Source organism: Falco peregrinus, chromosome 2 (genome assembly GCF_023634155.1).
Source record: "Falco peregrinus isolate bFalPer1 chromosome 2, bFalPer1.pri, whole genome shotgun sequence".
Lineage (NCBI taxonomy): Eukaryota > Metazoa > Chordata > Aves > Falconiformes > Falconidae > Falco > Falco peregrinus.
In genome coordinates, this window is record NC_073722.1 from 7,541,494 (window position 1) to 7,829,851 (window position 288,358).

Genomic DNA, 288,358 nt, shown 5'->3' on the forward strand with positions numbered 1-288,358 from the left:
TACTAATGTCAAGGGAATGCAAGAAACAAAAGTTAGCATTTAAAAACATCATCAATTAAAATGTTTTGAACGAACAAATACGGTGTTTCATGCCCTCATTAGTCATGAAGTCAAGAGATGTAGGGGAGGTAAAGCAATTAAAAAAAACCCACACCAAACATGTTATCAGTAGTCTAGGAAGAGCTGGTACTTCTGACCTGCAACAGAATGGGTATAAATAACATGAGTAAGTATCATTTACTTCTCATGTATAATGTTTATTAACTCATAATTCAATATGATCAACATCTACCCTTTTTTACCTGCTTTTCTATTATCTAGTTCCTGGTCAGGGGCGAGGGGCCAGTTCCCACAGCTGACAGAAGCTTCTGGAAGGTTCCCGAGGCCTCTGCAGAGCTTGCTGCCGCAGCTCAGGCAGGACAGCCCTCCCTGGACAGGATCCATGGTGCAGAAGCAAATGGTGCGGCTTCTGAGCCCAGCAGCCCCTCGCGGACGGTAATGGTGGGGGACGCAGGCGGCTCAGCTCCTGGGTACCCTGAGACCGTCGACTTTAACTTTGGAGGAAAAAGAAGCCAGTGAGGTGCCCGCTGGCCGCGTGCTTTTCGGGCAGGAGAGGCAACGGCAGTGTGGGGCGGGGGGCAGCCAGCGCAGTGCTGTGTGCCATGGTGGCCCTGCAGGGCAAGGACCCCTATGGTGCCATCTCCACCGGGAAGGACCTGCTTTCAGGACACTGGAACGCGTTGCTGCAGGGGAACGGGGAATGCTTCGTCTGGGCAGACCAGCAGTACAAGGGCATGGGACGCTGCTGCTTCGTGTGTGTCCCCAGGGAGCAAGGTTGAGGGCCCTGGGGTGCTCCCCCATCCCCATGCCTTGCCCTGTCTCTCCCAAACCTTGGAAAAACAAAAGCTTTTAGAAATGCCTTTGATGTCTTGGGCCATTGTGGGTCTTGGGCATTCAAAGGAGTATGGATACTGGCGGAGGAGGTGGTGCGGAGTGGGTTACTGCTGGGAACATCCTCACAGAAGTTTTTGGTTTATTTGGTAGTAGCAAAGGCATGTTCATTGGTATGGGTGGACAGAATAAAATACTTGTTTTCCTTGTGATAGTTTTACAAAAGCAGAGTGGATTTGGCGTTCTCATGTTAATGTATAGGAAAGCATGATCAAAACAAGAAATGAAAACCCAGTTTTGAGTTCTCTTGAAGGAGTCTTTGCCTTCATCCGTGGTAACACAAGAAAATTCAGAGGTTTGAATGAAGAGCGTGGCTGTGCGTCACAGAGATCACTTCATTGTCACTGCTTAGCAAACAAAATGTAACATCTGCAAAAATCTTCAGATATGTTATTTTTTTCTTATCATCTGCACCTGCGCTACCTCCTCAACTCCATTTAGCTGCTTATGCATTTATCTTAGTGTGCAAAGGGATCCGTTCTTTAATTTAGAACAGGATAAAAAAACACTGCCGTGTTCCCAATACCTGTATAAACCGCTTGTCATCGCGTTAATACGTAGTGTGAGCACCCCCTATGGAAGCAAAAATGCATAGGCAGGCTACTTCAGGAAAACTGTTCACATGCAGTTCTGTGAAATATTCTTCTATTCTGCGGTTTACAGGCTGCATTTTATGTAGGTATCCCTAGTCTTAGAAATGTATCAAGTAAGAAAGTTGAAAAATCTTACCTATTTCTCAGCATTATTCACATTTCACTTGTAGTTTTAGATTCTCTGGTGCTAACGCTGAATGTATACATCTGTTGGTAAGTGTCAGAATAAATCCCAATTTCCAGTACCATATGCCTGAAAAATAAATGGCCTTGAAAAGCACATTTTTGGCCTTTGTTCCAGCTCATACCAAAGCAGCAACAATGGAAGGAATATTGTATAATATACTTGGTGTAGTATAAACTTTGGAAATGTTATTTTAAAGATTCATTTCTTTTTCTGCAAAATTTTTTAGCTTTTGGTGTGTCAGTTTGGCAAATGTTATAGGGTATTACCCAACACAGGCTCTATACTTTGCTTTTAAGGACAAACAGAAACAGATTTTCATGTCCAAGGTGAATAAAGAAAAACAGGTAAATATTGCATATGACTTCTGTTTAATAAACAAACTAGATCTCGTAGTTGAGTCACCATCCCTGGAGGTATTTAAAAGACATGTAGATGTGGCACTTGGGGACAGGGTTTAATGTTGGACTTGGCAGTGTTGGCTTTACGGTTGGACTGTATCTTAAAGGTCTTTTCCAATGTAAATGATTGCATGATTCTATGGTCAAGAGCTGTGCAATTCTTTCTTTCAGCATGGTTGGTAACTAGTAGCGGTATATTGCTAAGATTTTGTAATGAGCTTATTTTATAACAAGAGGAAGAGTGAGCATGGCTTCCTGTGTAGCTTATTGCTGAAGGTAATGAAATCTGCTTTTTGATCTTTAAAGATTAATGACTTTGCGGTGCATGTAAGTAACTGCTTATAACTGCAGTCAGAATTTTCAGAGTTTTGTTCAGGACATGTAATTATTTTGGAGTTAATTGATGCGCGAGTATTAAGATGGATATTAAAAATCTTGGATGCAGACACCTATGTTTCTGGGCTTTGTCAAACCCCCCAATTACATTCTTACAGTTAAGATTGCATTAATGTGCTCCCTAGTCTCAAAAAACTTTATGTTCGTAATTTCACTCACATGAAATTACAGCTGCTTGAATAATGTGTGAAGTTATTGGGTTGTGTCCCTCAAGCAGGAATCTCTTTAAATTTTTTTTCGTATTATTTTCTTGATAATCATTAGTATCTGTGTCAGAAAACACTTAAGTGCCTATTACTGCTGTAGATAAGTAAGGATTCACACTGAAAACTGGTTTCTTGCACATGTAAAGCTAGAAATGTACTTACCAATAGTTAAATAGTTAATCTTAAGAACTTAGTTCTGTACAATGCTCCAGTAAAAGACCAGGTTTAGGTTATAGCTCAAAAAGGCAATTAAACTTTTGGGCTATACCATCTTACGTTGCAATTCTGTGTACTTGGGAAAAGTCCCTTAACGTGGATGGATTCTTGAAAGACACAGCCATGGAATTAATTACGAGAAATCTTGGTCTTGGAAGTGAAATGTTGATACTGGCGTTTAACAAATTACATAAAATTCATTCATATGAGCAGAATGGAAAATAAGTTATTCATATCTAATTTGTGCAATGTGAAAATAGCTGGAAAATCTGCTTTATTTGTGTCTGTCTTAGGTTATCTGTTTTAGGATTTCTTTGGTTAGGTTTTGATAATGTAAACAAAACTCCAATGTTATGTGATTTCTCGTGTCGACAGTTTTCTACTGCAGTGCCAGAAACTTTTCTTGCCACAGGCTTTTCTGGTGGTGCTGACCAGGAGGAATGCTGGCAGTTATTAAGGTTTGATTAATCTCCTTGTATTGCATGCAAATTCTTAAGCAGTCCTTTTTCAATTACAGTAATTTTGTATGTAAAGAGTTCAAGGTTTCTATTTTCTTTCTTTTCTTACAGTGGAAAAAGTAATACGTGCATGATGTAAATAACACAGTGTTTATAGTTCTTCAAATCTCCTTTATGTCTCCTAGAAGTGTTTCCAGATGACTTACATGTGTATGAGCTTGTGACTCAAATTTTAGAAACATTCCATGAATAGCAGTCAAGATTAATTTCTTTAGAGGTACAGTATTTAGCAAAGTAGCATATGCACTGTTGAAGCTCAGTGGGTTTGGATGCTTTCTTAACGTGTTTTGTGCAGGATAGGAAATGGTTACATGCATTAGTTGTTGCTTAGCTGGATTATCTTTAAAAAAATAATAAATAAATTGCTAAAACCATTAGATTGTAAAGTGCAAAGGAATTTCTGTTAAAGAAGACAGGCTATATCTACATGTCAGACACTTGGTACTGGTACAGTCAAGGACCTTCATATTGCAGCTGCCCCCCCCCCGCTTGCTACTAGAACCAGCAACAGGTTATGCAGCAACATGAGCTAGGGCAGGTTGTATAGAAGTACAACTAATAAAGTATTAGGGCAGTTAAACTATGCACCAGCAACTAAAAAGTGATTTTGAGTACATCTGCATGGCCTGCGTTTACTACACAAGACGTACCTGTGATGCCATTTTAAGTCAACAGAGTCATGTCAGATATCACCACCTAAAATGGTACGCAAAATGTTTCTTCTACTGTGATTAGCTTTTTCTTATTTGGTAAATAAGTATGGGCGACGCTGAAAGTAAATGCAGTGATTTTTATGTTTCCCCATTCCCCCTTCATGGAGAGTTGATGCACAGTTGTTGTATCAGTTAGATCCACAGGCCGATTGTTATGGAGGAGTGGATAATTATAGATAAGAAACATATTAACTGCTGTCGGGGTCACAAGCGCACCATGTAATTCAGAAGTTGAAAAAGAAAATAGCTTATAAACATTTTTTAATAAACGTAAAAATAGCCAGGAAACCTTACAAGTGGATATTCTGAAAAAAACCCCCAGTATAGGTCTTACTCTAAGACTGCTATGTTTCTTGAATGTTTTGTAAATACTACAATATTTTAGATAGTTCTTACTCTTCATGCTTTGAAATTTCATGTAGTATTTACAACAAAGGTCAGTATTATGGTATTGTAATACTGTATTTTTATAACTGTATACAGCAATTTTTGCGTTTCAGTTCTGGAAATGCTTTTTGAAAAACCTGGCTCCTGGCAGAGCAGCAGGAACAACCTCCATGTGCATATGGTACCTGTTAGACTTTGCTGTTGATGCTGGGAAAGGTAGTGAAATCTCTTCAATGGCAGTTCCAGTTTTAACTGATGTGCCTCAGGTTGTTTATATTTACTTCATTTTAGAGGCAGACCAATTTTCAACAGTATCAGAATTCTATTACTTAAAAATTTACCATTGCACAATTACAAATGTAAAAGTATTAAGAAATGTACAATCTTTATTGAAGAGGATGAAGGTGAGTGAAAGAGGATTCTTTGGAAACAGTGCTATAGCACAGCTGTCAAAGTTTTGCGCTATTTTTAGATTCTGTATGGAAGAGTCTAACTGAATTTTGCCAATTTTGGATGCCGGAAACCAAAGGAGTTTATTTTTCCCTAACCTGTGGTTTATTGGGTATCGTTTAAAGTTAACGACCATCCTTATTCTATACCAAGAATGTCAACTGAAGATTTTCAACAAAGATTTTGGGTAGTACATGTCTCTAGATACGTGTTTCATTCACTCAAATAGATAAAATTAATTTCCCAAAGACAGTGTCTGGAAGGCTTTGCAGCAGGGAGAAAGAAATCTCTGCTTTCTGTATCATTGTTGGCTTTCCTGATTTGCCTGCAATGGGCCAAGTTAACTCTAGTTGCTGTCTGTGCTGTGCAAGGTTGTCCCAGGAGTTGGCTGCTTGACTTGACTTACTACTTTCCGTGCCCGTACTTGGGCTGAATTAGTGGGTTTTTTGTGATACCTTCAGTATAAGAAGGTGCATAGTGTGTAGTTCTTCCTTCAAAGACTAGTTTATTGCTCTTCAAAGACTAGTTTATTGCTTGCTGTCTTTTCACCTGTGGAAAATCCCAAGAGCTTGGGTGTAATTACCCGTGGAATGTGGAAACAGATTAAAAAAATCTACAGATATAAAAGCAGATTTTTTAACTTTGTCACAGCTTGTGGCTAGTGTTCCACTATAGGAAAAAGGTGAAACAAATAACACTTCTAATAAATTTGAGTAAGAACATGTGGGGAGGAAGTGAAAGCATGGTATTACGTAGAAAAAATTCTTTCCAGAGAGAGGGTAAGAGAATTTGTATCTAAGCATTCTGCTGAATGAGGACAAAACTGGAACGGTAGTTATCTGACCAGAAAGTGTTTCAACAGCGGGATACCACTATCTGTTTTCTGTCTTCAGAAACTCTCTTCATCCATCCATGCATCTCAATTTCTTCTTTATGCTTTGTTCTTAAGTGGACAAAATAACGATCTACTATGTTTATGTGTCTCAGTCATGCAAATTAGTTTGTATGAAAAAGAAGGGCTTCTGTAATGCATAACAATGTGCATAAATATATTTTATATTAGGTGCTGCTGAGCAACCATTCCAGGGACTTGGTGACTATTATTAAAATTGCAGACAGATAAGTTCGTGGCCTGCACCAGGGTTTTGGTGTTTCACTACAGAGACTCATTGTATACCAAGCCTTCTATTTTGGATGTTATGATACCATTAAGGTAGCTCTTACAAACAAAAATGCACACATTTTGAATCTTCATGGTATTTTAAAAATTTATTATGAACTAATGAGGGTGTTTGTTGCAGCTTTTGTCTTTACACTTATTTGTGCTGAAAGAGTGTATTACTGAAGAGCCAAGTCATTTTACAGTAGGATTAACAGCAGAGATTATCAAAATTATATTTCATATCTGCTGGATTTGACATACATTTTATAGAATTTGTACAGGCTTCCATTTTTTATTATTATTTTGCAGGGATTATTGTCAAACTCGATAAATTCCTTCCTTTTTCGTTGCTCAGATTGTGACTACGTACTCAGAAATGATTGTCTTATCCTTTACACACTGTCAGGAGACACATGATGATGCAGCTGCAGTGTAGCTTGCAATCCTTTTCTGAAAATTACTTGCAAGATTTTTGAAGTTTGGTGTTCTAATTGAAGCACTGTATAGCCTTATAGCAGGTTAGAGACTATTCAGAAAAGTGGAAACGTCTCCAGAAAGAAAAGAAATAAAATGAAACAAAAGTATTGTGGGAGCCTGGTAAAAGTATAATCAGTTCATGGCTTGGTGAGAGCTTTTAGTAGAAAAACAGAATCTGTTTTCTTCTTCCTACTCAGAAGCCAGGTATTTCGACTAAGACAGGTTTGTGGGTAGAATAATATCCTTTATTAGCTCAGCTAATGCAGTTAGAAAAACAGTCTTTGTGGCACACAGCTGTTCTTCAGGTATGAGGTAGAATCGGTGATCTTCAAAGCTCCGTACAAGCTGAGAATTGCTTCTCAGCATGTGATGGATATGATAGTGTATTATTAGCAATTAATGTTGGATCTTGTTGCTAGATATTAGGTAATTTTACTAGGTAGTTCAATAGCATTTGAAGCACACTTAGTAATATAAATTCTTGTTATGAAGATCATCCTCAAACACAAAATAAATAAAAAGAAAACCACAAAAACTCTGAAATCCTGAAGATCCCGAAAAATCAGGACCTTGTTCTCTGCATCCCTGAGGAAGTTTTGCCATCTGATAATAGAAAGGAGTTCTTAGTTCCAAAGAAGCGTCTCTACATTTTGTTTCAGGAGTATCTTCTTTTCTCTCAGTATTCCAGAAAGTCGAAAGCAAATCGGAATAAATTTTGGCATAGAACTTGCTTAGGTGCTTTCAAGAAATGCCAGGGGATACGTAGGTTCTGACATAATGCATGCACACCTCTGGTAATCTGTCCTAAATAACAGAAACCTTGAAGCTTACAGTGGGAAAACACCATTAGCACTGCTGACTTCTCTTCCTTTCAGACTATGTATCATTTCACTGTCTTCAGATTCTGTTTTATCTGCTTAGTCAGCAGTAGGCCTACAGGTAATGCTGTCTTTATTCCTAAGTACTGTGCCTCATGAGGCCTTACCAAAGAATTGCCTGTATTTCTGGTAATTAACTTACCACTAGGATAGAGAATAGTATCAAGATTATTAAAAACATAAATTTATAATTATATGAAATAAGATAACGAGTTTACTAGCACAAAAGATGAGAATGGGAGGTCGTATATATGTTGTGGATGTATTAATGCATTTCATCTGGTGTCCTTGTTTCATTCATGTAGTTCTGAAGCTTCAGGTACAAATAAAGCTGATAAGAAACTGGTGAAAATCATACTAATGATGTGTATTCTGATCCAAGAGGAAGCCCTGAATTAAATACAGCACCATTTATTTCTTCAGTGAAAAGTATATTTGCCAGATGAGATAACTTTCTGAAATAATGAGCACAGTACTGTTACTGCTTTCAGCAAAGTTGACTTTCGTCAGCTAAGCAGTAGCAATCGTTACCAAATATCCTTTCATTTGCAATCATGTCAATTCAAGAAAAAATATTTTAAATGCTTTTTAGCTACGTTACAATGTTTATTTATATTGATTTATGTGACTGTTTATCACAGATGTATGTCCTGCATTTATTATGTTCAGGATATCTATAGTGATCTCATATCTTGATTCCTAACAGAAGATGTAATAAAACGTAACCCTGTCTCCATCAGAAAATTCAAGCATCGCTTTATTAGTACCAGAGTATATCACAAAGGCCTAAAGTGGGCAAGAATATCCTTCTGCCGTTGTAGAGTCTAGAACCTCATCTTGATACTGCAAGTGGATTTGACTTAAGATTTAGCTAATTTAAGTGAGATCTTCAACAGGAAGTAAAAAACCCCCACCTACTGTCTTCTTTCCAGTTGAATGTCACATAAAGACAGAGATTTGGATTAATCTCTCAAAAAAAAATTGTCAATGTTTTTTGCCAGTGAAGACAAAACCCAGTGTCCGTTCCTACTACAGTCTTCAAATCCTGAAGAGACTGCGGTTCCAAAACAGGAATGGTTTGACAGTTCACCAAGCAAAAAACGCTTTGTCAGAGCTGTGGTGTTACGCAGAGTATCTGAGAGATCTGCTGTCATCATTATGCTGAGTTCCACAGCGGGCAAGAGTGTATCCCACGTGCTGTGCCGAGAACAGCTACACAATGTTTCTCTGGGCTGTCTCTACTGTTGGGGTTTTCAAAACTTAAAGGAGCTGGCATGATACTGCACTTGGAAAAAACTGTAAAGGGGGAGTAGGGGGTGTCAGCGCTTCAGCTCTGACTTGCACAGAAACAGTCACGTGCATGCATGTGCACGCTCACTGATTGTCATCCTTTACTTCCTTCACCTATAAGCGCTTGAAGTGAGTTTTAGTGAAAATGGTGCTGAGGTCTCCAACTAACAAATGCTCCTTTTTGCTTTGTTTTCATCAAGCAAATTAATGCTCAGAAATCTGGTGGGCTAGATGGAAACTGGACTGAGCTCCTTCTCAGCCTTCCTATGTTTTTAAATAGTTGTGCTAGTCAAGACCTGAACAATTTTTAGAGGTCTCTATTGCTTACTAATGAACTGAAATCTACTTGGTATAAAAATATTTCGATGGTACTAAGGAAAAAAAAAAAAAAAAAAAGAGCTGTGGAAGTTTTAATAGCACTGAAACAATTCAGAGCACTCTTAGGACTGGAGTGACCTCATTTAATTCCTAAGCCTTCTACTTGCCCAGTAAAGCTTAAAAGAAGCATCAGAAGAAGGATCACAACCTTTCTAAATTTAGGTGTTAGAACCAGCTAACAGAGTATTACATCAGATAAATATTTATTAGTTAACAGATAACTCCTTTGCAGTAAGTGAAACATTAGGAAAAAGCTCCTTAGTGTTCTTTCCTAAAGCAAGACAAATTTGCTAGGCATCTCCGCTTCTTTCTTAGTGCAGTGCAGTAATGATTTGTCCTTATTATTTGTGTGCAGAGCAGGGAGACTGAATGCCAATATAAAGGAAACGCTGACTGCTTTATGAAAATATATGAGCGAGAGGGGCTGAGTGCTTTCTTCCGTGGAGCATTCTCCAACACCCTTCATGGAACAAGAGGAGCCGTAGTGCTAGTTCTTTATGACAAAATTAAGGGCATTTTTAATCTTGGTTGTTTCGGAGAGCTCAGGATCAGATTAAAATAGCGAGGGGACTTCTATTTTGTTTGTACGGCATACATGATAGAATTCTCATTGTTTGCATAGCATATTTTTAGTTTAAATGTCACATAAGCAATAATTCTAAGAAATTATTTGGTTTTGTTTGTGTGGTTTTACGATAAGCATGTACTAAATCAAATAATTTGTTTTCAGGGAACTTAAGAACACTGTTTGCATTTCATTCAAGAAATGGATCCAGGAAAATACTTGCCTCTTGTTTAAAATTCTCAGTGTTTCCATTTTATTCATACTAAATGTTGCACATCTTGAATTTTAAATTGCAGCTTGTAGCTGAATGTATTTTGATAACAGCAGTTTCCCTGGCCTGTTAGCAGAGTCCATTGTAAGTACGCGTACATATCAGCCCGCTACAGCTTCTACATGAACCACAGTAAAAAGAAATGCAGTTTCTAGCCCATTGATGTGTTTTCATGATATTTTAAAGCACAAGTCAGGACAGCAAAGGAGTTTAAATTTGTTGTTTTTTTTTTTTTTTTTAAAAATTGGCATTAAGAAATACAGCAACCCTTTTTTCTCTCTGTCCCATTGCTCAAACAACATTGAGAGGACTGTAGTCTGTCTGGCAGCGTTTTAAGCTAAAACATAGCCCAAAAGTGTAGAGACCCAAGTACCTAGAGACATAGAACACTTGATACATTATTTCTTGAGGAAATTTAAAGTGGTTGAGGATTGTTCTCATTATTGAAGATAAATCTTACAGTGTACATAGATGAAACTTAATTTTTATTTCCGAGTTAATAATTTTCAATAGGGAAAGGAAAAAGAAACCAAACCTTGTGGAATATTGATAATTTGGGGACCAAAGAAAGCACTTAGGAGACCTTTATTTAAATGTTTGGTTTCAAAGAAATTAATGCTAGCAGCATTCCTGAGATGTCTCCACAACCATTAAATTTCACACAAAACTCTTAACTCCTTGAGTTAGTACAAATATTTTTTTAGCTGCTAAAAAAACAGATGTGATCCACAGGCCCAGAACTGCAAAGACTCGAATAACGCCAATTCCAAGACAGCTATAGTGGCAGTAGATGATTGTGGAAGGATATGCTTAGGCAACTTTGTGGCTAATCTGACTTTACTGAATTCTGTTCATACTTGCAGACTGGGCAATCAGTGTGACACCAAAGCACACAAACAAGACTTTTATGAAATACTTTGAGTTTGGCTTACTCTGCTTACAATCTTATCTCCAACTCCTAACAGTCTTACTCTTGACAAAGCAAGTAAGAAGTCCATTGGCACTTCCTTGTCGCTATCATGAATGTCTGCACACATTTACGTTCCTGACTGCAGCTTGGTATCGGCTGGCCAGGTTGCCAGAAACAATGCTGCAGTGGCAGCATGAAGCTGCGTACAGGCTGCTTTATCCTGCTGAGATGCGAGATATGCCAGTGCTTCTGCAGCGATGGCTTGTCCCCCTGCTGCAAGGTTGCACAATTTCTTCTGGGCCTGGTTTAGTAATGTGGCATAGCCACACAGGAGTATTTGCATATAATCTCTTGGCCCAAGGTTTCTTTTCAGTCAGGAGTTAGCCTCGGGTGGTGCTGCAGAAGCTGGATGCTGCAATACCTTGAATCACCGAGAACTGGTTTTGTAACAGAGATTGAAACAGCAAAGCAGAAACCCAAGCTGGGATTTGTCTCCCTAGCTCCTGCAGATGGGACTGGACCTGGTTTGCCTTTCTGATCCTAACACTAGCAAGGAAAACAAGGTGGTTAATTGGTTGTGCTAATAAATAATAGTTGTGTTACAAATACCTCTATTTAACCGTGGCTTCTCTTGCTTCTGGAGGTTTTAGAGGGAAACAGCCTCTGTCGTCTTCACCAGGAAAACTCTGGCTGTACACCATTGAAAACAGTAACAAAGGGAGAGAGAATCGAAACTCTTGACGGGATGCAAATCTAGTTCAGTGGCTTAACACTTACTTTTTGTCTCTCCAGCGCAACAAAACTGTGCAGCACAGTGTCACATGCTGCATCAGAAAGATGTCATATTGCTGTGTGAAATGGTGACATCATTTTTAGAAGTAAAAAAAAGAAAAAATACAGAGCTTTTCAAGCCTATAGGTATGTTTTGTAGCATTGCAGCCCCCCATACTTAAAAAAGACACCCATAAAAAATGGGATAACTGCAGAGGGATACTCAGGTTTCAAGACCTCTTTTCTCTGGGGAGGAAAATGACAAATAGGAGGGTGCTTCTGGCAGTACGCAGGCACAAACTGGCAACAGCTCTTCTGCATGTGTTGGCAGCGAGAGGGGGATAGATGGGGCTTCAAGGTCTTAAGCCTCTGCCGGTCCCTGGCACCAGAAGCAATCCCCAGCTCCGTTTCAGACACCAATGCCTGGGTTTCATTTCTGATGGCCGACCTGGCTTTCCCACACAGGGCTAACCCTGCACCGTGGGGCACCGGGGGGTGCCCAAGGTGCCCCGGCCATCCATCGCTCCCAGGAGCTGGGGGTGTTTGCCCCGCTCCGCACCTCTGTGGCGAGCAGGCAGGGCCCTGGGCCCGCAGGCCTGGGCTCCTCAGGTGGCAGGGGGCCCGCTGCCCGCACCTGACTCACCACGGTATACCACTCGGCCTCATCTCTGCCCATCAGTAATTGCACTGGGTTGTTATAATCGCATTCAATTACGTTGTGTTGCAACCAACTCGTGTGTTAAAATGGTGGGCGAGGGCAGGCAGCAGCGCTCGGCGCTGGGGATCGGCTGGGCTGGGCTGGGCAGGGCAGGCCGGGCCGCGCCGCCCGCCCCGCCGCCGCCAGGTGAGGGAGGGCCGCTGCCGCCCGCCGGCTCCTTTAAGGGGGGGGCGTGGGCGTGGCCCGCCGCAGTCGTGACGTCTGGGCGCGGGGTGTCGCTCTAGATAACGCCCGCTCCCTCCCTTTCCAGATCTTTCTCGAACGCGCGTCGGCCGCAGCCAGCGCAGCCCGAGCCCTTCCGGAAAGTGCCGAAGCCGTAGCCGGCGCCTGGCGGATTCCCCGCCGGCCGGCACAGCGCGCCTGCGCAGAGGGGAGCAACTGCCGGTTGGTGGCCGGTGCTCCGCAGTGGGGGAGAGCCGGGTGAGGAGCCGGGTCCCAGCAGCCCAGACGGTCGCCGCTGCCGCTGATAGTCACAGGCCGGCGGGGAGCGGGAAGCACCAGGCGCAGCCATGTCGGTGGTTGGCATTGACCTCGGCTTCCTCAACTGCTACATCGGCGTCGCGCGGAGCGGCGGTATCGAGACTATCGCCAACGAGTACAGCGACCGCTGCACCCCGTGAGTACCGGCGCTGCCGGGCCGCCCGCCGCCGGGCCGCTCAGCCCCCCTCCCCCGGTGCTTTTCCCCCTCGCCGCCGCCCCGAGCCCCGCCGCCCTCAGCCCGCCGCGCCCGGCGCTGGGCTCCCCGGGGCGGCGGGGCGGGTGGAGTCGCGCGTGTCCCCGTAGGGCCTGGTCCCCTCCGCGGCCCGTGGCGCGGCGCTCACGGCCCGGCCCGGCGCCGGCCGCTTCCCCTCAGCGGGAGAGGAGCCGGGCTGTGCCGCCCAGCGCCCGGCCGCGGCCTCGCCGCCCGTCAGGAGCCGCCGCTGACGGGCGAGCGCCCCTTTCTCGGAACACGGGCGGCGTGTGGAGCTGGTGCGGGACCCGTGTGTCGGGGCGGGGGGACCCGTGTGTCGGGGCGGGAGGCCCCGCCGAACACCTGCCCCCCGCCCCGGGCTGTGACTCCTCCGTGCCCTTGAGATCCCGCGCCGGGCTGGAGGTGCCGGGCGGCCCCTCGGGCACAATGGGCATTCCCCTCCCCCCCGCCCGTAATACTTTCGTTTCGTGTAGCAAAGATCTCGGTGAGGGAAGTGCATGTGTTTCCCCAACTCTAGAGCGGTTGCCAGGGCTTGGAGCGTTTTCATTAACAATTTTATGATGGAGGGGTGGTGAGACGGGTGAGGAGGAGGACGTTGATTCACCAGGGAGACGGGGAAGTGGCGCGATGAGTTCCCTTTCCTTAAACCTGTTCTTGGCACCGCGCTGCATCTGCTGGCCGTGGAATACCGAGGTCTTGCAAGAAGGGGGGCGGGGGGGGGGGGGGGGGGGGGGGGGGGAGCAGCGGGCAGCGGCCGTGATGATGGGATACGCAAGAGTAGGTGGAGATACTTCCCTTCTGTTTCTATGGGATCCGTCTAGGATTTTTAGAGCTCCATCTGTGCGTAATTTTCAAGGAGGATTCAGGAATTCATATAATACTCGTAAAAAACGGGGTTTGGATGGTGCTTCCTTTCATAAAAAGGAATTTGCAGCCAACAGCAAAAAAACTTCTTCTGTTACGTGAGGCTATAGTAACTTTAGCATTGCTGTCTTTCTGATCTGAGAAATGGAGGTTTTGTTTTGCTTTCTAAAAAAGGTTTTTAAAAGTACAAAGAAACTGAGTGCTAAAACGCATATTATCTGTATTAATAGGAATACTTTAAAATTCTTTGTAATACTTCGAAAAATACACTTCTCGTGTGAACTCTCAGGAAGTTGTTATCCTTGTACACGTTTTCACGAGGACTGAAATTCCAGGACCTTCCAAATTTTGTGCAAGGAAACCCCTGAAATTGTTGCCCAAAGAAGCCTCAGGCACCTGCAGTTTCCTTCCCCCTTATGCTGAAGAGCACTTCCAATTCTTAGCTGTTCTTGGAGTGCATTCTTTGCAGGTAGGCTTCACGTAGGTTTCCTTGCATTTAATATTTTTCTCTGTGGTGTCTGAGAAACTGTACTTTCGAGATGCCTGCTGAGTGATCAAAGGGGTTTAAAGCACAGTTAGTAAGGTAGCATCTGGAGTGCACAGATACTTAAAGACAGTGGTTATCTCCCTTAATGACATTTTTCCTGGTTTTTTCCTTTTCTTTCTCCAAAATTTAATACAGGAGAACATGAGGAACTTCCTTTTTAATGCTGTTGTCTTAAGGAAAACCAGCATAGTAAATGGAAATATAACAGGTTTATAACTTAGGGAAGTTTATCAAAGTAACTAAACCTTGCTTCAGACAGGATTTGGGTGATGTAGGCAGATCTAACTCTTAAATCATCAAAAGTTTTCTGCTTATTATGCATAGCAACACAGTAAATGAGCTCTTTATTTATATGTTCCTATAGAGGCGCTTATGTCACTTAAATACTTGAAGTTGCTAATGGTTAACATTGATTGGATATGTCCCAAATACTTGGGACTTACTCCCAGAAATACAGAGCGATAATGTTTGTGTCTGTGTAGTGTGGTATTAAAATACTTGAACTAGCTCGGGACAAGCTAGTGCACTTCCATGCGCAGTGTGGTGGTGGTAAGCCATGTAAAGATACTGGGTTAGGTCCTAAAGATAGGACAGGGCTGGCTGTGCTCTACAGGGCTGATTGTTCTTTCTGGGCAAGGCTAATTAATGCAGCCAGCTTCCAGTTTTGGAGCCGGTTCGGGTATCTCTGCGATACTGCTGTGAACAGTTCAGTGTTGGTGTAAGCATACTTCAGTGCTACAAAGAAAAGCAGTGTAGATTACGGAAGATGCGTATTAACGCAATTTAATGCAGCACTGTTAGGCATAAATCCAGTGTCCTGGTGGTTTAAAACATTCAGATGATCCTTTGTTTGCCTAAAACCTACCTCCTGTAATCTAAGGCGTGGGATTGTTAGCGTTTGTAAAGCGTGTGTCATCTTTGAAACTTTAGCACAAGAATTCTAGGAGGGAAAAAGGTTCGGCCATGGAGTCATCTGTAAACTTTCTAAGGCTTTTGGCCTTAGCATCTCTTTGGATGTTAACTGGCAACTGGCTTTTTCTGAACTGGGAACTCCAGTAAGCCTGCTGTACGCATTGCTGGTGTGCCTGGCGTGTTGAACTCTCATGGCAGATGGCTTTCAGGTGCTCTGTCTCACCACTGTGGTGTTGTGGGAAAATGGTTGATTGTTGATAGCTTGTAATTTTTTGGTAACTTTTTTCAGACCATGTGTAATTAAGGTAATCACAAATTATAATTAAAATGGTGAGATAGTATCTTCTTCAAAACAATGCATGGAGGTTTGGAATGTCCTTCTGGTGAAGAGAGTTGCGACCTTCAGAAAAGTCTGTGTACTGCTCAGAAGCTGGCTTCAAAGCAGGCCAAGGGTAGTGGGCGGGGAGACAGCTCAGTTGTCCCACTTGCATCTTTATGGTGGATGTGCTTCCTAAAGGACTGTCTCGGATACAACTGAAGTGTTTGGAGCCGAAGGGCACATTTTATTTCTTGACACTTCTGCTTCCCAGCCAAGGGAGGAAGAAACCATTCATCCCCTGGTGCTGGAACTGCATAATTGAAGTAAACCGTGGCAGGAACTGTGGTGGGCTGAGGAGCTTTTTGACTTGATGCTTTGTGCTCCGTGCAGGAGTATTAGCAAGTAATGCTGTCAACAGAGCCAAATTCCTGAACTAAAAAGTTGTGATATTTATAGCATTAGTATGTTCCTATCCATAAAATGTCTTGTAAACTGTTTGCACCCTTTCTAAATTGCTCTCTTACCTGACTTAATTATTACAAAGTATAATTGGGAGCTATTCTGCAAAGTGACGTGAAAAATTCTAAAAGCAGTTTGTGAAAGCTGAAGTACGTATTTGAAGATGTAGGGTAATGCATTGTCTGTTTGCAGCAGGTACCTGTGGAGAAGGTTTTGCGTGTTTGGTGTGGTGTTACAGCAGAAGAGGTTGCTAGATAACACTATCGAGTTACACACAGTGCCCTCATTGTTGTGGTGATGGCGAAGAGGCAGGAAGCAATCTACTGTAGTGACCTTTACGCATTCATTAAACAATTTGAACCATATGAAATCAGAGTTGTATTTGTTACTTCCTACTGAATGGGTTTAGCCTGATCTGTTCTGCTTTGGGGAAGGAGTTCCATTTCAGATCTGTAAAACAAAGATGTGGTGAACAGTAACTGACAAAAAAAAAGGTTTCTAAAGGCAGTTGAGGTGGCCAGATGGTACCTGGGGACCTGGGACAACCTTTGCTAGAGCCAGAGGCCAGGCTGAGAGGAATGCTCAGTGGTGACCTGAGAAGAAGCAAGCTGCAAGGAAGTCTGGAGCTTCCGAAGCGCTTGGTGGGTGGGAGCCGTTGCCAGCCATCTCCCCTTTTGCCTGTTTGCCAGTAGTCCTCAGGCACAGGAAGCGCTCAACAGTTTGTAGAACTAGGCTGTTTAGCTACCTTGGGTGTGTATTTTTTTAAAAAAACTTTTTTGTCTTACGATTATTGTTGCTGATGTCTCTTGCAGTGGTACTGTCAGACTTTCAGGGTTGTTGAGTCAAGAAGACCTGATTGGTGAAGTTCAGGTTTTAAAATCAAATGTCACAGGCGTCTTAGGTTATAACCTGTGACCCAAAAGTAACTATTAATTCCTTACCTTCATGATAAGATCTCTAGAACATGTAAGCTTTTAAAGAATTCCGTAAATGCAGTTATAATGAAAACAATTGCAGTTGCTTGTAGTTTCTGAATTAATTCGCAAAGAAAAAAGTAACTGGAATTCCGCTCCAAGTTCTGATGCTTCATGCAGTAATGCTGTTAAATGCCATATCAGTATTTTGTGACTTTAATTTTTGTGGGTGTTTTAAAGTATCATGGAATTATCTTGTGATGTTTTCTTTTAAACCTGAGTTTCTGTTTTATTGTTTTTTATTTAGAGCATGTATATCTTTAGGATCAAAGACCCGGGCCATTGGGAACGCAGCAAAGAGCCAGGTAAATGGATCAGTAACTCTCATGTTACTTATCTTGTCTCCTGTTGAACTGTGGGAAGAAAAGTAATGAATAAAGTTGATATATTTATTTCTGCTTTCAAGTAAATTTTCGGCAATAAGTGTATGTTTCACAGTAATAGTTACTGCTTCAACACTATTTTCCTGTATTGAAATTGAAACGCTATTTCTGTGTTGTTTTGTCATTTGGAGTAAAAAATGGGAAGAAACAGAAAACCATGTTTCTTCCCCAGTAAAAGATGTTTCTTTTTGCTTACGCATGACAGCAAGAATGGAGTTCAGAATTAAATCTCCATTGGGGGTAGGGAAGAATACTGCACTGTCTCAATTTGGAATTTAGAACAAAAGTAAAATTTCTCTTCATCCTCTGTAAAATCACTTGCAACCTAGGAAAGCCTTCCTTTTGGAAAGAAAATATGTAAAATTTCAGAATAGCCAGTGTGAATCTACAAATTCAAAACAGATGGGGTCTTATCCTTTTTCTTTGCGTTCATGCTGTGCTGAGGACTTCCTTCCCCTTAGGGTAGAGTTAGGTAACTGGACATTTGCCTGGCAGATATGAAGGTGATGGAGCCCACTGGTGGTGCCATGGGCAGGCAGTATATGCAGCGGCTGTATCGCTTTCATTTGGAGAAACTTTATGCTTCTTGTCTGAGCTCAACCCCTGTGCTTTGCTGGTGAGAAGGTATCCTGTCAGTACTCTCCCAGCTATGAAGTTTGCTGTTTAAACTAGTTTATCTTGGAGAAGATTACCCTGGAGTAATTTCTTTCGATAGCTTAAACATTGTGTTAGGATGTGTTTGCTCTGGTCCTTTTTTTACTTTAAAAGTCTGTCCCTAAAGTAATTAGGTTGAAACACCAATGAGAAAACAGGTGTGGGAAGGCTTTATGTCCAGATGGGATCTGAATTAGAGGAGAACTTTAAAGGAAGTGAAATGCCTTAATTTCTCAAAGGTTCATTTAAGGTTAGTGTAGGTGGTAACTTCATTTGTTCCTGCAGACAGCCATTGCAACAATATGTAATATGGTTTTAAACGTTGCATGCTGTGTCAGAAAGCTCTAAAAATAAAAAGTACAGTGAAAATTGATGGCAGCAAGCTGATGGGTATTAACGAGTGAAGGAAATTTGAGGTTTTTTAATGGAGACCATAGATTAAAAATAGATGTTACTTCTCTCCCCACACCCTTTGCTTTCCAGTAAATGTGTGGAGCTTGGCAGGGGTCTTCAGGATGGGCATTAAGGCCAAGATATCAAGAGTTCCTTTCTAAACGGTCTTCTAAAGTCTACATGTCATGGGTAATTAAAAACAAAATACCTTTTCCCACAGATTGTCACAAATGTAAAAAACACATTACATGGTTTCAAAAAACTGCATGGAAGAGCATTTGAGGATCCTTACATACAAGTTGAAAGGGCCAAGCTTCCCTATGAACTTCAGAAGATGCCGAATGGCTCTGTAGGAGTAAAGGTGAGTTAGAGCTTTGTGCGGAATATCTTTAATGGTAGAGATGAGCACTTTGGACCTCTGTCACTTAACTTCCTACTTGAGCTGATTTACATTTTGCTTAACACAACTCTAAATGTATTCTTAATCATTTTGAGAAGAAAAGTCAGCTGATAACCAGTACAATAAAAGCTTTATTTTTCAGAGTCTGCCTTGGCATAGTTTTTCTGTGTTTCTCGCTTCTCTTTGTAATTCATTCACTTATTTAAATGTTCAGGAAGATCTAGAGCACTTGCTCTGTATTACACGCTCATGTCTTCTAGTAATAAAGTAGTGTAAAAAAAGTGTTGTCATCTGCCGTACAGGTATGCTATAAAATCTTAACAGCACTCCCCCCAAAAAAGGTTAAGTTGGTCTCATTCCCCTTCATTAAAATGGACTGTGTAATAAATCAGCTGTTACCAAGAGATGAGGACACTTAATTCCCTGCAGTGACATCTGCTCAAGTCCTGTACTTTGTCAGATACCTGCTGAGGTTTCTCATCAATTGTATTGGCTTTCTATAGTCACATTAGTAGCTTTTCACCTTACCTTACTAGATTTACCTTCAAATACGTCTAATTACAGTGTTTGATTATTAGTCTTATCTGAGTTTAGGTCTTAGACATGCACAGACCAATTCTGAGGAAAACAAGGTAGCGCTGTGAAGACATAATCTGAACAAGTTAGTTTTAATTGCTTTCAAACTAAGTGGCTGGAAACTGTTCTTCCCAAAGTCACATTAATTGCTGGTATAAACAGCTGCTGCTCATCTTTCTAGGTTTCCCTGCACAGGAGTGTTTGGGATTGCTAGAGATACAGCAGCCTGTCAGGAATTCAGGAGAAGGAAGCTCACACGAAGGCTGAAGATCCAGATGTGTTGCTGGAACAGGGCAGGACTGTTAGAATTGCCTTGTTTGCCTCTTCCCTGCCTCATGTGCCTGAGTGATCCTTGCAGGAAGCAAATGTTCCTTGGGTTCATTCCAAAACTTATTTTTAGCTTGTGTCAGGACAAATGTGGTTCTATATGTATTAGGGATTTTGTTTGGTTGTGGTTTTTTTTAATTAAAAAAAAATACTGAAGCATTGTGAATAGCCCCTTGAACTCAGGTGTTACATTTCACACAACAATTTTCAGCTAAACTGTACTGTTACGCTTTTTTGTAGGTAGCACAAATCCATAGCATTAGTTGATATGGAGAGTTACTCGTGTCCAGAATCTGGTGTTAAACTTGGTCTCAATGCGCAAAACTGCAAAAAATGTTCAGGTTGCACACCTCGGAGAGAAGTTGAGATGGTTTATTACAGAATTGCAATTCTGTCTTTCAGGTGAGATACCTAGATGAAGAGAGACTGTTTGCAATTGAACAGATTACAGGAATGTTACTGGCCAAACTTAAAGAGACTTCAGAAAGTGCTTTGAAGAAACCAGTGGCAGACTGTGTGATTTCAGTAAGTTTGTAATATATTTATTGCAATTCTTTCTACAGATAACTTTATGTAAGCTAGCACCATTCATGCCATGGTGCAGTGGTAAGAGTTAAAAGTAGTGGATAGAAATTGCATCCCCCAAAAAAGGGATTTTATTATGGGTTTTACCAACGTAGAATACTTATGTAACCATGTGTGAGAAGATGGAAAACTTGTGAAATCAAGGGTGTGTTTTCAGGAGGAATTTACTACTTAAGGTGATCGAGACTGGCTAACTCCAAGTGCCACATACAGTAATCTTGGCTACTGTAGTCCCTGTGATAAATGCGAACTGTCCTACGTGTAAGCTTAGCTTCCTCCATTCCAAAGAACCTTCCCTTATTCACGTTGAATTTCTTTGTTGTTGTGTAGTTGAATACTGTTGGGTTGTAGTGTGGTTGAGAGTAGCCTGAATTCTGTGGCTCTGAGGGTCATACTGGCAATTTGAGAAGCCCAAGCTACCTACATTTGTTTGAAAAGGTTGCTTTTATTTGACTGGTTTACTTGTGTTGAGGTTTTTTTAGCTAGTGCCATCCCCCATGGTAGGGGGGTGAGCTTGAAGATGAGGTTTTGTTCCTGATATGAAGTTCTAAATGTTTGCTTTTCACGTTGTCTTTGTTTATTGCTTCACTTCTGCTCTTGTTCTGGTGAGAAGTCTGGGCATGCAGTGTTGTGGTTATCCTCTCTCTGTCAAAGAGAGACGTGGAAACTGGCAAGCTGTATACTTCAGCTGTTAGAAATCCGCTTTGATCTCTGTCTGTGCTTCTTTATGGCATACGAAGACACTTGCAGAGAATACCTCCCACACAAATAAGGATCCTTGGTAATACCCCACAATGGTAGCTCGTGAAATAAACTAAGAATGTAGTTCTGTGTCTCAAGCTTGACTGAAGTTGGAAATACATGCGGGCTGATGCAGCCAGTTTCTAAATGGGCTCCGGCTGCGCTTTGGCTGTTCTCGGTGGAACTGAATATTGTAGCGCACTGTGGTAGAGGTGATAACTGAAAAATGGATACAGGTTTGGTCGTAACACAAAGCGTAGCTCAGCTCTGAGTTTGGTTCCAGCACTGCTGTAGTGCTTATGCAGCAACTTATTTTGGGGCTATGTACGAATATTTATTGTGTTGACTTTGTTGTGCACAAATGTTTTTAGGAACTGGTAATGATTTTAAGATCAAAGACTCAACAGAAAAATCTGAAGAAACTTTTTTGGTTGTAGTGCTTAAATCTACTTTTGTTTAAAACAACCCTGGATGTCACTCCACTTTCGTCATGTTTTGACATTTTAATTAAAATAGACACTAAAATGAATTACATAGCCGTTTATTAGACTGCCTTATTAATCTGAGGTTACCTTAAAACAGTTTCTTGTGGTACTGACATTTATTGGGTTGCTTAATGGGTAAGTCTGACTTCTTTAAATTAAAAAGGCCGTATTTCTTAATATCCTACGTAATTACTTTTGGAAACAGGTACCCAGTTTCTTCACTGATGCTGAGAGAAGGTCTGTAATGGCAGCTGCACAGATTGCAGGATTAAATTGTCTGAAGCTGATGAATGAAACTACAGCAGGTAAAGGGCAACAAATTTTGCTTTTTGCCTTTTTTTTTTTTTTTTTTAACCTATTCAGACTACTGAATTTGTGAGGGTGATGACGTACTCCTGTTACACAATTAGAAGCTTGGGGAAAAAGCTATCCAGGTTAGTACTGCCCAATCCAGCTTGGGAACTGGATACACAGCAACCGTTTTGGTGGGGTGGTGTTCAGCACTTATGAGACGCGGTGAGAGTTCAGGTTTGCTAACCTGAATACAGGGCCACCTGAAAATAGCTGCTCTGCTTCTGAAATAAAGCTGGTATCTGTCCTTACCTCTCAGCTGTACCATCGAGCTACAGCAGCTGTATCAGGAAGGCCTGAGCCTGCTTCACAGTCTCCTGCTGGTCCAGCTGGGGTGCGGACCTGACCTAAATTCTCAGTTGTTGTATTAAATAACAGTATAGTACAGCATTATCAGATGTAATTTGCATCTGTCTGAAAGATTACAGTAAATACATTGTTTAACATAGGTGTGTAGCGGGGTCTTCTAATTTTCTTTGTAGCTTACTGGAAGATGGGTGTGCTGGTGTTAAATATCTGGAAGTATGAGAAGTACTTTTTTATCACAAGCTAATACTTACTTGAAGTGAAGTACATTGAAGAGGAAATTTTAAGTGTGTAATCCAAAGATTTTTTCATTTGTAATATATACATACGCTTTGAAAGCCTCCCCTACACAAAGAGCATTTTTATGGAGCTTTTTCTGAAAGCAGACTTGCTGATCATATTTAGAAACAACTTGAACTGTATGACTTCACAAAATACCCCCATCGTCAAGCATGTGTCCGTGGCACTATGAGAGTTGAACATTGTGGCAATCCTGTCGGTGCTGGTGTAGCTGTTGTTTCTGTAAAGTAATTTACTCCCCTCTTACGGTTTTGGTGAATTCCAGGGTAGAGTATAGAAACACTTCATGGGAACTAAAGTTGGAGCTGTTGAAACCAGTTAACTTTTTTTTTTTCTCTTGATTTAAATTCTGTTTGCTTTTAGAAAGTCTCAACAAACTTTCAAAGTGAGTGCTGGTATTGAAATCTTAGATTCATGTAAACTAGTCGTCTAAACCATTTTTTTCTCTTGAGCATGCTTGAATTTTGCAAAGCTGAGCTAAAAAATACTGAAAATAAGGCATTTCAAAGGAGAGGTGTAGGCATGAGGCTTAACCTGTGCAGTTTCACATGTTACAATGGTAATTTCGCTACAAGCAGAACTGAAATAAAAGGTGATGCTTTGGTAGTGTAAAACCTTCACTCGACATGTTTTTTCCCTTGTTAGTGAAAGAAGTGTTTTCAAAATGCTAACTTGCTTTGTGATGAGCTGCTTTATATATCGACAGTGATTCTTAAGCAAAAGGAAAAATAGCCAGTCTGATAAATCCTGGGTCTAAAAACTTTAATTTATGAAGGCATATGTGCTGCTGACTTTTAAGTTAGTGCTTTGAAGGTACACAGCATCCAGTTCTTGTTGGAAAGAGATGTTAGGTAGTACAGAATACTTAAATGTCAATTACATGAATGAACATGAGGTAATTTACTATAAATCAAACAGAAATGAAAATAACACTTGTGATCCATTTGACCCTTATGTTCTATTTGAGCAAAGTAATGGAGGTGTTTAGAAAGAGTAAACATAAGTAGTGTCTATCTATTGGTAGAGCTTTTAATGTGTGCCTGACAGCTGTATACAGCTTTCTCTTACCTTCTGTTGGTTGGTGTTTTTCAGTTGCACTAGCCTATGGAATATACAAGCAAGATCTGCCAGCCTTGGAAGAGAAGCCAAGAAATGTTGTCTTTGTAGATATGGGGCATTCTGCGTATCAGGTTTCAATCTGTGCTTTTAACAAGGGAAAACTGAAGGTAAGGTTTAAAGTCATACAGTAAAATTCCATGTTCTTGAGGTATTTAATTGAACAATACTCAAAATACTATTTATTCTGTTGAAAGATTTTTTTTAACTAAATAAATGCCTATAGCAAATATATTCAAAATGTTGAATACAAAAGTTTCATTATTTTTGGCCATTTTAGCAAATCGGTTTTTATAAAATGCAGAAATGAAGTATCCCAAAGTCTGTTTTGAAAATGCTTGACTGTTAAGTATACTGCACAGTTTTTGTGCCATGTTATATCACTGAAATATTTGCATATTCTGGTAGTCTCAGAAATGTTGCAGTTGTGCAGCTGAATGACTTAAGGGAAATTGTTGAACTCCCCGAATTGTTCTGTGACTTTTTTTTTTTATTTATTGCCACCCAGGACTGTTCAAAATCTAAATTCAGTAAGATGTGAAGTAAAAGTGAACAGTCTTCACTTCCTGGTTTGGAGACTTTGTGAGCTGCTGATGTTGCTCACTGGCTGTGAGCTGAATTTTTTGTAAACTTTGGTAGCAAAATGTAGTCATCTGAAGTCACGTGGGAGACGATAGAGAGTTTTTCTGTTTCAAGTAATGACACACAACTAGTAATAGCATGACCAAATAGCTATCCTCACCTGCCTTTTCTTTAGTGAGCTAGTAAACAGAGTAGAGGCTTTCAGCATGGTAGAAAATAGCATGGTAGATGTGATCGTTTCTTCCCTCCACAAATAAAATACTAAATAATTGAGTGACCTTTGAAGTTGTTCTGTCTGGCAATTGCATAGAAGGCGGTGAGAAAACCACAAAAAATTTTCCCATCCCAAACCTCTGTTTTTACAGGTGTTAACTTACGAAACTAGTGTCTGTAGGAAAGCTGTCCCTATACCTGAGCTAACATTGTCTAATAACTTTCAATCTTTGTTCTTTCACTTCTGTGCAGGTCTTGGCTACTACCTTTGACCCTTTTGTAGGTGGTAGGAATTTTGATGAGGCTTTGGTAGACTACTTCTCTGAAGAATTTAGGACAAAATACAAATTGAATGTAAAAGAGAATCCCCGAGCACTGCTGCGATTGTATCAGGAATGTGAAAAATTGAAGAAGCTTATGAGTGCAAATGCATCTGACCTTCCACTCAACATTGAGTGCTTCATGAATGACCTTGACGTCTCCAGTAAGATGAACAGGTACTGACCGTTATTTTCACTGAAGTGCAGCGAAGTGCGGTCTCTAAGCTGTCCTGTAATGTGAACCGCTTTCCCTGTTCCTGCAGAGCTCAGTTTGAGCAGTTGTGTGCTGCCCTTCTGTCCAGAGTGGAACCTCCCCTAAGAGCAGCCATGGATCAAGCTAGTAAGTAGGAGTTAATTTAGGTGCCACTTTTGGTTCAAGAAAGTAACTAGTAATCCAGTTATCCTAGATCTCTTTAATGATTATCTTTTTAATATATTTTTGTATTTATTAGAATTGCAAAGCTAAGTACTGAAAAGTTAAATGTAAGTTCCATTCATGTGCTTGTCATGTATGCATGATCCCATTCCTGCCTCATTTAGCACACGTATCACTCTGCAACCTTGGTTTATTGACCCTCATTCACCCTGTGTAATGGAAAAGGTTGGTGCCCTGAAAGATTATTTTATTTCAAAACACAAAGCAACCAAACTGAAACTATGACGGGAAAAACTATTTCTCCTTACTGCAACTGTCTGGCCAGCCTGTTCCATGTGTGATACATACATGTCCTCACTGACCTGAGAATTTGGCAGTATATTCTTGAAATAAATTTTCTGAAGCATGTGCAAATAACAATTTTTTTGTTTTGTTTTTCTTTTGCATAATGTAGTGTAGAGCAGAGAGTTAGACTTTCACAGGAAAAGGTTTTACTCTCCAATTCTAGCATCTTCAAGTAAAAGGGAAGAAATCTGCATATCTTGTGACTTGGCTAGATAGCTGATACAGGAAGTAAGAACCTGAATAACTGCTGAGTAGAGCTGTTCAAGGACTCTCAGTTGTTTGAGATCACTTCTTGAGTTCAGAATTAAAAAGCTAGCCTGCAAGCACAGTCCAATATTGTATATTTTTAGTTAAGGGTTTTGCTTTTCTGTATTGGCAACCAAATTAAAGTAGGCATAAAATGAGGTGTATTTAGGTTTCATTTTTTTCTTGTTTGGGAGGGGTGAGGTACTGTCCGGTAGTGCAGGGCTGCCAAAGAAAACCTCATTTCACACTCTGGAGTTACTGCACACCAGAAGGAGGATGCACATGGACAATGCATTTTAAAGAACAGTTGTCCTCATTGGTGCTTGGCTTCTGCATTTTCCAGGTTAGTGCAACCAGAAAACTGTAGCCTGCAGGAGAGGCAAAGAGTTTGAGTAGCACACGTGATGACAAATCTGATTTTAAAGACCTTGTCAGCTGTTGAATATATTCAGCGCTTGTCACAGTGTCTAGATAATAAGAGAACTCCTAATTTTTTGATTGTCCAAAGTCAGCTTTTTGGTGTCTTGATGATAACTTAAGGCCATGCGCTCTCTTTTCTAGAACTTCAGCGTGAAGATATCTACAGTATAGAAATAGTAGGTGGGGCTACTAGAATTCCAGCAGTGAAGGAACAGATCTCTAGCTTTTTCTGTAAAGAGATAAGCACCACGCTAAATGCTGATGAAGCTGTTGCAAGAGGCTGTGCCTTGCAGGTATAGTTATTAAAACTAAACTTAAAGTATTGCTTCTTTAACATCATGTACTAATGAAATGCAACTAACCAAAAGCAAAAGGTACTATAGCTGAAATAAGATGTAGAGTCTTACTTTTCTTTCAACAGTTGGTGGCAATAACTATGTCAGAAATTACTGTATTACATGTACTAATTTTTTGTGGCTGTGTCATGAGAAGGATGGTCGTCTTAGAGACCTGTTAAATTTGATGACCCACATTGCACTGTTCCACTTCCATGTAGTCATTTGGAGGATTTGCTGCGTATCTTTACTGACAATCACTGGGGAAGTAGCATCTGTTGCTATTACTTAAGTCTTTCAGTTCAGTTAATTTCGTACTAAGCATAGGAAGTTTCTGTTAAGAATTCCGTGATAAGCAGGACCTCTATGTGACTTGTAGCCTTTCTGCACTTAGGTATTAATTATTGTACTTGCTATTTATTTGACTGCCTGGATATAATAAAACTTTGGTCTTTGTTTTCTAGTGTGCAATTCTTTCCCCAGCTTTTAAAGTGCGTGAATTTTCCATCACAGATGTTGTTCCTTATTCTGTAACGTTGAGATGGAAATCGTCTTACGAAGAAGGAACAGGGTAAGTTCTGTGGTGCCTACTAAAAAGTGTGTGTTTGTGTACATAAAGGAAAGTGTTGAGCTATGGGAAAGATCAGGCCTCAGACCTTGAAGCTGTCATCTACTCGAACAGTTTTAATTTTCTTCTTTTGATTACTGCTTAATAATTGAAGATACATGTAACTAAAAAACGTTGGTAGAAGTTGCTTAATTTTGAAGTGTGACATAGAATACATAGTCCAGCTTTGAGACCCACAGGTCTCCAACCTGCAACTCTTGTCATAAACTGGCTTAAACGAAGTTACTTAGCTGCTTGGCTAGCATGGCTGCTGATGATTAACATACCTTGACTGTGGTTGTCCATTATGTTACGCTCAGTGGTTTAACCTTACTTAATATTTTACTGGTTTAGGGAGTGTGAAGTCTTCAGTAAGAACCATGCTGCTCCATTCTCAAAAGTAATTACTTTCCACAAGAAGGAGCCTTTTGACCTGGAAGCGTACTATACCCATCCGCATGAAGTGCCTTATCCTGATTCCAGAATAGGTAAGGACAAGTGAAGAAAAAACCCACACCCAGCTCCTGTTGTTAATGATGAGAAAAGTGGTTCTCCTGGGGTTTTTTGAGATGTTAACTTCCATATTTTCTAGGTTCTTTAGAAAAGCTCTGTACATTCTTCTTGGTGTAGATGCAGTGATCAGGCAGTATCAACATCTTTTGGCAGTTCCTTAAAAAAATAAAATAAATCTGCTTTCTTTAGTATCTGTCTGTCTTCACTGCTTCTGAATGATTTTAAAAAAAAAAAAAAGTACAATAAGTGCAATGCTCTACTGTCTGGTTCTTTCAACCTCTATAAAATGGATAAGGATCTTACATGCTCGCCAGCCTGGATTTTTCAAAGAAATCGGATCAAAGAAGCAGTTAGCAGTAGACAGTTCTGTCGAGACAGGTATCTGTCATGTCTCTTTTCTGTTAATCTGAGAACACACAAGATAGGCATTTCCTAAACTTTGGCATCTGTAGTAGAGCCTAAAATATTAGATGGTATGAAGAAGTTTCCTGATAGTTAATACTACCTTACTTGCACTTATTAGTAGACTCCTCTGGGTCTTTAGGCTAATTCACAATTTTATTTACTGATTTATGAATCAGATAGAAACTTGGTACTGCCTGTTTAGCTGTCTGTTCAAGGAGTCTATTGTCTTTAGGAAAGAGGATTCTCCTTTAGGTGTGCACAGTCTGCATTGCTTACACTCATATTTCCAGCAAGTTGCAAACAAGGTGTCAGTCTGTTTCCAGAAGCTTTGATAAGCACTGTTTGTTCCCCAAAATGTGTAGTACAACCACATTACCAAATTCAAACAGAATGGTTTATCTTTGTTAACATCTTATTTTTCAATGCAAAGTTTTGAGTTATGTGGATGAAAGAAACCGTTCAAGATGAATCAGAGTAGTTTCTCTAGGAGGATGGTTAGAGAAGTCAACAGGGAAGTAAAATGCCTAATAAAGTGTGATGTTGACATTTTTCATGAAACACAGATAAAGCTAAACAATCTTACTAGTTATCAGTTAACTGATAATTGGGGAATCGGGTTTTAATTCCTTTAGCTGTGGCTTACATTGTAGAATTGACAACTAAGAAGGAGGTTTCCAATTAGTTTATGTTAAGATGCTATTAATATTAACACCCTTCCAACAACATATTTTATTTCTTTTATTCCTCTTTCACTATTTTTTGAACAATTAAAACCATCTTTGTGTTCTCAAGGGCGCTTCACTATTCAGAATGTTGGTCCCCAACATGATGGTGAAAATTCCAAAGTGAAGGTTAAAGTGCGTGTCAATATTCATGGCCTTTTCAGCGTGGCTAACGCTTCTATAATAGAGAAGCAGAACGTAGAGGGAGATCACAATGACACACCTATGGACACTGAATCATCAAGTAAGAACCAAGGCAGAGATGATGAGCTGGTATGTAAACTTGTAAATATCTACACTCCTTGTAATTCTGACGAAAGCCAATAATTAGAGATTAAAACATAGTGTGTAGCTTTTGACAGTTTTTGTTTCTCCACCCTTAAATTATTTCTTCAGTTATGTAACACATTTCTTCATGGTTTTTATTAAAGTACCGGTGATGTGGTGCTAAGAAAGCAAAAATGAATGTAAACCCAGATTCTAAAAATTTTTTTCATTGTTCTTTACCATCTCTCTACTAGTCTTAGCATTATCTAGTGTTGCTACCAAATGGCAACATACTCGGTGAGATAGATTGACAAATTAATGCTAAAAGTTGGGTTTTCCTCAAGTACTATGGAATGAAAAATAGATGGTATTTCTTTATATATGGAAGACTTGTTCTTCAGAAACATTCTTTCACTAACGGCACTTCTATGTAAGAACTGTACTGAAGTATCAATGGCGTGTAAGCCTATAGGGGAAAATTACTGGAAATTAATGTCATTAATACTGAGGAATTAACGAAACTATGTTGTCCTATGCTAGTGCAAGGAGGATCAGCTTCCCTGATCGTGCACTGCATGCTGGAAGTAGATCACTGAGTAGTGAGGTGCAGCTGTTACACTTGACTTTCTGGAGCTGAGGGCTGGTGCTAGGGAGCACTTTGCAGCAGGGAACGGCACACCAGCCTCGCCAGGCCTCGGCAGCCTTTCCTTTTGCTTGTGCCCTTCTGTTGCCTGGGATTTTGGTTATGTCACAGCTCACGGGGAGGGGGCGAGAGGGACGATACTGTAGGGGAAAAAGAGGGTAAAGCAGTAAGCAAGTTGCTGCTGCCCACTGCTGCTGCCTTCTGCAGATGGCAGAGTGCTCGGCAGAGTGACCAGTCTTGCAGGCTGTCGGGCACACTGAGGGAAGGTTTTCTTGCCGAGTAAGGTTGGACAGAAAGCAAACACTTGGCAACTTTATTAGGAGGAAGGGACGAATGAGTTTCCTGTCATTATCTTTTAAAATGTGTAGCTTTTTAAAAGTAGCAGCTTTTTCTACTTCAGTTGGATATACTACAGGAATTGCAGCAAGTGGTTACACAGTTAGCACTTCGCAATTGATACAAGCAACTCCTTCAATATTACACTGCTTTTCAGGAATTTGCGCGTATTTGAAATGCCAAACGTGATGCAGGGTCCCTGTGGATGAGTGCTCTGCATCTGGTGTTTGTATGCAAGTGAAAAATGGTTGAAAGTACCGTCGCTGGCATGTAGTGTTCCAGGCCTGCTGCCTGTGGAGGTACTAAGAGGAGTACCCTCTGTTCAGTGCAAGAGTAACCGCTTCCATCCTCAGGCTTTCAATTTGCAGTACTTCCGTTCATCTAACACATCTTTTGTTTTACAATGGTGCTTGTCAGCAATTACCTTTCACTATTGAGGACGATGCCCTCGACACTGAGGAGGAGGTTTGTGGTGTATATGTATTTTCCCCCTCTAGCTGTTCTGCGTAGGCAAAACAGCTCCTTCCAGTTGTTGCCTTTTCTGTGTGAACAGTAAGAACAGCAAACGATACTATTTTTTTTCTACTCCGAAGTGACAAAACTTAAAATTTGGTAAAAGTAGCCTTCTTGTTTTCAGCTTCTGTCATTAAAAAACCTGCTGAATCAATTAACATAGCTAAACTGCAACCCACACACTGGTGCTAGAGTTTGAATTCCTTAAACAACTTTTCCCTGTATTTTGCAGAACTAACAGTAAATTGTTTTACATGCATATGTAGTTTGTGAATCCAGGAATCTTAATTCCTTGTAATCTCAGAACTTTCAGACTTTGGTTACAGCTCATTAGCTGTTGATGCTCTGGATGTCCAAGTATGGGAGTCATCCTAAAAACATCAGACTTACCCATTGCTATGTTATTGTTTGTGATCGGCACTAGTGATAAGTGATGTCTTTAAGATCCTTAAATTTAGAATAGGGCATCGGTGAACTACAGACAAATTTTAAGTGAAACTTCCTTAATTGTGCGTGTCAGGGAGGGGAGATAATTGGTCATGTGCTCCAAGAGGCTACTACAGAAACTAATTTTTATGGTCCTGTGAGACAGATGCCATTAACAATTACAATGGCTAAGTTACTTCTGCTTTGGATTAAAAACTTTATAAAGTTCAGGTGAAAAATGATAGGAGGTTGAAGTTCTGGCTGTTCCATAGAGAACCTGTTGTTATTGCCGATGTTGGTGGTGTGTTTCTAGAATGTTCTTTGCATATGTTCTATATGTATTTATTTCTAATTTAAAATGGAGCATTCACAAGACTTAGTGTAATTCTATAATGGGGACAGATGGCAACATCATAATTATTTCAAGTGGGACAGGCAGAATAGGATTTTCGTTTAATTTGAGAAAGAAATGAATACAAGTACTACATCAAAATGCCTGTTTAAACATGGTGAATCAAAAATCCTTCAGATTGATTCTGAAGTCCATATATTGTCTGCCATCTACTGTAATTGACATCAGTCTTAAATTGTACAGCAATTCTTTACATTCAGTTATGTAACTCTTTTTCTAGGATAAAATGCAGGTTGATCAAGATGAAGGTATTCAGAAAAATCAAGCTGAACCACAGAACCAAGCAGATGAGGAAGCTGAAAATGCAGGAACTGAAACAAAAGTTTGTATTCAGTATTGATAAGGAAATGTAATGTTGCTTCCTTTAGACTTTTCTTTTTTTTTTTACCCAGTATTCTCAGTCATTGATCTTACTAGTTGCAAAACACAGGACTGTATTTGGAGGAGCACAGCTAGACTGAAATGGTTAAGTTAGCAATGCTACCTTAGCACTTTCATTTTCAACATGGTATATGATTAAGACTTCGAAGTAAGTTTCTGTTGTTTAACATAGGTTTATAGTGAAGGCGGAATCTAGGAAAACTTAGGAAACATGCAGAAGACTGTGTTGCGCCTTTAGCTTTTGAACAAGTTTTCTCAACAGCTCTTTCTGTAAAGAAATTCCACCAGTTTGGTTCAGAACTAAGGTAGTGGTGATTCTGAATAGCAGGAGGACAATTAGGTACTTCATTTACGTATGATTAATTGTAGCTGTCAGATTAGTTTCATCTGTCTCTTGTCAAGCATAAATGCAGTAATATTTCTATTTTGGAAAGTTTCTTAAGAGTGTAAATCTTTTTATAGACCGCTTCTGGAGACAAGCAAGATCATCCAGCCCAGCCGAAGGCTAAAGCAAAAGTTAAGAGTATTGACCTACCTATACAGGCAAGCCTCTACAGACAACTGGAACAAGATCTTATCAATTGCTATATAGAAAATGAGGTAAGCAGCCTGAACAGATGACCACTCAAATTAATGTCACTGTGAATAATTATCCAGAAAGTATTTGCAACGGTTAATGTAGAATTTTCTGGGGGTTTGTCTTTAAGGGGTTTTGATTTGGTTGGGCTATTTGGTAAACCTAATCAGTTTCATTGGATTTAAGTACCCAGATGTCTGAGTTTGACCTATTAGCCTGTTGTTACCTGGTGTCAATTCTCTCCTTAGGCAGAAGATGCCTAAGGCTTGCCAGTACAGGCTGCGCAGTGTGCTGACTGACCTAATACTGGTCGGGAGTAGCATTTGCACATGTTTTGATGCCTTACAGAAGCTGTGTCCTTAGTTCTGGCGTGCTTTTGCCCTTCAAGTCCTATGTCAGCAGGAAAGTATTACTACATGTAGGAAACTTCCCTTTCAGAGGATCCTTTCTGAACTTTCTAGGTGTTATATCTACGAAGATCTCACCAGCATAAGCTCCTATCTGAAGGATGGTCAGTCTGCAGAATCAAATACAAAATAACTTTTGTAGAGCAGGATGATTTCTAGTGACTTACAAACCAGAGTCGAGACTTGTCTTCTAGTCCTGGCTGTGCTGGTCGGTTGATAATTGATAATCTGATCCACTTAGGTTGAAGCACTTGCCAAACAGCTTCCAAATCTGAACTATTTTTTCCTCTGTTGCCGTTCTGCCTGCAGTGAAGGTGACTTAGACAAAGGTGAAAATTCTAATCTGTAACTGCAAATTAGCAGGCTCCTGCAAAGTTCTGTGGTACAGTTTCAAGAGTGTAATCATTAAGCTTGACACTTGCAAGTGCTTTTAGTTTTAAATAAGCTTTTCTCCACCCTAGGGGAAAATGATGATGCAAGACAAACTTGAGAAAGAAAGGAATGATGCAAAGAATGCTGTTGAAGAGTATGTGTATGACTTCAGAGACAAGCTGTGTGGAGTCTATGAGAAATTCATCACAGAAGAAGTAAGACCTTGCCTATGTGTTTCAGCTGTTGGAAAAAATTCCTTTGTGTTTAGAAGGTCTGAGTGTGGCTGCGTGGAGGCTGCAGGGGTCTCTTGGACTTACTAATGCGTTTCGTAGTCTAAAAATCACAGAAGTGAAGTTCAAACTACACTTACATCTGACATTTGACATGCAATGATGCAGAGCTTTTATTGTCTGAGAAGTTTCTCAGTGGTGAGAAAGGTTTTGCGATGCAGGCAGAAGATAAAAAACCCCGTGGTGGGGGTAGGAAAGCAGGACAGATCACCATGAGCTTCTAAATGGCATGAGCGGGCACAAATAAAATGAAAATGAGCAGAGTTAGTGTGTCTGTAGCTCTGGGGTTTATTGTCTAATTTCACTAACTTAGAAACGTGATTCTTTCCCCACTTGAAAGTCCAAGAAAAAGATGAAGAAGAAAGCTGTACACTGGGCTTCTGCAAAAGCAGTATTGAAAGAACACTTGTCCAATAATCATTTTTCCTTAACAGCCATCTAAATTGACTGGTATGCAAGCAACCAGTTGGTGAAACAAAGGCCCAGCAGCAGTTCTAAGGTCTGCTCTCTGGATTACATGGTTTGCAACCCAGCAGTGCAGCACAGACTCCCTTCCAGTGTAAATCAGGGGTTTATTTAAAATCTAAAAGCAATCTTTTACCTAAGTTATGGGGATAGATATTTTATTTCTAAAAAAGTTAAGATAAAATCTTTGGTTATAGCCAGCAGAGTCGAGTTACCGCAATTGCAACATCAGCTATCTGTATACTTGTCCGTATTTGTCTGTTCTGTCCTGCTGCCAGAGAACCTGAGAAGCAGAACTTCCCATGTCAAGATAAAAGGCGGGAATTTTGGGATGCGCATGCTTTCTTAGAAAATCAATCCTGACGCTACGCAATTCCCATAAACTTTACTTGCAAATTAGATTAGTAGGGCTGTCCTGCCTCTCTCGCCGTTCTGTAAGATGGTGGCTTTGAAGTCTATTAATTAGTTTTCCTTCTCTATCACTGTGAATGTTTTAAACTGATGAAATGGTCTTTTCTGAGCAGGGGAGTTTCTTTGCATGCTGGGGGGAGAAGTCTCATTTGTTGCGTTCTCTTCTGAACTGGTGTGTCCCTACCTTGCCTCACAGGATTCAAACAAGCTCACCTTGATGTTGGAGGACACAGAAAACTGGCTTTATGAAGACGGAGAGGACCAGCCAAAACAAGTATACATGGATAAGCTTCAGGAACTAAGAGTAAGGTTTTTAAGATACTTTCCAGAAAAATTGTGTGTGTGTTTTGGGGCTGGGAGCATTTACATAAATATGGCTAAGTATGCAGAGCTCTTTTAATGAGGGGTATGTGTGTGCACATCCGTATGTGAGTTATGTAAATCCATTAACTTTTGAGTGTGGACATTCAGGTTGCATCTGGATGTAGCGGAGTTAGGAAATGAACATAATATTTAGAACGAGAAATACAGTTTGTTTTAATGTCAGTTGTGCTCTTAATTTGAATACAGTCAAAATGAAGCAGACATTTAGTGTCTAGAACTAGTGACAATACAATTAATTGCTACGGGAATTTTCTGTCAGTCTTGTTACAATCTGAGAGGCTTTTGAGACTGCTCTCCCAGGTGTTCAGAATTACACTCCAGTGTATATATGCTCTGGTTTTCATGATTTCAGCAGTCTTCTATAGCTATATTGTAAAATTTTTGGTCTAATATCTAATGACAAATGGTGAAAAGTGCTTTAACAGTAGCTTCCACTATATCATTGGATTAGTAATGACAAAAAAAACTTGAATACTTGAGATTTTTCTCTTGCGGGAAAATGAATTCTCATGAGTGACTCGCTACCCTATAATAAGTTTGTCTCTAGCTCTTGGGCCTCAGCTGTTTTCTCTCGAGTCTGGTTTCGTTTGGGGGAGGGATAACTGACGGAAGCAGCAGTGCAGATCCTGGCAACTGCCTGCTTGCCTGGATACCAGTATTCAAGAGAAGTTAAAAACAAACAATAAAACAGAGAAGTTTCCAGATGAGCTACTTCGACATTAAACCATCCATGTAAATCCTGTCTTGTTTTTTCTTCCAAATGCATTGTATCAAATGCTGCTCTTGCTGAAAATAACCACAAAATACTAAGCGCACTAAGGACAGGCACTACTCCCGTGTTTAAGCTTCTGGGCTGCTTTTTGTTGTACTCTAAAGCAAAATGCAAAGTTTAACCTCTTGGATGGGTGAGAAAAGGTGTTAAGGCAGCCTTCCTAATGATGCCGTGTTTTATTCTTGGACCAGACTAAAGTAAAACTGTATTTTTCAAGACCTTTGTGTTTGTTTCCAGAAATTTGGACAGCCTATTCAGGAAAGATACATGGAACATGAAGAGAGACCAAAAGTTTTAAATGAACTGGGAAAGAAGATTCAGCTCCTTATGAAAGCAGTAGAAGCATACAAAAATAAGGTAAAGCTAATTACTTAGGGAATGAACTATTATGGGTGTTTTGAGCTTGGCTGTAGAGTTTTTTGCGTTTAAAAAGAAATCCTGTAAGATTACCTGTTCAGCTGCTTTAAAATGGCTGTTGACTTCTCCTCCAGGAACTTCTAAAACGGTTCTGGATTGCTAGCAAAAATGGTTTCTTGATAAGAACTTTTTTTTATGGCTTGTACCACTTGAAATGGATATCTCGAGTTACGGCTATTAGCATAGTTTCTATAACTCAGAAGTCTTGTTGGGGTTAGTTACACAAACTACACTGAATGTTAGGTGCTTTTCTTTTCCTTGCAGCTTCATTACTAACCTGTGCTTCAGCAGCATGCACTGAAGATCAAAATTTCAAATTACTAAAAAAAAAAAAAAAGTCCTGTCTGTCTTGTTCTTCATACTAAATGCTTGTTAAAACTACTTGTTGTGTCAGGTTGTAGCAATGTTTCCCTACTTCATTATGTGTCGATGGAATTCTTACTTGAGTGAGAAGCACAAATTAATCGGTGGTATAAATATCTCCCCTTAGGATGAAAAATATGATCACCTAGATCCTGCTGACATGGAAAAAGTTGAGAAATACATCAGCGAGGCTATGAATTGGTTGAACAGCAAAATGAATGCCCAGAACAAACTAAGTCTAACTCAGGATCCAGTTGTTAAGGTGGCAGAAATACTGACAAAATCTAAGGTAAAAAAAAAAAAATAATACAGTTATACTTGTTGCATTCTGATTAAGTTTTTCCTTAACAGGATTTTGGCCTTTGTGTTGAGCTAGAATGTTAATTCTTCAGAGATTTTAAAGCTATTAAAAGATCCATGCAGAGGGAGCAGCAGTTCTATCGATTTTTAGTTCTGGCTCTTCATGATTTACAGCCATACCTCTGCATAAGCCTTCTGAGAATGTCCTGAGTTACAGCACCAGGCTGGCTAGGGAGTGGGTTGCCGTATCGGCCTTTTACAGACTGGGAGGTTTCAGCTAGTGAGAGATCTTATTTTAAGTTTCTAGATTTGATAGAACTGAAGAGCCTAGTCCTTAAAAATTAAACTGCGGGTCATTATGAACCAGGAATATATTCGAGACATAGTTTTGTGCAGTTACTGTGCCATGAAATGAACTTGCTGTCTCACTTCTGTCACAACTAGGAATTGGATAGCTTCTGTAATCCCATTGTATACAAACCCAAGCCGAAGATAGAACCTCCCAATGATGGGCAGTCAAAAGCTAACGGTGAACACAATGGACCAGTGAATGGACAGAGCGGTACTGAAACAAAACCTGAACCAGCGAAGGAGAACTCTCAGCAGACCAAACCACCTGGAGAAATGGAAGTGGACTAACTCTTGCATTTCTTTTACTTTAAATAGTGCAAGTAACCACAGGGTCCATTCTTTCTGTCTGGTACACGCCTCAGATGTTCAGTTATTCTTAGCCAACCTTCTGTCATTTGTTGCTGAGTAGTTTTGAAAGTGTTTTATATTATGTACACCTCTGATGTTCACTTCCACTGATGCTGCTTACGTGGAGCTTTAGCCAAATGTAGATTGTATAAGTCAGTTTAAGCTTTCCCAATATATTTTATATCAAACATACAGAATTGATATATAAATGGCAACAATCTACCTTATTTAAAGCTTTTATTGTGGATAAACCTCAGCTCCTTTATTCAGGAAAGGATACTGTATTGCACTACTGATGCTCAAGTGTAGATCTAATTGCATCTTTATTTTGGAAAAATATTGGAATTGAAGTGGCAAAACTTGTCACTTGAAGCACTGACCTTTTCTAGTTATTGTATTGTTATAATTTAAATATTAAAATAGAGGTTAGTTGGCATACTAGTCCATCTTGTTGATGTACCATGAGAATTGTACCGTCTTTTTCATAAACAGAATAATACAAGCTTAAAACGTTTTTTTAGATTCCCATACTACTAACAATCTTAGTTACAAAATGCTAGCGTGATGGCTCTGCCGCGTGCTGCAGTTAAGTGAATGGTCTCAGTGCCCATCGCTGTACATAACGTACTGTGCTTACGATAGGATGATGCTAATGATAATAGTTTGAAGGGATAGGATATACAGGAATTGTTGCATAGTTTTCCCTTGGAAGTGTCTTACTGCACATGTTACTATTTCCATTTCTTTTGTTTTGAACGAAATCTCTTTGTCTTGATCACATCTTGTGCTGGGGAGAAGAAACAATAGGAATTGTGCTGCGCGAGCTGGGTGTTAGCACCCTAATTTTGAGGTTACTTTAAATGCTGTTTGTTGCAAAGTTGAAATAAATACTGCAGGCTTATTTAAGCCTCAGTACTCGGCATGTAAATCGTAAATCTTTTGGGTTGAGGATCTAAACAAAAGAGCTTTCAAACTGGATATTCTTACCCCAAAGATGGAATCTACTTGACGAGCTTGCATAGCTTACAAGTTATCTCTGGTCATTTAGCAGAGCTAATGAAAGTGTCGATAACGTATTACACAGTTGAGTCACTGTTTTCTTTGATACATCTTAGACATTGTCAGGGTCTAATATGTGTTTGTATATTCTGAACACTTCAGTCGCTGTCAGTCACTGAGGTACTGTAGCACTTGCTAAAGCAAGTCACTTTTTTTTTTTTTTTTTTGACTTGGAACAACTCCTCTGACCGGAACAGGAATGGGCTCCTCCATGGGAGGTAGTTCCTTAGTCCAGTCAGCAGAAGGGGCTGGGGTTAGCTCCAGTGTAACACTTCAGTGACTTGGAGCTCCATCACAGAAACGCATTGTAGGTGTTGCGGTGTTGAGGCACTCCCGCAGCAGTTCTCCTTGCAAGCGAGGGAAGGGTCGTGCTCCTGTTCCTGCCTTTGGCAGCCATTTCAGCTGCAGCTGTGCCCTTCACGCTCCAGCATTGTTGATGCTACGGGAGCAGGCCCTGACCCACGCTGGAGGTGGCAGAGGTGAACTACCCTCTGACGTACCTTCACAGAGACAGCAGGTGTCACTTACAGCTGCGTGTAAACCTGCTACTACCTCGAGTGCTGGAATTGTATCTTCATAAGTGACTGAGATGTGTGGTGTACTTTGCTCTGCTGTCAGTTGGGGATGGTGTCTGGCACCCTGAGTTGACACATTTAAAGCCCTTGAACAAAACCTGAGTGACCTTGAAGGGAGCTGCAGCTGCTCTGCAACCTCAGTCTTGAATTCTGCCACTGTAGTCGCACACCTTTGGCACCGAGGGGGTGATTGTACTTTAGTGTCAATTGTCCCGATAAGTTTGAGCCTGTACGCAACTGAGCTAGCTTTGGTCCTGTGGGCTTTAACGTCCTGACTATCTTAGTGGCTTTACCACAGCAGTGGAGTGAGTTGTGTGCTTGAGTGTTGACTTGCTAAAACCCATCTACGCAGCAGTTTGTCTAGTAGACTTCCTGATACCTGGCTGAAGAGCTTGAACAGTGGGAATCTGCTGTGTAAGCTCCCCAACAGCTGGGTCATGTGTAAGAACATAAAAGTCTTCTGCTTGTGGTCAGCAGATGCTTGATACTACATTTCAAATGTTCAAGGCACTTCTTATGCGCAAAGCCTGGTATAATTTTAGAGTAAGCTTAAAAGCAGGTATGGTTATGGCAAGCAATTGTAGTAAAGTTGTCTTCGTTGCACAGGTGCTGTGCATCTGTCTGCTCTGTCTCTGGATGGGTGGTGGAGGGGAGCGCTGCCCACAGACTGCCGAGAGCACCTGGTTGTGGGTATACAGGTTAGGAATTTCATTTGGAAGGGCAAAACTGTTCCTTCCACAGCGAACTTCATACTGACACATAGACGTAGGCCTTACTGCAATAAGTTATCTGTCTTCTGTTACAAACAGGAAATTTTCCCAGGATGCAGATGGTAAGGTTCTCAAGTATTAATACAAGCTATGCACAACTTGATGATGAGGTTTTGTGCGTTGGACTCAAGAAGCAGGTCACCCTGTGGTTACCCCAGCAGCACCGGAATAAGTATCCTGCACCATAAAATAAAATAATCTGTTAGGGAACCAACAGTAATATGCTACTCTCCTTGTATATTTTCAAAGCAGGTATTTTTTGCTGGTACTTAGTTCGATATGCTAGTATCTAGTTTGCTAGACTTTCTGTTGAAGGGCAAAGATACATTTCTGGTGTTTGAGAATGTCCCCTCCACCCCCCAAAAAGAAGTAACAGGACGTGACGCCATCCTTGTAAAGGCAGTACAGTTTTGTGTTGAATAAAAAAATGTTTTGTTAATCGTGGTCTTAGAACTTCATGTATAAGTTCAGTTACAAACCAGCATAAATACTTTGTTCTACCAGCACCATCTGTCTTTCTTTCCTTTAAAGAAAGGAAATGCCGCTGTCTCGAGCGTTGGTGGACTTGCTCGAGAAATGGCTTTCCAGTGAATTTTCGAAGTTGTTACTAGCCCTTTTACAACTGATTCATGGCTTGCTTTCCATGTCTTTCATTGCAGTGGTTTAAACTTCAGGATTTTCTTTGAGCTTCATTCGGATGTAATATAAGCAGATTTTTTTTCTTAAGAGTATAAAAGTTTACTTTTCTTTGAACGGGCAAGTGTTCTACACGGTAAAACAACCTGGCACAGCTGCCTGCCTTGTTTGCTCTGAATTGAAGACCCCTCTCCCGTGTTTGCTTGTGGCAGTCAGTGCCCTTCTTTCGCTGTTGAAACGCTGCCTTCGGGGTGAGAGCAGGCGCTTGGGTCCCAGATCCTGCGGAACCGCAGGGGCCGTGGTGCTGCTTCTGAAACGTCTGGGGCTGCAGCATTGTGCATGGCTGGGGGGGCTGCTGCCGGGGGTGCAGTATGAGGGGGTTGGGTTTTCCACTTCCAAGGGAAAGCCGTTGCTCCAGCGTGTCCCGTCTAGCTGTTGGTTAGGCTCCTTCGCATCTTGGGCATTCGAAACCGCTCTCTGTGCCCTGAACTCCAGCCTCTACTGTAGATTTCTCCTGTTACTGGCCTGCTCTCGAATACCCCCTACTTCAGTGGGGTTTTTCCCTGTAAGGATTATGTTTTAAGTGTAATTCCAGGAACCGGGCAAGGAGCTGGCAGGAGACTTTGCTTCCTAGGTATTCTTGGACAGTATATGAGAACTTCACAGCCTTAACAACCCTTGGAATCTACGCCGCTCGGTGCTCTGGTTATCCCTGCCTTTCAAAAAACGTGAAACCATTCTCCAACCATGCTGCATTTCCTGGCTGAAAGCATGTGCCAGCCCCTGTAAGAGGAAAAAAAAAGGTAAATTCCCACAGATAGCGTCACCGTGAACCTCGCTACCGGGCAGCAGGGCTTTCATTTCAGTGTTAGCACAGTGTAATACGCTAATGTGCTCGTTTGTGTGAGCCCTTCTAAGCTGAAGCCTAGGTGTCCAGACTTCAGCAGGGGGTCAGTGTAGTGTCCACGTGCTCAAAGGATGCTTCTGTTAGCTACCGCTAGCTGTTGAGTTTTCTTCAAGTGGATAGAAGAATATTACGTTGCCTCTTAACGCCTCATTGATTCTCATTTCAGCTCCCAAGATAATGTCTGGAGTATAAATAAATGCAAACTCCTAGTAGTTAAAAAGCACGTGTGTTGTGGCTGACTCTTAGCTGAATTCATAATTCTCCAGTTGAAAGTTTAAGACTCCAACCACTGATTACACATGAAAACAGTGAAAACAACTACATGTGACTGTTAGCACTGCAGAATAGCTCCTATTAGCACACCAGGAATGCACTTGTGTGACTGACTTCACTCACCTGATACAGATACTAAACCCTGTGTTCCATCCTTCCTGGTCACAAGGAAATAGAGCAAGCGGTAAAAAGTAGGAATCGCTGCCACGTGATCTGTTGATGAATCATTTCAAACAAAAAAGCAATTTTAATCAAAAAAAGTTTTAAGAGCTGTACCCACCGGCCACCTCTACAAAGCACTGAAATGGTTTAATTAAATTAATAAAAAAAGGTGGTAGTCCCTGAATGTTGCGTAGTGGGAGAAGTTTGTTTACACAGCCTGAACATAACTCCATAGGATGGGAGGGGAGGCGGGGGTGAGATGGGAGTGTCGGAATTTAAAGCAGTGTTCTAAGTATGCAAAATGTTTACTATGTATGTAAATGGGATTCTTATTAGTGACAGATCATGTGCAGATTGACAATATTTCAATTTATTTTTGAATGGCAATATAGATTGTCAAGGTTGTGTATAATTATAATAAATATATAAACTGCTACTTGAACCATAAATGACCACCCAAGACCTCATTTTTACACCGGTGCTCTTAAAAGATGCTCTGAAGCCACGGATCGATTCGACGTGTGTTTGTCCAAAAGACCCCTGGTAAGGAATAAGTGGGTTTGGTGGCTCACCCTGTCCTGCTGGCGGTGGCAGGGCTGGCTTCTCGTGCTTCTCCAGCCCAGGCATCTGCAGTCTCTCTCCTGCTGACACATGGCACCGGGTGAATTACCTGTGACGGCTCCACCTGCCGCAGCCCAAACACGGTACGGGTTTGCCTCGGGGGAACTCCACTTGTTTTCACACCTGCAGTCACATTTGTCCATCTGGATAAGCACACATTGCCAAATTTAAAGTAATTCCTCTCACAAATTATTTATTGCAACATACAAACGCATTCAAAGTAGATTTCCTGGCATCTTGAACTGCTTGGGGAAGCTGCTGGCTTTGGGCATTGCTGGTGCTTGGAGAAGATAGCGAAGCGCAGCAGTAAAGCAGCTGTCCATGGACTTGCTCCAGGAGTTCCTTCATGTCTCAGCAGCGCAATGGGATTCCCTCCAGCCTCCACCGGTACGCGAGGGCCGTAGACCATCTGCATAACCATATCAAACTGCAACATGGCTCAGCATGTCCATATCCGTCTTCCTCAATGCGCTTTAAAAAGCTTCACAAAGTCTGCATTTCTTCCAGCCTTTGCACACCTGGATCTCAATCAAGTCTAATGAAGTATTTAAACTATACCATTAATTTCACAGGCAAGGTTTGGGATTTAGGGGTGGGGAAAGGTCCTGCCAATAAAAAAAATACATACACGCCTATATGCACGTATATACATCTATATGTGCACATGTAAAGCTGTACAATCTGAAAATGAACTCCATGTGTCAGTATAGGGGAAAATACTGCCCCTGACCTACGTTGCCATCTGAGCATCTCTGATTGCTACATCAGCCGGTTCACGCTCCAGTATTTACCAGCTGTGCAAGGACACTCACCCTCAAGAAACTTACTGCACTGTTCCGCTGCAAATGAGGAAAACCAATTATTCCAGCAAAATTAAGTGAACCTGAAAAGTTTAAGGTAGCCAGCTGAAACTCTTAAAAGAATTAAAGACATAGCCATGATGTCATACTAACGGTATTTGCATCAAAACACTGAAACACATTTGGTAGATTTCACATTTTGTCTCAAATCTGGCATTGTGACGTCCTCACGCTATCCCAACAGGCAGGTGCAGTGCAGTTTCAGGCAGAAAAGAGCTGCTTGCGGAATAAAAACAATCTACTCCCAGGGACCGTGTTTGTCACTGAGCTGAAACAAGAGTGTCCCAGTGATGGTTACCATGACTGCAAGTAAATAATATCCTTTACTTTCTCAGATTAACCCTGTCTTACCTTCTTTATTCTCCCTACAAATATGTGTGCTCTTCCTTTTGTAAGAAGTTACTTGGATTTGTCAATATTGCTGAAGCACTTTCAATCACAAAGGGCACTTTCTATAGCAAATACAGCATTTAAAAACTACAAGTCAAGAATATTTTACTTGCAAATTTCTCCAGAATATACTTGAACATATACATATATTCAAGGAGACGTACCTGGTGGGAGAAGATTCAGCAGAGAAAGAAAATACTCCACTACCCGTTGGACACAACTAACAGCTCCCCAAAACACAGCAAATCAGATGTGAGAGCTCTGGAGATCCCGGTTTCTCTCTCGTATGTCTTTTCTCTGAGCACTGAACTTGGATAATTCTTCAGTAGAAATGTATTCTCAGCCAAGACAGCAGAAAAAGAAAAGGTAAGAAACCCTGCCTGCCCTACCGCGCATCCCCGACGCTGCCGCCTTCACGTGCCTGCCTCCGTGGCTCCTGTTGGCACTAGCGGGCAATAGAAGCACCCGGAATTGTGTCACCAGTGGTTCTGTCTCCTAAGGCTACATTTTATACAAGCATATTTTGAATCCAGCTGGGAAATAAAGAAAAACACACCATCTGACCAAAAGGATTTTTAGAAGTACTAGATTATGGACGTGGGTTCCTAAATAACTTCACAACCGTACGTCCTTTCTGTTGCCACCTCTTGCCTGAGCACTCACCAAACAGCAGTTTCTTTGCCCTAATTTATGTGCTACAGTAATAATATTAAACCCAGAAGTTTAAAGAAGAGGAATTAAAGCAATAGACCACACCAGCCTGGCAATTTTCAAGGACAATAGTCTAACTCCACAGCAGTTCCATGTCTCCCTTCAGAGGAAGGCATTACGAGCAATTAACCAGCCACAGAAAAGACAAAATCCCCCAGCTATCAGAAGACTCAGATTTTACAAGATCAGGCCTGTAAATATGCTGGGGCTTCCCACAGCAGGGGTAGCAGTAGCAGGACCCCCAGGAACAAACACTGCAGTGGAATTTGCTCCACAAGGGCCAGCAGTTCCCGAAGTTTGGCCTGTGCAAACATTTCCCCCGACGCCCCAGACCCTCATGTGCTGAGGAGGATAAAGTAAGGCCATGAGCTTTCTCCAAGAAGCACCCACAAAAACAAGAAAGACAGGGGCACTGGGCTCAGTTTAACACAAGTATTTTATGCTTTTGGGTCAGCAGCTATTCTGTCTGTAACGTGAACACCAGTTTCTAAGGAAGGTGGTGGCAGGGACATTTGTTTGCCTGTTTTAAGGTGCCTTGAAGACTTTCACCTTGAATTTAACCTTGAACTTGAGACAATTTAGTCTTGAATTTCAGACTGTAGCCATCCTCAACACCAGGAAGGCAAGGCACCTGCATAAAAATCCTAGGCCAGAGCTTCTGAGTTCCTTCTGTAGAGCACGGCAGCAGCCAGCACAAGAGCTACTCTTGGAAACTAAAATGATAAGGCAAGTTCACAAACACCTGATAAAACTGAACAGGCTGGCATCTCTGGGCTTCGATTTACAGTAAATTTAAATTTACAGTGGAGGAAGTATTCCGTGTCAAACAGAAAAAGGCAGAGAGCCCGTAAGAAATACACCTGCTCCCTTCCCCACAAAGAGCTGCAGCTCCTGTCCAGGCAACCCACCACATCCAGGCACATGTGTAGTTACTCCTTTGCTTGCTGTAATGAAAAAAACAAAAAAACCCAAACCCAAACCAACAACGTTTTCCTCTAGAGAACTGCTTCCATAAAGAAACACAGGACTTTCTCGCAGGTAACGAGTGATAGGACAAGAGGAAACTGCCTCAAAGTTGTGCCAGGGGAGGTTTAGCTCAGGAAAAAATTCTTCACCGGGAAGGTTGTGAAGCACTGGAATGGGCTGCCCAAGGAAGCTTTATTTCCTCAGTGACAGCAGGAGCTTGAATTCAAGTAAAATCCAAGCTCCCTCCTCTTATGAAAGCGCTATTCCTAAACAATCTCTCATTTACAAAAGACCTTCAGTGACTTCTCTCTCCAGCATTTTCATAATTCTACTTTTGACCAGCACTGTTGACCCAAACAACCTTCAATTCCCCAGAAAAGAGCCAGAGGCAAGAGGATATTCTACTTATTTGACAAACACGTTTGGAGAAAGAAACAAAAATAAAAATGCCAAACAAAACCCCAAACCTCAAAGACAATTACTTAAAGAAGCAAAGGGTGGAGCAGGAAAATACAAAGTCCCAGCATTTACAAGCAGAGAAATAAATACCTAGAAACAAAAGTACAGTGCATTTTCCTCTCTTTTGAGTATAAAACCAAAAAGGAGAGTAAATGCAAATTTCTATTTGTCTCAAACACTTTCAGTAAGTCAACAGATAAAATGTAATAAACCAACCCCATTTCTACTTACACTTTCCGGAACAGGACCACACATTAAAATCAAGTAGAAGATATGACCGAAGAGAGTCTAAGACCTCTGAACACGCTCCATATAGGCAGCCAAAACTACTGCAATTACCAGAGAAAAGGCTTTCAGAAAAAGTTTGCAGACACTGCAGATAACTCCACACATGCAGAATTAGGTAGGAGCAAAGAGGACTTTTCATAGCTCAGTATGTTTTCCAAACAACTTTTTTAATACACTGATTTAAATAAGGAAACACAGAAACACATTTTTCCTAACTTTCCTTACCTAAACCTTGTAGAACTACCTCAGAGGGAGCTAACATCTGCTGCTTCTTGTGACTTCCTAAATTCTTCTCAGGTTTTTCCCAGTAGGTAATGGCTTTACAGATGTGTAAATAAATGCGTAAATATCCTTACGAATGAAAAAGAACCCAAACATGCAGTTTGACTTCCAGATCAACGAGGCTGTTACGTAGCCAACAATTGCCAAAGAGGAGCTTTGTAGTTACAAGGCACATAAATCTGACATGGAGGTCACTGACCAGTTCTGCAAAGATTTACCATGATCCTCACCTGAACACAGTGCGATTAATCCTACCAATGTAAGAAGCGCTGCTTGCGACAAACGGAGCGGAGCACAGGTATGACTCTCCACCAGATCTGAGCCTAGGACTCCGATGAAGAGGTGTCATGCAGCTTGCTGCCCTGGCTTTCCAGAGCAGAACTGGATTTTAGGGCTTTGTATGCCAACGTCCCTCACTTCAGTCCCAACACAGCTTTTGGCCTTCAGTTCTGAGCCCCTTCTTAGGCACCTGCGCTCTGAGCTCTCTTTTCAGGCGTTAGGAACAAATGGGTATACGTGAAAATATGGATTCTGTCTTTTCTTACGTCTCGCGCAGGTAACAGTTGGTCAAGTCCCAGCAGACGCTTCAGAAAGAGGCAGATGTTAGTCACTCATCAGTTTAGGCACAGGCACGAGAACTGCAGCCATTAATATTTCTGTTCTTCAGACAGTCAGAGAAATACCATTCGCTCCATGAATAAGGCAGTCTTTGAACTCAGTGGAGTCATCTCAAATAAAACACATCAGAAGCAAAACACAAAACGTTTGACTTGGGAAGCTTCGTCCCTCAAAAACCTTCAAGTGACGCTGCACAGGAGATACAAGCCCAACCCTGCAATTTTTTCTCTTCCACACAGACCTTTCTGTCTATACAGGTGTTTTTAAAGGACAGAGAATGTTATTGGACTGGTTTTGCCACCAAAAAGGCAAGCTGAAGTTGGCTATAAGATTAAAAAAAAAAAGAAAAACAACAAACAAAAACCAAACAAAAAACCAAACCCCAAACAATAAAAAAATTGTTTTCAGCTAAGATCTCCAAACTTGTCTACCGGAGCTTGTTTTCCATTCGTGCAATGGAAGCACAGATTTCCTACCCTGCAGTTCCAGCTGCCAGGACGCTCCCCATCGCAGTTTCCAGGGGAAGGCACCGCTCCAGGACGGAGGCACAGGCACGCTGCGTCTTCTCCACCCGCTCTGACTTCAGCCCTGAGCTAGCGATGGGGCTGCTCCAGCTCCGCCGGCCCCAGACAGTGCTGCGTCCGCACAGCCGAGGCTGGGGATCTGCCAACCAAACGGCACTGTGTCGGGAGATTTAGTTCCTTTCTAAATTAGGCAGAATCGGTGGGTTTAGAAATCACAGCTTTCCATTTCGAAACCCAAAAGTCCACATTAAGACTTCAGATATTCAACAGGGATTTTATTTGACCTGGTCTATCACGGGAAAGTTCCATTTTCTTCCATATTACAGGAAGTACGGAATACATATTTATAAATATAATTTGACAGGTAGAAGTAGAAAATGTATCTAAATTCACTGACTTGCCATGACTATGGAAATTTTTAAAATAATTTTCCTACAACTTTAAATGTCAGAAATACAGTATTTGCATTCGCCTTTGCTCACAAGGAAATAAACAACCACAGTCCAATTTGCTAAATTACCATGACAGTGCTTTTTCAAGACAAATTAACCAAACTCAGACAACAGAAACTGATTTTTCAATTAACTTCTTGCTACACCATCTTGGTGATATAACAAGCCATTAGAGAAGTATTTTGTCTTGCTTTCCTTTAGTATCATGTCAGGAAAAACACCACAACCACCCGTTTGCCACAAAAAGGGCACTGAGAAATGTCATTTGTCTTAATTTGCTAAACTGCTGATATAAATCCTTTGTAAACAACTGGACAAATGCATAAATTACATTTACTATGCTCGGGTGACATTTTGTTTTTATGGATAATATCAATAAACTGATTTTCAAAGCCAAAGGGGCAGACATGTGCCCTGATGGTGACATATGAGCTGAAAAAAAGGAAAAAGATATATTAGTATTTCAGTCAGGCATACTACAATGTAATTGACATTTTGTTAAGGAAGCTTTTAGATCTTATACTACATCCTTAATTATGCTCTTCTAATCTACCTGAATGACCTTAGCAGATAGCACTACCCAAGGGATTCAGCTTCTTTGCAAATCCAGCTGCTCGCTTGGTAACTAAGTGCTAGTTACAACCAGAAATTTATAAAAATAGTTTCAAAGGCAGTCAATCAGAATTTCTGACATAACAGCCTAGGGAAATACCAAATAGATTTTTATTTAAATTGGGTTTTAGCTGTAGGTATCCAAATAGGAGTGTTGCTGCACAGAAAAATCTGTTTTCTAATTTTAAATTTGTATCGCTTTACAAGGCAGAACACCACTCGTAAAGGGACACAATGCAAGCGCTAACCCAGTATCTGCACTGATTTGAAACTCCTTCATCTGTGTTGTGATAATATTATTTTCACTTTGGTGTGAGGAATTCTTTTCATTGATAAAAGCAAGGTTTGTGAAGACTTTAATTAAATTGTGATGAATTTAATGATAATTCTAGACAAAGCTAGGTCTTAAGAAACAGTTCAAATACTGAGACCACCCTTTCTCACAAAATTTATTTTGACTTTCAAAAGTTTGCTCTATTAGGAACTATCATTTAGGGGTCACAAGTGCTGTACAATCAAAAGAATCACAGAAAATTTAGAGGTTATCAAGTCAACTTAAGGGCATCAAGACAAAAATAAAAAAGGTATACTTGTCCTAGCAAGTGTGTGTTTTGCTTCTCTTGAAAATGACAGACTTCATAATCTCAGGAGATATACTGAGGATGTATTTGCAGGTTCACAGAGAACACAGACAAAAAACAACCAACCAACCAACCAACGAAAGGCTTTTAATGATGTTTTCTTGTTAAATGGATTTTATAGCTGCGACAAATTTTCAATCTGGCTGTGAACAAGTCTCCTTTTTGGCAAGAACTATGTAGACCAAATTCTGCAGGGAAAATATCAATATGCACATGCAAAACACCGAGCACTGTTGAACCTAGAACCCATCTAGTATCTGTTCTTTACTGTTGTACAGTTAAAGACTAGAAATGTCGTCTCATTTTCAAAAGATATGCAGATATACACGTAAGGCATTTGATTGCCATTGAGAAGTTTGATGAACAAGGAAGAAAGGGGAAACACTACCACACTGTAAATCACAACTAACAATAATTGCTTTTGCAATTGTGTTTGCTCTACAGTGATGACACCAAGATCATTCCATAGTCGATGTATCTATCACATACTGATATCCACTGATGTACGGAGTTATAAAGAAGGCTGCAAACCGGTAAGTTTAGTCAAGAGCAGGGAAGTCAAATCAGGAATAGATGACTTCCAAATACAGAAGACTAACATACTGAAAGGCTGATGAAGAACATACAGCGAACTTCCAGAGAAGACAATATAAAAGCTGCTTTCACGCTGATTCATGTCCCGCTTAAGAACACGGCGCTATCTGGTATGATGTTCCATACAGCAACAAATATGGCAGACTCTTACAACCAAGGCATCAGCTAAATCATCAAAACATTATCAACGACCTCATTGTTTCCGTAACAATATAGGCATGATGTCAGCCTGGCTCTAGCGGTACATCAGTGAGTAACCTCACACTTGGTATCTACAGAGAACAGGACTCAAATATACCATATGAAGTTACAAATACCGTAACGTCACTAAGACGTACAAAAGATACAAGGTGAAAAAAGCTCATGCTGGCATAAATGGTGAAATTCCATTGAGTTAATCTCACCGGACTACCAAATGCTGGCACTGGAGTCCAACACAATTAGCAAAAACAGAATAGCCACCTGGCTGTGACAGCATTTATATAAGCAACATCATATTCCTGTAACATAGACTGCGGGACATTGCTGCCGGGCCAGTAACTTGATAGGAGAGTTCAAAGTTGGAATGCCCATAAAAATGTATTCGACATTGAAACAAAGCCTCATGACATACCAAGGATTTTACTCAAACCAGAATATATTTAATAACTAGTATTTTAGAAAGAATCATTCTTAGCACAAACTATTTTTCTTCCACTTACATTAGAAATAACGCCACCCACACTCCTCGGCTAAGGAGGAAACACATCAATTTTACAGATGAGTAAACTAAATCACATGGCTGACAAGTTTGACTTGCTTCTTAAAGATACGGATTTAAATAAAAAAATACCCTTCTCTGAAATAGGTGGATTTTTCACTAGCATAAGAATATTTCTCATAGATGAGAAAATAATTTTTTTCTAGATTGGCATGACAGTGGCAGGGTCAGTTACAGGATGAAGAAGTTTTCAGTTTATTTTTCTGTCTGAAACAGACGTTCCCTCTGAAGAACTCACCATCAGACAGAGGAATGAGAATCGCAGCCCTTTCCTGTGTGAGGTAAAGCATCAAAAATTACACAGGTCTTAAGATACTTGTTCAACTCCCAGTCTCTCACAACTCAAACATTCTGACATTTAAATTCATGTATTTACTCTGAGCATGTTTCAGAGAGAAATGTCATTCTCCTGAGCAGCCACGTGCGACATCTGAAGCGGGGAAAGGTTTTTTTGAAAAAAATAAGCTTAGGCTGCTGAAAGGAAAAACAGAGGGTGTAACGCACTGTAGCAACACCATTGTTTGTCAGCCTTGAGCAATAAAGTATCATGGGCATAAACAGGCCATGGAAAGTTCTCAAGGAAAACCAGTCTGGTCTCTTAATGGTAGGGCAGAGTATCAGGGAGGAGAACCAAGAGCTCAATAATTAAAGCTGGGCATAGGATTTTCTTTAAGAAAGCTAAGCCTACATACTGCGTTGTGTACCTCCAAAACTCAACCACACTGTAAAGAGACCCCTTCCAACTTTAAACTGCCTTCTTCAAGTACCACTGCAGCCACAGCAGCACAGTGCTCAACACAGGCTTAGTAATCCCCAAACACAGGCCCAAGCTCAGGCTTAAGTAAAAAGTGGGCACACGGTGTAAAAGAAGTGGTGCATATGTGAAGCCAAAGTATTCCTGAGACTGGAACATGCAGGGAAAAAAAAAACTATCGGACAGTATGTGAATTTTACTGGTGAAAGAAGTCCGTTATTCTGTTTTTCCTCCTATTTGCTATGAGTAAGGCTATTTATTATTGAGCTGGAAACCTCACAGAAGCAACGCAGCTTCACAGGTTTTGAAAATTTTAACCCCCAACCTGGGAATCAACTTGAACCTTTGTACAAAGCAATACAATTTACCTAATTTCAGGGGAACTTCAGCTGCTTATGTTTAGAGATGAAAATAGTCTATTACAGTTTCTGCCCTTGGAAAGCGCTGCCCCGATTGCTTCAGAGGAGTTGCAGGGTTTAAGCAGGCACTTCAAATTTATTTTCAGTCAAGACAGTGGAAAAAAACCACATTCATTTAGTTGGTGATCAGTTCTATTGCTAAAACCGAGAGAAATCTTACTCTTTTTTTTTGCTAAGCCCCTCTTATCTTAGAGGAAGCTGAGGATGAAGCTGAGACCCTGCTTTAGCGGTGGGTTGGACTAGATGATCTCCAGAGGTCCCTTCCAACCCTGGCCATTCTGTGATACTGTGACGTTATAGCTGGGCAAGCCTCTGCAGTTGCATGAATGTCACCGGTAGTTTTGGATCCCAGGAATACAGCGATGGTCACTTAGATCATTTACTCACTCAGAGAACTTCTGCACTTCATATGACAAAAGGTAATACCTGATGGCTCACTGGATGATCATCAATATTCACAATATAAATAAATATACCTAATTACACTATGCTGCATAGGGCAGGCACATATGTTTCCTCCTACAATTTGGTTAGCTTTACTGCTAGGATGAAGCATAAAGACAGGGGTAAATCCATTAATTCTCTTTTGATAGAAGAGCATAATAAACACTACATTTTATAAAGGCAGGTTAACTCTTTGTTACCCGTGACATCTTAAAAGTATCTATACTTAATAAGCTGTATTTGTTTTTAACTTTTAAAGACTGCTCAGATACGAATGCTCCATTTATTATCAAAAGCATTGCTTACTATGATCCTGTCTTCCTGCATGGAGGCATTAAAGTGCAGTTCAAAATCCAGTTGTTTCCTGTTCGGTGGTCTTTTTTGGATTTTATGAAACAGATGCAAACTTCATCTGCTCACAGTAAGCTCAGCATACAGGTAAGCGCAAAGATCCGAGTTCTGAAAACAGATATAAGGACAAATGCTAATTAGAAAAAGGAATAAAATATGACATAAGACAGTAGTTAATGTCATGACTCTTGCATAATTCTGTACGGCTTGGAAACATCATTAACAAAGGAATTGTGCCTAAGGGAGCAGTCTATGTTTGCAAATAAAACTAGCTGTCAACACTGGCAGTTACACCCACTGCTGGCAACTGAATATTCAGTACGGAAGACCAAAGAAATCTCTAGCAAACATCTAAATAAACTAATATGTTAGGCAGTGTATCTGGAGGGAGGGGGGAGAAATGATGCTGGCATTGGGCAAGGATAAAAACAGCCTAGTGAATCCTCAGATACAAAACCACACTGAGCACGTTTCAGCCAACATGTTTATCTGTGGAGTTGCATCTCCAGTGTACCAGGTTACTCGGCAGTCAAGAGAAAAGGTTAAGAAACACGAGATGAAAAGGTTTACAGAGCTGAAGACAAGCAGCTAAAATTCACCTGCTACAAACTGAAGGCCAGCGTCACCTTTGAATATTGGGATGCTCAAAACAGAATTTGTAAACTAAAGACTTTACATGAATAAAATGCATTTGCAATAACTTGATGTTGCAGTATTCCTCTGAGGGCATTTTGGCAGGCTGAATTAAGCATAGAGAAAGTCTGAGGTGGAATATCCCTTGCATAAGCCAAAAATGCAGAGGTGTTTTGTTTTGTTTTTCCCAGATTATCTTCTGAGTCATAGGAGAACACTAAATTTTTTGGACAGTTTGTAACTTAGGAAAAAAAATAAATTTACAGACACTGAAGGTGTGGATAATAACCATCAGGAATATGTCATATGCTCCCAAAGGAGCACAGTCAAGAGTAAAAACTTTTAGTGAATTTGCTCCAAACTTCAGTATAATCAAGATACAGAGGTTTTGTTCTCATGAATTTTGGCATGGTGCCTTTTAAGATAAAGCACGAAAGTGGCAAGACCTTTTTATGCTCCTCTGTAAGACGTACTTATTGCAATTATTACATTACTACGTTTAACATAAAAAGCACTATGTGAAGACTGCAGACCACTGTAAACAGCAAACATCCAGTAAGTATGTTCCAAAATTCACAAACCAACCGCTGAAATGCCAGACTGAAACAAGCATCCAGTAATGAATTGTTACTGACAGAAACTTTGCTTTTCGCCACTCAAGTTTTCATCAGACAGATAATTCTAAATAACAAGAGCAAGGTTTCTCATCTCTGAAAGCAAAGCTCAGTTCTCTTACTGAAAGGTTAACGCAGAAAGCATTTGTGTGGGTGGGCAGCAAAACAAATTTTTAATTTGATAAAATTTTATATTCTTTGTAGAAACACAGTTCAGTGAAAGAGAGGCATCCAAGCTTCATGATCATGTACTTGAATAAAATAAATGAATAAAAAATACACAATAAAAAGCATTGCAAACATAAACTGGATTGGACTCAATTTTATGTTTTGAGTAAATCAGTCCTTCCCTGCCCAATTTTTCTAGTGTTACCATCCAGAATGAAGAATATTGGAGAAAACTGCTTGTGTGGTGTCACTGAGACAGTAACTGGAAGGGGTTCTTCCTTCACAGGGGAGTCATAAACAGAAAAACAAAATATGCATTTCAATGGTATCAGGCCAGGAAACACCCCACTAAGGTTTTGTGGCTGCATAATTACAAACTTCGGTTTTTAAGTAAGTTTTCTTCTTGTCGTTGTTAGACTTGGTTTCCAATGACAACGTCTCACAGAATTGCATTTACTTTAACAGGTTGCTAAGGCACATGGGCAGACTGGCAGGACAAGCCCTGGTGCTTGGATTGCTTTGCTACCCTTCTTTGCTCCAACAGCTTGCAGCGCTGCAGAAATACACTCCCTGCACAAGCACGCTGCAATGAGCTCACTCCCTAGCCAGTCACAGCAATCTCCTGTGCATATGCCTGTGAAACTAAGGCATGATTTATTCTAATATTTAGGATATAAAGTTAACACATCAAAGCAGAACCAGACAGAGATCCTTTCAACACCTTCCTGTGCCACACCTTAATTGTCTTAAGAGAATGAACGATCCATTATGTGGTTCATTTCCTTTCCTTCTTCCCTTCACCAGTGCCAAACATGTTATTTCTAGCATTCTTGCATATTAAAGCAGTCACAAGTGAGAGAAGTTATGCAAACTTAAAATATTTAAATCTGAAATAACGAAGATCTCATCAAACTTTGCCATGTCGTCTAAATGAGCTTTCTTCAAAAGCACAGCCACCTTTCCCAGCTCTTCAGGGGATGAGGGAAGATACGATTGAGTCATTCTCCAAACCACTCCCGCCTTCTCATGTTAGAGAATAACACTTAGCAGAATACTGTTAATAACAGCCCGCAAATCACCACTCACCAAATGCAAGGTGTCAGCTTGACCATGTCTGTATTGCACCAGAAAAACTACAGACTTTCAAACTAATCTTTTTCTATAACACTTGGCACTATATAAGTAAACACAGTGAAGGGAACAGCTTCAACAGAGTATCACTATTGTAGAGCGTAATGTTTCTATGACAAAAGAGATCGCCTACGGTTTCCAATTGTTGCGCTGATAAGCTGTTCTTGGACTGGGAAGTAGAACACTGTGAAACAAAATTGACCTGTATATATTCATGCAAAACTGGACAGTTTTTAGGTTAACTCAAATCACAATTCAGATTTTTAAAAGTGCTTATTACACATTGCAAGCAGTGGATTTGTCTCAATGGGAAATATCTGTCCAGAGGACTCAATGGCCTTCATTTATTATTAAAATGAAACTGAGCATTTGGCCCTAGACTTAAAGTGGAACAAAATACAGAACAAAGACTGGCACATATCTGAAGCAATAAAATTTAGGGGGGAAAATAATCTGAGGTTATTTATGTAAATGACTCCACCTCTCCATTCTTCCAAATACAGAGATTATTGAATGTTGACGCAGAAGGTTCGAACACAACTTATACGACCAATGTGATCAAGTTAGTGCCGCTTTATTAAAAGACTTACAGCAATTTATACTCTCAGCAAGATACACACGCTACGCAGGCTTTGTTATGCAGAAGGTGACAGGCTAAAACTACTCGTTCACACGCTCCCACCTCCCCTGTGACTGGTCCCGGTGTGGTGCCCACACGCTGCTCCCCCCTTATGCAGGCATCCTGCTTGTTCTCATCTTTCAGTCCAACTCTCTTATCTCTCTGCGATTACACAGTTTCTTTGCCTCTCTTGGCCTTGCAGATGCCCTTCACAGCAGCTGCAGCTTGTTACAGCCCCGGCCCGTTATTACAACCAAGTTGTTCGGTCTGGATTGCTCATAACATGCTCATTTTCTTCCAGCCACTCCACAAATCCCCCTTTTTGTTTTGAGCAATCCAGACCCCATTCTCAAACATCCGTTTAATTAACCCATTCATCATGCGTTGCAAACATTGAAGCAAACAGGGATGAAACAATATCAAAATCAAAACCACTATCAACACTACCAATGCTCCTTTAACTGCAGCCTGCAACCATCCCCTTAGTCCAAGACCGCTGAGCCAACCAGAAAAAGGATCACGTCCTTCAGTAACATGCTTCATATTCTCGTGCAGTGCTGCCAATTGCTGAGTTATGCTTCTTGAGTGATCAGACAAATTGAAGCAACACATCCCTTCAAAGTCTTCACAACCATGTCTGTCTGCTAACAATAAAAAAAATCTATGGCAGCTCTATTCTGCAAAGTATCATGTCTAACACTAACTACATCAGTAAGTAGCTCACTTATCATTTGTGAAATCAAATTAAATGGTTTCTGGCCCCAACATGCTAATCTACGTTTGTTTGTTGGTTTTGGTTTTTTTTTTGGCATTTATGTCTGACATTCCTTCTGGGAGGAAAAAGGATGTGGCTATAACAGTGGCTAATGATGGCAGCTGTATGTTGTCGTTACATGTATCATCAAAGGTTCGAATAGATTTGCGCGATCTTTCATGGTTCCTACTGATATTAATGGAATACTAATCAAACAGGTTTGAAAAGGGTTATCCGCTTGTTGCAAACTCAGACAAAAATCTGTTACCCCAGTTGTTACCCAAATATGCGTTCTGGGTAAAATGTCAAAAATCCCCTCACTACTTGGTAGAAAAAAAATTAACATAACTGTGATCCACTTTTAAGGTGTTGCCATCGTTTCACCTCCTTTTTCCAATTGCTCTGATGCACCTGCCAGCTTTGAGGAATGTTTATTCCGAGTCCACAAACCTTATCAACTATCTTGTTGTTCTATTAATACACTGCAAAGCTAAGCATTTCAAAAGCCTGAAACTAATTTCTGCTAAAACCCTCTGCCCAAGGTCCTCAATTAAGCTTAAAGCCTCAAAAAACTACTGTTATCCTCTAAGTATTTGTGCTTGCCTTTCTATATTAATAGCAGATTACTGATATGCTGACACACCTACAAAGTCAGACAACCCGCTCGCTTCAGAATAAAACACAACCCGATCACTACACGAGTGACATTTAAACGCACTATCCCAATCACATGCACGTGTGACTCTCCCAATCTTCTTGTCACACCACGCGCAATGTATTAAAACCCGAGGTCAACAGTTCAGACACGCTCTCGACAAGCTGTGCCGTTTTCTTTGGTCTGCTCTGTGCTGAGCGGCTGCGTTCGCACAGCTGCATGACACAACGGCAAATTTGGCAAAAGACCAAAAGCTTCACTGTTTGCCGGCTGTCATGCTGCCAGCAACGGGGTCAAGATGCCAAGTTCAGTTGATGTTAATGTCGTTGAAGTGCCTCAGAACGTAAGGCTACTGTTGACATCGACTCATGTCCTGTAAAACATACAAAACTAAACCTGATCCTCTACTTCATTATTCTTAAGATCTCTCCAGGGCCGCACCCAGCGACCCGGAATCCATCTAACACGGGTATCTGTAACAATACAAGCATATCCTCGCCACATCATTTTTAGTTCCGGAGGTCCCTTCCATTCTCCTGTAGCGGCATCTCCATGTTGAACAAAACCACTATTTCCACACTGGTTTACCCCAGATCTCAAACCCAAACTATGTATTATTACTGGCGGTTCATTTCTATCACCTGTAAACCGCAAATACTTCAATACGTATATCGCTTTTGCAAGGCGCTCTGCTGGGCCCAATACCTCTCCCCCTTTTTGTTTTTGCAAAAGCGCTTTCAGTGTTTGATGCGCTCGTTCCACAATGGCCTGTCCCATGGGGGAGCACGTTATGCCTGTGATATGATGTATACCCCAAAGCTGACAAAAATGAGTAAAGTTCCGAGAAATATAGGCCAGGCCATTACCAGATTTGATTTGTGCAGGCATATGTTTAATTACATGCCGTGCTGTTTCACCAGCTTGCGCCATTGCCCAGAGCGCTGGGGAAAAGGTATCAATTGAAACAGGCACATATTTAAGCCTGACAAATTCTGGGATATGAGTTACATCCATCTGCCAAAGTTGTAGGGGTTGGAGTCCTCGAAGGTTCACCCCCAAACCAAGGCCAAGTCCTGCCTTCTGGCAATCAGGACAGGACTGTACAATTTCTCTAGCATCAGCCACAGGAATGTGAAATTGCCTGGCCAAAACTTTCGCCAACTGGTGAAAAAACTCATGTGATAACCTGGCTTGTTCAAAGGTTTTAACAACAGGACCTGTCCAGGCTGGAGCGACAAGCTGATCAGCCTGACCGTTACCTAAAGCTATACTCCCACATTTCTGATGACTGCAAATATGCACAATAAAATATTCGTCCCAATGTTGGTTCAAAAGCGTTAGCAACTGTAACAACAGAGTACACAATACAGGATGTCACACAGGTTTCACCATACTATGTTCTAAACGCTGTACCGTACCCACAACATATAATGAGTCTGATACCACATTGACAGGTTCTGGAATTCAGTGCCGAAATGCCCAAAAACCAGCTTGGAGTTCTAAAGTCTGTAAAGAGTCTCCAGTCACCCCAGAGAGTAGTTTATGTTCCCAAGTTTCTCCTACTTTCCAGGTGACTGCAGCTCTCCGAGATTTTGGTCCAGCATCAGTAAAAACAGTTATCCCTTTTACAGGAACCTCCGATTGCAAAGGCAAATGTTCAGTCGCTGATGAGATAAGAACGGCAAAAGTTTGTCCAAAGGGTAACTGTCAGTAAGAGTTCACAAAAAATCAGCAGCTGCTATTTGAAATTCTGTTGAAGCAGACAACAACCAGTCCAAATACAGTTAGGCCTGAGACATCTACAATTCAGTGCCTGCCTTTAATAAGAAGCTGTGAAAACAATTCAGGGCGCGTAACAACTGTTTTTCTGGGCTGGAGGGGGAGAAAAACCCATTCCAAAATTCATAAACACGGTCTCCCTTCTCCCAGCTGGATAATAATCCCTAATGGGTGTTCTCACTCACCTCCTGAGTTAATTATCATAAAAGAAAGAGCTTGGTCATCTAATCGTCTGCGAGCATCAGTTGTCACTATCTTATTAGTGATCACTTGCTACGCCTGTTGCTGATCCTCATTCAATTGATGGCGTTCCTGAGCCTGCGCAGCTGTTCCCAGGAGCGGCATCAATGGTTTCAGATCATCGTTCATAATCCCACAGATATTACAATCCCACAGGATATCTCCCATTAGGTTTTGCACATCAGACAGTGTTTCTGTTGCTGCGTTAATTTTCACTTTCTGGGGTCGAATAATTCCATTTGTAACGATCCAGCCCAGGTACAACCATGGCCCTTTCTTTTGAATTTTCTCTGGAGCTATCTTCAGCCCCCTTTTTCCAAGACTACGTGTGAGCTGTCGTAAAATCGTCTCAGAATCCAGCTGTTTTCCGGCTACCAAAATATCATCCATATAATGATAAATAAGTAAATGATGATACTGCCTATGAATGGGTTCTAAAGCCCATGCAACAAACAATTGACACATCGTAGGCGAGTTTTTCATTCCCTGCGGTAGCACCACCCAGCGATATCTTTTCACTGGCTCTGCTTTATTTATCAGTGGCACTGTAAAAGCAAACCTTTCAGCATCCTCCAGATGTAAAGGAATTGTAAAGAAACAGTCTTTCAAATCGATAATCACCAAATCCCAATCCTCTGGTAACATAACCGGGGAGGGTAGCCTGGGTTGTAAGGCGCCCGTATCACACATAACAGCATTGATTGCTCATAAGTCATGTAACAGACACCATTTCCCAGATTTCTTTGGGACTGTAAAAATCGAGGTGTTCCATAGACTAGTTGAAGGCACGATGTGTCCAGCATCTAATTGTTCCTGCACCAAATTATTAACAATCTGCAGCCGGTCTTGCTTTAGTGGCCACTGGTCAATCCAAATTGGATCATCAGTTTTCCAGCTGAGTTTTAGAATTGGCTGCTCAACAGTGGCCGCTCCTAAAAAGGCAAAGCAGATCTCTTCCGATGAGTGCCACAGGTAAGTGCGTTACATAGGGGCGTGTAGTTACTACCTTACCATCGGAGAACATAAATGCAATTAGATCTCTACTGATAAAGGTAGCTTGAGTCCCACCAACCCCCACAATGCCGGTACCCGCTGGCATTAGAGGCCACTGCCTAGGCCACTTAAAAAAATGTAAAATCGTTGCATCAGCTCCAGTGTCTATAATCATCTGCAATTTACACACTTGCCCATTAGGGTGCCTCATTTCCATTCGCTCCTCCAGCTTTCCCCGACTGATGTCCATGGCTAGCAAAACATCGGGTTGACCGGTAGACCCAAAACCTTCTATCCCCCTTTTCTGTTGTTCTGCGTTAGGCACTTTTGCTTCAAAAGGAATTAATTGAGCAATTTTTGATCCCTCCTTAATAGTTATAGGGGGAGTTAGTGTGTAAACCATTATTTTAATCCGTCCCTCAAAATCAGCATCAATAAGCCCTGGGACCACAAAACCACCTTTCCTAGATAGTGAAGAACACCCAATTAATAAGGCACTTAATCCATGTCCCAAAAATCCCACAAGATTTGAATCAACAAATTGAACTGTGGTGTTGGTAAGTAATAGCTACTGCTGTTGCCAGGTCCACTCCGGTGCTTCCAGAGGCGGTGGCAGAGCAGCGGTCCAAGCACCCTGGACTTGTGTCATAGCACGAGGGCGAGGCACGCTCCACGTCTCATTTCCCTTTTTCCGACAATCGCTAGTGTTATGATTGTCTTTCCGACACCACACACACCATTTCTTTTGCTGTGCGCCTGGAACACGACATTGTGATCTGATATGCCCCATCCTGCCACAATTAAAACATTGTCTGTCTTGCTTCCCGTTATTATTTTTTCCTTGCACAAGCGGCTTCACTGCAGCTCCTACCGTGGCAGCTATAAAGGCAGCTTTTTCTTGATCAATCATTCTTTCTGCCGCCTCCCACAGCTGAGCAGCTGACAACCCCCGTAGTAGGAGGCTTAAAGCTTTCTTAGTTTTTTCATTAGCATTATCATAAGCAAGCCTATCAAGACATTTTGCTTTCATATCCTCGCTCAAATCAGGGTTACTCATGAGAGCAGCACACAGTCTAAAAATTAAGATTCTGTAGGTCCCTGTTTTATCCCCATAAATCTTGGCGCTATTTTGTCATTATGGAGGATAAAAAATGTTTTCAGAGCCAGTTCCTGTGTTAATCGTAACACCTCAGGTTGGAATCCCAATTGCCACTCCGGGTTAGCAAAGGGGCTGGCGCCTGTCAGCATTTGGGCACTGACTCCAAACAGCGGATCCCCTTGCTGACGAGGCATGGCCGCAGCAGCATCACACGCTGCCTGCCAGCGTTGAAAAAATTGGACCTGCTGAGAAGCCGTTAACAAAGTTTGTGCAACCGTACGCACATCATACGGAGTTAATAAATTTGCTGTAAAAATACGCTGAATTACTGAGTTAGTATATGGAGATTTCAACCCAAATTGTGTTACTGCTAATTTCGCTTTTTAAATTACCTTCCAGTCTAAGGGTTCCCACTCGTCACCCTGTGACGTTACTATCACAGGAAATGCCATTGGCCCAAGCTGCCCAAATTGCCCCTCTATAATTGCATCCCAAATAACCACCCGCCATCGACGTGCTGGATTACTATTACCCCCCACGCTTCCCATTGGAACCGGCAGTGGTAGCGGTCCCGCTGCTAATGTCTTCCCAGAACCGCCCACCCCCACTCCACCCCATAAAAAAGGATTAGTAGAGAAGGGAGATAGTGGCGGTGCTGTAGGAACAGGCTGAGCCGCATCTCAAGTTGCTCCAATTTTTTCATGAGATCTTGCAGCTGCACATTCTCCAAACCACAGCGACGTTCTGCAGACGCCGATCGGGGTGACGGAAGCAAAGGTGGATAGAAGCCATCTTCTGTCGAGACGTTGCACGCGCGTTCCGGGGACTGTTCTCTCGAACTTGGACCAGGAGATACAAGTGGTGGCAGATTCATCTCCTTTGGCTCTCGGCCCTTTAGCCGCGCTACTGCTACACACGACATATCCCTGTCCTGGCTTTTGGGAATAAGGATCCTGAGAATGTCATAGCAGTAGCAGAGTCTTTTGCACTAGCGCCTTCAGCTTCTGCCGACAGGGCAGCGAAAGCAGATGTGGTAGACTGTCGTTCTGCTTTCATCTCTTTCAGAGTCTCTAGGATCAATCTCCACATTGTGGAGAATTTCCCACTGTCTTTAGAGCCTGAACTAATGTCCTCCTGCAGTGCTGCGCCAATCTTTTCCCGAGTATCTAGTTCAAAGGCTGCACTCACTGAGGGGATTAATCCACGCTGCCAAGCCCATGACAGCAACCTCTTCAGGCTTCCCTCATCATAAGATAAGCCTCTCTTGGACAGGATATGTCAGAGGAGCTTAACTACTGCTACTTCTTCTTTGCTTAGCGTGGACCCCATCTCCTCCATGACCGCTCACCTGATCAGGGCAAGATTCCAACAGTTGTGCTCAAGCGTCTTCCAGGCACCGGGGCAGCACCTGCTACGGCCGGCTGCTTCTGCCCCCTCTGAGCCGCCTCTTCGCTCCTGGAAGCACGGACAAGAGGGTCCCCGTTCGGGTGCCACTTGTTGACGCAGAAGGTTCGAACACAACTTATACGACCAATGTGATCAAGTTAGTGCCGCTTTATTAAAAGACTTACAGCAATTTATACTCTCAGCAAGATACACACGCTACGCAGGCTTTGTTATGCAGAAGGTGACAGGCTAAAACTACTCGTTCACACGCTCCCACCTCCCCTGTGACTGGTCCCGGTGTGGTGCCCACACGCTGCTCCCCCCTTATGCAGGCATCCTGCTTGTTCTCATCTTTCAGTCCAACTCTCTTATCTCTCTGCGATTACACAGTTTCTTTGCCTCTCTTGGCCTTGCAGATGCCCTTCACAGCAGCTGCAGCTTGTTACAGCCCCGGCCCGTTATTACAACCAAGTTGTTCGGTCTGGATTGCTCATAACATGCTCATTTTCTTCCAGCCACTCCACAACTAAAGAGCTTATTCAAGCTGCTGAAACTTGGGGAATCCTCAGAAAACTACTAAAAAATTAATATAACAATAATATTTTTAAAAGGCTAATGGAATGACCCGAGATATGGATGGCTTAATCAGACATCAGTGCGGACCAAAGTAAAAGACTTGAAAGAGTTAAAGGGTATTAGCACCGCAAACACCAGTCACACAATGTCACAGAAGTGGCACGAAACACCGCAGGTGTGCTCCTTGGTTCAGTCAGAAGGCCTATGACAATCCAAATATAACACCACAACCTTAAGACTTTAGAAAAGCATTTGACTTAGTACCACCTGGCATTTTTGTTCAAACAGGATGATGGTAGCGATTTGTATTTTAGCAGAAAAGAAACAAAAAGCTAAATAGCTTGAAGCTAAGGTTAGGTAAAGTCACTCTAGAATAAATGCATACATTTAAAGTGGAGGCAATTAACCACTGAGACAACCTAGCTAAAGGCAAGACAGAGTCATTGTCATTTGACATGTTTAGTATGGAAATGAGATCCCTGGAGATGGAATTGCAGAGCTGTGGGTCCCTCAGGCAAACACACTGCCCACACTCTTCCTTCTCTTCTGTGTAGAAAACAGCACAGTTTGAGTATGTCTGGTCATGGCAGCTGCAGCAGAGTAACATGGAGAGATTTCTTTATTTCTGTCTTGGTTTGAGCATGTTTTAGTAACATATGTCTGGCAAAAGGCTGGTATAAACTTTGGATCCCAAAAGACAAATATCATTTAATAATTAATGCTGAAATTCTAACCCAATTAGTTTTGTTGTTGAGTCTGTACAACGTGTTGATGATATAAGAGACCAAATAATTAAGAACTACTGTAGATTAAACAGGGTCAAATCAATTAGGGGATTCCAAACTGGGTTCAGATACTTCACTGAGGTAGCGTAAAAAGTCCAGAAGAGGGAGAATCAGATTTAAATAAGGCTAAAGTGTCTTGTAGGATTAGAAGGAGAAATATTACAGAATGTAGTGTCAGCATGAGAAAACAATTCAGCAGATCAAAGGAAACTGAAGTTCAAGCAAAGTACTTGCCGTAAGTACAGTGAGCCAGAGAGGGGTGACACTACTTGAAATTTGGACTGACAACTCGCAAACCACCATAAAAAACCTGTTCATAGAAAATAATCATGGAGCTATTGCCGATATCTCAGTTCATCAAAGATACAATTCTTTGCTAGGAAGATTTTGGAACCTAAGTACAGAGAAGGCTTAAACTTGCTTTTCATCAAAATTTGAAATTGAAAAGATTATCAATGGCCCTCTTATAAAAACATGCGGGAAGGAAGAATACACTTTAATGATAACATAGAATTAGAAGCCATCATAAAAACAGAGGGCTGGGTATCATAGATGATGTATCTGATGACCCTCAGAATTTCAATAACAGAAATGAAATCAAATCCAGTAATACACAGTGAAGGATCATGCATTTGTGGATGAATCAAAAATAATTATGCTATTTGAAGATGTTTCTAAATTTGAAGAATGGCAATGAAGGAAGGATTTGAATGTAATAGCTGATCTCATGAAGACTATAAACTGCTAGTATAACAGGACTGAAAAAGCAAAGTGAGATCTTCTGAAGAATCAGAAGTATTTCTAGTAAAAGAAAAGGAATAGTAGCACTAAGTGTTAATTTAATACCAGCAACAGCCCTAACAACTCATGATAAGAAAAAGATAAATTCACTACATAGGAAGTGCAGAGAAAAGCTACAGATTGACCTGGGGAACAAAGAACATACCCGCCATATGAGAATAGAAAAGCTTGGCTTGTTTGTACTGATAAAATAAACACTTGAGGTCATAAATGTTGTTTGTCAGTATGCTATTAGAGGAATAGACATCAGCACCATGCAGACTAGTAAATTAAGGTTCCAAAGCATTAGCTTGACCATTGCCCTACTGCTTGACTATCTGAGCAGCGTGAATACAAATCAGTGAATAGGAAGCATTGTTCTCATTTAACAACATCCATGATGGTCAGATTACAAAGGCAGGTGTGAAGCAGCCTTAATAGTAGTTTGCTTAGCTATAGAAATCAAGTATTGCAAAAGTATTGCAAGGGTGGTGACAGGAAGGGGCAGAGGGGAGGAATCTATCTACAAAGCCCTTGGCTGCCTTATTCAATCTTTCCCTTCTCCTCCTCAAACAAGAAAGAAACCTTTGAAGTATCACAACTTCATTTTTTAGAATCTCTCCAACTGCCCCTTGCATTTGACAAAAAGGACCCATTGTGATTAAAGTTTAGTGGGATATGATTTGCTGAAGTCATGTGCTGTACAAAACAGTAAGCCAAATTCCACTTGGCAATAGCACCAGGAACCAACATTCATCACAACAAAAAAAAAAATATGCCAGTAAAAATTAATGTTTCATGACACTTGAGTGTCATTGAAGGAGAAAAACAAAACCAAGTGGATTTTTTTATTTAGTCCTAACTGTCAAATAAAAGCCACAGCTGATGGATCATTACATGCTCACAACTCATCATTTACCCAGGATACGCCAACAACGGTTTTGAAAAGACTCAACTTTTGTTGTCTAGACTGGCACTATGCTACCAGATAAATCTGAGAAAGCTTCCTTGCATCTGTCAAAAGCAGCAATAAGAGATAAATATGTACCTGCACTAAATATGTGGAACTACTAGTGTCATGAGCATTTGTGACAAGATGCAAGCAAAGCTGCAGAACAATCAATAATGACAGATTACAATTTGTAAACTGTAACTTTATGCCCTGTGGTTGAGCACCCTCTGAGTTTTCCTAGTGTCAGTGTGCAAACATGTTTATCCATCATATTCTTTAATACAGCTTTACAAATGCACTGGCTGCTTTCAGGTTTTACAAGTAAGTCTTTCTTATTTAAATGGGGCTTGTTAAAATTAAGAGCTACAACCAGAAATCCAAGGTCTGTTGTTTGGGTTTGTTTTTTTTTTTTAATTGAGAAAATCACAATGAAGAAGGCCTGCTAAAATAAAAAGTGTGTTCTTGGTCTGACCCAGCAAAACCTTTTATATTTGTAATGTCAAAGGTAAAAATAAAAACAGGGTCAATTTGATCTTCTTCACATGTTGACTATGAAATACTTCACCAGAAATTGTTTAATTACTGGCTGCTTACAATCACAACACACAGAAAAACAGCTGTATCGCATACATACTATTAGTTATGCCTGAGTACTGGAACCAGTGGTCAGACCAATGTAATTAGCCCAGACCAAAACAACCTCAGATCATACTGTCTGCATGACATAAGATGTTTTTTGCATATACCTGATCCATGTACAACAGATCAGGAAAAGCCACAGGACACCTTATTTTTATTTTTTTTTTCTTTTCATGACAATGAGCTAGCGCAAAATAACCCATCCAGAGACTGCATGTTCAAAAGAACTTGTATCTTCAAGTTACAAGATCGTACTAAGAATAATACTCTGCTTATCAGCCTACCGAACTGGTACCAACCATACACAGTCCAAATGCATTGCAGCCTCACCTAATGCTATACCCATGAAATAACTATTAAACAAGGCGTGCCAAGCAGCCTCTACCACTCAAACTTTCTGCTCGCTTTTCTGACTCAGTGAGAATGTAAATGGAAGTAAATTCTGCCCTTTTTAATGAGAACAAATTAGATATCAGGAGATATTCTGAACAAGTAGGCTAATTAAAGACCTGAGCTCTACCTGCATGGACATTTCTGCAACCCACTGACACTGCACCTCTGCCACACTGTTCAAGGACGAAGTTGATTTGCATCAGTTGTGACACACAGAGATGGATTTCAATAGCAAAGACAATTATCCATGCTCATAAAGTTCGTCAGTGCAGCCAAGAGACATCAGATCTAAAATAACCATTTTCACTGCTTAATGCTGTGTCTAAGGCGTAACGCACCAACACATACACAGTGCTCTGAACCATCACCTCCGCTGCAAGTTAAAACACTCTTGACAATTCTTGTTCACCTTCTGCTCAAAAACCTGTCGTCACTCCCTTACTCCCCAGGCTGGGCTGGAAGAGGTCCATCAGCTTTAGAAGGTTACGGTGTCACCTGAATGAAGCGGAATGGCATGAAGGGATGATGACTTCTCTTTCTCCCAATTTCTGTGTTCCGTATATTCTAGTTTTGCTTTTCATCATCCTTCCTCCTCAGCTCCTTTTTATTCTTGTTGCTAATCTGAGCTCTCCACTGATGAAGGACCCTCTAAATCTTCACTTTTTTTTGTGCAATGAAGTTGAAAGAAGGCCTGCATGCCCTGTTTTAAGGAAGTCCTATTACTATCTTAAAACTATTTTTAAAAGACTTTAAGCTAGCATTTCCTTCAACACCGAGGCATGGAGAACAGGATTAGATATATATTCGCTTTCTGACAGAAAGAGTTAGCAAGGGATTTATTACATCGCTAGTTCATCTTGCAAGCTCTGCTTACAGCAGATGCTGACCTCTGTAGTCATAAATTCAACCCAACAAGAGAATATTGATTCAATTTTCTTTTTAATCAGAGGAAAGTATCATATCACTGGCATGTTGCTGGCTTGACAATTATAGAAGGAGCAGTTACCCAGCCGATGAAAGTCCAAAGACTCTCTGGCTCCCATTTTAACGGGGACTATGTGACATGAAAGAAAAATAAGCCAAACTAAACAATGACACCTACCTCCCAATCTTATGCAAGAAACACGATCTTCTTCAGAAGACTTCCTATTTATAACCTCCTAACTACTATGCAACCCCAAATATGCTACGCACTATGCAACAGCACTTCAGGGAAACCAGTCCCTGTGCCCTAAAGCACACACACTTTTCCAGCAGTGGCTAATATAAAAAGGTATTACCTCTACCTACAAATTTTGTCTTCTGTATAGTTATGCGGCACATTTTTTATGCTATTAGCTATTTAGTTTGCTCCAACATCAATATATATCAGTCATACTTTTGGCACATGAATCTACTCACACAACTTTTCTCATCGCTGTTCAGGTTAAAAATCCAGCCTTGAAATTAAACTTAAAGTCTTATTTTTCCTAATTTTCCACCCTAATTACTCAAACCAGTGATGACTGTTGATGTGGCACAGCTCCACAAACCAGATTATTTAGTCACACAGCTTCCATTTTACACTTAAGGATTCTCAACAATTGACACACACACTTATCCACAATCCATTTTACGCGCATGAAGGACTGGATGACTGCATGCGACGTCCTGAGACCCTCCTCTGAAGGAGAAAGTGCAGCTTGATTACAAGCCACTTCCATATTTTATTCCAACAATGAAAGCTGGCAGGCAGTGAGGGAACTGTTTAAGATCATAGTCACAAGATGGCAAACACTGGAGAAGGTGAAGTGCTAAGTCAATGCACTTCCTTGCATCCTGGATGCTAGCCTGCCCTAGCCAGAGTAACTCTTTGGGAGCGCTTCCCTGGCACAGAAGTAGCCAGCAAGCTGTTTATCAGGCAGTGTGATTCACAGGGCCGTCTAACCAAAAAAAACCCCAAACAACCCCCAAACAAACAAAAATTGTTTTCCCCAGCCAAAAGCAACTCCTTGATCTGGTTCACTGTGTAGCCACATGAACAGTCCTGTCACAGAGCAGAGGAAGAAACAGAGGATGGAAACAATCATGTCTGCATCAGCCAGCTTCAACAGCTTTGCATCTGAATGTCAAGAAAGAAAGAAATAAACAACTGAATTACCAGTTGAAAAGAAATGGAAAAGCCAATTATCTTCTCCAAAACTGAAGACAATTTATTCTGTGCGAAGGACCCGGTGCGCACCAGTTCACTATAGTGGTTGAGTCTGAATGCTGCTTGAGAGCATACTTGCCCAAGGATGAATTCAATTTTTAATAGAGTAGCTAGGAATAGAAAAGCACACAAGAATGTAAACAATCTGGTCAGGTAATGGAGCTTGAAGAGGTTCCCTCACATTTTAAATTCACCTTAACTACAGAAGGAAAATTCATCACTGATGCCTGGCACCAGGTGTAGTCAGCTAGCCCACAAAAACAAATTTGTTAAAACAATGTTACTTTGTTTCACCTTAGACACCAAGTGCTGTTGACCAGCTCTAATTGCTACTTTGACATCATAAACAAAATCGAAATGAAAGAGCCAAAAGGACACAGACAATGTGAGAATAGCACTCTCTACTCAACACAGCTGAAGGATTTTATTTTATCATAAATTCTCCATAAAACACAACACAAAAAGGTCACTCAACATTTTTAAAGTCCTATATGGAAACAGCAGACTTAACTGCCTAATGTAATGATGCATCTGTAATAATGTACATGTAATGTGTATGTAATAATGTCATGGAATGGAATGGAAAAGAATGTAGGGTGCTCTTCCCCCTGCTCGGCTTCATCTCACTGCCTTCTGCCTTCGGGTGGAATTCCACAGCAACATCAGCCCATCCAAGAGAGAGCTGCTACTGTCCCACCTTCCCTCTTGCTCCCATTTTGCAGTCCTGCCCCGTCCATTGCACCAGCACTACTGCTGGCACAGTCACACGCTGACCTAATTCAGATTCAGGGCACGGAACAAAACCTAATCCTGCTGAAAAAACCCACATTTTGAGCTGTTTCAGCTTCTTAAAAAGGCTTCCCACTCAGCTGAAAAAGCATCACAGCCAGCACATTAAAGAACATAGATGAGACAATGGCAGTCCTGAGTAACCTCACCCAAGCTAACGGTGACCAAGAGCCTTAGAAAGGATGAGTTTGCTGTTAAGAAGTAGGTTTGCAGGTCTGCCAAGAGGCCTACCAATCAGGGCTCTGCCCAATAATGCATTAGTGACTCAGGTTAAAGAAAGATTTATGTTAAGAAGAGTATGCTAAGGACAGGTGATGGAATGAGGTTGACTCCTGATTTTCTTCACTTGTGTTTTTTTAAAACTCCAATCCGACTCACAGTTCAGAAGTTATTTCAGCAGAAAAAATAGTTGGAAAGAACATTTTTGCAAAAAACCCAATGTAGCTAAGAATTAAATTTACAAATGGATTAAACCAGCTGCTCTGCCTTTACCTCTCAGTTCTGCCTGTACTTAACACTCATTATACCTTCTTGTGGTAGAAGGCAATTCAAAGAAAGGCTGCGCTATATTCTAGCAATAATTACAATAACCATTACTGTAAAACCGGCATAATTTCTATCAGTGGAACAGGCTAACAGAAGTGGGAATTGCAGTACCTTTGAAAAAGGTTAAAGACTCAAGAGGAATTTGGTTGCAAAAGCATGGCTTGCAGCTGAAAGAAGCACTGAGAGATCAGAAACACAGCTGAGAACAAGGGTGCTGATAGAATAGTTGTGGAATGACTGAACCATCCCAGATCCACTAAAGCATTTTACTCCAAGTAAAATAAACCAACACACAAGCAGAATCTCACAGCAAGAAAAACAACCAAATGTAAATAATGGAATTATATATGACAGGTCTGCTTTCCCTTTTGTGCCTTTCCCTTTCCAAATAAATGGTTCCAAAAAGTTTGTCTACTCCTCTATAGCTTAGATTCTACTCCATTAAACATAAAATCTTCCTGGCTCTACTTTCAAAACCACTCAACTTTGATAATTTTCTAACTAAACAGTAACTCAGCAAGAATGTTAACTTCATCTATGCAAACGAAGGCGTGTAATGAGCAGAGCACAACATGTTAGCACACTTACAAGAAACAAACATGTTATCCAGTTATATACATTTCATAAAAGTGAAGGCCAGAAAAACAGCGAGGTCTTTGGAGTGATGATGCTACAGACAATTAAAGGAAAAGGATATACCTCTTAAAGGACATCATAAAAAGCTGACAAAAAGACAAAACCCGATGCTTTAAGGGAGGCAGCCACTTACTAACGACAAAGAATTAAGATCAAGTCAAGTAGGAGAATGCTGACCTGGTCGCTTAATAGAAAGGATTGTCTCAGAAAGAGTTCTTACTGCTAAATGTTTCATCGTGCAAGATCATTACAGGACCAAGTACCCTTTTTCCACTCCCAGATCATCAGAAAAGAACACTAACTCCTGTTAAGAGCAGAAGAGGAATTCTAGAGGCAATCTCTTCTGGCTGGAAAATCTCTTAAGAGTCCGTACAGCGCCCTTTCTTCTTTGCCAGGTGTACTGACAGCTCCCCCTTCTGTTCCAATCGACTTCGACCATCTTTCGGAGCATACACATACATAGTACATAGATCTATATAGATAGCTGGGGTATCTGCTAAGGGAGGACTATCTATATTAAGCCCCATGCCCCTTAATATAAGCAGGCCAAAATACCATGCCCACATTTTATAAGAGAAATACAACCTGATCACAAATGACAATCTGTTCCCAGAAGCACTACTTCTATTAAAAGCCCTTTTGATTACAGTACTTTAGTAAAGTTTCAATAAAAACAAATACTTTTGTCCTAAGCAACTTTCGTATTTAAGTCTGCGTTCAAAAAAGCTTCTATATTTCATATGAAACAGAATAGAAAGAACCCAAGAAGTAGGTATCAGACACAAAGAATCACCACTTGCAGCTCACTGCTCCATAGTGCACTCTGTGATAAACCTACTTACGGTCGTGCACTGTGTGTTGAAGCTATGCCACTATCACAGCACATTACTTAATTTAGCACTACAGCCCCAAAAACGTACCTTCAAGAAGACTGGGAACTGAGGGTTTAAAGCTTCGACTTGCACCTCTTCCTTCAGTGAACTGAACACCTGAGAGGGCAATACACGACAAAACCCAGTCGACAGCTCTTTGAGCCAGCTCTGGGCACGTTCCCCCATGGGGACCCTACAGGAGAAAGCTGGGCACCCAGACCCTCGCACCTGCACCCGTTGCTGTTTCTAGCCTGTGCATCCCAGACAACCACCCGGCAACTTCATTACTAGACACTGTATTAGAGGAAGCAAGACGGAAAAAACTGCACTTCGTGCTCGGTGTGGAAGGCAGTAAGCCAAAGGGAGGCCCTCAAACTTTGTGCGAGCTCACCCCAGAACTTAGTTCAGCTAGTAATATAATAACCAAGAAACAGCTAAACCTTTCTATTGAGTGCGAGGGAGAAACCCACGTGAGGGAAGAACAGTTCCTTTGACTAAAAAAGCTCACACCGCCCCCAGGAGCTAACCCTGCCAGCTCGGCTCGGCCGGCCTTCCAAGCCTGAGGACTTTCATCGGGACGCTCCTGGTGAACACGGCCAGGCTAAGCCGCAGGCAGCGCGGACACTCTCCCTCCACTGAGGAGGGATACCTGGGACCACACAGGCCCCTCAGAGCCGGTTATTTTCCAGCTACCGGGCCGAGCTGCCGCACCCCCGCCGGGCGCCCAACCGCGCCTGCGCCGTAACGGCCGCGGGGGAGAGGGCGCCGCCATGCCGCGCGTGCGCCGCGCCTCCCCGCGCCTCCGCCAGCGCCCCGGGCGCCCCTGCGTGACGTGATTGCGTCAGACGCAGCCTCGACCTGGGGCGGGGCGGGGCCGGGGGGTAACGGCGCGATTTTTCAAAATGGAGGCGCTGGGGGAGGGGAGCGGCCGCCGGCCCCCGGAGCCAGCGGGCCTGGGCCGAGGCGGGCGGCGGAGGGCGCCGTGATGGCGAGTCGCGGTCGAGGTCCTGAGGAGAACCCGTAGCGAGAACCGGGGAGAGCGACCGGCGCCATGGCGACCTGCATCGGCGAGAAAATAGAGGTGCGGAACCCAGCCCCCTCCCGCCACCTGCGGGCCTGGCCGGGGCCGCCCCGCCATTTGCCGGGGTTGTGGGGCCGGTGGCGGGGAGAGGCCAGGCGGGGGCCCGGTGCCGGCTCGGCTCTCGGGCGGCTTGTTTGTGGGAGGTGGCCGCCGGGGCGTCGAGCGGGGCTCCTCCCAGGCCCGCCCGCACCACCGCGCCCTCCCGCTGCGGGTGCGGCCCGGCGGGCTGAGGTGGGCTGGACCCCCAGGCGCCTCTGGGGTCGGGCCGTTGGCGGAGCGGCCGTAGGGCCTCAGCCCGCCGGTCCCGCCACCCGACCCCGGGGCCGAGCCGTGAAGCCTCGTTTACCCACTCGTGGGGGGTCCGGGCGGAGCGCCCCCGGGCGATGACACCCGGCGGGAGAGCGGCAGCCGCCCCGGTGGGCTGCCCGGGAGCCGGGCGGTGCCCAGGCCCTGTGTTTGCGGGGCGGGCCGGCCGTCGCTCCCCAGCCGCTGCCATAGCAGCGGGAGTGGGGGCGGGCGTCTGTTGCCCCCCGGGAGCGGCGGGAGAGGCGGCGGGAAGGTGGCGGCGCCGAGCTGCCGCGGGCAGCGCCGGTACCAGTGCGAGGCGACCGCCGGGCGGGGAGGACGATGCCGCGGGGTGTGCGGTGCGGCCCGGAGGGCTCCGTCCAGGTACCCCCCGGGCACCCCGGCGGCGGCTGAGGGTTTGCCCCGGCATCAGGGGTGTGGGGCCCCATCTCGAGGGCGAGATCTCTACGTATTGGGAGAGGGGCATCAAAACCTGGGCTGGGGCTGAGGGCGATGACTTATTTGCTCGTGTTGCAGGATTTCAAGGTGGGCAACCTCCTGGGGAAGGGCTCCTTCGCAGGGGTCTACAGAGCAGTGTCCCTGAAAACCGGACTGGAAGTGGCTATCAAAATGGTAAGGCAGCCAGCCAAGGAAGTCTCTGGCTTCAGAGAGACTGAACGTGGGCAAGTTGCAACAGGTTGGAGTTAGGCAATTGGACATTCATGCTTGGATTGCTTGTTTGTATCTAACGATATCTAGATTAGGATTCGATCCTGAAAGATGCAGTGCAACAAAGTAGACTATACAAATCATTAATAGAAATGCTTACTTTACTGTTAAAAGCACCTAAGCTCAAATATTCAACACTGTGTGGACAGTCAGTCCTATAATTTTTAATTCAGGAATTTGTAATCACAAAAGCTTCATTTAGAATCCCTGTGGCTGGAGAGGTCCTGGAAGAAATGCCTTGAAAAATTTCCCTTACTGCCAGGACAAACTGTTTGCAAAGGAAATTCACACATCATAGGTGTTTTGTCAGATCTACTTGTAATCTGTAGTACTTTGATTTAGCTACATTTTTAATGTTAACTATATTTAGTATATCTGCTAAATTAGGTTTCTTTGCGTAAGTATTTCAGAAAAAAAATTAATTGGTGTTAGTATTGAAAACATTAATGCTTACCTTCTTTCAGACAGTTGTGTGTTCCTCCAGCTATCTATGGTACTTGTTCATTAAAAGCATAATTAGGTTAAACTGTGGACACTTGCTTAAAAGTTTTCAGGCCAACATGCATCAAACATGTAAAATGTCAAGTTCACTTGAAACTAACATGTATGTAATTGATGTTGTGGTGCTTGAAACATATTCTTTCATCCATTTACAGATAGATAAAAAAGCCATGCACAAAGTTGGAATGGTACAGAGGGTTCAAAATGAGGTGAAAATACATTGTCAGCTAAAGCATCCATCTATACTTGAGGTAAGGATCTTTTTTTTGTAGAGAAGACTGTATATGTGACATGCTGTATAGTCTATAAAATGTATTTCAATTTTTTCATTGTTTTATATTCTAGCTTTATAACTATTTTGAAGATAGCAATTATGTATACCTGATACTTGAGATGTGTCACAATGGTGAAATGAGCAGATACATAAAGAACAGAAAGAAACCCTTTTCAGAAGAAGAAGGTGAGACTTTTTTTTTGTGTAGTTCTCTTTGCATTACTGTAAAAATATTTATAACTGCCATCACTGAACCAGTTTCTATAGCTTAAAACCTTGTGCTGAGTGATAATCTAGAGATTGATTACTGTAACACATATATTCACTTGAATTCCTGTATACTTTTGTTTCTGTTTATGCCATTTTACAGTAGCGTGTGTTCTTGGGGTTTAAAAAAAAAAAAAAAAGCTGTTATCTTGGAAGGTAGAGGTGTGTAGAAGGTAGAGCTTACTTTTGTACATAGAATTATGTTGAAGGTCAAGATTGAAAAGTTCCACAGAAGGGAACTGGCAACTTCACATCCACACATCTGCTTTCTTTGTGTTGCATCTCTTCACCTCAGTATTACTGTATTACGTGTCACATGTTAAAAACCTTCCAGGTTAGAGGTTGCCTTATGTGGTATCACTGGAAGTATTTACTGTGTTCTAAGCTCTGCGTGGAAATGAAGGTAATGTTCTTAACTGTGTTGCTTAAGGGCTGAGTTAGTAAGGAAGTGTCCAATTTGACACTCCATCTAGAGTTTTTGAAGGACTGGCAATTGAAGAGAAATTCTACTATGGTTTTTACCTCCATTTCTTATGGAGAGTGCTGAAAATTTTGTCTGTCACCGAGTTCATTGTCAGAGTAACGCTAAAACTTTTTAAATTGGCTATGTTACTCTTTTGAATACTGTTTTGAGCAAGAAGGCTTGGAAAAAAATGAATCTTATGAATTTACTAATACTCCATTTTCTTACAGCTCTTTTTGAGAGAGAGGGTTTCAGTTAGAACACGGACCACTGGAAGCCTAACCAGAACAGCACTACTTAGAAAAAAGACAGCAAAGAAGCTGCAGTATATAATGTTTGAGGGCACAGCCAGACAAGCTAGTCTGGTCTCACCTGATCTGGATTCAGTGGTTATTGCCTCTGCAACGTAGCACCTGATCATCTCTTATCCAGTTCTTCCAGTTTACCTGCTTCTCTTATCAGTTTCTAATATAGTTCTGTTAAGCAATTACAGATAGGGATTTTTCACAACCTGGATCACAGGACTGGACTAAAGGGGTACTGCTCTACAGGCATCATGTGTGTAATTTGTGTCTCTTCCAGCAGAAAGAGTTCGCTTGATGGTATCTTAAGTTCTAAAAGCTGGTAAACCACTGACCTGGATGAAGAAGTCTCCTCCTCCAAGCAGTGGTTTCTGCTAACATTTATTACCTGCTTTGCCCTCACTTTGCTAAGAGAAGGAAGGCTGTAAATTGTTTGCTCTAGAAAGAATGATTCTTAAGATTGGTGTAATTGCGATACTGTAATAAATGATGCTGTTTCAGCCTGGATGAGGTTTTGTTATTCCTGCTGTAAGCTAAAATTCTTAAATATTCCCTGAATTTCTAATGTAATAGAACAGAAAGTCTATCCCAATATTGTGAATGTAGGTGTTTTTGAAAAATTGGAATAATACTAGCCTTGTCAGTTTGATAATTATAAAAAAAAATATAAAATACAGGAGACATTTTGGATTATAATCTGCATGTAGTGAAGCTGCCTCATTTTGTATATTTGCTGTTTCTGAAAGTGAGAGGCGACTTAACTTTTTTTAATGAGGAACCTGATTTTAAAAATATAGGCCAATTGAAAGTATTTCCAGTTCTGTTCACATTATTGTGTCAGCAAAAAACCAATCTGGTTACTGCATTACAGAACACCTTTTTTTTTTTTTTTTTTTTTTAGGAACTCTGTACATAATTGTGCCATGTTGTTTAAAGGAAAAAGCAGAAAGTTAATTTCAATCTCATTACCATGACGCTTAAATAGTGACGATGTTACAAGGATATTAAAAAAAAAAAAAAAAAAAAGACCAATAGCAGACTGCATGAAGTTGTTCTTTTCACAGCTATGATTTCAATTATGCAACTAAAATGTCTGGTTTTGTGTTTTGACAGCCCGACACTTCTTGCATCAAATTATCACAGGTATGCTGTATCTTCATTCTCATGGAATACTGCACCGGGACCTCACCCTTTCTAACATCTTACTCACCAATAATATGAATGTCAAGATTGCTGATTTTGGACTAGCAACTCAGCTGAAAATGCCTCATGAAAAGCATTATACCATGTGTGGAACTCCAAATTACATTTCTCCTGAGATAGCCACAAGGAGTCCACATGGACTGGAATCTGATGTGTGGTCTTTGGGCTGTATGTTTTACACTCTGCTTATTGGAAAGCCACCTTTTGACACCGACACGGTCAAGAATACGCTGAATAAAGTAGTATTAGCAGATTATGAAATGCCAGCGTTTTTATCAAGAGAGGCACAGGACCTTATACATAGGTTACTTCGCAAAAATCCAGCAGATCGTTTGAGTCTTTCCTCTGTGTTGGATCATCCCTTTATGTCCAGGTGTAGCTCTGCACGGAGTAAAGATTCGGGAACTTCAGAAGATTCCATGGACAGTGGAAATGCTACTATCTCTACAACCTTCACAGGTTCTTCCAGCATCAGTACCAGTGGTTGCTTGAAGGAAAAGAAGAAGCTGTTAGTTGGACAGCCGCTCCCAAACAAAATTACTTTTTTTCCTAAAACGAGGAATTCCAGTAATAGTTCGTCAGTAGATGGAAGTGGCTTTTTCCAGCAATGGGGAATTCAGGGAAAAGAAGTGGGCGTAACTGGCAGAGGAAGAGCAATGCAACTTGCTGAAGAGAGACCACATTCGCGCTACCTCCGAAGAGCCCACTCTTCAGATAGGTCTGGCACATCCTGTAGTCAGACTCAAGGCGTATCAAATATTGAGAGATGTCACTCTGTGGAACTGCTTTCTAAGCCTAAAGTAGGAACAAGAGAAAATACAGAGTGCTTTTCACCTGCGAACAGCTATACTGATATAGGAGAAATATTTAAGGAGAAGACTTCTAGTAGTTCTGGTTCTTTTGAAGGGCAAATATCTCCACCTGTAAAAGATCAACCACAGTAAGAAACAGTTTTTCCTAAGATGAAATTTAGAGCTGCCTTATATGTTAAATGCGTGATTTTTTCCTGTAACTAAGCTGTAGTAAGTGTCCAAAGTCTACACTTGTAGCTTGAATAGCAAGTAGGAGAGGTCAATAGTTAATGCTGTTGCTATGTAGGGGTTTACCTCCCCGCTGTTCCTATCTCAGTCTCCATCTATTATTGTAGCTTTTATTTATCCTGGTAATAATCTTATTATTGGCTTACTGCCATATGCAGCAAGGTGAGTGTTTCTTTCCCCACACTAATTGTAGTAGAGAGCCTTACTAATTCTTTGTAGAAGAGATGTAGACTAGGCCAGAAGGCATTCAGAGTGTGATTACCAATGCTTTAACTTGCTGCTCTGTTCTGGTTGTGGGGTTTTTTCCTGGCTTTTTTTGCTGTTCTTTTCTGTTATGCTTAGACAAGATAAAGGAAGAAAAAAATACAAAATTAGGTGATGGATTATAAAATTGGCGTACCGGAAAGGAAAATAATACTCAAAGATAACTATCTGAGACTTAGTTCTGTCCTTAGTTGTAGTTTCTAGGTTAATATCCTGGCTTCTTTGTATACATTGATGGACTTCCCCAGCTGATATAAACCAACTCGGGGATCAAGTCTACAACTGACGCCAGAGTGGTGTTGGAGGCCTCATCCTTACCTTCTGAGCTACACTGCTACACAAATAGAGTCCTCCTTTGTGATAACTTCAGTCTATGCTCCGAAGTTTGCTTTGTTTTTTCCCTCAGCAGGGTATCAAGTAACGCTTCCCTGTTTTAACAGAAGGGCTATTGCGTATCTTAGTTGTTGCATTTCTCTCCACATTAAGTGGCAGCTTTGGTGGTTTAATATGTTTTTCTTTTTGCAAATCAGTTACGTAAAAATGCAAATAAGCACTTTGCCCTGTAGAAAAAGTAAATGGAGTGTTTGACATAAGCCTCTGTTCAGCAAGTTCAGTGGGCATGTGCATTCTTTTTAGTTTGAGAAATATTTGATGAATCCAAAAAGAAATTCTTACATGCAAATGTTAACATAATGCTTGCTTGTTTTCCCCATGACATAAAGACATACTGAATGTAGAAGTGACAGAATACTAATATGAGTGTGCAGATTAACTGAATGGTTACTACTGGTTTTTACATGGTTGATTATAGGAGAGTCTCTTGCATCTACAGTTAGCCTGCACAGCAATCATAAATGCAAGGTTCTAACACTTACATTAGATACTTCTATTTTGGGTTGGGTTTTTTTTTATGACGACTTGAGTCCTTGCCAATGCCAAAGTGGTGATCATCACAAAATGAAAGTACAGACAGATACCGGCTATAGAAACGGACAACCACACAGGAGCTTAGTGTTGACTTTGCAACAGATACAGTAACTGTTTCTGTATGTATTTTTCAGTGTCTGGATTATGAGTTCACCTGTGACTACATATGTCTAAAAAGCTGGTAAAAAAAATCTTGATAATATTTGGGATTTACTATAGTTTATGTAAACTCGAGTTATTTTAGGTGATGTGTATTAGGTGACATTTAGGTGATTGCCTACGTATTTCAGCTGCGTATGTGTGATGCTGAATGAGAGCCACTGGGGTCATGTGCATCATCCCTGTGTCGTCTTCAAGGTTGTTTCCTACTTATACTGTGAATTAAGAACTAGATATGTGAACATCCACAGCCGGCAGCATTATCAGTAGCTCTTTTGTTCATATATCTCAGTTCCAAGAGTCTACTAGTGAGTGCTAACAGGCTTAAATCTGTGCTGAAACTGTTCATTCCATTTGGAAACAGTATTTTTTTATGCTTTACCTAATGAATATTCCCCATGAAAAAAGAAGCACGTTTTAAGCTGTCTAGGGCTGTGAAATGCCACCTGTGTTTCTTCAATATTCTAAAAGTGTTGTGGCTTCTGTAGCTGTAACATAATTTTTGCTGTGCAAATGTCTTTGATGTAATCTTGATTACATATGTAACTTCTTTTTTCAGCTCGAATTATCTCTGCACAATGAAGCCCCAGGTTGGTTTGTTAGAGCAGAAGTCCCAGGCTGAAACAATGCAGCAGTGGCTTGGAAGCATGCAAACAAATGGTGTGTTATCAATCAGTTGTTTATTTTTGCACTCAAGCCGGAGTAGCGACTTAACAGTTTCTGTGGGTTTTTCTATATTTCACTGCTTTAAACTTATAGCAGAAGTGTCTGTATGGCCAAGTAACTGATACCAGCGTATAAGGCTGGCATCTGACATAACAGTGACTGGATGTTAACAGAGGCTACTTTCCAGTTCTGAATGAAAAGCATGGGAGACCCTAAATTGACTTGTTTGACGCAGATTGATTTCCAGCATCGCTGATCTGTAGACTCATTCTTAAGCAAGCAATTGCCCACTGGAAACGTTGTTTTGTCTTCTCTTTTGGTCTAAGCTGTAATGCTTCAGTTTCATGAGGTAGGAATTAATTTCAGAAGGTTCTGTAGTTAGTGTTCCTCTTAAGCTCTTGGGTTGGTATAATGAATTGTATCTAACTGCCTTTGTAAGAGTCGAAGAAATTGTACGTTGAATTTGAATACTTAACTTCCTGAAATGAGGTTGTTCTCTTTTAGTATTTTAGCAATTAAAAAAAAAAAAAAAAAAAAAAGGAAAACCATTCTAGAACCTGCTGTAATTATTCAGTTGTGACTTGAAATGTGTAACTATAAACATGGGACAAAAGATGGGCAGGTGAATCAAAAGCTCAGTTAATTTAGTTGTGTAAATACTCCTTAAGAGAAAATGGGACTTTAGTGAATGAGAAAGATAATGAGGCTGCAGACGGAGGGGTGGAGGAAAGGACAAAAGACGCAGGAGGGAAGGAGGTGTTCTTTGTTGTGCATCATGTTACATCATTTACAAATAATGTAATTTAATCATAAATTGAAATCACAAATCCATTCTGGCCTTTTTTTGTTTTGATATTATTGGACTCCTTCCCTTCCTGTCTACAGGGAATTGAACTTGCATGACATATGGTCTGAATAATCCTGTTTTAATTTTTAGTCCCTTTTCAACTGTCCCGCAATATGGCAGGAGGAGTGCAGTACTTAGGTAGGTGGGATGAAAGTTGATCAAGGGCTTAAATATCAAAACTAGGGAAGCAGTTATAAGAAGTTTAAATATAAAAATAGGTTTTTGTCTTTTAACAAGTGATTGGAAATAAAACAAGAGGTTTAGAGGATTCATTTAACATCTTGAGTACCAAAACTTCTGGTTGATGCTGAAACACTAGTTAAATAAGCTGAAACTTAAATGAAACTTGGTACTAGCAGTTATCTGAATGGCAGGTAAACTGTGTTTTGGTGGAGTAAACTAATTCTTGTTTAAGTATCTATTTGAAATAGTAGTTTGTTTGTAAATGGTTTTGCAGAATGATTTGCTGTATGTTAAGACTGAAGGCCATCATAACTGAAATTTCGTAACTTTCTTTTAAGCAGCATTGGAATTTTGTTAACACCGGTATTGATTGGGGCTAAAGTCATAGCCTAATGATTTGGACCGAGGATTAAAGAAAACCCATTCTCCACTTAAGCCTTCTAAGATGATATTTTGGAAAGCTTATAAAAACATAATAGCATTTTTTTTTTTCTTCTGACTGTGACTCTTCGAATCTATAACGTACCTTTATGATTCTTTCAGTTCCGCCGAGACCACCTGCAGACCTAACCGGCAACAGTAATGCACATGGAGGTTTTCGTTATCATCTGGATATGCAGCAAGATGCATCAAGAAATACATGGAACACCTTAAAAGATATAAGGAATCACGATGCATCTGTTGACTATCCACATTCTTTACACCAGAGAAACCCTAAGAAATACATCCCTGGAGTTCTCTGCAAACCTGACAAAATTCAACCATCTTCTGCATGTGGCCTTTGGTCAACTTCAGAACAAAACCAAACGTGGGGCAAAGAACCACCAGCACATCAGAAACCTACACTGCGAAGTATAGTATCGCCTCTCAATGCTCACAGGCTAAAACCAATCAGGCAAAAAACGAAAAATGCAGTGGTATGTATCAGTTCCTAAAATGGAAGCAACGTAAGAGATAGTCACACTGTATTTAATACTTAAAAATCACTTGGTAAACTAGAAGCATTTTTTTTAGAAAACAATCTATAATGACCTAATTTAAAGTTACATTGGTAAGATGCATCTTAATTTTTGGGTATGGAGCTCTCGTGGTCACTACCTGCAGTGACGTGGCATTGCTTTTAGCTTACAAGCAAAGAAGCTGTAGGTAGACACAGCAAATATTAAGTGCATATATACTACTTACTGTTCTGAAACTTTGTCCTGCTTAGCTGTACAGTTGCACTTAAGATTAACTATGTCAAATGCATAAAACACTTCCACAGATTAGATAAATAGCTGAATTAGAAATGAAGAGTCTTGCTCTCAAGTACAAACTTGAAACTTTTTCCTATAGCACTGCTTTTTCCCTGTCTTGTGGGTGAGGAAGCAAAACAAATTCTATTAATCCTTACCGATCATCACTTTACATTTTTCTGGTTGGTTTGTTCCTGGTATCGCCTGTTGTTCCATTTCTTATAATCTTGTTCATCCTGTCATGCTTCCCCCCACCCCCAATTTCTTTTTTTTGAAAAAGCACATAATAGAGCTGACCTGTCTTTGATTAGTCACTTAAGAAGCCCCACCCTCACTGACCAGGTTTATAACCATCAGTCACGTTGCAGTGTTCTGCTTTAATAGCACTACTAAGACAAGTTACTGTAAGTAGCATAAGTTTGCAGTGCATTTGAGGAAAAATAAACCAATGTTTTTTTAAAGCATTTGTGGAAAGAAATGTTATCTTATCTTGCCAGAAACTAAAGTTTTTTAATTTCTGCATTTAAAATATTTCAGGTGAGCATTCTAGATACCGGGGAAGTGTGTATGGAGTTTCTAAAAGAACACCATCCACAAGAACTTGTGAAAGAAGTTCTCAGAATATCTTGTGATGGAAATGTGGTATGTTTTCAGTTTCTTCACTGTCGGGCTTAGAGTATTCTGTTCTTTCAGAATTTTTTTTAATTTTCATTTAAGTGTTTATTTGTTTGGAAATGCGATATTTACATATGCACAGCTATAAACTCCTTTTTTTTTTTCCCTGTAGTACAGCCATACAAATATAGGTAGCCAGCAATTATTTCAGAGCAAAATTAGGCTTAACTTTTGGAATAGGTGAAGTATTGTTGAAAAACTGTTGCTGTTAAATAATTACTTAGAGGAATAGAGCAATATGGTAAGTAATTAAACTGGTTATTTCCATACCTGTTGAAGTAGGGAGTGCTGTAGTAAGTTGCAACTATAAACACTTTTTTTTTTTTTCCCCTTTTTATAGATTGCAGTGTATCATCCAAATGAAGGAAGAGGTTTCCTTCTCGATGACAGACCTCCAGCTCCTCCTGAAGGCATCTGTATGTATAATTTTGACAACTTGCCAGGTAACTTGAAATTTATTTTAAAATTATGATGGTTAATGTGACTTTAAAAAACAAAAAAAAGAGAATGTTGTTTGAGACTTTGGCCTTTAGCTGCTACTTTTCAGATTGTGAAGATAAAAATCCTTTCAGAATAAGACTCAAACTACGGTTTAACTGGGAACTGTATTTTTGAAACTTCGCAAGAAAGTGTAAACCTGCAGGTTTACATTCATTTTGCATGGAAGTTAGAAGGAGTCATTTACCCCTTTATAATACACTATATAATACAGTGTACTAAAATTAAAGCTTTCATAATGTTCTCCTTGTTCATATTGGAAACTGTTTACGTATGAGTGGAAAAATACGATGGAGTCATTTTTAAACCAGCAACTTTACCTTGTGCTTCCTAACGCTCATAGCTCGGGGAGGAAGGGGAAAAACACATATTTGAAAGCATTGACAAAGTATTTAATGTAGTCAGCTGAAGAACAAGTATAAGCTAACTGTAAGCTCTTAAGAGACAAGCAGACTTTTCTGCTAATTAGACATCAGAGTTAGGTTTTACATAAAGCCAGGAAGCCGTCTGGACCATGATATCTAGTTGAACAGTATATGCAGCACTTCACTATGTTGTTTAGGTTTTGAACAATGTTAATTGAAGCTACTCAAGTGAAGCTATTGAAGATACACACTTTTCTAATAGTTGGTGAAAATAAGTCAGTTTCTTTGAATATACTTCTGTAAAGTACTGAAATGTTGCTCACTACTTTTTTTGTTAAACGCTGTGCACCAGCTCGGAGGGAAGTAACTTAAAATATGTATTTGATAGCTGAAAGTACTCAGATCAAAGCTTTTAAATTTTCTTTTTTTAGAAAAGTACTGGAAAAAATACCAGTATGCAGCCAAGTTTGTGCAGTTGGTGAGAACAAAAACCCCCAAAGTTACGTTCTACACAAGATATGCCAAGTGCATGTTGATGGAAAACTCACCCACTGCAGATGTTGAAGTCTGTTTTTATGATGGTATGTATTCGTTTTGGCAATTATGCAAATAGTTACTGTGTTGTTAAAGGTGCACTAGAATATTGCCAAATGCTAAACTTCAGGTTGAAGAGAATACTAGAACCTTTGGGGTTTTATTTGCCACTCTGCCTTTATTCTAGCACTTGCAGATCAGTTTGTTTTTCATTAGTTGTTTACTGATATCTTCTTCAGGGAGTACATGTTACAAAAGTGTTATTTAAATTACGCCTTGTTTTTATTCAGGAGCTCTTCTTTGAATCTACATTTGATAGTTAACTTAGGGAAAGGTGTGTCCATACTCCAAGCTTTCCATTGTTGACTGAGGTAATGATATTACCACGAACATTGACTGGAGAAAGCAACTGGCTGCCTTTTCCAACTCTACCCTTCATAAACTAGACTGCACTGATGATGGTTTTTTCACTGTAGGCTACAGTCAATTAGGATGACTTGCTATATGCGTAGACATACCTCAACAGAATTTGTGACAAATAAAAAAAAAGACTTAACAGCTTTGTTTCATTGTGGAAACGCTATTGAAAGAATGGGCGTCTCTCTTACAATGACATTCAAACGCTGATAAAGCCTGCTTTTAACCAATTTTTGGCAATGCTGTTACAGATTTTAATATTGCCTCAGATTGTTTAGAAAGGTAGTTCTTAAAATATGTAATAAACACATTATTCAGCCCACTTAAGTAGTAATCTTTGGCCACAGAGGGCATTGCGTTAACATCATAGTTCCAGTTTAAGTGGCTCTTTATATCTGCTAGACATAGAGCTCACACAGGAGCGGTTTTATTCTTGCAGTAATTAAGTCAGTGAGGTACACTTTAGAATGTAATGGCAGAAATCTGTATTTTATAGAAGCTGTTATACGATTCACAGTAGAAGTTTATGGGTTTTTTTACAGGAGCAAAGATACACAAGACAGCTGGTATAACTCGTGTGATTGAAAAATCAGGGAAATCCTTCACTTTGAAAGGAGAAAGCGAAGCAGGTTTGAAGAAGGAAATACAAGCTTATATGGATCATGCAAATGAGGTACGCTGTTCTATGTAGACATTTTTCCAGTGCAAAGCAACTACCTGAAAATTCACTTTCTTTTTCACAAATGTGCTTCTGATGTTGTTTTTCATATTTTTATTTTTTCCCCAAATTTACAGTAATAAGGAGGGATGAAGAAGTGTGGGGTTTGTTGTTTTTGTTGGGTTTTTTATAAGAGTGAGTATCCCTGTTGCCTCTACATTAACAATGCCTTATGGGAAGAATGTTAGGAAATTCTTACTAGTGTGTACAGGGTTAAACAGAACAAATGAAACTGCTTTATACAAGTTTAAAAAAACTCAAAACAAACAACCTAAACACATACTTCTCCCCAAAACAAACAAACAAAAAAAAACCAACAGAAAAAACACACACACAAACCTCCACTCCACCCTGCAACCCCCCTGAAAAAAAACACCCCAAAACAAGCACAAAAACCTGCCAAGTGTTTAACTGGCCTGCCTGCTGTGCTTTCTATCCCTTTAGGCAGGTCATCCAGTTAACAGTCATGAGTAATTTTTTTGTCTGTGAACTTAGGAAACAGTAAAAATACAGTGCAAATTTCCTATTCAGTCTTCTTTAAGTTCTGTTGTTTTCTGGAATAGAATTCAGGGGGCTTCTAGTCCTCTGTCTAGCTCTACTAAAAGGGAAGAAGTGATTATTAAGAGCATAATTCCAGATGTGCTGAAGTTACAGGGAGTAGTATAGTTACAGGCTGTAGTAAAGGTTTTTGAATTGCCTCCGTAGTGCAGCTATTGCTGATACTTAGTACCCCTGAAAAAAGCATTCCCTTGTGTAGGCTCACCTGCCGTGCTAAACGTGTAGGAAATGGTTATATTGTTCTCAATTAAAAACTTTTTAACAAGTTCCTTCTAATTCCAGGGACATCGTATATGCCTTGCACTGGAATCTGCCGTTTTGGAGGAAGAAAAAAAGAGTGAAAGCGTTCCATTTTTCCCAATAATTGTTGGAAGGTAGTATATTTAACTTGAAAATACTTATACGTTTGAATACTCCCACGAAGCAGCTTTATGCAGCTAATGTTTGCAGAAGCCAGGGTTGCTTAACAGAGGCTTATAGTCATTAGCAAGATAAATATTAACTTGACAGCATGTAGGAACACCTTATTTTGGACCTGCAAAGCCCCCTTTGATACTAGGACAATATACACTTGTGGATTTAAGATTAAACCAGGCTAACGGCACATGTAAAAACAGTTCTGCAGAAGACTGTTGCCATCAGGTGCTTTGTACGGTCCACGGGAAACTGAAGGAAAAGCTATTTTGTCCTCACTTGTTTCTTTATTCCTTTTTGAACAGACCTTTTACCAATTTGTCTCACTATTTTTCCAGAAAACCTGGCAATAGTGAATCGCCACAGGCTGTAGCGCCTCCGCTGTTGGACAATACAAACTGTTTGAAAGAAGTTATGGCACTGGATAGAAATACAGCTGCCAATTCTGCTCCAGTTCAAACTCCAAACTGTACTCCTCCTGTAAGTACACAAGAACATAGAGTGGAAACTACTCATCAGTAGGAATTCAGATATTTTTTTTGTATTTGAACTAATGGATGAACATTTGTAAGGATGTAGGCTCTTGTTAGCCGTTTGTGAGCATATTGATTAGAAATGTTAACTTTGAGTTCAGCTGGCTGGGTATCTGGATTTAAGATTATCTGAGAAATCAAGATCCTCCAAAACTTTAGCACAAATGCCTCCTGGGAACATAGTTTGGGAATTGCTTACTCCTGTTGTACAGCACTGTCTTCCATTTGTTTTGGGAGAGCTCGGAGGTGCCCTCAGGCCTGTGTATGGCATGGTCGTCACAAAGGGTATTACACTTGAGGTCGTTCTGGAATAATCAAGTGTTAGTGTGTATAAATATATTTACAATTACACTTCTTTTATATACGTATAGCCAAAAAGGTTTTGTGTGCGATTTCATCTAGCTTGTTTAAAAGCCCCTCAAAGCTTCAACTGCTGCATCACAGCCCTGAAACAGGATCCCCAGCTGACTGAATTGTACTGGGGTCTCGGCACGCTGAGACTGTATTGTGAACTTTGTTGAACTTACGTGGCTCTGCATCTCCGTCCTTCGGTTGTGCAGCACATGTCCTTAGCGCAGTTGTTGCTTGACTGAAATGAACCTGGCAACAAAAATTCTGTAGGGCTTCAGTATTAGTGTTGATCTTTACACTGACTTAAGGATACCCACCACCGGAGTTCTAACTTGAGGGTTCAGCATTCAGACTCATTCTTTGTGTGCCATATAGCAAACGCTTGGGTCTTCTGTAAGACTTTCTCTGTTTGCATTCTCCTCTGAAGTACGTATTTCTAAGCAAAGTAACACAATAGCTGGTTGCCTTTCGGTGTTAACCCTCGACTCTTACCAGTTTCTTTATACTTGAACTAGATCTGTATATCCTGAGGTACAAGATGTTTCTTTCAGGTTCCCGTAACTATCTGGATCCTAATCTCTTTCCTGACCAAGCTGCCCTATTTCAGAGGCATCTTCTGACTTGCACCTTTTCACTGAACCCTGAATCTTAAATCCTGCTAAGCCCACCACCTCATTTGCCATCTCTCTGACTATGGGAGGAGGTATCCGAGTAGCAGAACTTTTACAGAAGCAGACGTGTTCCTCCTAGACAGTGGTAGTGGCCTTGTCCTGAAGACCTCCAATGTTTGAGCCTCTGTTGTTCTTCTGTTCATAACAGACTTTATGTGCTGTAGAATTCTTCTATTCATGTTTAATATTCTAGTTTCCAATTAAGAGTAACGTCCATGTTTTTGTAAAATATTGGCCAAGTGGTCATTGGGATGAGGGCTGTTTTGTAATCATGTGCTGAACATTTTTGTTGAAGATGGACAGTATTTTCTGACAGTTAAATAAGGAAAAATGGGGCTTAATTAGAAAAAAATCACTTGGGGAAAGCGATCCCTTTGAGTACAGGGCAGTGCAAGAAAAACAGTCGTAATACTGAGGAAGTCATATGAAATCCTGTGGTGTTTTTAGAATGTAATGGTGTTAAATGAAGCATATAGACTAAATCTGTCTGTGTGTATGAGAAGATTAAAACAGGTGGTAATTGACCCCTACAGCTAGTACATAATCTGTTGGATGAGTACTAAGGCTGCTAATACTGTGCATTTCTGGGTTTTAGGTGGTGTCGTATGAAAAGTCTGCGTTTATGACAAATGCTGCTGAAACTACGTGCTCCTCTGTTCATCAAACGGAATGCAGTCCAAATTCAGCCCAACTTCTAAAATCTGTCTTCGTGAAAAATGTTGGTTGGGCTTCTCAGGTGAGAAGTGAATTCTGATAAAGGAGGGGTGTCTGTTATTTTTTCCTATTAAACATGAGATATGTATTTTTAAGTAATTTACTTTAAACTTGATCTGTGAGGAATACATTCAGCTATGCTCTGTTACAGTTTAAATCTGAAAATTGTTATGTGGAAAGATTCTTCCAAGTAAGTGTCCTAGATAAACAGGACAGTGCTTCAGTTACCACAATTTTCCTGGGATGGTTATTGCCTATTTTAGTGTCTTCGGTCATCTAAATCTGACTCTAGTAAAAAATCAAAGCTGTTACATCTGCATTAGTGGACAGAAATTTAAAGGTGTCATGACGAAGTGTTTTTACCAGATCTATACAAGAAGAATGAATCCGCCTGTCCAACAGGAAAAGCTGTTTCCATAGAAATTTTTCCTCTGCTTTTCTGTGGGACCAGCTTTAGATGTAAAAGTTGTTCTCTGCAATCCAGATAAAGTAGCTTCCTGTCCTAACAGAAGTTTGCTTTACATATATAAACTTTAAAATGTATATGGCTCTGAACTCTCACAGGTGGGCCTTCTGTTTTACGTTTGGTCCTTTTTAAAATGCCTTTAGGCGTGGTTAAAGGCACTTGTTCGTTTAACTCTCATTGAAAAAGGATGACTGAAGCAGAGTATCTGAAACCTTTGGAAGTCTGACTCTTGAGACTGTGTAAGACTACTTACTCCAAAGTAGTACACACGCAATCTTTAAAAGACTGACCAAGATACCTAAGTCACTTCAGCAATTCTGAAGAATTTTCAATTAGAAAAACTCTAGGTACACATTCTTGTATTTTATGTTCTCAAACCATAATGCAACTTGTTTTGTTAGCTGACCAGTGGAGCGGTGTGGGTTCAGTTTAACGATGGATCCCAACTGGTAGCCCAGGCAGGTGTTTCTTCTATCACTTACACATCTCCAGATGGCCAGACAACTAGGTGAGTCCATCACTGCTATAAAAACAGCCCAGTCTGCTGTTGGTACAAAGCTGTTAATGCATAGCAGCTATGAAGTTTACGTTTTTGTAAATGTTAAAGTTTTTTTTTCCATTACTTGTTGGTTGATAAGCTTTATATAAGCTTGATAAATGAAGAGAAGGATCTACAGCTTTGACTGAACTCTGCATAACAAATAACCCCAAACAAACTGGGAATGCATGTACTTGGTCTCTAGAGTGTAGCCACTATTCCTGTATAGTATTTAAAAGAGGGAGGGGAAGAAAAATAAGGTTTTATTATTCCCCTCCCCCAAGATGCTGCTAGATTAGGGAGATAAGATGTCACCACTGATGCATAGACCTGAAGTGCTCGGGTGAAGTTTTGCCCATCTTTTGGCTACTAGGCACTTCCCACACAAACGCAGCCACTCAGTACCGTGCTTCCTTTGTGCAGTGTTCAAGACTGTAACAGACAGTTGGTTCAGATGGTATTACAGCTTGACCCATGGTTTAGATATTTAGCTGAAATGCTTTTTTCAGTTAAATACATATATGGAACGGGAGCCTGGATTTAAGCCATCAAGCTCAATCAGTGTGTCTAGGTGTACTTAAAATCTGCTTGCCTGTAAATAGGCAAACCACTCGGGTTTTGAAGTAATTACACTGTCCTGAAATTTATTTCAAGCATCTAAATTATTCTGTGCTTATTTGTCTTTCTAGGTATGGAGAAAACGATAAGTTGCCAGAGTACATCAAAGAGAAGCTGCACTGTCTGTCTTCTATTCTTGTGATGTTTACCAACCCAGCTGGTCCCTGCTAATTAAAGCAGTGCAGGTGTCAGGACACAAGAGCTTAATAAACCCACTTACTGACTTTGATGTGATGTGACTGATCTTACTGAGCTTATGCAGAAATTCATTCAAAAGCTGGTAAAAAAAAATAGGAAGGGGAAGGTTGCTCTGTTTCTGTGTAGCAAATTGCTTGTAAAGTATCATACAAAGCGTTTTTTCCTCAAAATGATGGATAAACTTGCTCAAGTAAAACTTTGAGCAACTTAGTTCTAGATAGCATCAACTACTTGGAAATAATCTGAATCTGTTGTATTTTTTTTACGCCCAGTGCTTACTTGGTGCCAACAATCAAGGAAAGTGCATCTGTGCTGTTGATGTGTTTGTATTTGTAAATAACTTGTATTTTTGTCTTACAAGTAATATATGTAAATATGTATATGTTTTACAACTGTTTTTATTTTTTGTAGCATCAGCTTTTAACTTTCTTGCACAAGCATTTTATACGAAAAAAAAAATTAAATCCAGTGGCAATTGTCCAGACCTATTTGTTTGTTTCATGTTCAAGTGATGGTTGGGTGAGAGCCCTTTTCTCTGTAGTATTAACCACAATTTATAACAGGAACTGATCTGGTGTCTTAGAACATCAGAGGTTGGGAGTTCAGGGCTGCGTGAAACTTGGAGCAGTGGTATAAAGCTATGGCAGAAGTTACTTCTGGCCTGCAAGTGCACTGTAGTTTGCATGTTCAGATCTTAGCTTTGGCCTACAGATGAGTAAAACCAGGAGCACATAGATAGGAAAACAAACTGCACCTACTGTAGTAACTTAGGTTGTTACTTGGTAGGAATTTTATTAACTTAAGATACTTTTACCTTGTCTTACACAATGAAGCACACTAACAAACTGGAGTAGCTCTAATAGTACCTTTTTTTTTTTTTTTTTAAAGCATTTTTCTTAGTGTGGTAGCATTCCTGATGCTGCTTATAGTCATACTTAAATACTCCAACATATCCGCTCGGCAAAACCCTTTCTCCTGCCGTGTAAAGAAGAGTGAAATCCGAAAAGGTGGCAGCAGCAAGGAGGGTGGAGGTTCAGGGGAGCTGGCAGGGCCCTGCCTATGTGGTCTGGATGCAACAAACAGCTGTAAAACCCTCAGGAAAGAGACGTTCCAATAGGGGAAGATGTTCACATCACCTCTCCAGGCTCAGCTCAGAGCTGCAGTAGCCTTAAAGTCAGTTCTCCTTATTCATCTTCTCTCTAATGCAGACAATTTTGATTATTTTTTCATGTCTAAATCAAGGAAGGAGCTTGCAAATAAAGAATTTGTATAAAGAATGCTAAACAAGTAGCACGTTTTAAAAAAAAAAAAACCAAAAACACACAAAAAAAGGCTTAAGTGATTCTCCAAGAGGAATTTAACTGCTTTCAGTTGAGAAGTGCCCCTTCTCATGTTGGACCTTACTACTCAGATGGAGTGATTGCATGGTAAAGCGTCTTAACTATTACAAGTCTTTGATAAACCAAGTGGGATGTGTAGCTCTTACACAGACTCTTAAGGTTTTTTGAATCAACCTGTAGCTAGAAGCATGTGCACAGGTATGTAAATAGAGCTTTTTTTTTTTTTAAGAAGCATTTTAGTACTTTCATCTTAAATGTAGCAAGTCAACCTTGATAAGATGTGGGCCAGCAGTGCACGTAGAAAACTTGCATTACCAGCCACGCTTACTCTCTTTACTTCAGACACAATATAATCTACAGAGTTTGTGTAAGCTAAATGCACTAATAGTTGAAGAAAGCCCGAGGGTAGACGCCGGAGAGCAGAAAGGTGTAAGCGCCTAGAAAGAACACTCAGCCGGTGTAAGAAACAGTGTGGCTTGAGCGCAGTTACATGACGTTGCCGACCAGAATAAAATGGAAAAAAGAGCTGCCCTACCTGTGAATAACAAGATGTTTTGTAAGAATGAGAGGATGCCAACCCGTAACAGGGAAGCCATAGCTTTAAACACAGCTGACTAAGGAACATAAAAACTCTCACAGCCAAAGAATTTTAAATCTTGCTTTCTTACTTCAGTTATGGTGTGAACATCAATGTGCATGGGCTGCCCCTTTCTAGGGCTGTTCTGCGTTCCACAGGTATGCGCTGCAGAAGACGGGAATTGTATCTAGTTTTATCCTTAACCCTTTACGCAAGTTACAGGTAAAACATACCTCCAGGTACCCATTTTCTCACTTTTACGCTGGAAGTTAGCTAGCCCGAAGAACAGTAATAGAAACCCTCCAACATACATACTTTGTCCTAACGTTCAGCACAAACTGAGTTGTAGAACACAAAATCCGAACGTGTTAGCCATTTTGAAAACTCCTGCGTTTCTCATGTCTAAAGCAATACCAGTTTCTCATGGCTGAAGTAACTTTCGGTGCTGTAACTAAGCACTTTGCAGTCTGCCTTCAGCACCAAAACAGTATTTCTGGTACTACTAATTATGAATTAGCATGTAAAATAAATGCTTCTAAAAGCAAAATCCTTTCTCCTAACATTTTGTGATTCTGCAGCAGGGAAGCCCGAGAGAGAAGAAAATTTCTGTACTCCTTTCAGTCAGTATTAAAAAAATAATCTTTTAATTGAGTAGGTTTTGAGTGTTTGAACAATTGATTACATAGGAATACTTAATTACATTTATTAAATTCAGTAAACATCCAATATTAGACACATTAAACAGCAGCTACAACCCTCATATTGGAGTTACTCCATATTTTTTTCCCCCAGTAGTACCAAAACAGATAAACCAAACCCATACAGATAAGCTTAGGCCTCATTATGAAGGAAAATTAGAATTTCCCTTTTTAAAATAAACACTGAATGATCCAATTTTAAATTCCTGTTTCTCATACCGTATTATTTTTTTTTAAAAAAAAAAAAGAAGTCTACAGATAATAGATAATAGTCAACACCCAAGGAGCCAGTTTCCTCCTCTTTACTTAACACCGGTCGCTCAGCACAGCGCATTCATTCTCTCAAATGACAACGGAAGTGTAAACTATCGTTCTTAGTATTTCCTTCTTGTAGTAAAGTTAAGAAAAGCTGTGCATATTTCAACTCTGTGCAGGTTATCTTTCTTGCTACAAAAAGGCATTCAGCAAAACAGCAGAAGAAAAATTGCACATCTGGTTCACTGTAATTCAAGTAACCGCCACGGAGGCTGTGATCTTCAATGGCTCGTAACCAACTTACATACCCAAATCCCACATAAACTGCTTGTGAAGTAGGCACCTACCTTCCTGTACCATTCTGTCACATTTCATTTGAAATCCTGGAGAAGATTTACTGATCCTTAACAGTTTGCCAAGTCAGACATTTTGTATTAATCAGTGCATACAGGCTAGCAAACTGAACTTCGGAAGGTTCACTTAATTAGCCATGTTTCCATACAAAGTGCATGCAGCTCAACTAATCTTGTAGTTACAAAAGAGTTACTAATCCTGATTCACAGAATCAAGACAATATTTCTTTTACTTCTTTCTGGAAAGGATGCACGTAACCTGTGACCTTCACAGCTGCATTCAGTACACAGGTGGATCATTTAAACTGTACGCACATCAAATGTGCTGTTGTGTTGATCTAACTTGTTCACGTCCCTCCCTCTGCTGCTAGAAAAGCAGACTACAAAAGCCCTAGTGCAGCAGGTGTAATCATGTATTAGGATACGACAAGTTTTGTGTTCTGTCAATATGTAAGTATAGGTGTACAGCTCTTAGCATACAGCCCAACAAGGTCAGTGGTTAGGTACTCCTCATTAAAAAGCAGTAGTAAACTTCAGTGTTATTTCTGGTTGGCTTTACTTTTAACTACATATTTAACAATTCTCTTCTTGCATCCTTCCGTATCTGACAGAAAATGCAATTAGTCTCTTGTATACTATCTCCAAGAGTAAAAGAGAGACTACAACCACCCCACAGATTAAGCTAAATGCCCAACGCGGTCCCAGGTGAGTGTATATTTGGCTCACAAAAACAGGCCCGAGAATTCTTGCTCCACTTCCAGAGGCAGTTAACCATCCCATGTAGACACCCTGCAGAAAATCAAAAGCTTACGTTAGCGATCAAGAAATTATTTGGCTTGCCAGTAATTCCCACCAATTATCCTCATTAGAAAATTTACAAGTATTTAAGCAATTGCCTATCTTTCTTAACTCGTTAAGGTACTCAGTACTTTGTTTCCAAGAGTACTGCTCAGCTTCTCTAAGCATTAATTTGAGGGCTCCACTGAGCTACATCCCCCATCGCTTTCTAATAAAATGGCATTCTGGCTCAAAGCATCTAGTCTCTTACAGCAAAATGAAACACGGAAAAAATTAGATAAGTGGTGGAAAAGGAAGAAAAATTTTTGTTAAGCAGTGATATCAGCATGCTGTGTGCTTCACCACTGTAAAGCGTCAGTAACTGGAGCTATCATAGTGTTTGCAGCCTTTATACAATATACACAGGAAGAGGAACATTATTACGTACTAATACACCAAATATATAATTGAATTGGTTGTTACAAAAATGACCCTTCCAGAAGTCGTGAAATCCACAAGCTTTGGATTTCAGAGTTGTTCTGAAATTTTCACTCTGGAAGATTTGCCGTAAGTTGTAGTCCAAGCCTTGCTTTCTAATTCCGCCAGGGACTTACCTTGGATTTTAAAAAAGATTACAGTTTCTGGAAACTTCTGCCGCAATTGAAACGTACTGTTATTTGGCTGATGACAAAAGGAATTTTAGCTAGATCCCTCATTCTAATAAAGCGGGTGCAAGTCTTGGAGAGCAAAGGAAATATAAACCGTTAAGACATCATGCTCACCTGAGGTTTTGGTCCTAGAATTTTTGAGTATAAAGTGTAGGACATGACATTACAGACTGGATAGCCCAACCCGATTAGTATGTCAGAGCTGATATACTGAGCCAGGTAGATCATAGGAGTATTCAGGCACCAGGACTGTGTGACAGGGCAGCCGGTGGGTTCTGCTGTGTGGTTGGACGGAAGCTGCATTGCTTGCAAACTCCAGAAAGGCATTAACATTTCAGTGGAAGTTGTCCTAGGAATGGAGTTATTCTTTATTTCTGTAAAATTAAGTTATGCATACTATTAAGAAAAGAACACGATAAAAAGCTTTCAAAAAACCCACGATGATGATAGTTCAGTACGACTTGATTTATACCTTGCCACTGGATATTTGGTAGTTTTTTCCCCCAAGGCAGCAAGATAAAGAATCCAACCAAGACAATCAGTAAGCCTCCATGGAGTATGGCACGCTCACCAGTCCTATCAAACAATGACATTACAATTAAATACATCAATTAATTAAAGTAAAATGTATGAAGGTGCTAACGACATAGCCCATTAGTTTCTGGAAACAATGCCTGACCAAAACACCTGGAAGACAACTGCAAAATCACAGCAACTTAAAACCTGTTTTTCTTGCGATTGAAGGGTAAAATACAGACAAGGAAGGGGGTTATGTTAACAGAGTAAAGAATGACAACAGCATCACGGCTGTGTCAAAACTGGAAGTACTTTATTATCGTAGTAAACCTAAAATCATTAACAAGTAAAAGATTTGAGTAATGCAGATTTGGCCTGGCCAAATGTGAAGTGTTTTCACACTTAGTTAACATCAGTAACAACATTCCCATAAACTCCAAACCCCTACCTTTTAGATAGTGCTTTAACCACCATGAAAACAATAACCGATTCAACGCCAACCACGCTAAGGATTATTCCATTGTAAAAAACAGCCTCTTTCCTGGTCCAGGAATACATATCCATCGTCAGTGGAGTAGCTATACTAAATTGACAGAATGACATGACATTAATTAAAAAAGACCTTCTTCTATACAGTCATTTCCATACATATATTGTCTCAAACATCAAACACAGTGGTATAGAAGCCTTTCCTCCTGACAGGCGTATCAGAAAACACAGGCTAGTTATAAACTAATTCTGTGATGCATCATTTATTAAAACTAAACCCACTAGACAAAATTCACAACTGCATTACACCAGCCAAACTCTGAAGCATCATTAATCCCTTCCTCATAGTGGAGGAAGAGATGGTGGAGTCAAAGTAAGAGTAACGGAGCAGGTGGGGAAAAAAACAATCAGGCCCTTGAGTGTAAAAATAATAAACATTTTATACTGTTTCAGTTTTTGCAACCAACCAGTCTCTAGGAACCCAGTTTTCTAAAAATAAGGCGTTTAAGACAGAGGCATATTAGCTACATTAGAGCTCAAAAAGCTTACTCAAAGTATTTTATAAGTTATAACGTTTATAAGTTAAAAAAACAAAGTATACCTCAGCCTGAAGTTTTGCTTATTCTCTTACACACAGAAAATTTGGGAGTGAATAACACACCTCTTTAGGTAAACTAAACAGTCGTGTAAAATAGTGTATTTAAGAATACAATCGCATTAGCTATCTCAAACAATTGTGTTAGTCATTACTGAAATAAGAGCTTTACTAGAGCTTTTGGAGCTGAACAGAACCATGCTAAGAAATTACACAAAAATAAAATAAAAAGTATAGAACAAGGTACTCAACTGAACAGTTTTCTCTGAATATTTCAGGTAGCTTCCCCCCCCCCCCCCCCCCAACACTTCATAAGTTGAGGATATGGGTTTGCATCCATTCAAAAGCTTTTCCATAAATGTTTCACATACCACAAACTGTATGCTACATAATTTTAGTTATTACTGACCTTTAATTCCTTACTTTATATCAGTACACATCAATTTGATTGCATATGGGTTTTGACTTCTATTTATGAAGAGTACAGATAAGAAAATGAGTACAACAGAAAGGACTTTATATGCGCATCCAGCCTAACTACATTACATGTCTAAGCGTTTTGAGAGAAAATAGACAAACTTACGTTTCAAAGACAGCAAATACAAACAAGATGACAAAGAAAAGAACATTGATTGCTGCCACAGCAACATGGTCAATGTTTCCTTCTGCCTCCTGATCCTGAACACTTTCTGCAACAAAACAAAAGAATCATCTAAACTTGCCAACTGAGCTTTTTTTACACCACTACAAATTACAAACAGTAGTGATTTCCTTACTCTGGTAAGTATTTAGCATGCAGGTTGATGGGTGACTAGGCAGCTGTATTTTGACAATCTAAGCATAATGTTTTTAAATTGAAATGGAATTGTTGAAACTTCAGTTCCTCTGACAATGAGGGAAAATTATTTCCAAATTGGTTATAACATCTGTTTTCCGAATGTAATGCTGGGACTGACAAAGCCCCGAGTGACATCAAAATAAGCAAACTTTAAATAATCTTAACAATGGAAACCAAAACACTTTCCATTCCTCTTGCAAGGTCAAAAGTACACAGTAGAATTCTCCGCACTACCACAGAGCCTTTGTTCCTCTAACCTGGGCATGGTGTTTTCACACACAAAACACCCGTGCGAGGTATGCACAAATAGCTCCCTTTTTAAACAGAAAACTAATACAATACTGAAACTGGCGACTTCCATAGATTTTAAGAGGTTTAAGATGACCTTTCACATGCTTTTTATTCTTCAAGTGAAAGGGATACTCACAATGTTTTAAAAAAATTTGAACCGCATACAGTATGCATATATATAGGTTATATATGAAGGTATATAGTTGAACATAAGCTGTTGCACTGTATGGGGCAACTACTGTACTTTAGTCTCAACAACCAAATTTACTTATACAACATACATCTTCTAATAAGATGCTGTATGTGAAAGCTGAAATGCAACAACAGTATTACTCAGCATGATACAGAACAAAAAAGAAGTATGACTGCAGAGCAGAAGTTAAGGGAGATTTTTTTTTTTTAACGTCCATGTTCACTTCATCCTGCCCCTTGGAAGAGACAGTTCCAGGGTGAAAATCTGGAAGGATCCATACTTTTTTTTTTTTTTCCTTCTTTGCTACCAGACAGCAGTGTGGACACAACATGGACATGAGGCAGTTAGAAAGAGATGTAGCCTACTTTCCATTTATTGATCTGTTCCAAATTCATCAGACTTTAGAATACTTCCAAAGGCTTGCATGTAGTAAGAAAATACTTCAAAATTATAATCACAGAATAAGTTTTCAAGAAAACACAGGTACCTTCTCCTTCACAATTGATACTTTTGCATTGCCGTCCCAAGTCATCCACTCGATGCTCTCTAGAAATTTAGAAGTTTCATTAATACACATATTTATTCGATCTACTATTGAGTCAAGTTTCTATTAAAATAATTCTAAATTACGTTATCTTACATTCTAAGTATTCACAGCTCCTTCAAACATCATCTGTGCAGTCTGCATTTGACACAACCATGTTCAAGAAAGAAAATATCCTAGTGGGAGAATATCACATATCTGTGTGCATATCTCCCCTCCCCTCACTCCCACCAACGGGATAATGTATAAAAATCCCCCCTCAAGATTCCTAAAGGAAAGACACAGAGTGAGAACCCTACAGACAAGCTAACCTTATTTCTCTTTAGAGAAAAAACACAGGCAGAAATCATCAACATGAAAAATATATCAAGGCTAAGCTACTAATCTAACAGCTCTAACTTTTTCCATCAATTTACATTCTAGCCATAATATCACTGTGATTAATTAATGAGAATAACGAAAAAGATAGGTATTAAAGAAGGTAGAAACCCTGAAAAATAAATAACAGCTTATAGTTTCAGCAACCCAGATTTCAGGCTCATTAGTCCTCCTTGCGAGCAGTATATTGTAACAAGCCACCCACTAAAAAAAAGGTAGAATATTTCTCTGTTTTCACTTGATTACCTGAATATGGCAAAGAAGAGAATAATATTAATAACTCCTAAAAGAGCTCCAAATAAAACCGGAGCTGTATACATGTTCAGCTGAAGATGAACCAATTTCCATGTTACTCCTTCTTCTCCAATAAGCGTAAAACATGTCTGAAAAACTTAAAAACACAAATGTATTAGGAAAATCTTGAGAATAATTAAGAAAATATTAGAACACATATAGAATAAACATATAACACTGGATAAGCGAAGTTCTTCTAATTGCTAAGTAAAATTTAAATATTGTACCTGTTCAACCTTTTACATTCTGAGCATCTGACTCTAAATAAACTGATTGATACCAGTGGGATCTCAACTAGCCGGAAAACTACTTGGTTACATACAAATACACTGTATAAATAACAGCATGACACTTAAAAGAACTGGAACTGAATTCTGAGTGTACCAATGGTTAATTTTCTTGGCCACGTGCAGGCAGCTGATTTACTCTTTTTCCTCTTCCTCCTACACAGAAAACCTTGCTCCTGGGACTGGACTATCCCGCCTGCTAAGGGCAAGCTAGAAAGAAAAGAAGCGGGGTGGGGAGTGGTGTGTGTAATTAAAATTTAAATCGGTGCTGAGCAAAAGACTGTAAGATCAGGTGATTTGTTTACTACTGTTAGGAAACAGACAGAGAGTCCCTATCAAATTAGGAAAGGGAATTACCTACACTTGTACTCTATGCAAATCTCACAAAGAACGCAGATTATTTTTTTTTGTAGACCCCTTAATGCTCTATCAACAGCACTAGTAATAATCAACTGGAGAAAAAAAACTTTCAGCCCTAAACATTCACCTCATTATATTACCATACACAGAGCACTTCAGCTCTACTACTAATCGGATAATCTTAATCTCCAGCTATAGAAGACAAGTAATCAGTAGAGGCTGTTTAGGACAAAATTGCTGGTCTCTCTCTACAACAGAAGGCAAGTCTAACACACTTTTCCTCCCACGAAGCAGACAGCGCACCTCAGGAGCCACAGAAATGCCTGGTCGAACAAACACCCCTCGAGCTCTTTGTTCCCATAGCTCCCTGTAAATCCTGTGCTATGTCTTAAAATTTTGGCCAATACAAAGATTTGGTTATCATCATTACAGGATCAGAAAGATCTGTTGGGTGTTATTTTCTACAACACGTGAGGCAAGGTGAAATTTTCAGTCGTTTTGGAAAGGTGGAAATTTTTGCCCTAGTACACTAATGTTAAATTCTCTTCTCCGTGAATAAAGTGCAAATGGTCTATTTAGTGGGTACTGGTACAAGAGAGCATCTTGGAACTTGTTTTTCCTGCAGCCAGCAGTACGAACCCGGTAGTTTTTAACTACAATTAGAATTTCTTTGGACTAGAATACTTAATTTATATTGGCAAACATAAGTATATATGAGCATATCCCATTTATTCAATTTTGATACCACCGACAACCTATGCCTTAAAATCCCCAACATGCATCTGCAGAGACTTCCTACTTCCAAAGCTCAATTTCATCCTAAAAAAGTATTACGGAAGTGAGGAAAGAATATAAGCTTTACCTGGCCCTAATATGAATCCAACTGCTTGGCAGGCACTGGTATTGGCCATGGCACTTGTTCTTTCTGTAAGCGAAGTGGCACCTGCAATATACGATCGAACTACAGCCACATTTCCTTAAAAAAAAACACACCAAGAAAGTGTTCATGGAAATACCAAGTTATATTCTTAAATTATCCAGTTATACTTATTTTAGGTTTTTTCCCCCCCTTACTTTGCACAAAAATAAACCCGAGCACTCCCTCTAGCATTTATAGACAACTGCACAATTACACAATTTTATTATAAACTTATATTGGCTGACTCTTTGCTTTTTTATGTAGTAAATTTATCATTGACATAATAATGGTAAATCTGGTACTAATATATAATAACTATCTTACATAAGACACAGAATTCAGTAAGTTTCAGAAACGTATATTCTGCTGTGGTTACCTGCTCCAAATCCCACAAGAGCACGTGCAGTCAGCATATAGTATTTGTTGTGTGAATGAGGTACGTGGACGTAGGCATAAAGACAATTAGCAGCTACTGAAATAGCAGTTGAAACAACGAGAGGTTCTCTCCTTGGCCTGTAATTGGACCACAAACCAAACAGGGGAGAGGCAACCATCTGGCCAATGCTATAGGACGCTATAATCCAGCCCAAGAAACTTCCATCTGCTGTCGGATCAATCTGCAGAAATAAGTTACTCAGTTCCACAAGTAAAGTATTACAGTATTGTACAGTATCAACAAAACCATTTTATAATCGGTACCTGAAATACCTGAGACTCTGCACTGTAATTCTGAGGGTATATGGCACTATGCAGTGCAGCGTTAAACCTAAGTGATCACCAAACAAGTTAGTGCGTCTGCATGGCATTGTTTGCTGTTGAATATTAACACACCATTCTGGGGCTCGGAAGCAGTTGTTTTCACATAGTACTTTGTCTGGGGCAATAAACCTTGGGTACCTGTCTCCAGCAAAGCACCAAACCAATAAAAAGTGCTTTCCTTCTGAGATTGGAAATGGCTCACTTGCAGCAAATTCTAACAGTTTTCATATGGCACCAGACGTAACTTAAGCAGTACAGCAGACAATTTACATGCCAGGAGCAAGGAATCACTTAAGTCATCTCTCCACATGCCTGTCCTGATTTACAAGGCTGAGGATGCATTTTCTTTTCTTCTCCAAGAATTCAGCACCAGCCTCAACTTTAACGATACCACTAGGACCCTGCTCAGGATATGTTCTTCCAGATTTGCATTTGAAACTGCCTTCTAGAATTCCAGTAGCAGTAAAATCCTAGCATGGATTAAATTAAAAGTTTTAGAGATCTTTTCTGCCACGATTAACAAGAATGTAACAAAGAGGGGGAAAAAACGCAAACAAACTAAAAACACTATCCATGAACACAAGCAATTCCTTGTTAAGAGTATCAAGAAGGTCTACATGCAACAATCTGACATTTACAGAGCAACTTCCTACCCTCAGCTTGCCTTTTTTTTTTTTTTCACCCCAAAATGCAGACAAGCCTTGCGTATTATGTTTTAACACTACAAATGCATTCCGATAAAGAGATTTCTACTGCTTCCTTGTCCATAACAACAGTGAAACTATATTGGAAAACCAAACTTTTCTGGATTGTGATGTACCTTTATCAATTCAGGATATCGACTGACAGATGTTACATGAAATAGTGAAAGCTAAGTGGATGGCAAAATAAAAGCCTTTTCCCTTTACTGTTTCTTTTCCTAAATAAAACACCATTTTTTGTATAACACACTTTTCAAGCAGGACTTTTCTGTTCTTATTAATTTAAAAATAAAACACATTTACAAACCTTTTGGAGATATGGCCACACAGACATAATTACAATTGAGAAACCTGCAATGCAGTAAAAACATAACTGAAGTTACTTTATTTGTCATGTTTATCAGTAATGTGCTCTTACTGAAACAGTTATTACAGGTTCATTCTTTTACTCCTAAGTGTATTATAGCCTAAAACTGTGCATCAGTCTGTCATCTGAAAAAACTATGTATTATGTGCATTTTTAAGAAGTGATAATTCCTCCTAGCAGGAGGAACTGTTTTTAAAAGGAGATTTTATAGGTGCGTACACACCAAACAAAAAACTCCTATAAAAAGAATACCGATGTGCCAAGCAAACTGCATGGGTTTTTCCCTCCCAGTTGAAAGACAACAAGGTCCTTGGAGCAAAAAGAATGTCTTGATATACCGATATATTTGTTTTCCTTTATCAAAGAAATTTTAATTAATCAAATAAAAAAAAAAATCACTGAAGAACCCTACAATTTTCAAGATCATTTCTAGGCCCACAGAAAATCACCAAAAGTCAAAAACCAACAGAAGTCTTGTTTCCAGGAGCAGTTACTTAGGAATCAAACAATTTGCAATCAAAAGTAATTTGTTCTCCAGTGGAGATGCAAAATCCCATAGGAAAAAACAAGCTCTAATACACTTTTTGAAATAGTTAACACACATTCCCACAAAGATCTTACCTCTTAAGAACTCTGCATTATTTCTATTTCCATTCCCCAGAAGTTTCACTTGGATGACCTAAGTGTGACCTTTGCCTTCTTTGGTTCTGAGCAATAACCTTACTCTGCCACTACCTTTTACCCTGAACTACTACAAAGCCATAAAATAAAGATTTAAGTAACATGTCATTTAGTCTCAAAACAGAGCATTGTTTAAGTTGTCTTATTAAATGTAACTTTCTGTTTGACTTGCTAGTCCTATCTTCTCTTTTGAAGAATCAGAAAACGTACCTTTTAAGGTTATAAAAGAACAGTAGCATTAAAGGAGCAATGTAGTTGAATTCTAGAAAACTCCATAATTTTCAACCCAAAATATATTAAGGAAATAACATTGAAATCCACCTGTGTTTACTCACCTACACTACTCAGAAACATAGTGAGATACATAATCCAGATGGACCGCCACCTGCTCTTATAATGCTCTTGTGTTTCCACAGCATCCCTGTTTTTGAACCAAAAGTCGAGAGAGAAAGAAATCATTATTAGATTCTCTTCTAGTTGTTCCCACAGGACACAGAAAACATTTTTCACAGACTTCTCAATACAGTTGTGTAAATTGTTATGCAGGAATGGACTTCTACACAGCGAAGAACACAAAAATATTTTAGAAGCAAGCTAATTTTTCACTGGAAAATACTACATTGACAAATCAAAAAACTAACAGAAACGCTATTACTGTACCACTGCATTCAAAGTTACACAAAGAGATCTTTATCTAGAGTTCTTAAATTCCACAATCTCTTTGTATAGACACTTTGGAGCATTAAAGAGATCATGTAAAGGCTTTAAGGAGTGCCTATTAAACCATAAAAACCCAGACACCTTCTCAGAACGCTGACTTTAAAGCAAAAAAATATCCAAACCTGAAATACTATTGATTTGACTAAAAGGTATGGGCTGCCTATTCTTACCATGAAAAAGTAACAATACAATGTAAAAGAAGCATGTAAAAGGTACTGCTATAGATTGTAAGGGCTGGAAAAAAAAAAAAAAAAAAAAAAAAGTTACAAACTGTGTGAGCAATAAATTATTTTTCTAGAATTCATAAGTACCATCTGAGACCCAAGTACTTTTTCAGAAGCAAAGGCATTCCAGGGTTCTTCACTGGTTTTGAAGTGTTACGAACAAAATAATCTCTGATCAAAAGGTACAGACCTCGGTTATACATGCCTGAACATAATTTAGAAACATTGTTTATATACGTCGGACACGGACACGAACTTAGGCATGAACATAATTTAGAAACATTGTTTATATACGTCGGACACGGACACGAACTTAGGCATGAACATAATTTAGAAACATTGTTTATATACGTCGGACACGGACACGAACTTAGGCATGAACATAATTTAGAAACATTGTTTATATACGTCATACACGGACACGAACTTAGGCATGAACATAATTTAGAAACATTGTTTATATACGTCGGACACGGACACGAACTTAGGCATGAACATAATTTATAAACATTGTTTATATACGTCGTACGCGGACTTAGGCACAAGCCCAATTTTAAAGCTAATACAGCTATTCCACAGCACGAATCGCACATTTATTTCTTCAGAAACGTTTATACCGTTGAAGTGCCTCGGTTCAATGATACTTTAACCCCATAAACGATGTTCCTAGAGGTAATTTGTTATCTTATTGCCCATCATGATAGAAAAAAGCGAGTCAAACCCTGGTACACGCTGCGCCTATGCTACGCTTGGCGCCTTTCAGGGTTTTAGGTAAATCGAGCAGCGAGTGCTCTGGTTTTAGGCAAATCGAGCAGCGAGTACTCTGCCAGAGCGCCTTGGGCCGGGCGGGCGGCGGCAGCGGCGGCAGCATTAGCCGCCCTACACGTCCAGGCCGCTGTCGCTGTCCTGACAGCAAGGAAACAAGCCGGTGACCAGCTGCTGCCCAGCACAGGAGTGCTACCGAGCACCCAGGCTCCAGCACCGCCATAACCGATCGTTACGCTTTTTAGACACCTCCCCAGCGAGGACGTTTGTTTTCTTACAGCAGCGGCCCCTGCCGAGCGCGGCCCGGGCTGAGGAGCCGCCGCGGCCCCAGAGGCTCGGTCCGTAACCCCCGCGCCGGCGCCTTCCCTCGGGCTCGGGCTCTCCTTGCGGGGCAAGGCACCCGCGCAGGGGGGGAGAGGGACCCGTCACCCACGGGTGGCTCCTGCAGCGACTCGTGGGGGTGTCGCCTCAGCCCCCCCCGAGCAGGGAGGGACGGGAGGCGCCTGTTGGCGCAGCTCCTGCCCGCCCGCGGCGCCGGGAGCCGCCTCAGCAAGGAGGGGCGCGGGAAGGAACAAGCCCCTACCTGCTCTCCTCCTCCGCCTCTCCGGCGCTCAGCAAAGGCTCCTGTCCCTCAGCAGCCACCTCCGGGCTGGACAGCGCGGCCGCCATACCCAGCCGGGGCCGCTTCCGAGCCCTGGTAGCGCCGGGATCCACCCCCGGTCCCCGCCGGCCGGCCGGCCGGCCTGCCTTCCCGCCCGCCGCCGCCGCCAGAGGGCGGCCGTGACACCGGTGGGCGCTACGGGCCGGGCGCGAGGGGCCCCGCCGCCGCCAACGGCCGCCGAGCCGGCCGGGAGTGACACGGGGCGGGGCGGGGCGGGGCGGGGCGGGGCGGTCACGTGCGCGGCGCGGGGCGGGGCCAGAAGCCTCCCGCCCCTCTCTGCTGAGGGCCTGCGTGCGTACGTGCGCCCGCCCGCGCGTGAGGCCGGCCCCGCCCTCCCCCTCCTCCCCCTCCTCCCCCCCGCCCGCCCATGTGGTGCCCCAGCACCGGCAGTGCCCGGCCGTCGGGTGAGTGACCTTCGCGGGGGGGGACGGGAAGGGGGGCTGCCCGCCCGTCCGGGGAGCGGCGGTTGGTCTCCGTGCGGCCCTCAGGTGCGGATGAGCCGTGGCCCACTGGGGCTTTTCCCTCACGGCTGTGCCCAGCCCCGAGGGGCGCTGCGGGCACATCGCTGCCAGCTGTAGGCGGCCTGGCCCCGCGGCGGGCTACCGGCCCCCGTCCTGGGGCGGGAGGAGGGAGCGGTGGTCTCGGTGGTCTCGGTGTCCGGGGCGCTGAGGGGGCGCGGGCGTCCCTGTCCCCGCCGCGCCTCGGGGCGTTAACGGGCCGTCGGGCGCCTCCCGCCTTCCCGCGGCCGCCCGGGGAGCGCCCGTGTGCCGCTGGGGCGGGCCGAGGGCTCGGTGCCTGAGGGAGGGGGTTTCCACCTGCCGCCCCGGCGGGGCCAGGCGCGGTCTGTCCGGCCCTGCGCTTTGGGCCGGTCGGTGCCGGGGTCGGGCCGCCCAGCCGCCGATAGCCCAGTGCCGGGCGGGTGGGCAGCGGCTCGGCGGCCCGTGGAACGCTGCTGGCTTAGGCCCCTTTGTTTACCCGCAGGCTCCTCCGTGCGCTCTGTGTGAGGCTGTTGTGGGGCTTGTTTCTGGCTTGTCGCCGTGACTTCTTTGTGATTTTGGTTTTTTTTCTAAAAGCTGCCACTTATTGGAGGGAAAGGGGGGAAAAAAAAGCATGACCCGACGTTAATTGGAAGAGATTTTTTATTATTCCCACCCCCTCTCCCCCAAAGGTAATAGGGCAAGGAAGTTAAGGACTTAGTTTTCTAAAATAGATATACCTTCTTGGCTTTTTCGGGTTGACTTCTTGGTGGGAGCAGTTTCTTATTCATGTATAGGAACAGTGGTCTGGGCCTATAATAAAGTCTTTATGAACTTCCCTGTCGTGTTTTTCTTGTAACTGAAGCTGCATGCACTGGCAAAAAGGGACTAGCTGACCGTTTATGTGTTGGCTTTTGGATGAATTTTTGTGTCTGTTTCTATGAAATAATTGTACATACCAGAAATTTATAGCTAGTATGCAGTATGAGGGTTCTAGAAGCAAAAAACCCCACTCTTCCTAGAGCAAGAGTATTTATTTATCTGATTATTATTTATCTCTAGGTTTCCTTGTCTTCTTCTCTGGAAAATACTATTTTAAAATGTGGGAGTATTTTTTTTGTGTGTGTGTGTATCGCTTCTTTACGTGCCTTTGATCTGTTACAGGTTACATTCACAACTTAAACTAAGTAGAGCTTACCGTGTTAGCAAATATACTCATTGCATATTCATAACACAGGTACTGTTTCTTGGGCTACACAACTATGCACCATCTTTATCACATCATGACTTCTAGCTGATCTGTCTTACAAAGGAATTCATGACGTGATGTATATGGTATCAAGTGGTGGAAATCCAGTTGCATTCCAAAACAAGCTCTGCTGATTCTTTTCTCAAGTTCAAGCACTCACTACTAAAATACACTCTGTAGCTCTGCTATGAAGTTATAGAACTTCCGCCTCCAACAGTTGGATTTGCCTTTTCTGACAGTGAAAGTATCTGTAATTGTCTTTCCATGTAGACGTTGATGCGCGGTGACTAAAGCATGTCCTACCCTTTTGTTACTAAGGTAAACAAAACGGGAGGATGAGCCCTATTTTACCTCAGTAATATTTCTGAAGTTGTATATGACATACTTCATGTACTTGGAATATTTTTTAGTGTTTCCTGTACTCTTTCCAGTTGCGATTTAATCTTGAATCAGATTAATTGAAATATCCTGAACTACTTTAGAGTCTTTATTCAGTCAATGAAATAGAATACAGAATGAGACAACTCTTTCACCTCAATCAATGTTGCATTTAAATATAATGTACTTGTCTAGAAACTTGGCATTCTTTGTGCAACAGAGCGAGCTCATCGGGCCAGCCTTTGAACTTGCAGCAAAATCAACATCTTCATATTTTCTCTCTTATTTGGCTTTTATTTTGGAGAGCATTAAAAAAAAAAAACAAACCAACAAACAAACAAAACACACAAGGCTGCTTTGTTAAGTGTCAAAACATTCATTAAAATTTCTTTTCACAATTACTGGTGAGCAGTAATAGAACTGCAAACCTAGTTTTAGTATATTTTTGACAGCACAGATAACAGTGTTGTGTGTCCTCCCTCTGAACTGTCTTCCCAGCACCATAGCATCCACTCTGTATTGCTGTCTCTGTCTCCACCACCCAGTTCTCTTCTAGCACCGGGAAAATGCTGAGCTGTCCCCCTGCTTGAAAAAGTAGAAGAGGGACCTTGCAGAGGCTGGCAAACATTTCCCGTCTGACTCCCCAGCAGCACATGGGGTCAATGGCCATCTCCAGAGTGGGCAAGGAAAAAGATTGCACTGGGGCTGTGATTCTATTAGACCAAGCAGATGTGGATCAGAATAATAAGATTGTGCAATCAGCTGTTTGGGACTGGTGGAGTAGAAATGTAACACTTTCTACGGTGTTAAAATAGAGGGTCCCTGCTTTTGACTCTCTGGTGATTTCAGGTATTTATTTCTGCCCTGTAATGACTGGACGTAGAACCATTTTGGCTTTCTAGGATGCTTGTACTTAAGGTATTCAAGTACCTTAAGTTGTCTGTAATTTCTGTTTTGATAGTAACTTACTGTAGGTGTTAAGAATATACAGGGGGAAAAAAAAAAAAAGAAAAATGCTTTAAGTGTTGGCTTTTTAGAAGAGCAAAGGAATGTATTTATTAATCTGACCACAATTTTAACTTGCTATATTGAGACAAGTTTATTTTAAGAATGAACGTGGCAGAATAGATGAACTTTGGATTAAAAGTGAAAAACACAAAACCATGTGAATGAAATTACACTGGTTTAGAGTATGATGAAGTTATTTAGTCCATTTGGTATGGAAGGATCTGGAAATACTAGAAAATACTTGTAGGTAATTTACTAACCAAGTCTTTGATTGTTAAATCTGTTGTTTTCTTAGGTGTATGCGGATCCTGGAATTCTTTTTTTTAATTGAATAACCTGTATCCTGCTGCCCCAAAAACCAGATTTGAGCTATCTTTCCCCCCGCCCCACTTCCTCATCAGTAGAGCGCAATAGTGGCTACCTGTTCACTTCAGTAAGTATAGCTTTGAAAATAATACTTATTTATACTAATAGTATTTATTGATATTAGCTATATTTGAGCTAGTGTATTTGCTGAAAGAGAAATGATACTGGTAAGGATTTTGACAGTGTGATTTCTTCCCTGAAGGGTGTGGGAGCATCATTTTCAAAACTGTAAGAAATCAGTTGTCAAAAATTGGAAAAGAATGGATAAAATAAGGGTTAGGATATATGTTTGAGACACCAATGAAGAGAAGTTTACAAAACGAAACTTTCTCTGCATCAGTGACTGGAGCTATGTTTTTTTCTTTTTTATAAATGAATAAGTATGTAGCTAGGGATCTAGCCTTATAGTAGTTGAAAAACAAATACTGTTTCAAGCTTCCATTCTGAAATGTGTTTATGAAAACCCATGTGGATTGAAAAGTTGCTGTCACAGCTATATTGATAAGGCAGGTATCAATGCCACTCTTGGTTTTATTGGTTCAAGTAAAATACAGTTAGGACTGGCTGAAGATGTAGTTCTGTGACTTTATGTGCCTTTTTGGTTGGCTTGTGATCAATTATGTAATAAATTCCTGGTTATATTAAGCACATCAAATTCCTATTTCTAAATTGCATTTTCCTAAAAAAGCTAGAGTTTGTATTAACTGCCTTTGTATTTTGTTTAATATTTAAAGTATTGATCTGAATGTCAAGGTTAACTACCTTGGAATAAAACGCTTTGGCTTTTCATTACTACAGGTACCAGAGTAAGAAGCTACTATGTGTTACAAGCCAATGAATTTGCCACTCAAATCAACCGCTTTTAACTGCCTTGTTTCTGCTTGTTCTTTTTTCTAGATGCCAGTTTGCTGCTAATGGGTGTAAGTAAATTAGACGTCTTATACAGAAAGCTTCTCCTCACTAAACTTTTCATCAGAGGATGGGGAAAGCCAGAGGATCTGAAAAGGTGACTTGTTAACAGCATAAACAGTATTTTATAGTAAAAGAAAAATTCAACACTTGAAGTACCAACAATTGTTATTGTCCTGTATTTAAAAAAACCCCAAAGTGTTAAACTTTGTTTTGTTCAGGAAATCACGTGTTTTCATGCCAAGGGAGGAAATGGATTTAAAAGAAGTCAAAAAGGGATTTGCTAAATGTTTGTGTTTAAAGAGGCTGTTCTTGAGAGAATGTATATATGTCCAATTACATTTTTCATTTCTGCATATATGATAACATACTTCAAGCAACATCTCTGAAAGTGTTTTCTAAAATCAAAACTTGCTGAGTTTTTGCAGAGAAATTGTTCCGTTGAACATCAGAGGATCTTGCTAGCTTTCTGTAACTTCTTAATAATAGTGACCTTTAAAAGTGTAAGATGTAATCAGAAGGTCTTCATAGCCCAATTTAGATACCTTGAAAATAAGAAAAAATGGAAGTACCTCTTAATTTTCAAGTATTTGCTGATTATTAGTTATTATTAAGAGTAACACCTGGAGATAAGCACTTACATTTCTTAAGTTTTAAAAATAACTGAATATATATCTTCTGTATCATGTAATATTTAAATAGGAAATTATAAGTCTGCATTTAATAAGCTGTTTCTTAGGTACTTGAAAATCATTAAAGACATTTTAAGGAAAAAGCAAATAAAATTTTATTCACTCTGGATAGCAGTGCAGTTCTGGGGGGGCTGTTGTTTTTTTGTTTAAGTCCAAGAGAAACATCTCATCTTAAAATGGCACTTGGATTGCTTTGTATGTCTGTCTTCAGTTGGTTTTTTCTCTTAAGTAGCAGGCTTTCCTGCCATATGAGAATGTTGAATTTCTAAAATGTTTAGTTTACTTCTCTTGGATAAGTAAAAAATGTCGGGTTTGTTTTGATTGCAGCATTTCTGTATTTTGCTACACATGTGTATCTGATAGGGGACATCTTAACGTTATCAAAACCCTTTCTAAAAAACTTTTAGGTTCTTGGTGAGACATGATGAAGTTTCACTGCCCTATCCCCTCCTGACCCCAGTGCAATTGCTATCTGTATGGGGGAACCTCGGACTAATTCTACTGTTTTTGCAATACTAGGCAAGGCTTTTCTCTTACATGGGGTCTATAAGGGTAATTGTGCTAATGTCAAATGGCAACAAAGAAGCATTGCTGGTAGTAGTAATGGTATTGGCTGTGGCTCTTCCTTTTTCATGGGGGGGGGGGGGAACGTAAAACCTCTCACGTGACATCAAAAGCTACGGGGGAAACGTGAGGCAGGCTTGTGGGCCTGCTGGTCTGAAAAGTGGAAGAGAGGATTTGTTACATGTATTGCCCCGCAATGGGAAGATGATGAGCTGTTCCCCAGCAGCCTGGCTTCACCTGGATGACGAAGGAAGAACCTAACCTCCCACTGATTCCTCACATTGGCGAGTGAGAGGAGGCAGTACCACTCCCTAGTATGTGTGCCCTGTTGTGCTGCCAGAAACAGTGTCAGCGTCTTTTTTTTTTTTTTTTTAAACTGATGACTGTGATGCTCTATTAGAAGGAATTATGAAATTTCTTATCTAGCATTGACTGATATTACAGACTACCTGCCTAGATGTAATCTGAAGTTTTACGTACATACTCTTCATGTGATGACTGCTAATATTGTAAAGCTTTACACTCAACTCATTAGCAAGAGCTGAAATTCCTCAACACGTGCAAGATTTAGCATTCAGTATCCTCCTAACTACAGATTAAATACATAAATAAATCCAGTATTTTTAGAGGATTGTGTCAAGCAAAACACCTCTTCATTTAGCTTACCCTCCATGCTCACATCTAATAACTTTACCCTTATTTTCTCATACTTAATAGACTTAACTGTTCTGTATAAGAAAAGCAGAGACTATGTACTAGAGCTGGTTTTGTTGCTGTGGTAAACTGATTTTCTTTCTGTCTGTGGTTTGGTTTTCGCTGGTGTTGGGAAGGTGAACACGTCATTCCTGTTATACTGTTGTTCTGTACTTTCCACCCACATCTTGCTGTTTTAGTTGGTCAGGTAACCTCGGGTGTGTTTACAACCATAAGAATGAGCAAGATATTCTTAGCATAGAGTATTTAAGGTTGAGAGGGCCATCTTAGGGGCACCTAGCCCAGATGCTTATTCAAACCACAGCTCACTTAGTTGAGTCAAGTCACTTGACACCTCATCCATTTGAGTTTTGAAAGTCCCTGGAGGATGGAGATTATTCCTAGTTTCTCTGGGCAATCGTTTCTAATGCTTAACCATTACCACTCTGAAAAAAATCTCCACTGTGTTCCAGTAGGAATTTCTCATGTTGCAACATGTAACCATTGCCTCTTGTCCTCTGGCTGTATACCTCTGTGAAGAGTCTTGTTTCATTTTCTCTGCAAGACTTCGCAGCCCTTTGAAGTAGCAAAAGCGGCAACTAGATTTGCCCCTTAGCCTTCCGTTCCAGCAATGCAAACCCCGTTACCCTGCCCTTTTGGCTGCCCTCTTGCTAAATGGAGAAGGTATGCTATTGGTTTTCCTAGCTGCAAGGATGTGTTGTGAGCTTGTGTTCTTTTTGCTGTCTGCCAGAAACCCCATGTCTTTTCCTGCAGAGCTGCTACCTAGCTGGGAAGTTCCCAGCCTGTATTATTGCAAGGGGCTGTTGCATCCTAGGTGCAAGATTTTGCAGTTTTATTATTCAGTTTTAGGGTGTTTATTGACCTGTTCCTCCCATTTTATCCTGGTTGCTCTGAATGGTAGCCTTACCTTCTAGGTATCAACCTCACCCTCTGGCTTTTGTCACTTATAAACATCCTTACGTGCTGCTGTTAACTTGTTTCCAGCTAGACTTGAGATCATGGGCAACTACATTTTGATGTTGGTGGTCCAACGTGTTTTTCACCCATTCAGTCTGTATTGCCCCAATGAAGCTACAAGGATGTGCAAGCGTAGGAGGTTGCTGTAACTTAATTTGGCCCCGAAAAATGATAGATGTTTTCAATATATCAGGTGTAAAATATTATTTAAGAGCTGTGCAACTGCAAGCAGCGTACCTAGCGTTTTTTTTATGTTTTAACTTAAAAGCATTCTTATATACCTAACGTATGGTAGTCTGATTAATCTGTAAATGCAAAGCTGGTTTCATAACTTTTATTTTCTTTGTGGCTTACTTTAGCTCCTGAATGTTTTTATATATATATATAAACACACACACACATATTTATCTTCTCTTTTTTTTTAGATTAAAAGTTGAATCTTCTCTACTTGTTTCCTTTCAACAGAATATTTGAATTCAGAAAGATTATTGGAAACAGGGAAAAATGCCAGACGCTGGTTTCAAAAGATTACCCAGTTTTCATTGACAAGGTACTTAAAAGCAAGAGATGCTGCAGTTCAGCTATGTTTATTTTCCTGATGGTATATAAAGGTGAAATCAACTTAGGAGGCTGCTTTTATAAGATAGAAAAATTCAATCTTGATGTCATGTGATGTTGTCACAGCATGACTTGCTGCTGGGATTAGCAACTGGGAACTTGGGTTAGGGAGTACATAGAGATAGGGTGGTGAATGCACCTGACAACATTTAGTTAGATTTTACTGACATTAACTGACTTCACTCGTGTTCTCAGTTGTTCTGTATCAAGAAAAGGACATTGCAATTGATCTGTGTGGGAAGAGGAAGTGAGTCTGTAGAGGCAAAAGAGATCTAAGTAGTGTGAGTTTTCAAATGCTCTTGATTGGAAAAAGGAAGCCCTGAGCTTCCACGTGTGAGGTGTGCAGATAAAGTGATCGTTGCCCTGAGGACTTTTCAATCTAGAAAGTGTGAACAGGGGGGCAGAAATGAAGAGTGGTTCTGAAGTCAAATAAATGCATTGGTGGTCAATGCTGTGGCAAGCTAAGTACATAGTTTCCTGGGGCTTTTTTGGTTTCTTTGCTTGTTTTTGAGCTGCTGTGGATGGAATTAGGAGGCAGTGGCAAAAATGTGAAACAGGTTGGAAGGGATGGGAAAATGAGCAGTCCCATTGGCTTCTAGTAGAGAACGGAAGGAAACTGAGAGATGAAAGCAGTGGCTCTACAAATACTGGTTTCTTTTTTCCCCCCCCCAGTAGTACAAGAGTCGTGGAGGTGGGATGTCAGATCTTGAGACTCAAAAAATGCTTGAAACTTAGTATGTGTTATGGAAGTTATTTAAAATGGGACAGCATTACACTTTATTCCTTGATTCCTTCAATAGGTCATTTAATAAAAGCAGAGTTTGACACAACTGTGTTGATTGTGTTGACTGTGTGTTCCTATATTTGAAAAAAGACCTCAGCTTTGGGGATTTTAAAGTACATTTTTATCCTGTAACAAATCCTTGTACTTTAAGAGATTAATTTTCAGAGCAAGTTAAACACTGATATGAAACATACTGCTTTAATCCTATTCTCTCTGTAGGTTGAGGAGCAATCTGACTGTAAAATCCTTGAGGGGCACTTCATTTCCCCATTGGCTCATTATGTCCCAGGTATCCTGCCAGTCGAATCTCTTGTAGCAAGGTAAGAAAAAACAAGTGGTATGTCCTTTCTGAAACTAGCATGGCAGAGAAACAATGGTCTGTAAGTAGTTTTATTGTGAAGCTATTTTATTGTAATACAATGTAAAATATTTCAAACTGGTTTTTTTACTAATGTTTTGAAATAGATTTTGACCTCAAAAGTGAAAATAAATCTTACTCGTGATAGTTTAATGTGTGTATAAATAATAATAAAATAAGAAGCCCCCTAGCAAAGTATGTTCGTTGCTAGGGGGCTTTTTTTTTTTTTTTTTTTTTTTTAGTGTAGAAATCATATTGCATAAAGCTATGGAATACCCTGGTTTTTTTTTTTTTAACTGTTTATTTTTTCCGAAATGAGCAGCATGCTGGAAATGAAGGATACTATAGCCAGGACAGTAGTTGTTTCTTTTACATATAGCAGGAGAAGCTGTTTACATGAAAGCAGCATGTTACATGGTATTTGAAAGAATCATTCCAGCTTTCCATTTACATTGCATACAAAAAAATTGTATGTGTACTGAAGTAGTAAGTTCATTTAATTGTAGCAGGAGAATCTGGTGCCTTTCTTACTTGGCAAGCCAAAAAAAAAAAAGCATCCTTGCAGAAAGCTGGATGATACCTAATGACATTTTTGCTGGTTTTACACTAATACTGCTTTGCAGTTGAGGGATGGGTTTGGAAAGGGAGCATATTTTCTTCTTGCTTATAATTTTGAGCTAAACTTTCATGATGGAATTGGTTTCCCAAGCTTTGTTTAATAACTTAAACATTTTGTCAGCTCAAGTTGATACTGGTATTGTCAATTTTATCAATATTACTGGTTGGTGGTTTTATGTGTACTTAAACATGTAAAACTAAAGAATGTCAGAAAAAGTTTTTTAGTCAAAATATCAACTTTTTTCCACCTCTCCATTGGTTAGAGAAAGAAACTGTTGCTTAACATTATTGGACTATTTAGTCCCATAGTGGAAAATACAGTATACTGGCTGTTTCCTTATCTATGTTCTCTTACAATTTGTAGTCAAGTTATGCTAATTGCTATATTGGACAGTATTGTTACAGTTTTGAAATGCTCTACAAACGTCTCTTAAGTTAGTTGTGCATTGTGTGAATATTTTTTTCCAAAGTGTAACACTGTTGTATGTAACAGTGCTCCATCTTGTGGGGAAAATACCAGTGGCTCAGAAGTTTGGGTTTGGGTTTTTTCCCCAGTAGTTAGCCTGTAAATAACTTGAGTAGCAGCAAAAGATATTAAGTGATTGATGTTGGGTGTATAGAATAGTTTCATGGTTTGTATGTTGGGGTTTTGATGTTTTTTCTTAATTTAAATATATTGCTTATCTTTAATCTTCAATTTCAGCTGTTGTGTCCTCAGGAAAAAAATAGCAATCTGCCTAGGAGAGCTAGTTATACTTTTTTAGGCTGCTCTTCATCTGAAGTTCCATTTCTCCACTCTGCAAAATTTAAATTGTGATGATGAGGTAGTGGTCTTTTTTAGGAACATGATCTTTAAGCTTGGCTCCTTTTCTTGTTTGACATTTATTCTCTTCTGCTTTCGGATTCCTTTCTTTGCTGGATGTGTTTATGAAAAATGATACTACTGAGTCGCTGGCAGTTTGCTGCATGGGTTATAAAAATACTTTGTTCTGTCTTTTTCTTTTTTTTTTTTCTTTTTCTTTTTTGTTTCTTTTGTTTGTTTGGATTAATTTATCTGGCACAGCATGTAAATAGATATACTTTGCTACAATAGGTGTTTGTTTCTCACAGATTTCAGTTCATTATACCCAGAAGATGGAATAGCAAGCACAGACCTGTGTGCATTCATTTAGCAGGCACTGGAGATCATGTAAGTATGTAAAATGTAAAATGCATTGTTATTGAGAAATTAAATAATCAGATTTTATCTTAATATATGTTTGTACATCTTATCTTTAGCACTTCTGGAGGAGACGCACATTAATGGCACGCCCAATGATTAAAGAAGCCTGTATGGCATCTCTATTGCTAGAAAATCCTTATTATATCCTTTTGTGGGAAGCATATTTATTCTTAATGTTCTCTCCAAAAGGTAAAAGACTCATCACACTGGTATAGTATCTAGTTTATGGATTGATTTCCCATGGACTTTTCGGTAGATAGAAGCAAAGAGCAAAGTATGACCATTGCAAGAAACACAGTGTGGAACACCACTAATATAATAGGCTACTTTTACACTGAGTATTGCTTTTTGGTTTTTTTGAAAATGTCTTTTACAACTTCTTACTGTAGTCATTAGAGTAAAAATTCTGATATGAATCTGTTTACTGATCAAAGTACTGATATCATGCCTTTAGCCATGACAGCGTGAAAACTGCATTCATTCTGTATCATACTGTATGACTTCTGGATGTATTAATGACAGAAAAGAAAGTTGCCTCTCCTGCCTTCCCTTCTCAAATACAACTCTTCAGTACCTCAGGTACTTCTGAGAAATTTACTGCTACCGTTTAAGATTTAGCTCTTAAAAAAAGTTAAGTTCTGTCTAGTCATCAACTCATCAGTAACTTCTATGACACTGTTACTCTGTTTTATTGAATAGGTTCTCTGGTTACACCTTTTTCCTGCCCACATACCTGACAAAAGTAAAATCTTCAGTTGCAAACTGCATGATCAAACTACATTTAACTTGATGTAGTTCCAGTTAAACATTTAGAATTTAAGTTCCAAATTATAATGAATCCATGTTATTTATGTATGTGATTTATTTTATTTTTTGTTTGATTGTCAGTTTTTATATAGAAATATTTTACTTTCTTTAACTTGAGTCTTCTACATGGCTGTAGAAAACCTAAGGATCAATTGTAAGTATTACTGTTACATTCATGGAAACTGTCTTTTTGAATTACCACCTTTTTTTTTTTCCAAGAAGCTCAAAGTAGTATGAACTTTGATAGTTTATTAAGGAAAAAAAAAAGTCCCCAACATGAAAAAAAAAAGTCCCCAACATGGAGCACTTGTAACCTTTTAATGTGAAATTGTCTACCCTTTGCTAGATGATTTTGATATTTTTTGTTAAGAGATCACAGTGATCAGGAAATTTGCACAAGACGAACTTGTAGTATAGAGCAAGATTTCAGCAAGTTGTGTGAATGCAAGCACCAGTTAATTTCCTGATTCACAACTGTGCGTGTACAAATGCTGCAATTATATGTCAATCAACTGTGAATAATCTTTGGTGAGGTAGCATATTTCCCTGCTGTAATTGCTAAGACTTTTCTTTTTTGAGATATTTTAAGGATTTACAATCAGACATGTAAATAAATCTGATGTTGCTTGTTTGTTAGTCAGTGGAAACTATGCAATATTCAATATTTTACAGAACTTGCTCCCTCGGTTTCTTAAATGGGAATTTAGAAGCTTAGTTAAATGGTCCTGTTTTTTTGCTTTTTGCATTTTCTGAACCATTGGAGTATTAACAGAATTCACCAGGATATGTGTCTGAGGCAAAGCTGTGGGTTTAGTCTACCAATATTTCTTAAGATCCAAATATGAGTTGGTGTTCTAATCCTTTTTAATCCTGACTTGGACATTTAACATGAGTAGAAGATGCATAGAAAGCGATTTAATTTTAAACCTGTCCATTCTATTAAGACTTGACCAGGAGCACCGTCTCACACTACAGCATTTTAGATTTTGTAGATTTTATTTCAGTTTCAGCATTTGGATTTAGGAAATCGAAACATTTTAAAAAATACTTCAAAGGAGAAAGTTTTAATTAAAAAATAGTTTCTAGGTTTTTTCCAAAGCAGATGCAGAATTTTATTTATTTTGGCATAAGAACCACATTTTTAAAGAAAGCAAATTACATTTCTCAACTAAGAATTGCTTTTTTGACAGAGAAACTGCTTAAAAAAATATTACGGCATTTAGAAGTGTGAGATAGGAAGTGACAGGAGAGAGTGTGTGCTGGAATACATCCATTGGTGGTTTCTTTTTCCAGCTATTGAGGATCTGATGCGGAAGAATAACTTAAATATTTTGGCGAGGATATTTCTAACGCCATCCTCAGTTCTCTAGCTTGACAGCTTAGTACATGCATGATTTATAGAAGGATTGTTTTAAAGAGAGTGCTCAGTCTAACACTCCAACAGTGAAGCAATTGTCACTCTTCAATACGAGGTTACAAAGCAGCAGCAGTGGTTTTTGTTAATATACAAGTAACAGTGTTTAATAAATATAGCAGCTGGACAGGGCTGAGGAATATCATAACAAAGCTGTAGGAAAGAATTACATTAGCCTATAAATACTGGTCTGCAGCAGCTATGTTCATTTCTCCGTGACTTGCACAGTAAGCTTTGTCCTTGTGCTTCAGAGTGTCTCAAATGTGATTGTACGCTGGCAGAAGAGGCCCGTAGCCTTTTGTAACCTGACTGCGTGATACTGAAAATACACAGTCCGCTCCCCAGACTAGAGGTGTATCAATTGCTTTGTAAAATACATTTTTTTTCCCATTTTCTAGAGTCCCTCTTACGGTTGAGCTGAATAGCTTTCTACATTTTTTTGTTTCTTCTGTTTTAATGCTTTGCAGTACACTACATGAATTTCTCAGTACCGTGACAAACTTCCCACTTTGCAATTTCAGTCTTACAGTGACACTGATGAGTGCTTCCAAAGCTGACATACTGATTGCTCTTCAAATGTTGTGTGCAATTTTTCAATGATGTAAAACAGGTAAACAAGACAAAGAACTGTTTCTGCAGATGAGATAGTGTATATCTAGGACTGTATTACTTTGATTCTATTTCTAAAAGGTCCGTTATGACCTTACAGGGTAGAAGATTACTGCTAATGAGATTCTGATGTTGGTAATATCTGTTGCTAGAAGACCAAGCTGTCAGTGATATTACATTAGAAGCTTAGCAGGTGTCTATTTCTCATCCTTATTTAGATGAAGATGTACAAGTGCCAGAGAATCTGGACTTGCTTTTTCTCCTGTGGCACCAACAGGAGTTCAGCTCCAAAATTCTCTGGGATTGTATCAGGCTTTGTATAAAAGTATGTATAGAATGATGAGAACTGTAAAAATTTAATCTTAGAAAATAAATCCTATATTTTCCTTTTCTGGGGACAAAAAGACGGTCATGTTTAAAAAATGTCTCGGACCTGTTTGTGATGGGAGGAGCTCTTGTTCTAGAATCGGCAGCTCTTTTGCACTGGCTAGAGAGAGAAGGCTATGGACCGCTAGGGATGACTGGAATATCCATGGGAGGACATGTAAGCTTTTATATTTCCTGTTCAGTAATTTTTGTTTTAACTTCTCGTTTGATCATTTAGCATACAGAAAGAATTTGTTTTATAGTGTTCCTCTCAGAAGTAATTTAAAATAAACATTTACAGTCGTGAGAAACAAATTGTTGGCAATTCTCACTTTCTGTGAGAATTAGTAAATTAGTAAAATCCTCAGTAAGTACTGACAGATCATAGAGCCCTTTTGTCAGCCATCTCCTGACAGGCTTAATAAGAATATAAGCTTCTCACATAATTATGGTTTTTTCTGTGGAGTGGGAATGTTTTCTGAAATAAGATCTGTACTGATCAATTGCTAGTTCTCCCTTTTTAACTCCATTCTTCTCGCCTTAAATTTGTGTTTGAATGGGTTGTGTGAAATGTCTCTTCTTTGTAGGGGTGTTGCAGTTGAGGTGACTTTTGGTGTCAGTTCTGTTCTCTGCTCATCTTTTTTTCCCCAATCATTGGTACTGATCAGAGGAGATTTCTGTGGTTGAGGTGGATAACGTTTTGTGTATGACACTGTGCATATTCATACTAATACCCTGCTGTTTTAGTTTGATGCTTGAAAGACTAATACACAGTTAAACTATTACTGTTTATATCTCTACAGATAACCATTGGCCTGTGAGACATAGTTACAAAGCTTATTAAAACAGCCTGCCTCTGTTTTGCTGATCCTTGTTTGTTTGTTGTTAGGAGCTAAATAAATAATGTTGGTAATTGTAGTGTCTACTGAAAGGAAAGTAATTTTCCCCCAAAGCACATTTTTATAACTCTTACTGTTGTAAATGTACTAATGACCTTTGGTTTACATAAATATCACCTTGCTGCAACAACAGCTTTTTTGTTAAACACGTCTTCCCTGTCTTATATTTATAAGTTGGATTGGAATTCTCAAACAGTTACGTGCCCCGCTAACCCTGCAGGACACTTCAAATGCTGTGCAAATGCTTTAGGAATAATGGAGTGCTGTATCCGGTACCAATGATCATACGCAGCATGGGTATAGAAGGAGGCAAGATCTGAGAGTGCGTTTGGGAACTCCTTTGAAAATTTTTTTCGTAGTCCGGAACATACAGTGTTTGACTGGTCCTGACTTACAGGACTTCTGGTACAATTTAAAACCAGGGAAATAAATTGTATTTTATGTTGATCATCTGTAGAATGTGTTTTGCAACAGAAGGTAGGTGGCACAAATTCAGTTCAGTTGATGGGGAGAGCTGGAAATAAGAAGAAAGAAGTCAGACTTTCTGGCTATCAGAACATAGATATGTGGTGGTGTTCTAACTTTTTAAATAAAAAAATAATTACAATAGAATTATAGCTTAGTTATATAAATCAATTTATGAAAGCATATGGCACAGACATGGGGTATTACATATTAAGGGGGTTACACTGTTGTTCAGTTTAGTGCAATAAAATAAAACATGTCAAGAACATACCATGTAGGAAACTTCTATACGTTTCTGGGACAAACAAAATATTCATAAAAATGTGTTCTGGGAACTGATGTAAGAGTAATAACTTAAACTTTACAGGACAGAAAAAGAATCTGCTTAACATGATGAATTACTTCTCCATATTTTGTTTCCAGTATACAAATCTTAAAAGTATGGCATTTTAAATAGTTCTTCTCTTAGACGGGAGACTTCCATTTTGCCTTGGAATAAGCTTGCAAGAGCTTGATGAAAAGGCTTTATAGGTGGTTTTCATAGTTTTAAACAACTAAAAGTCAGAATAAATATGCCATTGGGAATTCTTAAAACAAAAATACAGTCTTGAAATTAGCCTTATCCACAACAATGTTAGGGAAATCACTGAAGAATAGGCTGTATCTTCTGAATAGGTGAAAGTATATCCAACTGCCACAGTCCTTAACTACTTTGACACTGTGTATTTGGTTGATACTGTATAAACAATTAAATTGAAGATAAGAGTTCTTTTTACCATTTTGTGATTTCAGTATTAAAATAACTAACAAATGCTTTTGATTGTAGATGGCTTCACTGGCAGTGACAAACTGGCCTAAACCATTGCCATTGATTCCGTGTCTTTCCTGGTCAACAGCTTCTGCAGTCTTTACTACGGTAATTAAAATATATTGTTGTTAATATACTAGAATGTAATTAGATGTGGAACTTAAAAGGTTTGGCTTGGCCACATTCACCTTTTCAGTTAGGGCATTTCAGCACCTTTCAGCCTCTATTAGTGACTAGTGGCAAAACCCACCCTTCCTGCTCCAGAGATACAACAGGCGATAAGGAAGGTAGCTTTCAGCTACTTCAGCGGGTCCTGCACCAGTGTGGGGACTGGGGCTGGCTTGTGGGACAATGGTCAGAGTCCTGGTCTGAGTGTGGGAAGGTGAGGAAGCAAGCCACGAAAACGTGTTTTCTTCTGCTCAAAGCCTGGCTTAAATAGTTGGGTAATAATGCTGCTACTACCATGGTGGGTGTCTGTTTTCACTGCTGCTGCTGCTGGGGTAGGTGAATGAATAGACTGGCTTTGACAACCATCGTTGGTTTAGCCCAGTCTAGATGTGTGCAAATCCGAAGTGGGTCTGGTTTCTGTCTTTTTCACACACACACCCCCCTTATTTTTTAGTTTGGTTTTTAAAGGGAGGTGGTTTTCAGTGTCCAGCATTATAATATGTGCTTATGCTTTGATTAAAATATTTGTAAGGGTTATCAGGAAACTTGGCCAGAATTCCACTGGAAAAATCAAGTCACGAAGAGGAACAGATCCATTTTCTCTGTAAATGATCTGTGGGTTTTACTTGTGTACTGGATGCTTGTGTTTATAATCTCAGGGTGTGTTGAGCAAGGCAGTGAACTGGAGGGAGCTGGAGAAACAGTATTTTACACAAACTGTTTATGAAGAAGAAATCATAAAAATGCTTGAATACTGTGGAGTAAGTATAGTTTATTTTCCCTATTTGCTAATATTTACATGTGAAAATCTAACAAATAATGTAACTTCATTTTACTTCTAGTAAAAGTAACCAGTTGTTAGCTAAAACAGGTTTGCCTGTTGTTTCCTTATGCTTTTGATAAATGTAATCTTTGAAGGAAAACCTGCTGAAAAAAAGAAGCTGATATTTTGGTGGTGTAATGTGTGTAAGTATATAGCCCTTGCTAAATATTTTTTTCCGTGACCACACTTAGTGTGATCTGCAACGTAAGATTAATTTAATCAAAACATTGAAACTGTAGATAGTGTTTCTCAGTAACTGGCTTTATAGTCTGGAGAACAGATAACCTGGTGTGTAAGTATTAAAACATGATTTATTACCCTTTGAAGTAATTGCTTCCAAAGAGTCAATGCTGTAGACTGTTTTTAATATGTAGCAACATTGTAACTTTTCGAAGTTGTTTAGTGCAAGGTCTTTCTATTTCTGTTTCTTTGTGTGATGCTTGACCTCCCTCAGCTTTAGATTTACTGCACAGGCAATTGGGATAAACAGGATTTAGAGCTTTTATAATTAGCTTCTTGCTCCTCATGAAATGTAATTTATTGTCTGCATATGTTTTTTGCTTTCTTCTTGACTTTTTTTGACTAGGGTTGAAAGACTCGTGCCAAGAGGAATTTCTTTGCCTCACTGCTCTTCTAGATCGGAATGATAACTTTTTGAGAATTGCTTGTATGTCGCAACACTGTCTTCTAGCCAATTCTGATAAATAACTTTTTTCCTAAGATTCTTTGCTTTGTGACTGTCCTTTTTCAAATATCTTGCAACAGAATAGGGGCTGGGCTGAAGATAGTTTCTGAGACACTTGCCGTTTTTAAGTAAAATACACTCCAGGAACACTGATGGAGCAGACATCGCTAGAAGAAGAAACATTTCAAGATGTTCAGCTTATGTCTTCCTAGTATTTAGGGACATTTCGTATTCAGATTTTTCAGTCCTAAACATAACATTAGATGTGGTCACATAGGTTTAGTACCCAGAAATTTAAACTTAAATGACTGCACTTATAAATTCAGAGTTTAATATAGAATCAAAACCAAATGTTTGTATCATAAGCTATCATATATAAGTACTTTCTGCATTTTTTTTAAGCTGACAGAAGTGTAGAATGAAATTTTCAAGAGATAATGATGGTCAGGATTTAACTGAGTGACATGCCGGCTGAAAATAAGAAGTACTGTGAGCAGTGCCCTTTGTATCTTTTTTTTTGTTGTTGTTGTTCTTTTTTCTTGTAATATTGAGTTGATCTTAAAGATAAGATTAATCAACTGGTTTAAAGGAGAAACCCTTAGTAAATTACCTGTTGTTTTGTTTAGACGGATTCTTTCAAGATGGGGCAAGACTTTGTTAAAAACTTCCCTGACAGTGTGGACAGTCTGGAGGATGTGGATGTGACTTCCAGAATGTTTGACCTTGATTCTTCAAACCAGACTGTATCTAAAGAAGCTGTTCACAGCTTTGCCACAAATAAAAGTACTCTAAGTGCCTCATCAGAAAGACTCTTAATGCAAGATGCTCCTAAAATGCAGTGCATAAATCAAACATTTTCAACTAGTAGCAATAGCAATAAAAACTTAACCAGCCCACAAGGACACAGGATAAATAAAAGAAGAAAGAGTGACACTTTACAGAGAGAATCCTTAAGGTTCATGAAAGGAGTGATGGATGAATGTACACATGTAGCCAACTTCTCAGGTATGTATATAAGTTTTTTTAATGTGCAGTTTGGAAAACAGTAAAATACGATGGAAGGAGAGGTATTATCTTCATCCTCCATTGTGTAAACCTGCTGGCACCTTAGCTGAAATAGGAAAATATCTTGAGTGTTACTGAACAGCGTCTGTTTACCACTCCGTTTCCTAATTGTTTTTCTGTTTCTTCTTAATGGCCACTTAATGATAAAGTGAATTAAAAGTTTGCCTTTCAGTATCTTTGCTTATTTTTTCGGTGCCTCGCTGTGGCTATTTTCAGGTATGTGCTAGTGCAAATTGGTATTATTTAAAAGAACAAAAAATTAGATTAGGTGTGATCTAATAGCTAGACTAATTAATCTGCTAATAAGGTTTTTCAAACAGATTGAAGTAAATAAAAGAAAAAGTGGAAATCTGATAACTACATAGCGGAGAACCAAGCTTGAATGATTCTTTTAGACAAGTGTGACCAGTAAAAGTGCACAGAGGTCCTTCTGGAGTGATGCAATCTGAATATAATCTTTCCCAAGACAGGTATAGCATATAGAGGGAGCTGTAGCTCACTGAGCCTTAAATCTGATGAACCTGGGTTTCTTGGCCTCTAGGACAAATCCCTTTCCATGGCCCACTTGCAGGCCATGCAAGTGGTTTCATCCTAGAGCTGATTGAAAGGGTTTTGCTTTAGTTGGGGCTTGGAATTGCTTTTGTGGCAGTCCATTCAGACAAAATGGTTCAACTGAGCGTGTACCCACTGAGCACTCAACACATCCTAGAACGTGTTTTAACTTCAGACAGGTTTCTGAAAGAGTTGTCTTTGAATGTCAAAACATTCTTGATACTGAGACCCTGTGCCACCTCATTTTTAAAATCTGACATTCAGTACTCCATTGTTAAATGTTTTTTTAAAAAAAAAAACAACGCAAAGATTTCTGTAATAGCATAGATTTCTTGACTTGGGCGATGTCCGAGATCATCTAGCCAGAGAGGTTTCGTGATAAATCCCAGTGAAGTGTTTTCCTTAAACCTTTAAAAGTTATTTCAGTAGACAGAAAAAACTCTGTAATCTTTATTCTAACTACAGCTGTTCTTGTTTCTCTAGACACTTATCCAGGTGTCACTTAGCTAAAGTGTTGACCTTTCTTGAAACTTAAGAGGATCTGTGATCCTAACGCACTTGTCAAAGTGATGTAGCGCTTCGTGTCATTTGTCTCCCAGGTCTCTTCATGCTCTGGGAGACATTGCATCCTCTGCCAGGGTATCCTTGGAGTGTGTCTAGAGAGGAGCTTCAGAAAATCTGCCTACCATTCAGATTTCATGGAAAATTGAATGGAAGGCTAGAATCTATCTTAGCATTACATGTCCTCTTTACATGACCTAGGATATATGAAAGTAGAGGGTCTAAATTATTTGTGGCATCCCATTGTCAAACGTCTTGGCTGGCCACTCTTTACCATACCGCTTATATTCTTTGTGAAGAGAGAACTGTTCTGTGTTCAGCATCATTTTGGTGGTGTTCTTGTTAGTAATCTGGTTGGGGCAATTCTTGTAATGAGTAATAAATACATATAACAGTATATTGGGGGTTTTATGTTGCAACTAAAACATGTAGGAAACAGAAAAGAAAGTGAATGGATACTGCACTTTGTCTGACCTCTCTCATATGAAAAGTTCTTTTCTGGTACTCGAGGAAAAAAAATTATACAAAGCTTCTAATCTGAATTTCAGATGTCTCCCAGTTCTTTTCACTGGAAAAAAGAGATTTCAGAGAACTGACCTGAATCCTATAGAGTTTTGTTGATAAGAGGAAAGACAATTCTATCGTTCCTCAGAGACTTCTGAAGCTTTCTGCTTTAAGGGAGGGAAAGGGATTGATTAGTTTGTTTTCCTACTGATGGCCTCAGTACTGTAATGTCAAAAACCAGACAAATTCTGCCAGGAGACTTCAGAAAACATAATTTTACCAAAGCTTAGAATAATTGAATTTGTTTTAGAAATAGAGAACATTTTTACAACAGAAATCTCAGCTGATGTGTTTCTCTTTCTTACCTTAGACGAATTCAGTTTTGTTTTTCTTTAGTTCCAGTTGACCCAAGTTTGATCATAGTTGTACAAGCTAAGGAGGATGCATATATTCCTCGGACTGGGGTGCGCAGTCTTCAAGAAATCTGGCCTGGGTGTGAAATTAGGTATCTGGATGGAGGTCATGTCAGTGCCTACCTCTTCAAACAAGGGCTCTTCAGGTAAGTTTAAAAATAGTTGAAAGCTTAAATCCGTAATTTTGACATACATGATTTTTCTTCTAAAAGCAAGTCTGTAACTACTGAAAGGCAACAATTACCAAATACTGCTTTGATGAATAAGTTGCTGGATCTGAAGTCATTTAAAGAGAATAACAGCATTTCCATTTTATGAGCAAAGATGAGGTGCAGTATGATCATTCAGTAAGCCAATGGCAAGAGAATGATCCTTCTCATTCTTGTTTTCCTACAAAAGTTTTTGGTTAGCTTGTTCACTGGACACTAGAAAAATATTCTTTTAAGCAGTGACTGCTTATGTTGTATTGTGCAGCTGTTGTCTTTTTGCAAATCTTATTTTCTGAGATTAAAAAAACCCACACAATTGAAAAGCAGAATACAAGCTTGACTGCCAATGAGTAGTACTTGCATGAATTCTTGCCTTAGTAATACTAGGCACTGACTTTCTGAAGACAGTTCTAGAAGTCACTTATACAAATGCCATTCCTTAGTTTTAAAAAGTTAAATACTTGTGCTGTTTATTTTAAAATGGAAGAAATTAGTAAGACTCTACATCCTTCCCATTTTGGAAGCTTTGAGCAACAACAAAAAGAAATAGCAATATACTGGTTCAAGGTATGCTAACTAGTAGCTCATTGCTGTTTAAAACTTCACCCTTATTATGTGACAGTTGCACAAAAATTACGAATTATGCATGTCTCTTTGACCATTTCTTGACATGTTTGCGTAGAAACCTCCTAATCCATTAACATTTGCAGTCGTATTAAAGTTGGTAAACAGTCCCAGTTGTTCCTGAAGCATAGATGTATTACTGGGTTGAAGTGAGAGATCCTAGAAATAAGTATAGGAGGAAAGACTACTAATACAACTTTTTTATTGAGTGCTGTTTTGAAATTGCAATGACAGCTTTGTAAACATGTTTTGAAATATATGAAAATAGGCCAGTTATATCTGCCTTTTCCCAAATTACACAAATTACCTTTTTTTTTTCTTTGTTTTAGGCAAGCGATTTATGATGCATTTGACCGCTTCCTTCAGAAATACACAGTTTAAAGATCTTCTTAATGTGTTCAAACCGATCTCATTTGTACTTCCACTTACTAGAACTCATATTTGGAAAACAAGCCTCTTGCAACGTTGAGTTTGACTCGCTGAGTTTGACTGTTGTAGGTAACAATTATCAAGAATGGTAAAATACCAGCATTACTTTCATTTTAACCAAATGCCATTCTGACACACTTGCTTCAGTGAAAAAAGCTGTGAAAAAACAATGGCTGGCAACATTTGTTAGTGCATGAATGGTTCACGTACTTCATGTTTAATCACATTGTGTATTCCTTCAATTCTGAATAAATCCTTAATTGTGTATCAGTTGAAAACAGACCAATTAAGTATTGAAAGAATGTAAAATTTGCTGTAGGGCTAAGATGCTTTCCTGCATTTAGTGTGTTTCTAGTTTGTTCCAGGTACCTGGGTTTCCTCTTGCTTCCTCATCCCTTGCTATTCCTATTGTGCTGCACTGTGGCTTTGCCAGCACTCGGCCTCTTGTGTTTCTCACTGATTTTTCTCTATTATTAATTGAAAATTAGCTATACTAGAAGGGGCAGCATCAAATCTTGCAAAAAGAGGCTTTCAAAATTCAGTGAAGAGTCAAAGACATTTTCATTCAACACATCTGCGAGATTTTTCTGCCACTGAATTAAACCATGCCAGTTCAGAAGAATCAGGTAGCAATTAATTGATCCGTTTCACAAAACTGGAATAAGTGAAAATGGATTGTCTAGTAATTAATTGTTTACATGCATTCAGTTGGATAACAAACTTTTTCTTCTAGATTTTTTTTTAGAATGCTAGGGGAAATAAAAATGTAATTTTCTTTAGAAGCAGTGGCACAAAGAGTCTGATTGTAAGCAGTTAAATCGGCAGCAGATGATATGGTGCTATAAGGACCTGTTTGGAGTATTTCAACAGAGGTCCTTTTTGAAGTGCACTCAGTGCTGATATGCAAAATACAGTTTCACTGTATAATAATAATAATAATAATAATGTATGTGAGACTAAGGGTTATTAGAACAGTAAGGTTAGCTCCTTATTTCTCCACACTGTTTTTTTAACTAGGTGGGAAATAACAAAAAATTGGGATTATGGGTACACTTAAGAAAATCCAAAGTCTGTTGTTTCCTCTTTTGGGATCAAAAAAGCCAACAAATTGCAGTAGAATAAAAGGTTGTCATGCCTCAGCTCTATGTGGTATCTGTCCACATCTTATTTTATGGTAATCTCCTGTAATGTTCTCTTAAAGCTGGTTTGCAGAGAAGCTGAAGTACAGTAATGACCAGAGTTACACAGAAAAAAAAAATAGAAAAATCCAGACATTTCTCAGGATGTGTGACTCCTGCACCCTTCATGTCAGGCATTTCATTGATCTCCATGATTATCGTAATGGTTTTTAATAGGCAGAGTATGAAACAAACAAAAGTCAGTTTATATAACTATGTTATCTTGAATTTTAGTCTGGCAGATAGGACTAGTAACTGGGAAGAAATCGTGGTTAAAAATCAGGTAAGTTCAGTTAAAACCAAAGTGCAACAACTTGTAGTAACCCAAATGATTCAACGTACAACTTTGCGGAAAGTGCAAAGTAAGATGCATTCTGCTGGAAGTTAAATTGCTTCCTTTGAGTGGTTTTCCAGCATTTCTTTAGACAGTGTTGGTTTTATATATATTGGGAGCAAGTGTGGAGTGACTAGCTTATTGAAATAGATTAGAACACTGAATAAAAGTTTGAAATCAAGTATAACTAAGCTTACAAATTTAAAATTGAAAGCTTGGATACTATACTGAAGGATTTATGGGACTTGTATTTTACAAGCTCATTCATCAACTAAGAATGTTTTACAAGACTATTGTTTGCTATCCACCAACGTTTTTAAGATCTCGCATTTTAAATGTATTTGTGTGCTTTACGTCCTGTTTCTGTTGCAGCTATGAGAAAGGGAGGTAACTGGTGGTGAGGGAAAGGGCATGAATAAATGGAAGAGAGAAAAGATATTTTGTAAGGCTGAGAGTAAGCACAAAAAAAATCAACTTCTCTAAGCTACAAAGTATAACATGCCAAAGTAAATATTTTCAAAGCGCACAATACTAGGAATTACACAACTGATGGGAACTTGACATCCTGAGGTCAGTGTTCTGATGATATTACTAACAAGGTTTAACTTGCCAAAAGGGCATACTAGTCACAGAAGCAGATTTATGCTAACGTAACTCCCGTTTGCGAGTGTGTCTTTTGGGATAGGTAGTGAAAGACTGGTCTCTGAAAAAAAGGAGAAATCACACTTTGCTACGTAACTAAAGTAATGTTGCCAAATAGGAAAGCCTGGTAAGAAGCATTTAAGAAATTTATCAGGTTAGAATAATAAAAAGGAAAATTGAGCTCTGTGGTCTATTTCTGCCAGTTATCAGACACAGGAAGCTATTAGCTGGTCTGTGAAGGGGGGAATTCTGCTGTGTAAATGTTTTTAACCTTTGAAAATGGACTTTTTAAACCGGATTTTAAGGTTAAATCCTATGAAAGCATTATTAATAATCTGTTTTGGTGTTAAATGGGAATGTGATTTTAATCCAGTAACTGCTTAAGAAAAATACTGGAATAAGGTTCCTGCACTAAATCTGCGTAGCAGATAAGCCATTCAGTATGTCTTAAATTTATTGTAAAACTGGCCTTGATAATTTTCTGGTTTTAATATTTTTCAATAAAAATCCTAAAAAAATAGGTGTGAGGGTTTTTTCTTTCTTGCTAAGAGGAAATTCAAAGTGCATCTCACTCATCCTGTAACCTTGTTATGCCTACTAGTACTGTAGCACAAGAAGAGTAGTTAATCTACAGCACAAGATAAAAGCTTCACATAACAAAAGTGATACTGCTTTCATGTTTTTCTACATGCGGCACCTAGTAAAGAAAATAAACTTGTATCATCTCATTAAGATACTATTGTGGTTCCAGTGTTGTACTTTTCAGTGGCTTCATTGTGCTAGAATTTCCTGAACTCATTTAAAATCCCTTTTGCTTTTAAAAGGGTCCAAATCCTGTACAACTTCTTCCTGCTTGCTGCTGTGTTCCAAGCAAGGGTGTGTTGTGCCATAATAAACTTAGAGCATATTGTAGGACACCTCTAAGAGGAACTGGAAAAAATCACCCTTGCTGTTAATGGTTGCAAGGTGGGAAGGTGGTAGGAGTTTTGGATTGCTGCTGTCAGGAGGAGGCTGTTTCTTCGTCTGCAGCAGTTTGTTACATGAATGGGAATGTCACATGCTAGTTGAAAAGCCGCTTAGAACAGATAGCTGTAAATGTTACTAGCAGGTGCATCTTTGAGTCTTGATGTTTATATGCAAAAAAAAAAAAAAAAAAAGTCCTGGAAAATTGTTGCGGCTTACTCTGTGGAATTGGAGCAGTTATTCTGGTGGAAGCCTGCTGGTTGTACCCAGCAACCAAGATGCAATAAATTTTATTTTGGTGCTCAGTTACACTGTCTGAACAGGTCGTGGCAACACACTTCTGCATACTAATGCTGACAAAACAGGAGGAGGACAGACAGAGCGGGTAGTCCTTTTTGCCTACATTTGAAAGGAAAGGCTCAGGACGGAGTGAAAGGTTAGGTCTGGTGTTTTACCCGTGAGTAACCCAGGTAATTTTTTTTTAGTGTTTGTTTACATATATTTCTCCTGGCATCGAAGTGCTGGTCACAGTCTAGAACAGAACGCATCTAATCTGTTGAAAGGAGCTTTTTGTAATCTTTCCCCTCTCTGAGTTAGAAAAACACACACCCCTCAAAAGTGACAGCTCAGCAATTTTTTTTTTTTTTTTTTCCCCCAAGGATCGATCACTTGTGTCGTATTACACTAGAAAGTCTGCAAAAAGGTATCATGATATGAAGGAACGGAGCCTTGTTGCTTTTTCTTACTGGAATGTCATATGCATGTATACAGATACTCTGTAAATAGTAGATGAGAAAGTGAAAATAGTTGGAGCCTTGGAATGCTTTTTTTTTATTTTTGTTTGGTAGCTGCTAACATTTTGAGGCAGTTAGTTTTGGGGTTTTTTTTATTTATCCTAATTGCTCCTGCCATGTCACTTTTTTAAAAATGTTGTTCTTAATTACAGTTGGTTGGGCAGGGAAGCTTCTTTATCTTAAACTGTCAGGTTCTCTGTCGGCTTGGCTGTAATGATAAGTTACACAGTATTGAAAGGAGGTTTGTATAGTCTGTAGGCATGTAATTTGCCATGAAAAACTATTACGTGAGTAAAATGCTACTGTATTTCACAATCCTGCAATTTGCAGTGTTGCCTGGAACACTTGGATGCTTCCACACAAGAAAAAACATAAGCGTTAGAATGTAAAGTAGCTCGTAACGATTGTTGTTCTCTTGGTTTCATGTAGTGTATATCAACCTCTTTTTCAAATACCGGTATTTTTAAATACTGTGCTCTTAAAGGGAAAACTAAAGTGAGCTTCACCAAGGAAGTCTGACTTGTCCTGCTTCTGAAAGTAACGAGAGGGATGAAACAAAGTGGACAAAGAGTTAAAGATGAGTCTTGCACAACTATAAAACCTTTTTCTATACTCTTCAGGCCCCGTCCCTCCAATAACGTAGAGGGTAAGCCTTCTGTTACCACAAAGTTACAAAACAAGTATGCGCAAAAGCTTCTCAAGCTGCCATGTTACTGGTCACCTTGACTGGTATTTTGCCCCCACGTAGTTAACTCTTCCATCAGTTTTCTGCTTTTTTCCTGGTCTGTTCAGGTTCCTGCACTGCAGTACTGCAGCGTTTCTGAAGTCCCAGCCGGCCTATGCATCTGCTCCCTTATCTTCTAACCCTTGAGCAAAGAAAAGAGGAACCAGGAGGTTAATCCCCTTCTTACCAGCGACTTAGGTAGGGCCTTTGTCCTTTCGTATCACTCCAACCTCTGCTTAACTTCTGAGTTTGGGAAACCAAATAAAAGATTTGAGAATCGTTTTGAACAGGCAGTGTGATGGATGCTTCTGCTATCAGGAACGTAGATGTAAACATATACAGATACTGGCTTTTTTTTTCCCCAGTCAAAATTACTAAGAATGCTTTCCTCTATTTCAAATAAATTTGCCACTGCAATATGCAACCGGCGTGTCCTTGATTAGTAAATTTATTGCATCTGAAACAAATCACATTCTTGGTGGCTTACAAAGGAAAAAAGCTTCTATGAGTTTGAAGATTTGCTTTAATTTTAATCATTCTGCCTTTTCCCCCCCTTCTTTCGTGGTGCAAATTTAAAATGAAGAAGGGATACACGTGTCACTATTTGTGCAAAAGTGCTTGGAAGCAATAGTGATTTTCTATTTACGAAAAGAGAAATTCCTCACTTATTACCAATGTTGGGTGCTGAAACCTGCAGTTAGAAATGTGCATTCATGTATCTGTGGTTTGTTTGTAGTAGCATAACCATTGAGGTGGGTGTTTTAATTTCAAGCCTTTGCCACAAAAGGTCATTAATTTCCAAAAAAAAAACCAAAGCAGCGAGCACCTAGAGGCGGGGTTCTTTGAGGTGGAGCTGGGCCCCAGCCGCGCGGTGTGACCCCATCACACCTGGCTGAGTGGCACTGGGCTCGGGAGGGAGGTGGCCACGAGCCACTTCAGCCAGTCAGGACAGTTGAAGTGCTTGGTGTTGCAGAAGGTGGCCTCTCTTCTTTTGAGCTGCTACTGTACCTGCAGCTCCAGAGTAATCCTAAAAACGCCTTGGCGCCTGAAGAAGTGCGAGCTACGGTGGGGTTCGTTGGGGTTTTGGTGGGTTTGCGGTTTTCTTTCTGACGAAGGGGCAAAACTGCTACAACCTCCTTAAAGCAGACAGTAGCGTTACCCCAAACGGAACATGTTTTGCTGCTGCAAAACAGTGGAAATACAGTTACTTGTGACACTTCTTTTATAAAGCTCGTCAAATATTTTTAAAGCCTATTTGAGAATTCGCTTAGCTCATTAAAGAGGTATTGGGGTTTTGGTTGGGTTTTTTATTTTGGAAGACCTTTTATAAGTAAGGAAGTAAAATGGGGCCATGAGACTGAACGCAAGAGGTGGGGTAGGAGAGGGTGTCTTTTTTTTAAGGTGTAATCGAGGAGAATTACAGGAGCAGTGGGAGCCTGCAGAGAGGGAAAGGGGTGATCAATGTCACGCGGCCGTGGCTTTCCCCGTTCTGTGCCCACAGTGCTTCTGGGATAAGGCAGCGGCAGAAGTGCCGGCGTAACCTCCTAACGAGTCCAGTGCAGTGTGCTGCTGCGAGGCGATTTCTGGCAGATTTTTGACAGAAAGTAGAAACGTGGAGGGGACGGGGCACGATACGAAGGTCCCCGCCTGTGGCAGTGCTGAAATGACACGCAATGCCCTCACTGCTTGGACCCAGGGATGTTCTCATGTGCCCGTTGAACACGTTCTCTAGGCTGGGCTGCCGGAGGGGCTGAACCAGGCGAGTCCACTTTGCTTCAACGAACCACACTTGTCCTCCTGCTGCGTTTTGAGACCCTGGTCACATCGTGCAAGTATGGGAAAGACCTAGAAACCCAAAAGGCCCAGTGCGCGTCGCTTGGGAGCTTGAACCATCTTGGGTGCATCGGTGACGGAGAGCAGGCAGGAGATGGGCGCTGCCCTGTCCTGCTTTCACGTCCTGCGTTGCTGCCGCCTTCACCTGCGGTTCCATTTCAGCCTTCCACCCAGGCAGCCGCTTTCAATGCGACTTGATGTTTAAAAAAAAAAAATAAAAATTATCACGGATTCTAATAAGGTGTTAAAAACTGAGGCATGCCCTCGCTCTACAGCTGTTGGGGTGTGCCTTTTTTTTTTTGCTTGGTTTTTTTTTGTTCAGTGTGTGTGCGCCTGCGGGAGCGGGGTGTGCGAGAGGGCTTGGTGCCGGGCGCCCTTTCGGGCCCCGAAGTGGACTTTTTTTTTTTTTTTTTTTTCTCCTTTTTAATTAACGCACACGATTAGTGCGCGGTCGGGACGGGGCACGGCCGCTGACGAAGGTGCGGGGAACAGCCGAAGCGAGTGACGGAGCGTTGCGCGCAGGGACATGCCCCGGGCTGCGCTCGCCGCCTTACCGACGCGGGCGCTCGTGGCGCCGTCGCCCGGGGACAGCGGGGCCGTCCCGCCGCTTCCGCGGGGGGGGCGGGGGAGGCTCGCGCCGCCGTGCTGGAGCGCGGCCGCCGTGAGGTCATAACGCAGGGGAGTGCCCCCAGGCCCCGCCCCGCGCCTCGCTGCTACGGCGGCCGCCGCCCGCGCACCCCCCTCCACGCGGGCCGGCGCGCAGCGGGGCCGGCAGCGCCCGCCCGTCCCTGCGCAGCGGCCCCGGGTCGCTCTGCCCCGCGCCTGCCCTCGCGGCAGCGGCGGGAGGCGTCCGGCCCCCGAGCGGCGGAAGGGACGCGGAGGGCGGCGAGCGGCGCCGCGGCCCGGCCGGGGGAGGCTGACAGGGGATCTCCCGCAGCCCCGGCCGGCGGGGCGGGGCGGGGCGGCGGGGGGAGGAGCGGGCCCCCCGCCTCGGCTTCCCTGCGGCCGCCCCGGCTGGCGGCCCCTCGCGGCGGGCGGCAGGGCATGTCCGCGGCGCAGGTGTCGGCGGCGCCCGCCGAGCGGCGGGGCTGGGGCGCTGAGGGCGGCGGCCCGGCGGCCGGCCGGCCCGCGGAGTCGGAAGAAGCCCGGCGGCCCGAGCCCGGCTGGCCCGGCGGGGAGGAGGCCGCGGAGGAGGGCGGCCGGCGGCGGCCGGCGGTGGAAGCCCCGCCGCCCAAGGAGAACCCGTGGACGAGGCGCAGGGCGGCGCGGGACAGCCCCTCACCGCCCGCGGCGGGCGGGCAGCTCCTCCCGCAGGACCCAGGTGCGGCGGCCGGGCCGGGCCGGGGAGCGGGAGGGGGGGGGGCGGCGTGTGCGGCTTCCTCGGCGTGGGGCTCGGCGCGTGGTGTCGTGGGGTCTTTTGGGAGCGAGTCGCGCGTGTTTGTCGCCGCTCGGCGCGGCGCGGGTGCGGGGCAGCCCGGCGGGGCCGCGCTGCCTTGTGACATACATGGGCAGAGGAGGGAAGCGGGGCGGGGGCGGGGGTCCGGCGGCCGCGGGGCCCGGCGCGGGGCGGGGAGGGCCGAGCGGGACGGCCCGGGGCTGGCGGGGGCAGCGGCCGCGCCGGCAGCAGCTCCCGGCCGTTGCAAATGGGCTCCGCCGGGCTCGGGCACCGGCTCGCAGGGCTCGCAAGCGACTCGTTTCGCTTTTTCTTTAGAAACGTGGCTAAGCCCCGTTGGCCTTACCGCCGGTCTGCCGGGGTTTTTTTCCCTAATTACAGAGTTGGGCCCTTTCTGGACGATCCGTTACTTGGTTTGGCTTTCTGGAAGACTTGGGTTGCGGAGGCTTTAAATGTTAACAAAAGCGGTCGGCTTGCCCTGCTCCATCGCTTCCCGCATGAGCAGCCTGAATCCGGAGGGCAGAGCAGCCCTGGTGTAACGCTCGGGCCTTTAATCCCTGCGCGCCAGATGAAGCTACTTTACGGGCTCCGTGCCGACTGGAGGGGCAAGTGGCTTTACAAAAAAGAGGTGGCCTGACACTGCCAGGCCTTATGCTTGGGCTAGCAAAGAGTTCCTAGAAGTTCACAGCTTCTGGGAGCGTTGTTCTCGGCAGGGAGCAAACCGCTGGCCTCAGAATACGTATTTCAACCTGCGCTTCCCGAGAGTTTCAATCGCGGCGCTTGCTCCCCAGGCACCTGGCAAACCTTTCTGTGATCTCACGGTCACTTTTATCCTTGAATTAAATACGTGCTTCCGTCACAAAGAGAAATCTGTAATTTATAGCTTCAAGTAGACAGGTCACGCAAGCGGAAGAGTTCCCCAGACCACAAAGTCTTTACTTAGCCAAAGATCAAACCTTTTGGCAACATGTGGAGCCCTCTTTATCGTCTCGACTGTTTTGTTTGCGTGTCCTGACACACTCATAAATACCTGTTTATGCATAGCTTCTGGAACCTGGCTTGCTGGGCAGCAGCCTGTGGTCTTGTCCATGCATGAGAGAGAGCTTGTCACTCACTTGCCTCGCCGTGGCAGTCGTAAGAATAATGGTAGGTCCGAAGCACTGGGAAAGCTGCTTTTGTTTTATTAGCACCTCGTGCTTCACCTTTTTTAAAGTTTACTTTTCCACTTCAGGTAAAACACACAAATAGTTGTAGAAGGAAGGAGGGGAAAGGAGGCAGTGAGTTCATACGCTGTGCACGTTACATGCTTAATTTGATGATTTCAGAGAACTTTGTATTTTTCTTCCGCAGGAAAGTTGCGCTTAGCGTTATCAGGTTTAATGTTAAACTGAGTACTTGCACTGGAACAGCTTTTTCAGTGGCAAGTGTATAATTGAGCAAAGATGGGAGTTGCTGTTGCTGGTGAATGGCATTGGTGAAGAACACGTGCCAGGGTGTGTGTTTTGGTTTGGCCACTGCCGAAAGCACGGTGAAGGAGCCACTGCTCTTTCCCCTGTAAAAGGCAAAGCAGCTGATCTTTCTTGGCTGTTTGAAGGAAGGAATTGCCATGTGCCTCCATCTGCAACGAGGGATGTATTTTGAAGTTACTAATTGCATGTTGGCAAAGCAAAATCAGCCACACTAGGCCCTTATGAATGTAGTAGTATGGTAATTAGTCATGTGAAATAATTAGATGAGCAGAAATACTACTGGGATGGAATGTAAAACTATCCGTCAAGAGGATAATAAAATGTAAAAGAATTTCACATCAAAGTAGCGACTGAATCCTGTTCAACTTGTTGATCCTGGCTTAATTTGTTGAAAGTTTCCTGAGACATGCACGCGTGGTATGTTCAGTGATAGTTACGCACTTGAGAAAATTGACCCCAGTCTGTCATCTTTTGACTTTCAATGTGGTGTGGTGTTCGTTTGTAATAGAGGCAAATCTGACTCTTGTTGCTGAAAGAAACTGTTAACGTCACCTGACACTAGAAAGAAAAAAGTAATGCAAAAGGCTTAAAATCCTTGGCAAAAGAATTCGGTTGAAGTGATGCTACTATGGTCTTTTTTTTTTTTTTTTTTTATATATATTGGTCTCAAATATGTTAGTAAGTTTTAATCATGCTATAGTAAACCAAACACCTGATGTAAATATGTTTGGATTTTTCACGGTATGTTTCTTAATACAGTTCAGTGTTTCTGACTAAAGCCTTCTATTAAGCTTCTCTTTTAAGCACAGTAATTTCAGAATTATACAGCTACTTTTACATCCTGATCTGCATTTAACTCATGGGAGAAAGACTCATAGCAGTATAAAACTGCTAGTGAAATTAATAGGCTTCTGACTAATCCTGGTGATTGTGGATTGTGAGTACAAGGAATTAGCTTTAGCATAGGCTGTCAAATGATGAAAGGTAACTTCTGCGATGGGTCTTCCTCCCCTTGCCTTCACTTGTAGTGCCCAGGCAATATATTGCAGTAAATCTTCGGTTCTTCAGGATGAAGCTGTGTAAGAGGAGAGGAACCGCTGCAAGGAAGAAGTCCTGTATAATCTTCTAGATAATTTTTCACGAGGTAACAAGATAAGCTTTTCTTAAATTGAGCCAACAAGGTGTATGGAAGCGGCGGAACAGCCCAGTGTTAGTCCTGTGTTCCTTGTCTTTCCCCTCTGAGTCTTGTTTTTCCCCAGCTGCTACTCAGAGCAGGGCTCTCGCAGAAGCAGCTAGTTACCCTTCCTCCGTATAAATAATTTTCCCAGGATGGAGTTGTTGAATTAATTTTATTACAAGAGTTCTCTCACCTCTTCGTTTGATGAAACCTAAAGTACTGCCCTTTTTGTAAGGTTGCAAAAGGGAATCTGAATGACAAGTTCTCTAGCCTTTCGTATAGCAGGTGTGGGTCTCTAATGATTCATTAGCTAATTATTCTAAAATTGTTCGTGAAATTTATGAAAGTATTCAATGAAATGAAATACCTGTGCTGCTTAAGTGGTTGAAGTGGGTTTGCATCCTAGTATGCTTGAATGATGCAGTTAATTAAAATAACTGCACGCTTCAGTCTTCTATGCTGTGCTCAGTTTGTCTGTCTTTGTTGTGTTTATTTCTGGGTATGGAAGAACACTTTTTATCGGGTTGATATTTTTGGTAGCAGAACCAGTTCACTCTGGTGCTCTTGTGTAAATTAATTTGCTTTAGTCTGTGGGCAAAACGAGTTGTAAAAGCACAGTTTAGTAAAGGTATACTGTGTTACTAGGAGTAGTGAGCTTTTGACTAGTAAATTGGTAAATGATCGGATTGTCAAGACTTTTTGGTGTATTTAAGGCAGGCGTTATCGTTAGCTCTTATGAATTCACTGAGTGTTTTAATAGCAGCTTTTAAAAATCATTTTAAGAATTATCCGAAGGTATGACATTGACGATTACTCCAGCCCTGAAGGGATTAAAAACATTATCTTTGCAAACCTGCTGCCTGTATTTTAGTCGGGTATAACAGCATATGTAATTTTGTACGGTAGTTTGTTTGTTTGTTTTGCTTTGTTTCTAAGCTGGAGACCTGTAATGAGAGAGAAATCCATCCTGCTGCCTACAGTCGGAGACACAGTATTGGCTTGCTGTGCTCTAGCACGTGCTCCCTTTAGACCATAAAAGCTTTTGTAGAAATTGAGTCACAGGTTGCAGCTTCCTATGCAGAAGCTAAGAAAAAAGTGTGATGAGAAATAAAATGCAAGGAAAAGAAATAATATAATTATTATTTATTAATCTATCATATATTGGGTTTTTTTCCCCCTGTTTCTTGTTGTATTGAAAAACTGATGGGTTTTGAATGTCACTCGATGGAAGGATGCTGGTGTCATAACTTGCTGCATTGTTTAGTTGTTCAAATAGCGTGAAGAAGGTCAATCTAAACGCAGCTTTGCTATAAAATACTAGAACTATTGTAGGAAAGGATGTTAGCATAATTACTGGGGTTTTGGTGTTTTGTTTTTTTTTTTTATTTCCCAGACTCTTGGATCTAAATCCACGCTCTAGATTTAAATTATGATATACTCTAAGGGATTGGTTTGTCAGATTTGCAAGGCTTTCATGTAAACATGTTAAAACACTGGTTTTAAGTATAGCTTACCTTGTTTAAAAACGGGTTATACTGTGAAGTTTCAAACTAAGCATTGAAACGAAAATCGTGTACAAGTTCAACAAACGTGTTCCACTCAAGTTTCGAAGAGTTGTTCCGCTGGGTGATTTCAGCCACCTCCTGAAGCACTTCTGGTGTATATGCGATGTTGTTCCTTCACTGAAGGAAATACACATGCAGTCAGAGTAAAAATAACGCTTGAATATTGTCTAGAAATCCTGACAGCATAAACCGTGTTTGTATCAAAATTAGAACGTGTTTCACCTTTTGTTAATAGACTCTTTCAGAAGAAACTTGCAAATCATCCCTCCCCTTCTAGCAGAAGAAATTACTTGCTAATTATTTGCAGAACTTCAAACCTTCCATTCTGAAGTACTACCACAGTAAATTTAATTTGTCTTGCAGTCGGTGGTACTTTGGTGATACATCTTTATGTACAAACTTTGCTTCTCTTGTCTCTGCACAGCATCCAGCCTGCTTTTCCTTTTCTGTTGCTGTTGGCCCAGAAGATTCTGCTGCTGTTTTGGTGGTTCCAGAATTCATCTTTCGTTTTCCAGAACTGTCATCCCATGTGTCTTGACATAACTGCAGCTGGCGTGGTTGCACATCTATGTCTTTCTGCAGAAAAGATCTCACGTTAGGATGTGGTGTGTTAAGAGGCTCGGGAGAACTATAATAAAAATGGCTTTGAAGGCTGATTTCTGTTTTCCTGTGGATGAATGACATCTTTATTAGATGGAGTTCAGTGATTGAAAGATGGTAATTGGCGATTAAACTTGCTCATCCTTGATTTTACTTTTTTCCCCACCCCCAACTCAGCTGAAACACAGCAGGTGAAGTAACTGAAGATAACAGAATTTTTATCAAGGCAGCATGCTGTCACTGAGCAGGTTACCTTGTAGCACATGACTGAACAAATATTTTAATACAGTCAGGTTGGAATTACTAAGTGAAATAGTTTAGTTGCAAAGGCTTGTTGGGTTCTGCTGGAGCAGTGTACTAAAGATGCTGTTTCTGGGTATTCAGCACTGTTATGTGATGTTGAAACCAAACATTGGAGTAATGTTAAGCATAGAGATTTTTGCCTGAACAGTGGCTTTAGCCCTCTTCTTAACAATGTAACAAATGTGACCTGGGTAAAACCAGTGATCTGATGTTTTGGTTTTTTACTCTTCCATCCTCTTCTGTTTTGTTTTGTTGTGGTTTTTTTTTTTCCTTCCCCTTTATCATAGTTTTCAATGCTTCTCGCTGAAATCCGGCTCCCACATGATAAGCCCCAGCAAGCCAGTTAGGAAAGATCAGTTAAATTTGGTTTTGAGCATGGCTCTTCTGGGAGGACAAGAAACTCGGTGGAGGGTAGGGAAGTGTGGTGTGCAGTGAGATCTCGAGCCTTTTAGTTCAGAAAGGGCATCATCAACTAGGTGGTGTGTTGCCTAATACTAATTTTCTTCTTGTTTAGTGTGCAAATGCATCTTCCAACTCTTGGATTGCTACATACGGATAAGAGAGATTCCTTAAAACGAGTTGGGTCTCATTCTGCTTGACTTAGATAGTCTCTCCTGCCGCCTGGAATAATATCCCATGACTAAGATAGTGCAGCGACACTGAGGCTTTTATTTTTTAATTCCTTGCTACGCCCTGGTGACACACAGAAGTCCTGGCAGAGCAGTCCTTCAGCAGCAATTTAAGTAAAAGTGCTGTGAGATGGAAAAAGAGCTTCGTTAAGGTGATTGAACAAGCTAAAGAGACGTGTGTTTACAGACTACTGGAGGACAAATGCTATGGCCGGTCACTTTACCTTTATGGATAATTGGCAGTTCTGTAGGAGAAAATTACAAATTTGTTTGCTGCTCCACCCCAACAGCTGTTTGTCTTGTTTTGAAAAGGGCAATTAGTTTACTACTGGATGACAAGGAAAAATTAGGATTACACAGGCACTGCATGTTTCTGAAAGCGGAAGGCAGAAAATGAAAGTTTCTGAAGTCTATGAAGTTAATTGAGGCTGAGTAAGAAGAAAGAGGCAGTTGCGGGGGGGGGGGGCAGGGGCAGGTGTGTTTTGTCTTTGTTATAAAAAGCCAGTCTGTGGGAGAGGGGGGAAAAAACCCCCAAACCTGCTGGTAAATGGTGTGGCAGAAGTCAAAGGCTGATGGGGATTCGCTGTGGGATGGGCAAGTTGTATATAGCAGTATTAATGTAATTTACAGAGGAACATGGAGTGTACATTAGTTTATGCTTCTGATGTTGGCGGTATATTCCAGAAAGCAGAAAGCAAGAGGGCTTCGGAGTCACTGGGGCACGAGGGTGGGGTTCCCAGTGTGAAGCTGCGATAAGGAAGATTAGTCACTGGATGTGAAAGTGATAAGGGTTGAGGAGGTGATGTTATCCCTGTACACAATAGTAATCCAGTGATTTCAGGCATGTTCAATGCTTCAGGCTTGTCTTGCAATAAAATACTGAATAAGAAGTGTTGAGGAAAGGTGGTGACCACTTCTTTATGGGAAAATATGGATCGGCAGAACAGAACCAGGGCTTAGCAGGAGAGGTTAAGAGCTGGTTTCCTCTGTCTCTATTCTAATCTCAAAGAAAAATTGCCTGGTTACTAGTGGGGTTTTTCCCCCTGTATTGCCAGTGCAAAAAGTAGAACACAACTGAGATGAGTAGGGAAAAATTGCACAGAATAAGAAAATCAGGCTCATACACAGAAGGGTAATTGCACATGTATTAAAAGACTTAGTAAGTTTAAACAGATTTTATTTTTTTTTTTTCAATGTGGGTTATTGATCCTAGATCATTAGGCCCAATAATGTTGCCATATATGAGGAAGAGAGAGAGAGTTATTTCCAAGCATTGTATTAATTCCTGGCAGATATTAGTGGTAGAAATATAATGGTATAATGGACTGTTGCTCAGGAGATCAGATGAGATTGTTTATTATAAAGTTTTGGTCTTGACTCAGGATGGTTCTGAAAATGTCTGAGTGTCAGCTTCGTTGCAAATGCTTGTATTTGTCATTAAGATATCCATTGTGGAATTTGGGCATTAAAATTTATTAGTCTTAATGTAGTAGTGATAGTAATTTTCTCTTCCCCCCCCCCCCCCCTTTTTTTTTTCTTCATTGCTTTGGCTTCATTATGAGCAATATGCCTGAATTTTATTTGGCATTTGAATAACTGCTTATAAAAAGAAATTACTAGGAATTTGTGAATATGTAATTGCTTCTGGGTTTGGGGTTTTTTTTCATGCTTGCATAATGACAGATTTCGGAAAATAATTCTGTCTTAAAATATAGTTTCTAATAGGGTGACTTCTAAAATGTGTTTCAGGGGCTCATTTTCTTTGCTGCTTCTTAGGTTAAAATACCAGGGGTTTTTGAGATAGTCTTGGCCTTATGCTGAGTAAAAGCTTAAATACTGCATTATACAGTATCCTGTACATGTGGTTTTCAAGATTATTTACACTTACTATGAACATGGGTTTTTCAATGTCTTGTAGTATTAGTTAGTTTATGGACATGTTGGTTGACTTACAATACCAAGGCCTCAAAAAACCTTTGGTGTAGTATGATAGTTAAACAGAGTTGTTAAAGTGTACCTTACTCTTATGAAGTGCAGTCTAATTCTTCACCAGAAAATATTTTTCTCTCTTTTCAGAACTACAAAATTCTGCTAAAGTTATAAAAGCAGCAAAACCCAGGACAAGGAAATGCAGCAAGGTTTGTATTTGCCAGAAGGACATTTAGCAGTGAGTTACTGGACTGATTGTGTTTGAAGTCCCAGTACATGTAACCTGTTAATCTAAACTGGCATTTAGCTTGGCTGATAATATGCTAGGAAAATGAAATAATTTCAAAGGAGAATTTCTGGCTGTAAATTGTCACTATGATAAACAGCTGATATTACTGAAATAAAAAGATAGCAAGGTATTTTTAAGTTACAACCAGAAGTGTTATGTCCTGCCTTGGTAATGGTTAATTTTGAAGGCAGGAAAGCGGAAAAGGAAGGGAAATTAAAATTAGGAGGGATGCTTAAGTGGTGTATGTATGAGGGATAAGGAAAAGCCACTGCTGTTCAAGCAAGTAATGGGATTGTATGAAGATGTGAGGGTTCTGCAAAGAAAGAACATTACTTGAGCACAAGATATGCTAGATAGGTTTTGGAAATCCTTCTTGCATATTATGTGGTGTGTGCGTTTTATGTGCTGTCATAAAATTATCATTATGACAGCAAGAGACACTGAATCCTTTCACTGAAAAATTTTCTACAATTTTGTACAGCCGCCGTTCTTTAGGTTGAATAATACCTGTGCTCAGAGGTCTTCCAAAAGCTGAGACTTTTAAGCAGTAGATATCTTTAAATCACATAGGTGACTGGTTGTAAGACAACATTTAATCTGACAATTGTTTTATGTGTGCTCAAATGTCATAAGCCCTTTTAGTTTGTTTTATAATAGAATGTAGAAAATCTTGCTTGCTTGCTGTCTTCTTTTAGGCTGTGCTCACTTAAAATATTCTTCATGAAGGCATTCTTTAGACAGTTATACTAATTACAAGCTAAGGTGTGTTGGACCTGGATTTGGATGTAGCTATAATGAATAGTTGTTTCTACAGTTGATCATACTCTGTTTTCAAAAGTTGTGTGTTTGTTTACTGTTGTATTTCTCAGTTTTTAAAAAATTGCTGTTCCTAACAACTCTGCTCAAAGGGATAGTCTGGCCACTTGAGTCATGACTGACATCTTCTATATATTAAAAAGCATCAAATCTGGGAAGTTGTATAAACTGTTTGTCGTCTTTGCAGGCTGGTGATTTTGGTGATATCACAAACTGGCCAACACCAAGTGAAATAGCAAACAATGAAGTAAGTATCCATTGTTAATTTCAGTGTTATTTTTTAAAAAAACCAACATATTGACTTCTCTGTTTAATACCATTCCCCCCAGCATGTGCTTTGGGTGTTACAGGGTTGCAGCAGAAATTCTGTTAATAATTCAGGGTACTGGTCTATGCTTAACTGTCTGTGCTGGTACTGGAATTTTTGAACCCTTTGTAAGCCCAGATACATACACTCCATTAGCGGTGTGCCATGGACCTATAGGTAAAAAAATGTTTACTCCGCTGTTTTAAAACTTGTTTTTCCCTTTGCTACTCGTTGGGAGGTTTGTGCACAGATGAGGCCTTTGGGGTTGTGAACCTGCTGCCCTCCCTTGTGGCTCAGAATGCTTTGTGCAGGCTGTCTTCGGATGACTTAGTTATCCTTGACCTGATAGATATTCCCCTTGCTGGATCTTTAGTAACATCTGTTCTGTCAAATTATCTTCCTTTCACTTTATCTTGAGTCATAAGCACGTAATATATCTTGCATCTTGTGTTATTTAAAACAAGACTAGAGCACAGATTATTGCAAGCTATGAGGTGCCATTTCACTCTAGTTCTGCAGCACCCTGCGATGCTTTTACTGCTTTCTTGGTGAGGGAAACCAGAAGATTTGGGTTCAACAGTGTGCATTGTATAATGGAAGGTGCCCAAATGGAAGCTGAAAAAGAGTATCTTAAAGTAGTTGGGCATGAATAATTTGTCCTGTGGGCTCAGTTTCTAACATGTTCCCTTCTCCCCCAGCTGATTGTCATAACTTCGTTATTTATGTTGGCAGCAGAACGTTTTCAGGTATCTAACCAGGCTTTTAGCGTTGCAGGTGAAAATTACAGATGTCTGTAGATTTGACACAACTTTACGTTTGCTGCTAGGTCGAATTTGCCTCCTCTAGTATCTTGTTCTACAGGATCTCAAAGAAAATCCTGGAGATTGCTAGAAGAGTCTTTAAAACCTGAATTGATTATATGCCCATAAAGTAATGCTCGTTCAGTTGTTCAGATACCAGGTAGAATACTTCGGTGTGGGCATATGTCCCATCGAGGTGTAGGTGACTTAAGAAAATATGCACCCATATCTTTTGCATTCTCTTTAGTACTTCAGATCTTTATCATCTACTTGGTTATTATCAAATTTTGCTATGAGTAATGGTGTCTGTACAGTACTAGTCAGAGTGGCTGAGAGAGATGCATGTGTGGTGTTTCATAAGAATATACACATTTGACATTTTCTGTGTGAAACGGTGTGCTTTAAGAGTATTTTTTAAAATATTTTTTTTGTTTTACCAGATGGTTTAACTTGTATTATGTAGATAATAGTTAACCTTTTGCTGAATTAAATATCTGAGAATTTTAGTACACATTCATGTAACGTCTGTTAAAGTACATAACATTTAGTTTGTATTTAGTCTCAATTATTTGTCTAGGGGAAGGCTTTGCGTTCAAATTAATTATGGCGTGGTACTGCAGGATCTACTGTACATACTCCTGGCTCAAAGCTATCTCCACAACGTAGGAGTACTCTTTCTGTTTGGCAGAAATGTCTGTAAAGCTTAATTTTGCAGGTAGATATTGTATCCGATCACAGAATTATTTGGGTTGGAAGGGACTGTGAAAGGCCATCTAGTCCAGCCCCCCTGCAGTGAGCAGGGACATCTTCAACTAGATCAGGTTGCTCAGAGCCCCGTCCAACCTGGCCTTATATGTTCCCAGGCATGGGGCATCTGCTACCTCTCTGGGCAACCTCTGCCAGGGTTTCATCACCCTCATCGTGAAAAATTTCTTCTGTATATCTAGTCTGAGTCTCTCCTCTTTTAGTTTAAAACCATTGCCCCTTGTCCTACCACAACAAGCCCTATTAAAAAGTCTCTCCCCATCTTTCTTATAAGCCCCCTTTAGGTACTGAAAGGCTGCAATGGGGTCTCCCCAGAGCCTTCTCTTCTCCAGGCTGAACAACCCCAGCTCTCTCAGCCGTTCCTCATAGGAGAGGTGCTCCATCCCTCTGTTCATTTCTGCGGCCATCCCATGGACCTGCTCCAACAGGCCCACATCTCTCCTGTGCTGAGGGCTCCGGAGCTGGACGCGGTGCTCTGGGATGGGGGGGTCTCACCAGAGCAGAACAGAGGGGCAGAATAATCTCCCTCGACCTGCTGGTCACGCTTCTTGTGATGCAGCCAAGGATATGGTTCGTTTTCTGGGCTGTGAGAGCACGTTGCTGGCTCATGTCCAGCTTTTCATCCACCAGTACCCCCAAGTCCTTTTCCACAGGGCTGCTCGCAGTCCCTTCATCCCCCAGCCTGTATTGATACCAGGGAAAAATGAAACTTTATACTGTTTGCTAAAATGCTGTTCATTTTGCCTTCTTTGAAACCTATCATTCTGTGGGATTTCCAAGAAGTGATGATCTGCAGGATGCTGGCAGTACTCAGAGGGACGCAGTTCCCAGTAAATGCTGTATTTTAATATGGGGAAAAAATAAATCTGTAATCATACACCTCCACATCCTCTGATCTTTGGTTCGTGTTCTGATTTAGTGGAACAGAATTGTCAGAGTTAAGACCTAGGGCTCCTTACAGTTTACATCAGTGTTTGGCATGCTGTTGAGATTGTTCAGCATCATGGGAATTTCCGATTTACATTCAATATTCTGTAAGCGCAGCTTTTTAAAGATAATCAGCCTGAACATTAGGTACTGGTGAGTAATATTTCTTTCTTTTCTGTAAAATAAATTTCAGTTCTGAGGCATTGGAACACGACTGTTGTGTGCTCCACAATTCTACATAGCCAGTTAAGGAACTTCAAAATCTTCTAGTCTAAAAATTCTTTTTATACTCTCACCAAGTTAGCAGAATATAGAAATATTTTAAGTGAGACTTTACGAAACAACACAGTTTTTAAAACTTACCATACTGAAGAGGTTGAGAGCAGGTAGTAATAAAGTAATTTTAATAGGTAAAGGAAACTTATACCTTTTGCTATAAGCTGCTGTTAGAAATAATTACTACTATCTCTTGCAGTGTAAGGCTGTAAGTCACAGTAAGAAGCCAACAAATAGAAGAGAAAAGGAGGATAAATCTGATCAGAAAAGCAATAATGGAATCAAGGACAACCCAGAGGCAAAGCCAGATGGTCCGGGAGATAACACTAGCGAAGATGAAGCTCCAGCTAATAACCAGAGGAAAAAAGGTCAGCCTGGGCGCTGTGTATAATGCAATAAGTCACTTCTGATACAGTTACATTAATTCCATTCAGTGACTTCATGAAACCTTGATGTTTTGCATTTTCTAGGTGATAACAGGATGTATTGCTTTTTGCTAGGAAGCTTAAAACAGGCTTCCTTTCTCCGGTTTTGGAGTGTTCTGTTCAGTGCAATAGGAATTCCAAGGAAAAAGCAGCTAATGTCCTATTAATGGTCCATGAAGCTCTGACAATTTCTGGAAAACTTTAGCATGGCTGTGCAAACCATTACTGTCTCTCATATCTTTGTTTCCCTAAGCAGATAGCACTATGTTAATTTAACTTCACATATATATATGTGTGTACGTGTGTTACTATATATACTAACACTTTAATTTTCATGTTTTACTATTAGCTTATACCTTGAAGCGATGACTTGAAAAGTAAACCAGGTTATTAATTTCCTTTTGATCCAATCTGTAACATTAAAGCTAGGAAGCAAACCTGTATATTATTTGGTCAGTAGACTGGAGTAGGCTGGAGAAACAGCTGAGGGAGTTTTAAGATATAGCTGCCATCAGCTGTTTGGTTTTTTTTTTTTTTCCCCTTGCTTCCCTGCTGCTATTTATTCAGGTCCTAGAGACCTTTGTTGAGTTGATTTTAGATTTGTTAATCATCCTATATATATAGATATATAATATTAAAAACCAAACCCTTTATTACTTTTAATTTTTTCAGTCTAAAGCAAAGCATTCCACAGGTACAATCTATTTCCACCTCCGCCCCGCCCCTGGTGTGGATAACACATTTTATGTATTTCCTTATATTTCTTGGCTACAAAAGTATGAAGCCCGCAATACCAATCAAGTATAGGACAGCAAATATTATTATTAAATATTTTAGCCAGCTTGCAGCAAAATACAGCTTATTTGTTTTTATAGTTTTGATACACAGCAGTGGAACTTAATCTGAATATCACAAGGTAAAAATACAGTACTGTAGCTAAATTTTTCAGGAAAATTTATGGTTTGCGATTGAAATCTTCATTTTAGTGGTTAACTTGATATATTATTTTTTTACCTTTAAGTTTCATATCCAAGTTGTGAAACTACATAGTAATGAATTTATTGTATATATTTAACACTTAGGTAGCTTTACATTCTTGGTAGAAGCAGCTCACCTTCATTTCATATTTAAAGCTTAGGTAAGGTTACCTGTCAGAGGAATTCCTGTTTACTGCATTTATCATTATTTAGTTATTCGTCATAGGTTACAAATTCAATGTTAAGCCTCTCCCAGTTTTTAAACTTAGAAATTGACTGTTACTAGTTCTACAAGAAGAATGCTATAGAATCTTTTCAGGAGCTGAAACCTCCAGTAGTACTAAAATGAAGAGTAATATATTACCTTTTCAAGGTAACAAGCAGAAATGGGTGCCGCTTCACTTGGACGACGTAAGGTCAGACAATCAAGACAGACCAGGCTCTCGAGCTAGCTCAAGATTTCTGCTGGAAACAAACAAGTTAATACCTCATAACAACAGACGGAATGAGGCAAGAAGTAAGTAGTTTTCAATCTCTGGGGTTTTCTATTTGTGGCAAACAAAGTATAATACCACATGAGTAGGCATTTATTTTGTTGATTGGCAGTTTATGTTGAACATGACTTTGCCTATACTAAGTAAAACCTAGTGTTTATATTTGCCAATAACCAGCAATAAATAAATAATTGTACTGTAGCTTGACAAATTTTAGATCGAAAAATTTCGTTCGAATGCTTGCTGCCCAATTATTTTTTTTTTTTAACCTTTTCAATAATTGAGCAGAGTTGTGATGTCTCCATCACTGGCTCTGCTGAGTAACTGAGTTTGGAAACAGTCTACCTTTACGGTGTGTGCTGGCGCTCTGAAATCAGAGCAGCATATATTTTTCTCTTTATGGCTCCCTACAGGGTTTTGGGCCACAGCTTTACGATACAGAAAGTTTGGAGTCTCATAAGGCGGCTGCTCTGTCCTGCTCTACTGCTATTCCCGCAGCTTGTTGCTACCAGAGCAATTGCTTGTGGGCCTACACTTTGAACTCTGCTTTGGCAATTCTACTGATGTTGGTTTTCTCCTTTAAGTTGGACCAATTCCCTCGGTTCCCTGACCTGTTTCTCAGGATGGCCATGCAAAAAGTTGTACTAGAACAACAGAGGGAGAATTGCACCACAGCTTGTACTGCTTCTGGTCCTCGGTGTCCTGAATACAGCTTGTCAGGTGGCAGAAATCTTAGGCTGAGCGTAACTCTTTGGTTTATTTATTTGCCACGGAGATGGGATTTGTTTATGAAGTTCTTTTAGGAGCATGGGTGCAAAGTTTGATGTGGATGTCTGAGGGACGGACAGGAGCAAGGGGAGAATTTTCACTAGTGTTACCACTTTCTTCAGCAGTTATTTCTCAGGGTGGTCAAATGACCAGAAACTTGTAGCTGTAAGTGATTCAAGACCAGATTCAGTGTGAGGGACCATGAAACATATTTTGCTCTTCAGGAGTATTGGCTGTTTAAATAAAAAGCTTGTTTCGGGTTTAAATCAGCACTAGCTCATTAAGGTGTTTCACGTAGGACTGTAGCGTGTGTCTGAAGCCACATGTACTCTCAGAGTGCAAAAATAAAACTGATTTGGGGAAACAGTTGAAGTAACTCCTACACGTTTAGGACCTCTTAAGGTTGAGGGTGGCAAGTGTGAAGGCTAAGGTCCAAATTCCCAATGATACACACAGGTGATGATACTCATAAATTCAGGGTCTTATTTGACAAAAAGTAAAATACAGGAACTTGAATGTATGAGCACACGTATATTGTCGTAGGGTTCATTAAAAACAGTTGCTAGTAAACCAAGATTTCTAATACGAACAAAAAAAAATCATATCGTTAGTCAGTCCTTTGTTAAATCTAGCAGCTCTCAATTTGATCAAGTAGGTGCTGTATCCCCAGGCATTCCTCTGACAGAGAGGTCCCCCGGCATCTGGAAGATATCCAATTACAACTTAAAGAAACTTTAAGCAAGGGTGCCTGAAGATGGAAGTCTCTGAGAGTGTTAGGAAAAGAGAAAGAAATGGTGTGAGAGGGCTTCGTTTTCTCTCATGAGTAAAGGGAGAATTACACCTGTCCTTAAGTTTTGTGGTGAGTGGAGCCAAGGTCCCTGGGGTCTGGTTTGGACCTGCTTGCTTTTCTCTCTTCTTCTACTTCTCTCTTGCTCTCTTCTGCTATGTGTAGACCACATACTTACATGAAAACCTTACACAGATTCTTACCGAGTTGTCTTAGATGTGCATGTGTTATCAAAAAGGGGTCCTTAACTTAAAAGCTCGGTTTGGGGCACGACCAGCAGAGAATAATAAATGATCGCCATTAAATGGGCAGTGTCAGGGGAGCTGTAGAGACGGCTGCCTCTAGGACCAAAATGGAAGCTCCAGAGAGCCGTGGCTGTGGAAATCCCACACCGAGAAGGATTGTCAAGAGCTGGCGACTCTTCCTGGCTCTCTCTAGGTACTGGGAGTTGTCCACAGGAGGAGACTGTATTATTACGCCTGGAAGGGAAGTTGAATTGCATGATCGTTCCTTCCTGTCCCAAGCCGATTGGGTATTGTGATCCCTGAACTGGCACCACAGCGTCCAGTGGCTTCAGAAGCATTTGAGGTTGCCTGCCAGTCAAGCCCATTTACTCTTCTTTATTGCTAACAGCTTCTGCCCGACTCATCTCAGGCATGGCTGGGCAAACCTTACTGTTCCACTCCGGCAGCTTCAGATCTGACCTTCAGCTTTGGCCAGCGTGGTTGAGTCGGTGGACTGCCTGGGCGCAAGCTGAGAACTTTGTTACAAGGGACTTTGTGTCACTGTGATGCTTAATTATGATTGCGAGTACTGGGGTTTTTTTCTCTTTTCAAAGATTGGCGTCGTGATAGAGAAAAGAGAGACGATCACGACGAAGTGTGCAGCGTGAGAAGTGAGGGTGGCAGTGTTCGAGGATTCTCCAGAGGCAGAGGAAGAGGTAGAGGCAGAGGAAGAGGACGAGGCAGAGGAAACCCTAGAAGTATGCAAAGAAGTAGATGCTAACCAAAAATTTTAAAACTGTTTTATAATGTTTTTGTTTGCACGTGAAGTAGGAATTGTCTCAGAAGACGTAGCCTGAGTCTTTTTAAAATCAGATGCTGCAAACCAACAGTAAAGTAGCAGCGTGCTATACTTGTGTGCTGGGCTTAATATTTTTGTCATCTTTCTTTTATGTTCTCCTTTATTTTGAAGTGAACTTTGAATATTCAGTTGGTTATCAAGAACTGTATGGTGAAGGAACTGACCAAGTATTTCATCCTGAGCTTAATGCTAGTGTGATGTATTACTATGGTGATGGAACAGGAGTGCAGATGTATTCTGTGGATGAAGCACTTCTCAAAGAATATATAAAACATCAAATGTAAGTGGATCCTTTAATGTAAACATATTTTTAGGGATCTGGTTAAGATAACTCATTTCAAATGGCATTTAATCCTTATTATCCATATAAAGATGGAGATTAAGGCATTTCAATTTAACTTTTTGATTTGACTGTTACCAGTGTCAGTTTGAATTTATTCACTAGTGGGGTGGAAAAAGTTGAGTGATGGGGAGGATTTTTAAGGAAGCTGTTCTGCATCTTGTGCTGTAGTCTGGCTCTAACTCGTATACCTGCTTTATTTATGGTACATAGCCCTCTTTATGTTGTCATGTAATTGAGATTTGGATGTCTCTGAGCTTGTGCTTTTTGAGTACTGTTGGTCTGTTTGCCTATAAAGCTCTTCTTGGGTGATGTAGCTAGATGTTTCCCTTATTTGCTCTCAATTTCACTTTGAGAAGTCTTGTTAGTTTTATGTTTTCAGAGTGTTTCACCTGAAACATTTAACTGAAAGAGAGTAGTTTTGCAATGGTACTTGATTTTTCAATAATCTGAAATGTTTACTTTCTCGTGTACACCATTAGGCAATGAGAAACCATCTGGAAGACTGATTATCACCAGGAGACAAGTCAAAAAGGGCCTGGAAACCACTAGTTCATTTTAAAGAGACAGTTTCCACCACTGGCAGATATTTCATCTTCTGTACTTGCAACGGCATTTGTTTGCGATGCCTTTGTGGTGGTTTTTGATTGCCCTTGTATTCCATAAAGCAACTTGCTTATTTTATTCTTGCTTCTTTTGTTACAGTTGACGCAAAAAGGAAGAAAAAAGCCTCTTTAAGGGCAGAAAGTATCTGGCATGTGGCTATCAACTTCAAAACTTCTATTGCAGTCTTTTTTGTTACTCTTGCTGCCAGGCCCTTATGAGACCTGACAGTGGACATGTACCCCCATGTCAGGATAATCGGCCTGCACTGTCCTCAGACAAGTGGGGGAGGAGCACAGACACTCCACTGTTGGCCAGATTTCTGGGCATGCAGTGTAGAATCCAGACCTTCTAAGGTAGGACATGATGATGTCCCCCTCTGCTGAGAAAAATGTCAGTTACAGCATTGGTCGCATCTGACTTCTGGTTATATTTGTATTTGGTTTTAGCAACGAGAGGTTGGCAGGTATCAATAGAAGACTTGGCATGGCTGGCTAACCAGAGCCGTTGGTTGCTTGTCTGATGTGAACTTCTAAGGCAGTTTGATTATGGAGTTTGCTTTCCATGAGAGGGAGATTCTTGAGCAGGTTTAGAGCATAACTTCACTATTTTTATGCTCCTTAAAAAACCAACAACAACAAAAAACAAAACCCAAAAACAAACCCCCAAAAACCCAACGTGTTTTTTATTCACTTTTTCTATCACATTAAAAATTATTGGAAACAGACTTTGTTCATCAGTTACTTATTTTTCGCTTCTAAATGGGGATAATTTAGTTATAAAGTATTAACCATGCCAAAGAAGGAAGTAGATACAGAATAAAGCTACACAGAACTGTTAGGTCTCAGCGTTCCTTATGGAGTCCAAGATTAATATTAGAGGAGTGAGATTGGTGTTTGAATCCTAGTCAGCTGATGAATTTTAAAACAATTTACCTGCTTAAGAGGGAAAAATCTTAAGAGACTATGTTCAGCTGAGTGGATACGTAATTACAGTAAGAAATGCACTGCTGTCAAGCAGTTCATGCTTGTCCCAAGAACCAGCTTGATGTACAAGTGAGCGTAATATTTGTATTGGATACAAAAACATCTTTAATGTTTTTAATTACAGGCTGGAGTTGTCAGCCTGAAATGTTTCAGTGCTCAGCAATTCCTCAGTCTGCAACATGCAGTAGAATTCTATTTAAAAAGTCCTCTTTCTTTAAAAAATAAAGAAATACAAGTCCAGACACGCACCCAGGTCTCCATCAATTCAAGAACAAGTGAAGGGACTGAGGAAAATGAAAAGAAAAGCTGGAAGGGGGTGTATGTGTGTGTGTAGGTTTGTCCCTCTACTTGGAGCAAATTTGTGCGTTGTTTTCATTTATCATTAATGGTCTTTCACATTCCTTTTTCTAGAGTGATGGACATCAAGTGAGGCAGTTTGAGTCAAGTTCAGTCATTGTCCATTTCTGCTTGTGGAATTTTTAACTAGATGAATCGTTACAAGATTTTACCTTTACTGTATGACTGTAAAGGTAACAGTAGTAAAAACTTGATATATGGCTTTTGTGCTTGCTTATCTTCTAGACTGGGAGGGGAGAAGAAATGTAGCAGTTCAGAACAGTAAACAGGATATTCTTGAAAGAAACTTTCTCTTTGTGCGCAGTTGCTTCACTGGTCAGTTTACTTAGCTCTGAGTGAGAGCTAATTCTCCGAAAGAGTTATTCTTTTCTCCGTGTGCTCCGATCTAATGGCAGTGTTTTCATTTGTCATATGTCTTATTGTCCAACTTTGAGACTTTTATATTCATTCAGTCCTGGAGCCGAGTGTTTCATATAGAAAGCTTTAACTTTGGATTTCTTTAGCTACCAAAAATTAGAGCGAGAAATGGTACCAAGCTTCTCCTTGGGTCAGTGATGGCATCAGAGTCCTCTCCTCTTGGTAACTTTGGCCTTGATCCCAACTTCAGTGGAGACACTTAGCATTTTATACTTAGTTGAAATTAGAATTAACTTTATTTACATCTGCATGTGGTTGGGCTTTTTCCCCCTCAGCGTTTTAATGCCCTCTTGTTTTATTTTGCACTATCTCTATTTTTGTGTTACGGAATTTTAATTGCTCTCCATTAAATATTTCACTGCCTACTTTCTTGAACCTGATGAGGAGTAGTGTTCGTTGGATGCAATATGCAAAATCATGGTATGATGTGTAAACTCTGTGAAAGGCCTAGATTTTAGTTGTCATGATTGATTTGGGGGGGGGGGGGGGGGGGGGGTTGTCCATTCTTTTTCATAACATGTTTTCTTGTTTGCTTGCTTTGTGTGACAGGTCATGATTTGAATTCCTTATTTTCCTCTTCACTAGAGTATAAAACATCTTGACACCCTAACCATTTTGTAGAGCAGCTTCATTGTTTAAGAAGATTTGTCTTTCTGCTATTTCTTTGTCCCTTGTCTCTCTCGTTCTGTGGTATTGTCAGATTCTCAAAATGGTCCTTGTCCCTCTTCTCTTTATCCGCTTAACATCATCTCTTCTTTTTGACTTTACCTTTCGCCATGAACTGTTGTGCCTTTTGGTACAGTTTCACGACAAATACAACATTACTATTTTTGTTTTCTCATCTTCCCACAAGCATGCTTGAAGTAATGATTCAGAGTACATATATGTGCCTCAACACTCAGATAGGATACTTAAACCTTCTAATGTACTGGAAACTGGGAAAAGAAAAGATACAGTTCAGAATGGAGGCGCACTGATACTGCTGTGTGGGAAATAACTTATGCTCTGACTGTAAGCAGTAGTTGTCCTTCATCTATATGGAGGCTAAGAAAATGTTGTTTCCTTCTGTTCATGTAAGTAATAAGGAAGGGGGGTGGGTGAAAGAAAAATTGAGCACAGTTTTTTTCCTTATGCAGTTCATGTATGCAAATGTTAACAAGGCTTTGATTTATACCCTCTATGTACTGTACTGGATCATAACTCTTTCTTAACACGTTGAGCATGCATGCTGTTCTGTAAGTTTTGTTTATAATGATACACCCGTGGAAGGAATGATTTTGTTGATGATGGCAAAGTGTGGTCTGTTTTTAATGGAAGACTTCTAACAAGGAATCTCTTAAGTTGCTATTTTGGGATTTTTCTTTAACCTATGACAGGCTCATATTTGTATGTTTCTTTTCTGCAGTGAGTATTATTTCAGCACAGAAAATTTGGAAAGAGACTTCTTTCTGAGGAGAAAGATGGACCAACAAGGATTTCTGCCTGTTTCATTGATTGCAAGCTTCCGTCGGATGCAAGCTCTGACTACAAATGCTGCCCTCATTTTGGAGGTAAAATAATTCAGGAGTATGTATGTAGAAAGTTGTTTGGTTAATTTTGTACTGCCATTTAAAGTCGGTGCTATGAATTCCTGTTTGCACTGACAAGGATTTTGTAAGGAGACTATAAATGGCAAAGTTTGGGAGTGTTTTTTTCTTTTTTAGGTGGTGCTAGATATGTAAAGTTTCTAAAGTTATAATATGCTTGTCACGCAGGCCCTAAGGGACAGTACAGAAGTTGAAATTGTGGATCAGAGGCTAAGAAAAAGGGTTGATCCAGAAAAGTGGCCGATTCCAGGTCCTCCTCCGTGCAGCCTGCCACCGACTGACTTTTCCCAGCTCATCAATTGTCCAGAATTCATACCAGGCCAAATTTTTGGCTCACATACTGGTAAAGGATTTATTTTATAGAAACGAGTTCAGGACTGTCGATCTAGCTTAGGAAATTTGCCTTTTGATACTGATTTCATAATAGAAGTGGTACATTTGGTAATGGTTTATTCAGCTGATACGTTTCTGTCAGCCTTGCAGTTGCCAAGTCACATGGCTGGCATGGCTGATGTGAAGGAGATAAAAATGTGTCTTACATGCTGCTGCTGTGACCGTTCTCCGGAATATAGTATGATGGACTACAGTTGTGTAGTAGTAGTAGTAGAAGCAGTAATGGTAATCTTAAGTTAGTGGTAAAATCTGCTTCATTTTGGTAGCAGCTGCATGTTAACTCTTTTTTTGATGCATCCTGGTTTTGGATGGGGATTTCATTCGCATTATTAATAGGGAGATGGCTTTGTTTGCTGGCAGCCCTCGGCAGGGAAATCTTTTACTAAAATGTTGGCTGGAATTAGATGGCAAGAATGAAGACGTGAGTTAGGCACCCATCCGTAGAGCTAGAGGATGGCGTGGAGAAAACCTGTCCCCAATGATGCTGCTCTTGTTTTCTGACTAACACGTAACTTATCTCAGACTGTTAGAAACTTTACACATAAATAAGTTGCAAGAATTGATATTTCCCTAAAATGTTGAGTGAACTGCGAAAAGCCATCTCCTAAAAATGAAAAGAAATTCTGCTGATCAGTGTTACATTTCATCAGAGAAGTAGAAAAATAGTCGCTATGGTTAAAAGAGACTAGTGAAACAACTGAAAAAACCACCCCAAACAACAAAAAAAACCCCTTAACAAAATGAAACTAAACAAAAATAAAGCAATCCAGAGTAGAAACTGAACTGTTTTCCACTGCTAGAGTCTGCACCAAGTTCTCCAAGACTGGGAAGCCCGCTGAGTCCAAAGGAAAACACCGAAACGAGTAATTTTCAGACGATGTCTAAAGGATTGTCTACAAGTTTGCCTGATTTGGACTCTGAACCTTGGATAGAAGTGAAGAAGAGGCACCGTGCATCCACAGTCAAACTAAAGGTAAAATCAAAAACCTTTAAGTTGGTTTTAAATAAACAAATGCAAAACCTGGCAACTTATAGATTATACCGTAAAAGAAGATTTTTCACATCGTAACGTGTGATGCGTGATAATGCAGTACAGTTAGTGTGCATACTTCTCACTGTGTCGGACCTAGAATAACTGAGTGCATTTGAAATTCTGATCTAAAGCTCACTAAAATGAAATAACTGTGGTGTGGGTTGTTTGTTTTTCTGCTGAGGGGCAGTTGTACCTGTTGATTATTGAAAAAATGTATTATGTGCATCGGTAATTGTTCTAAAAGCTTATGGCAGAATTATTTAGTACAGTAATTTACTTAATAAGCATCTGAAAATGGCTATATTGTTTCCAGTTTCCCCTATGTTTGTTTATTGAAAATGTTCTATCATGTTCTGTTTGTCTCCCATTTGGATAATGTCTGTCCAATTCAAATGTAAAACGCATCACCTTTTCCAACTTAGGAGAGCGGCGTTCCTGTGTCTGATCAAACATCAGATCAACAACAGCCACCCCCACCTCCAGAGGAGCAAGAACAGGAAGAACTTGATTTTATGTTTGATGAAGAGATGGAACAAATTCAAGGTCGGAAGAATAAATTTACTGATTGGTCAGACAGCGATTCTGATTATGAAATTGATGATCAGGATGTAAACAAGATTTTGATCGTAACACAGACACCACCATATATGAGAAGACATCTTGGTGGAGATCGTTCTGGCAACCATGTATGCCGTGCAAAAATAACATCAGAACTTGCTAAAGTTATTAATGATGGCTTATACTATTATGAACAGGATTTGTGGATGGAGCAGAGTGAGAATGACACTATGTTGAAGGTAACTTTCTTAAATTTTTACCTGAAGACTATGCCCGTCCAAACAGTTCTAAAATGGATTTCAGCCATCTGCTGTGTAATTGTAAAATGCTGGGTTTTTTTTGAAAGAAAAGCGATAGTAGTTCAGTTTACAGGTCTCTTGAACTCTCTTTATTTTGATAATATTGTAAACAAGTTGAAAGCAAAATCGGCAAGTTTTTCTTGTCACAGATTTGACCAAAAACATTGAATGAATATTTTTAGAACTATCTCTTAACATTTTGGAGAAATTTCAACTTTTCCAGTGTTTTCTTGTTCTATGAATAGTTTGTTTCATAACACTTGCAAACCCTTACCGGAGAGGAAGTGGTCACATTCTTGAGATAAGATGAGAGGACGGTAATACAGTCATTTTGAAGTAGTTTTACGTTAAGGTTCTGTTTGCCTTGTAGCTTGTTACAATGTTAGCTCTGTCAGCAAATGAAACTTTGGATTGTACACCTTACATTTCATTGGAGAAACACTTCTATTTCCTAGCCTGTGCGTGGGCCCGTCTTTGAGGCTTTCAAACCTTTACAAGGAGATGGTCAGCTTTGATATTTTTAAAAAATATTATTTATTATTTTTTTAAATATACTGAGCAGCTGTAAAATTAGATGAGTTGAACTCCAGCACTGCAAAGGCAGAGGTCAACGTGGCATACTGCAGTCCTGTCACGTATCACTCTTGGTTTATTTTTTTGTGCAAGTGAGCCCAGTGAGTGGCACGTGTGTCAACGATCTCACTGTGTCACTAGCAGATATTAAGTGTACAGAAATACAAAGTTACCTAAACAGTAAGTGGTGAGGAGAAGGAGCTTTATCTGTGCACAAGGGTAAAGGTGGTTTGGGGGAAGCAGCTTAAAGGACAAATGGGGCATGTGGGTACAAAAAAGAGCTGACAGATAAAAACGAATGTTGAGAATAAGAGCAGGAAAGTAAAGGTACAATTCAGAATATGGAGTTTTTATTATAAAGGAAATGGACCAAGAAAACCAGCACACTAGAAGAGGACAGTGAGAAATAGCACACAGCCAGGGAAAACTACTTTTTTGTTGTTTTGTTCTTAACATTGATTTAAACAAGATTTTTTCACGCACAGCATGCACGCACAGAGATGTCCCGCCCCACCTTCAGCTGAGCAGGGGCAAAAGTGATTTGACTTGTTGCCACACATCCTGGAAAATCCTGTGCTTTTGCGGTTTAAGCTACCAATGAAAACATTAAAAAAAAAACAAAACCAAGCTGAACACTTTATTTACAAATGCTGGCTTTTCTTAAGATGTTGCCTGAGAAAGGGAGGAGGGTCTTTTTTGCTCCCCTAAATTGCTAGGGCCTTCCTTGGCACACTTACTGCAGAAGAGGGATGGTTTGGGGTTTGGCAAGGGGCCAGGGTCTCAGTTGTTTTTATTTCTTATTTGTCTGTGAAAATTCGCATGTAGGTGGCCTTACTGTCTCCATTTGCCCATTTACCGGCGTAACTTTGTTTTAGCTAGTGCAGTGTGAGCTTATATACAGTGTCCATGGCAGCTTTTTTTACAACGTGTGCTAGAGACTTCTTCCATTTTCCTGAAAAGAAATCTGTACTGGCTGTGTGTGGGTAGCTGTGTCAGTTCTGGCTTGCTTATTTTCTCTTCTATGAATTTCACCTGTTTCTCCGGATGATATTAATTATTGTGCTTTGCATTTACAATTTGCTTTCTCTAATTCAGCAAGAGATTGAGAACTTTAAGAAGCTAAGCCTCATTAGTAAAGAGGAATTTGATAGTCTTGCACCAGAACCAGTTGCTGATCCAACCCAAGAAGTTCCTCCAGGACCTTCAGGGTTACGGAAAGGTAAGTAATAAGTATTATTTTTTTTCCGAATCTCTGTAATAAAGAGCAATTCCATAGGTGTTTTAACTCTTTCTGCCTGTGTAATATTTCAATTTTGGTTCAGTCAGCAATCCGAGGGGATTGCTCTTTGCTCATTTTTCAAATTGTCAACTGTTTGTTAGTAGCATGGTTTCCATTGAGTTAGAACAAGCTGGTACTACTACTTTGCAGGATGTGTATGAGCATCAAAAGGCAGTGTTCTATTTTGTTGTCACCATGTACCAACACCAGGTGCTTTTTGTGTAGTTTGACATTCACAGTGTGTAAAGTAATAGCTAGTGATGTTGTGAAACATATTTTCTAGAAACCAGTATTTTTACGGGAAATGGGGATAGAAGGAATTGAAACTAGAAGAATTTTCTATTTGTATCATAACCTTACTGAGCAGTCACTATGTCCAAATCTTATCTTTTGAGTATTTCTGATGCAGTAGTAGTATTAACATTTACTCGGATACATGCTAATAGTGTCTTTAAAGCAGTTGAAGAAAACCACCTTACTAAACCCACGGCCTCACCAAAAAGCAAGAATGTGGTTATGCTTTCACCAGTGTTTATTTTCCATTACTTCGCTAGTGTAAGTACCAAAGAACAAGCAGTGAAGAAGTGGGTTTAAATTTTCTAGCAAAGACATGCTTGAAACTTTATTTCCTAGTTTTGAGCGGTTTGTGCTGCTTCTGCACAGAGTGCTCTTTTTAATTTGATTATCCTTTGGGGATGATGTGGTTCATTTGAAATGAAACAGGCCTTTAAGATACTAGGGGAGCTTAAGCTTTGAAATCCGAAGTCTGTTTTGAAAATGAGTGTTTTGTCCTTCCTGCCTACAGATTTGGCAGAGGAGCTGCCTTGTAATTTGTTAAGTGTTGAAGTCCCTCCGACGGCAGCAATAGCTCGATCACTGCCAACAGCAGTGCCAGATTCCCCCTGCATTCAACCTGGCTTCACCCCGCGAACACCTCGCACCCCAAGGCTACAGGACCCCAACAAAACACCCAGGTTCTACCCTGTTGTTAAAGAAGCACGATCCATTGATGTGAAGGTAAATGGAAACATACTTTTTCTAAAACCAGAAAAAGTCTGTAAAACTCATGCCTGTGCATACGATTTACCAGGAATAAAAAGAAAAAAAAAAAAAATAAACACTTGTACATTTTTATGGCTTATCTTCAAAATATTTACCATATTGTTACAAAATGATTTCCTAGTTTTCTCTGTAACATTTCTTAAAAGACCTTGCTGAAAAAGTGTCATGTCAAAGACTTTGAATTTGTTACATAAGACTAATCTTTAGGTTATGTAACCAGAGTGTTGTGACTATAATGTGTTAGATAGAATATAAAATTTTTAGAACTTTGTCTTAATAGGGAGAGAATGAGTGAAATGAAAATAGGGAAATAAATACTTCATTTGCTTTCTTAGACTCCAAGAAAAAGAAAAACACGACACAGTACAAATCCTCCCTTAGAATGCCATGTGGGTTGGGTGATGGATTCCAGAGACCACAGGCCGAGAACTTCCTCTGTGAGGTAATTTTTATTTTTTTTCAGTTGTAGAATATTTATTTGCAGTATCATTAGTTCTCACTGCTAATGGAGAAACAGTCTGTGATAAAATACAATTTATAAACACATTGGAGGGAAGAGCAGAGCGATCAAGAAAGACAAAATGATAGAATGCGAGGTTACTGGGGGAGTAAGCTAGCCAGGCTGACTACGTTCCACAGCGTTGTTGAGCCATGATACTGTAGCAGTAATATTACTTGAAGTACTGACATTCACTTCAGTGATTTTGCCGTTAGGTGGTCATTTAAAATCAGGCAGTAATGTAATGTTTAATTATTGTCATTCAAAACTGTCTGGTTTTTGACATATTAGCTCAGAATCTGATTTCAAAAGCGGGTGACTGGGACCCCAGGCATGCATTGTAGTGGCGGTCCGGTGACTGCGCTATTCTGACAGCTCTTGCATAGATCAGAATGGTTGAAAACTGATTCTATAGAAAAGCACTCTTTACAGGACAGAAGTGCATTTGCTTTTTTTTTTTTTTTTCTTTTTTTCTTCAGCAGTTCCAGTGCTTCGCCTTCAGAAGGAGCTCCATTAGCGGGAGGTTACGGGTGTACCCCAAATTCTCTTCCAAAATTTCAGCATCCTTCTCATGAACTGTTAAAGGAAAATGGCTTTACTCAACAGGTGTACCACAAATATCGTCGAAGGTGTCTGATGGGTAAGCCACTAAATGTACTTCCTGAAATTCTACCTAAAATTTTCAAGGCGTCATCTGATACCAGTTTTCTCCACACTGTTCCTCATCCTAATTTTTTCTTGGAAAAGGAAAGCAAGATGTATTTTGTTTCTCTTTTATGAACTCTGCTTTCCATTTAACTTTATTTTCCCTGACAAAAAAATTACCCTTGCATTTAAACTTCAGTTACTGTAAGCTCTTGTGCGTGTATTACTAATGGAAAAGCACTTGAAAATATGTTGCTGAAAAATTGAAAATAACTTTCTCTTTTTTTACTCCTTTCTTTTTTCTTCCAGAGAGGAAACGGTTGGGAATTGGCCAGTCCCAAGAAATGAACACGTTGTTTCGTTTCTGGTCCTTTTTTTTGAGAGATCACTTTAACAAGAAAATGTATGAAGAATTCAAACAACTTGCTTTAGATGATGCAAGAGAACACTACAGGTATTCACTTTTTCCTGGAAGTTGAGCTGGTGAGGTCGTACCTGTGCAGTTTGCGTATATCTGAAGTGAACATTTCTAGTATTGGTTTTGAGTCTTTGGAAATCTTTAAAATAGCAGCCTGTGTAAGTTATTTTAATAGCAAAAATCTGTTTGTTTATATTTGTGCTTTGCAGATAATAGCTAAATGTGCAGCATTTCCTGACTTGTCATCGGTCTTGAATTCTACAAAACCCTGTAACTTGTTGACTGTGACAAGTCAGCTCTGTACTTATTTACACTCCTAAGATTCTTCCTTCCATAGGTGAAGACGTTCTTAACCTCATTGAACTTTGGTGCGACTGCTTCTGGCCTTATAAAAATACCAGAAAAATGACCACAAAGGAAATTACCGCTGCCCCTTTAGCTCTCTGATGTTATTCCCTTCCTTCCACCCAGTTCCTCCCACCTCTGTTTCCCTTAGCTGAAAAGACGAGGTAGCCCAGCGTTCTGAGTGCCAAGCGAGGATGTACCTACCGGCTTACAGAATCCTGAAGTTTGGATATGTCACTTGAGGCTGCAGAGTGATATTCCCTGGGGGGTGAAGTGGCTTTAATAACGCCTTGTCTCTCTGCTCTGGATTACTTGATGCTCTGTGATTATCCAAGGATACGTTTACTAGGAGAAACTTCAGAAGGCTTTTAAGGGCGCTAAGGTGGCAGCAGGCAAGAACGGGAGGAGGTCTGCGCTATCTGGAGACCCGAGGCAGCCAAAGCCAGAGTAATGCCGAAGCATCACTGAGTGCCGAGCCAGAAACCCTGCCACTGGGGTGGGTGGGAGCTGCAGGAACACAGTCCTGCCTTACACGGCGGGTTTTGCGCTGGTGGCGGGTTAGGCTGACTCCTGGGCCGACCCACTATGATTGGTCTTGTGTTAAAAATGTTTGTGTGCCCACACATACTGAAAACATGAAAGCATTTGTCTTCATTTTGTATGTGTGTATAGTGTCCGTAGATCCTAAATTGAAACCATGGGACGGACCTGATTTTCCTAAGTCAGTTTTGGTTATTTGTGAAGATGTTTCAGAACAATGGGGTGATAAAAACTGATGCAAAAAGGAAGCGTTTTTTTAGGAGAAGGGTAAAATGAGACTGTGCCATCTACTTAAATGCAAGGAGAGACTGGAAACTTGCCTCCCTCTGAGGGATGAGCAGCATATGTGTAAGGTATTTGTACCTCTTTGTTCTGTTACAGGTATGGATTGGAATGCTTGTTTAGGTTTTACAGCTATGGCCTAGAAAAGAAATTCAGGCAAGAAATATTCAAGGATTTCCAAGAAGAAACGAAGAAAGACTACGAAGCTGGTAATTATCATAGGCCGGTCACGGCTCACACTGGGGTAACTTTAGTTGGAGATAATCCCCGTTCCTTGGCCCTAACTTGTTAATGAACCCAAGAGCCATTTCTGTTTGTGTTCCTTTTATCTTCAGTTCTCTTAAACATACAGTTACCAGTGAATAATTAAGGTTTTTTTAATTACATCTGACCTCTGTAAATTGGTAAAATTGTGTTTTTCCATTATCAGGTCAGCTCTATGGACTGGAAAAATTTTGGGCTTATCTAAAATACTCTCAGCACAAGACTCCAGCCATTGACGCCAAACTGCAAGAGTACCTTAGTAAATTTAAGAGACTGGAGGACTTCAGAGTAGATGTAAGTTTCAGTACCTATTTCAAATAAATATTTGGTGTATGAATATTTTTACTGCAAGGTAAACTGAGAACAGTTACTTCAGTTCACAAAAAGGCAGCTTTACGAATCCTGTCAATCACTAGAAAAAGCATGATTAAAAAAATTTGAATGAAAAAGGCAGTTGTGTTCTAGCCATTTGTTATTATTTTCTTTTTAAACCAAAGTATGGTGCTGAGGTGGCTAAAACGTAGAAAGCGTTGATCCATTTTCATTGTGTAGTGAAAGAAATAGGAAAAAAAAAAAAAAAAAAAAAAAAAAGCTTGTCATTTGGTAAGACTGATGATTTCTATACCGTTCAGGAATTTGGCAAATTAATGAATGGCAATCCTTGATGAACTGTGACAGGCATTGTCCTTGCTGAGAATGTAAGTGCCAAATTCAGTGCAGCCTCCCTGCAGAATGCCGAATTCTTAGAGTACGGTTCCAGAGTGTAGTGCTGCCCTGCCTTTCGTACCTGGCTTACGGGGCACTGCGCTACCATCGTCCCCGGTAATCCTCCATTTCCTAGGAGTTGTGGCAAACATTTGGGCAGTGACAATTAAATAATGTAAGACTGTTTAAAGTCCTTAATATCTCATGCACTTGCGCTTCTAGCTAAATGGCCAGGAGAACTGTAGAATATTACCAATGAGTTGTGAATAACTAAGCTGAGTTATGGAACGCTCTGTCTTTTTTTGATCTGTTAAGTGTATGAAAGGGCAAATACCTGGCCTTACAGAAAAACATCTAACGGGTTGCTCGTGTTTATTTTCAGCCTCCTATTAGTGAAGAATCTGGCAGAAAGAGACCGGTTGCTGCTGCAGGTGAAGATTCAGGTCATCGCAGACATCAGTCTAATTCATCTAAAGCACTTCTTGCCGCTAAACCCACAGCTGCCTGTCAGTCCCAGGCACTGGGAAACCTTACCAGTGGGAACACTGTGCAAGCATCCGTAGGTCATAACAGTGCTGCCGCAAAATCTATAGGAAATGATGTACCAGAAAAATAGACTTAAGATGAGCTGACGCCCTTGAGAATCAACTTTTACATCATTCTCTTAATTGGGAGATCTTCAAGGCAAGCCGATCTAATACATGATTAAAAATGTATGGGTAAGACAAAGGATTGGATTCTCTTTTTCACAGGATTTAGTTCCATAACACTTACCCTAGGAGAGTTGCTCTTGGTTTTGGGATCATTGGAAGGATCCTAGGGAAGATTCTTTGGCTTCAGTATTGCTTTCCTCAAGCTTTTGTTTACAAAGAACTGCATTCCTTGCATATGCAAAAAATACTTCGGGGATGCCTTACATTTCAGCTCATATTTCTTAAAAAAGGTATGATATACCCATGATATTTACTGTGCTTTCTTTACCCAGAGTTTCCCGTTTTTTGTATTTTACCAAAGCAAAAAAGATTACATTGTATGTAGAATTTTAAATGTAAAGGAAAGATCTATTTGATTGGTTTGCTCTTGAATCTAACTATTAAAAAGTACGCTTTTGTGCAAAAGCACGCTTGAGAATGTGCAGCTATACATGAAACTGCATTTCTGGATTCTATTTAAAGACATAGTTTCTGGTTTTTTTCAGGGTCTCCATAGTATTTTATTAAGTATGGAGTTTGAGTGGACATAACTGGGATAGTTTTGCAGGTATTTCCTTCAGTACTGGTTCTTAGTAAGTCAAGCAACAGAAGTGTACACGGGAAGATGGATCTGTTGGCTTCATAGGGTCTTAAATTAACATATAGTATCTACAGTTTGTGCAGGTTGTTAAAATAGCAAACTATTCAAATTATTCTTGGCTTGAGAGGTATCTTCATTTGAATTAGCATGATTATTAATTGCTCTAACAGGAGAGGCATAATTTTTCCAAATGTGTTTGGTCTTTTTCCTCCATATTTCAAGTAATAAAAAAGAGTTTGGAGGGGAAACAAAGTATTCCTTGTAAATCTTATTTTTTGCTTTATTTTACAATATCTGAATGAAGTTCTGTTTAAATTGTGCTAGCTAAGCATAAATAATTTCAAACAGGTCTAAACACGATTTCACCAAATGTAAGTTACTCAAATACAAATCCACTGCTGTAGCTGAAAGATGGGGATGTTAATATCCTGTAATTTCTTCTTAACTTCACTACTTGGTTTTTGAAGACTCAAATGAGTAACTTCTTGTTTCCTAGAGCAGGTAAGAAGAATTTCAGGTTTTTGTTAAACATTAACTGCAGAAAAGACTTCACTTTTAAAGTTAAAAAGCTACGTCTAGCACAAATGCCTTAATCCGTGAAGGTGTCTGAACTGACTGCACAGCCACATCCAGGGTTTTAAACTCCTACCAGATCTCAGAGGGTGTAAGTCCATTCATTTTTCAGTCATTGTCTTGTGAATCTCAATGAAACAAATGATGAACGTTTGCATTGTAAAGTAGTGTATGTTTGCAGTGACCTTCCCAACAGTTAATACCATTTCAATACAAAATGGAGCCTTTTAAACGGCCTGTTCTAAATTAATTTCAATTTACTCATACCAATATTTTAAGTAATATCCTGTAGCTATGCTGAAGTGGCACATCTCAATCCTGTGTTTGATCCATGCCTTTTGCTATCCAAGAAAATGATACGAATGTAAATTTGGATTGAAATTGTATATACAAGTAATAAATTTAAGGTATTTCCTTTCAGTTTTTCATTGGAAAATGTGCAGATTAAGCTTACAGTGTGTGTAATTTTGTGATATCTTGAGAAATTTCATAAAAACAAAAAAACCCCAAATCCTAACACTGTTGTATGTCAACTTTTTTCCCTACAATGTGTGAAGAAAAACAACTTTGAAAAGATTGTTAAAGCTGTAGACTTGCATAGAAATTTCTGCTGCCTCTGGTGCACCAAGGTAGCGGGGAAAACCCTGCCTGTTCAAACACTGTAGTAGTTCTTGGAATGTGAACCAGCTTTCTTCAAGTTCAGTACTGATGTATTTTTTTCATATAACTAGGTACTTATCAAAGAAAAATACAGCTGGGAGCAAAGAGGGTGCATTCTTCACCTGCTGTCTGTGCTGTTGGCCTCTACAAGGCTGGTTGCTTAGACAGTGTCCCCTCACTCAGGCGGACAAAATACCACCCACAGCTCCAGGATTCATTTTCAGGAATGCACCCCTTCACTTCCCAGGGGCTTGATTCTTCCCCCTCTCAGCCCTTGCAGGCAGGTGGAACAAACCAACCCGTTAACAGCTGTTTGCACGCGGAGCTGCGAACAAACCCATGGAATTTTAGAATAAACCCCAGAGATGTTGCTGGCTGAGCAACTTGTTGCTCTGTATGGCTGGAAGTGGTTAATCACCTTTCGGTAACCGGCGTACCGGCTGCGGAGCCATGCATTTGTTTTTGAACATGCACCTATGTGTCCAACCTGCTTTCCATTTAGCTCCCTTTAAGCCAACCTCCAATTTGTCCTTCTTAAGACTGGTTGTATTCTAATAGTAGTCTACTCCTAAACACTAGCAAACCCTAGACCTTTCCTTGTTTAAAAATCCTCCCCTATGCTTAACAAAGAACTCTTGTTTAGGTCTGTCTTCATTTCTTCTGTTGAGAAATGACTCTACAAATATTTCGGAACACTTCCCTGCCCAAACTTGGTAAAATTTTTCTTTAGTCACGCTCAAAGTGTTGGATGCTGAAGGCTTTTTGAAAGGGAAGACTCAAGATGGCTCCCGTCCCTGATGGAGACCAGATAACGTGTTCCTGTAAGGAGCAGCTGTAGCCTGTCTACATGGCTGATGCTGCTAACAGGGATTAGATTTCTGTGGGAGATAAAGCAGTAGGATGAACAGAAACCAGTTTATATTCGTAACAGCCTCTACCCTGCAGCCTTTGCTTCAGGCATCACTGTGGTACTGAGGTGACAAACTACACTCCTTCAGTTCCAGACAGAGAAAGAGACCAAGTGTTAGCCAGTGTTCTTTTACTGACAAATCCCGCCAGAACTTCGTACTTCCAAAAGGCTTTAATTTTAGATGCTGAGAGAGTGTACACTTGCAGGCTTTGCCCAGTTACCTAGAAGACGTGACAGGTCAGTAAAATATGATTGTCACAAAAAAACCCAGTTCAACTTCATAACCAGAATGGGGACAATTCTATTTCTTCATGGATTTTGCAGGAAGGCTGCAGTGCCAGACTGGATCTCACATGTTAAAGTTCCTGCTTTCTGGTACAGGAGAAAATACACAAACCCCCAAGAATCCCCCAAGGGGGAGGGGTGGGGGGTGAGGAAGGCTTGGGTTTGGTTTGGGGTTCGGTGGTTGAGTTGATTCAAGTTAAACAGCTCTCCACCTGCATTTGAACCAACCTTGGCACAGGTATTCTATCAAAAGCAAGCTTAAACCCCACTCTGTAAACACCTGTTAGCAAACATTCACCTTCAGCCATAAATTAGAAGCCAGTGAAAGGATTTGCCAGTAACAGTCATACTTAAATATGGAAACCAAATAATTAAGTAAGCCTTCAAGGGCAGGGTTAGATTATTACTAGCGTTAAGCAGGAAAAGGAGTGAATAGCCAAATCTGCAGCTGCAATGGCATCGTTCCATTCATGCCTGCAAGAGCAGTCAGAGGGCAGCCAGGGGAGGGTTTTCCCCACGGCCCACGCTTCAGCCTGCAGCACGAACATGGGAGAGCGCCCAGAGGCTGCAAGGAGGGCTCCGAGGCTGCAGGACTTCATCGCAGACACACTCTGGGCTGCTGAAACAAACTTCAGCAACATTTCAGTACTGAGTGGCTGAGTGACGCTTCATGAAAAACTACGCAACTTTTACTCCTTTAGGACAAAACCAACCCCAAAGTAGAGCCAGGAAGACAATTTATATTCAAAGTTCTAAGTCTTGATCAGTATTTCGTACTAATTATACTATAATGCATGTATTTCCTGGAGGAAATAAAACCCTACAAACTTCTATTGTAGAGAAAGTAATTATCCAAGAGACTTAAAGCATAAGTAAGCTTTAACTATTCCTTGACCTTTACAACAAAGATATTAAAATCAAGCTCATTTTGCAGGAAGAAAAAGAAAACCCCAAACATTAGGAAATGGTTTAGAACTAACCTATATCTGAAGTGAAAAGAGATCAGAAGCAGAGTGCCAAACTGCTTTTAGGTGTCGTGTCTGACTGAAGGATAGAAAATGTAAACCTTAGCCAAAGAAAAGTAGATTTAGTTCAATAAAGAGAGACAAACAAGTACAAGCAGGTGAAAGGATAATTCTGTAGGCCTTGGTGGAAACTCAAGATGCTCAGCTCAAGTAATGACACGGTGGTACTTTTGTTTTTAATCAAGAAGGTTTAAAAATACATTTTTTGCCATAATAAAGCATTTTTGGGAGGCGGTGTATAAATGAGGCAGAAGCGTCAAAACAGATGACTACTCAACTAGTTTAACACTAAGTCTAGCCTAGGAAAACAAGTCGTGTGTTAAACTGGAAATGTGCTTTGTTTCTAAAGATGGTAAAAAATACTTCCTTCAAGTCCTTTACGTTGCTCAAACAAAATTTAACACGTTGTCAGTATCAACCTGCCTGTCATTTTAGTTAACAGTGAATTTTGACCAAGTGATTGACAGAAACATTTCAAGGATGAACACCTCCATGGAATTATTAACTGCACTGAAGTTTTGACGGATCTGATATTATGATTTTTTCTTTGTATGTGTCAACTATTTATAAAAATGAAAGCTCCTGTGTGCTTTCAAGCACTTTTTTTAGGTTGTCAGCTTTGAATCACTAGTGACTTGGTATGTAGGATGAAGGAGGTTCATTTAGAACCCCCCAGACATCAAAATACAGGAGTAAGCGTACACAGCATACCGCTCCTATAGGTGACAGGTTTGTATTCTTCACGGTTACCATTAAGTTGCTTCAAAGCAAAACTCATCCTTTACCCATCCTGTTCAACCAGTCCTAACAGTAAAAATCCGAGCGTTGTTCTTTTAAACAATTTAAAAGACCCCAACAAACCACAACAAAACCTCACGTAACTTCACTGTGATTAAGCTTCACTGCACTTCTTAACGGGAAAGGAAAAGGGGTTTGGCAGTGACGGCATATCCAAAGCTACCCTTCTTTCTCCAGTAGGATGTTGTTTCTACATAAAAGGTACGGACACGATAAACAGCTAACGCTACAGCTATGCCAGGTGTGCCAATGCTAATAGCCGTAATGAGTGAAAGGCGGAGTAACTCATGGCAAGCCTTGAGAAACTCCAGCCATGACTGGATGGTAGAAGCTGACACACACCATTTTAGGTAGAAGCCTGGGAAAAAAATATTTATCTGGTTGTCCTATCCGACAGTTGGAGAAGCCACCTTTTCCGGCTCCACAACTACGTGCATCTCGGTGCCAGGATGAGGTGCAACAGCTGGTGCAAAAGCTAAAAGTGAAAGACATACCGAAATGAAGTGTAGCGCAAAACCTTTTCTAGCAAGATTTAGTTAAAGAAAAAACAAACCCTAGCGAAGCATCCAGATTAAGAACTGCCGCTTAAGTACTTCTAGCTCCTGTCCTATACAAGAAAGCTTTCTCCTGGGGTAGCTTCCATTTTTCCATGTTAAACGATTATTTTTGTGGTTGCCCAGCACTTCAGCAGTGTTAAGGTGACGGGCAGACACTTACAGTACCAACGTGCAAATGAAGCCTGGACACTGCACCGTCACTCGGCTTACATGGCTGTGACCCGAGCAGAGGCCAGTGCTTCACCGAATTACGGGCAGCAGGCGAACAGCCACACACCGGGCTGGGTGGTTGTTCAGCCTGTACAAGAACCTGCAGGCGTAACCTAACTTCTGTGGAGAAATGGCTCGTTTCGTTGCTGCTTCTGCGATTACCCTATTCCAGGCTTGGATACACAGAAGAATTCAACTTGCCTTCCAGGACACGGGAGTTACACGATTCAACGGAGGATTTTTGTTTATTTGTTTGGTTTACATCAATATAAATCTCGTTCAGTCAAATAGTAATAAAAAAAAGTAGTCATCCCTTGAATTTCACAGTTTATACCGTTCAACAGAATGCACATTATAGAAATCTGTTACTTACCACAGGTGAAATCTGCAAACACAGGTACGGGTGTAAGCCATAGAGCTGCAAGTCGCAAACCGAGTAGCATCACCATTATGAATTTAGCAGAACAGACGGTGAAATTTCTACAATATGTTGAGCGATACCCGCGTACACATCTCCAGCATTCTTGTCCTATCAGTGCCACAAGGCACATTCCTTTCACAGTACGTTACATGTTTCCTAAAATGCTTCTCTCCTTTATTTACATCACTTCCCCCCCCTCCCCCAAATGCCACTGGCATAGGTTTATTCTCTTAAATATGGCTTACCTGAGTAATTCTTCAAGATTCTTCAACAGCTGGGACTTGAAAGGAGAAAAGGCACCACAAGGACTGGGAACAGGATTAATAGCGGTGGATGTTTCACATCCAAGAGTTCTTCCCGTTACTTTCTATTCCATCATACTCCAGAGCTGCCTAACAGCTTCTACATAAAGTCTGACAGCACATTTGGTATTGTACATGCTTTATTAAAATGGTATTCGTATTTACAATATCTGCAGAAACAATCCCTCCCAAGTCTTGCATTCAGACAGACACGCACACATACACACGCGCGCACGCCCCTTCACTCTACACGGGGGTGAAGGCTACGCTCCCAAAAGTTAGGCAGCTTCTGGAAGAGGAGGAAGGGTGACTTTTTTTTGTGTGTTTGTCATTACCTAAAAAGAAGCACGGGAGTATGCATTTGGCCATCACAATGCTAATTTAAGTATATGTAGTATTAACATATGGCAGTAACACTGAGTATTCCTCTTTTACATTCTATACACAGAATGACATCAAGGTTTTCCAGTCAACAGAACATTCGAACTTTAGTCTCAATGCTGCTTGTAGTGACTATGAAACCACAAATTTGGGGCTGTCCCTTAAAACAATTCAAGTCTATGTAAGCGAAATAAGGCACAATTAATATCTGATTTGATTTAGAGGATGGGAAAAGGGGGGAGAGGCAGGCTTCAGATCATAATTGTTGCAGAGAAAAGTTTTACCCAATCCTTTTGAGAAAAGGACGAATTTTACCCCCATCCTAATCTACACGGACTTTCTCTTAGAGAACTGAAGTATTCTGCCAGGGCTATTAACGCCCGCAAAAAAAAAAAAAAAAAAGAAGAAAAAAAAAGTGGAAATTCACATTTTAACACCAGTTTCAGTAGTCTAACCTACTGATACTGATGCATATGAGTACATCTTTTTTTTTAATGCTGAAGACACATGAAACAAGATTCAAACCTTCCGCTGAGCTTGAAAGACTCACGTCTTTTGGAGAGCTTGTAATATATACTATTTGAAGGCTTCAACTTACTGATAAAAAGGAATAGCGTTTTTGACTTTAAATTCCTGGCCCCTCTTCACTAACAAAGCCTAACCAGACATCACAAATAAACTGCAACAAAAAGTTTGGCAGCACAGATAACGTCTTGTATTCAAATCTTCATTTGTGAGTATATTATTTTCCTTGTACAAAACCTGTTGAATGTTTTTCGCAGCAGATGAACTGTACCCAAAGATGCAGGACATTCTGTGATGGGGAATAAGAGGTTGCAGTTCCGAAGGCCCCTGACTTTGGTTGTTTACAAAGTTCATTCCTGTTTAGTGTGATCCTTGGTATCTTCCTCATCTGTGTATTCTGACGGTTCTTCCCCTGGTTTTAGGAGTCTACCTACGTAGTCATATTTTTCTGAAAGAGAGTTATGATTCCATTACAATCAAATACAGCTGCATTTGCTAGTTAGCCTGCACTACTGCAAATTCAATTCTTCTCCTACACACCAAGGTACTAAACCTCAATTGCTGAAATTGACGGCAACTTATCAGCAAGCTCAGCCTCAAAACAATCTTGCTGCCATCGCTGCTCACTACTTTCTCTACCGTGACTACTTTAAATTCTCCCACAGCTCATCAGGCAAGCTTTATCACACAATGCCTGAAAATGCTGCTATTAGAACTGGCACAAATTCCCTTAGCCTGTTTTGATTTCAATCAATGTGAAAAATGCCCCCCTCCCTCCAGAGGCATACTTCCATACTTTTGAGAAATTATTTCAAGACAAACTTGTTCAACCCTTTATGCCAAAACAACTCATAGTCCTAATCACAATTCCATGGCATCCAAAGCCAACAACCCGCGAGCAGGAACTCCATCAGCTAGGCTACACTGAGATCAGAGAATGAAATTCTGCACTGAAGAGCTGAGATGAGAACAGCTGTCTTGCATAAAACCGAAAGGTTCAAGAAGCTATAGTGGAATCCTCCCTACGGAAAAAAGGCCTGAATCCCCCTTATTTTCCTAAGAAAGTTACGCTGCGTTATTAACTTTACCATCAACATCTCGTCAAAAGCTGCCCCAAGCCCACATCAGTCATTTTGATTAAAAGCATTTCCTTAAGGCAAAGATGTGCTGCTAATTGGGGAATTTACCTTTAAATTGCATTTCCCACTCTCTTACACTTTCCATCTGTACAGCATTTAAGTCCGATAGGTCATCATATTCATCTCTGAGTGCATCTTTATCTAGACAGAAAGTTGCTAGTCCCCTGGAGGCATCTCTGCCAGCAAATATTCCATATGGACCCTCTGAAAACAAAAAGACAAAATCGAGACCTTCAAACCTTTGTTTATAGTGACCAATCTCAGTTCTTTATACACTCTGCCAAAGCCATACATTAAACTTCAGCAGTGATGGGAACAGCAGCAGTTTCAACGCCATAGCTGTTCAACATTCAGCAGCACTGCAATTCAGTCTTAAGCGTCACTAGGAGATAAAGTCTGCAGAGAGAAGCAGAACCAGGAAAATAGCTTTGAAGGGATATCTGGAGAAATCCCTGTCAGTTGATGTAAATTCCAAAGGGACTGGAGGCTGGAATTCAAAAGAAACACACTACTATTAAGCAAAACAGAATATATTTACAAGTCAGGCATGAATAGAAGCAAATTATATAGACATCTTAATTAGATACCTGTTGAATTTTATCAATAAATAGAAACTGGAGTGCTAATTAATAATTTCACTTCACTTACAGAACCACCACAACTTTCTACACACTACAGTGTGTCTTTTGACACATTTCTTCTGCGGAAACAACCTCATTTATTTTGGGCAGCAAATCACCCATACACCTATCCTGTACTGTTCTTGAAAACTGCACAAATCTTTATGTTAAGAACGTAAAGCAACTACTTGCTTTGTGACTGATGCAAAGCAGCACAAATATGCGAATCAAATTTTGAGCAATGACTGTAAAATATTACAAGGAGAACTGGACAATTTGCAAACCAACAACTTTCAGGACGAGGCTGGTAACTGGCTTTCCCAAATTTTTATCTAAAGAACTTCAAGAATATCGTTATCTTTGATTTTCTTGACCTAAACCCAAATACCTTAATTCAGCTCAATGAAAAAGAAAACAAAAAAAGAAACGCTTTAAAATTTTCTGCACTAACTGCAGCAGCTAAGCAACAGGGAAATGCCCAAGGCATTCTAAAGAGTGGTCACTACTTGAAGATAAATAGGCCAGAACCCTTCTCTGGCTTACCTCTCGGAAGACGACAGTGGCCATCAGCCTGAAGAAAAGGCAGCACCCATGGGCAAGAATGAACACAAGCAAGTGGCAACACACTGTCTGTCCTTCAACCCCTCTATTGCCTGCTGTAGCACCTCAGACCTCTTCTGCACCAGGACGAGCCACAGGAAATCATTCAGAGAGGCTGGTTTCCTCCCAGGCCGCTGGCTCCAGCCACCACACCTATCTGCTCTTGCCGGGCATTGACTTCATGGTTGAGACACAGGCTGAATGCAGCAGGAAGAACTCCTGAGGCAGGGAACCCGAGTACCATATGGATTAGAAGAAACTACGTCCTCACCAGAATTGCTGTCATCTCTCCACCCCAGAGTGCTTGGCATTGTAAGTTGCTTACAGTCAAACCTGAGAACAGAAGGGTGTCTTGTGTGCCAAAGACAATTCCCTTGTCTCTCTGGAAATAAACCAACTGATTTAAAAGCAAAATTTCACAAGAAGTAGACATCACAGAAAGAACTATCAACTGCAGGCTTGCACTGTGCAAATCTGGCCATAAGAGAGAACCACAATGATTAACAGCATCTCCATGCTCGTCCTTTCAGATAGCTCCAGGTATGGCATTCACAGTAACTACCTCTGGGATCAAGGACTACCTTTATGCTACTTGAAACAAAGTCAAGAGGGCTTGTGAACTCCATTCTTCCCTATCTGCATCCTGAATTAGATGTTTATTTGAAAAACGGGATTCAGAGACTGAAATCAATCCTATACTCAAATATTTAATCTCTGCATTTTGCATGCTCGGTCAGTTCCATAAAACAGGGCAAGAGGTAGCAATGGCTGTCTTTTGCAACATAACATAGAGCCTCTTCAAACAAAGATTCTTGCTTCATTCCAAAATAGCTATCATTCAAAGGATCTAGGTTTTGATGTTCTGAAGGAAGAACACAGGAGCTGTAAACAGCTCTTACAAAGACCACACACAATCAGTAAATCCTTAACAGCAATTATAAGCCGCTACTCTACCTGCCATCGACAGTATTTTGTCCCCATTTTCTTTCTCTGAAGTGTTTAAAACAAGTATTTCCATAAACCCTACTAGCTATTTGCAGAACGCATTTTCAAAATTCTGGCTAACCAGAGTCAGAGAAGCACACTGTTCCCCTTTCCCTTCTACCCTGCATTTCGTGGTTTATGGAGTTTTACAGCACCTGCTGAGATGCCACCTCCTGGTCTACCAGCTTGATTCCAATTATTTCTATTAAAAAGAGAATTACATTATATTTATCAGTATCAAGCCCTGAACATCCCTGTATCTCAACAACATATACAGTGGAAAGCATGAATGCTTCCAGAATGTATCAGTTTGCATTAAGATTAATGGATGCAAAATTTCTGCAAATATATTGTAATGTCAGATGCTATTATACCAATAATTTTTTTTTCTTTTCTAAAATTGAATTTAAATGTTAGCATTCCATCATGTTTGCTACAGAAGCATTAAGGAGTCAAAAAGAAACAATCAAGCCCAGCCCAAGCACTCAACAGAACGCTAACTAGTAAAACCCAGCCTTTGGACTTGGTAGACAGCATCTCAAATTCCAGCTCTGCAAATGTACCTTAGAAACACGCCTCATTCTTTAATACTTTACTAAAAGACAAATACTGAATTACGATTCTTTAAAAAAAAAAAAAAAAGTCACAAGCCTGGCTTCACCTTAGCTGCAGTGTGGCTAAAGCAAAAGTTCAAATATCTCAGCACGAGCAATCTACTTCAAGATTTAAAGCTTCCATTCAGATACTTTTACACAGAGATTAAGCACAGTACTTTATATTAATACAGAATATACAGGTCTGGGGTCTTGCTATAAGCCCTAGTCTAATATTTGTTTTCATATAAATACCAGTGCAACAGTCTTAAAAAGGTATTTTGCCTATCAGATTTTGCTGTGCTTGCAGAAGCATCCAGGAAGGTGCCAGCACAGAGAACCCTGCAGAAAAAATACCCTTGAAGAGTATGATTTGGAGGTAGAGACATTAGTGCAAACCTAGACATAACTCCCACAGAGTTCTTTCATGACCAGATGCAATTTACTCTGCAAGCCCTACCCATAGTCCTTCTTTTCTTTCCTTTTGTCTGCCTACCCATTTAGACTGGCTCCTGCTCTAAATAATTGATTGTACCACGACAGGATATACACACTGAAGAGATGGCAAAAGGAGATGCTATTAGCATAGGTATGTGTACCAAACTGATTTTTCAAGACCCCATCACAAAATTTTAGTGGTTTTCTTTTGCTGTACCCCCAAATTAGCTATTTCATAGTCAAATATTTCTTTAAAAACTTCTCCTCCCACTCTTACTTGCCATCTCGAAACAACAAAAGGAAAGTCAGGGGAAGTGTCAAAACCCATTAAAACACGCCTGCTACATGTTGCTTGGCTACAGGCCTTACACGAAAGAAAACTTTGTTCCTTGGAGAATGTTTTTCTTCCCATCATTGCTTTCACATATAAAAACACTTTGTTTCAGAGCCTCTGAATATTTTTGCGCTGAGGCCAAACAGTTATCAAGACTACGTATTTGCCTACCTATCTCCACATCTATACCACTACGTTTATACCCTGCCTTCCCAGCCCCCCCAGTATAAAGTCCTCACGTACCTTACAACTCTATCTTGCATAAAGTATGCCCTTCTCTGAGCTAGAACACATGCAAAACGTTGCTACCCATCACCTGCAGATCCCCACTTTCTTTCAGAATCCAGTTAAAAATCTGGCTGCCTCGAAGAATCTGACATCTTGTTCCAGCCTGACATTCATCTCTGTTCACAAATGAACTGGGTAGTTTGAGAACTGGCAAAATCCACGTCTTCTCTGCCAGTGAAAATACCTTTCCAATTCCTGCACTCAGGATTTCTGCATCCCCTAGCCCTGTTTTGATTATTAAATGAAGATGTAATTTCTCTTTGCAGACACCCTAAACCAACAGCAGGCAAGGAAAAATACATTTAATGTTAAAGCACTGTATTTAAAAATTTGAGATAAGAGGCTGTCCAAGCTGAGTTTTTATTTGGAAGCACTGCTTTTCTAGTCACTTGCTCCAAACAGGCTAAACTGGATCTCGGAACAGCATGTTTCAGTTTTCAGCTGGTTTGGCCAATAGTTTCCCCCAGCAAAACCTATGCTGGCGTTCAGCTTTCGAGTAGGTATTCCTGTTTTACTGAAACAGCTGTCTGACCACTTCAGTTCCATACTCGCTTTGCAGAACATCCCAGACTACTGCTCCAAGACTTGTCACAAAGGTGAACAGTGTATACTGAACTTTGGATTGCTCCAACTGTCAGCACAGGGACTGCAGCTGCCTGTGGACTTTACATCTAATGAAGGGATTTGCAATCTCAGAACGGTATTGTCTCACAAGGCCCATACAAGTTCCCTGAAGAAGCCACGCAGGGTAACAAGGTTCAGTTTTAAACCAGCTTTGGTTTCTTCAAATGGTCAAAAGGCACTTGCAAGCAATCACCAAATATGCAAAGCATACCAGATGTTCTTTGCATCTGTGGGCTCCATGCAGCCGCTGGAAATAAAACCCCGTTTTGTCTGAAGCTTAGAAATTCGGGGACAACATTTCTTGATTAAGAATGAAGACAAACTTCTCTTTTAATGTAAGTTAGAGGAACAAAGAGAGACAGAACACAAAATTATTGGCAGCTGCACTACCCTACCACTTTGTCTACCTTTTCCACTCCAAATGAAGCAAAATCTCCACTGACTGTTTAAAACTTTCTACCTGAATCCTGACACCTGTCTGTTCAGTGTTGCATCTTTTATGAGGGAATGAAAAAGCTACAAATTGGACAAAGCCGTTCTGAGATGCAGCTTGAAAGCAGAAGCTTTCTAATAACATTTATCACTGGGAATTCAAGGTGACATAATTTTAACTTTACTGCTCCAGATTTACATGAAAGGAAAGATGTGGGTCAATTTTAAGTTACAACTTGCATGGAAAGTAAGCGTTCTTAGGAAAGTGATCTACAAAGCCTACATACTAAGATGGGAAGTGCTTAGAAAGAAAGGTCTAAACCTGGCTTCTCAGGCACAAGACCAGAGGGCCTCGCTCTCTCTTTTGCTTGCTTCCTTTTTAACTCGGTGAAAAAAAGTGCAAGAATTAATGACCCAATTTCAACTACAGGGGCAGACAACGAGCGCTTCCAGGAGAGCCTGTAGTTCAGTAGTCAGGAGATTCCTAGAACACAGCTCCACACTTGAGGAAGACGTGGATCCCACATCTTGCTTTAGTGAGAAATGCTCTGGACACAAGTTTATTTCATAATTAAGGCAAGCAATGCAGGCCAGGTTTTTTGACTAAATGAAATGAAACTACACTGCTGTGCATGCACTGGATATAACATCTATACGTCACTAACAACGATGCTACTATCACATCCTAACATATCTTGCTCTGAGCATACATGCTTGATCAGGTCCCTCAAATCTCAGGTGACTGGAACCTGAATAGTTTAAATTGGAACTAAGGGTTTACACGGACCTTTTATCAAACACACAGCTGTTGAAGTTTTAAAGAATATAATCAGGTTATTAAAAAAGGAAAAAAGAAAAAAAGACAAAGAGCGAGCTGACAGACACACAAAGCAGAAGCAGAGGAGGAGATAGTGATGCATCTTCCTGCACAAACCCACTTGACTCGCCCCTGCTCTCCGTGAACATGGACTGAGGGCTTAGAACAACCCCTTCCTTCATCCTGAAGGCCAAGGCACTATTCTCTTTAATCAGAAGTATGGAAACAACCTCTCGCCAATCTGCACGTATACACCTTTTGAGAGCCGCTACTTCTGGTAGGAGCTTAGCTTCTTTATCCAGAAATGCTGCTTCTCTGAAAAGCGGAGTTCTGGGGTGAGAGACAGCACCATTACACAGACACCAAAGAGCTGACAAACATCAAAACACAGACAAGGCACACACCTTACAGAAAGTACTTGTTTCCCACCAGTCTTATCCTCTGTATTATCTGTAAACCCTTGGCCTGTTGTGTTCTTAAGATAAGGCCACCCTTAACAGAATTCTCCAGATACAACATATATGATGCCCCTCCTGCAACATTCCACTCTAACCATACCCTCATAAAGGATGTACTGAAAAACATCGGTGCCGTCTTTTAAACAGAGACACAACGAAGTTTACAGCACTCTGTTCCAAAGGAAGTGCAATAGCATCAGATTATTTTTACAGAACTGATGGCAAAAAATGACAGCTGTTTTATTAGAGAATTTTCTGAAGTATTTAACATCAGAACTCAACAGTTCTTAACTGGATTTGCAACATCAAATAAAGGTAATTTTCCCCTCATGAAAAATGAACTATGATGGAAATTTTTGTGGAAGGAACTACCACCTAATCTATTCCTCTCTGCAAACTGGAAAGGAGAAATCTTCACGACATGCTGAAAGACAAGAGTGGGATGAGAAATGAGTTGAGTGACAACGTATTGCAGCAAAGGAAAGTCAGGAAATTGATTTTTTAAAAATCATTAAACATTAAGAACCAAGAAGTGATGTGGAACATTTGTATACACTGGACTGCATATAATCTTGCTTTGTCATGCTCAAAGCCACAAATATTTCATAACTGCACAAAGTATTTGATAAGTTAATTACAACCTGTTTACAGCATTATCTTGGCATGCCAATTTAAATGCTAAATATTAGGATTTGCTAACATTGCTTTAACTCTTGCTATGTCCTTCTATTGGCCGTTACCAGGAATCTTGATACAAACAAACATGACATTAAAGGTTGTGATAAATGAAACAGTAAAAACTATCTCTCATTCAACCCAGTACACGTTAAAGGTATTAATCATCAAAGTGATGAGATGTGATTACAGATGGGGAAATCGCCCCAAAACAGCTGCTTTGAAATTCTGGTTATATGGTATCTTTAATAGTGAGCCACTAATAGTTTACTATTTCTTTTACAGTTTGTGTGTGATAAAGGAAAAGGTAATTAATTAAAGGTAATAACCAAGCAAAGCATTCTAGGACACTTACTCATTTGGGCACAAAGATGATATTTAATACAACTAAAGGTGAAGTCTCGAAACAAAGGGTATACTTGCAGAACACAGGACTATCCCAGTAAGCTGCATTTTGGAAAAGAACTTGGCAAGTAAGGTTTTAAATTAAGAGTTCAAAGAGGGACAGATAGTAAAAGATGTGATATAACCTTTTCTTGCTCTTAGCTAAAATGCATCAGACATAACCAAAGACTGATAGGATACCAATGAGATAAACTGGAAGGCTTAAAGAAGACAGCAAGAGAAAAACCAAAAAATGTGGAAAACATTTTGATTAAATATTCTAGAAATTGATGTTTGCAGTCACGACTGTTTGAAAGGATGACCTCAACAGTCTATCAATTTTTAAAAATATCTTAACTGTATGTGTTTAAAGGGCTCTCCAATGAAACAGACCAAAGCATAACAGGATTCAGTGGATGGAAACTTACAACACAGGAGAGCGTCTAATAAAATCAGAAGCTTACTGTGAATTTTAATGGCATCTCAACTGCTGGACAAAAATCTGGACTAGATGGCAATTCTGTACATTTTTAGCCTTCTGCTGTAAGTAGAGAAATAAGGAACAACTCTGCATCCAAACTACACTGAAGGAAAAAAACCAACCCACCTTTATTTTAAGACATCGGAAGACATTCTGAGACAGCCACATTATTCAACGTTAACCCAGCAGTCAAGACATACTTAAGATTTGATAGTGAGCCCTCAGCCAATGCTTTTTGCTGCCTTAAAAGCTGAAGCAGTATTTCGCATCAGTACCTCAACAAAGTACAAAAGGCTCACTGTCCTAACCTGCAATATCAGCAAAGCCAGTGCCCTCAACTGTTTCTTCTGTTAAACAAAATTTAGCCACGGCTTTGTTGGTATGCTCTGCACTTCTCTTGCTATACTCCAGCTATGAGGCATAGTTACCTAAAAAACCACTGTGAACAACTGGCTACTCTGACTGAAGTCTTTCTGAAAAGGTCTCAATCAGCTGTAGAAGACTTTTCCACCTAAGTCTTCTCAGATCTTTTAAGGCCTGCACACCACCTACGAGCCTTTTTTTCTCTTCAGCCACAATACAGTCACAAGAAAACATTCCCTGACATGCATCTCTACAGGGAAACCCCATCAGCACGATTCTAAAATCAACACCTTCGGCAGAAAACACACAGCTGATAATGCACAGGCTAAGCATCACTATCCTCATGTGTGTGGCCCAAGTAACAGAGATATGACAGACAAAGATGATGTCAGTATGTTATAAAAAGGTAATCTTTCACTACAGGGAGGGACGGCAGGTGGGGGGAAGCCTTTGTCCCTCTTCACAAAAAGCTGGAAGCACTGCTTTAGGGAAACCAGCTGCTGCCAGTTATCAAAAAAAACAGACTGAGGTCCCAGAACATAAAGCTTTGGCTTCCTCACAAAAATAGACCTCCAGAGGATGACGATGTGAATCAGTGATGACATCTACAATGGAGGGTCTAAAATTTAGTTTATATTTGATACACAAAAGAGCTAAAGTGACTGTTTAGATTATGGCTTAGTATTATTTCACAGAGTAATTTATGAAGCAATCTGTCAACTTACTGGTGTTTTAAGTTTCACGTAGCATATGCATTACCTGCACTTTATATCAGCACTTATGTCTCAGCTTAAAAACCCCTAAAAAGTGAGAGACAAAAGAACTAGCCTGATTCAGTATCATGAAAGATGGAGCCCACCAGATTGCAATTTCTCAGCTTTACCACTCAATAAACAAAATAAGGCATGGCAAAGGTAGCTTAGATTCTATTGTTGTTTTCCAGTACCCAGTCAGAAAAGCAATTTGATTCATTTATGCCAGTTTTGATTTCTGCAACTAGCAGCAGAGCTGGAATCACAAACCTGGAGGGTAACAGGAGTTACAAAATACTAGCGCAGTTCTACTGCACAACTGTTTGTCACTTCCCTGGTAAGAACCAAAGACTTCTAACATGTCAGTTCTGTATTTTTTTTTTTTTTAATCTAAGATTACTTAAAAATAATAACTTAACTTCAACTATTTTCAAGGGGGGGAAGTATCCTCTCTCTCCTCCATCCCTTGCACAAAGACACTTGCCATACCTACTATGAAAACTCCTGCATAATTTGATTAGATCATATTTTCCAAACCACCATTGTTTAAGGAAGAAAATTATCAGCAGTCATCACCCTCATTTCCTTTGCCATCAGATGTGAACACAGTGCTCACCAGTAAGTTTACCCGCCTCATTATTAAGAACACTGTTTATTACAAGAGATTACGCTGCAGTTTCACACCTACAATGTGAATAGCTAAACATTGCTTTTAAAGCGTACTTTTCCGAACCTCTGAAGATTCGCTGAACCTTTGGTGCATTTCTGCTACAAAGAACTGTGCTGTCTATTGTTTTAAGAGAGCGGGTTGATTTCTGCACTCTCCTCGATGGTGGCAACACAGCAGTCCCCGAGCTCTCCCTGTCTGCCTCTATTCTGATTAAAATTCATATTCAATATGGCATTTGCACCTAAGTAAGTAACCAGCTTGTTTTTCTCTTTCCTGAACCGTAAGAGCTAGAACGAAGGAAGCATTGCTCAGCTGCACTTGGGAAACCTACTAGAAAAGACAGAAGGGAAAAAAAAAAAAGAAAGAAGCATTATCGACATGGCACATCCATATCTAAGCAACCGGATACACGGATGCGCGGGGGACGCCTGAAGGGAGCCCAGCGCCGTCACGCATCACCTGTTCGCAAGCCCCCCCAGGCCGCAGGCCGGCCGGCCCAGCAGGGGCTGTGCACCGCAGCCACCGGGGCCAGGTCGCGGTTTGCGCGGCCGATTCCCACCGGACACCCCCCAGGTAGCCCCTATCTGTCAGCCGAGCGGGCGGCGAGCGCGGGGGGCTGGCCGCCCGAGATAAACCCCGGGGCCCGCCTAAGGCCGCCGCGCCGAGCCGCAAGCCAGGCCTCCCCGAAGCCCACCGGCCCGCAGGGCGGCGGGGGGAGGGCCGGGCGCCGGCAGCACGGAGCCCCCGGCGGCATAGCACGCCCGCCGCAGCAGCTCCCCCGGCGCCGCCCCCGCCTCCCGCCGGCGCCGCCCGAAAGGCAGCGGGCAGCTGAGGGGGGCGCGGGGCCCCCGCCCGGCGCGGCGGCGGCCGCCGAGGGACGCCCCCCCGCCCCGCGGCCCCGGCGTCTCACCGGGCCCGTAGAACTTGCTGCCTTTGGTCACGTCGAAGACTTTGCCGTTGACAGCCAGGAGGATGCGGGGGTTGCGGGCCCCGTCGAACTCGCGCAGCTGCTCCAGGGAGAAATCCCGCCGCTTCATCCGCGGCAGAGCGGCGGCCTGGCTCTGCCGAGCCGCGCCCCCCGGCCCGCTCCGCGTCCCCCAGCGCAGGTACAGCCGGTAGGCCGCCAGCAGCGCCAGCGCCAGGAGCCCCACGTTCAGCAGCATCTCGCCGCCCACGGCCGCCGCCACCGCCGCCGCGCCGGCCGGCGGCTCCCCTGCGCCCCCGCCCCCTAGGCCGCCGTCGCTGCTCCCCTCAGTCCTTAGCCTCCCATCCCCATCGTCCGCCATCACTACCAGGCCAGCGCCCGCCCGCCCGCCCGCCCGCCTAACGGCCCCGCCCCCCCAACGGCCCCGCCCCGCGCCCGGAGAGACGCGAGGCGGCCGCCGCGCCCCCGCCCGCCGCTCCCCATTGGTGCCCGGGCTGGGCGGCACCGCCCCCGGCAGGCTCGCGCCCCGCGGGCGAATTGGGTGCGGACACGCCCCGCCAGCCCAACGGCCCCTCCGCTCGCGAGAACCGCCGCCGCCGCCAGTGCGCCTGCGCGCCCCCTCACACACACGCGCCCCCTCCCCCCCCCCCCGCGGCCAGGTGGCGTTGGCGGGAACGTGAGGGGGAGAAGGCGGCGGGGGTGAGGGGGCGTGGCTTCGCCTCAGGGGAGCGGGCGGGCCCCGCCGCCTGCTATAGCAGCAGCAGCAGGGCGCGGGAGGGGGCCGTGCGCCGGGGGCGGCGGGCTGGCGCGTTAGACCCGCGGGCCGGGCCGGGCCGGGGCGGGGCGGGTCGGGTCGCGCCGCGCCGCGGAGGGGAAGAGGTCGAAGGCCGGCGGTGCTGGCCGCCGGGGTGCAGCCACGTCGTGCGGCGCCCTTTCGGCGGGTGCTGAGATAAGCGACGCGTCTGCTCCGAGGTGGTTTTGCTGCCCGCCTGAGTGAACGCAGGCGTGCCACTGAGGTGACACTGCAGCCCGGCTTGAAGGTAGCTCAAGGGAGTGCTTGGTGCACTTCAGTGCTTAGGGTAAATACAGCCTTCCGTTTTTTGCCGTCAGAAAGCGGGATGGTTGCTAACAGTAGGCTTGTCCACTAGAATTACTCCTTGTGCATGTGGCAGTGGCAGTGCATTAGGTGGCTTTACTATGTATCTTGTTGTACAACTCATGCCTGGCAGTGAGTTTGCTCAGTTACCTGAGGAGAAACACTAACAAGACTTCCTTATTTTCAAGGAGAGAGTGGGTATGTTGTAGGTCACCTCAGTAGGATGACACTTACCTGCAGAGAAAACAAAGACCTGGGCAGAATTTAGCCCTTCTGTTCCTCTCTCATCTTGGGAATGTGTTCCCAAGCAAAACTGACTGTCGCATCAGGTGATGCTGAAGAGCCACTCTACAGACGTGTAACGGCCTAGGGAGTGCAGGCTGGGCCCAGCCACTCTCCCTGCGGCCAGAGTGTGAGTCAGGGAGTACTTTGGACTTGAGAAACGTGGTTATTCCACGTAACTCTGTGGTGCTGAAGCATCCCTGCGTAGTAACATCAGCCTTAAGAATAATACATTATGTAAATTCAGTCACAAAAGTTGAAAACCTCAGTTGTTTGCACAAAGGCTGGTAGATGGTGCAAGAGACTCAACCCAGTGGAAAATAACATTAATGATACTTAGCATTTACATAAAGCTCTGTGTTTTCAACACACTGTGTATGGGTTAGGTATTTAATCTTCTGGCCTCTGAGCCAGTTCAGTAATGACTACCTCTGTGAGGAAACAGGATGAAGTTCTTGCCAGTTAAAGACCTGCAATTAAAATACTACTACTATTTCTCTTAACCCAGCAGGCTCTATTTAATATATGTATAAGTAAACACTATTAAAAAATTCCTTTTATCTTAACAAGTTACAGCTTGATTGTGTTTACAACAGTTTTTATCACAGAATTGTATGTTTGGATTGTCACAGGGCACAGCTCTGCTCTGTTGCAGGTCAGAAAAAGACAGGAGTTGCACTCTTAACTCTGGGTTTCCTTCCCTCGTGAGTTTAATTTAGATTTTCCACAACATCTTACTATGCTCTCTTAACTTCCTTTGTATTGTAAATATGAGTTCAGAAAACAGAAACAAGTAGTAAAAGGTGCAAAGTACTTTTACCCATGTTTCTATCAAGATCTTACCTTTAAATTCATACAGACTGACTAAATAAATCTAGACATTTATTTGAAAGCAGGTGGTTTTCCACTGCATTAACGTGGTGTTCTGCTATATTCTGGAAAGAATGCTTTCAGGAATCGGTGTGGCTACCACAAGCGTTTCTAGCCTTCTGTCCTGCTCTGGATGCTTTCTTAAGAGATTGTATTGCCACCTGGGCTTGGCTGGGATACCTCTATTTACTTCTGTGAGCCTTGGCTTGGATCTAGTGCAGCAAAACGGTGGCAATTTTTGATCCCCAGGTAAGAACTGGAAACCAAGCGGAGTCCCAGAAACCTGTCCCAAAGAAATGGAATTGTTTGAAAGACTGACTTGAGAAGAATTTGAATACTAGGAAATAGACAAATACATTAGAAATAGTATAATACAAATACTAAATATGCTAAGTATACTTGGATTAGAACATTTCCAAACCTAGGAGGTAGAAACGACTGAAAACATGTAGGTTCTGAACTGGAGAAACATTGGCTGGTTGCCCCCTTGTTAACATACTCCTCAGACAAGTCCAGATACAAAGTGCCAAGAAAGTTAAGGTCCCAGTGCAGCTGCAGGCACCTTTGATGCCAGAACATCATCATTAGATGACAGAGGCACTCATGATCTGCTACCTCAAATACAACAAGCAAATGTCTTCCTGTCCTGGCGCAGACTAGTTTCAACTTCAGTCAAATTTTGTTACCCTGCTGTTAGATTTACCTGCCAGAGAAACACCAGAAAAAAACAGTTTCTCCACCATGACTGTTACCAGTGTTTCTTCTTCACCTGTCCTTGGTTTGCCAAGGCAAAAAGTCTGTCCCTGTAAAGCATAAACATTATGTTCTATAAAGCTATGATGACTAGTAAAGGGTCCTGAAAAGTATTTTAGCATTACTATGTTTCTTCTGCTGTTCTTTATGTGCATTTTTTGTTGGTTCTTTTGGTGTGAACGAATCTTATTTTGAACTAATTGACAGCCAGCTGTCATAGATCCTGACCCATGATTGGGGAGCCTAACTATTGCTAAGGTGGCAGTGGAGTAATTACAGCAGTATGATTAGTGAAAGGAAAATTGAGCATCCTGGGTTACCTGTGAAAAAAACTGTCAGAATTTTCCAGATTCTGGAATTAATGCACAGCTATTTTATTCATACAGATTTGATACGAGGAGCAAAGTAGTGATAGTTGTGTATCACTGTTTCCCTTGAAGAGCTTAGTGAATCCTGAAAAAATATATATGGAGTATTACCGAGTTTCTAATTACATATGTTATAGCTTCTGTTGTTGTTAATTATTTAATTTTATAGGGTTTTTTTAACCTAACAGAATTTGAAGAATACCTAGAAAATGAATTATCACTATATTTTAATGCAATCTCATCTATTGTTACTTGCGTATCCTCTAATTCTTGAAGGTTGATAGGCATTAATGTTCATAGCAGTCTCTGAAATATCTGACATGATTTGTTCTAGCAAAAAGGAAAAAACCAGCAGTAGTATCTTGTAAAGCTATTTGCTCACTGGTGTTAGATGTTCAACGTCTCTCCACATCAGTATATATTTTCTTCTTCAGGGTAGTCTTCTGTATTATAATGTGTCAGATATACTATGGCTAACTATTGTACCTTTGTCCTAAGAATTTCGCAGATAGATCAGTTGCCACCTACTTTACTCCACATACAAAATAATTGTCTAACATTTATTACTTTTTTTTTAGAGAGAAGTAGGCAGGATGCTTCTAGGGGACTTTTCCATTAGGAGGTGAATGCCTCAACTCAGAGTTACATTCTTCACTTTTCTCTTTTCAAACACTGCTCATTACAGTCTCTGGAGAGGAGACCGAACTCAGTGAAAAACACAATGAGAGCAAAGTTTCACAAACAGAAGTTGAACTCTGATACAAGCTATTATCATGGCTGAAGTTTATTTTCCATTGATTTTGAAGCTGAAGAAACATCTGTTATCACATAAAGACAGGCTACATTCAGGACAGATTGGGAGGCAAACTGCATGTGGAGGAATGTAGGAATGTCTCAGTAAATTTGGAATTATAGAACAATCAGTCAGCTCCATGGATGTTGGATATTTTTAAAGCCAGCTTAATATACAGGATGCACCGATGATTTAGTTTTAAGCTGATAAAGCTTGGAAGTGCTTACTGTTGAGGTCAATGCAATGCTTGATGTCTTATTTCAAAACAGTATCTGCTTACATTTCTTAAGACATCTTTATTTCATACTTATTTGAAGTGCTACATGTAGACCTACCTAAAAGTTTTTAGTATTATGTCACAGGGTCTTTTAATGAAGGGATGCGGAATGCATATGTTATGCAGAATTTCTTTTTCAAAATTTGAAAATACAGTGTGAATAGCCACCAAGTGAAATTTACATTAATCCATTTGCTTCTTTTGGCTAAGACAGAGTTAATATTCTTCACAGTCGCTGTTATGGGGCTCAGTTTTTCATTGATAAGAGAGTCAACTGTTATTTCTTAGTCTTTGTAAATGGTGTGATATGTGAAGTGCTTGGTCATAATATCGCAGCAATAATAAGGGTAGCAAGGAGACTGGGGATAAGACCTGTCTAGAGGGTTGGGAAGTAGACTGTGCACTGGTACGCTGCGGTTCATGAGCGCAGGTATGGGTATTCTTGCCTTAGCGCTGGTAATGTATGGCATTGTAGATAATGAAATAGTGTATGTAAAATGTAGAATTAAAGTCAGAAAATAATTTGAACTCCTTAATGCAACTGCAAATAATTTTAGTACTTCTGTACATCCAACTCAGTTCTTGACCATACAGGTATGACCTTTTGCACACTGGGCAGAGTTGTACTGTGTGTATTTTACTACAGCACTGGCAAACCAAGCGCTTAGGTAACCAGATTATGTTTGTCTGTGCAGTGATATAGTTAAATCCCATGAAGTCCATAAGAGTTTTTCCAGTGGCTTTAATTTCACAAATTTAATAATATTGGTAACCTTGTCTTGGTTTTAAAAGGAGCTGGCTTGGTTGGTTGGTTTGTCTGTTTGTTTCCCCCATAGGAAATACCACTAACATAGACACTTTTCGTGTAGTTTTCATCTAATACTGATTTAGCCGAATTTCAGTTGTTTGTTGGTTGGGGTTTTTTTCCCAGTTTAACTTTATCTTGGGATTATCTTTATAAGATGCCGCTGTGTTTACATGTACATTTTGTTCTGTAGCATGATACCACTTACATTGATATGAATTCCTATGGTAATTTCCTTGGGTCACTGCAATCACCGTCTTCTAGGTTGTCCACAAGTGTCTGTCTACCTCAGGTGCTGTTCTCTCTCTTTAAGTGTTAGTGTTGATACAGTGAGTTAAAGTTAACAAACAGAAGCAGGCCACTACTAGCATTCCTCCTGTTCTGCGTTCTTGTATGTCTTCGTCCTGCTTACCTGCCTTTCCATCGCAGTTCCATGAAGCTTTTGAGGCACTTTATATTCTATTCAGTCTTAAAACACTGTTCCAGGCTACTCTTGACAGCTAATGAACCCGTGTTTTGACAAGCCAGTGATTCATAGTAGCTGACCATAGGAACAGACCTGTGTTTGCTAAGCGGTGATGGGAAACAGACTGCATACCTCAGTTTTGGGTTTGTTTCAGAAATGGTCGCTAGCTGTCCTAGGAGATTTTAGCAATGAATTCACAGATGTCCCCATAGGATCGAAGTGAATGAACCGATGTTTCAAGCTAATAGGCATTTTTTTTTAGCTGTATCTGTTACCCTGTTGGTTTTCCTAGAGAGATTGGCTTCTGTTAAGGGCAAAAACCATTTAAGCAGCTTATGCAGAAGCCTGCCTTCCATCCCAAAGTCCACATTATTATTGAGGGGGGGAAATGATGAATACACAACCAAGTGTAAATGTGTCATAGTAGTGACCTAATGATTTTAAATAGGCGTACATGACCGTTCATACAATTAGATGCCTTTCATTCAAACATGATGGGAAACTAAGATAGTTAAGTCATAACTTAGGCTACTGATAATAGACCTCTTCATTGGACAAAACATATCAGGGTTCAAATCCACCAAAAGTCAGTCTGTCTTCGTAAGTCTTTTTTAAAATTTATTTATTTTTTATTTTAGCGAGGGGCTGTGAAAATTATGCACACATACAGCTCCTGTTCTTTGGCAGGCATTCATAGTGAGGAGTAAATTGCTGAAGTCTTCTGTGGAAAAGTCCATGTTTTCAGTTTTTGCCCTTGCTTTTTCTGTTTTTATGAGGAAGGGGAGGAAGTTGTAGGATACAGCCTGATTATACTTATCAGTAGCAGCAATTACATCAGCAGCTCATTGGTAGCCTTTGCCATTTTCTAATAAATAATACTTACAAACTTATGCATCCAGAACTGTGGTCAATTTGTTTAGTTAATAAGGTGAATTTTGCTGGGTCAGTTCTGCTATTAACACTCACATTCACTGATATGTGGTATTGTCACCAGGGTCTACAAAATCTTTTTATTGGCTGAAGAAATTCCTCTACTGGAACAGCATACCTTCTCCTTGCTTACAAAGACAGCATGGCCATTGTATTAAAATTTAACTGGGGCCTGTATCATAAAGAAGCTAGGTAACATTTTTCTTTTGAATTTCTGATTAATGAATTGTCTTTCTTTAATTTTGCAGGTACTCTTGAGTACAGAAGGGCCATTTAGCGGACTGAGCAAGGCATTGCTACAGATGGCAAACAAGGGCATCTCATTCCCAATGACATTGCTGTGGAGATGTAAAAGGAACACCAAATTCTAAGATTTGCTGCAGGTACAACAGGAATAAGGAATAAGAAACTCTGACAACTTAGTGGCATGAAAAAAAATGAAGAAAGAAGGCACTTGTTAGAAGGGTAATGAGTAGTTTCAGCATCTAAAGTTTATGTGCAGATACAGATTTTATAAAGACTAATGACGAGGTCCCTGAGCAATACCACATAAAAATTATAACAGTCCATTTATAGACTTAATTTTCACAGATTTCACTTTAGCTTTAGTTTGCACTTGGCTTGCCAAAGTGTACTAGGTAGTTAAAAAACATGTTTTGTTAGCTGACAGAAGGTTTGATCACATTGATCTTAAACATTTCCTTTTATATGTTTCTAATATTAATAAAGTTGTTTGTTTATTTAGACATTGGTTGTCCACTTAGTCATAAAGAAATGGCCATTATGTTGGAATGTTTTAAAGAAGAATAAAGCAGCCAATCTGTAAGATCAGATACAACAGCACCCCATGCTCACAGAAGAGTACGCACCAAGGTTTATGTTCAATTTGACATGTAATTAAAAAAGCAATCAACACTTATCCCATGCAATCCATACAATTAATCTGGCACTATGTAACTATACAAATATATAGTCATCTAGCCTGAAGCTTGTTAAAAAGTAAGCACTGCAGGCCTCTATAAAGCCCAATAACATATGTGCATGGCATGTTCCAGAGCATTTTTCTAGCCAAAAACCCACCATATAGCTTAGCAATGAATTGCTCCCTAAAACAGCCTCATCTGCATACATATCGTCTTTCTAATTTTAGTCTTCCTGATTTCCTGTGAAAGTTATGGGTGCTTCCCAGAAGCACAAGTCAGCTCAAAACAACTCATAGCAAAAGTTTACAGGATCCAGACCTTGACAGAACCCTCACTTTCAGCTTCTCAAGTAAAGGTACAAAATGAAGTGTGCCACAAACTTACTTAAACCATTTGTAGTGTGTGTAAAAGGAAGTGTTGTCTTGCCTTACAAATGCATGTTGTACTTCAGCAGTGGCTAAGAACATACTGATTTTTATGTACAATTCCCACATTGTCTGGGACTTACTTCTAAAATAGTGTCAGGAGAAGGTAAATGAGGTTTACCTAAGTATGTTAGCAACTTCTAACCCTTTACAAGCGATGGCACTGGTGCTGAGTGAGGTTCAGTTTGCCAAGCATCTCGTCAGAGCCTCTACTCTTAAGTTAGGGTTTTGCCATAGGTGTGGCCAAATTCCTCAAGACATTCAGAGCTGGAGTTAGATTTCCTCTGGTTAATGCAAGCATTAAAACTTTTGGGAGGACAAATTGTGGGCCCAGCCTTTTACCTGCGGGAGTACTCCATATGCTAGGTTATGAATTCAAGCCTTATGTAAGAAGAGACAGCCATATCCTTTTGGGACTAATCAAGATCCTGTGATGAGAGGAATGTAATTCTTTTGTATGTAATAAATACATTAAATATTTAAGGACAACTGGAAAGCAGAAGAATGTAGTATTTTGTGTTATGGTTATGTTTTCTTGACCATACACATCAGTCTGAAATTATATGAAGCTAGATGCAGAGTTTCTAATTCATGTAAAAATGCAGCAGTAAACCTGTTAGGCAGGCAGGTTTAATTGTTATTGATGTGCTCTAGAACAGGTGAACTCAATCCTTTATATTTATACAAGGAACATTTTCATGGAGGGTAATATTAACTAGTTCTCTTATTCCAATTCATTTTTTTTATTTATATATGATAAGGATACGCACCTTTATTCTCCTCAATTCATTGAATACTGCCAGAAAAAGAGAAAGGACCAAAAAACCCAAAATGCTGTGCAAGCAAAACACTCTAGTGCCTGTGTTTTACTTCCCTCCCCTTGGAAGAGACATATAAAGACCACTGAACATATGGTAGATGATGGTAACATCACTCAGTCAGGGGTCAGATGCAGCTATGTGGAGATGACAGAGCTGCTCAGTCAGATGGTTGCTACTGTATCATATGAGCAGAATCGTGCCTGTCAAGCTAGCCTGTGCTACCAAGGAGAGGGAGATTGAGTGGGAAGGGACTGAAGTCTTTTAAAACTTGCCCTCCTGTCAAATGCATGCTTTCCTCAATACATTTCTGGCAAATTTTTAGATACTGTAGCAACAAGTGAGTTACACTAGAATACCTTGCAAGTCTTTCATTATTAAACCCTTTCGAAAGTAAGTGTATAATACTAACAAATCAAAATAGGAGCACTCGACTTGTGTTTTGCACTCACCTAGCAGGAGTGTGTATGACTAAATAAAACACAAGGCACTGGAAAAGCAGGCTTAGTGTGTATGTATCCATATTTTATCTCTTTGCACCCCTGTCTCTTCCTTTTAATTTGAATAATGACCAGGACTAGGCTGAAACTGAATGAGAAATCCATATTCCAAAGAAGCAATACAATATTATAATTTAAACATCAGTTTGTTAGGATTGGGAGCTGCAGGGGCATTACAAAGAGCCTAGAGAGAGTCAGAAGGGAGAGAGGTTGTCTTCAACCTGAGTAAGGATTTGGGAACTTCCCTGTTAAAATCTATGTTCAATGCAGTCTTGCAGGAGTACTCTTAAGAGACTAAACTTTTCCTCCAGTGGTAACAACAACCATGTACTTCTAGTAATTTGTGCTGAATAGGGATTCAACTACACAGACAGCACAAAACACAAAAAATACCTACGTAAGTATATCTCCAGTGGAGCAGATATACTGCCAGTCCGATATCTTTTTTACAGAGGGGTGTTACAGCCTCTTTTGCCTTGAGTAAGTTAATTTCTGTTTAGACCGTAAAGGTACAAAATAATGCATGCCAGTGTTATGAACGAGACATTCATACTTTCTGAATGTCAGGTTTGTCCCTGTTTGGAGAACCATTATACTACAGTAGACTCACTCCACATAAGTAATTGTCAAACAAACCTGTATTCTTTATTTGTGCCCATAATAATGTAATTAAAAACCTATATGCAGAAAAAATGATGCAATATAAGGTTGTAGTTCTGCATTAAGTAATATAAAATCTGTGCATGCCGGATTTCCTGGCAGTAAAAATTTGATCTGTATTGGCGTGAGCACACAACTGCATTTTTATCAAATCAGCCAGAGCATGTGTTACAGTGTTTATTTAGATTTTATGCCAGCTTTCTGCCAGTAGAGCAGGGTAAATCATGCCTGATCCAGCATAAAGTTAGAGTGGTACAAACAGACAATATCTCATCTGATAGGAACTCTCCTGGGACAAAATTATTTCTTCAAGCTATTTACTGTCTCGCAGAATGATAGCCTACTACCCTAATATGCTGTAAACCCTACACAGTCCTTAGACAAATCTTTTTCAAGTCAGAGCATGTCTATATCTGATTAGCTGTAAATAGACTGACAATCTTTTCCTCAGAGGGGAAGAAGGGGAAAGTCACAAATTCAAATTATATTTTACACCTTAGGCAAATACAGAAATGTTTCAGAATATGATTTGTAAAGAAATCTCAGGTGTACTCATGTATAAATGTAAATAATGAGATGAGAAAAAATGAGTCGTAATGATAATTAGGAACGTAATTCTTGCAATTATAGGTTTGGGCCCATATTATGAAAGAGAAAGGATCTGATTTTGTGCTTCCTTCCCTATTTTTTCTTTTAAATATGCAGCTGCTGTGTTGTATTATGGATCCTTGGCATATCATTCTGAGGATGAATTGTCATGACACTAGTTACTGGAGGTAAAGATAGTAAACAAGAATGTTACGGTATGACCAGATGATTTTTGAGATTTCCTAAATTGAAGAGTCGAATTCGTCAGTAGGTGTATACAGCTTTTACTGATTTTGAGATAAAATTTTTTGAGGTTATTTAAGATTTTTCGGGGATTTTGATAATTGTTGTTTAAATGCCATTAGAATTTATGCATTTACTTTTGTCACTGCAGTATTGCCTGTCTTTGGCCAGGGTTTGTAACTGACTGCAATTCAACATGCAGTGACAGTACTGCTTAACATTGTTCAGGCAGCCCTGGCTACTCATTTCTGTACCTGCACTGCAGCCTTTACTAGGTGTGGCGGGCTGACCCTGGCTGGACACCAGGTGCCCACCGAAGTTGCCCTGTCACTGCCCTCCTCAGCTGGGCAGAGGGGAGGAAATAGAACAAAAGGCTTGTGGGTCGAGGTAAGGGCAGGGAGAGATCATTCAGCAATTACTGTCACAGGAAAACCAGCCTCCACTTGGGGAAAATTAGTTTAATTTATTACCATTCACATCAGAGAAGGGTAATGAGAACTAAAAATCAGCAGTTAAAAACACCTTCCCCCCACCCCGCCCTTCTTCCCAGGCTCAGCTTCACACCTGATTTCTCTACTTGGTCTCTCAAGCAGCGCAGGAGAACAAGGAATGGGGGTTGCAGTCAGTTTATCACACATTGACTCTGCTGCTCCTTTCTCCTCACACTCTTCTGCTCCAGTGTGGGGTCTCTCCCACGGGAGACAGTTCTCCAGGAACTTCTCCAACATGAGTCCTTCTCATGGGCTGCAGTCTTCATGAACTGTTCCCGTGTGGGTCCCTCCCACAGGGTGCCGTCCTTCAGGAACAGGCTGCTCCAACATGGGTCCCCTCTGGGGTCATGATTCCTGCCAGCAAACCTGCTTCAGCGCAGGCTTCCCCATGGATCACAGCCTTCTTCGGGCATCCACCTGCTCTGGCGTAGGTGCTGGATGGCTATCTGGGCTGCAGGTGGATATCTACTCCAGCATGGACTTCCGCGGGCTGAGGGGGATAGCCTGCCTCACCAGGGTCTTCACCACAGGCTGCAGGGGAACCTCTGCTCTGGTGCTTGGAGCACCTCCTGCCCTCCTTCTGCACCGACCTGGGGGACTGCAGAGTTGTTGCTCTCATATTCTTACTCTTCTCTCCAGCCGCAATTTTGTGTTGTGCAGATTTTTTTCCCCCATCTTAAATACGTTATCACAGAGGCTCTACCATTGTTGCTGACGGGCTTGTCCTTGGCCAGTGGTGGGTCCATCTTGGAGACAGCTGCCATTGGTTCCGTTGGACATGGGGGAAGCTTCTGGCAGCTCCTCAAAGAAGCCACCCCTGTAGCCCCCCTGCTACCAAAACCTTGCCATGCAAACCCACCGCACTAGGCCAGCACAACAGTTTTTTGGGTGCATGGTGGACTAGCCCATGGAACTGATTTAACTGAAGGATAGCAGAGATTATGAAAGCTGGCACTGTTACTGATTTTTTTTTTTTTCTTCCCCTCCAAACTACATAGAGTATGAAGATAAACAAAGCTGGGAACTTACAGCAGACCTGGCAAAAGGGTGTGGTAGTGCTGGATAAACTGAAAGAAGGATTATTCCTGACAGACTGAAGGTAAGAACATACCTGTTCCTCCATTCCAGGGAATAAGTTAAAGTCGAAAATGTTATGCTGAAGTAGATGCAGTCATATGAATACAGAAATACTTTTGAAAAGTACAGCATGTACTGGAGGTGTAAGTCAGCTTTGTTCTGGTATGACTGCCTCTGTACCAATTGTTCTGGTGTAACAATGTTAATAAAAATGTTCTTCTGACAGAGTTATGCTAGTAAAACTTATACAGGTACAAGACCCCTAAAAATTGGAATTAGGAATAAACAGCATACCCATCTAATGTAAACATTGCAGACCCCAAATTCAACAAGAATTCCTGTTATGCAGATCTAAGTTAAGAGTTTGTAGAACTGCAATTCTATTAAGTTAGCACTTCGGGAGAATGCAGAAGTTCCTTTTCAGAAGTTGTAGAGCTGTTGCATTTCTCATGATACATTTCAGTGAACTTTCCAAAATCATTCTCGGCACAGCTGAAGCATCTTCAGCATTCTTCTACTACAGTTTCTTCTACCACTGCCATCTCTTAAAAGCCTATGTTTGTTCTCCAAATGGGGCCAGATTGTACTGAGAGATTGGTATTTTTAATGGAGTTTCCTGTGGAGGAATAACCTAGACTCTTGGCAGCCTACCACTATTCAATTCATACACAGCGCTCATATCATTTACTCTGTACACAGGCTAGGGCTCGTGACCATTCTGATGTAATCTGCGCTAACAGTGCTGTTTTAACTGCGATCACATTACATTATATGCAAGTGCTAAATGTATATGAGAACTTAAAACACGCTTTGGGGTTGACTTTTGCAAAAAGTGATGCTTCATAGAAGCTCATCAGTAGAAAACCTTCCAAGAGAAAGCTGATTACATATACCAAGTTAAGTTCTGATGTTAGACCATATTTGCTACGTAGGTAGATACTTAATCCAAAATGTGATTTCTGTATTTCACTTCCACTTGCAAGGGAAACAGCAGCCATCTTATCTGTGATTACAGTGCACTTGGAACCAAATGGGTCCAGCTACTGAGCAGCAGACACAGAGACATTCTCTTAGATAGGCTATTTTTGGTTCTCAGAGGCTCAGGAGTGACCACAAATCCTAAAGCAAAGAAACTACTGAAGACTATTGAGTATGGTTGGCTCAGATACTGTGAGGGGAGTCTGGTCTCCTTGAATGATCTTGAATGATAAGGCTTGTTAACTTGAGGTAAACCAGTGGGAACAGGAGTGATGTGAAAGAAACATCTATGTGATTTCTCTTGATGCAATTTCTTATAAAATATTGGAAAATTAATGTAATACCTTTAAATATTAAAATTGTCATTAATATCATCATATACTGTTACTTCATTATAATACTCATGTCACTGTACCTACATAGGAAATTTTTTTTATATTCCCCCAAGTGCTGCGCACATAGCTTCCACACATATCTAAATAACCTGCTTTTGTTTGCCACTCTGAAGTCCCAGTGGTTGGAGCTAGTTTACAGCCAGGTTTGCTATCTCTATGCAGACCCTAAGAGTCAGCATTTTGCTCTAGGTCTCCTTTGTGCTTCCCATAAGTGCTGTGCTGACATCCTAACTCTTCTTGCTCTTTGGAAGAGGCAAAAGTACAGGAAAGACTAGAATTCAAACTTTTTGAGAGAACTTGTGAATTGAGCTGGGTCACGGGCAGGCTTCCTGCAACATCACAGTAGAGCAAAAGATGTGACGATATTCAAAAAGAAGATAACTGATACAGGCTGGGCCTTTATCAGAATTCAAACTAAACAGGGTATTTTTAAGACATTGACGACTTACTCTTCCATTTTGAATATGAACAATGTGGAAGACAATAGTGTGGTGTGACTGAGGAATGCTCTATAACCATGTTTCCAAGGGATCTTTGGTACAGAGAAACTTGATCCCTCAAGTATGGATGTAATCCTGTGTTACCCCTCCTTCCTGCTTACCTTCATCACGTTTCTGTTGCTGGGTGGTCTTCTGTTAAAGGAATGCTCTGGCAGCAAGCTTAACTGTTAAGAACCATTGCTCTTACCATTGGAAGATACTGGTATAAATATGATGTTGTGTATACCTAGTATTTATGTTCATTCCTGTAATTTGGTGCTCTTAACGTGTTGCGTGGATAGGTTTTGTGATGTGGATTAGCTTTTGTGAATGCTGCTTACCTCTGTTTAAGTTACTGTCATCCTTACATGCTCCAAATGACAGTTTCTTGCCCAGTAGTAAGCCAGGAAGCCACAAACGTTTTTCCCTCTTTCATTCAAAGTTCCCTTTTCAGCCCTCTAGGCAACTGCCTGTTCTGAACACATGCTTAAAATGATGGTGGCTTCAAATGGTGTCCTGTGAGAGCCAGCTCTTGGCTGGTGGTTTCTGCAGTGAACTAGCCACCATTCTTTATGCTCCCATGGCGGTCATATCAGCCTCCAGAGAACATGCCCCATCATCAAAACATGTATGAGCAGGAACATTTTGATCACACAAGAAATAATTCATCATTATACAGTAATCTACAAAACCTTACCAATGCAATTTTTTAATCAGTAGAAACCTAATTAACCTTTTTTAGATATAAATCTTTTTTAAAAAAAATCTTACATTGCACTAGTAAGGCAAAATGCACAGAAACGTTTTACACAACACATTTATAATTATATACAATTATTGTAATTGTGATGCTGTTAACTCCCAGTGTGCTTAAATCTGATTACATAGCAATAATAGTGGCACACTTAACTCAGAATTTGTCCACAGATGATAGAAAAAGAAATTCCCCAAAACAAAGAAAGCTTGGAAAGGCTCTAGTGCAAGGCAAAACCACTTTCTGATTCCCTGAGTAGGTTTCTAAGACATTCCAGCCTTAGAGAAAATAAGTGTAATAAAGTTCTTGCAAATAAGGATTACTTTTTTTCCTTTTTGGCAACATAAATCAAGACCTTATACCTGTCCCAAGCTTTAGCCCTCTAAATGATTCCTGAATTGCACTTAGTTATGGCCTTGTTTTCCCTATGCCAAGGCTTCACATGGGGTCCGTACTGTTACAAGCAGTATTAAAAAAGAGTGAGAACATGCCCTGGCCACAAACAAACCTCCATTTCCCTCACTGCTCTGATGCAACTACTAACAGTATCAGAGCTATGGACATTTCCTTAATTTCCAAAGCGTATGAAATAAGAGGTGGGAAAAGAAATACCGTCTCCACAGGCTGGATAGAGACTTGAAAACCAAAATCAACGTCGCCTTTGCTGCTATAAAATCTGAAAATTGAATGGTAACTTCACCTTTCAGGTTTTGCTTCTAGGCTCTGAGCTCTTCAAAACCACCTTTGTTATCTAGTGCTTGCATGGCAAACTTAAGTGGGGAATCAATTTTTTATTAAAAAAAGAAAATTTTGTGGTGACCTTATGAAATACTTTCAGAAAGGAGAAGGTTGAGAGAAAGAAGAGCTTGGGGAAATGGATAAGTGATAAAAGGATAGGCTGAGGGTTTGCCTTGACTGCTGTTTGGAATTAACCCTGAGCATTATGCAGTTTAAGCCATGTTGCTGTTTGTGCTTAGAGCCTCATCAGAGTCATGTACATGGCACTTCTTGGTCACAGAATCACAGAAAAATTTAGTTTGAAGGGATCATAGAGGTCACTTGGTCCAACCTTGGTTCAGAGCAGGGCCATTTGAGATCATGTTGATCAGAGCCCTGACCTGCTGAGTTCTGAGTATCTCCAAGGATGAAGAGTCCACAGGCACACTTGAACAACCTGCTCCAGTGTTTGACTACCCTAGTTATGAACTGTTTTTCACAACAACTGTTCTGTTTGTCCAGCAATATGTCTATCCTACTATCTGGTCCATGACCAGGACCATTTAAGGAAGTAATTTTGTCTCCAGAATCTGCTGCTCTTGTCTCTTCTTCCAGTCCTGGACTCTGATGTTAGGGGAGCATGGAGGGCAGGAAATTGTGAGTCAGGACACCATGGAGTTAGTTTGGGAAGCCTTCTGTTTCTTACAGCCAGAGAGGATTGTGGACAGTGCTTTGGATGTGGTTTTAGCATAGCTCCCACTGAGGAACTGAACTGAGGAGTATCTTTTGCTGTAGTTAGTCAGGACGGTCAAGGCTTGCATGTGTACTTCAGTGGAACCTAAATGTGATATGTTTTACTTTTGTTTTTCCTTAGGTGGGTGATTTGCTGTCATGTGCTAAGAACACCGGTGCTTCTCCAATTCCCACTCTGCTGCTAGAGGGGCAGGCAGTTTCTCTCACAAGCACTGGGAAAGGATTACTGGTGCCTCAACTTATTACAGTACATAAAGCCATGGACTGTAGCCCTGGAACTGGCCAATGCGCATGCAGGTACGCAGTGCCAAGACAGACACAGTAAAGGTATTGTTCTATGCACACTTTTCCCAGCAGCAGACTCTTTCAAGGCGTTCCCAGGACCCACCTCAACTGCCAGCTGCTTGTTCCTGACACTCTTTCGGCTGTGCCAACACAGCTGTTTACGTGTGTGTTTGGGAACTGAATCATGAGACTTAAGTCAGGGTAAACTGCCTAACAATGCTTTTTTGCAGAATTTTTCTTTAATACCTGTTTCATTCCTGGGGCCTGATTTGTATTGTGGCCTTACAGACAGTCCTGTTGATAAAAGTCATGTGGCTGTCAAGAGAACAGGACAGGCAGGCAGGCAGGAAGGAAAAATTGTTGGAAGTACTTTAAGTCAATATTGCCAAAGGCAATGTATCTTCAGATTTACAGCTTTGTGGTGTTGCCACTGACAGCTGAGCTAAACTATTGCTGTTGCTCAGAGTCCATTGTCTGTCTTATAGTGAACCTCAGCAATGCTGACACATCCATGGGTATACTCCTATCGGTTTGCTCATCAGCAGTGATAAGCTAAAGGTTAAATTTAAAGAACGTAGTTGCCAACTCTGCGCTATAGATGCCTACTAACTTGAGGGCTAATAATCTTGCAATACCTTCTGTCAGTTCTCATGGTCTCCACTGTTCAGCAGAAAATGGTTTCCAGAGCAGCAGTGAATGAGGTGCAGTTTTACCATACACTTAATCCAGACTAATAATGGGCAGCCAGTGGAAAGAGCCAGTTCTACTCTTTCCCCAAACTTGTGTACATCAAGTTCTGGCATCTCTTCTCTTGCACCAGATCAAATGGTCATGCAATGCAAGAAGATCAGTTCCCTTTGAGAATCCGATGGATAGCAGTTTGGGGGGGGGGGGGGGGGGCGGAGCGGGGAATGCTGGCCTAATCCTATTGAAGGGATTAGGAAAAGCAGAGGTAATGAGCTAATTCTTCAGTGAGGATGTAGCTGCAGAAACACCTTGTAAAAGGTGTTTGTAAAAAAACTCGTGATGTTTTTTAAAAGGAATTCCTTGCTTTTTGCAAACCCTGTACTGCTGAATTTGCAAAGTGACACTTTTTGGAGTTGTGGAATGGAATCTGAATTAACAGTATTTAAAACCAAAGTACTCATTTAAATTTTTATGTTAATTTCAGTCTGCCACTGATGTCACACAAGTGTACAGCAGGAATCATTTTACTGAAATCACAGACACTGCTGTGTCCCTTGTGAAGTAATTTCTACCTGTGTAAAATATATAGGAAATGTTACTAAATCAAGTCAGCATTTTGTACCCGCTTGACACTCATATTGCAGTGATGTAAATTACTGCAATATGAGGCATCAGTGAACAAAATTACAGTAGAATAAAAGTCTTGTGTCAGAATCTGATCCCATATAAGTGTTTTGTACTGTTGTTTTAATGGAACATTGCAAAATTGAAAAATCATTAGTAGTCCTGCCAATGCTTTAGCATTTAAAAGGTCCTATTTTCCATTTCCCTGTAGTCCCTTTATGCTACTCCATTAGTTTAAAAAGGCCATAAAGAGAGCACATTTAGCCGCTTGAGAATATTTTCATTTCTGTGTTGCTCTTGCCTTTGGCATAGTAGATATGTTAGGTTGTGGCTGAGGAGAAAGGGTCATGGCTGGCCCGCCTCTCTCTTCCAGCTATTCTTGGTTGCTGGAACAGCTCCTAGGGGCCCCAGGCTGCCAATTGTACTAAAATTGCTGGTAGCCTTAAGACTATTCAAGGAGTAATTAGCTACCAAATGTGGGTAATTGTGACAGAGTCTAGCTAATACTGTTTGTGTCTGAACAGACTAATTAAAGGCTGCACACATGAGAAGAGAAAAAAGCCTCATCTTTTAAGGAAACGAATTAAGACAGAAAATTTGATCTAGTATTGAAAAAAAAGTTCTGTTCCTTCTAGTAGGATCCTAGCAGCTTTCGATAATTAAACTTGGAAAATGAAGCACAACTAGAGTTTTTAAATTAAATACTTTCACTGTGGTACCCTTCATACTCTGCTTTTGGTTTCATAAAAGCCATTTTGTATTTTTTACAAAAAGGTTGTTCAGAGCAAGAACATTTAAAAATTATTCTTGCCTATGAAAAATCAGTTCTATTTCTGCTCTCAGAGACATTTCTAATTTAAATAAGCCCAGCTGAGCATGGGTTTGTAAGTTCTGGTTTTCCCTCTGTACAAAATGATATGAGGAGGGAGAATAATCTTCTGCTGGTCTAACAAGGCTACAGCCTTCCACTCATCAGTATAGCTGCGTTTGTCATAGTTTGTACCTGTGCTCCTCCTTTCTGCTGCTTCTACAATCAGATGTGAGTAGTTCCATTCCATCCCATTTATGGAATGTGTGTCTTCAGTGGTACCTAGATATTTGCTAATATGACCATAAAATCTCACATTCTAGCTAAATTTTCTATGCCTCTAGCTCTGCTGCAGGAAATACCAGATTTCCTAACTGCAGGAGCCCCATATATAGCTGGTTATATCTACTTTCTCTAGTCTGAAGTAGATCACAGTTACAGAGACCAACCAGAATGAGGCTCTCACAAGAGTAGAAGATTCAGAAAAAAAGCCGTTCCCTTTACTTCCTCCTGCCTAGCTAAAACAGATTATTTTAGAAAACACTTCCTTGTGTTCTAAGATAGTGCAGTATCACTAATACCCTCACAGCTGTTCTTAGGGGCCATAGTGTTTCCCAGCCACCAGCCAGCCACCTGGCCACCCTCAGCAGTCTCTGTTTCTCAGACCTATAAAATGTTTCTCAGATACGGCAAACAACTTGCAATGTCACACCTTGTACTTCAGCCTTAGCCACTAAACTTAGGGTGTTCTCTGTCCATCTTTCTCCTCCAATCCTGTTGGATTGGCTGTAAACCTGAATTTAAGATAAACTGTATCTTGTGTGTACTCTGAAATACGCAAATTATCTCATTAAATACAACAGAACTGCATCAGGCTTGGTAGCTGTTTATGGCTGTAATCAGTGACCAAATGTAGAGCCCGAAGCTGTCTATTAATGCTAATTTTGCAAAGAAGATAGGTAGAAAAGCTTTACTTATTTAGAAAGAAAGCCAGTTCCTCTTCTAACTGTAAAGGGGAAGAAGCCATGCTGTCTTGGTCTGTCCAGAAAGCAGAGAACTGTGGACTGACCCACATATGCATACACTCTGTGAAGTTCAAATCTGGTTGAATTCCAGACATTTTACAGCCAGGAATACAGGTGTTACCTTATTATGGCAGCTGCAATTCCTTTTTTATAGGCTGCTTCAAAGAGCAGCTAATATAACCTAGTCTCCCTGTTTAAACGTCTTACTCTATGTTGTCAAAGTGGATGAGAAATACCATATTACAACTGATAGTCATTCTTCAAAACAAAAGGAATTGTTGTTGAATGCAGTCTTTAACTAGAACAGGCAGTTTATGATTATCTTTTCAATACAAATCTGGTGATCATCAGAGTTTGTGGCTAATACTTACTCTTTTCTTCTGTATTCTGTCTACTCATTTGCTTGGGAATTCATGTAAGTGAGGTGTTCTGCACTTATGTGAGAGCTCCCGTGGAAATGTGAGGACATGGTAACTGATTCTCCTGCTCTTTGAACTGAGAATTTGGGTGACCTGACTGGCAACTCATAAAAAGACTCTTAGTTAAAGAGCAGCAGTGATACTGGTTTAGCAGGACAGTCCAATCTGAAGTAGTCTTCAGGTTGCCTTAGCTGGTTTTAAGGCTGAGGGTGAAAGTTCTGTGCACGATGTATGTGGAAAGATGTCAGGAGGCCCATGATACAGGATTTCAAGAAGTCTTCTTATTTACAGTCTTTATAACAACAATACATCTTTTTTTGCTCCTTGGTATTAATGATTGGAACCATCTTGAAAATGAAAGGCAATCATTGCAGCCCAAAAGAGGGGAAAGAAGTAGAAATTGCTTTGTAGCCTCATCACTCTGTTGTACAAATCAGGAAAGAAGAACCCCAAAAATATGAACGGTGATATGTCTGTACCTTTTCAAAAAGTCTGACAAGTGGTGCTATGGCAAGCATCTCTGCTGCTTGACCGGGAGGCATTCTGGGTGAGACAGTGAAAATGGTCATATAAGCTACATTTTAGAAATACTTGTCATTGTTCATCATTATTCACACAACTTTGCATAAATGGAAGTAGGGGCTTCAGTGTGAGTACTACCTTGCAGTGAAAACTGCAGGCTTGATAAAGTAAATTAATGTGTGACACATGCAGCTTCCATCTGGATGCATGAAAAAAGACCAGACTCTTTAAGTTTTATAAGAAAAATCTGTGGGTTGGGTTTTTTATTTTGTTTTGGTTTTAATTGACAGAAATCAGCAGCGCTTATGTAAGAAAAGCTAAATCGTCCCATCCCCCCCCCCCCCACCTTCAGACGCAGAGCTGTGTTTCCCACACTTACAATTGGTCATCGTGTCATTAAGAGGTGTTCTTTCTTTGTTGTGTTTTATGTTAAAGGATTAGTGTGACAAGTGGCACAACTTCAAGTACCACAAGTACCTGACCATTTTATACTTTACTCCAGCCCTCATCCAAGAGCAAAGTGTTAGCTTGATGACCAGAGCACACCTCAGAGAGATCTGTGTTTAACTGCATTTGGCCAGGAAAGGAATTAGGCCAAGTTTCCCACCTCTAACTGAGGATTAATACCATTTTGTAAATTGGAGTATTATCACCATGGTGTTCTCCCCTGCTAGATCATGTTAGCAGAGGACCATGATCTGTCCTGACTTCCTTCTGGAAATTCTGCATGGTGACACACAAGTAGATGGAACAGAGCACCTGCAGCCTTGCACTGAGATTTCCCTCTTGATTCACTGTAGGCAAGTACTTCCTAAGACAGTGGCTTCAAGCAGCTTCCTGATGGGCTCACTGGTTGCTCTGGATTTCATTTTGAGGCATGCAGGCATCTACTGTGTCAGGAGCTTAAACATGAAAATGGATCTCTGGATTCCAGACTCACTCACACCTCATTAATATCTAACCTAAATCCTACCTAAAACCTCTGTACAAATTGTCACTGAGTTTGAGTGTTCTCTGAGCTGGCCATATTAGCTTTGCACAGGGAACTGAATGGCTATGTGATAGCGTGGTGGTGTTTTACAGCATAGTGCCCCGGCAAAGGAAGAGCAGAAACTTACAGCCAGAGGTGGAGGGGAGGACAGGGCAGCTGCTTTCCAGGACTGCAGGCTTTGATTGCCTTAAGCTGCTTGTGAAACCACAGTTACAGTCTTTAGGTATTTCTAGGGAGAAGCATTTTTCTATTTTTAGTTTAAATAACATGGCCACTGCAGCTTATCTAAGTAGTGCTGATACAGAATACTGCTATATTTAGAAATCACTTAACTCCTTAATGCAAGAACAATATATTACGAAAAAGATCACAGTATGCTTCTCTGTTCTATTAGTAATATGAGTTTTGTAGCTTATGCTAAACCACTGTATTCCTTTTTAATTACCACACATATGAACAGACATCTTCCCTATGTAATTGTGGCATCCATTTCCATTGATCTTTGTCTCAAGTGTGCTTATAAAGACTATTCCTCTAGTTTTCAGAGTCATGATTAGCTCTGAGCTCATCCAGAGGCTCTGATAAGGAATGGATAAGGAAAATGCATACTGGTACATTAAATCAGTATGCATATTGGAGCATACCAATGCATATTGGTATATGAAATTAATACCCTGCATTGTTCTACGCACTCCTTTTGAAGGAATCCATTCCCTCATTAGGGTTGGATTGGGTGTCTAATGAGGGTGAATTTGTGGTATGCAATCTGCACGTTAGCAAGCAGTGTGAGACCCACACCTCCAAGCGAAAAGTACACTGTGTAACACACTTTCACATCTCACTCTCATTTGCATAAGTTTCAATAAAAAACCAATTCATAAGAAGACATACCTCATTCTAAAGCAGTGAGGATCAATGTTCGGTATGGATAGCTCAAAGCTATGTCTTAAAGCACTGAAGACTAGCCAAACAGGGGTAGGGTTACCTCTGGATCAGAACTTGCTTCGTGGAGCGTGCCTGTGAACTTAATTGGCCAGTTCTGGATACGCATTTGCTAGTGGGGAGAGAAGTCTGTTGTTACCAACTTCTGGTTCTGGAATTTGATTATACATAAATAAGAGCAGGTGTTTGCCAAGATAGAAGGTTAATCAATTTTTTCATCTATTGTTCAGGAATTGCAAATTATTATTTTTCCTATCAAATTCCATCTTCATATTTGCATGGGTATTTGCTTTCAATGAGCAATGTGTGTGAGGCGTCAGAAATTAAACTCTGAATTGAGTAGAAATAGGTTACAGAGCACATGGAAACACATACTGATAGTCTTTATGCCTTTAAAAAGCTAATCTGAAATCAACACCGAAATGTCAGGAGATAAGAAATACCTATCAGCATGAGTATATGCAAGCACTTTGGATATGCAGAAAATAATTTGACATGAGGTTTAGACATTTCAAATGTCGGGATTGAGCAATGCGAGTACTGTAATCTTGTTACTTCCTCAGAATGGCACACAGGAATGCCCAAAGAGAAATCAAAGCCAATTTTCTAAATTGTAAGAATATGCTACTAAATTTTTTGTGTGTCAAAGAAAGTACATGATGTTAGTTGAGGGAAACTCATATTGAATGTCATATGTCACCCACACTTGCAGTGTTCCAAGCTGTGCTTAGCTTGTGCTGCAACATAATATACGCAGTGGCATTGCACAGAACAGGTGGGAATCCACAGGCCTCAACACAGACAAACCAGGCAGTCTTGGCAACATTTTTTCTGATATTTGTCATTTGGCTGTTATAGGACAGATTTGCTATTACACTTTCAGGTGTACAGTAACAGGAACAGATTGGTTACTAATTTGAATGATTTTAGTAGTGCATCCAACACAAATAAAGCAATTTACCAAACAATCTGTGAGTAAAAAGTTTCAGAGCTTTGCATCAGTTTTGTCGTTTATGGATCTAGCAACTAATTGCCTGACAGAGCTTTAATTAAAAGCAACTTTATAGGTATAGATATTTACTTCATATTTCCTGACTAGAGTAGATTGAAAAGTTTGACATAGTGGTTGAATACTGAGATTATCCTGCAATTCTTCGGACAATGATTCTGTTTGTAGGAATAAACAGTTTTGTATTCAGTGGTTCATCTAGAATAATAAATTACTTAGATTTTCTGTCTGAAGGAGGACCACTCTCAAACTGAGCCTGTGTTTTTAAGTAGCTTGAATTCTAACATGTACCTTAGAAGCACTTAAAAAATCTAATTCATGTGAGCCAGTCCACCATTATATATCCAGTATCATATGTGTCTGAGGCTTGGTAGACCAGTAAGGTAGATGATTCACTTGATTTGCTTATGTAAGTGGTTAGATTAGTGGTACTAGTAATTCCATAGGCTCTGTCTACATTGCCTTCTGTAATATTAGGATGCTGCCCCACCCGGTTTACTGTCCCAGCTTGGAGCTGGCAGCTCATGGTGCCACCTACCCTGGAAGGAAGTCTGTGACCTAATCTCTGTACGGTGGAAGATTCCCAATGCAGCAGCTTAGCAAAGGCTTTCTAAATCAGCAGTGGTATGAGAAGATTGCTGTTCGGTTGGTCTGGCGTGATTAAAAGTGGACCAACACCTAGTTCCAGAACAAGGTCAGGAAATTAAAGGAGGTCAGAACAAGCCAAGAATAGCAAGTCATGTTCAGGGGCTTCGCAGGGGGAAGCATTCTTGGCTGAGGTATGGTGTTTTCTGGGAGGATTTTAGCACGGAGGCACACACCTGTGACGTGGCACTGTATGTAGTGGGGAGAACAGGGAGGGGATCTCATTGCCTAGTGAGAGGTACAGGAGAACCTGATTTGTCACAGTTTTGCTTTTAGGCAAAGATATATATCAGGGAGTCTCTAGAGTTGCCAGCCCCTTTCCTAGTCTCTGACCCAGTCATTCAATATTCGTGTAGCCTGACTTCATTCCTGCAAGATCACTGTTTCTGTAATTGTCAGAGAGGCAGGGTGGGAAGTGGGGAGGGAGAGAGGGGAGCCTGCAGTGCCAACTGCAGGGCTGTGATGCCAGATGGTATTCCCCCATCTGAGGTCAGGACAGCATATGGCATTCAGGAGCCCTGGCATACCAGAGACACATTGCACACATTTCATGTCCAGTGATGGGCACCATGATTATTGTAATTGTAAGAGGTGCCATTCCATCCTCTTGCAGGGCCTGTGTGATCATTGCAGGCAATTAGTTCATGGATGTCAGCTCCTGACTTAGAATGGTGTTAAAGTGCACGTATAAATTCAAATGTGGCTGCTAAGTTTGTTTTGGCCCCTGTATCAGTCTTTGCTCACTTTTCTAAAAACAACAGGAATTTACAGAAAGCAGCAAAATATTGGTGAGATCCAGAGTAATTTTTCTGCAGGTATCATTTAATCTACAGAGTTGCTGTTGTACACAGCTAAGTAAATTAGGATGGGGAAGAGGTGGTAAGCTGAGAAATGTCTGTAGTCTCCTTTCATGTTTTGTTCCAGAAGAGGACTGAAAGCAATAGACAGTAGCACTGAACCTGACCCAACCTTCTTTCCCTGCTCACGTGCTTTTTTTAACTGTATCTCATTCATCCTGGCTATAATAGGTACCCAGTAAGACTATCCCATGCAATTAGATAGAGTCAGAGGACATTCACTCACAACACAGACTCTGCATATGACCTTCACAGTACAAAGACAAAAGGAAATTCCAGTGTGCAGAGTAACTTCAGCTGTAGTTAGGTTTGGTGCCATTCTAAATTGTTTGGGACAGAATAGGGTGATGGCACACAGATAAAATGATAAAACCACGAGATCTACATTTGAATCCTGTAACTGGGTGCATCTGCAGAGAGGGAGTGAAAGGGCCATGCTAGCCACTGTCACTGGCTACAGATTTAGAACAGTAGGTATGGGGAGATTTATGCAACAGCTCTTCTTTCTCCTAGGCTCATACATGTATACTTTCCTCGACTTCATTTAGTTCTCCCCACAGCAACCCTAATTACTTTGGACTTTCTTTGAGGAGAATTTACTGAGTTTTCCTGCTACAACTGATACCCACTGCTTCTCTTAGCTACACGACAGCAGAACACAGGGTATGAAATCACATATGTATTTTACCACTGCTGTATACACTGAAATGGTAACTGGTCTAGAAAAATGCATTAAATAGATTGTACATCTATATACATTAAATATAATGCACTCAAAATACTCAGAAGTAATTGCAACAGCCAGCTGTAATAAAGAAGGAAATAAAATTTTTATGTTCATGGATGATCGTACCCTTATTGCAGGACTTGTTTTACACTTACTATGCAGAAAAAGGTAAGACAGATTAAGCAAATACTTTCTTAATTTATTCTTAAAGAATATGAACATTTTATAGTAGCACAAGTTTTAAAAATCAAGCAGAACTTTAAATAACCATGACCTGCTTCTGTTTGCAAACTGATCTATCAAAAAACCCCTAGCTTCTTTTCAGTACAATTTTTAGTGCTTTTACCCTACAACTTTAATGCCAAATAATCACATTTGGAACTGACCTGTTCTGAAATGTTCTTCTACAATCTAAAGTTCTTATCACTTTTTTTTTTTTCATTTCCACAGCCTAGTTTTTCTTAAACTAATTATGTTGAAAAATAAAGATAATTGAAAAGGAGAAGCTAAAATTCCTTCTTGTACCTTGCTTTTTAGGCTCAAGCCTTTTCTACAAAGAAAAGAAAACTGCTGCCCAGGAGTTTTCCCAGGAGGGAAAGTTCTTCCCAGCTCCTCACCTAATTGTGCATGTCTACAATCAAAAAATATTCACTGGCTCCATAAGTCCATCCAGTGGCTGCATATGGGAATTGCATATTTTAGAAGGTAAATTTCAATTTTATGCAATTTAGTTTATTAAGTAGTGTAGTTAATATTATTACTGACAATAAATATGAACCAAAATGTGTAATTGGAGTACTCCCAGCCTTTGCTGATCAGTAGGTCTGTATCTGTGAAGTACTCTTTTAGGATAATACTGAGATTTGTTATTGCAGCAACAGGAACAATGTAAAAGTTTATGATTATTTATTTGTATTTAAATTATTAACCTACTAGAATGAGGAACAGAAACCCCTGAGTGAAAAGCTTTAGCTTATTTTCATTCTGAAACTGAGACAACTGAGGTCATTGTGGATACAAGCTCTTGTGAAAGTTGTCCTCTTAGATCTCAGCATGCTTGTGTTTCTACTAAAGCAAACCTGTACAAAATGACATATTCTAATTATTAGAGATGTTCTTTGTTAAATACCATAAGATACTACATAAAGTAATTCAAAACCTGAACGTAAAGAGGACAAGATCTGAACAATGTATTCCAGCAGTCACATTAAGAATTTATACACAATTTCCAGAAAATCCTACTTAAGTTCAGTATTGAATCTTGATGGGTTACCAGGCTAAATCAAGCTAGCTGAGTGAGAACCCACCATTAGAAGTAGCATTTCTCCTTGGTGATGACAGCAGTTTGAGCCTCAGTGCCTTGAGCCATGCTTCTAACATCACTTCCATTATTTCTACCAGTGCTGGAGTCGCAACTGTGGAGAGTATCAACGTGATATTTTTACCAGTTAGAAAAAGTCCATTCGCTAAAAGCCTTTTAATTCTCTGTTCTTGACAAATACAGGCTTCTAAAACGTTCACCATCATTACTTGCTTTTTTCTTCCCATGAAAGTAAATGTATCTTTAATTTTGCCTTCTAGAGTGAATACATTATGATACAGTGTACAATTACATAATAGCCTATTATTTGCAGAGGGGTACCCTGCCTCAGTTAGTGCATAGGCTGGGAAGGCATAAGGAGAGAATGACATTTTAACAGCAGCCTAAGTCTAGCTTTTCTTAAACTTTGAGTGCTTTATTTTTCAATCTACATAAATAAATTTTACCCTAGAAAGTTTCAGAAATACGTCTAAGATACTAGCTGGCAGGTACTTCGTACATGTTGAAATAACCATATAGAAACTACTGCATGCTGTGGTATGACAGTTGCCTTTATATTCCTTTTGAGGTTTTCATACATTTCAGATCTTTGTTTATTTTCAGTATGGAATTGCCACTACTGAGGTTGCTGTAACTGTAAATTCTTGCACTTTCTCTCCAACAAGAAATCCATTTTTAGTAATAACATCTAAAGTTAGAATATTACATTTCTTTCTCGCTGCAATGATTACTATAAAAATGAGAAAGTCAGTGTTTTGTGGCTATAATGCAAATCTTCTGTTCTGCTACAGAGACTCTGCTTTCAGGTTTGGGATTTTTTTTGTTTGGTTGGGTTTTTTTTTCACTAGGGCCACAATAAATTTATTATATTAATTCCAGTTTCAACACCTTATTTGGTAACCTAAGTACTCCCCAGGCTAAAACATAGTCCTATATTTGGGTTCCATGGGAGTTTAAATTAAAATAAGATGGCTGCAAAGGAACACAATGAGAATATACTTTTAGCAACATTATCAACTGAAAAAAAAACAAGCAGAAAGCATTCAACTCATGGTCCCCGCTCTAGCAGCTTTTTGCATGGTTCCTGCTTCACAGAGTTGGCTGGTACCTTATGGATTCAGTTTCCTCTGTAGGAGTAAAGAGCTGAGTGATACAGAACTACTGAATCACTTCCTAACTCTCCTTTCCCTGTAAGCTGTGGCTGTCAGCATATTTTGACTTGTAGCATAACATAGGTTTCCTTAGGGCTAGGTGTTTAATACTATGTGTTTGATCAGCCTCAAAAGGCTGTGGATTATAACATTGCCTTTGCCCTATCCTTCCTTCTGAGTACAATCAGAGGACCACTTGGTTATTTTCTTTTATCTGTACTTGCTAACGTTAGGATTTTATTATTTATGTGTCAGTTATGACTGCATCATTTAGCAGAATGAAAAAGACTCAGCTTAGTACATTGCAACAGCTATGAACCTTTCCAGAGGTGTCCAGTATATTGTTTTGTTTTTCTTTGTCACATTAAATATATAGGAAACTATTTTCCCCTAATGATTTATTATTCTTCATGAGCTAGAAGACAAGGAATAGGCAGGATGTGTTTCTGATTTGTTCTGAACTCCTTACTGGTGGTGGGAAAAGAACTCAAAATGTGGTAGACCTTTTCACTAGGCTGTAGTAAAGCCTACCTTTTGACCCTGCCAGCTTCCATGCTTATGGTCTGAGCTATATTAATACCGCAGCATTCTTCTGTTAATGCAGGACCCTGCATTTTATCATGACCTGTGCTGTGACTGATCAATAAACCCCTGCAATGAGGAGGTTACAAATAAAACTGTAATCCACACATTCAGAAAATTATTTTTTAATCAGCCATAGTTTTTTATCTAAACAAAGCAAGGGTAATAAACACCTGCATGCCAAACACTTCCTATGTGTATTCTCAATATTTACAAAGCCCGTGGATTCTGCTTAGGGCTTAACAGGTTCTACAGTACACCCTTAATCTTGTACTCTGCTGATGGGTTGTTACACAGACCGCAGTATGGAACCATCTGTCACGTTCTAGTTTCTCTGTCAAAAGGTCTCTAGCAGTTCCAGAAGTTATGAGGTCCATTGCCTACCTCACCTCTGCCCTTTCACAACAAATGCAAACAAGAAGAAACAGTTTTCTGATATTGCAGGCAGCCTATTTTTCTGGAATGAACCCACCTGAATGATTGACACTGCCATTTTTGGGGCATATTTCTCATTAACAGAGTTCTTGCTGAACGGAAAGACTTTACCATTCAGTGTCTATTTGCCTCAAAGTGGAAAAATGCAAAAGGAAAGAATAAATAAAATTAGAAAATCTTCAGGCAAAATAATGGTCACAGAATTGAATTTACAGGTCAACACAAACATTACATGCATCTGTTAGTCTGTCATAATTATGAATGTCCATTTGTTCTTGTGTTATGAATAAAAATAAATGTAAAAATATGCCATTTAATTTTCTTAGACCACATTTTCTTTCATCTTTTTCTAAACAAGCACTCCTAATCTTTTAAATCTCCTGTGCACAACAGAGCACAATTTTGTAAGGATTGTCAAATGCCATTGCAGAACTGGGTTAATTTAGTGCCATTATGTCATTTAATAGTGTCTTTCAAGTTTTAAAATAATTCTAAAAATGTCTAGTGAGGTTTTATGATGTTATGATCTCTATTTCTTATACTTATAATCCAGAGATCGGTTTCCATTATATTTGTACAGAGGTTTATCCAGTTAGTGTTTGGTTATGAGGTTACAAGTTGGTTTTGAAAAATTTGTTTCATGAGTATTTACAGTCAATCTATTTATGAACCAAGCACAGACTGAAGAGACAGCATGTCGTAGATGACTCATAAACTGGTTCTTAATTATTTCCATGCAGAGGCAGTACCAAGTAGAGTGCTTGCTCCTGTTGGCCTGCAAACAGTCCTGCAGCTGGTGGTGTAGGCTTCTGGTCTCACATTGAATTTATGTGTTGACAAAGCTGGAGGATGTTTGGGTACCCAGTCCTAAGAGCTGTTCACTCTCCCGTAATCCTGCCTCTAGAAACTGATAACTGACAAATGTTTAGTGAAAGGTTAAAACCCAGATGATCTTCATGTTCTGGTAACTTCTCTGACCGTTTCTTAATTCTACTGTACTAAAAATAATCAGTATACCAAAGGCTGCCAGTCCCGCCACCCTTCTCGTTTTAGAAGTGTTAAGGATCACACATTTTTTTACATGTTTACATTACTGGCTATTTTTCTGTCCTTGCTCTGAGGAAAGTACTGCAATATGCTCATTTTGCAGTTGAAGGAAGTGTTGCATAGAGAGCAATGACATGCTTCAGGGCACACATCAAGAGTGGTATAGGCTCAGTCATTCCAACTCCCACTTACAGTTAATGCTAATTCATTCTTCACAGCATAAAACCCACAACTTAACAAAAAGAAAAAAATTATCCCCAGTAACTCCTTTGTTGGGACAGCATTTTCAGAACCCGAATTTAGGAATTTTGGCACCAGATGCTACCCCTTACCTTAACACTTCAGTCTTCTTTTTTCAGTCTTTTTTTTTTGTAGGCAACTTTGTGCCTTTCAAAGAGACACCTAGATACAGTTAGAAGATGCGAAGCAACTAAGCTAGCTTTGAAGCAGGAGGGCTAACTGCAATTAAAAGGGAGGGGATTATTTTAACTAAACAGTGGTTTAATATAGTGAACAAACTAGAAAAAATGTATTCCTAACAAAGTACAAAATGGTCCAGTGGCATTTGATTTAATCCTGCTGTAAGCCCTAGTTTACCTTTGAAGAGGTGTTAACAGAAACTGTTCTGTCAAGCCCATTTAAAACCACACTTTTCATCAACTTGAATAACACTGTAGTATTTTATGCTTAAGATTAAAAAATTATTCTACTTTTATGTAAGTGAGGGAAGATTTTTACCATTGAGATATAATGCTGAGGAAGCACAGTCATCCAAACATGCATACCAGAAACATCCCTGGCTAATCAAATCACTCCTCTTAGCCAAAGAACCCTATATGTGGGTTTCACTGTACTCACAGAGTGCTGTGTCTTGCCTTGTGTTCTGTGTGCTACCAGAAAGCTGTTAGGACCGATGCATTGACCTTGAATAGTCTCGTTACTTAAACTTGTGCTTGCTGGTAATGGCTCTATTCTCTAATGGCTCTAATCAACTACTCAGAATGATGAAAACGGAGTAGAGAGGACATCCATGGAGTCACTGGGAGAACAAGGCTACTGTAACTACTGTCATAACACTACTTAAGATCACCTGAGCAGGTAGCAGCTGTACAGCATCTCTCATTAAATGACGCCTTCACCTTTGCAGAAAGGCTGAGTACATGGCCAAAAAAGTTCTGCCTTGAGGCTTAGCAGAAATCTATTAACAAAGAAATATAATGAAGAAAACCAGCACTATTTGTGCAGAACTCAAATGTTTTTCTCATCTCTGAAGTGACTCTTGAGTTACATTTATCTTGTCAGCCTCACTTTCCAATAGTTTTGTTTTTATGGATGGTATGTAGCAGGCAGCTCCTATAGTTTTTGCTACATGATAAATGTTTTTGTTCAGAGCATTTTCAAACCTGGTTGGAGTGTGGGCCCTAACGTCAGACAGCTGCTGGCATATAAGGGATCCATATTGGCTGTCATGCATACATTCGGTAGGTCACCAATGTATAGAGTAAATGGAAGGAAACTGTAAACTACAGGGTTATAAATACATGAAGAGTCTCTTGAGCAAAGCTTGAGTGGTTTCTGATGTCAGCAGAACCCTGAGATGTATTTAGTGTCCTGCTTGGTTTGGCTGTTTTTCTATTCTCTGTGGAGCAGGACTCCTTCATAAATAGCAAGAGAAAGCCAACGGTATTTAAGAGAGAAATCATACATAGATACTGAAATGATAACTGTAAACATTTACAAGATGTCTTATTCTATCATTGCCACAGACAGATGCATACCGTTGTGTTTCGTGGATGTAGCTCAAACAGGAATTCTGAGCTTATTCAACATAATTCATTTCCTGTCTGTAATGCTCTTGTAATTTGATACTACAAAGAACAATCTTGGGTTTTAAAAAACTGTTGGTATATAAATTGAAGCATAAAATCAGAAAACATGTTAGTACAGTACAGATGTAAGCAGGCAAGTTAAGGAAAATAGTTACTATATAGTATGCACGAAATAGTAACAGGATGATATATTTTCACGGCAATGCAGTAGAAAATATTTTTTAAGACTAAGAATCTAAGATTTCCATACAATGAAAATCAGTAGTTACAAAGGAGGAATAATCTCAGTTAGTGACATTCAGAAAAAAAGAAACTGAACTAAATTGTTTCAGAAAAACATTCCATACACTTCAGTAATAAAAAATGTTGTCTTTTGCAAACTGCACTGCAGGTTACTATGAAACCTGTAGGCAGAATTAGAGTGACAATGCCCAACTGTATTTGCTTCTGACTCAGAGGAGGAAGAGTTCTGGTGTGAATGAAAAAGACAAAATAACAGCATGTTCTGTGTACTAGCGAAAGCTATCAGGCTTAAACTCAGTCACAGCAAATAATAACCTTGTTTCTACAGAAACATCTATTTTTCACATTGTGCAGTATAGTAATAATAAATAATTTATGATCATGTTGAAGGATGTTGCATATTTACTGTAGTTAGTCTGAAGGAGCTTTAAACATGTAAACAGCATGATGTGTTTCAGAGGTTAAATGTCTAGAACAAAAAGACAGTATTTGCCTGGATCAAAAGCTAGTCAGAAGAACATCTGACTTTTAAGTGTGGTTGGAATCTGTAAAACATTGAGGACCTTTGGGCAGAATTAGCTTTGTAACATTGCTAAAATGCAAGATGTGTCTTATTTGCGAATATTTATTTTAAATAACCCAAAAATCTATCAAAACCCCATAACATGTTCTTACCTGAAATCTGAAAAATTAGATAAGGACAACTGCCATTAGGAGGATGTGATTATTCTGCACCACCGTCCTTCCCTACTCTTTGTAAAGCTCACTAAAACTACAGAATATTTTGTAATAGTTACTAAAATATGTTGCCCTGGCAAAAATCAGGTGTGGCTCAGCTGTGATTTCTAGGTGCGCATGGAAGTGTAGGACAGGCTATGTGGCTCTGTTGTGTTGGAACCTGAATGAATCCAGCCAGCCTTTTGGACCTCAGGTGCATTTGCCTGACAGAAGTCCTGTCATGGGAGCCGAACTAAGCCATTATGTTGGACACTGCTACTTAGTACAAAATTTGGCTTGAGAAAACACGCTATACAGTTTTTGTTGATAATGTATCAGATACCCACATCTTTTGCTGAACTTGGCTAGTTGATCAAATCTCACCTATGTTGATACAGTGTATGAAGTGAAGACAAATGAAAGAAGTTTATTTTTCTGGTGCCATTCACAACTGATTTCGAGCAGTTCTTTTTATAGTGGAATCATGCTAGCAGCTAGAGTTAAGTTAAAAGTAAGTTCGAGGTTACGGGATTACAATTAGAGGCATTTTCTCATGTCAGATTCTCCGTGGTGGCAACAAAAATGCTCACTAGGTTTCAGGCTAAAATGTGGGATAAGACTAAAAGTAATTACTCCTGTGTGAATAGTCAGTTCCTTCTTCTGACAGTGAATTTATCTCAGTTAGTCTTTAAAGAAGTCTACAGGCATTGAAAATTATATTAAACATATTCCATGTGTGCAAGAGTGAAACAGAAATTTAAAATATATTAATTTCAGCCTCAGATGGGATATAACTCTTAATATTTCCACTTGTACCCTGGACAATATCTCATAGCTCTATAAAATTTCTTATTCTAAATGCAGGTGTTTTCTTAGAGCAATCTTGAAGGCAAAAATACCAGTCCTTTCCCCCTGGAAATCTAGAATAATAACTCACAGTACAGAACAATAAATCAGTTATATCCTGGAAATGTTACTCTTTGAAAAAGGAAAAAAAGCCTAAAACCCGCAGAGTTGATACCACTTTCCAGAGTAATGCAAAATCTTAATTGAACACGTGGCTGCATTGTCATACCATGCTTAAAACTGACAGTTGCACATGGCATTCAATACAGGCCTGTCACTGGGTCTGGCCCAAATGTTAACCAAACTGGTTAACAGAGTCCTTCAAGCATTTTGACTTATCTCTAGGAAAACTTTCCTATTTTACTCCTCTTGGGCTTTCCTCCCCTCCCACTAGATGGGTTTTTAAAAACATCTTGTTAATTATGTTAATATTTCTGGAATTAGGTTCCTTTCAGAGAAATGCACTGTACATTGTACTGTACAGTATTATAATGCTCAGAAATGTATCTGTGTAAAGTATTTCATGATAACTGTTAGGATGATATTTTAAAATATAGGTCTTAATAAAATAATTTATTTGGTTGTAGCAATACAGGAAGAAGTGTACAAAAAGAAACTCCTAAGAACTTAAGGGTAAATCTAATTATTATATCTATATTGTCTAGAAATAAAGGAGGTTAATTATAAAGGCAGATGATGCTTATATCTTATATGTGTAGATGAGCACACCTTCCTCCTCCCTCACACCCCCCCCCCCCCCCCGTTTCACTTCAACACATTTGGGAAGATCTGTGATGGAACATGCCTGCCACTTTCACTGGTAATGAGAATCTATGAAGTCTCTGGCAGGACACTTACTTTAAGGTGTGATTTCCTGCTGGAATAAGATCTGGAGGCCAAAGGGGAGGTAAGGACTTTATTAATCCTAGCTGGAAGTAGGAGAGAGAGATCACATCACAGAACATTCTGTCAATGTCAGCTATATATTCTAAGATAGGAGTAGCATTTTAAAATCTTACTGTGTCTGACAAGCCAGTCTTTCCATTTTAAAGAAAAGAAAAAAACCTTGTCAAGTCTGTTTTTGTCAGAAGTTGAAGAACTTAGTTTATTTATAAGGAATATCCACAAAACAAGCTTGAAATTAAACTATATTGGTAGGTTAAGGAATCTTGGAAATGTTAGGTAAAGGGCTGTGGGTTTGTATGAGATTTGTTTTTTGATTTTGGTTTTGTTTTTTTTTTTTAAATGGCAACCAGGTCTAGATCCATCTATGCAAAAGACAGGTAGGAACAAGACATATAAAGTGCCCCCCTCAAAAAAACCCACAGTAGTCAGAGCTCTTGCCTAGAGCAGAGGATCTGAATTTCTTGTTCTCTAGTTTGGAGCCAGAGGGAGAGGAGAAAACACTGTTGATCAGTTACCTGAAAAGCAGGTAACTCACATCAGTCATGGAAGAACAAAAAATAAAGGCTTCAATTTATCCAGAGGAGGAATTCAAACATGTACCTTCCCCTACAAAAGCAAGTGATTTAACCATGAAGTTACTAAGTATTGCATTTTGGGAAACAGTGTGAATCCTCTGTCTTATTTTTTATGAGAAGAGGCTGATGGGACATAGACACCAGCTCTAGAAGAAAGCCAGTAGCTGAGAATCCCAAATGAGGATAGGCCCCTAACTGTTTATGGGTGCAAATATTAGATCCCTTCTTTTTTTTTTTTTTTTGGCATCTTTTACTGGTAGCCTAGGTGTCAGTCCATTAAATTTGCTGGTTTGAATGCCTAAATTTCCTGCGTTTTATGGGGAGTGTGGGCACCTTCTCTCAAGAAAGCGAATTTTATTGCAACACATACATCCACGATGGAAGTAAGCCAAGTTAATTTTTTCTACTCTAAAAACAACTGAGATTTTCCAACAACATAAAATGCCAGAGTTCTTTATGCTCATTCAGCATGAGGCAGAAAGCAAAAATGAGGCTTTTTTAAAATTCAAATGTGAGAATTTGTGCAGAGCTCTACTAGAATGTGTAACTAAAGGAATGTGAAGAGTTTTAAGCCCTGGTGTCATCTGATATGACAGACTATAATATTTCAGAGTTTGCTGCCAAATCCTAATCTAATAAAGGCAGATACATTTCCTTTAGCAAAAGAGTTTCCAGTCATGTCAGAAAAAAAATTTAACCAAAGCAGTGAGAGAGATTGTGATCAACCTAGGAAAACAAAGTAATTCTTAATCTGGATAATGTGGTTTTTTTATTACTTTATTGCAAAAGGTTAGATTCAGACATGATGCTGTTCTAGTAGTTGTTGATTAGTGATGCATTTATTTTGGGATGTATAGTAACTAAAAAGCTTACTGGACTGACAAAATATTGCCTATGTACACAGCCGAAGTGGGAATTCAGAATCATGAGAGGTTAGCTTTCCAATGAAAGTCTGTGATTTAAAATCGTTACAGATCAAAATTGTTTCAATTGCCTTTGGAGTGCAATAGGATCATGCGGGAATAATATGAAATCACTTCATCAGAAAAAACCCAATGACACATTGTCTTTCTCAGACCACCAAATTTGTGAATTAAAACAAATAATTTTTTTGTAGCTTTTTCTGGTACCTAGCTCACAGAGATGTTTTGTCGGTAAATTGATTCATTGTTACTGCATTAAATATGAAAAATGATGCACAAATAATATTACCCAATAGTAATTACATGACAGGACTATCCTAAGCTCTCAGAGCTCTTTTATTTTATTTTATTTAATTTTTTTCTTTTTTTTACTGCCTTTGTTGCTTAGAGTTACTCATGATTAAACTTCAGATTTTGGGCCAAATCTTTGAATTTTTTTATGTTTGCACTTTCTGGAGTGGTCACACCTAGATTTCACATACATGTTGCCTGAAAAGACCATGAAGGCACTCGAGGATAAACATACGCAATGGTAACTAAGTAATCAGATACTATAAGTTGCTTTGAGTGCTCTGCTACTTCAAGAACATAGCAGATGAAACGGGGTTTAGGTTTTTTTCTGAAACGACCAGTTCTCCTGCCGTCTTCCTTCCTCCGTTCCTTGCTTTCTTTGCCTTCTGCTGGAAATGGCTGGTGCCCACGAGATGGCACTATGCCACAGCAGGGTGTTGGGATACCAGGGCTACAGCTCCCATTTTATAGCATGGATATACCCCTTTTTAAACTCCAGAGATTTTTCAAACTGTACTTTCCCTATGCCACAAATATCCTGCCTTTCAGACTGTTATCAGCTGGGAATTGCAGGCGATTCCTGCTAGGAGGCTTGGGGGAATTCCAGTGTAGAAAGGGATCAAGTTGCTAAAAATTTTGGGAAACATGTTTAGCCTAAGCTGCCTCCATTAAAGGGGACTGCTAGGTGAAGGATCCTCTTAGGAACTAGCAAGAGTGTCCCTGAGGAGCACAGTTAATCAATTAAACAGGGATTTTAAATGTTTAATTCATATGTTCTTGGCCTATCTTCAAACTGGTATATAAAGGCAAAAGTTTTTTTATTAAATTAAAAAAAAGATTTAATAATTTAGGAAGTGTGTCTTTCGAATAATTTTTATCAAGACTAGCACACAGAGAGGAAATGCCTTATCAAGCCCTAGCCACCTGAGACCCACTGGGCTGTTCAGGCCAAGTTAATTGGTTCTGGAGCAGGGCACCACAGGCAGCGCAGAGTGTACAAGGTCAGCGCCCTCCCCTCCCCACCAAATGAGACAGAAAGAGAAAAATCCTTCCTGTCATGGAGCTGCTGTGCGGCTTTGCAGGGAGGAGAGCTCTTACTTTCTGGAAGAGGAAGCAACCTTTGCAGCTGTGAAACCTGAGAGAACAATGGAGATTGTGTAGACCAGCAGTTACGGGGGGCTGCTTTCTGCTCTCCGGGGCTCCATGCCAGAGAGGTCCCACAGCAGCAATCTTTTCTCTGTAATAAATTTTAAACTTCTCTTGACCTTATTGCTGCACTCTGGGCTGAAATGCATCCAAACAATTGATGGGAGGTACCATATATCGTAAAAATTGTGGATGCATCCTGAATGCCAACAGAACTGCTCTAGACGAGACCAAAGCGTAAATGGCAGCATTTTCCTCGTTTCCAAACTGAATTTGAGCTAAGCTTTTCATTCCTGCCTTAGCCATGCACTGGAGGAACATGTGACACCACTCAAGTTGCTTTAGGTTAGTGTGATAGAAGTAGCTCTCATTTGCCCGTGTTCAGCCCTGTGGTTTTGCTTTTTTGCTTTATATTATCTAAGTCTGGTTTAACTTTTTTTTTTTTTTTTTTTTTTTAACTGAAGGGAAAACCCCACAGACCTTGAAGCTTTTACTTAAGAAAGTCTGCTTCCTTTTTGCTCTACAGAATTGTATTGTCCTTTGCCTTCTCCACTCCCTCCAGCTTGCTGTTGTAAAATACGTTGCTCTCCAAAGTGTGATGGATCAAGCGTGGGTAGATCTTTGCATACCCTGCACAGGCTCTCCTTTATGTAGCACTGGTATACTCCATAGTAACTGCCTAGAGAGGCTGGTTCCACCTTGCTGAGAGCACAACTGTTCTAATATAACTGAGCCCATTCCCTTCTGTAGAAACCTTATCTGTGATTGCTGTTGCACACTTGAAAGAGCTCTTTGTTAGGCCAGGCTGAACGTTTGCATGGTTTGGCTGCAAAACACACTGGTCATTCCATCCCAACACATGCGTGTGTTGATCATGGCATTTATACAGGTAGGCAGCCATGGTGTGTTTTCGTATATCCATAAGTTGTTGCAAACTTGTTCTGTTATGCACTAGAACTAAAAGAGAAACTAGTTTCAAAACATCTACTTATTTTCTGAGAGATTTTACTTACCTAATAAACATACAGTGATTTTGCTTTTTTAATTCTGCCTTTTTTAAGGTGAAAATCAACTGCAAACATAGAGAAAGTGAAACCTTAAACAATTAAATACCAGACTGAAGCAATCCTGAAGGCTGTTATTATTTATACTTCAGTATCACTTTGAAGCATCTGTTCAATTTAAGGTCCTTGATTTTAGTCCAGGTTCTATGGAGAAGATGTCTCGTTGTTACAGAGCCTTCTCCACTTCGTTGTAAAACTACTTCTGTCCATGTACATACTAAGGCCATAGTTCTTCCAGCTTCATGGATATGCCTAAAATCTAGTCATGTGTACATTCTCATTGATTTTTTTTATGTTGTGTGCAAGTATGTAGGCATGTGTGTAACTTGCAAGAATTGGAACTGAATTATTGCTTTATCCTGAAAGGATTAAAACCCTTAGAAATGCCTACTTCTTGCCAAATAAGGCATAACATCCAGATTGACACCATCAGTTTTCTATACATCACAAGACCAAATGTATTAAACAATACAGTAAAATAATATTGTTCCTTGTGACATGTAACAGTGAACTTTCATAGTAAGTAACCCACAATTGTTGGATTAATATATGTTAAGGATTTGTAATTTACGTTTTAAATTATGTACCAGGATGGTCTGTATATTTTTTATACATATATATGGGGGGGTGGTGGTATATAGTCTTGGGTTGTAGCCAAGACTATGTAAGAAATATTGCTTGTGTAGAAGCTCTGAATGGCCTCCTTCACAGTCATCATCATGCAGGCATTTTCCCTGTTTAATATCTACTACCCTGCAATGCTATTTCCTTTAGGTAACTGTATTTCTGGCTCGTGTCACAGTAGAAAATACTCCCTCCACCGCCTGTCATCTACTAGGATTCATTTTAAATGTGGTAGTCACTATCCTTATCTAATGAATGATAGTACTTTGGCCAGTGCAGTTTAAGGATTGGGAGGATTTATAAATCTGCTGTCTGAACATAATAAAAGATTTTCAGCAGTGAAATAAGCATTTGAAATTCAAATTTTATAAATGGGTTCTTTAAAACTATTTGATGTTTAATCACACCAAAAAAGAAGTTTATTACACCAGTGGCTGTAAGGCTTTTGGATGCTGTCTGTATTCATACCACACCAACACAAGAGAAATTATCATTACTTACTGAAGAAATAATCTCTGTTCTTTCTAGTTGGATTATATTTAAATCCTAGAAAATTTTGACAAAAGAGGAAGATGAAAGCTAAGGTCAGTGGTAGATTTAGTCTTGAAATAGTTGAAATGTGGCTTGTGGGATAAGTGCTGTTTTATATCGACTGCATGTCAGCTCTGTATAAGATGGGAGCATGACAATATTAGAGACGATGACTACCACAATTCAGTGACTTTTATAAAAATTAGATGTTGCTCGGCTACCCCGTCAAGGGAGGCATTGTTTTGTGACTTCACGTGCTTTTCACACAACCTAATTCAAGGCACTCCAAGGCAAGTGCCTGTGTTGGGTGATTAGCCTTCCTAGGATCTCTGTAATTGTTGGGAGAAGGAGATTTCTACTGCTTTCATTCAATTCAGGGGAAGAATTCATCACAGGTAACTGAACTACTCTCCCATGGAGGCCCTCCCACCTTGCTGATGCACAGGAAACCAACAGCAGCTAGCTTCCTACGTTATTGTATAAACAGAAAAAAAAGATGATGACGAAGTCAGGAAAAAAATCAAATCAGGATAAGTATATAAGCCTGTAGTATGCCAAATGTAAAATTAGGCCCTTAAGGCCAGAATTAAAATCCTGAAAATGCCTACTTATGTGGTACCCAGATTCTAGGCTTTCTAGCTTTCTCAAACTGTGCCATTGTCTAGTACTGCTGGGTAGGTGATGCATGTCATGCCTCAGTGTAATCAAGGAACAGAAAGTAGATGTTCTCTCCATTACAAGGCACTTTTAGTTTCCTCTGTTTCCTTGTCAAGACCGTTATTGGTGACTTTAGTGGTTAAAACAATGGTTTGCAGGCTCATTCTCATTTAAAAGTTGATATACAAGTGGAGGACAATTTTAAGCATTTATAGTTAGAAATTAACACTGTGATTGCAATAGATGCAGTGAAGTAACAGAAGGAGAAAACTAGTTCTCACCTGAGGCAATTGTACAATGCAATAAGATGCTAAACCTGTGTTAATTCAGAACAGGAGAAAAAGTTTAATCAGGCTCGAGGAACTGGGGAATTGGTAATGCCAGCATCAGGTTGATTCCATCATTGCAGTGCAGATTTGAAGTTTCTAGTGGAACTGAGTGTAATGAAGATTATGTTATTAATTTTAAACTTTTTTTTTTCTTTATTCCTAAGAGAAAACTGGGGGGGGGGGGGGGGCGGGGAAGGCAAGAAAAAGTGTTAGCAGAGTCAAGACAAATTGTATTAATCTGTGGCAGAGGAAGAGGTAGGTTGAAACTGATGTCTTATCATTTAATAAATGTCCAACTTCTAAAGAAATCCAGACAGGTCTGAATGAGTGTCTATACATAGTATATCAAAAGATGTATATGTAACAGTGCCATTGTAAGACTGGCCAATAATCACAGCCTACATTAATTCCAGAAAGTACACACAAATAATATTTCTTGGCTCCATTTTCAAAGCAGCATTTGGAAAGTTATGTGCACTAATCCTGTAACAATAACAGGATTTGTGTTTCCAACACAAGCATAGCTTTGAAAATGTAGCCATAAGGGTCTAATGCCGCAGTCAAAGTAATCCCTGACCTTTTACCCTCTGAGAAAAGAGAACAATTTTGCAAAAATGTTTGTCACTAAACTAAAAAAATGTCCTGTACCCTGGGGAATCCTCACATGAACAGTCTCTTTCTGGCCTCAGGGATGTAAGTCATTAACTAAATGCAGGAGCAAGAGCAGATATTGAAAGAGCCCAAATTTGCTTACCTGTCTGAAAATCCTCAGTTCTCTGCCTCTCAAGTGTAATCATAGAATTACAGGATGATTTGGTTTGGAAGGGACCGTGAAAGGCCATCTAGTCCAACCCCCCTGCAGTGAGCAGGGACATCTTCAACTACTTCAGGTTGCTCAAAGCCCCGTCCAACCTGGCCGTGAATGTTTTTAGGCATGGGGCATCTACCATCTCTCTGGGCAACCTGTGCCAGTGTTTCATCACCCTCATCATAAGAAATGTCTTCTTTGTATCTAGTTTGGATCTCTCCTCTTTTAGTTTAAAACCATTGCCCCTTGCCCTGTTGCTATAGGCCCTACTGAAAAAGGTTATAACCCCAGAGACGAGGAGAAGTGAGCGGTTACTTTGAGTACATTATCATTTAAACTGATAAAAGTAAATATTCTAATTTACTCTCCTGTTCCCTGACAGTCCAACGTGTTGTGTGTTCTCCTTCAGTTCCTGTTCTTCAGTTCCTATTTCCTTCACTCCAAGGAGTAGGACCATTGGAAATTTCCAGAATTGGCATTGTTGTCTTTTCCCTAGAAAAAGAATTTTGTGTAAATCTTACATGTGGTTAGGAAGTTAAGTGATATTCAGTAATTCGTGCAGTGAAGTAGCAAGTAAAATCTGAAAAGTTCCAACGTGGGTCTTTTTATTCAGAATTCCTGTTGGCTTCAGAGGAATCTAGGATGTGGCTCTTTTTTACAATAGAAAAAGAGTCCCCTGCATTAACTGTCTGTGGGAGTGAATGGATGTCAGCAGCTTTTTGTATTATACTGAAGGCTGTCAATGTCTTAGGGTACTGGTTTCCAGTCTTGTGGTTTAGAGCAGGGTTATTGGTTGTTATTATTATTTGTGACACCTATTTTAAAGAAGGATGTATTTAATATCTCAGTCCAGGATAGCAGTATCTAAAAATTGCAGTCATGTATAGCAGCATTGTTGTGAGTCTGAATAAAACTAGTAATATGTTTTTATTTCACATTAATCAAACACAAAGCCTTCTCAGCATTGTAAAAAAAGGTGACTTGCAAACCAAGAAAATGACCTAATAATCAAGCACAGCAAAGGATATTAAATATCCTTCCAGTATCTCTCATACCTCTCAGTTAAAAGGAAGAGAGAATTTCTGTGACAGAGGGACTTTTTGGAAAAAGAAACAATGTTACACACTGTTTAGGTTTCTAAAAAATAAGGAAAAGGTGTTTTTTTTTTTGCAAAAAATGCCCAAAAGGTGGCAGTACTTCATGCACTGCTGAGTGCCTGGAGCCCTCAGAGCTATCCAGTTTTCGTTCCGAAGTGCTTAACATCCACTTTCCTTCAAATACACCCAAGGAAACGATGTCCTTAAAAGAAAATACATCCCTTTGTGGCTACATTTGGCTTTTCTAGAAGTACACAAGACCACCTGAAATAAAATATCTTAATAGGTCTGAAAAATACTTGTTTGAGGAATTCCATTTTTACTCACAGACAGTCCCGCGTTCTGGGCTGCTGGCTGTATCTCTTGCTGTAGTCTCACATGGCACGTTGCTATATCACAGAAGTCAGACAGTTATGCTTGTGACTTAACTGGCATCAGTCTGGATCCTTAGCAAAATTTAGCAAGACTAAGATGTTCTTGATCCTTCTACTTAAGAAAAATCCAGGATACAGCTCATGTAAAATCACCTTGTATTTAGAGAAGTATCTGCAGGGTACAGTTCAAACAGGTCGATTCTTTATGCCTAGGGGAGTCACACTGTAGTGGAGGTAAAACTGCAGGTGCTAAGATGACAATAACTGTGTTTTATTTCCTGTGGCCATTATCTTCCCACAACCTTCAGACAAAATCCAGCCAGCAAAGGATCCCTTTTTCATGCTTGAAAAAAACAACTGAAAGATCCTTGCTATTAGCAGTGGGTGGTTATGGCATATGGTGATACATGGTAACACTGCAATTCTAAATGTACATGATATGGTTATTAGTTCCTGCAATGACAGGATTGTATCTGTGGAACTAGATTTTGCTGTGCTGTAGCACAGTCTGGCTCTGAGCATAACTGTGCCTCTGCCCCCGATCTATTGCCTTTTCTCTGTTCCCTTTTCCTTTGGCCTTCTCACAGGGTTGGGTCTGTGTCATCTCTGTGGTTGTCTTCCTTTAACGGAAACGTTCACCCTCCCTTCCCCATGGCCACATGTGTTGCTGCTTTTTCCTGTGAAAGGACCCAAAGAGAACTGAGCTACCACGAATTTGGTGAGAGTGGACGTTTGTGTGTCCTAGAAGGCAGTTAGGGGTCATAAGCAGTTCAGTGATGGGACAGAGGGGCAGAGAGATCTCCTCCATCTGATAAAGTCCTCTGCATTGATCTTAATCCAATAATCACATTCTTAGCTGTATCTCCGCACTTACTACTAACAGTGTTGTGAAAGACACAAATTACATTCCTCGCTACTACTGCTTGTCATTGTGCAGGAATATTGCTTTCATTGCCAAGAAGGTGGGCTTCTCTTACAAAGTACTGCAATTCTTCTTTATACCCAGAAAATATGGAAGGTGACAAGACTTCCTTTGAAAAACTGCTACATTCAGCTGTTGGGCTAAATATTACAGCCAGCAGTAACTGAGCCATTGGTTATTATATTCAGTCAGGGTGAAGTGGTTTTCTTGTTCTGAGGTTGAACTGGTTTAGTGGCTTGCCACTGCTGGAAGGATCAGTTCAGTTTCCCCCTTCTCCTGGCCACACATTCCTGTTGCTTCCCTGATGCTGGCTATTGTGTTTGTGTGATCCTGCCATAAGCCAGTTCCACTCACTAAACTGGAAAAAACTAATCCAGCAAAAAAGTGAATAGTTCTCTGTGATTTGTTGGGAGCTAAATCACCTCTCATATGAGTGCTGTAACTGGTACAAGGAAGGAGGGAGTGAACGAAGCAAGATGGCCACTTCAAGTAGCAGACGGATGTTGCATTGGCTCACCCACTCTGTGAAAACTCACAGTGTAAGCAATGTTGGAAAAAGAAGAATCACTAGTAAAATTTACTTTGCAAAAATAAGGAATGGGTACTGAGGTATGCCACCAGTGAAGTAACTGAACTCTGTACTGTCTGAAAATACATTGGTGCTAAAGGAGCAGGCTTGCCAGACATTGGTTTTCCCAAGGAAGCCAACTTAAGAAACTCTGTCTCCTTCCCTTGGTGGCTTGTTTCCAGTCACATGTTCAAATTGCCTGCATTCTCAGTTCTGCAAATATAATATTTTTTAAGAAACATTGTAAACTGGATAACTGAAATGACCTGACTTAAAAATCCACTTTCTGGAGGGTTTTGTTTTTTTTTTTTTATCCCAGATCATTTCAATGAAGTCAGTATCTCATGTAAGTACACCCTTGGGATGAAATTAAATTATACGGCTCAATCTAAATTAATAATCTAGTAGGACATCATTACTGAAAGACAGAAATTTCTCCCTGCTGATCCAGAAAAAAATATGCAGTCTTCTGTCAGATTCATGAGATTAATCAGCTCTATGTGTGTGTGTGTGTGTACACATGCACATGGGGATGTGAAGTGGACCTCAGTGGAAAGTGTTAGTTGTGAAGGACCTGTGGTTTGGAATGAAAGGGAGGGAAGAAAAGCAGGATCTTTTACCCGTTTGGTGGTATTAAGCTGTCATAGTGGCTCAAGCCAAGCAACATATTTCCACCTTCATGTCCATCTCAAAATGTTTCACAGATGAAATAGAACTAGCTATATTAGTCACTGTACTAAATCTGAAGGCTTATAATGATATTTTTCTATGTTTTTTCCTATTCTCCATGTTAGGCATTAACATAGTGCTTCAGTGTTATGATAACTGCATATTGATTTATTTATTTGTAACATCATGAGGTATCCTGAACTCTGTTACTGATTTGTTCAGGCAGCAGCCATGCCCTTTGTTTGTAAAGTACCGGCTACAGTGTCAGGCTGCAGCCCTAAGGGAGGCTGCTCTGGGTGTGTCTGCAGTATAAATACAGAGATGCAGCAGTTGTCACCAGCCATCATTGCTGACCTGACAACGTATCTTTCATTTCTGGTTAACTAATGTGGGAAATTCAACAAAATTATAATCTCTAAACCATATATATATAGTTTATCAGGTGTCAAGGAAAACCTTTTTCAGATCAGCAGCAACCCAAACTAGTTAATTACCAGAGTGACTCTGAAGTACATTGAGCTCATGTAAATGTGGCAATTGTTTGGTTATCAGCCACAGCTGATTTCCTCATTCTTGGCTGAGACCAGCTACTTCCTTCTTCTAATGCTAGAGATATTCACTCAAGAGAACTTTCTCCTCCCTTTTGTATGAAGGAACATTTTGATATCTCCCTATTGTCTTCTGCATGTACTCTTTTAGTTATCCTTGCTGCAAGCTTTAGTCCCATTTACACTCCCTTTCTTTCACTCATATAATTACCTTGTTCAAGTGAAAATCTTAGAGGAAGATTTGCTGGATTATTTTTAAAAGGGGCTACTGAAGTCCTGCACTGGTACAAATGGGTTTGGGGTTTTGTTTGTGTTGTTACAACGTATGCATGTTTAGATTTTGTGCTTGTGAAGTTACACAAAGTGCCAAACACACTCAACTGGATGAGAAATATTTTTAGTTTTTATTATGTCACTTAAACATAAAGGAACTTTATGTTTAAATCTTGAATGCCCACTGTGACAACGGGAGGTCAGTCACTTATTGTAAGACCTAAAGAGGGTGAGAGTGTGTATTCTTAAACCTGTTGTTGAACTCCAGTGGGATGAATCCTTCTGATAATCATAGAAGTAAACAAATTAAAAATAGGGAGAAATATTGCCTCTACTTAGTTGTCATAACTGTAAATGTTCAGTAACGATATGCTACAAGGTTCTGTAAGAGTTTCATGCTGGTGTACAATTAAGACTAGTTATTTCTATAAGGCATTTTGAAATTAATATAACTTAAATAAGATTAGGCTTATCAACAACAGATCAGTAATACAATCATAGAATGGTTTGGGCTGGAAGGGACCTTAAAGATCATCTAGTTCCAACGCCCTGCCATGGACGGGGACACCTCCCACTAGACCAGGTTGCTCCAAGCTCCATCCAGCCTGGCCCTGAACACTGCCAGGGACGGGGCACCCACAGCTGATCTGGGCAACCTGTGCCAGTGTCTCATCACCCTCACAGTAAAGAATTTCTTCCAAATATATAATCTCAGTCTACCCTCTTTCAGTTTAAAACCATTACGCCTTCCCCTATCACTACAGGCTCTACTAAGAAGTCTGTCCCCATCTTTCTTGTAAGGCCCCTTTAGGTACTGGAAAGCCACTATAAGGTCTCCCCAGAGCCTTCTCCAGGCTGAACAACCCCAGCTCTCAGCCTGTCTACACAGGAGACGTGCTCCAGCCCTCTGATCATCTTTCTGGCCTCCTCTGGACTCGCTCCAACAGGTCTGTGTCCTTATGTTGGGGGCCCCAGAGCTGGACATAGGACTCCAGGTGGGGTCTCACAAGAGCAGGGTAGAGAGGGAGAATCACCGGGTGGCCACGCTGCTTTTGATGCAGCCCAGGATACAGTTGGCTTTATGAACACTTATATTTGAATAAATTTTTTTCTATCTTAATGCAGTATTTAGAAGTGTTACAACTAAGCATTTTCTTAAGTCTGCCATTCTCTATCAACAGCAAACAGTCAGGATTATTATCAACCATTTAATAAAACATGGAGAATAAAAGGTAAAATCTATATGGACAGCAGTGATTAATACTGAAGATGGTCCCAGTTTGATCTTCTTATATTTGTCAGTGTAGAATTTGCTATATTTTTCTGAACAAACAGACAGAAGTGCTCATCTGCTTTTCTGAATTAGTTTAGGGAAGCATCTCAAAAGGTGTACTGTGATATTAAAGGCCATTTTTTATGCTTGGTAGAGTTTTCCCTTGCGTGTGCTTGGAGGCACAAAGATAGTTGGGAAATCACTCTGTGATGATTCTTCTGAATTATGTGTAGCCAAAATCGGATGCAGAGCTGATGAAAGAGTACAGGATATGTTAGCAGTCCTGCTTCAAGCCATGCTTATAAGTAAATAATATTAATCCCTTCAGAGCAATGTAAAACCAAATTATTAAAGCTGGTTCCTGAAGAAACTTAGACCATGGTGGTTAATAAAAATGTCATGTTCCTTGAGTTATTAGTTCCTCCCTCACTATTGAGAACAGTTTTGAGCTTCTCCTACTTTATCCCAGAACTTGTATCTTGTGAGGGAAATGCAGCCACAGTACAATTCAGACGTTAACAGGTACTTCAGCTGGAGAGGAACGGAAACTATGCTGTGACAACAAAGGTTGTAGGAAACACTTCAGTATATGAAGGAGCTAAGGTGAAAGGGGAATTTATGTTGAAGGGGCTGTCTATTACAATTTCCAGATCTAGTGAGTTAACTCAAAGTCTGAAGTCTTAATTATTTTTGTGCCTGATTTTGCAGTTTAGTTTAAAAACACAAGTACGTTATAATGCAATGTTAATAATCTCTCTAAGTCTCATATCTGTATTTTTTAATTGCCTCCATCTGGTTATTGAAACAAAACAAACCCAAAAGAACAAGGCTAGCTGCTCAGCTGGCAAAAAACATACCTCAGTTGAAATTAGTGGAACCATACCTGTTTGTATCAGCAGAGAAACTAGCCTACAGGTGTTAACGGCAAGTACAATGAAATTAATCTATCCACATATGTTTTCTATGGTGATTTTCCATTTTTCTATGTAGCTAATATGGGAAGTGCAAAAGTAGTAATGAAATTATATTTGTAGATATACATACATCATTTTTAGGTGCAAACAAAGATGTTATTCAAAGATAATTAAGAGACAGTAAATGCAGATTCAGTGAAATGCTTCAGGCAGACTGTTTGTACAGACTTTCATTTTAATGGTCCTCTCTGCAATAATTACCAAATTGTTTGTGTAGGTTATTGTTACATGTAATTGGTCGGCAATTTATGTTAGGTAGGTTTGCTTTCATTAATACATACTCTTTGAGACACTAAATTTTGACATTCTCCTCCAGAGATTAATATTTCATTATTTTTAATTGAAAGATGATAATTTCCTGATATTTCCTACATAGGATTTTAACACATATGTTTTGCTCTTGAAACATCTTCTGCTTCAATTAATATTTTTACGGTAGTCAAGAGAAAGTAATTCAGGATATAGCTTGACAGGACAGTATTTCATATATGTGTCATACTTAAGGTGGGGCAAATATGTTTGTATGTATGTATGTATTTATCCATCTGTCTACCTACCTACCTACCTACCTATCTATCCAAGCATATCCCACATACAGAAAAGTTTAAAGAATCAGTTCAGATAAAGTTCTTACTAGTGATCTGCTGAAATAAAAAGCATCTTCAATAAGCTATAATATCTAAGCCTATATTCAACAAAGTTGTAAAGTACACACCTGAATGTAAGCATGTGTATAAATTTATGCCACTGTGGAAAACTCATATTTGATTTTGAGCGTGTACTTCAGGGCTTTGTGGCATTAGAGCTTTGGCATTGTGTATTCCCACAGAAATCTCACCATTAAAGGTCATCCTAACTTCGGCAAAAACTATAGATACACTCTCGGATATGATCTCAGAATGTTTGCTCGCCTATATGTATGACTTGTACATCATGAGAATAAAACAGGACTTATTCCAAACGTCAAGGCTTTTCGCTTTTACAGGTCTGACATGATTTTGCCACTAGTATAAGTAATTGCCAATTTAGAGATGACATGTCTTATTTCAATAAAAATATCAGATATCAATTTCTAAGGGATACAGTTTCATACACTTCTTCATTACAGCTAATTTTACCACACAGTGCTTGGTGTTGTCTCTGTTAATCACAAACACTTGACAACGGAGGAAGCTATGTGCTTTCACATTGTGATTGCTCTTCTGTGAAAAATTTTATGATGTATCCTGGACATTTCTTCTAATAATATTTCACAGGAGGCAGTGAAGAGCTGCACTCCCTTGCAAAGGAAATCTCTGTACCAAAGAGATTGTGCCTAATACATCTGTAGAAGTGTCCGCACTTCTCTGAGGCATACTCTATCATATAGTAAGGATGTAGTAGGATTCTTCTCCCTCTCATTCTTCAATTTTGCTTTGAAAGCAAAGACTGACTGAATTATGATCATGTTACCTTCTGCTTCCTTTTTCTGCTGACTTGCAGTTTGTGGCCAAGTCTCTGCATCTCAGGTTGTCTGAAGGGCCTGTCGCAGGCCCTTCCACACTCTGAAAAGGTAAATTTCTTGTGCATCTCCCAGTTTATTAGTTATGTGGGATCATTGCAATATGGTTCTACAAGTCTATAATGCTAAAAGCATTACTAAAAGTCTTGCTCCTTTTGTAAAAACACAGCCTTTTCAGCTATTTCAAGACTACCATCTCCTGCCTGTGTTCACCAGGAATTTCTGTGGGTCCAAGGCACTTTATGTCAATAAGCAATGTTTAAACAGTCATTGCAGAGTATGGCATGAGTTTCTCAAAGGGGTAGTATTAGAAGGATGAAGCAGAGTGCCTAGATGAAGGAAGCTGAGAGTTCTGCAATGGCTCGAAATAGACATGAACAGCAATTTGATAAAACAGCTTAAAACTGTATCAGTTTTCCTACCATTGCCTCAAAACTCGCATCTCAATGACTGATTGGAGGTACAGAGTCCACTGCTGAGGGCCTTGATCTTTAGTTGTCTTCCACATTCTACATACATCAATTTAAGAGCAGCCAGGAAAAAGCAATGGATTTACAGCTCCTTTGGTGTGTGAAAAACTTTCTGTCTCTGACAGTTTGTGAGAGAATCATGGATGGTTTTTTTGAAAGTTCTCCCACAGTTTACCCCCCTCAACCTTGGAGCGTTACTGTGTGTGTTGTTAATTGAATCCAGTGTCAACATTTTCTGATCAGATACTTGGAACTCTGCATTGCTGGAGTTACATTTGCTCATAAAAGAGGAGTCTTCCTCTCATATGTTTGTGCAGACTTACATAGAATTAGCATTTATAACATCCCGTTTAGTGTGGGGTGTCAAAAAGTAAGGATCTGTCCAGTGGGTGTTTGAGACATCTTACTGTTTGGTAAATGAGTTGGGATTTTTTCAAGATTCAGGAGAAGCTTTTTCTATTAAAATGTCTTCAATTTTTCCTCAACAGTCTGAACTCTGGGATGCTTAGTTAATTATAAGTCTGTTATTTTCACTGTCAGATAATAGCTGTCAACATCTTTAATGGACTGCCTGAAACAAGCAGCATTTTAGACATGTTGGTGATTTTCAGCATTAAATTAAATTTTCTATGATTCTAACAGCAGAAGCCGAGCTTCCTGAATTATGCCAAGAAGGAATCTGCTACTTATTTTGTAACCCATATAAAAGGCTTATAATGAAGAAGATAAATTGTAGACAGATGAGTAGGATCCCTATCTTTTTTCTATACTAAGTAGTCAGAAAAATACTAACTTCTTAGAATAACGTTGTGCCTTCCAAATGTAGCTTTAATAGCATTCTGCCCCCTGGTCCTGTACAGACTCATGGCTCATACAGTTCTTGCCTATAGACCTTGCCAGGTCATTCATGCATAGAAGTTTCTAATTCATACTGCATGGGCTGGTGTGTTGGGCAATTCTGCAAGTGGTGAAGCCATACTCTCTTCCCATTTATTACAGCAAGACTCTTTCAAACTTTTGTGAGAGTTTTGCCCTTTGGGTAGCTACTTAAGATTATAATTAAGTTACCCACAATCTAAGGTAAGTGTACTGACTTCATGGAATAATTCTCTTCTCTAATAGGTAGACAGAAAATTTTATAATTAAACAAAAATAGAAGCTGAAGAAAAAATTTTTCACTGCTTCCAAAAGACCAACAATGATTCCTTCCCAGCAATCTATTCAGTATCATACACAATTTTAGTAGAAATAGATTTTCTTTAAAAGGTGTAGCAGCTAATTTTCTCTTCCTTTCATTGTGAGAGTCTTTTTGTATCAGTCATAACTTTTAGAAATGGATGTTCTACATTGGGTTTCTTTTCTTGGTGACTAACCTATTTTCTTGCATTAGCTCAGAATAGTACAACTAAGCATATGGAACTTGGGAGATAGTTAAAGTCAAGCATTTGCAGTTATGAAAGATAGATTCTGAAATGCACAGATATGCCCAAGGCCGTATTTTCTTTTGGACCAAGTGCTTAAACACAGGACAGGCTTAGATTTCTAACTTAGATTTACAGGTAGCACACAATACTATTTTGTTTTGTGAAAGCAATTCACTATAAAATTGTTTTGCTTTTTTTTTTTAAAAAAAGTGGGTGTTTGCTTGCTTAACAGTGAAAAGATGATGAAGAAACCATTTATTTTTTTCTCTTTCAAAATTAATCAAAATGTTGAAGTATTGGTTGGGGTTATGCTGGTTCATAAAACTATCTTACTGGACAAGACGTGTGGCTGAGATAATTAGGCATCAGGTTTTGGAAAAAAGTGCAGTAACTTTACAGCATACCTACTGTAATTGTAAATATAGATGTCAGATGAATAACAGTTTATCCAAGAACAGTATTTTGATACATTTAATTGGGCTGTCAATAATTTCTCTGTAAGATGTAAGATCTAAGATGAAATCTAAAAATTGTCCCCCCCCGTAGAAATATGGGGCTTGGCAGTCTTCATTTCTGCCACCTTCCAGTAGATATGCTTAGTCAAATAAATGTTTAAAACTCTATAGAAAATAGCTAGTCACTTAGCATGGAATAATGAGACCGTCATTCTTTTGCATGTAAATTAACTGATGGATGATGAGAGTTTACAGATTTGATTTTCAAAACATGTAAGGAAGCCCAAGTTTAGTTTATTTGCATCAGGAGAATCCTGATTCAACAAGACAAGTAGCATGTGCCTATCTTTTACTGCAAAGGTAAACTCATTAATTTAAACAGGACTGCTTACATGCCTAGTGATAGGTGCCTTTACTAGGTAAGTTGAATTCCCTTGACTAGACTCCAGTGACTATTTTCCTGGAGCTGCTAGCGAAAGAATGAAAATTTCTGGGAAAAGTAAAAGTAATGCTTTGTAATCACCGAGAAGTTATTATGTAATTATCTCAAAATAAATAGCTAGATTAAGAAATGTATAATCTTTTATAAAAAGAAAAATGGTGAATCAGTGCAGAGGACCGCCAAGTTCCAAAGAAATAACATCAGACAGTTTGTGATTGTGACTGACAGCTGCTGTATGTCCTTGTGGCTTGATCAGGATATGTAAGAAACTTTTAATGTTTCAAATGTTGAGTACTGTGTCTTTGTAGCATCTGTCTGCTAACCATCTATGTCACTTGCAAATGAATTCATAAATCCAAACTTCTTACGGTTTTCTTACAGGCATTATTGGAGCTCTATTTATGTTGACCTCTTGATGATAGTTACCTATGTTGATTACTTTTACACATTAATTAGCATCAGTAAGTGCTGATAAAGGCCATGTGTATCATATTTCTGAAGGTCTCTCACCTTCTGTAAGCAAATTACTAATCTACGTTGATTCAAATTATTCCTTAAAACACTGTTTCTGCCAAGCTTGTTATTGCTAGTACATCCAATTTACCATACTGTTGCACACTAAAAAATCCCCAGCCATCCTGTAATCTTTTCTTTTGTATTCATTTTGTTTTGTACAGTGCTGAACCACTGACAATCTTCAACAGAAAAACAAAATACTGTTTTCTGTATATCCATCTGAAAATCCTTCTATCCATCATCTGTCCACCCTGTTGCTGTTGTTTATATATCAAATTTTTACTGTCTTTTTCCATGGATTAGTAGTAAAAATCTAAGCTCTCACAGTTTTTCATTGCAGTTCAACACTTTGGATTTGCATGTGTAAACCTGACACTAAATAATACTCAATGAAATACAAAGCAGTATGTGCTTTGTATGAGTATATGAATTTTCAATTTAAAGCCATGAGGAATTTTATTTCTTTACATCCCACATAATGGGAATGAGTTTAAAATCACAAATAGATTATTATAATTCAAATATTTAACAGGTACCAAAACCAGGTAAACTCTTATAGGAGTAATGTTTTATTTTTTTACAACTATAAGATTTAGTCAAAAGATGAAAGAATGGTTATTTCCTCAGTAAATAGTTTTATTTTTTCTTGAAACACTCATTTTCCTCTATGCTGAGAAAAGTGGCTAGAAAATATACTGTTATTTTGCCCTTTGCACTGTATCATGGATGAGGAAGCGCTGTGATTTTTTCTTAGCTTTAACTACTAGGCCATAGCATCAGAGGTTGGTTGTTGCTGTTTTGTGCCAAATAAGGGATATTGTATATTCACAGGGCTGAATCATTACTGCTTCTTCTCTGTGTTGTAGTACCCCACAAAATCTTCAGTTATTTCTTTTCAGTAAAACATGGATAAGCTTTGGTTTTCCTTTTTTCCTTGTCCTAGGAATCCTTCTATTTTTTACATCTTTCCTACCTAGGCTAAGAGAATATAGTTTTACAAGCATGTGTAAATTATCTATTAGCCACAGAACCATATCAGGCTACATACACATGTGATTATGAATTTATGCCAATTTATGATGAATTTAAATTATTGATAGAAACGCTATTTACAGACAATGTCAAGCGTAACAGAAATAATTCTGATAACATCAACTGATATTTGCAGAGTTACAAACATTTTCTGATTTTCACTTGATAGGCAAGAACCTTAGCAATGATCATACATGACCTGATCCATAGAAATGACATCTTGTTTTTATTTATTCCAAGATTATAAGAAGTTCTGTGAAAAAATGTTTACAGATGACAAACTGACAATCCTGAAGACTGTTTTTGTTAGTTACATTGTAGTTACCTCACTATCAGCAGCTACAAGAGCTTTCCCATTGCCTTACTCGAGTACCTCACTAGGGAGCTAGAATGACCATTCTTAGTTATTTAAGAGTGTTCCAGTCTCTAACCCACTTCTGTCCCTCGTGTATATGGTGTATATGATTTTGCTAGCACATAGATATAGTGATATCTGTTGTAAATAAATTTTAAAGCCTGTAACTGAGCAAATAGTTAAGTTTGTCCATAGTAGGTAAACCTTATAGCAATTATTACAGTCAAACTGGATGGAAATAAATTTAAATATTATTTTTTATCAACTACCCTTCGTATATAGTTTATTCAACAAGTTCTGTTAAGCTCACTGGGATGAGAAAGGAGCTGCAAGCCCTCTCAGAATCAGCTAGGTGTGTTAGTAAACTTACCTTTCTTTGTTTCAACTTCATGTTGAATGAACTTACTGGCTTTGGTTTCTATTGCTGATTCGTCTGCACTGCAAAATATTTCCAAAATGAAAGCAATAGCAGTGCTACCTTGCGATGATTTTGTAGTAATAGTTCATGAAACAAAGTTTTTTTGTAAGTTAAACTACAAACAGCTCCTGGTATGCAGGCAATGACAATACTACAGCCATATAGATTTTTATGGATTTTTACAGGAACAGGCATTCAGATCCCCCCCTGTGGTGGCTGAAACCTCCTTACTTGATGATGGGCAGTTTTATGGTGCTATAGTGAAACCGGTACCTGGAGTGGGGAAGGGAGAGAAAAGGGAGGGGGAAAAAACAGGGTGTTTTCAGCAGCTAGCTTGAAGTATCTAATTCAGGAACTTGCTTCCCCATATAGTAGGGAGTAGTCCACTGTGACTGGGACTGAATTTGTTGTACGTGATTATTAATCACCAAGAATATGACCAGTTTTCCATTATTTGGGGCAACAGAAAATGTAATAGGACACCCTGACAACAGAAGAGCTTCCATAAAAAGGTAATAGTGCAAGTACAGGTACAGAAGCACAGCACTGGGTTGTGTCTTCAGCCCTCTTATTTCAGCTCAGAAAGAGCTGGAGTACCTCCAGATCATGCTCCCTATGAGGACTGGAACAAAGTTACAATGGATGTTTTGATTTGCCATATGAAATATTTCTGCCGTCACCTAGTCCTTTACCTCCAAAAGAGTCTGTCCAACCTACCATAGGTATGGTCTGCTCCCCAGCAGAAACACCTTTCTAGTTGTCACTTCTAAATCTAGCACACAGGCCTTCAGCTCCTGAGAACTGATGGTATATCCCACTTTGAAATGCCCCTTACCACGTCATGTCTTTTCCTGTAACCCAGCAGAACTCCCACTAAGCTTTGGGCCCACAGAGACCAGGGTCCTAAAAGCTTATACTCCTAGAGCAAGCTCATAACCCAGCTCAAACCATCTGTCAGGGAGCCCTATCACACATTTCAGAGAACTTGTCCCCTTCCAATCTAACTAATCCAAGGAGCCTGTTCCCTAAACCACAACCTGATCTCAGCCAAACAGAACAACCTTATTTTATGATACCTTATCTAGAAGCTATTTCTAACCCATCATAGACTTTTCCTTAAACCTACAGCCTTTCTCAGAGTGCTCCCAGCTCAACACAGGTGAGAAAGATCTAAATCCTAATGGCCCAGCTGCTGCTGTGTCCCTGTGTTACTGGCTGGCTTCAGAGGCAGCTTGGCTACCTCTCCTTCCTTTTCTCTCTGCATGATTAGTGTATTGGGTAGCTTTGTTTAATGTTTTCTAGAAGATAGGCTTAGTCTTCGGTTGCTTTTTCAGAATTCCTGATCTACTCAATGCGATCTCCAAAGGACGGATTGTAGAAACAGGAGTCTTCCCTGAATGACTAGTGTAGGTTAGTTTGATACAAAACTGTGCAATGTGATGTCTCAGTTTTCTTCAGAAGGCAGTAAATTATATTGTGTGTGAAAGGAAAATTCTCGCTGTGAGAGCGATGTGTTACGTGACTGACCTCTTTAAAAAGAACTAAACTAGTATCACCTAGCTGTTACTGTGCTTCTTGTTAGATCTCAGCATCGTTACTCTGATGGTGAAATGTAGGCAAAATGATCAAAATTGTTTTCCAAGAGGTTTAGTTTGTAAGTATGTTACAAGAAGTTGTTCTCTAATGGCTGGTATTCACAGAAGATAAAAAGTGGATTTTAGTATTACTTATACATGCTTTGTAAAGCTATTCAAAAATCCCTTGTTAATTTCAATTTTGCATGTAAATGTTCAACTACTTTTTTGTAATATTCTTTTTATAGAATAGAACATAGAAGATATTATTACTAAGTTTACAGTACTTTTATGTTTTATGTTTTTTCTTAATTTGCAACTAAGTTAATATGTTTTATTATTAACAGTATTTCCTTCAAGAATGTAGTCCCTTTTTTGTTTCAAATGATTCAAATGTTAGGACTGTTCAAAATTCCTTTGTAGTTAAAATTCAAAGTTTAAAACTTTAATAGTTGCATTTAAATGATTTTTGAGGTTTGCTGGCTATTTTATCCTACTGTAAAAATACCTTCTTCAGTGATACTGAGTGTTGATCAAGCTGTATCAGCCCTGGAAGAAAATAGACCTCTCTGGGCATATCTTTTCTGTTCCTCTGCTGTGACTTCTTACAAGTTTTCCTCTAAACTGTAGTGAAAACACAACCATGTAGTTTGCTCTAAAAGTGGCACAATTGATACTTTAACAGCTATTTGCCAGGGAGCGCTAGCAGAGTCTGAAGTCCAAAGCAGGGCTGAAGTTATGGAATTTAAAAACATTTTACAAGAACGTATTCATTGGAACTTGGCTTGTATGTTAGCTGTAACAGGAGTATTGTATGCAATTTGGCAGAGTATAAATCTTCTGGACTCCAATTTTGGCATGATCTAATTCAAATTGAGCCTTGTTTTGTAACGTAACAGCTACTAAAAATGCATGTGCTGTTTAGTTGAGTGACAAGAGATGCAAGGATTGCTACCTACAAGTAAATCTTAGGCATGTTTACTGTATTCCCTGGAGAGAGTTTAACTATACAGTAACTTTTAAAAAGAATTTGATTGTTTTTTCTAATACGTGGTAGAAATTCTGGTCTGCTTATGAAATAATTTCAGAGTCTTCACTTTTCAACTTCAGTATCTGAATGAATTTTGGAAAATGAAAATACTTGGAGATGTTCAAAAAGGGCAATGTACCATACTCACCTATCTAATGTGGTGAAGAGTGAAGAAAATTATATTAAACTATGTTATAGGTGGGACAAGTAAAGGGACTGACTGTGATGTTTTATAAAAGCTCAGTCACAAAGCCTAGTAATTTGTCATGAAATTTCCATTTCTCTATTTAGCCATGGAAGCCTGCAGCTAGTACTGTTGAGATACTAATGAAATTGATGGGAAGGAACCCTTTAAAAGTAGATTCAGATAGGAAAAATCCCGCTTTTGTTTGTAACAAGTGAAATACACAGGGCCTGAAAATAAGAGTTATATTGCTAATTTAGAATCATTTTCTCCTCTTCTAAAAAGCCAGCATTTTAGTCTTAACTTTCAGTGACAACTGCCCCTACTATATGAACAAATTTAAACTAGGATTGCATTTGTACTTGCAGTGTCATTCTCCCTTATTCAGTTATAATCTAGAATATTATTGATCTACTGCTAGTAACATGCTTTGGGGTGATTCAGACTCTCCTCAGCTTCCAGGGAACATACACCTTGGAGTAAAATGTAGAAGAGCTGTGCATTTGTACGGACAGGGTGGACCAAAGGATGTCTTCTGGGTGTGGGGTGTCCTGAGATAATGAAGTTTATAGATAGTCAGAAAAACTCATGTGACAATCCTTACCAATTTGGTAGCCAAAGCAAAAACCCTAATGTACCCAGTTAGTAGCTATGGAAAATAAGAATCACTGCTTGCAAGGTCATGTCTTCCATGAGAGCATTAAAGTGTTTCTAGCGCGTTTCCAGTTTTCCAGACATTTGTGAGGCAATACACATTTGAATGCAGATGTGCTGCCTTTAAGTTCAGTAATGAATAGATCTTTTGTTTCCCATCTTGTATAAAGGTGCAAAGTCCAGATGTGGACATAACTGCTACTAATATTCTGGAGGGATGAGTTGGGTTTTTTTTTTGGTGTTGTTGTTTGTTTGTTTTTTTCTTAAATTAAACTTAGAATTGGCAAATAATTAGAAATTATTTGGCAATTCACATGTAGAGTTGCCCAAGTGATGATTGCCTTTTACACTGATGTTCTATAAGAGAGATAGCTTTTGGGTTTTAGGTAAAAGGAGGTTTGGAGATGAGTAACTGAAAGCCGAAAGACAGTGAAGGATAGCTGAGTGTGTTGGCTAGCATAATCTTAGTGAAGTATACAACTGGACTAATTTATTTAAAGTGTTTATATTAATGAAACGCTGGTAAAATCACCTTAATCTTGTAATCCAGTGTTGCTTGCTCTGCATAGTATTTAGTCCACTTTTAAAAGGCTGTGTATATCTCATATGCTAGTGATAACATAATAGGAGCACATGGAAATCCTATAACGATTGGAGAAAAAAACCTCTCATGAGAAGCAAAACAGATGCAAAGCTATAACCTTGCACCTGGAAATCTTTCACACGGCAGTTCTGTGCATTCCCAGCCACCCCATAAGGACAGAAATAAACACAAGCAGCTGATAATGTGATTGTGAGGAATGTGTTGACCATGATGATGACAGGGTGATACATTTACCCTAGAGAGCGAAGTGCACCTGTGAAGTATTAGACTGTGCTTTTTTACTAGGACATCATTTTAGAAATATTTAAGAGTAAGCTACAGGATGGAAGGAGAGGGCAGTTAGAAGAGGCTGGGAAGAGGTTAATGGTAGACATTTGGGGAAAAGCAGTGTGCTTTCAGAACAATCTATTGCGGAGCTTTGGAAGCTTATTCCATTCTCATTAAGAATAGATCCTATGCAGACAAACCTCTACCAATGCAACCAATTAAATACATTGGAATTCGTAAGCAAGGGGAGAAAACTCATGGTTTATATTCTAGATGCATAATTCAACATGTAATTAGTGATGTATACTTGAGAAAGTAAAAGGGAATTTTTCAGAAAGCTGATTTGGTTGTACTGACTGTTTATTTCTAATCTATGTTTTATGTTAACACACCAAGTGGTACTGAAAGCATTACATGCATCAAAATTGAAATTACTGTTAGTTTGTATCATCTGGGTTTCCAGAATTCTTGGAATGTTATCTCCAGTACTCACAAATAAGTAATGTTTGTGATAATACTTAAAGAAAACTCTGCATGTTAGTATTGCTATTTCCAAGTGATCCCTTTCCATTTTGGGGTTCCCCTGTGGGATGAAAGAAATAAGATATGCTTGCGGGTTGGTTTGTTGTTTGGGGTTTAATGTGGGTTTTGGTGGGTTTTTTTTCGGGGGTGGGGGTACTGTTTAATGTAGCCTTATGGAAAACTTGGCAAACCTTAAGCTGGCTTGTAAGGGACACGTGTGGATCAGGGTGTTTTGTAGGGAAGGTTCTTCTCAGTTAGCTGCTGTTGTGTCTGGGAGATGCTGAAATACATTGGTCAGTTTACCTACTCCAGCATTTTGTTGAAACTTGATGAAAATGTGTAATCTTGTACAAAGGCTGATAAAAAGAATATAATACCATCTGTATAAAATAGGGAGTATGTTTTGTGCAGGCTTATGAACAGATGCTAGCTGACATGTTTTAGCCAGAAACTATGAAATTAATGATAAGGTTTCCTGGGAAAAACACTCTGTAAGTATTTGAGGAAAGCAGTTCTGAGCTTAAAATGTCCTCACAGTCAGTTGGATAAGGACTGATTTGGCTTGCCACCAAGGAGAAGTAGATTCTTCACTGGCAACACCTGAAAGGAAAGGCAAATGCTGAATAGAGAGTTTAATGGTGAAGCAAATAGCTGTAGGGAGCTCAGAGCCAGGTTTTCTAGTGTGAAGAAAGTGACAGAGGATACCAGGAGGCAGAAACAGTAGAACACCTGGATGTAGAATACAGTTTTTGAGATGATAGATTAAATTTTCTTAATCTTTCTGTTGGAATCAACCTTAGGAAGAAAAAAAAAAAAGCCTGGAAAATGAGTTAATATTTTGGCAGTCTGTCCAACATTACTTTGCTAGTGAAGTGGAGGAAATCAATATTAAATATATTTAGGAGTACATTATGCTGAGTTATGCTGACCTCATTAAATATATCACTCACAAATGGCTACAGTACAATCAGTAGCAGGACAAAATTTGAATCGTAGTCTGCTGAAGCTGACTTTTATGGCAAAGACATGAAGTAGGTTCTTCAGGACAGGGCTGGGTGAAGTTTATCTGAGATTCTGAAGCTGGTTAGCCAGAAGATTAGCTGCTGGGAAATAAAACTAATTGAAATCTCAGTGCACCAGGAGCATGTCAGACTTCCCAAGCAGCCCTCAGAAATGTGCTAAAATGGGTCTGGTCACACACTTCAAAATGGAAGGGAAACAGTGAAAAGGCTTTCTGGGACTTAACCTGCCTTGTGCTTCAGGGTAGGGGATGGTCTGGCTCCAGGTGATGCCTGGGGACACTGGACACTGCTGCCAGCAAGCTTTACAGCCTTCTGCAGAACTGAAAGCTGCCTTGCTGCTTGCCGAGAAGGCAGCCTTCTGTGGCTCCGAGTAATACCGTGAATGTGTTTAAAAGGAGGAAAACAAGAAGAAAGAGGTAAGGGACTAGTACAACTAAGAGTCCTAAATGGAATGAAAAAAAGATGTTTTTCAGACTCAGTACTTGATTTTTGTGTTTATTAATTGAAAACTGCACTAAGTGGATGTGGATGGTCTTTAGAAATGGAATGCTACTACTGATACAGGAATGTATTGGTTCCAAGTACAACATGCCAGAGGAATCTGGGTTTAGGATAGAAAGAAATGCTTACTGATGCATCCAAATTCTAAAGAGAGGAGACTGAGACCAGAAACTTCAGAAAAGGGTATTTTACTACCTTTAAGAATAACTATGTTCAGCACCTGCGAAAGATCTTTTAAGTCATGTGTCACCACTGTCTACCTTGTACCATTCTTTCTGCAGCAGCACCCAGTTATAGTAAGAGTCTATTTAAGTCAATTTACATAGGTCAATTAGGCATACACTGCTTTCATACTAGTAACACTTCTACACAACTTGTGGCTTTCTTTATTATTTTGTATTTTTTGGATTTTTTTAATGGTGTTTGAAGTTGAGGCATCTGAAAAAGCCAGTTTGCCTGCCTGGAGTAAGATTTGCCCTAGGATAATAACCAAGTGGTAATCTATGAGGTTTCTGTCAGCTGAGGGCAAAACTGCAAGTATTTGCAGGCTAGTCAGTCTGCAGTGTCTTGAGTAATCTCATTGAGGGGAATTAAATCCCTTAGAGTATGGAATTCAACAGTTGGCTGGTTTTGCTAAATAGGGCCTGGTAAAATTTCTTGAGTTACTAGGACAGATTCATTTGACAAAGTTTTAAGTTTCTCCTAAACATTTTGAAAAATGTTGCAGTGGGATGTTATAATCATCTAATAGATTAAACCGATTTGAAGGGTGTGTATGTGATAATAAACTAAACATTGCAAGTCTTGTTTCTTTAGGGAATGAGACTAAGTGCGCAGTCACTTGGTGTTTGTCCCTCCCCTAACAACTTTTGAAGATATTAATTTCAACCAAAGCTGACAATGCAGATCAATCTTTAAGCTACTCCACTCGATTTTTATGAGCTTCATGAAAACACAATCCATCTCTCCTACCCAGCTATCTATCAGTGCTCTCATTAGGGAAGTGTGGTAGTGTCAGTTCAACCCTCATCAGTTATCAGACAGATCATCTGTAGGTGGCAGCAGTGGTATGAATGCCCTGATTACTTCTGTCAGATAGTGATTTTGTAGGCATGGGAGAATCCAGTTGTGAGTGCTAAAGCTGTAGGAAATCAGTCTTTCCTAATTCTGCTGTCCATATTTCAAATCAGTTTTACTTGAGGCACTGGTATGAAGAAACCATAAAAGTGCTTAATATTTTCTAATGAAGCTATTGGCAGCTAATAAGCTATGCACTTCTACAGGGTCCTTACTAAAAATATTTAAGAACTTGAAGGTAAATGTGAAATTCAATTCTGAATACATACATTTGGATACTACATCCTTTGTCTATATGAATTCATTAGCATTGATTGATCAATTGCCTTCCAAAAAGGTAATCAAGGGGTAATCTTGTTAAAGATAAATGGACTACTTAGCATGACTCAAAATGTCAGAGGGCCAAATCTTGATCTGAGGGTGGAGAATAACCTTGCGGTTACATTGGGACTGTTAAATTGAGGAAGGCAAGAGGGACTCATTCCAAAAGGAAGTGAGTTTTTGCTAGGTCTCTAAGTCAGAGGAGCCTGCAGCTGGCTGATCCAGCAGCTTTGCTTTAATAGACAGTGCAGAAAGGAGAATGTGCAGATGGGGAGAATCGGGCCCATTTTGGTATCATGCAGTAATGAAAGATCAGGTCACTTGAGCTAAAGCTTATAATTTATTCCTGATGGTTTTAGTTTTTAAAATGGAAACATAAAGTTTTTTGGCAAGTGTTGGAATGAATAATATGGATAATTCCTAATAATGACCATTAATCAGCTTTCAAGAGAGTATTGCAAACTTTACTGTGTTTGAGTATTTCCTAATGGTCAGCTAAAAGGTGATGATACTAAGCTGTAAACAGCATTTGGAAAATGTGCTGCTTCTCATTATACTGGCACTTTAAAAAAAAAAAAATAGATCTGAATACCAGCTGTATGTTTACTTCATTTCTCTTCTGGAGTATCTTAATTTCCATTTTAACTACCAGATGTAAAATATGGCAAGCTTGAACATGTGTCTGTAAGCACTGGGGACCAGATCTTCAAAGGTTTTTTTTATTTCACAATTTTTACTATTATAAACAATAATAAACATTCTTAGCATCTTATTTATTTAAAATTCAGATAGTAATTATGGTACAGTCAGGTATCCAGAAACAATGGAAATAATGCTTTGTGAAACATTGGCCGCCTTGGTTCTCTATGTACTCTTCCAGTTTCTGAAGTTACATTGTACCATTTGGTAAAAACAGTATTTTGAACAATGGTCTGAAACTACTGGACTTCCTACATGGCCAGCTGCTAAGGAGAGCAGGCTCTGAAATGGAAGCCCCTGGCTTCTGAGAAAATTTGACTCTGGCATTAAGAGTGACCTGGAACCTCTCTGTGAATACAAAGGACTCAAAAAGATCTTTTTAGTCCTCCTGGTAATGGAGATGGAGTTTGTCTGCACGTGACTTCTGCAGACAGATTGTTTGCTTACAGCTCACTTTGTGTTTTCTGTTGCTCGCTTTGTCGCGGGTAGGATATAGACAAGGATTCATACAAAAAACATCTACAGCTAAATTGCTGAGTGCCCAGGATTTCATTCTCTACAAACCTTAAAATATTACTTCAGAGTAATATTTTAAGACAGAGCGATAGAATAAATGGCTTTTCAACTTGCATACAGTGGCAGCTGAAGCTGGCTAAGTTTCTCTTTTGCTCCTAACTTTGTTTGCCTTGAGCTGAGTAAATCTACTCATGTCAGACTGATCTGTTTTATAGGGACAGACTGTGAACAGTTCTGCTAAAACAAGAATCTCTCCCAAACAGATGAGAAAATAACTTTAAAATTGTCATTTGAGTTATAAAAACCTAAGGTGCTTTATGACAATTTTATTTCAAGCCGACTTGCAATTTTTTTTGTGTCATTTATGCAAAATTTAAAAATTATTCTGACTTCCACATTTATCAAGGTTTCATGTTTGTTGAACGCTTTTGAGTTGTGGCTTAATGGTACATAATTTTGTATTTTTGAAGAAACGTCTGTGACAAACCAGCTGGGGCTTACAGATTCATTCTTTAGTAAGTCATCCTGACTGGAGAAATTTCTGCATATGTTCTGATGCTACAGTTCATTTCCTCCTTACCTGATATTCCAAGCTTTGTTTTTGAGCCAAGGCAACTCATTGTACACTGATCTGTGAGGATTTCCAAACAATAAGGGAGACTAAACCACCTTACATTTCAAATTATTTTGTAATACACTTGCACATGAAAAAAATATAAGATGACATAAGGGTATTGCAAGGCTTTTTTTAAAAACTGCAAGTGGCTTTAGGAATATGCAGATGAGTTCTTTTTTGCAGACTGTTATTCATTACACTTTCATTTCTGTGGTCCAGTTTCTACATTTTAGGTTGTAACTTTTCAGGAAGCTGTAAAACATGTTTACCTAGGAATGAAGTGTTTCACCTGCTTCATTTCTAAACCTCTGTTTTAGTCGGAGGGAGCTCAGGATTGCTTGTCTGTCATATGCTGTGACTTGAAGCATCAAAATTTATGTGGCTGAGGAATTGTTCTGAGTAGGCACAATTCATATAGACTGCAGCTTTGGTTATCCCTGCGCAAAAGGTTGGCATAAGGTCAAGTTTTCTCCTTTTGACATGATCTGCAGTGAGCACCAAGTCTATACTGGAGCAAGAGATTTTGTATAAATACTGTAGAACTGCTGGGCTCTGGCTCAGGCCTGTGTTTCAAAGACAAGTTAAATGCATCTAAAGTATCCCCTTTCTTGTGGTGTCCATGCTGAGGGTTCCCTAGTGGTGAACCTATTGTTTGTTTTTGTGTCTTGACAAGTATTTAGGACTTGCATGGCAACAGCAGCAACAGAAGTACAGGGCCTTGGGCTTCAGATCTTGGGCATAGAAAGGTTTTGAGCCTGTATGACAGTCTAAATTACTGAACTATTGAGGAAACAATAGTTCAATTTTTCTCCTGATACTGTTTTGTTAACTTAATTCTTTCTTGCAAGGAAAGCTCAAGTGCTGTGTTTTGCTCTGTAGTGCTATTTATTTTTTATCCCAAATGTAATTAAAACCAAACCCACTTCTCATGGTCGAGTTAAATCACTTTCTTTTTCTGGTTTGTTTTTTTTTCACACTGGTAGGCTGTGCAGAAAATCACTTCTTCCAGTGAATGCCCCATGATTTAAAAACAGACCCCTGGTAACTATTCAGGCTGATTAGGTGGTGATCTGCATCAGCTACCACTGCATTAAATGGAAGTGGTTTGCACAAGCACTTCTGGTAATCAAACCACTTAAAGTGTCTACCTGAGGGTGCACGTGTTAGGAAGTTCCTTGGCTAGCAAAGACTCTGGTGTCTTGTAAACTAAACCATTTCTTTAGACATTTATGTCTGTATTTTGGCATATAAGTGTAGGCTTAGGCACTGCAGGTTGAATTTCCACCTTTACTTTTGAAATCTGACCCATAATCACTCCTAAAGCTAGCCGCAGTGCTGCCTGCGTGCTAAGGTGGGGCTTCTGTCAGCAACATAAGCAACACTGCCTGGGACACTCTCTCCGTTTGAAAAAAAACCCAACAAAACAACCCAAAAAGAAACAACGAACTGCCCCCTCCCCTCCAACTCAGGATCTTGTTCATGATGTTCAAGGAAATGGATGATGGTATTTTAAAAATAAACAAATTTTAAAAGTAAGTGCTTCTCTACCAGAACTCCATCACAGAATCTGATGAATTGGTCAAGCAGAGAAAGAACTGCGGTGCCCACTACCGTACTAATGCCTCATCCCCTGATAAGTAGAACGATATCAAGCACTTACAAAAGAATGGCTTCTTACTGCTTCTGCTAGTATTTTATTTTGTTCTTAAGGTAAAAGCAAGGCCCCAGCTATACGTTGAAGTAGATTTATGCCTGAGAATCCCAACATTTAAGGATAGTGTCACTGTTTACCATTAAAAGCTATTTGCACAATCTCTGTGTACAGACTTTTGTGATGGGGGGGGGGGGGGGTGTGTATGGGTTTCCTTGTTGTGTGTGGCTGGGTGAATATTACGTTGTTCAGCCTGTGACTCTGTCATGATCTGCTTACCCTTACCTGTTCCAGGTGTTCAGGATCTGGGATATCTGCAGTTGGTGCTGGCAGTCAGTTGAAGATGCAAGGACCAATCCTGAACTTTGAGGGGCAGGTTTAGGCTACCTTAGCTGTATCCTTCAGGGCAGGATTCCTCTGATCTAAAATATAACTTCCAAAGTGTTCTTGTGAGCTGAATGATTGATTTGCACAGAGTGAACAGAGGATGTAGCTTTCAGGTTTTCTCACATGGCCGCTTGCTAACCGTGCCATTTTGTCGCTGCTTGCTGCTAAGACAACTTATACTTTCTTGGTTTTGGGCAAGTGGCTATAACGTGAGGTGTGCCAAAGCATACTGAAGAACTGTTCGGTGATTCTTGTAATTGTTTGATTTGGTGGGTATGATGTTGAAAGTTTTGATGTGGCGTGACTTTGTAGGATCGGATATATCTGCAACTAAGCATTAATGTCTGGTGATGGATCCTTGTTTTTCTTTTATTACTGGGTGTAAGTGGTCGTACTTGGCCCCCATCTTCGTGGTGTGATGGCGTGGCACAATAGAATGAAGTGGCTTTGATATGTTTCTAGATATGAGCAAAAGGCTGGCTTGTTTGTAGGAATGGCCTAGCAAATTGATTGGGATTCAAGGAATGTGAGTTTTATTAAGGGCTTTTCCAGCATCAAGTATAGTGGCCTTGGCAGGTGAATTAACCTTCTTCTGTAGATTAAAAAGTTGAGACTTGGAGAAGCAAGTAACAATTGCATCCTTTGTGCAGGTTACAAAAATGAATTATTTATAAAATAAAGTTACTGTCAATATTACTGTAGCATTTCCATCTGAAATTATTCCAGAGAGTTTTTAATGTGAAGATCTAAAACAACTGTCTTTCAGGGCTGCTTCTTGTGCTTTGTGGTGGTAGAGATCCCTTTTTTCTTTCCATCCTCTTTCTGTCCCTTCACTGCCACCACCCAAAAAATTAGGATTGCGGTGGCTCTTTGTTCTGATCTTCCAGCTGACAGGAGGTACACCAGGTTCTTTTTTCACCTGTGACCAGGGTGCTTTTGTTCATGCATGTGTATGTGCTTCTCTGACCAATGGTCTCTTTTTTTTTTTTTTCTGAAGTGACCTCTGCAGCGCATGAGGTTTATGGCAATGTGTACTTTCATTATGTATCAGTGTTACTATGCAAGCTCACTGCATCTCTGTCAGAGGAAGAACAGCTTCTCAGAACAAGCCTACAGTATTATCTTTGAACATATGTTCTCTATTAAGTGAGATGAGGAAAGTCACTTAGTTTTCCTTCCATTTGGAGGTTAAAATGGAGGGCTTGTCTAAAAACAGATTGTAGTAAATTGGAGCTTTATTTGAACTGTATGTCAACATTATTAACTTTAAAATATATACTAAATTGATAGGTTTCCTTTAATTACCTCATCTTGAAAGCTGTTCTCGACAAACAAGCAAACAGTTCAAAAGTGATTTAATCTGCCTGAAAATGAGAAAATCAGAGCACTACTTTTCTAAATATGACTTTTGTTACAATGAATACTAGATAAACTATGTAATGTATTTGGCTCATTCTACTTCTTCCTGTTCAGAAGTAATAACAAATTTTAAAAATGTTTATGTCCAGGTTGTAGGGTTATTTTGCAGATGTGCAAATGTTGGCCTATACTTTGGGCATAGACAGCTTACTGGGTTGCAGAGGGGCTAACTTTTTCTGTGACCAGTTTGAAACAAGTTAAGTGACTGGGTCCCTGGAACACATGGTGTCACTGACTGATGTTTAAGATGGCTGTGCGAATGCTTCATGTATGAAATGCATTATACAAATATCTATGAGATTTCCTTGCTTTTAGACATTATTCTGAAGATTTTAATGATGTTGTATATGCCAGGAAAGCCAATTTGCTTTAGCATGCCACATAATCATAGACATTTCAGCAGCATTCACTCAGCACTACTTATGTATGTGCTACCCTTTCAGACTGAAGAGCCCAAATTAGGGGCCTTCTAGATTACCCTATTGCAGAGGAGAAACTGGGGATTTCTAGGGAAACTGAGCTGCTTTAGTACAGTTAATGAGAAACATGTGCCAAGTCTGACTTTCTTCAACACAGCACGTAAACAGAGACAGTTTCACAATTTGGAGCTTAAGACTCTTTCAATAAATAACTTGTTTTAAGAATCCACTTGTTCTTGACCAGAATGGGCCAGTAATTCAGGCATGGTTTTCTTCTTAATGTTGCTCCTAAGCGGTTTCCTTCCAGGTGAAACTTTGTAAAGGTTCGTATCCACACCAAAACTCAATAGCAAAGCTCATCTGCCTTTGTTTTAGGAAGAAGTGCTGCCTTAATAGGAATTGATGATCTTCCCGACCTAGTGGAGAGTGGTTCTTGAGTCCACCATTTCAGCTCTTGACAGAGTGTGAGAGAAACGTGACATTTTTAGGTCTTCCAAACTACTCATTTTCACCCTTTTCAGTGACTATATCCAGAATAATTAGCATCCAGAAGCGGTGCTTTCTGACAAAATGAATAGGGGATGTTAGAGTTCCTCTAGGCAACCGCTAGCTGTCTGGTAAAGGAGCCATGCAAAATTACCATTCTTTGCCCTTGTACTTCAAAAAATAAGTAAGAAATAGCAGATCTTGACCTACATTAAAATTTTGTTCTGAGTAGCTTTGGTAGTGGTTGATAAATCAGTTTTCTGTTAAATATTATGTTGAGTTTATTGTTGAATCTGCACCCTATTGTTAAACGGACAGCTTTATTGTTATACAAATTATTTTGTATATGTCAGTGAATCTAGCTGAGATTCCTAAGCATTTATGCAAAGAAATCAAGTGATGGTGCAGCATGTAATCCTGATTTGTCATGTAAGGTACAGATGCTTTCTTCAGTAGAAGAGACTGCACAGCGTTTTCTTCATAAATTGTGACTGTAGACATGGTATGAGTAACCTTCATTACTACAGCTGAAGGTATGGTGGTTCTGAGGCGTAATTTGGCTTACTATATTGTTCACATATCTGAAGGTGGTCTGCTCCCTTGTCAGTGTTTCTCTACACTCTCATGCTGAATTGACTAGTACTCATTTTTAGCCATCGTTCTGAGTCCCTCATCTCTGGGTTATGTTTCTCTTGACCCCCACTATAAGTACTAAAGCAAAGCATAATACCAGACTGCCCCAGTTGGTCACTTCCCCATTAAGTTTAATCTTGTACTTCCCATCCTTTCTACTATGTCTAGTTGTTTTTGTATGTACATCCTTTATTTATGCAAGTATGTCCACATTTGTGTTTTGCTGTTTTATTATGCATAATTTCCAAAATTATCCTCAGAAACTGCAAAACTTGCAATTGCAAAAGCTTTTTCCGCTGGAAAAAAGTTTTGTAATTGAAGTTTTGCAGTTCCTTGCTGTCCTTATAAAACTGTGATTGGTAATTGTCATTGGGGGATAGTAGTTTGTTAGTTTGTCACAGAGGGGCTTGGGATACTACTATAAAACCTAGTATTTTTTATTTATTTATTTATTTTGAAATTAGGTAAAAATAGCCTGGTCAGTGGAAGGCCTGCCCTGGGCTCATCTAGTAGTCACTGACTGTGTGTAACTGGTCTGATAATGTGCTGAACACTTTTAGGGTGCCTCAACTGCTGAATAGGGGCTTGTTTAGAGGTTATAGTTGTGTGAACATGATCAGAAGAAAATTCTTCAAAATGCCTCTGCATTTTTTGTGGTACTGTATTCAAGAAAAACAAGTATGCTTAGAAATCCTGAGAATCTCTGAGCCAAATGTCAGTGGAAAAGAATTTGCATAAGTTGGGACATTTTCCTTACCTCTAAAGGTGATGGCTTAGAACTGTTTTGGGATCTAGAAGGTGCAAAATTTGGACTAGACAGCATTAAACAAGTGACACATCATAGACAATAATTCAGTAGTGTGTATCAGGATGTTGTCTTTTCAATAGGAAGCCATAAACCCCAACAGTTGTACTCACCTCTCCTTCCCATATGCTCATAGTACATGTGAGTATCTTTTCATCTTGCCAATTATTTTTCACCCTAGTGGGCTGGCTACTCATCTTCAGTACTTCCTTGTTAGTTTTTGTGATGCTTTAGTTTGTGTTGTCCTATGTTTTATGTGGCAGCTTGTCATTAAAAGATCCCAGCAATTATCGCTCCGTACTACCAGCCTCTGCTCTATGGCCAAATTGTAGTTGAGTGAATTGAGTGGTTACAGTCTCCTTAGCTGTGAAATGTGAAGGAACTGGGGGGGCATCAAGCTTTTTCTCCTGCTTTTTCTATGATTATTTTGTAGCACTGCTATGCCTCCCTCAAAAGTTTCCATTCTGTATCCAAGGTTTCCCTCTTCCCTTGCTGAAAGTATAGAGAGTAAAACAGAGGTTGAATTAACTGCTTATGTTTACTTATTTTCCCCTCTTAAGATTTATTGTTGATAGCTTCATGCTACATACCACGTGAAAATACTGATTTGTATCTCAAAGAGCTCCTTTTGTAGAAATTATTTATTCAGAAATCCTTATGTTCTTGCTGAAGTTTCTGTGTCTGCCTTTCTCTGTGTTCTGGAAGTCAGTTGGTAAATGGACCAAGTAAATTACAAGTACAAGCAGGACTGAAACTATCAAAACCTTTGTAACTTTACGTGTGTAGAGCTGGAATGAATGTAAAAGTGTTTTGTGACATAAAGAGATGCAAAAAGAAGGCTCATTTTATGATACAGGCTGTATCATGGCTTTATAAAAAACACTTGCACGCGCGTTTACTTTCCAGGCAACAGGGCTGTTGCTAGAGGCCACCTGATTAAAAGCCTTCATCCTGCCATTCCCAGTATTGGGATAAATCGTAGAGCAGTGTTTGCATGGCTCAGTGTGTTTCATGTCATGTATCCTCACGTGCACACGTTTTTCATCGTTTATTGCTAATAGCGGGTACGTGTTAAAGTTTTTGATGCATTTTTTGTGGCATTTTGTATGTTTAAACTCTACAAATGTAGAATGGGAATGATCGTGTATTTTGTCTGAGGGAAATGGAACTGATCCTTGGGATACTTTTTGGTTTGTCTTCTCTGCCTATGCAACAGCCTTTTGTTGTTCTAGAAAAAGGCAGACACCTTCCACCAGCTAAACTTCTTCCCTTGCGTTTTTGGATTAGTAGTGCAAGCAGAGGATTTATGTCAAGTGTATTGTGTTTGCGTGGCAAGTTTTGGTAGCAGAGGGGTACAGGGGTGGCTTCTCTGAGAAGCTGCCAGAAGCTTCCCCCATGTCCAGCAGAGCCGATGCCGGCCGGCGCTGAGGCAGCCCCACCGCTTGCCGAGGCTGAGCCCAGCAGTGACAGTGGCAGCACCTCTGGGGTAGTGTATTTAGGAAGAGGAAAAAGTTACTGTGCAACAGCAGTTGCAGCCGGAGGGAGGAGTGAGACTGTGAGAGCAGCAGCCCCGCAGCCCCCGGGCGGGTGCAGGAGGCCGAGGGGCTCCAGGCCCTGAGCAGATCCCCCCGGCAGCCCCTGGTGCAGCCCCCGGCGGGGCAGGCTGTGCCCCTCAGCCCCGGGGGGCAGATGCCCCCCGCAGCCCCGGGACCCCAGGGGGTGGCCGAGGGGGCTGTGACCCGTGGGCAGCCCGCGCTGAGGCAGCTCCCGGCACCGGGCTGGGGCCGGTGGGGCCTGAGGGGCTGCGCCCTGCTGGGGGACCCGCCTGGGGCAGCCTGTGAGGAGCTGCAGCCCCGGGCAAGGGGCGCGTCGGAGAAGACCCCGGGGGAACTGTCTGCCGTGGGGGAACAGAGATTTAAGAGAAGATTTTAATGAGTTGATGCCTTTCGGAATAGGAAGCAAACCAGAAAACTTCTAACTGCTCTTAAAGGGTGGGGAAAGACTGACGGCCAATTAATGGTTTTCTTCAGCCTTCACTTACATGACTATATTAGTCAAAACCAAAGTTACCCTTCTTCGGGGTAACAGGAATGAGCACTTCTGTAAGTGTCCCATACCCCCAATATGCTTTCACTCTTCTTCCCTAAGTAGTCTTCCGGCAAAACGGACTCAGTTTTGTGTGGTGGTTTTATTTATCTTGTGACAGAAAATGGTTTTGATGGGGTGTGTGTGTATGTGGGGTGGTGGTGTTCCATTTTGTTTCCCCATACCACCACCCAGGTCTAGTAGGAACTGTTCCTGATTTGACCAAGAACTTCACAGCTGCTGCTCTTCTTCCTAGTGTGTTCAAAGTGATTTGTGAAGGGTTTTAACTTAATGCAATTAAGGAAGATACCCTAAGCTCTAGAGGTAAAAAAAAAAAAAAAAAAGGTTCTGATAATGGCAGTCTAAATGAATGAATGAACACATGCTTGCACTTCTCATTGAAATAAATCTCAAAGCTCTAAAAAAGGGACAATTCAAAATTTTTTTAAATTCCTGATTTCCAAAGAGAAACTTATGTGTTTTATAAATAAGGCTTTGTTACAGAACAGCTGAACTGTCCTTGTGAACTGTTTCTGGCATCCTTTAAAATTTTATTCTAAATTGCGAGCTTTTTTCTCTAGGGTTTGAACAAGAAAGAAAATGGTATATGAGCAAACCAGCAGCACATCTAGGATGAATCCATAGAGAGTAGTAGGCCTAGAGTTAATGGCTTGCAATTCTTCCAAATACAGTACTCCCAGTATGAACTACATTTAAAAAACACAATCTGATTTTAGTAAATGCTGTAGCACTGTATGTAGCTGGAAAGGTTGTGTTGTGCTGTGGGATTAGAATTTAGGATTTTCTTGGATTTTGATGTTTTTCAAAGCTACTTAATTGCCTTCATTAGCTTTTTCTCTCTTCAGTTACTGATTGCTTCCATGGCAGCGGGAACAACATGACAGAGACTCTGTTCTTTTTGCTGCTGCAAGTAGTAGCCTGATTCTGTCCTTAATCATTAAGATGCTTTATTGTTGCAGTTCACGTGTTTTAATAAAAATCTCTTATAGTAAGCAATACACTGTCTAAGATTCTGACTTTCTTTTCTTGTCGGTCCCTTCCTGGGCACAGGGGGGAGGTCGAGCAAGAAGGGCTTAAGTATACATGCAGTCTCATGCAGCAGCATATAAAATGCTGCCAGTTGCAACAGATGTGTCTTACACCTGCTAAGCCCTTGCTAGCAAGCTGGCGTGGCACCCTCTGGTTGTAAAGCAGGCAGGAATACAGTTTGATCACATTCTAATTTCATTTTTAGACATCTCAGGTTTTATGGGAGATGTTTACTAAGTCAATCTCCTGATCAAACTGAGCATTCTGTCATCTTTGCAGAATGAAAGTCTCTGGTATCCAGGCTTGTGGCATGAAAGACAAAACCTGTATCAATGTAAATGCTTCAGATACTCTACATATGGAAGCTATGGGGATTCTATATGTATGTCTTCATACATATGCATGTATGTGCCCACCTCTTCCCGGAAGAGTAAGAAGTGTTCTGCTTTGTAACATTTTTTTTTCATTAGGTTTCAAAGTATTTGTTTGAAAAAGAGTGGTAAAAGTTGAAAACACCTTCTTCAGTTGTATTCAAAAGTGCAATATCATCACTAGATCACCTACATACTGGAAGGAGAGAGGAAAATGGACAAGATTAAGTATGGATAGGTCTGCGAGAATAATGTGGAAAGGTGGAGGGAAGCACTTGCATGTGAAATGATCTGACTGTATATCTTTGGATCATCTAATTTTGCAGAAAACGTTTTTTCATAGTTTCACACTTCTGGCATTTTCCTTTATCTTTCAAACTGTTTTAATTCCTCTCACAAAGTGAAGTTTCTTACTAGATGGAGTGACTTTTAATTAATGCTTGTCTTTTGTGAAAGCAGCCTGAGGTGTACTGCAAAAACGTACCAGGCTCATTGGATTCAGCAGACCTACCGTGTGACCAGCTGCCAAAATTTTGACTATGGAGTCAAAGTGAAAGGCTTATAATCAATTTAGAAAGGTATATAGCTGGGCAGAGAGAAAAGTGCTTCAATTTTAATTTTTAGGTACTGGTTTGAAGGACACGGAGAAGATTCACGTGAAGGGAATTGATTTTGTTTCCCTCTTCTAAACCTAAGGGAGCTGAGTTTAACACTGTTGAAGGATTTTCGGCGAGATGTTCACGCAGCTCTGGTGGTGACAGTATCTTGGCTTCAGTTCTGAATTTTGTTCTAAATTTAGGATTCCTCTTTGCCTCTCTCTTGGAAATGTAGTTGTTCCCTTCCCTGCTTGGTATCAATAACAGTCTGCCTCCCTTTTAGCATTATTACTGCACTCAATACTTGCACAGTGTGTGAATCTCTTTATATCTTCTGTGACTATCACCATGTTGCGGACATACATTATTTTGGCTTTCACAGAAGCAATTTACAATAGATGAATAGATGTTGACAGTTCTGGGCAGCCACAGAAAAGTTGTATCGCAACAGACTTGGTTCTGAATCAAAGAAATGTTGTCCTTACTGCCTCCTACATTTCCGAAACTGTTTTGTTTGAGTCATCCATGTTTCCTATCTTTTCTTGGCAAAATGTAAATAAAAATCAAACCAAAACCTATCAGGAGGTCATGCCTGAAGGACAGATTATTATTATTTTTTAATTTCTTTCTTCATCAGGTCTCTTGTTAACATGTTGATGTAGCTCCATCAGCACTGCTAGCAGTCCTGTTGTGTGAAATGGCTCATCTGCCATCAAAAATTATGAAGACACAGCAGGCAGCAAGACAATAGATCAGCCAGAGTGTCTACAGATGTTTTTAATCTGATCCTCTGTTATTTATACCGTGTCATAGGTATGCATGTTGTTTTATAGATATATAAAACATGAGAGTTTCCTGTCCTGAGGGGCTTACAACATGCAAGATTGTAAATTAAATCCTGTAAGTTTTCTGGTCGTACTCTTCAGTGCTCTGTGTGTATAGCTTACAGCAAGTGCAATATGGAATATACCTGCTTCTCGCTAGCTGCATACGTAAGGGAGAGAAACATGTTTAAGTGATGTGCAGTCAATAGTGAGGAAGAGAAAACTGGTAATGGATCTTCAGGGCCTTTAATGCCAATTTAAACCTCTTACCTAGGCCTGAACCATACTTCGTTAAACAAGAGGACTTTCAGAGGTCCAAAGCATGCGTGGTCCCCAGTGAAGACAAGGTATGTGTGTTAGTAAATTGCGTGCTGCAGAGTGGTCCAAAGGCAGCAGTCCCTGCTTATTTCACTCCACAGTATAAGAAATAATTTCTTACAGTCTTGGTCAGCCTAGAGGAACATGGATCTAGGTAACAGGCACTGAGAGGAGTTTGATGCATTTTTGCTACAGCCAAAACATTAATATTTACGAATACTTGAGGAGTTTTTAATCTGACTCATTCAGCCCACAATCATATAGATAATGTCATCATAAAAGTCCAAAACTAGTATGATGTTGTATTGGTCAATTTCCTGCATGTCTGAAAGCATTTGAATGTTTCTGACTTAACTAAGATCCTGGTTAGCTTTGTAAATTGATCACATGTTCTTTTCTGCATATGACCCAAACATGCATAGCTAATGTATGTTTTTACAGACTTACAGATTGAATTTAGAGAATTTTTTCTGAGAATTCCAATATATGAACAGAGCTGAGTTTTGGTTTTGTAAAGTCAGTTGCTGTAGCAGAGCTCGGAAACATCCTTAGCTTTTCTGTTTCAGCTGTGTATGCATGTGTCTCCATGTTGAGCAGTGCAGAGTGAATTTACAAACTGTGGAGGAAAAGAGAGAAAATGAAATAATTTCCTTACTAAGGAAATAAGATGGCCATTTCAGAAGCCTTTCGGAAGTCTGTTGTAGGGTTGCAAAGTTATAAAGCAATAACTTACTTTTGCTAGCATGTTACAGCTACTGTTCTGGTGGAATCCTTACCTTTGGAATGTGTCTGATGAAAATTTGTGAACTTTGCACTGTAGTCTTCCCACTTTGCACCATTAAATATTGACTGGAAAATTTGACTGTGAAATTTATTCTTCCTTTAATATAAAGCAAGTTGTATGCTAGGAGTGCAATCTGAGAAGCAATTTTATGGCCTCTAATACTTGGTTAAGAAGTTCTTCATTCCCAACAGATAAGAATAATTTATTTTTCTAGTCCTGAATTCTGAACCTAGGAAGTATTGACCTCATTAGCTTACTTCGAGCACAATTCCCATTTTTGCATACTACTTAGGGGTGATTTATGTTGTCTCTATGTGATATAGACCTTGATTTTTTTTTCAGTTAATTTTGATTTGTGGGGTCATAAAAATTGTTGCTTGGTATCTTTGACTATATAAATACTTTCCCCCGCTCCCCCCCAATTCTGTTTTCCCTCTCCCATGTTATTCCTTATTTGTGAGATTTGAAAACAACTTTAGGACAAAGGGTAAGGCATTCCAAGAGGAAGAAATCTGGAAGTTTGAGGCTCAGAAAAGAGTTAAGTGCGGGTTTTCCTTGCTATGAAATTATGGGGCAGAAGCCAAGCGCATGAGAGCTAGAGAAGAGGAATTGCAGAAGTTGTTTCTGTGTGTTGCAGTCTGGGGGAGGAAAGATGAGTGGAGTTAAAACAGGGCACGACTCCAGGGAGGGAGCCTTTTATGACAGCTTTCTGGGAGAGTGAAAACTAGGAGAAAAGATGGCCAAAAGAATGTGCATGAAACATGTTTGTTTTACTTAGCTCAGACTGCTGCTTAAAAATTTTAAACTAGGCTAATTAGCACTTGCAAAATGCTGTTTTAATATGCTGAATTGCTTCCTGTCTTTGGGCTAGTTCGTTTGGAATTAGCCAGTTTCAGGCTGATACTGCCAAGTTTCTAGCCTCGACCAAGAAACTGCATTAATAGGCTCATACCCATTTAAAACACGCCTGTGCCCCATATCCAAAACTCAATGTGCGCTTCTGATTTTCACTTCCTTATTTCACATTACAACAGGCACAGTGAAAAGTGACGAGATTCCCTGGAGATGTGGAATGACTTCCACACAAAGCCCAGCTGTGGGGCTGTGAAAAGCATGATTGTGAAGAGGACATGAGAGAGGACTGTGAAACCCTGGTTGGCATGGAAAAGGTGGCTAGGGAACAGGTAACCATGCTTTCTCATAATGCAAGGACATGAGGAGTCTCAAATGATACTGATCAGGTGTAGAATGGAAACATACAAGAAAGAAAACGGTTCTGGGGAACTTAGTGCCGTATGGTAATATGAATGCCTTTAGGTGTGCTTGGGTTCAGAAATGATGAGACAAATGAAAGCCCATGTGTGCCTTCTGAAGGCAAAGGTGTCGTCTGTGGCTCAGAAAGTTCCTGAAAAACAGAGGAATATGCTGGTGTGGTATCACTTCATGGTTGCCCTGCTCTTGTGCTCTTTCTCCACACATCTGCTACTGGCTGTTGTCGCAGAAACTGGCTCAGTGTGGCCATTCATATGGAACAGCAGGTCATATGCAGTAAGTACATGAAATAATCACTTTGGGACAGTATAGATTTACTTTTGGAATCTCTTAACGTTTGTAAATGCTTTGGATGCTATTTGAAGTCAGTTGAATAACGAAGTGGTTTTGCCTCTTTTTCTCATAGCTGTCCTCCTTTTAAGCTGTAAGAGTAATTACTAAAATCTAAGGCTATTCAGACAAAATATCATTGCTGAAAAGACGGTTGTGCATTAAAATCTCATGGCACACGTTTGATTTGATGTCTAAGTAAGTTTCAAATATGTATCCAAATGTTAAGATGCTGGCAGAGATTCAAGCAAGCTAATATCAAACTTCAGCTGTTCCTTCAACACACTGGATATCTGTTCTGCCTAATTCATGTTTAGTTCTAAAGCTGTGTTGCCCTGAAGTCTAACTGCAGAGTAGTTGCAGGAAAACCTGTAGTCTTTTTGTTCTAGTGTCTCCCTAACAGCTGATGTTTTGTTGTTGGGGAAAACAGCAGGCACAGTTCCTTAAGTTCAATTTCTTCTTTTTTTTAAAAAAAATAATCTTGGGTTTTGGATTTATATCCATAAGTTTTGAACATAAAATAGGGCCATTGAGTATGTTTTCACCTCTGGACCTGATTTTTTGTTGACATAGACAGTTTACTATACACTGAAGCACTTGACTGTGCCCATGTTTATATTCTGAGATTGGACTCAGATAAAAGTAAATGATGGTGGGCACACCAAGTAACTTTAGCTACTTAATTTCAGGGGTTACCTTCCTCTTTAGGCTGGTGGTTGTGCCGTGAACCGTCTTTCAGAGGAGATTCTTTGGAGTAGGAATGTACTCAAAGAAGTCTCTCACCTACTATAACTTTCAGCGCTTGATGTTAATAGCCTCCCTTCCCTGCTTCCTCCAGTTCTTCCTTCCCTTACCCTGAGGTGGCAGCTGTGAGTGAATATAACCAGGAGAAAATTTGCTGCAAGGGACCTTGACCCTCTGTTTTTCCTTTCTCGCTGCAGTGCTGGCACAGAGAGTTGATTCTGTGAGCAGCAGGAAGACTTACTCTTGGCAATAGTTCTCAGTGGTTAGGTCCTCTGCCATTTGACAAGGTGTGAACTCTCTTTGAAGCTTCTCTTGGGATGGTGTTATTCATAGCCTGCCCCTCCCCTCGATCAGTGGCTTCCCTCTGATAATGGACAAGTTTGACCAAAATTGCTCAAGGGCTGCAGAAGTTATTTGGACTCCTGATATATGTCTATGTGCGCTTCTGCAGGAGTATTACAAAATCTTCCTTTCCTTAAAAATTAATGTTAAAATCCCAACTAGTAGGAATGTGTATGGCAATTGGACATTTTTAATAATATTCTTGCTACTGTATAAAGTAAAAAAATACACCATTATAGCAGATTGCAATTCTGTACAATAGTTCATCTAACATTAGCATATAGTGCACAGAATTGGAAATGTGTGTGATACAAGTGTTTCTTGTTTTTCTTAGTGGGAGGAGAGGAGAAAAACATCCTAAACCATTTATTAAGTGCAGTAATCTTAAATTATCTGAATATAAAATTAAAACTCTAGAAGCCAGAAGGAGGGGAGAGAGAATATAAAAGACACAGAACAGCATTTTAAGCATTAGGCATAAAAATGGTGGCACTTGGACATGTCCACGGTGTATAAATATTTGCAGACATGTTTCCACTTCTGGAACTGCAGAGAATGCCTTGACTGAAGGCAACAATAAGGACAAATATAGCTTCAGAAGGCATGTAGTTTACTACCTACCATGGGAAACTTGGGATCAGTAGAGAAAGATAGATATTTCAATTGTATTTTGGAATAGGAAATCCTGTTCTGTGTTAGAGTGCAGTTCAGCGCACTGTGAAATCACACTATCGTGATAATCCAGGCTGGTGTTTTGGCTCTACTCTGGTGCAGTCTCGTCTGTCTGTGAGATAGCTGAAGAATTCAAACCAAGTAGCTCCTATAATTTTTTGTGTGTGTTTAAAGAAAACAAGCAATGCTTGCCTTGTGGTTGGTGGCTGTAAAGTAAGGAAAAAGATGCAAGATGAATCCTTGGAAACCCAGGGTTTATGAAGTGTCTGCAGTGTTAAATATTCAAACCTATTATCTAAATGCCCATGCCGTTAGCAGGCACGGGAATTTCAGGTAGATGCTGAAGAGGAACATATGTTGGTTGTTTGTTTGTCTGCCTTTAAATGTCAAAATTAAAGAGGAAGAAGATGAATGATTCCAAGAAACCAGAGCACATAAATCTGTTACATAGGATGACTTACGGGTCAGATCCATGTGTCTTCTGAGAGTGACCACTGGTAGATCTGAGGAATGGAGTATAAACCCCAGTACACGTGTGAGGGTTGGGGGTGGGGCTGGGGTAAGGGGGCAGGGGGGCGGAGGAGAGGGGTAAAAGTGAAGGAGCAATGAGAGAGATATGTTCTGTTAAATGTGTGTTGTTATATACATGTATCACGGGAGTCAGGTGTAACCTGCTGTGGGCTTATCTTCATTTTAATAGTATTTGAGGCAGGAATGGAACCGGGGCTTGTGGCCGGGGCACTTACACTTCTTTCTACCGTGTATTTTCCAAGCACTTTAGAGTCACTTCTAGACAGTAGGTGTTTCCTGCAATTAAATTAATGTTTATTGCGTTTTCCTCCTCATTACATATAGTCAGGTTAATTCTGAGGTGATTGCTACCTACACTTGCTTAGCCTGTCACAATGAAAATGCAATAGTAGTAAGCAGAAAAAGAGAAAAAAAATTAATCAATTTACAAGGTGAATGCAGTCTTCCATTAGTTGAAACTATGGGAGCTGTTAAATGCCCACATGTCCTTAGCCAGTGCAGAGTATTCTGTGTCTTTTCAGCTTTTCCCTTTGGAAATATAAAAAATTATACTGGACTTCGTCAATTAATATCTTTCTAGTGAGCATGACAGTTAGAACTGTTATTTCAAGAGACAATGTCTTTTAGCTGTATGCTGTTAATTCTCCTACCCCAAATGACCTCCCAAAGGGGACTTGAAGTTAAGGTGCACATCCATGATTGGAGGATAGACTCTTTAAGAATATTATTTTTAAAAAAGCCATGAGAAATCTATAAGACATAGCAGTCAGGTTTTATTATTAAGGCAACTGTGTTTTCCAAAGTTTCCACAAAAACTTTGATGTTATTTAGTATGTCTGCTAGCACAGACAGGGTTGCAAAATTAAATGCTTGAAGGTTAAAAAGTGACCAGCTGACCTTAAAATGTGATCAGTGTTTGTGTTCTTTTCACAAATTCTGATAAATTGTACTTCTGAACTTTACCTACAGGTATTGTATGCTTTAGGTATACAGTAGATGAATGCTTCCTCCGTGTCAAATCTGGTAGGGCAGCTTTAATTTGTACCCTAATTTTAAGATAAACTTTCTCCAAAATGCACATAAATAAATCTAAGGAAAAACCACCAAGAGTGGGCTGCTTCTGCAGCATGATTGCTGTAATTAAGTAGTAAATTACAAGAAAACCTTTGGTGTTTGATATGAGAGGTGACACTTAGCAGACTGACTATTTTAGTGTATTGCTGTTTTCTAATAGTACGTTCAATTTTCAGTTCAGTAAAGCTGGGTAAGACTCTGGGATGCTAATTTGAGCTGAATATTACTTGAATCGTCAAAGCCGTTCTAAAACCAAACCAAGCTCAACAAATGGTTTACTCTTGCTTGTATATGGGACTGGGGGCGGGGAGAAGTGAGAAAAAACCTATTCACTTAATTATGAATTCATTGTTGTTCTTTTGCATAATTGCATATCAGGATTGAAAGTTTTAATTCATTTGCTGAAGTATGAGGGAAAATAGGCTGCATGTAATTCCCTTAAAGCAGTATGCAGTAAGAATTATCTACCCAAAGAATAATTCTGGGTCTACATTCCACAAACTGACAAAATTCCCAGTGCTGGGTAAGGTGTACAAATCACACTGTCTTTCATGCAGCTTCTTGTGGGTTTCTTTTGTCCAGCTCTACTGTTAAACTTAGTTCTCAAACAAGACAGTAAAAAAATTCTCAGAAAGCTGCTTCTATGGTTGCCAAAACTAGAACAGTGTGGTTGACTAGCAAATGCTTTGGCTGTCGTAAATTTTTCTTTCTATTCTAAAAATGTTTCATGTTTGTTTCTACCAGCATTAGTAATGAAATAACAGGTGAAGGAAAAAATTTCTGTGACTACTGAATGTACTTAAGAGTTTTGCATACCTTTTACCACTCAGATCTGCTAGCGGAGACATCTGGCAGAAGATAACCTGAAGGGAGACATCTGTGTCACCTTATGCACTGTTATCATAATTGTCATGTGCTTAAATTACATGGTAATTTTTTTCCCATAAACTTTTATGTTACAATGCATGGATGATTTTGAGGAATGTTTCATAAGTTTCCATAGGAGGAACTGTTTTTGTCCCAGTTGCCTTGCAGATGTGATGAATGCTGCCTGTGCCTTCAAAGCACGGATAAATGCTGCAGTAGGGAAAGATGAGGAATAAAAGGAATTTATATTAACTAAATCAGATGATTAGACCAGCTAATCAGGTATGTAAGTTAATTGAACTGCCTTTATAAAAACTGAGAAAGCAGTTCTCAATCAAGCCACTCTACCAGCAGCAGAACAAATAAACCCAGGTTTCTTACGGAGTTGCCTGAGTAGCTGGAGTTTTTGGTGTCTAGGAAAATGTGATATCCAGCTGAAGCTTTTTTCCAGGTAGGACAATTTCAACACCTCTGCTATGCATGCATTTTCTGGTGTCTAGTGAAGCTGGAACACAGCCTTTCTCGCTGTTGAGGTGTTGATACTCTCCCTCCTCAGCTTACTTAACTAAAATCATAATGTTTGATGAACATTGCTGTCTTTGAGGAAATTAGCCTATTGATTCAGAAATTAGTGGCATGAGAGAGGGAGCACGTAAGGATTATTTCTTTGTGAAACCTTGGCATAGAAAGTTACAAGGTAGCAAAGATCAGTATCAAGATGAAAATTTTGTATGTGGTCTTATATAAGAATTTTGTTTTTACTCCTTTCCTTTATAATGTAAGGAAGACCAAGATGATTAAGGCTGTTTTGGGCTTGGGGTTTTGGTGTTTTGTTTTTTTTTTGTACTAGGTTTCTGTTCTGGTCTTTTTCTTTGTAGATGTTGAAATACATTATATACACTGGAAGCAGTAACATACGTCAGGATGTGCTTATAGTGTGAGAATTGTGTGCTTCCATTCTTTTCATAAGGTTCAGTTCTACAGGTGAGGCTGAGGCCTGTGCAGCCTCTGCTGGATGTTTCAACCAGCACATATACTTCTTAGGAGACAGAGAGTACAGGATGGAGACATGTATCTATATATATATAAAGGTAAATGGAAAATTAAACACATAGAAGAGGAAGAAAGGAAAACTACATGAGAAAATGAGTCCCTAAGGTGAAGGAAAAAAGTTGTACCTATGCAATACAGTTACATACGGCAATCTCTGAAGGGTGGGCAAAAGAAGGGAGGTATACCAAATAACTGGTATTCAGATCACAGAAAAAATTGCATTTAAGGCATCCATGCTTTTCTATTTACTTATAGTGTAGCATTCCCTCAATTGTGGTGTTTTTGGTTTGGTTTTTTTTAAAGTATAAAATTGCCAAAGGTAAAGCTCTGGAAACTGCAAGTAGAAGACTGTTCTGCCTTTGTGGAGTGAGGAACTGTGAAACCTAAAATGGCTTTTCTTTTTGCAAATGTGACATGTGCATTTCTCCTTGTCTGTTGCTTTGGAGAGCTTTTTCCTTACCACTCTTGAGCATTTTCCACTTTTTTAGTAAATACTCAAAGAATCATAATTGAAGTGTGCTACTGAATCAGTCCCAAATCACAACAAAACATACTAAGTCTCTAAGCCAAATCATACCTTCCCTTCCAAATGTTTCCCAAAGCACATAGCTCTGAATTAAAATCTGTGCAAACAAACATACAACAAGGAGAGGAAAGGCTGTTGGAAATATCATCTCCTGATTTGTTTAAAGTAAATTAATTAGCATAATATGAAAGATAAGAAGGAATGGCAAGTTCTTCTTTTTTACACTGGAAACAGAATAGAAACTTCCTAAGGAGGAACTTTGTTTCAATCCATGCTGATAATTAACACTCAAATTTTTCTGGTTTTTAGAAACTTATCTCCTCCAGAGTTGCGTTAATCTTTCACTGAAATGTTGCTTCAATGAATCCTTTAAGAAGAAGAAGAAGAAGGAGAGAATAGAAGACACTTGGTGGGGTTTTTTTTTTAGTTATAACGTATCTGGAACAGCAACAATTATGCCACAAAAAATCCCCAAAACTTCAATATCAATAATATGAATAACTGAATGAAAGCATCTCAACACTGCTAAAGTTAATTGTCATATAAGAGCCTAATGTTAGCCAGTTCCAATTTCTCCGTCAAGCAGAAACGAAATATGCAGCTTTCTGTGGAAAGAGTATATCAAAACAGCTTAATTTGTCTTGCAGTAGAAAGACCTGACTAGATGTTGATTATGTCAGTCAATGCTAATGTTTCTACTTCTGAAGACTAACTATGAGCAAAAAATGATAGGACAGAACCTTATTCAAAATCCAATTTCCCTTTGTTCTCTCTTCAGTTGTAGGAAGGGATGCTGTGCTGCTGACATATACTAAATTTACTTCAACAGTTGGAAGCATTCATTCATATTAACTGAATTTGGAACTTTGAGGTTTGTACTAATTAAGAATCTGACTTTTGGGGTCAAAGTCTCAACTTCCTTTCTCTTGCAGCACTGGAGCTGAGAATTGGAACTCAGAATTTACTTTGGCTGGGTTTTTTTTTTTGTTCAGAAAATAATCCAGCTTTTTAGATTTTGTTTAGGGAAGAGAGAAAGAGTGGTGTAGTTACTCTTGTGTTTTATTTCCATGAAGATAAGGAATGTATATGTCTCTTCAGATATAAAAGTGTTTCTGAACCAATAATCCAAGAAAGGTATGCTTATTTAAATAACAAAACAACAGAACAGCTCTCTTCTTGGTTTCTTGGTTGATTAATATTAGAAAGGTTTGTAAGCCTTGAGTAGTCAGCATAACTTGGTCCATAACCTCCGTTACAGTAAACAGAAACTCCTTGGTCTGACTTGGAGAAGAATCAACTTTGATCCCACGGAATTATGAAGCTGCATAACACTTTCAGTAACCCTTTTTCAAACATTCTTACCTATGCCCATACATATGTTTTTCCCACTTCTGAGACAGAGCAATCATAGGAGTCTAATCAAGACTGTGGGTGAGTTAAGCATCTTGCAGATTATGCTGTGTGGGATTCATGTATGCATGGCGCTCATTGGCATAAGCTGTGGGGAAAAACCCAAGAGAATATCCAAAGGATGAATCCAGATGCAGAGATTCTTTCTGTGCTTAAAATAGCCTTATACACATGCGCACATAAGTCATACATGTGTATGTTAAACATGGGTTATGGATCCAGTCAAGAGTCCCTCTTACCTTTTTGAAGTTATCTGATTGGGACTCGGGTAAAGCCAGTGTACCTCAGCATATTTGCTGATGACTTTTCATTGTAATACAAACCACCACTCTGCCAACTTGAATGTCAACAGCAAATGACTAGAACAACACCTACGGGTAGGGATAGATTCACTCTTCCAGTGCTGACTTGAGAGCACCTGATGGACAAGCTGTGCTCTTTTTCTTCCTCCCTTTGGCAGTCAATCCAAGACAGCCTGGTCTTTTTCTGAGCCTTCAGACTCTTGTGGGTCTGGTGGCTTTGCTCCCTGTAGGCCACAACTGTCACTGTGAGCATCTTGATGTTGCTCTGCTGTAGGGAAAGAGTTAATACCTTCCTAAGGGTATGGCGAGTTTTTCTTCAAAAGCTAATATTATCAGGATTAGATATTATCATAGGCTTCAGTCTTCACCTTTCCTAAGTGTGCCTCTTGGTGATGTGGAGCTACAAACAAACAGATTAATAGATAGCAGGCTTTGGTATTTTTATCTGTAGCTCCAGTGTTTTCATCCATACATGATACATACATTATATCCATTCTGGCTTTGTGATAGCATGTGACATATAAGGAGCACTCCTCTGAGAAATACTCCTCACAGCTGCTGGAGAGTAATATGAGCTTTTTCCAGCCAGTGCCACTTCCTGGCTGTCAGCTCTTCATTCCTTTCATCTCTTAAAACCAAAGTCTTCCAGCTTCTCTTAAGTGACGAGTGCCTTCAAGGGACAGTTTCTTTAGGTGAGGATTCTAGTGGTAATTTCTAGTGACTTGTCTTGATTGGATGGAGTTGGGAGAAATAATAGTCTTGTCGTTTTCTTCACTATTTCAACTCTTAGCAAGGGAATTTTAAAGGTGGTGTGCACTGGATCAGTATTTCAGGTAGACCTAAGCCATATACTGTTTGGTGCACGTTAATATAATTATATAAATATAATATGTTTCCACAACGTGGAAGCAGGTAAGCGGGCAGTCTTCCTCACTTTCCTGACAGGATACAAAATCAATAAAGGTGTATGAGAATCAAAACTAGAATTTTGTATCTGTATATATACACATGAAGGGCTTTCTTCAGACCCCAGTGAAGTACATGAAAGCCCAGACTAATTTTGTTTCTGCAGTACGTTTATTCGGTGTCTATATGCTATATGTCTATACCTTGTCCTCCAGACCTATCAGTTTGTTTCTTTTCATAAAATTGACTCTGAATTCCTTGATAGGTGTATTGGAAATACGCATGTCTGTGGAATTGTACATTTCAGATGACTGCAGATAGCTTTTTAGATAACTTTTCATTCAAGAATTAAGTGTTGAAACAAAGTTGATGTCTCTCTCATTGCTTATTATAATGATCAGTCCATGAATGATAGTGTAAAGTATTTTTACAGCACAAAACCTAATGTGCCAGGTTTCATATTTTTTGCTTGGTGTCAGAGAGTATTTTTTAGGTTGTCATATTTTCTACATATTCTTCATGTTGGCCTAATCCTATTAATATCATGTTATAGATGTGAACATCTTGGATCAATATAAACTGGTTTTTGTACAAATCAAACTATCCACGCGAAATGAAAATCAGGAGACTGAAAATAAAAGCAGTGTGAGGTTGTTGACAGACGAATAAAAGAAAACATTTCTAGTTGATCCATTTTGTACCATAAGAGCCGAAAACTTGGCATGCAATGAGATACAAGCTATTATCTGAATTTTTTTCCCACATAAGAAATGGCCTGCTCTAAAAGATTACAGACTCATGCCTCACAATTAAAAGAAAATAATCTACTTTCATCCTCAGATAATTTTGTCTTGGATGCTAGTCATGTTTCTAATGTACTTTGGTAGAATCCTCAGTTTTTCCAACTTTCAAAACCTTTCAATGTAATATAACAGCAGCTGACTGTTTCTGGCGGTAGGTTGCAGAGTATTCAACCTATAGTATCCTTACTCTACTCTTTGCATTTTAAAATACTGATTTTCATTCAGTTGTGAGGAATTCCAGATGCAGAGCTTTGATACGGTGAATGTCTTTAAGAATTTCTGTAAGTTCAGGGTTTGGTTCTTACTTCCATCTGACAAAGCAGGGCAAGACTTTGTTGCAGATCCTCATATAATTGTTTTTCAGGCATGCATCAACTACTTTCTACAACTGAGTGGAGCTGAATAAATTCTTGACTGGAATTACTTTTAAACAAAATGCCCTATTTTGGGCTAACAGAACCATTTCATAACTTTGTGTCTGGCACACTGAGATGTATCAATGCGCAGAGAGAAACTTGAGAAAATTCTGAAAAAGACTGTTTCAGCTAGAAGATAATTTTTTTAGTTTTTTGTTTTCTCTTAAAGGAACTAAATTCTTGCAGTTGAAAACAACGTATTAATTTTGTCTCCTCCCACCTCCCCTCACTCCAAGTCCCCCTGTGGAGGAAAAAAAAGTCAGTTTTCTTACAGCATTTCTAATGGCTCTAGGTGGACTTGGATGGTCTTGTATAGATAGATGCCTGTTCCTGTCTGATGATGCAGGATGCAGCCAGGCAGGGCAGCTTAGTGGATCTTCACTGAGCTGCTACAAAAAGGAGTGCCCCACTTCCATGCCTCCTTATTATTTTCTGCATTCTTTTGCATCTAATTATTCCTGCAGCAATCATGTCACGCCTGCTTCTTCATAGAAGGATCTTGGAAATTTTTCTTGAGGGAGGAAAGGGGGAGAATTTCTTCACAGGGGATTCAAAATAGAGATTTTCCTTTAAGCAAAACTCATTGTCTGAAGTGTAATTGTGGGAGGAGGCAAGAAAACTTGGCAAAGCCACTTATCTGAAGCTGCCCATTGTGACAACTGTTTGTTCTCAGCCTTGCAATATGTGTAAAGCAAACAAATAACATGGTATATTGTTCAGCTTGTATAGTTTGAAGCTGTTACAGACGTATGCTTGACTGAGATCTTAAGAATACAAAGGACAGCAGGAGATCTTCTCCTAGACTCTTTATTTTCTCCCACAACACCTGCTGCTAGCACAAGAGTTCATTCATGAGCAAAATGTTGTATGTTGTGGAAGAGGCAGTCTTTAGCAAGCATGTTTTTAACAGGATCCTGGAAGCTCAAGCTGTCTGGGCAAAAAATAATCCGGTTGTAGGTGAGATGGCTCAGAAATAAGGCAGTTAGGTGTCTAAGCACTAGACTGTGTTTGGAGGAGTTAGCAATATAAAATAGGAAGAAAATGAGAGTTGAAATCCTTGTTTAAAGATGATGCGTGATTTTTAAAGTTTTTCAAATGTGTTTTAGTTGAATCTCATACTTGCTGACAGACACGGGAATCCTGTGGCATATTTATTTATAGACTTGCAGTTCTGGTTTTGTGTTATCACCAGAGAGAAGGTTGCTGCAAACAATGCTGGAGGAGAAGAGGGTTGTAAAGGGAGAAGGTTTCTTTTCAGCCATTTAACCAAAAATAAGTGAAGCTGAGCAAATCTAATGAAGAGAACTCAAACTTGTTGAATTTTTGTAGGATTTCTTGGAATTGTTAGCAGGAAAGCTATTTGTGCTCTTTCTAGATCTTTCTGTGGTTTTCTTTGTCTTCTGTGCAACTCATCACTACTAAAGCTTTGCTAAAGAACTTGCTTAAAAGTAGTTCTAATTTAAAGAACAGACAAAGCTAAACTAAAAACATTTAGTGCTTAACAAACCATATTGAGTATATACCTTATATGTGCATATAGTATACAGATTTTTTTGTGAATTTGTCCCTCTAGTAAAGATGTTCATGTTACACATAGGTTCAATGTGTGGCTGTTAGCACTGCTTTGTTGTAGAGGTCGTGATGCTTACTTACTCCATAGTAAAAATCTGTGGGGTTTTTGGCACTGGATATGTAAAGGTATCCCTTTTTAGGTTTGTTTTGTTTTGGTGGGTTTTTGGGTTGTGGGAACTCACCCTTTATATACCTTAGTTTATCTCTGTCTGAACTGCATCTTCTTCAGCTTCATATCCTGACTCCCACTGTATCAAATTAGTGTTTCTTTTATAAGGCCCTGAACAATTCCATCCTTTTCTGGTTTACTGCTGGTCTCTTTTTACTGCATAAGACTCCTCTGCTGAGAGATGTAAAATAAATCAGCTAGCTGCCATGACTGGGCTGACAAAGGCCTTTTAAACAAATCTACTCACTACAGGGTCTGCGTTGATCACCTGAATAACTTACTATAGCGTGTTAATTTACAGCTATCGTCTTCTTTCATTGCCTTTCCCACAAGCAGGAGTGGAGTGCCTTGCTGGGCGTATAGTGTCTTAGTTTGTTGCTGTTAGGTCCCTGGACTTGTCATAGGCTTTGGTACTCATGAGAAGCTGTTTCCACAGACTTGGCTAGCTCTTGTGTCTCTCCATCTTCTGCACAAATGAATTGCTTTTGGGAAGTTCTTTTGCTTCATAGTCTCCAGTGCATCACTTGTATGTGCTGGGCGTAGATCGTTGGTTGTTCTTGAAGACTGAGGCTTTGACTTTGGTTTGCTATGCTATGAAAAGCCAGCGTCCATAGTGAGGGCCTCACATACGCCTCTGCTGTTTGGGAGATGAACAGCAGCATTTGTTTGTATCTGTTGTTTCTTAAGGGGTTTATATTCAGGCACACAGCGCTCAGTCACACCTTGGTTCCTCTTGAGTTTACTATGTAAATAATTGTAAGAAAGGGACTTATAGTTGATAAGAAGTCTACTCTTCCAAGAGGTTAATCATGAAAATGAGTTCAAGATGAACAACAGTAAATCCACCATAGTTCTGAATGAGAGTACCCACACAAGGATTTAATGGCTTAAGAATTCCATTAGATGAATTTGGATTTCTGAGTGTGCTTAGGTAATCAAGCTTTCCAACATATGTTCCAAAATAATTTCCTACAGACTTTAGTACTGTGGAGAATTGTAACCTCTTAACTGCCCTACCAAGTACACTCTGATAGTGCTGTTATTGCTCTGCTTGCTCCCGTGTATTAAGTCTTTGCAGCTGTATTTAGGTGGCTAGAGATATGAATAAGCTCCAGCAGTTTTGGTGGACTCAAAACTCTTGTCTTAATACTCCAAGTTTCTCTGAAGCTTATGCTACTTTATCAGGATGCCATTAGTTTGCCACTGCAAGAACTTGGCTGTGGTATAAATGCTTTGGCTTCACCAAAAAGTTACTTTTATAAAACCTCTCTCTCTTCTGATGTTACCTAATGGGCAGTACCTTGAATCATTCGTTGAACTGATAAAGTCCCCTATTGGTGGTAGTTGTTTTCAGTTGATGTTGACAGGGGCACAGGGGCTGAAAAGGCATGAAAAAAGAGATCTTTTGTTGTGCTTCTAGAATCTAGTGCCCAAGGTAATGATCTGTAGGTTTCTAAGGTTTTAGCCAACTGTTTGGTTGTGATTCAAGGACTTCAGCTATGTGTTTTGGAAACACAGTTCTGTAGCAAGCATGTGGTAAAAACAACCTGTTTTCCAGTGCTGGTGCAGGGAAAGGAAACGAGTGACGGTGGCTTATTCTACGTGACTTATTTACCTGTAAGTTCTACCATGCTAGTTTCATATGAAGTGCTATTCACAGAGGCGTCTTTTGGCTTCTTTTTAAAAATCAACATGATTTCCCAAAGAATAGGACTGTTTTGTTTATTTTTGCCCTGGAGTGCTTGTATGTGCTTATGAAGGACCAACGTACATGTTCTATTTCCTGACAGCCAAGGAAAGTTCTCCCCAAAGAGGCAAACAGCTGAGCTAAAGATTGTAGCTGACATGGGAGAGTCGCTGATGTGACAGTACTGTGGCTGTTAATGACAGGTTTACTGCTGTTCTTGCTGCCCTGAAGGATTTTTTGCTGAAGGTAGGAATACAGCGCAGGCAGTGAGAATTAGAGGGCTGCTGGTTCAGATTGCTGGCTTTGCTTGTAATACTGCTTGGCATAGCTTGTAAGGAGATCTTTTGTATAACCTGAAGTTTGTCAGTGTCAGCTTAGCTGCAGGCAACTCCCTTGTCTCTGATAGCAGTTCTTTATTTGCTATATGAAAAGCATAGATTTGCATTGTGGGGAGGGGTTGGGGGATGTGGGGCTTGGGGCAGGGGGAGAGAGCTTCATTGTGCCGGCAGCAAGGAATTGTTATCCAGGTTTAATAATCTGAAACATCAGATAAATGTTCATTGCATCATGTTGTTCTCTAGAAAGAAAAAAAGATTTGGTTGAGATATTTTGGAGCCATCAGAGGTATATTCGAATTGCCTTTAAAACATTGGCTCCAATGCTGCTCATCTACAGAATCTGAAATGTGGCTGTGTGTGTGTGGAGGGGGCTGCGGGTGGGTGGGAACACTGGTTTGACTCACAGAAGTAAATGTTTATTTGTAAGCAGTGCTTTTTTTGGGAGCTGTAATTTTTGAAAATTAATCCTTGAGGGCCTGCCAATGGCCCATTTGTTCAAAAACCTTGAGCAAGAGATTTACATGAATTGCAAAAAGAAGGAAGCTTTTTGATGCTGAAAGTAGTTTGTCATCGTACTGTCAGTGTGTCAGGATGTGTGCCTCTTCCCCTCACCCTGACTTTTGCTGAATGCCCTGTTGCTTGATCTTGTGAAATAAAGCCAGGCTGTGCCTAGAACTAGGAATAAACTTGGTCCTTGCTCAATCCTTACCCTTTATATCTTGGGGTAAAAGACATAAAAAGGCACGTTCACAGAAAAACAAAGGAGAAAACCTAAAAAAAATAAATTGCTACAAACCTTTAAGAGCTGATGCTAAGCTTTAGATAGCAGTTTTTGTGAAAGAAAAGCAGTTAAAGGAATAACCAAAAATAAAGTCTTTTTGTTGAGCATGGTGAGAGAGGCGTCAAGAGGAAGCTGGAGCAGAGAGATGCTTATGTTGAGCAGGTGAAGGGAGGAATGTGTATAAAACTTACGTTTTCTGTCAGGTTAAAACACGTTTAACACTGAATACAACTTGTAAATTTAAAGGTTGTAACAGACCAAAAAACAAAGCTACGCTTGGGGAAAACAGTGTACAAAATGACCTTTGCAAGCAGTGTCATTTAAGCTCACAAGGTTTATACTGGTAACACAGTTATCCAAGCATGTCAGTATGGGCTGTGTGTTCATAAGCAAGCAGTTAAGTCCCTTTTCATGCCCTTTCCCCCCCCTGTTCTTCTGGTAGTGTCGCCTGATAAAGCCTTTAGTCCTGCAGTGATCTCTTCTTCCGACAGGATTTGCCCATAGCATGATATCAATGCTTCTATTAAAATGGGCCAGACCTCACAGACGGGAGCCAGGTCCTGCTGCTTTTGGTGGAGTCAGTCCCTACGCATTTTAGTCCTTGGGCTTTGCTAAACTGTGACATCTAGGTTTGTTACATACTAGTGTTTATTCCATATTTCTTCTTTCCCCCTGTAAAACTGCAGGTTACTTTTGTGTTGAAGGAGACTGAAGAGATAGACACACATGTACATTTTCTGCCTTGCACATAAGTACTATTTTGTTGGTATAGATCGCTCCCTTAGCCCTATTTCTCATTCCCTGCTTCTTCTCAAAATGGCCACGAGCCACACATTCAGGGGTGTTATGGACTGAAAAACTATTGTTACCAGTATATGAAGATCTATTTATAAAAGAAATAAAGAGAGCTGGGTGCCCAAAACATTTGAATTTCAATTGGAAATATTGAGCCTTGTTAACTGAATTTATTATTTTGCCAGCTTTTTTTTTTAAAATGATGTCATGATAAAAGAACTCAACTGGTTTTCAAATGGCTGCATGTTAATAGCTTCTAGCAGGTGCTCCACAAATCAAGGGAGTCTATGAAATTTCAGAATTCCGCCTCCCCCTAAAGAAAGCTTATTTCTAAAAAGGGTATGTGTTTTTAGTCTGGTTTATCAAATGTGTGAGACTATGATCTGTTTGTACTTCTTCTGTTTTGAGATTGGTATTTTTGTAAGGATTCAAATTGCATCTGTCTTAAGAGGAGTTTCCACACAAGCTTAGCTATGTTGAGGTCAAGGCACCTCCTAAAACATACCATTTTAGGGTCCTAAAAGTGCAAAAATCGTTGGCATAAAGCTTCCAGGAAAAAGAACCACCCCACGACCAAACAACAATAAGAAAGCGTCCTAAACTCTCTGAAATGTCTTTTGTCACCGACCTGCAATTGCTCCAAGAAGCTGGCACAGAAAACTACAAAACTGCATTTCATCTGCAGTTACAGACTGATAGATATTCTTTGTAGCTGACAGTAGGCAGTGAGGCGTAATTCTTTTTGTTCCTTTGGTTGTTTAGCACAGTAAGTAAATTTAGGTCAAACTTTCAATCGTTTGATCACATGCCTGGAGATGTAATACATTTTGTCTAATAGCCAGGGGAAACAGTCATTTAACCAAGTAACTGTTTCATTTCTTTAAGTGACTAATTTGACAGACAAGGCACAGTTCATCAGAAAACAATGGATCCTACAATGGGATGTTCTCAGCCTGACCTTTGTGCCCAGCTGGATACCAGTGGGGCCTGTTAATATGGACATGTTTGCCAGATTGAGAGGAGTGTAGCAACATCATACATATAATACAGTTTAAGTTACATCATGCAGTGCATTGCATCATGTATCTAGTACAAATAATTTGCCTCTCTCTTTTCCTGCCAGAGGGTTTCTGAAGTAGGGCGTGAAGTAAGAGCATTTAGTTAAAAGAAAAGCAAACAGCTTGCTTTACCTTTAATTTCAGAACAGTGGGGGCTTGTGTATTTTTCCCCCTCCTTTATCCTGAAGACCCAATTCAGCACTTCATTGCACATTGGCTATCACACTAGAAGCAGCTAAAACAGCAGGTGGATTTAAAATGAAGGGACAGCTGTATGGATGAGCTGCTGTATAAGCAGATTATAAAATATGCAGTTGGGAGAGGTGGAACTTATCTACCCTCAGTAAGGAACTCTTTGCTGGTCATTACTTGATAAGTTCAGCCATCGTCTCTTGAAGGTAAATTTTGCTATTGCCATTGCAGCTCTGACTAATTCCATATCGGCCTCTCATTGTCATGCAGTCATGGTTTTGACTCTTTGGAAAGCTTTAGTTTTTAATGGAAATATATTTTGCTGGTCTACTTTAATAACGAAAAAAGCCTATACATGTAGTTTTGTGCTGTCAACTGAGCATTTGTAATTATTCAGTATATCATGTTCTTCTCCAATGGTACAGTTGCTGTCTGTTTGGTAATGACCCAGGAGAGACCATCTGCATTCATACCTAAACAGAAAACCACTAGAGGAACTGTATTGTTAAATGAGATGGTTTTATATTCTGATTTAACTGAAAAAGGACTTTTGCTGCAATTTTTAATTTAAATGTGGAAAAGAAAGCTGTACAACTAGCTTTGCAAATTGTTCTACCCATTTTTTCAGGCAGAACAAGTGTCCGTCTTTGCTGTCTTACTACCACACCTTTTATCCTAGGATCTCATTGATGTGCCTCCTTGAGGGAAGGTCTTTATTGTACCTTCATCTGTGATGAAAGTTTGCAGCAATTACCTCTATTCTCTTCTTTCTCTAGAGCATAATATGTGCATAATTTTTTCAACTACATCCCAGCTAATAAGCATATTTAAAACAATGGGTCCCAAGGACTGTGGAAAAAAAATATTAATGTATACAATTTAGCTTCTGAAAGTCTTTGTTTTCAAACCCAAAATTTGTTTCACTGTTAATCATATTCCTTTCTTTCATATAGGTTCCTTCCTCAATGCTGTTGCTTTTTAATTCTTATTTCATGCTGCTTTTTTTAATTCACAAAGGTGTAGTGATCTTGTGTGTTAATTTGCCTGTGGTTCCAAGTTGTGTGTGTGAGTGATTGCCACGATGCCTCTGGTAGCTCCTCCCTTCCAGTAGTAACTGCTGAAATCCCTCTGCTCTCTAACTACCTGGTTTTTAGATACTCTTTCAGTAATGGTCCAGTTACTAATTCTTCCCGTTCCACACTTGTTTCTCAGAAAAATTATTAGGGTTCTGCCCACTTACAGCTAGAATGTCAGCAAGAGTTTTCACTGATTAGATGTATCATTCAGAATTTCTCACATTCAGATAGCTATACAGAGGAATGCTTTTAAATAGAATGCCTTCCTTCATCTTACTCCCTCCCCCACTCAGAGTTAATTTCATCCACGTTCAGCTCATAGTGGAGAAAAGATGTCTAATTTGACAGAAATAATGAAACTAAGTCATGTTGCCACGTTTAAAACCTCATACAGCTGAAGGAGTGTACAAGTTATGAGAGAGACTGGAGCACTGGAAAACTTTCTGTAAGCAAATGCAGACCTGTGGTACTCTTAAATTGAGCACATGTACTAAATTAGTTAAATGCTGGTATCATTTTATCTTCCTGCCTGGTCAAATCCAAAAAGCTGAGCAAAATGTTATGTTGTGTACAAATGACTGCTGGGTGAGTGTGATTTTTGTATGTGCTGTGCACCTCTGAAAAGAGAACTTTTTTTAGGCACCAACCTGGCTTTTTTTTTTTTTTTTTTTTCTTTCTAACTAAATGTTTAGAAATTAAGTGTCTGGCTTTGTTTCTGACACACTTTGGGAATAGTTTTACACACAGACTTCTCTGGAGACTCCTCTCCCTCAGTTTTCCTGCTATTAACATACAAATCACTACTCTTGTAAGTGAGAATGGAACCAATTTTATGATCTCTCACCAGGGTCCTCCTAGTCTTCTTGCAGCTAGGGAAAACAAATGGGCCTTTTAGTGTGCCCTGAAAGTCAATAAACTAGAAGTAGTTTGTAGGTGGTGGGGGTGCAAGTTCCCAAACTATGGGCCACAGCAGAGAGTGTACATCTGCCTTCTTTTAGTGGCATTCCTGCCCCAGTGCTCAGCTGCTGGCAGTCTGGTACAAAGAAGTTGTTGTTTGTTGGATTGTTTTTTATAGATGCATGCTTTCACCAAATACTTTAAGGCAAATTTCCCAAATGCTTTAATAATTTAATCGGTAAAAAAAAGCTCTGTAAATGCCAGAGCCAGAAGAGGTCAAAAAAAGGATCAGAGATGTATTTGATAAGAAATGGGATGCTGATGCTATCTCGCTTTTTTGGGTGGCCTTTGAACTAGACACATAGTTCATCTGCAAAAGGGGAAGCTGTAGCTGAGGGCTGCAAGATGTAACCTCTGGTAATCTAATGGCAGAGAAAAAGGCTGATTAGGTTGTAACTGTTAACCTCTTTCTGGTCTGGGGCAGCTTTTCTATCCTGCAGATGCAAGTTTAATATTGAATAGAACATCACAGGTTTTTCGATAAAGTAATTTATTAAATTTCTGTGTACAAAGTTGTGGGCATTAAAGAGAAAAGGAAATAAATGTACGGATTTACTGTGCGGTTGTCACTGGTCAGGAATGAAAGAAAAGGGGGAAAAAGAAATTGTTTTGATTTTTGGCTTTGTTTTGTCTTTTTCTCCCACCTTTCCCAGGAGAAGCTTGCTTACAGTGTGAAAATAAAGCAGTGTTCTTATATCCTTAAAAAAGAAGGGGGGAGAGAGAGAGAGAGGCACTGAAGTAGCTTAACAATAAAGACCATGTCTAATGCAAATGTATTTACTCTTAACAGTCAAGATTGATTAGGCAACAGTAAGTTACTTTATTGCTTTACAAGTAAACAATGATAAGAACATACATCTGCTTGATGTCTTTTTTAGTACGGAGACAGATTTCCTCTGGGCTCTAGTATTTATCAGATCTGGCCTTGAGGATGCTGCTGGCCGCAGGTTACACTGTGAGCAAGGGAACACGTTGGGGCAGGACAGGCTTGTCTTAGTCAAACAGATGTCAACTCCCTTTGCGAAACAAGGCAGCTTCATTTTGTGTCTGGCTAAGCGTACTGAAAAGGTTCTATCTCATTTGTGGTTTTTTGTTTCTTTGGTGAACAGTTTTGAGGTGGTGTGTTTGGGGTTTTTTTGGGTGGTTTTTTTATCCTTTTAAAAAATATTTATCTTCTATGCTTGTTTTCCAATAAAGAAGTGTAAGTTTACAAGTTTGGGGTTTTGGGGCTCTTACGTTTGCTTTAGATTTGAGTAACAAAGACGTTACACCAATACTACGTAGGAAAAGATATTTGCATAATGTATTAGATTAGCATATAGTTTTAGATGCCTTCTTGAGAGCTAGGACAAAAGGCCTTGGTTGAATCACACATTTTTATGCTGAAGTGCATATGCATTGAGATATACTTTTCCTTCTGTATAGGGTCTATATTTTCTCCAGAAGATTTCATTAGAAACGACAAGTTATCAAGTACTTGGCTTTGCCTTTGCATAAAAATAAAATAAAGGAAAACCCAATTCTAACACCAGCAATAATGTGATTTCAGGCTTTGCCTACCTGTGGTAGATGAACTACCCACTGTGAAATCTCAAGGGAGGCAGGCTGTTTCTGTGGGTATTTAAGGACAGGGTTCACTGTACTCATTTGCTCATGGCTGATTATCTGGTTTGTTTTGTGATAAGACTAAAGACTCTCTGTAGACTAGAAACTGTCTCTACTAGTGAATAAACAAAAGAAACCCATTTCTGGCAGTGAGGACAGAGCCATTATGTTCCAGATGGCTCACAGTATTTGAAGTAACTCTAATATTAAATAGATACAGTGTTTGAAAAGCTAGGAGTGCCTTGTAGGGGTTTTTCTTCTCTCTCTTAACCCTCCCCCCCCCCCCCCCCCCCCCCAATTTCAAGATTATTTGACAAAGCCTATTGTCTTTGAATAAGAAGAAAAAGAAAGAATTGCAAGAAGTGTGGTGCTTTGCACAAAAACTTTGGGAGGCTGCAAAATAAACCAGACCTTATCTTTAAGTAGTGTTCTTGTGGTAAACTCATCGCAGGAAGAAATCCCACAATTCTGATGTTTGTAAATGATACAGACTTGTCTTAATGTGTATCTGTGTAGTATCTCTTATAGTATCATACCTTTTCCTGTGTGGTGACCAAAACATTTTTACAGAGGGAACTTAATAAGACTGCAATTGTCTTAAGATATAAACTGCCTTCTGCCCCATAGAGTCTTCATAAGTATCAATCACATATCTAAACTTTCCTTTTAAAGGAGTTACTCTACAAGAAAGGCAAACAGATTAGGAACATGATGCAGATGAATGGGCAAGTACAATAGTAATAGTAAAGTCCCAAGCAGTGCTGGAAGCAATGTATTTGCAAATATGTTTATAGATCTTAAGTAAGAAGTAGGAGTGGGTAAGCAGATGGAGAGTCCAGGAGGGCTAAGAGGTTAATTTCATCGATTCTTTAATCTTCCTTCAAGATTCCTGGGACTTGCTTAGATCAATAAATAAGATACATTATTCAAAGTGAGCTACTGGAAAAAAAAGGTAGTAGAACTATGGTCAATATCTCCTTGGCTTCCAACAAAACTGAAAATACTGGTTTGAATGTAGCTAGAGTAGATACTATCAAAAATTAACTTACTGGATTTGAGTGAATATGTGCCTAAATCCTGGACAGAATAATTAGGCAAGATTCACTTAGCATGTTTTGACCTGTTATGTGCTGGTTATCTAAATTATATGAGAGCCCAATATGATGATGAGACCAGGCTACCAGGCCACAGCTACTTCTGGTTGACCGCATTTCTACCATGATTTATTGACATAAAAAGTAGGGATGACTACAGCCTACTGAATAGTAGCTAAAGAAATTCCCTGTGGGACCAACATCAGTTGGAAATGACCTTGGGTGCAGTTATAATATTTCAAGGATGCTGAAATTCATGTGAGCTTTTCAGCTCTATTCAGAGAAAGAAGTTTTGTGTGTTCTTATTAGCTGCTGAATTGCAACTTGCTGTTTTCATTTTCCAGAGGCTCCAAAATCCACAGGAAGATCAGTAGTGCTTTGCAGTTAAAGGCCTTCTCAGCTGAACTGTGCACAGGAGCTGTGGCCAGTAATGTGATTTTGGGGAAGATTTGTACTTGGCAGGGAAATTCTTTGGGGATGCCCCCTCTTTGCTCTTTTTCTAGAACTCTGTGCCCTTGGAAAGCTTTGGAGTGCTTATGTAAATGCATATGCAGTGTGATTATGTAGGTCAGATATTGCATGTGATCCTTCCTAGTTTAACACCACAAAACTGAGGATGTAGGTTATACTGCACAGTCCTTAAGATTTACAGTGATTTTTATTTTTTGTAATGAAACTTGAAACACTTTTTTTTTCTTCCCCCAAATGTGAAGTAGTCTCAATTTGTGTCTAAAATATGTATAGCACAGGCAATGCCTTTACAAGTTTAATTACACTGCTTATTAGGTATTCTTCAACTTTTGACTTTAAGAGCAAGGTGAAAAACTAACATGCTCCACCCAACTCTCCCAAACAATTCAGTGCTGTGATCCAAACCCATGCAATTTTTACTGGCGTTTTTTTATTCTGAAAGCATGGGAACGCAATGGAGTGGATACCATATTTATCCAATGACCAGTACAAAGGGAGCGTAATCCCTAATTTTAGTCTTTAGATGCTTTTCAATAGAAACCATAATTTTTACATCAGATTCTGTATCTATGTAATTCTTAGTCTATGAGGTTAAACTGGTATTTGGAGGCCTGTGGTGATGTGGGAGGAGGGATGTTTGTTAGTTAGGCAATGGGTGCAGTTCAATTAGCGGTGGACAAGAATGTCTGTAAATGTCAAATACCGGGTTCTCCAGATATAAGAACATAATTACCCGTTTGTAAATAAAAAGAGGAGGGAAAATACTTGGCCAAGGTTTAGAGCAGTAATGGGAAGACTAAAGCTGTGTCTATATTGTGTCTAAAGCTGTGCCTATAGCAGCTGGATTTTAAATAAGAGTATGGTTTTGAAGTGAAGCCCTCGATTGTCCCAATTTACTGCATACTGATTCAACTCTCAGAATTGTCCAGGATCAACTAGGTCCCTCTAGGAGAAAACAAAACTGGCAGTTCAGGGCCAAATGTGTTCCAGTGTTTGTTGGAGTTCGTTAGGCTTTGTCCCCTGGTTTGGGTTTTGCCACCATGAGATCATCTGGGAAGACCCAATACACAAAGCTCAAGATAAGGATCTCGCAGCACCCTGAATTAGTTCTGGCACTCTATAAGGGGCTAAATGCCATGAACAGCTTCCCTATTTGATGCTGACTGCCAGCCTTCTGCTCGCTCTTGCAACTCTGGTGCTCCTTCCTGATTCATCTTTACCTATTTGGATTTGAAATCCTTTTCATCCTGTGGCTGCTCATCTCTCTCTTGGCATCTTCCCTTGCTGAATTCCTATTTCTTTTTGCTTCCTTTTTCTAGAATGTCTTTCTACTTTGTTCACCACCTCCTGCCAAATTTATAGTTCCCTGTTATACCTCATGAAATTCAGAGACCTGCAGCCTGGGGACCCAAGGAACTGATAGTCTTTGGGTTGTGCAAGGGTTGGGATTTTAGTGCCGTCAAATAATCCTGCTGCCTCTCTGGAAGTCATAATCTCCTCATAGAGGAGACTGGCAAGGGTTGAGGAATCGAACCACATAAAAAAGGTGAAGTCCTTGAAGGTCAGGAACAACATCCACGCTTGGGAACACCAGAGCAAGTGTGCACTTTAAGTGGGGCTTGGGAGCATACTCGCAAGCTGGTGTCATGTCATGGAGCCCTCCTAGGACAGAAACACTGTGTAGGAGAATCCAGAGGAGAGCACCTGTTCTGGTGTTTGCTCCAGGATTCCTGTTCCCCATAAAAAGTATTTCGGGGGCAGGATAAGAAACACTTCCTTCTGTGTTTCCAGCCAGTCCTGGCATCGCCAACCCCTTGTGCCAATTGTCCGGGTTCCAGCCCCACAGACTGTGCTGCTTTTAATGTATGTTGCTCTGGGGCAGGGGGAGTCGGTGCCTGACCGTTCTGGTAGGCTTGCAGCATCAGGCTCCGAGCCACAGTGGAACCATGCACGCTTGCTGGTCTGGCTGAGACCATTATACCTTTAAACCAGTTCTTCCAGAGCCATCAGCTGTGGAAAAATTCCTCCATGGGATGACTATCTCAAAAATTACCTCTCCAGTCCCAACTCGGCATGAGTGCCTAGCTCAGCCTCAGTACTGGGGAGCTCTCCTGGGCTTCTCTGCTGAGAACCTACAACGTAGCCCCTCTCTCACGCTAAGTGCCATGGATTAGCCCGCTCACCAGACAGTAACTTTGTAGAGCCTGTCACTGACCCACAAACACAAAAGTGCTTTTCAGAGGTTTCTGTTTATCTGAAAGACAAAGCAGTTACTGGCTGAGGTGCTGGTTGATTGCAGGAACCCCTTTCTCCCCTGCACATCTCAACCTGCAGAAGTTGCTGTGTCACCCCCCACTTCAGTCAGCCCGTGAAAGGGATCCATGTGGATGCAATCCTGCTGCTGTGACTTTCTGTAGCTGTGTGAGTCCCTCTGCAGAAATGCTGTGCAGCACAAAATCATCCCTCTCATTTTAGGAGGCTGGGAGCTGTCTTGGTTCCTAGTTTAACCAAACAGCTTGTGGACGGGATCGGTTATAGGTCTTTTGGGGCAGGAAAGAGAGAAAGGGCTATTGTCGGCTATTGTGTGCCATGCTGTTATTCCAAACAGAATGCTGAGTTCATGTGGTACCTTACATTAACCAGTATGGGATGGAGGTGGAGGCAGACTTGTGCATCAGCAGGAAGGCCAGAGAGGGCAGCCCACAGTGTTCTTCACAGCCCCTAGCATATGAGTCTGCAGGGAATTGAGTAGATTCCCAGCAAATGCTGGTAAGAGGTCCCTGCTGTCCTGCGATCACTTAACCATTACTTCTGGGCAACAGATTTTCTACATCCTTCCTCTGTGGCACAGGCTACAAAAAAAGGGGGTGGCAGGATGGGACAGCAGTTCATGTCTCAGTAACAGTGGAAGGAAGGTTTTCTTGCTGAGAGGGTGTCATCCCTCCCACCCAAGTTGGGTCTGCCATCTGGTTCCCTAAGTGCTATTAAAATCTCCCTCTGCTGTGCTAAGGCTGCTGCTTTAACAGCTCTTATCAAGCTTCCCTTCACCTGTCCTTTCTCTTAGTAGCTTGGTGGTAGAGGGGTACAGGTTTATGACTGTTGTGGGTTGACCCCAGTCAGCAGTACTGACTGGGTTCCTGTCAGTACTGTGGGTAAACACCCACACAGTAGCTCACTTAGTCCCCCGCCCCTCAGTTGGGATAAGGGGGAGAATAGGAAGATCGAAAGCAAAAAAAAAAATCATGGGTCAAAATAAAGACAGTCTGGTAAGTGATGGAAAGGCAGGGGGGAACCCAAGTGATGCATGGGAAATCACTCGCCTCTTCCATCATCACACCGATGCCTAGCTAGCCTCTGAGCAGTGGCTACCTTGGAAGAAGGCAAAACCTCCCAGTTTTTATTGCTGAGCATGAAATTATATGGCATGGGATAGGATAACCCTTTGGACTGTTTGGGTCACCTGTCCTGGCTGTGCCCCTTCCCAATTTCTTGCCCAATCCCAGCCTGCTTTCCAGTGCAGAGTGAGGAAAGAAAGGTGGCCTTGACACTGCACAAGCACTGTTCCGCCATAGCCAAAATATTGTTGTCTTATCAACGCTGTTTTAGTCACAAAGCTGAAACACAGCACCATATGTGCTGCTATGAAGAAAGTTAACTCCATCCCAGACAGACCCAATACAA

At 40.1% G+C, this 288,358-nt stretch overlaps 6 protein-coding genes and 2 long non-coding RNA genes across 28 annotated transcripts; 5 read left to right on the top strand and 3 right to left on the bottom strand.

The window, feature by feature from the left end:
* Window positions 1-12,687: 12,687 nt before the first annotated feature.
* Window positions 12,688-37,773, top strand: HSPA4L (heat shock protein family A (Hsp70) member 4 like). 4 transcript variants are annotated; one of them, XM_055794206.1, is made up of 20 exons: window positions 12,688-13,051; window positions 17,449-17,506; window positions 18,852-18,992; window positions 20,337-20,459; window positions 21,951-22,050; window positions 23,795-23,928; window positions 24,866-25,110; window positions 25,197-25,273; window positions 26,462-26,613; window positions 27,120-27,226; window positions 27,617-27,750; window positions 28,973-29,175; window positions 30,566-30,613; window positions 31,720-31,821; window positions 32,343-32,480; window positions 33,326-33,451; window positions 34,599-34,706; window positions 35,796-35,915; window positions 36,466-36,627; window positions 37,083-37,773. In XM_055794206.1, the coding sequence occupies exons 1-20, from the start codon at window positions 12,945-12,947 to the stop codon at window positions 37,275-37,277; spliced, it is 2,580 nt and encodes an 859-aa protein (XP_055650181.1). In that variant the 5' UTR covers window positions 12,688-12,944; the 3' UTR covers window positions 37,278-37,773. The 4 variants fall into 4 exon arrangements, with proteins under 4 accessions (XP_055650181.1, XP_055650182.1, XP_055650183.1 ...); XM_055794207.1 differs by lacking the exon at window positions 30,566-30,613; XM_055794208.1 differs by lacking the exons at window positions 30,566-30,613; window positions 31,720-31,821.
* Window positions 37,774-41,817: 4,044 nt separating this feature from the next.
* Window positions 41,818-72,415, bottom strand: LOC106112573 (uncharacterized). Of its 7 annotated transcripts, none has more exons than XR_003554964.2 (4): window positions 72,223-72,415; window positions 71,744-71,812; window positions 52,421-52,573; window positions 41,818-49,331 (listed from the first exon to the last, which is right to left on the bottom strand). It is a non-coding gene; the product is annotated as an uncharacterized LOC106112573 (long non-coding RNA). The 7 variants fall into 7 exon arrangements; XR_003554966.2 differs by having other exon boundaries at window positions 41,818-42,945; window positions 46,527-52,573; XR_003554965.2 differs by having other exon boundaries at window positions 41,818-42,945; window positions 43,755-52,573.
* Window positions 72,416-72,587: 172 nt separating this feature from the next.
* Window positions 72,588-90,873, top strand: PLK4 (polo like kinase 4). Its single transcript, XM_055794205.1, has 16 exons — window positions 72,588-72,776; window positions 73,599-73,694; window positions 74,447-74,542; window positions 74,637-74,751; window positions 76,711-77,740; window positions 79,750-79,850; window positions 81,430-81,803; window positions 82,659-82,763; window positions 83,137-83,239; window positions 84,091-84,240; window positions 85,153-85,283; window positions 86,169-86,260; window positions 86,639-86,780; window positions 88,451-88,591; window positions 89,437-89,543; window positions 90,263-90,873. Exons 1-16 carry the CDS (start codon window positions 72,747-72,749, stop codon window positions 90,360-90,362), a joined length of 2,913 nt encoding a protein of 970 aa, XP_055650180.1. The 5' UTR covers window positions 72,588-72,746; the 3' UTR covers window positions 90,363-90,873.
* A 2,054-nt stretch (window positions 90,874-92,927) lies between these two features.
* Window positions 92,928-105,833, bottom strand: MFSD8 (major facilitator superfamily domain containing 8). Its single transcript, XM_055796721.1, has 12 exons — window positions 105,562-105,833; window positions 103,605-103,690; window positions 102,529-102,572; window positions 101,138-101,378; window positions 100,705-100,818; window positions 99,148-99,292; window positions 98,467-98,525; window positions 97,241-97,346; window positions 96,022-96,156; window positions 95,530-95,633; window positions 95,172-95,431; window positions 92,928-94,401 (listed from the first exon to the last, which is right to left on the bottom strand). The coding sequence occupies exons 1-12, from the start codon at window positions 105,645-105,647 to the stop codon at window positions 94,186-94,188; spliced, it is 1,596 nt and encodes a 531-aa protein (XP_055652696.1). The 5' UTR covers window positions 105,648-105,833; the 3' UTR covers window positions 92,928-94,185.
* A 101-nt stretch (window positions 105,834-105,934) lies between these two features.
* ABHD18 (abhydrolase domain containing 18) lies at window positions 105,935-132,877 on the top strand. 4 transcript variants are annotated; one of them, XM_055795506.1, is made up of 15 exons: window positions 105,935-106,043; window positions 109,046-109,183; window positions 110,014-110,122; window positions 113,418-113,502; window positions 114,574-114,674; window positions 116,441-116,519; window positions 116,609-116,693; window positions 117,486-117,513; window positions 119,788-119,926; window positions 121,939-122,028; window positions 122,748-122,849; window positions 124,223-124,601; window positions 126,675-126,837; window positions 127,854-132,510; window positions 132,657-132,877. In XM_055795506.1, exons 3-14 carry the CDS (start codon window positions 110,031-110,033, stop codon window positions 127,903-127,905), a joined length of 1,395 nt encoding a protein of 464 aa, XP_055651481.1. In that variant the 5' UTR covers window positions 105,935-106,043; window positions 109,046-109,183; window positions 110,014-110,030; the 3' UTR covers window positions 127,906-132,510; window positions 132,657-132,877. The 4 variants fall into 4 exon arrangements, with proteins under 4 accessions (XP_055651481.1, XP_055651479.1, XP_055651478.1 ...); XM_055795504.1 differs by lacking the exons at window positions 105,935-106,043; window positions 109,046-109,183; window positions 110,014-110,122; ... (2 more) ...; window positions 116,441-116,519; window positions 116,609-116,693 and adding an exon at window positions 119,295-119,383 and having other exon boundaries at window positions 117,433-117,513; XM_055795503.1 differs by lacking the exons at window positions 105,935-106,043; window positions 109,046-109,183; window positions 110,014-110,122; ... (2 more) ...; window positions 116,441-116,519; window positions 116,609-116,693 and adding an exon at window positions 119,241-119,383 and having other exon boundaries at window positions 117,497-117,513.
* Window positions 132,878-135,281: 2,404 nt separating this feature from the next.
* On the top strand, window positions 135,282-167,767 carry LARP1B (La ribonucleoprotein 1B). 9 transcript variants are annotated; one of them, XM_055794191.1, is made up of 19 exons: window positions 135,288-135,742; window positions 143,634-143,695; window positions 144,779-144,838; window positions 147,866-148,034; window positions 149,442-149,585; window positions 151,956-152,099; window positions 152,312-152,480; window positions 156,309-156,453; window positions 156,658-156,832; window positions 157,683-157,855; window positions 158,338-158,712; window positions 160,441-160,564; window positions 161,430-161,641; window positions 162,022-162,128; window positions 162,668-162,825; window positions 163,140-163,284; window positions 164,515-164,624; window positions 164,846-164,973; window positions 165,767-167,767. In XM_055794191.1, exons 1-19 carry the CDS (start codon window positions 135,466-135,468, stop codon window positions 165,998-166,000), a joined length of 3,111 nt encoding a protein of 1,036 aa, XP_055650166.1. In that variant the 5' UTR covers window positions 135,288-135,465; the 3' UTR covers window positions 166,001-167,767. The 9 variants fall into 9 exon arrangements, 7 of the variants coding, with proteins under 7 accessions (XP_055650168.1, XP_055650166.1, XP_055650167.1 ...); XM_055794192.1 differs by having other exon boundaries at window positions 135,289-135,742; window positions 151,956-152,057; window positions 162,665-162,825; XM_055794189.1 differs by having other exon boundaries at window positions 135,292-135,742; window positions 162,665-162,825.
* Window positions 167,768-172,540: 4,773 nt separating this feature from the next.
* On the bottom strand, window positions 172,541-185,278 carry PGRMC2 (progesterone receptor membrane component 2). The gene is made up of 3 exons (XM_055794195.1): window positions 184,887-185,278; window positions 174,512-174,667; window positions 172,541-173,772 (listed from the first exon to the last, which is right to left on the bottom strand). The coding sequence occupies exons 1-3, from the start codon at window positions 185,260-185,262 to the stop codon at window positions 173,675-173,677; spliced, it is 630 nt and encodes a 209-aa protein (XP_055650170.1). The 5' UTR covers window positions 185,263-185,278; the 3' UTR covers window positions 172,541-173,674.
* A 512-nt stretch (window positions 185,279-185,790) lies between these two features.
* On the top strand, window positions 185,791-193,344 carry LOC114012485 (uncharacterized). Its single transcript, XR_003554953.2, has 3 exons — window positions 185,791-185,980; window positions 187,223-187,398; window positions 191,790-193,344. It is a non-coding gene; the product is annotated as an uncharacterized LOC114012485 (long non-coding RNA).
* The last annotated feature ends 95,014 nt before the right edge of the window (window positions 193,345-288,358 follow it).

Coding starts and splice junctions, on each gene's coding strand:
- PGRMC2 (XM_055794195.1), bottom strand. CDS start 185,262: ATGGCGGACGATGGGGATGGGAGGCTAAGGACTGAGGGGAGCAGCGAC. Junction 174,668..184,886: donor CAGCAAGTTCTACGGGCCCG/GTGAGACGCCGG, acceptor TTTTGTTTTCAG/AGGGTCCATATGGAATATTT. Junction 173,773..174,511: donor GTGGGAAATGCAATTTAAAG/GTAAATTCCCCA, acceptor ACTCTCTTTCAG/AAAAATATGACTACGTAGGT.
- LARP1B (XM_055794189.1), top strand. CDS start 135,466: ATGTCCGCGGCGCAGGTGTCGGCGGCGCCCGCCGAGCGGCGGGGCTGG. Junction 143,696..144,778: donor GGACAAGGAAATGCAGCAAG/GTTTGTATTTGC, acceptor TCGTCTTTGCAG/GCTGGTGATTTTGGTGATAT. Junction 157,856..158,337: donor CATCCACAGTCAAACTAAAG/GTAAAATCAAAA, acceptor TTTCCAACTTAG/GAGAGCGGCGTTCCTGTGTC.
- PLK4 (XM_055794205.1), top strand. CDS start 72,747: ATGGCGACCTGCATCGGCGAGAAAATAGAG. Junction 86,261..86,638: donor TTCCCAATAATTGTTGGAAG/GTAGTATATTTA, acceptor CTATTTTTCCAG/AAAACCTGGCAATAGTGAAT. Junction 89,544..90,262: donor CCAGATGGCCAGACAACTAG/GTGAGTCCATCA, acceptor TTGTCTTTCTAG/GTATGGAGAAAACGATAAGT.
- HSPA4L (XM_055794206.1), top strand. CDS start 12,945: ATGTCGGTGGTTGGCATTGACCTCGGCTTCCTCAACTGCTACATCGGC. Junction 25,111..25,196: donor GTCTCCAGTAAGATGAACAG/GTACTGACCGTT, acceptor CTGTTCCTGCAG/AGCTCAGTTTGAGCAGTTGT. Junction 29,176..30,565: donor AAGGCAGAGATGATGAGCTG/GTATGTAAACTT, acceptor GGTGCTTGTCAG/CAATTACCTTTCACTATTGA.
- ABHD18 (XM_055795506.1), top strand. CDS start 110,031: ATGGGTGTAAGTAAATTAGACGTCTTATACAGAAAGCTTCTCCTCACT. Junction 117,514..119,787: donor AGAAAACCTAAGGATCAATT/GTAAGTATTACT, acceptor GGGGACAAAAAG/ACGGTCATGTTTAAAAAATG. Junction 119,927..121,938: donor GAATATCCATGGGAGGACAT/GTAAGCTTTTAT, acceptor TTTTGATTGTAG/ATGGCTTCACTGGCAGTGAC.
- MFSD8 (XM_055796721.1), bottom strand. CDS start 105,647: ATGGCGGCCGCGCTGTCCAGCCCGGAGGTGGCTGCTGAGGGACAGGAG. Junction 98,526..99,147: donor CTCTTCTTTGCCATATTCAG/GTAATCAAGTGA, acceptor CTAAATTTCTAG/AGAGCATCGAGTGGATGACT. Junction 96,157..97,240: donor GTATTTGCTGTCTTTGAAAC/GTAAGTTTGTCT, acceptor CTGTCAATTTAG/TATAGCTACTCCACTGACGA.